General features: G+C 40.0%; 20 protein-coding genes across 26 annotated transcripts; 13 read left to right on the top strand and 7 right to left on the bottom strand.

Moving 5' to 3' along the window:
* Positions 1 to 24,922: 24,922 nt before the first annotated feature.
* On the bottom strand, positions 24,923 to 28,863 carry LOC108414156 (zinc finger protein 239-like). Its single transcript, XM_037531633.1, has 2 exons — positions 28,786 to 28,863; positions 24,923 to 26,322 (listed from the first exon to the last, which is right to left on the bottom strand). The coding sequence occupies exon 2, from the start codon at positions 26,181 to 26,183 to the stop codon at positions 25,236 to 25,238; it is 948 nt and encodes a 315-aa protein (XP_037387530.1). The 5' UTR covers positions 26,184 to 26,322; positions 28,786 to 28,863; the 3' UTR covers positions 24,923 to 25,235.
* A 6,909-nt stretch (positions 28,864 to 35,772) lies between these two features.
* LOC108414300 (zinc finger protein 239-like) lies at positions 35,773 to 42,508 on the top strand. The gene is made up of 2 exons (XM_037531628.1): positions 35,773 to 35,864; positions 40,525 to 42,508. Exon 2 carries the CDS (start codon positions 40,655 to 40,657, stop codon positions 41,744 to 41,746), a length of 1,092 nt encoding a protein of 363 aa, XP_037387525.1. The 5' UTR covers positions 35,773 to 35,864; positions 40,525 to 40,654; the 3' UTR covers positions 41,747 to 42,508.
* Positions 42,509 to 49,259: 6,751 nt separating this feature from the next.
* On the top strand, positions 49,260 to 49,740 carry zgc:163061 (uncharacterized protein LOC100037379 homolog). Its single transcript, XM_037531651.1, has one exon. It carries the CDS (start codon positions 49,268 to 49,270, stop codon positions 49,610 to 49,612), a length of 345 nt encoding a protein of 114 aa, XP_037387548.1. The 5' UTR covers positions 49,260 to 49,267; the 3' UTR covers positions 49,613 to 49,740.
* A 714-nt stretch (positions 49,741 to 50,454) lies between these two features.
* LOC108417215 (histone H2A-like) lies at positions 50,455 to 52,087 on the top strand. The gene has a single exon (XM_017689894.2). It carries the CDS (start codon positions 50,524 to 50,526, stop codon positions 50,908 to 50,910), a length of 387 nt encoding a protein of 128 aa, XP_017545383.1. The 5' UTR covers positions 50,455 to 50,523; the 3' UTR covers positions 50,911 to 52,087.
* Positions 52,088 to 52,319: 232 nt separating this feature from the next.
* LOC108414237 lies at positions 52,320 to 141,777 on the top strand. Its single transcript, XM_037531650.1, is given in 7 exon segments — positions 52,320 to 52,737; positions 54,157 to 54,161; positions 57,112 to 57,143; positions 83,923 to 83,963; positions 110,352 to 110,411; positions 115,409 to 115,505; positions 141,345 to 141,777. Coding segments are annotated over 7 exon segments (1,071 nt in total). The 5' UTR covers positions 52,320 to 52,334.
* Positions 59,806 to 65,112, bottom strand: LOC108414204 (zinc finger protein 3-like). Its single transcript, XM_017687024.2, has 2 exons — positions 64,989 to 65,112; positions 59,806 to 61,017 (listed from the first exon to the last, which is right to left on the bottom strand). Exon 2 carries the CDS (start codon positions 60,867 to 60,869, stop codon positions 60,084 to 60,086), a length of 786 nt encoding a protein of 261 aa, XP_017542513.1. The 5' UTR covers positions 60,870 to 61,017; positions 64,989 to 65,112; the 3' UTR covers positions 59,806 to 60,083.
* Positions 70,480 to 71,895, bottom strand: LOC108418918 (histone H3). The gene has a single exon (XM_017690208.2). It carries the CDS (start codon positions 71,878 to 71,880, stop codon positions 71,470 to 71,472), a length of 411 nt encoding a protein of 136 aa, XP_017545697.1. The 5' UTR covers positions 71,881 to 71,895; the 3' UTR covers positions 70,480 to 71,469.
* Positions 72,159 to 73,737, bottom strand: LOC108414247 (histone H2A-like). Its single transcript, XM_017687078.2, has one exon. It carries the CDS (start codon positions 73,678 to 73,680, stop codon positions 73,294 to 73,296), a length of 387 nt encoding a protein of 128 aa, XP_017542567.1. The 5' UTR covers positions 73,681 to 73,737; the 3' UTR covers positions 72,159 to 73,293.
* On the top strand, positions 87,291 to 98,520 carry LOC108412200 (gastrula zinc finger protein XlCGF49.1-like). 3 transcript variants are annotated; one of them, XR_005129217.1, is made up of 3 exons: positions 87,291 to 87,383; positions 90,482 to 90,592; positions 90,867 to 91,532. XR_005129217.1 is itself a non-coding variant. In XM_037531639.1 (3 exons), exon 3 carries the CDS (start codon positions 96,409 to 96,411, stop codon positions 97,219 to 97,221), a length of 813 nt encoding a protein of 270 aa, XP_037387536.1. In that variant the 5' UTR covers positions 87,306 to 87,383; positions 88,731 to 90,592; positions 96,277 to 96,408; the 3' UTR covers positions 97,222 to 98,520. The 3 variants fall into 3 exon arrangements, 1 of the variants encoding a protein (XP_037387536.1); XM_037531639.1 differs by lacking the exon at positions 90,867 to 91,532 and adding an exon at positions 96,277 to 98,520 and having other exon boundaries at positions 87,306 to 87,383; positions 88,731 to 90,592; XR_005129216.1 differs by lacking the exon at positions 87,291 to 87,383 and having other exon boundaries at positions 88,731 to 90,592.
* On the top strand, positions 109,423 to 119,643 carry LOC119261540 (gastrula zinc finger protein XlCGF49.1-like). Of its 4 annotated transcripts, none has more exons than XM_037531642.1 (4): positions 109,440 to 109,515; positions 111,415 to 111,677; positions 112,407 to 112,446; positions 117,225 to 119,643. In XM_037531642.1, exon 4 carries the CDS (start codon positions 117,356 to 117,358, stop codon positions 118,166 to 118,168), a length of 813 nt encoding a protein of 270 aa, XP_037387539.1. In that variant the 5' UTR covers positions 109,440 to 109,515; positions 111,415 to 111,677; positions 112,407 to 112,446; positions 117,225 to 117,355; the 3' UTR covers positions 118,169 to 119,643. The 4 variants fall into 4 exon arrangements, with proteins under 4 accessions (XP_037387537.1, XP_037387538.1, XP_037387539.1 ...); XM_037531643.1 differs by having other exon boundaries at positions 111,415 to 111,609; XM_037531641.1 differs by lacking the exon at positions 111,415 to 111,677 and having other exon boundaries at positions 109,430 to 109,515.
* Positions 125,647 to 126,221, bottom strand: LOC108414295 (histone H2B). Its single transcript, XM_017687133.2, has one exon. It carries the CDS (start codon positions 126,141 to 126,143, stop codon positions 125,769 to 125,771), a length of 375 nt encoding a protein of 124 aa, XP_017542622.1. The 5' UTR covers positions 126,144 to 126,221; the 3' UTR covers positions 125,647 to 125,768.
* LOC108414231 (histone H1-like) lies at positions 138,795 to 139,403 on the top strand. Its single transcript, XM_017687058.1, has one exon. It carries the CDS (start codon positions 138,795 to 138,797, stop codon positions 139,401 to 139,403), a length of 609 nt encoding a protein of 202 aa, XP_017542547.1.
* Positions 140,327 to 140,713, top strand: LOC108414267 (histone H2A). Its single transcript, XM_017687100.1, has one exon. The coding sequence runs from the start codon at positions 140,327 to 140,329 to the stop codon at positions 140,711 to 140,713; it is 387 nt and encodes a 128-aa protein (XP_017542589.1).
* Positions 141,778 to 142,611: 834 nt separating the features above from the next.
* LOC108412185 (histone H3-like) lies at positions 142,612 to 143,022 on the bottom strand. Its single transcript, XM_017684114.1, has one exon. The coding sequence runs from the start codon at positions 143,020 to 143,022 to the stop codon at positions 142,612 to 142,614; it is 411 nt and encodes a 136-aa protein (XP_017539603.1).
* Positions 143,023 to 143,474: 452 nt separating this feature from the next.
* LOC108414221 (histone H1-like) lies at positions 143,475 to 144,576 on the bottom strand. The gene has a single exon (XM_017687047.2). The coding sequence runs from the start codon at positions 144,570 to 144,572 to the stop codon at positions 143,961 to 143,963; it is 612 nt and encodes a 203-aa protein (XP_017542536.1). The 5' UTR covers positions 144,573 to 144,576; the 3' UTR covers positions 143,475 to 143,960.
* A 16,455-nt stretch (positions 144,577 to 161,031) lies between these two features.
* On the top strand, positions 161,032 to 164,790 carry LOC108412177 (probable histone H2A variant 2). Its single transcript, XM_017684104.2, has 2 exons — positions 161,032 to 161,480; positions 164,418 to 164,790. Exons 1-2 carry the CDS (start codon positions 161,032 to 161,034, stop codon positions 164,788 to 164,790), a joined length of 822 nt encoding a protein of 273 aa, XP_017539593.1.
* A 25,424-nt stretch (positions 164,791 to 190,214) lies between these two features.
* On the top strand, positions 190,215 to 190,705 carry LOC108414258 (histone H2A-like). The gene has a single exon (XM_017687089.2). The coding sequence runs from the start codon at positions 190,228 to 190,230 to the stop codon at positions 190,612 to 190,614; it is 387 nt and encodes a 128-aa protein (XP_017542578.1). The 5' UTR covers positions 190,215 to 190,227; the 3' UTR covers positions 190,615 to 190,705.
* A 5,488-nt stretch (positions 190,706 to 196,193) lies between these two features.
* LOC108412167 (histone H1-like) lies at positions 196,194 to 196,628 on the top strand. Its single transcript, XM_037531884.1, has one exon. It carries the CDS (start codon positions 196,194 to 196,196, stop codon positions 196,626 to 196,628), a length of 435 nt encoding a protein of 144 aa, XP_037387781.1.
* Positions 196,629 to 197,273: 645 nt separating this feature from the next.
* On the top strand, positions 197,274 to 197,660 carry LOC108414279 (histone H2A-like). Its single transcript, XM_017687112.1, has one exon. The coding sequence runs from the start codon at positions 197,274 to 197,276 to the stop codon at positions 197,658 to 197,660; it is 387 nt and encodes a 128-aa protein (XP_017542601.1).
* Positions 197,661 to 205,598: 7,938 nt separating this feature from the next.
* LOC108414192 (zinc finger protein 239-like) lies at positions 205,599 to 216,489 on the top strand. Of its 2 annotated transcripts, XM_017687002.2 has the most exons (3): positions 205,599 to 205,700; positions 207,544 to 207,580; positions 215,196 to 216,489. In XM_017687002.2, the coding sequence occupies exon 3, from the start codon at positions 215,198 to 215,200 to the stop codon at positions 216,101 to 216,103; it is 906 nt and encodes a 301-aa protein (XP_017542491.2). In that variant the 5' UTR covers positions 205,599 to 205,700; positions 207,544 to 207,580; positions 215,196 to 215,197; the 3' UTR covers positions 216,104 to 216,489. The 2 variants fall into 2 exon arrangements, with proteins under 2 accessions (XP_017542491.2, XP_017542499.2); XM_017687010.2 differs by lacking the exon at positions 207,544 to 207,580 and having other exon boundaries at positions 205,608 to 205,700.
* Positions 216,490 to 220,782: the final 4,293 nt, after the last annotated feature.

Below are 220,782 nucleotides of genomic sequence, written 5' to 3' on the forward strand. Positions count from 1 at the left end.
TAAATACATTACTGTTCAAGATGACTGTTTTCAACAATATAAAGGAATTTAGCTGTAGATACACTATATTTCCAAAAGTATTCACTCGTCTGCCTTCACACGCATCCGCTCTAATTCATCCCAAAGGTGTTCTATTGGGTTGAGGTCAGGAATCTGTGCAGGCCAGTCAAGTTCTTCCACACCAAACTTGCTCATCCATGTCTTTATGGACCCTGCTTTGTGCACTGGTGTGCAGTCGTGTTGGAACAGGAAGGGGCCATCCCCAAACTGTTCCCACAAAGTTGGGAGCATGAAATTGTCCAAAATCTCTTGGTCTGCTGAAGCAATAAGACTTCCTTTCACTGGAACTAAGGGGCTGAGCCCAACTCCTGAAAAACAATCCCACACCATAATCCCCCCTCCACCAAACTTTACACTTGACACAATGCAGTCAGACAGTGTAGAAAAGAGGTGAAGAAGTGGGTGCAGGCAGGATGGAGTGGCTGGAGACGGGTGTCAGGGCTGATGTGTGACAGAAGGATAGCAGCAAGAGTGAAAGGGAAGGTTTACAAGACAGTAGTGCGTCCTGCTATGATGAATGGTGTGGAGACTGTGGCTCTGTCTAAAAGACAATAGGCTGAGCTGGAGGTTGCGGAGATGAAGATGCTGAGATTTTCATTGGGAGTGACAAGGATGGACAAGATTAGAAATGAGCAGATCAGAGGGACAGTGAAGGTGGAGCAGTTTGGAGATAAAGCCAGAGAGGCCAGGTTAAGATGGTTTGGACATGTGTTGAGGAGGAATAGTGGATATATTGGTCAAAGAATATTAGAGATGGAGCTGCCGGGTAGAAGGAGAAGAGGTAGACCTCAGAGAAGGTTCATGGATGTAGTGAAGGTGGACATGGAGATGGTTGGTGTAAAAGTAGAGGAGGCAGATGATCCGCTGTGGCGACCCCTAAAGGGAGCAGCCGGAAGAAGAAGAAGAAGAAGAAGAAGAAGAAGAAGAAGAAGAAGAAGACAATGCAGTCAGACAAGTACTGTTCTCATGGCAACTGCCAAAATCAGACTCATCCATTGGATTTCGGGATGGAGAAGCGTGATTCGTCACTCCAGACAACACGTCTCCACTACTCTAGAGTCCATTGCGCTTGGTAATGTAAGGCTTGGATGCAGCTGCTTGGCCATGTAAACATATTCCATGAAGCTCTCTACACACTGTTCTTGAGCTAATCTGAAGGCCACATGAAGTTTGGAGGTCTGTAGCGATTGACTCTGCAGAAAGTTGGCGACCTCTGCGCACTATGTGCCTCAGCATCCGCTGACCCTGCTCTGTCATTTTACGTGGCCTACGTGGCTGACTTGCTGTCATTCCCAATCGCTTCCACTTTGTAATAATACCACTGACAGTTGACTGTGGATTATTTAGTAGCGAGGTGGCATCCTATCATGGCACCATGCTGGAGTTCACTGAGCTCCTGAGATCGACCCATTCTTTCAGAAATGTTTATAGAAGCAGTCTGCATGCCTAGGTGCTTGGTTTTATACACTTGTGGCCATGGAAGTGATTGGAACACCTGAATTCAATTGATTTGGATGGGTGACCGAATACTTTTGGAAATATAGTGTATATATATAAAATGATTCTGATATGATTACTGTACAACTTCATACATTTGGAAAACTGTTAAATCTCTTTAAATGTCCCCAATGTGCAGTAGTTTTTTTTTAAAACTGCCAAGTTTGAACTAGACACTGGGCATCTTTTTTTCTTCTTCATGCTGTCCCATAGATATTTGTTGGGAAGGGAGTTGGAACACACAAAATGTTGCACTGCATGCAGTGCAAGCTCATGGTGAAAAGGGCTAATATTAATAGAAAATACAAATTTTGCAGACCTGACTTGGCCCACGGGCCTTGTGTTTGACACATGGGCTGCAAAACATTGAGAGCAATGTAAAATTAATATCCAGAATCCATTTCATTTGCAAAGCAATGATCAAATCTTAATCAAATCCTGAAGCAGATGCTGAAATCCAAAAGAAATACCATTGACAGCTCATTAAAAAAATTAATATCCAATAACTTCTGGTTTATGTTTCAGATTATTTAAATCTACATTGTATAAATAACTATATCTATTAATATGGTGAGTGGGGTATGTAAGAAACATCTGGAATATTTTCAGAAACACAGTTCATTATATTTTTTGTTGTGTGCAAAAGAAAAATAAGTCAGCAACTTCCATTAGTTTAAAAAACAATTGCTTCATATAAAAAAAAAAAAAAAAAAAAACCCACAAAAACAGACCTTTGTTTAAACTTTTTTGTGTGACTTCAATTTTTCATTTCAAGAGCAGGATTAACCTTAGTTAGGGACTTTTATCCAAATTGGTTTGCTGATGATAATAATAGACACACTAATGATGCAGTCACACTTACTCAAATTGTCATTTCTGGTGGAGATAATTTTGATACCAGAGTTCCTGAGTTGAGGTGACCTGCAAACTTTCAACAAGGCGGAGAAGAGGACAAATTCAGTATTGGATGGTACATAATTCTTTATTCATAACAGTGCAACTATAGTTAATGGTTGTTAGTACACATTACTGTGTAGTCTATGTGCATTTAACTTGATATGGATTATTGCTATTTATCATTCTGTTCATAGCAAATTGACTCCTCTTTTGATCAAGTGGTGCATGTTATTCATGTTACATTAGCTCACATGAATGCGATGTTTACTTTGCGCACAGCTGCGTTTCCTCCGTAACATGACTTTTTGCTGCTAGTATATGCAAGTGACTCCATGATTTTTTGGGACTGGGAAATTACATAACCCATCCATACCTTCTACCATTGGGAAGGACATGCTACCCTTTATGTTGATGCAGAATTCACCACTTCTCACCACCTCATACTTGCAGCATGCAAAGTGCTGTGTATTGTACATCAGTCTATTTTGACATTACCCATTTATTAACAAAATGATTTTTAGCATTTGTCTACTACATTTGTCTACTACATGAGAATGGCAATGATATGCCTTAATCAATTAGCGAATATTGTTTTAGATTTACATACATTTCTATAGGAAAAAAAACATCTCCTGCACCTAAAATATAACAGTTCTTTCCTGAATCCATCTAGGAGAGAGCAGTATTACAGAAGACTTTAACCTGCCTCAAAATCAACCTTTCAATAGAGATCAGCATTAATTTTGGATGGACAAAGTTGCTAGGAAGTGGTCAGTGCTGCAGCATGCCCATAAAAAGGCCAAAGATAATTGATAAATGATGACAACAGAGAAATCCAGATATTATTCCACAATTCTTATGTAATTGTTTCTTCCGGCCTTCGTTGTTTGTTTATCCTGCGTTTCTTTTGTCATGTCGGTTCCCTGTTCAATCCGTGTTGGCTCTGTGACCCTGAACCGTTTTAACCCTGATTCTGGATTTGCCCTTAATAAATCTCGCTTATCTCAGCACATGCGTCCACCTCATGATTGCTTTTGGTCCTTGTGAAATAAAAATGCATTTAAGTGCCAAGATCGCATACTCTAGCCCCTTTAACTACTTCATGTATGTCACTACTATTAGTAGTACTGCTACAATTACAGGGGGCAGAAGGCTTTTGTGAGGCAGTCATGGGCTGGAGGTTAGGGACCTTCTGTGACTGGAAGGTCGCCGGTTTGATCCCCAAAGCTGACAGTACATGACTGAGGTGTCCTTGAGCAAGGCACCTAACCAACTGCTCCCCGGGTGCTGCAGATAGGGCTGCCCACCACAGTAGTTTCATCAGTAAAAATATGGAAATATGATAAATACTTTTTCTCTGTCAGCTGCTGTAATGTTGTGGAGCAATGATGAGGCGGAGCATGTGCTGAGATAAGTGAGGTTTATTAAGGGCAAATCCAGAATCAGGGTCAAAACGGTCCAGGGTGCACCAGTGACATCTGCAGTTAACATTCCCAGTTTGTAACTGATGCAATAAAAGTATGTTCAAGCCTAATGCAGAAAATATTATACAGTACACTCTGCATTACTGACTAGACATATTTCTGCAGAAGTTTAAATTTGGAATGGTTTGTGATCTGTCCAGCACTGCCTATAAAAGTAAGCAAGCTTTAAAAATGTGTATTAGAAACCATTGCAGTGTTGCTGCTATTAATTTGCCTTTTCTGACTGCATGGTGTGATGGGTCTTATCATATAGGCATTTAGAAAATGTTAATATTGTTAAAACGTGTTAAAATGAGTTCATGCAAGCTCTACAAGTTATAGAAATAAGATACAAATACAAATCAATGAATTTAATTATTTTCTTTAAATTATTTATGCTTTGTCCAAGCATTTCTTATATTTTTGACAGGGATCCTCAAAATTATATAAAAAGCTTTTCTTGTAGCAGTGATAAACACATTTGTTGAAGACTGACAGTGCCTTCTAATGACTAAGACTAATCTGCTAAAGCTTATTATGGATATCATGTTGGTTGAATGTTGTATTTTATTTTTATTTTTTTTGTTGTTCAGATGTGGTTTTGGGTGGGTTTTTAATTTTTTAGTAGTAGTGGTAATCTATAGAATCAATCTGACAACCCTATCCAATGTTTGGCCAGGGAGATGGAGCTACACTGAGTCTCCTGTTCTGGCACTACAGAGTCTTGGTTTAGCGTGGTCCCATTTCCCATTCATTGTTTAATTACACCAAAACTATTACTACAAAATACAACAGCACACTGCTAATATAATCTCAAAGATACCTACTATCATGTTATATCATGTTATAATTCCATCTGTATATCTATTGATATATTCTATCTATATAATACACAACAATAATATGCATTTTGTTGTACCAAAGGCCATTTAAAATATTGTAATTCTATCACAGGCTGTTTAAAAATGGGTTCTAATATGATATTTAAATCTGACTATTGTTGTCTAGGCACTCTAACCCAGACAGAAGACATTTCTGAAGCAAGTCCTGCTTACATCTCTGGCTTACGTGTTGGTTGCCTTCTGGAAGATATTAAACATGTGGGCCAGAATTGGGCCAGGTGCTGGACAGCTGTGTATGGCTTTGACTCTTAACCAGTTTAAGGGCCAACTGTGGTGTAAAAGTTGTGGCCCAACAGTGCGGATGAAGGAAGAGGGCACAGCACAGTTAAGCTGCAGCAGATTCATACTTGCCTGATTGACACATCAGTACTTTTGGCCCAAGTCTGGCATGTCATAAATGGGCCACCCAGACAGCTGACAGTTCTGGGCAAATTCTGGCTTACGTAAGTGTTGGTTGACTTCGGGATAAATGTTAGGCTTGTGGGCCAGATGCTGGACCTATGTTTAAGGCATAGGTGTGTCTAGCCCCTTTTTAGGGCTGCTCAAGGACCCCTTAATTGAGTCCCAGCACCTCTAAAAATGAGAGTAAAAAGTCTCTTTTTTAAAAATGGAAGATCTGGTCTCATTAGATGTTCTTCTGTATGTTCAGTTGTTTTTCAATAAGGGCCACACCTTTACTTTGTGGCAGATAAGTGCTTGGTTTATTTATGACTTAGCACTTTTGGCCCAAGTGTGGCATGTCATACGTGGCCTATTATTGAAGTTACAGACAACAGCTTACGCTCACAATTTATGAATTATAACCCTCATTTAATTCATTTTCTCACCCAAGTTCATAATTTTTTAATGGCCAGGTCAGCGGCTAGGTTTGAAGAGAAAACAAAAGGAAGAAGGCATTAGATTAGTAATATACTTAAAAAAAACATTTACATACAGTAACATTATTTGTAATGTGTAGGTTTAGTTCAGAGAGATTGAATTCCAATTTTGAGATTCCTATTTTAAATTCCAAGGTTCCAGTATGGAAAATTAAATGACTTTCCTTGTACATAACATAAATGAAACAAGTGAAATGAACTGGTTCTGATTATGGAGTAGATGGTATTATGGAAAAGAAAAAGTCTATTATACTAAAAAGTCTATTAGTATATTGCATGGTGAAATAACTTAAATGGCTGTATTGCCAGCCAAGTTTTGCTAAAGAAAACTAAGAAGCCCTGCTCTTTTAGCCTCTCAGAAGCTAAAGCAGGGTAAAGCTTATCTAGTCATAGAACGATTTACCACAGCACAACTGAGTTAACAATTTAAAAATGTACAAAATTCATTTCATTATTTTTGTAATCTGTAATCTACTTTCTAATAATAGATCAAATTTAATAGTTTTTCATGTTTACACAAAATATAAAACATAAAAAGAAATATTATTTAAAAGAATAAGAAATCAAGAAAATAAACACGTTCACAAAAAAGGGTGGGGAGAGAGAAGACAGTGGCAGTGGGGGTCGAGAGCACCTACATGTGTTTTCCCTCTCCATCTCCATGGTCAAAGTAGTTACACCTTAATGAAATGATAAGTAAATAAGATAATCTACATAATAAATTCCATATACATATTGATTCATTACAAATCAAAACTATTATATCCAGACTTAGATTGGTACAGGAACATAACTAAACACAGTGCCATTGGGGCGACTGTGTCAACACAGATAGTGCACCTCATGTACATCCTAATTATGTCAGCAAGAGTTGCTCTCAGTGAAGCCCAAGGCCTTGATCAACCCCAAATGGTCACCCTTCACCCAGTTCAACAATAATGGAAATGCCCATTTCCAACTTCCAACCACAGTCCGCTGCAATGTCTGGTGGGATAGACTGGAGACGGGCATAAACACACTTATATCACAGCATCCTTCTCAAAGTTGCTCTCCAAGGGTCACAAGAAGCAACCATCCTTAAAGTTTCTGAAAACAGTACTGAAAAATGTATAGATGAGTTGTAGTCTGGCCTTTATGCAACTTTATGCTCCGTAAAACAGGTATGCATATAGGCTATACTGAGGAGAGGTCACCAGTTCATCACTTAGACAACTTGATGTCTTGCTATGCTTCACACCCTAGAGTCTCCATTACAAAAATATTTAGTTCTGCCCAGTACAGCAAAAATTCAATTTTGCAGTCTTCATATCTCCTTCGCAGCAGTAGGAAAAAACAACTGAACATACAGGAAAATATCTCCTAAAGGTTAAAAGGGAAGACAAAGTGGCACTTTTATTGCAACAAACATTAACTAATTATTGTGTAGAAATCAACAGAGCAAATGACAGTCTCAGGGAGCCAAGCACACTGTGAAATGCTTGGCAAAACATCCATTACTGGATCAGAAACACTGTAAAAGCTTAGATATACTGAACTAGAAAGTACAAAACATAATATTGAATGTAGAGCTTCTCAAATTCTCTCAACATACATTACAAATGAAACTCATTTTAGCGAGAATATGCAGTATCAAAACTGCTCATTGGGTGTATGAGCTGTAGGGTTCACTTGGTATTCAGCAGAAGTTTTTTCCCTTAAACAGAATGAAATCTGGGCTGGAAGCATGATTCCCTGGAGACTTTTACTCCCGGATTGTGTTAAGGTTACACTCATTACTGTCCATTTCCACCATTGCTCTTAGTGCACCTGTGTGTCATCACAGTTTTTGAATGTCTGAAACTCTTCCCACACTCTGAGCAGTGATACGGCTTCTCTCCTGTGTGAATGCGCTGGTATTCTTGGAGATGACTCTGACGATTAAAACTCTTCCCACACTCTAAACATTGATAAGGCTTCTTTCCAGTGTGAATGCCCTGGTGTCTTTTCAGAGAACCCTGTCCAGTAAAACTTTTTCCACACTCCAAGCAGTAGTGAGTTCTGTCTTTGTTCTGTATTTGTCTGCGAGGTGTGTTTATGTGGAGGGTACCATTTGACATTTGCTGAGTACTGGAACATCGTCTGGAAGTCATATTCGTATATTAAACTTGTTTCAGCAGCTTAACATTGCTCTTGGTGTCCTGACATGTTTAGGTAGGGATATTTATGCTGGGTAGAAAGGTGTGGGAGAGAAACAGGACATCATTCCTTTCTGGAAAAAGAAAAAAGAAATCTAAATTCAATGTGCAATGGTTCATGTCAGGATGTGCAATAAAATATACAAAAACTATTATATACAGAATATTACAGATTCATATAAACATTTATAAAAAATGTATTTGTACAATAGTGCAAATAAGTATTATGCTACAAGAAAAGTTATACAGTAATACTGTAAGTAAGGATTGTTGGCTCAGTTTAAAGTGTGAAGTATCCACTGTGGTTGTTAACTGCTACAGCTCTGGGGAAAAAGACTGCAGCAGGTTAAATTTCTTCAACTGTCTCAGGAAGAACAATCTTTGCTGTGCTCTCTTGGCGATGGAGACTGTGTTCATATCTCAGATCCATGGATGTGGTGGTGCCCAGGAACTTAAGTGACTGCACAGTGGAAACCACAGAGCCACTGATGGCCTGAAGTCCAGCATCTTTTCCATGTTCAGCAGAAGATTGAGACAAACTGATCAACTTCCTTTCTGTAAGCAGACTCATCAGTGTTGTCAGGAAAAGATTTGTAATGATCTTCAGGGGGTCTAGGTCTAAAGTCCATGTTAGTCTGGCTGAGTAGAGTTATTTTAATGTGTTGTGCAGAGATTGCAGATTGGAGTTATATGTGTTCGGGGTCCATGCCAATCTCATTCTTACAAGCTCTCCTGCCTCTCCAGAGCTTTGAGGGTCGGTGAGAGTTTTTGAACCCTGAGAGTTTTTGAAAAAACTCTGGAATAAAATCAGGTGAAATATTGTTCCTGAGAGTCAGTAACTGTTCTTTGCTTCCATGACCAAGTTTGACACACCATAGATGACATTAACAAACAAAAGCAAACACAAAATGTACAAAGTACTCACCGAACCTGCCATCTGCAGTACCATCATGATGAGATTTATAAAGTTCAGACATTTCTGTTAAAATTGACCTAAGTACAGTTAATAATTGGCTGATATAGTGATTTTTTTAAACATTGAGTATGTATTAAGTAAAAAGCTCAATTATGATATCAGTAAGTATAACCAATCAAAATTACTTTCGTATCCAGGTCCACAAGATTAGCATAAATCTGTTATAGATTTAGAAGCTTGGGTGTGAAGCCAAGTTAAACAAACATTCACATCTTTTGAACAATTTAGTAATGACCAGCTGACCAACTAATTTAAAATACAGAAAAAGACTTTTTCAACCAAGAAGCAATTATTACTATTATATACCATTATTATAGCACTGATTGCTGATGTTTGGTAAAATGACTACTTAAGTACAGTACCTAATTACATTTACTTAGTTACTGTCCACAACTGCATAATAAATACGACTATCAGCAACTGTTTGACTGTATAAGAGGATAATTTAGATCAGTTCTGGTTTTAGATCTTTAGAGAACTTATAATGCCAAAATATTTGACATCTTTTACAGTACATGTGTCAGGACTCAGTCTACGCAGGCCAAACCACTGCAGACCTCAGCACACTGCCTCATTAAACACCTCATATAGCTCATCAGCTAATTAGCAAGGCCTTCATGAGCTCCATTCTGAGCATTAGGTGAGGGTAAACGCTAATATCCACCGCATTTTGGCCTGGAAGGTCCTGTTTGGCATGCCTTGTCTGTGGGGCTGAATAAGCAGTTTTTTTTTTTTACATCATCCTGTCCAGATGAGACAGTACAATGTTGAGAAATGTGTGTCCGTTGCAGGTTGTCTTATTGCATGAAAGTTTTTCTGCACATATTTTCTAATATGTGTCTTGATATTACGTAAAACAAAGATTACCCAATCGTTTCTGTGATGTCCTGGTTCCAGTGTGAGGCCGCTTTAGGCCAGCTGGTGGCGCTAATTCTGTCACTATGACTTTCTCCGACCGCTCTACAGCGGAGAAGCAGAAGGTATGTATATCTATGGTTGTGCGCAGCTGTCGCCGCCTCCGCTCGTGCAGTGTTGCTGGAGGATCAGAAACAAGAGCTGAACTGTTGAAGGTAGGAAGCTGTCCGACACTTTAACACTCGCTCTTATTTATTCACTCTGATACAAAACGCTGGAGGCACATTTGAGTTTAGAAAATGTAAAGATAGAATAGCCAACATATAAGCAGCTTCATTCAAACCAGGTTAAATGATGCGAGCTGATATGCTGGAATATGTGGTTGATAATGTTTTCCTATTAGAGTCTGGCAAACAAAAAACAGTTTGTTTCTGATTTATTTGCCAAGTTAGCTCCAAAGACGCCAAAGACATCAAAAACCTGAGACTATATGCTTCTGTTCTTTGGAGTTTGCATGGCAAACATGCAAAACAGAATAATTAACACTTCAATGTTAAAAGAATAATAAGCCTTAAATCTCTGCGTCAGACTAACTTAGTGGATTTGTGATGTAATTGATCTTTGATTTAGGAATTTAATGTATTGGAATGTCTTTTAATGATCAGAGAAGTCCTGTCTTGGCTAGACCTCTCACAGTTATTACATAATGTCCTGACTATTTATTTGTGCTGACCAGCATCACTGAAACCGACCACGATCGTTTTGCTGTAATTAGACTTTACATTTGTGTCCTTTTCTAATTCTTTACCTGGTGTGTAAAATGCGATATATTGTGACCCAGTGGTGTCTTCACAAGATTTGTCAAAAGAACAAAAATAAGAAGTGCCTGAATACATAACTTGTCTTCATGTTAATATGTTAATGTTAGCCTCATGCACACAAGGGATATAATTATACACATTATTGGGTTTGACTCAATTTTTGATTTGAAGTTCAAGATTCAATTAGATTTGTAATATTTTGTGTATTAAAATTGTGTTTGTCAGAGTTGTAATTATGTACTACACAGATTCTTTGGACTTAAATGAAAAAGGGTATTTTGTAGAAATATAACTCATAAGTAAAATACTCATTTGAGCATGGTGTTTGAATAAGATATCTAGTTTTGATTGTTAATAGTAATTTCCAAGAGAGACTGTAAATGAAAAACACCCAGAAGAGACCAAGAGGTGTATTGGCGACACACATTTACTGTGCAGTGTGTCGTTTTATTTTGGTACAACCTGTGTTAGCTAAAATGTGTCAAGGGCTAAATGAAAATGGATTTATATTGACTAAGAGGTGATTTATGATTTACAATTTCCAGAGACTTGGATTCAGAGACTGAGACTTTCAGATTCAGGAACTGATTTTCAGCAGCGAATCGGAAAACACTTTACTAATAGGTAAGTACATAACGCCATATCTGTATTTAATTCAGATCAACACTTCAGGTAACAGATTAATCATAATATGATTTCACCATAGAATGTATTTTTTATATGTGTTTCCAGTCAAGAGAGGTGCTGTTCATTTTTCAGTTTCAGACAGTTTGTCTTGTTTGATTTCTTAGTGGAGCCACATTTGCATAAGAGATGTTCTTTATTTGAAGAAAGTGTTGCACAATCTCAGTCTAAAGAACAGTTTTTGAATCCAGAGCTTTATGCTGTAAATCTCTCATAATAAAAAATCATAAAGAACAGAGTAGGAGATCTGAATCCTGCTGTAAAATAACAGAGTTGATGTTGGAAACTGGCTGTTCTGTTCCTGTCTTCGGGAAGTGTCGTAAAAGGCAGTTTGCTGTCATTGTTCAAACCATAGGAAAAGACTATAGTTGGCTTCTTGAAAGAATTCTTCTGCATTGACATTGCTTAACAATAAATAAAATGAAAAACCAAGGAAAATAAATACCAACAATTCTTTGTTCTTTTTCCAGAAATGAATGACGTCCTGCTTCAAGACTTCTACTGCTCCTAGTGTCTACTTTCTTACACAGCTCAAATTGACATCCCAAAAACACATTAGGACATTTCCAGCAAGAGGAATTTTAAACTGTTGAAACAGGTTAAATATAAGAATATGGCATCCAGAAAAGGCTCAGGTACCCTGCAAACATCATCGGGTACCTCCCATACTAAGACCTCTCGCAGACAAACACAAAAACAAAGTGAGAAGAGAAATCACTACTGCCTGGAGTGTGGAATGTGTTTTAATCGACAGAGTAATCTCAAAATACACCAGCGCATTCACACGGGAGAGAAGCCGTATCACTGCTCAGAGTGTGGGAAGAGTTTTAATCAACAGAGTCATCTCAAAACACACCAGCTCATTCACACGGGAGAGAAGCCATATCACTGTTTACAGTGTGGGAAAAGTTTTACTCTGCTGAGTAATCTCAAAACACATCAACGCATTCACACAGGAAAGAAGCCGTATTATTGCTCAGAGTGTGGGAAGAGTTTTAATCAACAGAGTTCATTTCAAAAACACCAGCGTATTCATACAGGAGAGAAACCGTATCACTGCTCAGAGTGTGGGAAGAGTTTTACTGTACAGAGTACTTTCCAAAAACATGAGCGCATTCACACAGGAGAGAAGCCTTATCATTGTTTAGAATGTGGGAAGAGTTTCAATCGACAGAATAATCTCAAAACACACCAGCGTATTCATACAGGAGAGAAGCCGTATTACTGCTTAGAATGTGGTAAGAGCTTTACGCAACAGAGTTCTCTCCATCAGCACCAGCGGCTTCACACAGGAGAGAAGCCGTATTACTGTTCAGAGTGTGGGAAGAGTTTCAGGCATTCAAATCTTGTGAAGACACACAAATGTACTAAGAGCAGTGGTTGAAGTAGGCAGTAATGAGTGTAACCTTAAAACCATGCTGGGAGTTTGGAAGGAAAGGTGCATCCAGCCCACATTTTAAAAAGTCGAAATAATTTAATAACAATAAAGTTAAAGAGAACATTGATTTTGTTTTACACTGAAGTATGAGCATAAAATGCAATATAATTTCCTCTGCTGAGCACCACGTCAGGCCTACAGCCCACGCACCAATGTTGATAATGGTGTGACAACCTGTTGTTTTGGTGCCCACAAGAAGTTGAAATGTAATACCTCAGAAAGATGATTACATAACACTAAAACTAAACACAAACTCCATCAAAGAAGTGGTGCCTGACAGTGCAACTGTATAAAGAGCGGATTAACTCAATTTTTATTACTGTGAAGCAAATCATCCCTAATGAAAGTGTGAGTGCTTTGTGCATTGCTAAAATGCTTCTTAGATGTTAAATATAACAAAGTCCATACACATTGTTATTGACACCACAACAGCAACAGATATAGTACCTCTTTCAGCCCATTTAGTGTTGAGATCATCTTAACTGGTAGAGAGATTGTTCAGGGAGGTGCTAAGTTATGATTTCATTGTCTTACAGATTTAAAAAGGTACAATACAAGATAGGTGGGATGGTCTAATGTTATTAACCGTCATCCAATGGTCTGAAGAAATGGCAAAAAAGTATTCATTTTGGTAGCTCATTTAGAAAAGAAAACTTTTCTTTATTATGATTTATAGTGATTTATTATTTTTCTTCAGTGTTAGAAAACCTGTTTTTGTCTAAAGTTCTCTGAATAAAATGACATGGTGAGAATGATGTTTTTTGGCTTATATACTTACATAGATTGTGCATATAAGCTAAACATATATACACTCAAAGCATAGCTTAGCTGGAACCTCCAAACTTTTTTGAATTTTGGTTGATCAGTTATCATGCATATCCTTTTCCCCTCAATGAAGACCTCTATGCACTTAAGTTGGTAGTTGTGGTAATGTAATAGAGCCCTCTAGTGGAAGTTATATAGATAAAATTAAACAATCCACACAAACAATAGGGAAGGCTTAGGCAATATAACAATCTTCATTAGTATTCAATTAATTTAAAACCCCAAGGGCTGGAATCAGCTTCTGTCTTGTGCACTGCAACCCTGTGTTGATCTTTGTTGTATAATGCACACCTTCACACTTACCCCAGTACAACTAACACACCATGATTATTAGTCAAAAATATGCTAATCACTGAATAAGCATATTCAGAAGTCCTCTACAAATATAAATAAAATGCTGTCCAGTGTACTGCAGGACATGACTAAATAAATAAATAGGTGTGTGTGTATTTGTATGTGTATGTATGTGTATATATATATATATATATATATATATATATATATATATATACACACTATATTTCCAAAGGTATTCACTTACTGATGTATAAAACCAAGCACCTAGACATGTAGACTGCTTCAATAAACATTTGTGAAAGAATGGGTCACTCTCAGGAGCTCAGTCAATTCCAGCATGGTAATGTGATAGGATGCCACGTGTGCAACATGTCCAGTTGTAAAATTTACTCACCGCTAAATATATCAGTGGTGTTATAACAAAGTGGACAAAGTGGAAGTGCACAGAGGTCGCCAACTTTCTGCAGAGTCAATTGCTACAGACCTCCAAACTTCATGTGACCTTCAGATGAGCTCAAGAACAGTGCGTAGAGAGTTTCATGGAATGAATGAGTTTCCAAGGTCGAGCAGCTGCATCCAAGCCATACATCGCCAAGCTCAATGCAAAGTGTTGAATACAGTGGTGTAAGGTGGTGCCACTGGACTCTAGAGAAGTGGAGATGTATTGAAGTGACGAATCACGCTTCTCTGTCCGATGGATGACTCTGGGTTTGGGGATTGCCAGGAGAACAGTACTTGTCTGACTGCATTGTGCTAAGTGTAAAGCACAAAGCAGGTTCCATAAAGACATGGATGAGTGAGTTTGGTGTGGAAGAACTTGACCGGCTTGCACAGTCCTGACCTCAACCTGATAGAAGACCTTTGGGATGAATTAGAGAGGAGACTGCAAACCAGGCCTTCTCATCCAAAATCAGTGTCTGACCTCACAAATATGCTTCTGGAAGAATGGTCAAAAATTCCATAAACACACTCCTAACCCTTGTGGAAAGCCTTCCCAGCAGAGTTGAAACTTATAGCTGCAAAGGGTGGGCTGACATCATATTAAACCCTAAAGATTAAGAATGGGATGTCACTTGTATTTACATTTTGCACAGTGTCCCAACTTTTGACATCTTGTTAACAATAGCCAAACATCTTAAACCCTTTATATGAATGTCACTCACCATCGCCAAATATACTGACCTGGAAAGACTGAACCCAAATCTTCATAAAGCATCAACTCAGCCTCCTTACAGATCACTCCAACCTGGAGTGACTTACAGCAGATGTTAATGAATAATTAACACTAAAAGGTTGGAGTGACCCATATTGGCATAGTTTAAAAAGCAAAACAAAAAAGCTGAATATTAGTTAGCTTATTGGCAAACTACCATCTGCCTGATAAGCATTGCTGCTAATTTTGATATTTAATTTCTTACTAATGTTAATAACTAACAGTCTCAAAAGATCACAATGTTGGGTGATCAAGGAACTGTATTCCTTGAACTCAGCTTTTAGATAGATAGGTCTCTGTTTTGTAAAGCTGATAATTTAGCTAGTTGGCTACCAACTGACTAACTGTACATAACAATAACAATAATAAAATTGCTCAAAAGCTCTGCTTTGAATGCTCATTTCACCTAGATTCACAGCCAAGCTACTAAGATTTCTCACAGCTTACAGCTGAGCTTATGGACTAAAAAATTTTTCTGATTGGTTGAAGATAAGGTGAAGATTTATTGGAAAAGGGTGTTCCTGTGCAGATATTTACAGACCTTCATGTACTGCAGCCTAAATAAAAAAGAAAAACACATTGAATGCCATTGGGGTTGTAACACCCCCACCTTTAAAAATAAAGATTTCATGTTTGAGAAAAAAAAAAACAAAGACAAACACACTCACATAACATTCTCAAAATGTCTTTTATATGGCCATATAGGGCTATACGATAAATTGTATTTTTATTTTCCCCCCAGTAAACACCTCATTAGAGTGGTGATGACAGAACTGGTCAAATTAAACTGGTCAAGAAAACGTTCTGGTACTCAGCAAGCATCATCTGGTACCCTCGACATGAACACATCTCACAGACAAACAAAGGAACACTGCAAAGAGAGTGTGGAAAGAGATTTAATCAATAGAGTACTCTCAAAATACACCAGCGCATTCACACAGGTGAGAAGCCGTATCACTGCTCAGAGAGTGGGAAGAGTTTTACTTTACAGAGTACTTTCCAAAAACACCAGTATGTTCACACAGGAGAGAAGCCCTATTACTGCTTAGAGTGTGGGACAAGCTTTAATCAACAGACTCATCTCAAACGACACCGGCACATTCACACAGGAGGGAAGCCATATCAAAGTGTGGGAAGAGTTTCAGGCATTCAAAGACTGTGAAGACCCACAGATAATGGGCAGTAACGGGTGTAACCTCTACATATTCTAGCAATAGTGCTTCCAACCCAAATTTCAAACTGTTATTAGAGGAAAACTACCTATTGTTTTTTTGTTTTTCTAAAACATGAGCATAAAATTAAATATGATTTCCTGTGCTAAACACCAAGTCAAGCTTACAGCTGATACACCCAATAAGAAGCTGTGGTACTGCATGTTCTCCTCAAAGTTAGTTTCATTTGTAATATAAGTTGAAAACAATCTTTCAATAACATGTTTTTTCACTTTCTTATTTAGTATATCTAAGCTGGAATAGTGCTTCTGGTGCAATCATTGATGTGTTGACAAATATTTGACAATGTTCCTTCAGTCACTCTTTTGCTCCTTTGATTTTTACATGTCAACTACACTATGTGCACAATTATTAGGCAAGTGAGTATTTTGACCATATTATAATTTTTAGGCATATTTTCTAACTCCAAGCTGGATAAACTTGAATGCTTAATGGACTTAAGCATAGCAGGTGATGTGTATCTGTGTAATGAGGGAGGATGTGGCCTAAGGAGGTCAACACCCCATATCAAGGTGTGCATAATTATTAGGCAGCTTTTTTCTTTAGGCATAATGTGTCAAAAAAGAGATTGAACTGACTCTGAAAAGTTAAAAATTACCAGAAGTCTCTCAGAGGGATGCAGAACTCTTGAAACTGCTAAGATATTGGGGCGAGATCACAGAACCATCAAACGTTTTGTTGCAAATAGTCAACAGGGTCGCAAGAAACGTGCTGAGAAAAAAAAAGACGCAAATTAACTGCCAAGGATTTGAGAAGAATCAAGCGTGAAGCTACCAGGAACCCATTATCTTCCAGTTCTGTCATATTCCAGAACTGCAACCTAGTTGGAGTACCAAGAAGTACAAGCTGTTCAGCGCTCAGAGACATAAGGAAGGAAGACCATGAACAAGACACATAAGCTGAAGTGTCTAGACTAGTCCAAGAAGAATGTGAAGACAGATCTTTCAAAGGTTTTATGGACTGATTAATGGGACAGAGCTCCACTTCGAGTCAGATGCCAGCAAGGTGGAGGTGGGTACTGGTATGGGCTGGTATTATTAAAGATGAGCTGGTTGGACCTTTTCGGGTTGAAGATGGGCTCAAAATCAACTCCCAAGCCTACTGTCAGTTTTTAGAAGACACTTTCTTTAAGCAGTGGTACAGGAAGAATCTGCATCTTTCAAAAAGAGAATGATTTTTATGCAGGCCAATGCTCCACCACAGGCATCCAAGTACTCCTCTGCATGGCTCGCCAGTAAAGGCATTAAAGATGAAAAACTTATGACATGGCCCCCTTCCTCACCTGACCTGAACCCAGTTGAGAACTTGTGGGCAATTCTTAAACGGGAGATTTACAGTGAAGGAAAACTGTACACCTCTCTGGACAGTGTCTGGGAGGCTGTGGTTGCTGCTGCACAAAAAGTTGATCGTCAACAGATCAAGAAACTGACAGACTCCATGAATGGCAGGCTTATCACTGTTATTCAAAAGAAGGGTGGCTATATTGGTCACACATTTTTTTTTTATTTCTCAGAAATGTTCATTGGAAAGCTTTGAGTTGTTTGTTTATAATTCTCACTTGAACAGATGAAAATAAAAAAGTGAGATGGGAAAATGTGTTTTTAATTTAGCTGTGTAATAATTCTGCACCACTATAGTTGCCCAATAAATGTGCACATACAGATATTCTCCTAAGAAAAATAAAACTTCACTTTATTTTTCTTAAACATTCATGTTTGAGGTTTATTAACATTTTGGATTGACCGAGAGCGCTGTAGTTAGTCATTAATAAAAATAATCCTCAAAAATAAGACTTGCCTAATAATTGTGCACACAGTGTAGTTATGGCTTGCTGCAATAAAAGTGCCACTTTCCGTTTTAACCTTGAGGAGATTCTGTTCATCTTGATGTCTGCTACGAAGGAGACATGACTGAAAACAGTGACTTTTTTTGCAGTGCTGGGCATAATTGAAAAGTTTTGTAGAGAAGACACCGGAGTATAAAAGACTGCAAGACATAAGGCTTTCTGATTGACGTACTGGTGACGTCTCCTCAGTATGGCCTATGCATACCTGCTTTATGCAGCATAAAACATCATTAAGTTGCATACAGGCCAGACTAAAACTTATCCATGAACCTTCCATTTCCCTTTTCAGAGACTTTAACATCCTGTTGATGTTCTGTTGATTTGTGACTTGGAGAGTAATTGTTTCTTAAGAAGGGCACTGTGACATGAGATAAGGACTTTTATGACCATCTGCAATCAATCCTACAGGGCATGGTGGTTGTCTATGGTACAGGAGTTGAAACTGGGTATTGCCATCATAGTATTACTTGTGTGCACTCAGAAAAACAAATTCCTTGTAAGCGTAACATACTTAGTGAAGTGATTCTGATTGTAAAATCACATGGATACATTGTGAAAGGTGACAGTAGGGGTATTCAATACATTGGGTCACTGAGAGCGATGACCACTTTTTTGTTGACTGACCCCTTATCAATGTCACTGTGTTCAGCTATGTTCATGAGCCAATTCATGTCAGCATTGTAATGGTTTTGATTTGTATTGATTGATTTGTATTGATGATTCCAGCTGTCACTGGACGAAAGGCAGGATACACCCTGGACAGGTCGTCAGTCCGCTGCAGGGCAGACATACAGACAGAAGCATTCACTCACACCTATTGGTAATTTAGCATGTCCAAACGGCCTGAAACTGGAGAACCTGGAGGAAACCCATGCAGACACGGGGAGAACATGCAAACTCCACACAGAGAGGACCGTGGTCCGCCCGGCCGGGGACTCAAACCTAGGCCTTCCTTGCTGTGAGGCGACAGCGTGACCCACCATGCCACCGTGCCGCCCCTGTTCATATACACACACACACACACACACACACACACACACATTTTCTTAGCCGCTTCTCCCTCAAGGTCGCGGGGGGGGGGGGTGCTGGAACCTATCCCAGCGGTCATTGAGCGGAAGGCAGGATACACCCTGGACAGGTCGCCAGTCAATCGCAGGGCAGACAGACAGACATACACAATCACACACCTAGGGGCAATGGAGCATATCCAATCAACCTGACAGTATGTCTTTGAACTGGGGGAGGAAACCGGAGAACCTGGAGAAAACCCACGCAGACACAGGGAGAAGACGCAAACTCCACACAGAGAGGACCCTGGTCGCCCGACAGGGGAATCGAACCCTCCTTGCTGTGAGGCAACAGCACTACCCACCGTGCCACTGTGTTCATAATTTTATAATTTTAAAGTATAATTTTACTTAATTATTTTCTTTTAGTAAGTTCCTATAAACCAGGTATATTTTATAATTAGTTCTACTTTTGAATTTCACTGTGTGGTCTTCTCTTTAGGCTTTAGGGATATCACATCTCAGAAATTATGAAAAGGAGATTTTCATGTGTTTCCAAATTTTAATCTTAGGTATGCTGTGCTAAATTACCCAGCATAAGACAGGGTTTAACTTGCAGTTTTCATTGGCAAAAACTGGCTGGCAATAAAGGTGTTTAAGGTATTCTGTGATGCTATAGAACCTAATATATGCAGATATATATATATATCGTTTTCTGTTCCATAATGTCATCTACTTCAGAATCAGAATAACTTTTTTTTTGCTATGTATATTACGCTTAAAAGGAATTTGTCTTGGTGAGTGCACACATGTACCATACTAAACAGACCAGACAAGCAAAGAGGTAATAAGAAAATGTTAAAAAGAAAAAAATAAACATACAATAAAATGATTAATGAGAATAGATATACAAATGGCTAATATGAAAGGAGCTAAAGTATATGTACATATGTGCAGAGTCTGGGGAAGTATACTTTAAAATACAGGATGATATGAACATTTGTACAGTTGTGTAAATAAGCACTGCGGTTTAGAAGAGTTATACAGTAAAAATGGTTTAATGGTTGTATACAGTTTAACATTTCAGCATGTATGTATGTTCATGCTATATTTTTAGGGAAGTGTTACATACTTTTTTTTATTATATAAAGGTAAGAAGTGCTATTTCATCTGTGTGTTAAAGGAAAGAGACTGTAGCTGGTATATTTGTCATTCTTCTCTGTATCAGCATCGAGGCACCCAAAAAGTAAACACTGTAATGAGTGATAAACTGCATTTGCAATAAGAGTTCATTTTTTCCCAGAATGGTTGAGATGTAGATGTTACTCACTAAGAGCTGCAGTGCTGAGTGTTGTGATCTAGCTCTCTGTGTCTGACACTCTTTGCTCTGGTGCAGTGTGCAGATGCAGCTCTGCAGGATCTTTCACTTAAAAAGCAGCATTAACCTCAGTTAAAGGATGACTTGTGTAACTGTTCATTTCAGTTCAGACACTCAAGCTTCTTTAAGCCTCCAGCTTTCTCAGGGAGGTGGAGAACTGTAGAAGAAGCAGTTCAAATGTAAAACTCTGAAGCAGAGCAAATCTCCTTCTTAAATACACTACTATTTAAAAGTTTTATGATCAGTATTTTTAATAATATGAAAGCAATTTAGCTGCAGATACATCTACAAAATGATTCTAGTCTAGTCTAGTACTGTACTGTACTGTATACATTTGCAGTCATTCACAGAAAAATGATAAAGAATAATAAATAATAAAGAAATCTGAGTTGTGTCCCCAATGATATATGATTGTTTGCAAATCAGTGATCAAATCATCAAATCCTTAAACGGATATTAAACTCTTGACAAGAAATTACCATAAACAGATCATGATGTAATAAATCATTTAAAACACTGGTTTATGATTCATATTATTTAAATCTACACTGGATAAGTAATAAAATCAAACCTATGAGATAATCTGTAGAAACTAAAACTAAGCATATTACATGAGAAAAAATGAGATGAAAAAGGTTTGAGTACTGAGACTGATCACAGTCTGCTCTAATGCAAATTTACACATCTTTATGTGTCCTGTGTAAGGAATAAGGTTTACATTAAACTACATAAATGTCATGGTCAGATGATTATATAAGTTTTTTAAGTTTATTTGTTTTCAATAAAGTAGTTTAGAAACTCTGAAAGGCTATGCAGAATTAATTATTGTTTAATTATGTCTGTTTTTTAGTTTAAGTTTTTAGTTTTAGTGTAACCATAACACATTCCAGGAGTAAAGGTTTTCCAGCCCTGGTTTCAATTTGTTTTCAGGGGAAAACTACCTACTCTTGTTTTACACTTTTTCTAAAAAAATTAGCGTGAACATTTCTTGAAATGTTTCTCTTACACCCCTAAGAGACCATTCCTGAAGTGTCAATATTTTGTGTGGCCACCATTATTTTCCAGAACTGCCTAAACTCTCCTGGGCATGGAGTTTACCAGAGCTTCACAGGTTGCCACTGGAATGCTTTTCCACTCCTCCATGATGACATCACGGAGCTGGTGGATATTCGAGACTTTGCGCTCCTCCACCTTCCACTTGAGGATGCCCCAAAGATGTTCTATTGGGTTTAGGTCTGGAGACATGCTTGGCCACTCCATCGCCTTTACCCTCAGCCTCTTCAATAAAGCAGTGGTCATCTTAGAGGTGTGTTTGGGGTCATTATCATGCTGAAACACTGCCCTGAGACCCAGTTTCCAGGAGGGAGGGGATCATGCTCTGCTTCAGTATTTCACAGTACATATTGGAGTTCATGTGTCCCTCAATGAAATGTAACTCCCCAACACCTGCTGCACTCATGCAGCCCTAGACCATGACATTCCCACCACCATGCTTGACTGTAGGCATGACACACTTATCTTTGTACACCTCACCTGATTGCCGCCACACATGCTTGAGACCATCTGAACCAAACAAATTAATCTTGGTCTCATCAGACCATAGGACATGGTTCCAGTAATCCATGTCCTTTGTTGACATGTTTTCAGCAAACTGTTTGCGGGCTTTCTTGTGTACAGACTGCGGCGTATGGTCTGAGCACTGACAGTCTGACCCCCCCACCTCTTCAATCTCTGCAGCAATGCTGACAACACTCCTGCACCTATCTTTCAAAGACAGCATTTGGATGTGACGCTGAGCACGTGCACTCAGCTTCTTTGGACGACCAACATGAGGTCTGTTCTGAGTGGACCCTGCTCTTTTAAAATGCTGGATGATCTTGGCCACTGTGCTGCAGCTCAGTTTCAGGGTGTTGGCAATCTTCTTGTAGCCTTGGCCATCTTCATGTAGCACAACAATTCGTCTTTTAAGATCCTCAGAGAGTTCTTTGCCATGAGGTGCCATGTTGGAACTTTCAGTGACCATTATGAGCGAGTGTGAAAGCTGTACTACAAATTTGAACACACCTGCTCCCTATGCACACCTGAGACCTAGTAACACTAACGAGCCACATCGCATTTTGGAGGGAAAATGACAAGCAGTGCTCAATTTGGATATTTGGGGGTGTAGTCTCTTAGGGGTGTACTCACTTTTGTTGCTGGTGGTTTAGACATTAATGGCTGTATATTGAGTTATTTTGAGGGAAGAATAAATTTACACTGTTATATAAGCTGAGCACACAGACGACTTTTCATTGTGTCAAAGTGTCATTTTGTCGGTGTTGTCCCATGAAAAGGTATACTTAAATATCTGCAGAAATGTGAGGGGTGTACTCACTTTTGTGATACACTGTATAGGCTAGCTTTAGGCTCAATAGCAGTTGCTCATTTAGCTACTGACCATTTCCAGTCATGCACTGAAAGTGCAGTGGGGGTGAACTTTTATACAGGCACAATTCAAAAACAGTGCAGCAATTACTTTTTTATTTTTAAATTAATATTTTGAGAGACATACATACAAAAACATTGTAACCTTAAAGGCATCACTGAGCTTTAACTGAATGTGTCCAAGTATTCAAAACGTACTGAATAGAGCATTATTTAAACTGGAATGTTTAAGCAATTACAGGCTCCAGCATGACCCAGGAGGATAATCTACTTAGAAAACGTACATTTATATATATATATGTATATATGTGTGTGTGTGTGTGTGTGTGTGTGTGTGTGTGTGTGTATTTAAGTGACCGTGCTGATTATTACTCTCATATTTGGATGGGTATCATACTAAATAGGCTACTTAGTACTTACATGAAGAACAATTAAAATCCAGAATCATTTCTTTTTTGTAAACAATCCATAACAGGCATCTTACAAAACTGATATGTAAAGTTATCGTGTGTTTTGATTTGTTCCAGAAACAGTGGAATAAAAACCAATGTGATGTGTTAGCTAAACCACGTTCTAAATCTCTCCTGGATGAAGTCAATTACTTACACATATTATACATCACCTAGTTTAACTGATCAATCCTTCATTAAATTAAATCAATGGAACAAATGCATTTGATGGCTAGAATACAGCGAGAAGTCAGGAAACAAACTTGCATATATACACAAACCTTAGAAGTATGTAGGACAAAAATAAACAGTCTCAACAGTCCAAACACATCTTTGTCTCACCTGGTCATTTTATTCAGAGAATTTTTAGAAAACAGGTTTTCTAATGCAGGACAAAATTAATAAATCTCCCAAGAAAATTACTGGTTAAATGCTCTAAAGAGGAATCAAAGCAGCTATAAATCATGTCAGATTCTCAGTGCCTCAGAAGAACACATCCCAAACAGGCTGTCAGATAAAGACTTTCTTTTCCAAATGATCTACATCAAAGACAAAACTTTTTCCCCATCCCCAAAATGAACCCAAATTCTTCAGACCATTGGATGATTGTTCTTATGTCAATAGCATTTAACAATACCATTTTGCCTGTGCTGTATCATTTAAATGTACATGACAATGAGGTCATAACAAAATTAGAACAAGACATGCACTTTGTTAATCTGTTTACTAGTAATGACACAATGGTAGTGGCACACCAGGATAGCTAGAAAGGCTCAAGGGTCACCATGTTTTTGTGAAGATAAACAAAACTCATATGAAATGGAGAGAAAGAGAATTATTATTCAGGGCTGGGCACATTAAAAGTATTTTAACACAAAGATTATTGATAAAGCCAGTATCCCCTTAACACTACCAGTTAAGATGATCTTAACACTAAGATGCTTTTGGTAAACTGGGCCCAGATCATTGGACTGGAGTTGTGATCTTGGATAAGGCCCATCACGGCTCCAGGTGGCACTTCTCTGCTGTCAATGTTCCCAAAATGACATAGTTAGGCAGCAAAATTTATCATCATGAAGCAGACAAGATAACCAAGATTACACAACACTGTGTACACTACACTATGACTAAATCCGGTACACAAATTACTTTTGTGTCCACATATCTTGCAGATGGTTAAAAAAAATTTACACTCTTAGCCTAATTACATTATTAAAAATATTTACTGTGACACTGCACAAAATCAAAGTTATAACAAATGTGTGTGTATATATATATATATATATATATATATATATTGTCTCTCCATATCCAGTGCTTATGGCATCTATGATTTCCAAAAAGAATTTCAAATTTTAATTTGTCAGATTACACTTCAACTCAGTTAATCTTAAATAAGCCCTGGCCCAGAGAAGGTGGCAGTGTTTCTAGGTCTTGTTTATATATATATATATATATATATATATATATATATATATATATATATATATATATATATATATATATGGTTTCTTATTTGCATGATAGAAAACAAACTGTTGCTGCATCCACATTAAATTCAAAATGGGCATGTATTTAAAAAAAAAAAAAAAAGAAATATAACAAAATAAGGTTTAAACTTGCACATCATTGCATTGTTTTCATTTTGCAGTATTCCAACTTTTTTGGAAACGAGGTTATATGTGAAAAGTCAAATTAATATTTTTTGGGGTGCTGAAAAATGTTGCACATGGCATATGGGCTTGACTTAGTGTTCACAGCACAGGAACTAGTTTTTCTTTAAGCACATACTTTAGAAACAGTGTAAAACAACTATATGTGTATTTACCATTTAAAACACAGCTATCTAGTTTATTTGAAATATGGATTGAAAGCAACATTGCCTCCAGATGCTGGAAATGACATTAAGGTTACACTCATCACTGCTTATTTTCACCAACACTCTTAGTGCACTTGTGTATCTTCATAGGATTTAAATGCCTGAAACTCTTCCCACACTCTGAGCAGTAATACGGCTTCTCTCCTGTGTGAATGCGCTGGTGTTGTTGGAGAGTACTCTGTAAAGTAAAATTTTTTCCACACTCTGAGCAGTGATACGGCTTCTCTCCCGTGTGAATGCGCTGGTGTTTTTGGAGAGTACTTTGTTGATTAAAATTTCTCCCACACTCTGAGCAGTGATACGGCTTCTCTCCTGTGTGAATGCGCTTGTGTTTTTGGAGTGTACTCTGTTGATTAAAACTCTTCCCGCATTCTGAGCAGTGATACGGCTTCTCTCCTGTGTGAATGCGCTGGTGTTTTTGGAAAGTACTCTGTAAAGTAAAACTCTTCCCACACTCTGAGCAGTAATATGGCTTCTCTCCCGTGTGAATGCGCTGGTGTGTTTTGAGATTACTCTGTACAGTAAAACTCTTCCCACACTCTGAGCAGTGATACGGCTTCTCTCCTGTGTGAATGAGCTGGTGCTGTTGGAGATTACTCAGTTGATTAAAACTCTTCCCACACTCTGCACAATGATATGGCTTTTCTCCAGTGTGAATGCGCTGGTGTTGCTGGAGAGCACTCTGCTGAGCAAAACTCTTCCCACACTCTGAGCAGTGATGTGGTTTAATTCCTGTGTGAATGCGTTGGTGTTGTTTGAGGTGAGTCTCTTGACTGAAGCTCTTTCCACACTCTGAGCAGTGATATGGCTTCTCTCCTGTGTGAATGCGCTGGTGTCGTTGGAAATAACTATAATGAATAAAACTTTTTCCACACTCTGAGCAGTAGTGAGTTCTTTTCTTGCCGCATTTCTGTGTTTGTCTGCGAGATGTGCTCTTGTGCAGGGGACCAGATGACATTTGCTGACTCCTGGAGCCTCTTCTGGACATAGTTTTATGTTTTATCCGTTTCAACAGCGTAACATCACTCTTGCTGGAATGTTCTGATGTGTTTGAAGATGCAAATTTGATCTCTGTGCAAGTGGTCACTAGGAGCAGGAGACGTCTTGAAGCAGTATATCATTTATTTCTGGAAGAAGAAAATAAAAAAAGAAAATCTGAACTTAAAGTCAATAAAAAACAACAAAGTAGTCTGATCTAAATCATCACTGCCCTACTTACATCAATTGGCACAAAGTAAAATGAAACAACTGTTTCCATCTGATGTTTTAGGCCAACCACCTGATTATCCATCATCTGCAAACTGACATATTTAAACTCATTTCAGGCTTTTGCTTTTCTGTAATTAGTTAAACTGTAAAACTGTGCATTAAAGAATTAAATAGAATGTAAGTCAATTCATTATTCAGATATAAAATATATGTTTGGTATCTAAAACAGTTATGGCATAGTGTAGTATAAAGCCAGTGCCAAATAAGAATGGTCAAGATGGTCAAAAAACTGATGCAATTTTTTTTTTATCGTTCCAAGTGCTTCTTGTGAGCAGCTACTTTGCAAATGCAATGTGGTGGGACTTTACGTAGGGCCTAGTTCATCTGGAAAAGGGGAAAAAAAAAGACTAGGTTTCACATTGTTATTTTGATGTACGTCTCCATTGGTTGGCTAGGCTCTGGCCTATACTGATAAACGTCCTGATGGAAAGTGAATGTGTCATGTTGTAAGCTGATGGAGATGTTAAGTTGAGGTGCACTTTGATTTTGTATTTCAGCAGCTTTTAGAGTATGTGCTCCTCATATGGACAGAAGGAGGTTAATTGTCTTCCAGTTAATTTATACTGCACTTCTGAGCCATGTGGTTGTTGATTTTTTTTTTTATTTGCATATGTTCAACTTATACTTGTGGTGTTAATGAGAATAATGACTGTGCCACTTTTAGAGTTGAATAACTTTGTACTTACTATTTATCTGATGCTATATGGTGCGTTTTAGCTATTTTCATATCTTAAACAATCTGTGTTCATACAGTGTTCATAAGGCTCCAATCCCTAAATCCACCTAATGGTTCTTACATTCATCTCCCAAACACTGACAGTATCAATGGATAAGATAAATTCATACTTCTTGTAGCAACATGTTGAGATTTAGTACAGTAACACTCAAACTAAAATATGTCTGTTTTGAATATTAAGTATTCCTGGTCATTCAACAATGAAGTTAAGTTTGGATTATAGACATTTGGGTTTTGGAATGGTTTAAGAATCAGAACACAAGACGTTTATCTGGAATGGGACTGCTACATACCAACAGTCATACATACTGTCAGAAGTCATACATACAAACAGAAAAGAAATAGTTTCATTTCAAGCACTGCTGAATCAGTAGCTAAATCATTCTGATTAAAAGAAAGTTATGCTGTATATTCAGTTTTAACTGGTGAGAGTTAACGGTGTCACTGTAGGTTACACCTCTGGGTCACTGCACTGCACATTTTCAGCTATTCCCTGTGGCCATCACACCTGATCTTGCTCAACACCTAATTATCAAGCTCTTCATTAGCTGGATAAGGGGTGTTGGGGCAGTGATGGTTTGCCACTCAAAACATCCTCCCAACCATTTTTTTTCACCTCCAATAACAAGACGGTTACCAATGAATTTGTATATAACTCACAGATCATTGTTTAGACCACATAGGTCTGCAGGAAGAATTATTTATTATGAAATAATTCTTCACACTCTATTCACATTCATGGTGTCTGGTGAAGACTGAAAGATCCTTTCCTTTGTCTAGCACACCCCTTTTGTGAAAACATACAGAGTGTGAACTAGACTATCAAGCTGCTGAATGGCTCTCACACACTACACCCCCTCTTTAGTACACTCCAAACACTCACCAGAGACACTCCTACTAGCTCTTAATCTACCGGCCATTGACCAGCAACCCCCACCCAGACAACAGCTCTCAGGGAATACTTCGCATTGTTTTGGAATATACTGTGATTTTCAGACTACATTTGTACAAATAATTATGCAGTTATACTCACCTTAGATAATGTATAAACATATCAGTCATAATTTAGACATTAATTACAGCTAAAAGTTCAATATGGCATGACCTCTTTTTACACACTGTTTTTGAAAGTGGATGGTTGAAGATCTGCTTTATGTGTGCACAAAAATGTAAAAATAAAACACATGACATCCTTACAGTGTGAATGAAGCTACTGCTGCATTTGACATTGATGGAGTTGACTTAACACTGGCCCAACAAAGAACAGAGGCACAATGAGACAAGCCAAGAATCGTAAAGTCTTGATCTAAAGGACTCGTCTTTGATATCTTTGGAACTAACTTGGCAAATAAATCAGAAACAAACTGCTCCATGTTTACAAAACCATACTAGGAAAACTTTATCAACCAAATATTCAGACTCATCAGCTCACAACACTCAGCCACGTCTGAGTGAAGCTGCTTCTGTGTTGGCAAAAGAATTTAAACCCCTCAAATCTTATTTTCTAAACTCTAGTGTGTCTCCAGCTGTTTGTGTAAGAGTGAATGAAGAACAGCGAGTGTTAAAGTGTCGGACAGTTTCCTACCTTCAGCAGCTCAGCTCTTATTTCTGATCCTCCAGCAGCACCACGAGCGGAGGCGGGGACAGCTGACCACAACACAACCTTCTGCTTCTCCGCTTTAGAGCAGTTGGGAAAAGTCATAGTTGCAGAATGAGCGCCACCACCTGGCACGAAGCGGAGTCACACTGAAATCCACACTGAATTCCTAAAGCCCGACACTTTCACAGGAAGGCGCAGAACTGTAGAAGAAGCAAATGTAAAACCCTGAAGGTATCATTAGCTGTTTTGGCTTGGCAGTATGTGTGATCATAAATAAACGTTGATGTTTACATTACATTTACATTTACAGCATTTAGCAGACGCTCTTATCCAGAGCGACTTACAAGAAGTGCTTTGTCTATCTAGAGAAAGTATCTTTGCTAGTTCCCAATAGGAGAGAAAGACAGTCAGTCCGGAGCTCAGGTACTGCTAGAAACAAAGTCACTGTAGATACCCAGAGAAAAAGGAACAGAGTTGAACACAGAACTCTTTGTCGTTCAATACAATACAATACAATAAGCTACAATACACAGTGCAATACAATAAAATATAATATATAAGTGCATCTTATAATTCAGTGCTCATTTAAGTGCTGTGTGAAGAGATGTGTCTTCAGTCTGCGTTTGAAGACAGCAAGAGTCTCTGTTGTTCGGACAGCCAGTGGGAGTTCATTCCACCACTTGGGTGCCAGTACAGAGAACATTCTCGACGCTTGTCTTCCACGCGCCTTGAAGGATGGTGGGTCAAGCTGAGCTGTACTCGAAGCTCGAAGGGCTCGTGGTACAGCTTGAGATTTCACCATTGCCATCAAGTAGGTAGGGGCTGGCTTGATGTGCAGGTAGGTTCAGTGATCCATGAGGTATCATCAAGTTCTGGATTCTCTGACATGATTTTCTTCCCTTCCATGAATTTTCTCTGCTATTTATTTCAGCTTCACAAGTATAGCAGAATGATGCATGCACACACCAAGTCAGTTGAATCAGTTAATGCATCTTCTTGCAGTCACCATGTCACATTACAGGAGTATTTCGATACATTGCACGTGCCATGATTTTTACCATGCTTACAGCTGTATTAAACAAGCTGTTGCGACCTCAGACATCTTCTTACTCCAGGTTCTTCTTGTTACAATGTTTGTACTTGCTTTTCTGTTATGGTCAATGTTCCACTGGCACATTTAAAAAACTGCAAAAAATGTTGGTGTGTCCACCTTCCATTCAGTCTGGACTTTATCATATGTAAAAGCATTGAGGGAGGATAGTATAGAGTGCTGCATTAAAGCATTGCATTACCATTCAACTTGTTTAAGGACTTGACTGATGACTTGCTTTGACTGGCCAGGAATTTGCATTAAATTATTTGAGAACATGTTGTTCCATCTTCTGGAAACTGTACAAGTGTCCTAACAAGTCACTGGTTAGTATTGTCTTTACCTGCCTTTGAGAGGTTATCAGGACCATGAAAAAGTATATTGTAAGTTTAGATCAAAAATATATTGTATGTTTAGATCAGCAAAATGTACACTATACATAAGTAATGCACCCTGAGGGAGAAGCGGCTTAGAAAATGGATGGATAGATGGATGGACATAAGTAATGCATCTTATAAGCAAAATGAACTCCAGTGAATTATTGTAATAAAAGCCATTTCCATCCAGTTGTGTACCAGTGTGATCTAACTTAATTTAGACTTGAACAAAGTTTTTTCAAATTGTGTGCAGATGTAAAGATCATAAAGATTAATTGACCTTGGTGTCAATATTAGTGGTATCTGTTGACCATGTGGTGTCTGTCAACCACTCAAAACAGTAGGATACTTTTTTACCTCCTGTGCATTGTTTCTCTCTGCTTTGACTGCACATGTTCGTAAGTAGGAGTAGGTAGTAAGTAGTCGCTTAGCCTTGTTGCACAAATAATCGTACCTCAAGTCCTCTATATGTTATGCTTACAGCCTGTCTTGTGTCTTTAATTTCTCTGATAAATAACTCAATTACTACTGTATTTTTGGGCTTTCTTGCTGGACTTTTTTTCATAATATATTCTGTACTTGTTGTTATCTTTTTTCTTGCTGAAGGTCTGAAAACAAAGCCTGCAAACAGGTGAATAGAGAAAGTATTTTAAAAAAAACTCCACAGCTTGTAGTATTTTTACTCTTATAAAGAGATTCAGGAGTCTTACAAAATGATTTCTCTACTCCTAATTACTATATAACACCTTAAGTTCCCTGCTGAAAAAAAAACATTAAAAGTGTCTGTTGGTTCCCGGTGGTGTCCAATAGTCAGTGTTGGTATTTTTTCCTGATGGGTTGATATTGCAGCGTAAAATATGGACTGCACCCAGACCTTTTTATTATGCAGCCATGCTGTTGTGATATGTGCTGAATGTGGCTTGACACTATCTTGCTAAAATAAGCAAGGCCTTCCCTGAAGAATACATTGTCTGGATGGCAGCACTTTTTGCTCCAAAACCTGTATTTCTCATCTGTATTTATCATGACAGTTGCTGGCTTTGGAACGGTGCACTGATTACAAGCTGGATAGTCTCTCTCCTCATTAGCCTGCAGGATGTGGTGTTCATTTCCAAAAAGAATTTAACATGTTAATTTGTTGGACTACTTAAATGAGCTGGAGCCCAGAGAAGGAGGCGACATTTCTGGATGTTGTTTATATATGTTTTCTTCTTTGCATGGTAGAGTTTTAACTTGCATTAGTGAATGCAGTGATGAAACTGTGTTCACAGAAAATGGTTACAGAAGTGGTGCTGAGCCTATGCTGTGTTTATCACCATGGAGTCTTGTCTGTTTTCCCAGGTTCTTTGCTATTTCACATTGAGAAGCATTATTCTTGAATTGTTGCACTATTTGCCTGTGCAGTTTTGTTCAGAGACTTCTGAAACACTCAACCTCACTGGGATGCTCTTTTTACACCCAATCCTGGGCCTGTTCTGTTGCCAATTAACTAAATCAGATAATAGGTTATACAATTTTCTTTTCAGTTTTACATGAACATGAAAACAAAATACTATTAAAAGAATAAAAACAGTAAATGGAGAAAAATAAACTTGATGGGTTGAGACGTTCACAAAAATACGCCGAAAGCCTTGAACATCCCCAAATGGTCACCTTTCACCCAGTTCTACAATGATGGAGATACCTAGTTACAACTCCTGTACCACAGGCCATCACCATATCTGGTAAGAGACATTGGAGATGGACATAAACAAGTCTTTAGCTCATGTCACAGCGTCCTTCTCAAGGAATATTATCTAAGGACACTCTCACATAGATCAACATTTGTCTTTTATAGTTGTGGCAGATGGTGTTCTTGTTCACTTATTCTCATTTAATACTACTGGTATGGGTTAATATTGGGACGTCACTGTGACCCTATAAAAAGGAGGGCTTAGGGAGTCCTCTGCCCTGCTTGCCCCCCCCCCCCTCTTTTTGCCGGTGAATTTGACCTTCCGGTCGGTTTGGCCCGTGGGTTGCTGCGTGGTTTGACGTGGTGCAGTGAGGCACAACTGCAACAATTGGCATGTTTTATTCAAGTCAGTGATTGCAGTGTTGGTGTGGTGCTGTGGTCCAAGGCCTCCATTTAGTTTTTACTCTGCCTCTTCATTGCTCTGTTGCCTTACATCTCCACTATTTTGCTGTTTCACGGCTTTACCTCAGAATTGTCCCGCAGCCGCTGCTCCTATTCTTTGATTGATGTCGCTTCATATCATTGATGTGGGCCGAGTAAATCTCGGGTAAGGGAGGTTAATGTCCCTCTGCTGCTCCTTCTTCTGTGGTGCTGCTGTTTTTCTTATGTTTTTGGTTTCGTTTTTTTCTCCTCTGCTCCATATTTTGGGGAAGCGGTATATCTTTTTAAGGTGCTACTTGAAGACTAGTTGTTAATTTGCTATTCCCTTGGTTATTTATTTGTTTTTGGGTAGTTGTTTATTTACTTTTTTTTGTTTTTTTTTTTTTTTTTTGCCCAGAGGCGGGTTATCTCCTTTGGAGATTTCCGGTTTTTTTGTGTTAAGGTTATTTATTTATTTTTTCTGACTCTTGTGTTGGGTTTTTTGTTTCTATTTTTCGAAATTCGTTAGATTATATTTTTGTTAATATTTTGGGCTTAGTTTAGTTAATTATTTCTTTATTTATCTGTGTATTTTTTTTTAGTTTAATTATTCTTTATTTTCTTTGAAGCGCAGGCCTTATTTTGGTTTGGCTTGTAGCTCTTATTTGTATCGTTTTTCCTACTGTTTAAGTTTATTTTTCTTATGTGAGTGGTTTATTTGCGTATGTTTTCAGTTTTGGGTTTGTTTATTTAGTTATTCTGTTTTCTTGTGACTCTAATTGGTTTTGTTTTTTTTGTTTAGGAATTTCTCTATGCTTTTTCTTTTTCAATAAATTGCGGTGGTAGCTAACTTTCTAGTTTCCAGTCCCTAATATGGGATCATTTTCCATGCTTTTTTAGACAAGTGTTGATTTAATTTAACAGCTGCAGCTAAGTATTTTTATAGTTTTAGATAGCTATTGGAGTTTTTGAAATGAATGTTGACATGAAATAAAAGTATTTTCTGAAAATAAAAAAACTGACTTGTGGAAAACATGTCTCTGTCTTAGACAAAGGAACCTGAGTTTTTCTTGTGGCTAGAATTACTAATTATTTCCCGAGGTGAAATTCCTTGGGTGGCGTAGTCGATGATTAAAGGGAAATTTTATATAACCCTATTTTAGTGTGCATTATCCCTTTTGTAATGAACGTCACATAGTCTTCAAAAATAATAATGGAAAGTTAATGGATGAACAGTTCATGGATGAGTTCTGAAGTTCATGGACTGTATTCGACTTTATGCTGCAGGGAACAGGCATTTGTCTACCATACTGATGAGAGGTGAAAGTGTGTCACTCGGACAGCTTGATTTCTTGCAGTACTTCATACTCCAGCATCTCAATTACAAAGCTGTTCAGTTCTGCCCAGCACAGCACAAATATCACTGTTGTATTCTTCAGGGTCATATCACTTCACTGCAATAAGCCTTAAATAGAAATCAAGGGAGCAAAAGAGGGACTTAAGGAGCCAAGCACACTGTCCATTATTGCAACAGGAACATTATATTATCTTAGATATTCTAAATTAGAAAATAAAAACCTCTTATTGTTAAATGCAGAACTTTCTGATTGTTTTCAACATATAAAATAAATGAAACCAATTTTGTGGAGAATATACAGTATCACACCTTCTCATACAGTGTATCACAAAAGTGAGTACACCCCTCACATTTCTGCAGATATTTAAGTATATCTTTTCATGGGACAACACTGACAAAATGACACTTTGACACAATGAAAAGTAGCAGTTGGGAGAGCAGAGAATCCCAGATGACCCTGTCCCCCGCAAATTCCTCCAGCTCATTCCCGGGGACCCCAAGCTGCTCCCAGGCCAACTTGGAGATATAATCCCTCCAGCGGGACCTAGGATGACCCCAGGGTCTTGTCCCGGTAGGCCGTGCCTGGAACACCCCCACCGGGAGGCGTCCAGGGGGCGTCTGGATCAGATGCCTGAACCATCTCAGTAGCGGCTCTACTCTGAGCTCCTCCCAGATGACCGATCACATAGCGTGTAGCCCGCCACCCGACGAAGAAAGCTCATTTCCGCTGCTTGTATTTGCGATCTCATTCTTTCGGTCATTACCCACAGCTCATGACCATAGGCGAGGGTTGGGATGTAGATCGACTGGTAAACAGAGAGCTTTGCCTTTTGGCTCAACTCCCTCTTCACCACTATAGTCCAGTACAGTCACCGCATTACTGCTGCCGCCTGTCCCAGCCTAGGGCCGATCTCACGATCCCTCTTCCCGTCACTTGTGTACAAGACCCCAAGATACTTAAACTCCTCCACCTGGGGCAAGTCCTTTCCCCTTACCTGGAGTTGGCATGCCATCCTTTTCCGGGCTGATCAATTGATAAGCCTGTCAAAGGTCTGCTGAATGCTAATTGGCTGATGGTCGCCATAAATTTCAATGTATCCAATTGGCCTTCAAGATTCACTTATAGTATGGGTAGAAGATGATGCCTGCCAAGTTTCAGTTTGATTGGATGCACAGATGCGGAGAAACAGTTAATCGGCAATTACCCCACCCCCTAATGACATATGCCCACCAAAATTGAATGGCGTCCACAGAATCTTATCTTGTATAAGCATATAAAGTTTCAATGTTTTTGGCTAAAGCATCCTTGAGTCATAGAGTCTTAAGTGAATTTTGAGTTTTGTCAGAAGGGCTAATTAGCATATGGCAGCCATAATGTTTGCAAATATCAAAATGTTTTGATAATTACTGATAAACAGACTCTTCTGAGTTTTCTGATACAAGAAAATTGAAGATTGAGTGAAAATTGTAGGACCAGTTCACAAAAGTAGGTTTTGCATATTATGCAAATTAGCAAAAAAGCTAAGTGGGCGGAGCTAAATGGTACCAGTGGCACAGTTATTTGGCTTGACCCAAGGAATGACGCACAAAAAGAATTGTATCTGTGCACGTCTCTGTTTAGGAGTTATGAAACAAAATGTGTTTTGGTGCTCTATAGCGCCCCTCTTTGGCCAATCTGGGTCATTTCTGCTGCCTGGCGAGATGCACGCAAACTACACCTTACCCACCAAGTTTGGTGTCTGGATGCCTTACAGTCTGTTCTCCACAACACGTTTTTCAGGAGAAAAAGAAAAAAAAGAAGTAGAAGAAGAAGAAGAAGAAGAAGAAGAAGAAGAAGAAGAAGAAGCAGAAGAAAAAGAAAAATAGCAAAAAGAACAACAACTATGCACTGCGTGCTTGGACCCTAAAAATAAACCGTTACCTTTATATGTACATTACAAAAAAAAATCTATTAATGATAATAGGTTTTTAAAATAAATCCACCAGTTTCTGTGACTGACTGGCTCCAGTCCAGGTGGCGGCGATAATTCTGTAACTATCACTTTTTCCTACTGCTCTAAAGCGGCGAAGCAGAGGGTCGTGTTGAGCGGTCGCCTCTCCGCTCGTAGTGTTGCTGGAGGATCAGAAACAAGAGCTGAACTACTGAAGGTAGGAAACTGTCCGACACTTTAACACTCACTGTTCTTCCTTCACTCTCAGACAAGCAGCTGGAGGCACATTTTTGTTTAGAGCATAAGATTTGATGGATTTAAATTAGAATAGCCAACGCAGAAGCAGCTTCACTCAAACCGAGTGAAGTGAGAGGTTGTTTAGTTGTATTTCTGATTTATTTATATATATTTTTTTAAAAATCGGTTTTGCTTTCAAGCCAACTTTGCCTGGTTAGTTTTAAAGGCATGTCCCTTAGAACAACCTTTTGTATGATTGTGTAGTTATTACAGTCACTTGCTGTATAGCTGTATATAAAATCACAGCTTGTTCTAAAACAACATAACGTACTTTATGAGAGCTGTTAATGTCTTGGTGGGGATTGCTCGTCAAGGCTGATTAAGAGCTAGTAGGAATGCCTATGGTGGGCGAGGTGTATTAAGAAGGGGGTGTAGTGTGTGATTGATGGCCTAGTTTAGATGTTTCCAAGCCAAGTTCTAGGGATATTTCTATGATAAAGGAAAGCATAAAATGTGTGTAGTGTGGGGTCTTCAGGCCTTGACTGTGAGATCCTCTGGTCTAGTTGTAGAAGCTGTCCTGACAACTGTGTGTACTGAGTGTAAAAAGGCTGTGATGGGGCAGGTAGTAATATTCACAGTTAAGTAATTTTTACTGCATTCCTTGGTGGTCCAAAGAGTAGATGTTGCCTCAGGGAATTGAATACAGAATTATTGGTCTCAATGGTTGAAGTGAAAAGATACATTTATTTGACGTAAATAGGGCTGTTGCCATTGCGACATTGAGATTGTGGGTGTTTGGAACGGGTACGTTGTACTAGTACGAGTGGACCAGACACAACTTTGCTGCTGGTGGTTTTAAACACCTCAGTATCACTGCTGGATTGAGAATAGTCTACCAACCAAAAATTGTCCAGCCCACAGCATCCTGTGACAACTAATGAAGGATAAGAATGACCAACACAAACTGTGCAGCAAAACATGAACTATCACGTCTCACTTCACACCTACAAGGTGGACTAACAATGAACGTGTCTCTGATAGAGTGGGCAGTGAGTGTACACAGTGTTTAAAAGCTCCAGCAGCACTGCTGTGTCTGATTCACTGCATAGAGAATGATCAACTACCCAAATAACATTTGCTCTATAGTGGTCCTGTGGGGTTCCCTGACCATTGAAGAACTGGGTGAAAGCAGGGCTAACTGTATGCAGAGCATCAGATGGACTACAGTCTGCAAATGTAGACCTACAAAGTACACCTATATTTTGTGTGTTTAAGCATCTTGCTTCTGCAAAGCTCTAATTATATAGAGCAATTTTTTTCAGGGCCTGCTGAACTGACATTCTAACAAAATAAATCCCCCAAATTACAACCTCTGGAATTTATAAGCATGGTGATAAAGTTTTACAGTGCATTGTATCGTTTCATGTTAATCCAGTCTGTGTTTGCTAAATAAACTGCTATAACCTAAATGTAAATTTAAATGGACTTATATTTATTTATATATGTATTTATTTTCCACAGACAGAATTGGATGGTGCTTTGCCAATTGTAACTGCATAAAGCTGGGTGTTTGTAGTAGATTGATAGCAATATTTTCACTTTGATATTAATACTAGAGTGGATGTCTCTGTATTTATTCCAAATCAACTATTAATCCCCCAATTAATCTGAATAAGAAAACTAGCCATTATAGGCCAAGTGTATTTGCACATATGACTACATTTACTAAAAAGTTGGGATGCTGTGCAAAATGTAAATAAAAACAGAATGCTGTTATGTGCAAATAATTAAGCCCTGTATTTAATTGAAAATAGTAAATAGGCAATGTAAATTTTGAAACTGAATAATTGTTTTTTGAAAATTATATGCCCATTATGAATTTGACACCAGCAACATGTTCCAAAAAAGTTGAGATGGGGTAACAAAAGACTAGTAACACCTATTGGAACAAATAATTAGGTTAATTGGAAAAGAGAAAGTAACATGATTTGTTATTGTTGGCTTTCAAAAGTAAAGTTCGTGAGGGCTCAATACTCTGAAAGACTGCGCAGGCAAAATATCACAACGAATTATGAATTGGGGAGTTAATAATCTGTGGTACATTATATCATTAAAATATTTAGAGAATGCATAGAAATCTCTGTATACACAGAACAAGGCCAAAAACCAATATTGGATGGCCATGATCTTCAAGCCCTCAGGTGACAATACAATAAAACCAGACACGATTCTGTAGTGGAAATCACTGCATGGGCTAATGTAAGTTAAAACTCCATGAAGCAAAGAAGACACCATATTTAAACTGAATCAAGAAATGTCACTGCCTTTTCTGGGCCCAAGCTCATTTCAGATGGAATGAGGTGAAGTGGAAAAGTGTCAGATGAATCAAGATTTTAATTTCTTTTTTTGAAATCATGGATGCAGCATTTACATTTACAGCATTTAGGAGACGCTCTTATCCAGAGCAACTTACAAGAAGTGCTTTGTCTATCTAGAGAAAGTATCTTTGCTAGTTACCAATAGGTTAGAGAGAAAGACAGTCCTGAGCTCAAGTACTGCTAGATACAAAAAGTCACTGTTGATAACCAGAGAAAAGGAACACAGAACTCAATACGCAGAACGCAGTACAATACACAGTGCAATATAATATATATTGTATTTTAAGTGTTTGTCTGCTTTTGAAGAGAGAGTGCTGAACGGACAGCCAGTGGGAGTTCATTCCACGACTTGGGTGCCAGAACGGAAAACAGTCTTGATGCTTGTCTTCCATGCGCCTTGAAGGATGGCGGGTCAAGCCAAGCTGTACTCAAAGCTCGAAGGGCTCGCGGTACAGTTTGAGATTTCACCATTGCCATCAAGTAGGTAGGAGCTGGTCCATTTTTGGCTTTGTAGGCAAGCATTTAAATCTGATGCATGCAGCTACAGGAAGCCAGTGAAGGGAGCGCAGCAGTGGGGTGGTGTGGCTGAACTTGGGAGATTGAACACGAACCGTGCTGCCGCATTCTGCACCCACTGGGCTAATGAGGAGAGGGACCATCCGGCTTGTTATCAGTGCACGGTTTACAGGCCAGCATCCGTGATGGTATGGGAGTGCATTAGTGCACATGGTATGGCTGACTTGTATAGCTCTGAAGGCACCATTATTGCTGAATGATATATACAATTTTGGAGCAAGACGTGCTGCTGTCCAGAGATACTTGCTAATTTCCGCAAAACAATGCAGAACCTCATTCGGGTTGTATTACAACAGCATGGCTCTATTAAAAAGGTCCTGGTGGCCTGCGTGCAGACTTTTGAGCCGTTGAAAATATATGGTGCATTACGAAACATAAATATGACGAAGGACACTCCAGACTGTTGAACAACTGAAATCCTATATTAAGCAAGAATGGGAAAACATTTCACTTCGAGTGCAACAATTGGTCTCCTCAGTTCCCAAATATTTACATAGTGTTGTTGAAACTGAGGTGATGTAACACGGTGGTAAACATGCCCCTGTTCCAACTTTTTTTAAATGTTGCTAGCCTGAAATTTAAAATGGGTATATATTTTTAAAAAATAACAACAAAAAAAAAACAAATACAATTTCAACATTTTACGTCTTTATTTTCAATTAAATTTTAGTGTTTAAATGATTTGCTTGTCATTGCGTTCTGTTTTTAAATTTACATTTTGCACAGCCTTCCAACTTTGTTGCAGACTGAGTTGTACCAGAAATCTGTGGTTACACAGAAGCACTAACTGAAGGCTAACACTAATTTAGCTGCTGGAAAGAATGCTTGCTCGACAAAATTAAAAAATGCTTATTTCAACTCCGCAGACTCTAACTACTACTGGGGCTACTCCCGTGTACTTAGTTGGTAAGATAGCTTTTCTGTTGTAAATTTAAAGGAGGTCGGTGGACACAACAAATCTGACACACACACACAAAAAAAACAAACAGGCAAACAGGACTGTTTCTTTAACCAAGTTCTGAACTTTTAAGGATGTAAAAACTTTTGTATATGCCCCAATTACAATTTTAATTTTTCTGCTTTTTAAAGTTTATCATATATGAAGAAGCTCTGCATTAACATGTGCTGCAGAGGTTGTGTTTAGTTCTTTCCACTTAAAAATCAATAAAATGTGCAATTTTGTAAGGGGTGCCCAAACATTTGCATGCACTTTGTAGCACTTATTAGGAGTACTTTAATTAAAGTAATAGCACTATTCCAGACTACTTGTCTAATGTTGAATGTAAAGTAGCTAATAGTGTTAAATTTAGATAATGTAACACAACCATTTTTAGACACTGAAGTTTAATTTGAGTTTAATTCAAGAATTTGATATTAACAGGACACTCTCTATTAAAACATTAGAAAGGCATATAGATTGTTTTATATTTACCCACATCATGGCTATGTCATGTGAATATGTGGGGAAAATACCTTCTTCCACATACAGCACAACACATAATATCCTATAAAATACATATGAATGTATGTATTGTTAGGTTTTGTTTGTTGACCTGATGGCTATTGGCCCAGGCTCAAAAACAAAACGAAACAAAAGCTGGATATTAGTTAGCTTTCAAGATGTGGGTCTTACTACATTTGTTGCATTGTGAATTGATTTTAGATTTTCTTTTTTTTTTCTTCCAGATATGAATGATGTCCTGTTTCAAGTCGTCTCCTGCACTTTTCTACCCAGCTTAAATGTGGTTGCATAAACATATTGGGAAATTGCACCAAGAGAAATCTTGCACTGCTGATACAGATTGAATATAAGAATATGGCGTCCAAACAATGTTCCGGTACTCAGCAACTGTCATCTGATGTCATCCACATGAACACATCTCACAGACAAACACAGAAACGCAGCAAAGAGAGAAATCACTACTGCTTGGAGTGTGGAAAAAGTTTTACTCAACAGAGTACTCTCCACAAACATCAGCGCATTCACACAGGAGAGAAGCCGTATCACTGCTCAGAGTGTGGGAAGAGCTTTAATCGTCATAGTCATCTCCAACGACACCAGCGCATTCATACAGGAGAGAAGCCGTATCACTGCTCAGAATGTGAGAAGAGCTTTAATAGTCAGAGTCATCTCCAAGAACACCAGCGCATCCACACAGGAGAGAAACCTTATCACTGCTCAGAGTGTGGGAAGAGCTTTAATCGTCAGAGTAATCTCCACAAACATCAGCGCATTCACACAGGAGAGAAACCGTATTACTGCTCAGAGTGTGGGAAGAGCTTTAGTCAACAGATTCATCTCCAACAACACCAGCGCATTCACACAGGAGAGAAGCCATATTACTGCTCAGAGTGTGGGAAGAGTTTTACTGTACAGAGTACTCTTCAACAACACCAGCGCATTCACACAGGAGATAAGCCGTATCACTGCTCAGAGTGTGGGAAGTGTTTTAATTGTCAGAGTCATCTCCAACGACACCAGCGCATTCACACAAGAGAGAAACCATATCACTGCTCAGAGTGTGGGAAGAGTTTTACTCAACAGATTCATCTCCAGCAACACTTGCGCATTCACAAAGGAGAGAAGCCGTATTACTGCTCAGAGTGTGGGAAGAGTTTTACTGTACATGGTACTCTCAAACAACACCAGCGCATTCACACAGGAGAGAAGCCGTATCACTGCTTGGAGTGTGGGAAGAGTTTTAATCGTCAGAGTAATTTCCACAAACATCAGCGCATTCACACAGGAGAGAAGCCGTATCACTGCTCAGAGTGTGAGAAAAGCTTTAATCGTCGGAGTCATCTCCAGCAACACCAGCGCATTCACGTAAGAGAGAAGCTGTATCGCTGCTTCCCAGAGTGTGGGAAGAGTTTTAGGCATTTGAAGACTGAAGACACAAATGTCTAGGAGCAGTGGTGGAAGTGGGCAGTAATGAATGTAATCTTAACGTAAATGTAAAATCATTCTCCAGGGAATGCCATTTCTAAAATATGAGCATAAAATGAGTGCGGTACTGCATGTTCTCCCCATAATAAGTTTAACATGTTGAAAACAATTAGAAAGCTCTAAATTCAATAATACAAGGTTCATTACTTTCTGAATTACTATATTTTAGCTAGTATAGTGCTTTTGTTTTGCAATGATAGATGTTTTGACAAACATTTGGCAGTGTGATTGACTCTGAGTAAAACCTTTACTCATTTGATTTCTGTATATTACCTAGTTAGTGCTTGTTGCAATGAAAGTGTTGAGGACTGCTATGAAGAAGATATGACCTTGAGGACTGCAACAGAAGTGTTTTTTTCTGTGCTGGGCAGAAGTGAACAACTTTATAATGGATACAATGGAGTCTGAAGGACTGCATGATATCAAGCTGTCGGAGTGACCTATTGGTCAGCACTCCTCAGTATGGCCTATGCATGCCTGTTCAACTAAAGTTGCACACAGGCCAGACTACAACTCCTCTATGAAATTTCTATTACTCTTTTCAGAGAAATTATGGACCATCAATGTTGCTTGTGATGCATGGAGAATGATTGTTCCTCAAGAGGTGTGTTGTGACATGATATGAGGACTCGCATCTCAACTCAATCTACAACCCCAATTCCAATGAAGTTGGGACGTTGTGTAAAACATAAATAAAAAGAGAAAACGATGATTTGCAAATCCTTTTCAACCTATATTCAATTGAATACACTACAAAGACAAGATATTTAATGTTCAAATGGATGAACTTTATTACATTTTGCAAATATTCACTCATTTTGAATTTGATGCCTACAACACGTTCCAAAGAAGTTGGGACAGGGGCACGTTTACCACTGTGTTACATCACCTTTCCTTTTAACAACACTCAGTAAGAACTGGGAACTGAGGACACTAATTGTTGAAGCTTAGAAGGTGGAATTCTTTCCCATTCTTGCTTGATGTACAACTTCAGTTGCTGAACAGTCCGGGGTCTCCGTTGTCATGTTTTGCGCTTCATAATGCGCCACACATTTTCAATGGGAGACAGGTCTGGACTGCAGGCAGGCCAGTCTAGTACCTGCACTCTTTTACTACGAAGCTACGCTGTTGTAACACATGCAGAATGTGGCTTGGCATTGTCTTGCTGAAATAAGCAGGGACGTCCCAGAAGAAGACGTTGCTTGTATGGCAGCATATGTTGCTCCAAAACCTGGATGTACCTTTCAGCATTAATGGTGCCTTCACAGATGTGCAAGTTACTCATGCCATGGGCACTAACACACCGCCACACCATCAGAGATGCTGGCTTTTGAACTTTGCACTGATAAAAATCTGGACAGCCCTTTTCCTCTTTGGACACGACGTCCATGATTTCCAAAAACAATTTGAAATGTGGACTCGTCAGACCACAGGACACTTTTCCACTTTGCGTCAGTCCATCTCAGATGAGCTCGGGCCCAGAGAAGCCGGCGGCCTTTCTGGGTGTTGTTGTATGGCTTTCGCTTTGCATGGCAGAGGTTTAACTTGCACTTGTAGATGGAGCGACGAACTGTGTTCACTGACAATGGTTTTCTGAAGTGTTCCTGAGCCCATGTGGGAATATCCATTACAGAATGATGTCGGTTTTTAATGCAGTGCCGCCTGAGGGATCGAAGGTCACGGGCATTCAATGTTGGTGTTCTGCCTTGCCACTTATTTGCAGAGATTTCTCCAGATTCTCTGAATTTTTTGATGATATTGTGCACTGTATATGATGAAATCCCTAAATTCCCTGCATTTGCACGTTGAGAAACATTGTTCTCAACAATGTTGTTCACAAAGTGGTGCTCCCTTTATACCCAATTACACTCTTTGTAGTGTATTCAATTGAATATAGGTTGAAAAAGATTTGCAAATCATTGTATTCTCTTTTTATTTATGTTTTACACAACGTCCCAACTTCATTGGAATTGGGGTTGTACATTGACGTGATTGCGGCCTGTGGTATGGGGAAGCCAACTGTAGGTGCTCTAAACCACCACCGCTCTCTTTCTTTCTCTCTCTTTCATCTTAGCTTTAGTCTGCTGATTTCTGTCTTTACGCATTTGAGATTATTTTTCTCAATATATCTCTATTTCTATTCTTTAAGCAATATTCATTTTAGGTTCCTGTAAACCTGAAAAAAAAAAAGATTAAATTTTATAATATACTCTTCTTTGGAATCCACTGTGTATATTGCATCACTGAAATTTTGAATGAGTTTTATGATTTCCAAATTTTATCTTAGTAATGTTGTGGTAAGTCATTCCCACTCTAAATAACCTTTATTCTGCTTTAGATTCTGAGATACAGCCATTTAAACTATTCTGCTATGCAATTTAACTTAAGAGATGCAGGCTCTTTTTTGTTGTTCCATAATGTCATCTAATCCAGGAAGAGAATTGCCTTGTTTTGCTGTTTTGCTGTGTACACATACAAGGACTTTGTTATAGTAATTGCTCAAACATATAACAAGTTACCAGACAAGTATAAAGACTATAAAAAAAATAAAGTCTGTATAGTGAAAATAAATAAATAGAAATAAAACCACTCATTTATTTTTTCTGAGTTATCCTGTAACTTTTCATTTAAGCATTTTTAGAATGATAGTGTGATTTATAACTTCGAAATTATCTTTTAGCAATTTCACCACTTTGTCAATCAAGTTTCTTATATGAGTAGAATGTTTAAAGTAATTGTATGTAAACATAGTCTGGAATATGTTTAGATATAATAATCTGTAATATACATAGTTATTTGTAATAGTCACTATGGAAACAGTAGAAGTAGTAGAAGTTTTATATATGAAATCTCATGCTTATAATTTTCTTTTACTTAAGCGTTAACCTATTGTGTGGCACTTGAGCAGTAGACAAAGAAATTGTTCATTATATGAAACCAAACAAACCAACCGAAACCTTTTTCCTGCCTTATCTGTGCCTCTGAAAGTTCTTTCCTTCAAGACAACAAACAGGAAGTTTGAGAGAGTTGGTCGAAGGGAGCGAGAGAGCCAACATGGAACTACGAAGAAACAACAAAGAAAGAAGCCCACTCTCCTTCACGTTTGTATGAAGCCCTGATGATGAAATCCTGTGTAAATAGAAATAATGTGTGGCCACATCTTATTAATGCGTGGAAATGCATAATGCTTGGCCATGATTTAGTAAGGCGTGGGAGTAAGATGATTAAGCCGTGGTCATGACTTAGTAAGATGTGGGAACAAGATCATGGCTTACTAAGTTGTGGCCACGCATTAGGATCTTGTTCCCATGCTTTACTAAGTCGTTACCATGATTTAATCATCTCATTCCCATGCCTTACTAAGTCATGGCCATGCATTATTTTTATTTATACAAGATGTCACCAGCGGTGCTCCATACTTTTGCACTTTGGTTCTGCAGATCTTAAATCTTAGTGTTGTTAACTGCTAATGTTAGTCTGTTTCTATGTGTCCAGCTGCTTTTGTTTTCAAGTTTCATCAGTTCATTTTGAAAGTCTAATTGGCACCGATAAGTCAAACATACACAATATTTACAAAAGAATTCACACACCCATCCAAATAATTGAATTCAGGTGTTCTCATCACTTCCATGGCCACAGGTGTATAAAACTAAGCACCTAGGCATTCAGACTGCTTCTGCAAACATTTATGCAAGAATGAGTTGCTCTCAGGAGCTCAGTGAATTCCAGCGTGGTACTGTGATAGGATGCCACCTGTGCAACGAGTTCAGTCGTGAAATTTCTTCACTACTAAATAATCCACAGTCAACTGTCTGTGGTATTATAACAAAGTGGAAGCGATTGGGAGTGACACTCCAAGTTAGCTGATAGCATGGGGTTAGTGAATGCTGCACTATGCATGAGGTGCATAGTGCTCAGAGATCATCAACTTTCTACAGAATCAATCTCTACAGACCTCCAAACTTCATGTGGCCTTCAGATTTGCTCAAGAACAGTGTGTAGAGAGCTTCATGGAGTGGGTTTCCATGGCCGAGCAGCTGCATCCAGCCCTTACATCACCAAGTGTAATGCAAAGTGTCGAATGCAGTGGTGTGAAGCGCTGTCACTGGACTCTGGAGTCCACTGGAGCAATGGAGACGTGTTCTCTGGAGTGACAAATCAGGCTTATCCATCTGGGCATCCGATGCACAATTCTTGGTTTGGCGGTTGCCAGGAGAACAATACATGTTCGGTGGAGGGGGGATTATGGTGTGGGGTTGTTTTTCAGGAGTTGGGCTCGACCCCTTAGTTCCAGTGAAAGGAACTCTTAATGCTTCTGCAGACCAAGAGACTTTGGACAATTTCATGCTCCCAACTTTGTGGGAACAGTTTGGGGACGGCCCCTTCCTGTTCCAACATGACTGCACACCAGTGCACAAAGCGAGGTCCATGAAGACATGGATGAGCGAGTTTGGTGTGGAAGAACTTGACTGGCCTGCACAGAATCCTGACCTCAACCAGACACAACACCTCTGGGATGAATTAGAGCGGAGACTGCGAGCCAGGCCTTCTTGGCCAACATCAGTGTCTGACCTCACAAATGCGCTTCTGGAAGAATGGTCAAAAATTCCCATAAACAGACTCCTAAACCTCGTGGAAAGCTTTCCCAGAAGAATTGAAGCAGGTATAGCTGCAAAGGGTGGGTCGACATCATATTAAACCCTATGGATTAAGAATGGTATGTCACTCAAGTTCATATGCGTGTGAAGGCAGACAAGCGAATACTTTTTCCCAATGTAGTGCAATTTAAGAACAGAAACAGAAGCAAACACAGTGCTGACTGAAGTCCATCTGAAGAGCCAGCTTTCCGCCTTCAACAAGCAAGCAGAAGACCTGCATTCTCCACCAAGAGGTCGACACGAGCCAGCATGAAGACTGTCTTGTCTCTCGAGTCCTTGAGTTTCACATCTTCTTCAGACACTGTGATTTTGCTTCCCCTTTATCCAAATTTAGGCCAGTTTTACACTAGCAGTAGTGTTGTTCTGCTCGCTGCTCAAAAGCCACATAATTTAGAGAATCAGCCAATTTTAGTACATTTGTTGGGTGAATTTAATACCTCCAGTTTCTTTTCATAACTAGTAATCTAATGTTTAGTGCATATACTTTTGTAATCCATCATCTAGGGCCTATATATTTCTATCAAGAAATAACCCTTTATTAAAGTCATCTCTGGTGATTGGGGGTATATATAAGGCCCAGCCTCACTTGAATTTAGTTAAGATACAGTATCTGTGTCTTATGGTAAGTGGGAAATTAGGTGCTTTAGTGACCTTGTCCTGCTAAAAGGTCTTACATTTTATACTTCTAAACTAAACTGTTCCACCTTTTATTAGACAATCAAGCTCAGTGCACACTTTTAATAAACATTAACCAAACATCTCTTTAACGTAATGTTTAATTAAACGTCTACGTCTCTTGGCGTTTACCTTTTAACTTAATCAGTGTCATTGTCCATACTTTTAGTTTCATCTATTACTGTTAAGCTTTATCACCTGTTTGTAGAACATTCAAAGCTGCCACTGGTGTGAAAAGTACTATTATTATTATATTGCATGTTCTCCCCGTGTCTGCGTGGGTTTCCTCCAGGTTCTCTGGTTTCCTCCCACAGTCAGTCCAAAGACATGCAGTCAGGCCAATTGGACATGCTAAACTGACCCTGGGTGTGAGTGTGTGAGTGACTGTCTGTGTCTGTCTGCCCTGTGATGGACTGGCGACCTGTCCAGGGTGTATCCTGCCTTCCGCCCGATGACCGCTGGGATAGGCTCCAGCACCCCCCCCCGCAATCCTGAGGGAGAAGTAGCTTAGAAAATGGATGGATTATTATTAGCAGTAGCAGCAGTAGTAGTAATAGTAGTAGTAAATGATATTTGGGCTTGTCTAGCTACTGATAATAGAAATGCTGCTGCACACAGCTTGTTCTTGGCCTGTGTTTGACAGAATAGAACTGAGCTAACCAGTTGGTTGATCTGTAGATGCAGGATGCCCATGATGGAGGTCTGATTTGTAGCAGGAAGATCATCGAACCAGAATCCCCAGGAGAATATCTTCAACAGCAGCTGAACACAAACACAACAGATAGTACAACACTCAGAAAGGCTTTAGGTAACAAAGACTAAGTAAAACAAACAATAATAATAATCACACCTTTTATCCAATTCATTTTCCAAAACATTCAGAAGAGAGAAAGTGTAATAAACTGATAAACTAAATCTACATTTTCCAGGAAACAAAAATGCAACTCTCATCATCATCAACTTTTCCTAAGTTGCCCTGCACATTTTAGTGTTTTCCTTCTCTAACACACCTGAAACACCTAATCAGCTTAATAGCAAGCCCTTCTTCTGCTCTGTGCAGTAAAGCAGGAAAACAGTAACCCTGTTTTTAACCCTTATGTTAGATTACCCTTATGCAAAAGTGATGCTGAAGACTAAATTGAAGCCATTTGTAGTAAACAAAAGTTTGAGACCTTTAGCTTCAAAATAACTTATTGAGTTACGGCTGCTGAAACAAGAAGTTTTACAACTATACCCAGTCTCCCCTACATGAAGTTAGAGTAAACCAAAGGACGCTTTCAGCTAGGCCTCGTGCCTCTATTTTAGTGAAATCAGTAACAGTGGTTTAGAGCAAGACCTTGGATGTATGAGGAAGTTAGAGTAAATCATAAACCTGAAGCCGAGCTCTATAGCTCCTGTTCCTTACCCGCATTATAAATCTTAGGCTTATGATAAAGCTAGAGAAAGCAAAAATATCCTTTCGGCTGGGCCTCAGGCTTAAGATGTGGATTGCGCAAGTAAGTGTAGGGCAAGGCCTTAGTCTTCTGTAGACATTATAGTGAAGAAAATGACCTTTCCAGCTAGGCCTCATACTTACAATGTAAGTGAAGGTTTAGTGTTAGGACCTAGGATTATGGTGAAGTTAAATAATGCCAAAGTAATCTTATGGCAGGGCCTCCACATTGTGAAGCAGTTACATTGAGTGAACTGATATGTACAGCGAACCATTACACTGATGATGAAGTTGGAGGAATAAAAGCAGATACAGAGCTAGGCTGTCAACTAAAAATACGTTTGTAATGAGTTTAGGCTAAATCAAATGGTCAGGGTCAGTTGGGCTTAATTTTCTACTAGGGTTAGGAAAAGCTTTCCCACTATGCTTACGGCGAACTTATGGTAAAACTAATTAGGCTTAGAAAAGATTGGCGTTATTTCACACTAGGGTCACGGAAACATTAGGGTAAAGCTAATTAGACTTTCGCTCGTATTTTTCCTGATAACTGCCACGAGAAAACACAAATGCGAGCAGGTCAGTGGGTCAGGACTGAAAAGTAGAGTATACGCCGTTCTCATGTGACTTTTAAGGGGTCGGACTGGGCGCGCAACTAAGTTTCCTCCGAACAGGGAAGTTTATGTTCATTCTCGCTCCGCTCCTAGCAAAAGCTAAACTATGGCAGAAGTTGCTCCCACTCAAGCCGCCCCGACCAAAGCGCCCAAGAAGAAAAGCGCAGCCCGGCCCAAGAAAGCGGGCCCAAGCGTCGGTGAGCTCATCGTCAAGGCTGTTTCACAGTCCAAGGAGAGAAGCGGCGTGTCTCTCGCCGCTCTGAAGAAAGCCCTGGCTGCCGGCGCCTACGACGTGGAGAAGAACAACTCCCGCGTCAAGCTCGCCGTGAAGAGCCTCGTGACAAAGGGCACCCTAGTGCAGACCAAAGGCACAGGCGCGTCCGGCTCTTTCAAGCTCGACAAGAAGCAAACCGAGCCCAAGAAGAAGCCGGCAAACAGAAACTGTTTATAAACAAATACTGTGTGAGATCAAAAGATTGAGGACAATAGACACTCGAGGAAAGAGAAAGTTCCCCTGGACTCTGCTGGACTTTTAATCAGTGCCGTATGTTTCTAATGTAAATAACACTGTAGGAATGTTGATGAATGTGGATTTGGTATTTTGTATCTGAAAATGTGTTTGTACTGAAATAATATTCCTTAATAAAGTTTGTTATAAAAAGCAAAACCAGGAAGGTTGCCGCCAAAAAGCCCAGAATGGTAGTGGCAAAGAAACCCGCAGCCGTCAAGAAGTCGCCGAAAAAAGCCAAGAAACCAGCGACTGCCGCCAAAAAAGTCGCCAAGTCTCCCAAGAAAGCCAAGAAGCCGGCGGCCCCGAAGAAGGCGGCTAAGAGCCCTAAGAAACCAAAGGCGGTGAAGCCCAAAGCAGCCAAACCGAACGCGGCGAAAAATTTCGCCCCCAAAAGGAAATGCGCTGTTTACTTCCCAGAACCCAAAACTGCTCTTTTAAGAGCCATTCACAATTTTATTTGAAGAGCTTTTCCTTCGCGCTGGTTATCGTTAGTAGTGATAACACGAGAAAACGCCGGGCTCAGTATAATGATCGAGTGGCCATGTGCATTTACACTGATGGGAATAGGAGTTGAATGGGGTAGTAAAACAGGACGTATATATGTTTCTTCCTTTCCTTCTTTGTCTTGACATCGCTCTCTTTCTCACACAGGCGGCGGGCAGTGGGGAGGGGGGAGCAGGATTCTTGGAGAGCGGTGGGCGGACCCTAGTGTAGGACGGCACAAATGCGATTGGTTGTTGGAGACCGTCGCATTTTAGTCAATAGAAACGCTGTCGCCTTGATAAGAAGGACGTTCAGAGCGCGAAGTAGTTTATTTTAGTTTTGCTTGTTGAAGTTGATTGAAGTGTAAGATGAGTGGACGCGGTAAGACCGGTGGTAAGGCGAGGGCGAAGGCCAAGACTCGCTCTTCTCGTGCCGGCCTCCAGTTCCCCGTGGGCCGCGTTCACAGGCTTCTACGCAAAGGTAACTACGCCGAGCGTGTCGGTGCTGGTGCTCCCGTCTACTTGGCCGCCGTGCTGGAGTATCTGACCGCTGAGATCCTCGAGTTGGCCGGCAACGCCGCTCGTGACAACAAGAAGACCCGTATCATTCCTCGTCATCTGCAGTTGGCCGTTCGTAACGACGAGGAGCTCAACAAACTGCTCGGGGGAGTGACCATCGCTCAGGGTGGCGTTCTGCCCAACATTCAGGCTGTGCTGCTGCCCAAGAAGACCGAGAAGGCGGCCAAGACCAAGTAAATCAGTTTACCGCTGACTTGTTCTAAACCAAAGGCTCTTTTAAGAGCCACCCACCTCCGCGAAAGAAGCGCACTTTTTCTTGTTTCTCTCCCGTCAAAAAAAGGTGATCGATGAAACATAACTGTTGATCTGATTGTGGAGAGAAATGAAGCAAATAATGTTATAAAAGTGCATCATGAGGCTAAATAAAATGTGTGTACAGTTTATTTGGGGATCTTCAAGGGAAGTCACTAAAAGGGGAATTTCATATAAATCTAAAAATTTAGGGGGTCTTGGTGCAATGGACATTGGACTAAAACTCAAAATAGTTTATTATAAAATAGTAGCACAGGCAATAAAGAGAGGTGCAGTGTGGGTGGGGAACACTAGAAGTTGGTGGAAAAAGAAAGGAAAAGCAAGAAAAAATGTTCCATGTTACAAATTAACATATGGAGATTTTATTTTTAAATATGTAGAGCTTCAGATTGACTGGCATCATTTTCATAGTAAAAAGATCTATAACATAAGCGAACACATTTATGGAGGTCTTTATCCACATAAATGCCTCAGTGAAGCAGAGAGTAAGATATGCATCAGAAACATTTAGTCCAGGCAGATCTGGAGAACATGAGAGACATAGCAGGGCTGATCAGTGTGGGGAGATTGGCTGTGCGATGTGTCGTTAAGTGGAGCTGCTATGTCACCACGAAAATGTGCCCATCGGCTGACTGTGAGGAAGATGAGACTATTGAACACCTGTTACTTCACTGTAATCGATCTGTGGTTGTGTGGAAAAGACTAAAAGCTCTCGGTGTTAAGTTTGATATAAATGTTAAGACTATAATGTTTGGTAATTTTGAGGAAAGTTTGTCAAAGTTTGTCAAGGACTTGTATTGATTGATTGTTTGTGTTACAAACTGTAAACTATGGAAAACGGTGTAAAATGGTAATACAACAGATTCAAATCCCTGCAGAAGTTGTTTTTAAACAGATTTGAACGTTTGAACTGAAACGACTGCGAACCTTGGACAGAAAATCTAAATATCCCTGGACTCTGTTGGACTTATAATTATCTCATTTAAATTCATATTAAGTTTGTGTGTGTAATTTCATTGTGGATTTGTTGCATTTGCGTATAAATTTGCATAAATGTGATATTGTATTGATTGTGTATTTGGATTATGTAATAAAGTTTATTTTAAAAGGAAATAATGTTGTTGAGCCCGCCACGGAGTTGGCGCGGTGTCTTTTTTCAAAAGATTTTGAAAATATTTGCGCGCCAGCAGACGCCCAATAGCGTGTAGACGGGTGAACAGCCGTCCAATGAGAGGCGGGCACATCCAAGACGCCCAATAAGCGGTGAGCAGCTCCAACGCTTAAAAAGCCGCGGCAGCGTGAGTGAGTTCACTTTCTTTCTTTTGTGAAGAAGAGCGGAGCTCGATATAATGGCAAGAACCAAGCAGACCGCCCGTAAATCTACTGGTGGGAAGGCCCCCAGGAAGCAGCTGGCTACTAAGGCTGCTCGTAAGAGCGCCCCGGCCACCGGCGGTGTGAAGAAGCCTCACCGTTACAGGCCTGGCACTGTGGCTCTGAGAGAGATCCGCCGTTATCAGAAGTCCACAGAGCTGCTGATCAGAAAGTTGCCTTTTCAGCGCTTGGTGCGGGAGATCGCTCAGGATTTCAAGACCGATCTCCGCTTCCAGAGCTCCGCCGTCATGGCCCTGCAAGAGGCTAGCGAGGCGTACCTGGTGGGTCTGTTCGAGGACACGAACCTGTGCGCCATCCACGCCAAGAGAGTCACCATCATGCCTAAAGACATCCAGCTGGCCCGCCGTATCCGCGGAGAGCGTGCTTAACTTAAGTGCTCCCAATTTGTGCTAAATCACCCAAAAGGCTCTTTTAAGAGCCGCCTAACTGTTGCAGTCCAGAAGAGCAGATGTTCTAGCGAACCCCGACTTACGTGCTGTGGTGTGGAGCTCCACGAGGAGCGCGCGAGTGCTATAGGAGTGTACGAACGCGTGTATCTCTGTCTAGTGTGGCACGTTTAGTTACAGCTCAGCTGCTGAGAGATTCATTCCGAGCAGTGTCCGCAGTACAGTAATAGGAAAAACCAACGTACTGCACTTTGTGATGAGTTATTGTAATCTCAGCATCGGCTATGTAGTTTTTATTAGTTTGTTGATTAGACAAAGCGAAAGCAGTGTAGAAAGACCACCAGGTGCTTCGAGCGAAGGGTATTTTATCAGAGCTTGGATTTCATCGTGTAGGCAAAATAACCTGCAAGTAGTTTAAGAAGAGATTTTCTTATGCGGAAATATGTTGCTGAGTGACTTCTTGAATGTACTGTCTTTGTGAAGCTGAGAAAATAATGACAATTTTAGAGTAATTACCAACCAAATCACATTTCATACAGTCGTTCTACATTTACAATAAGGATTCTTCCGGTATTATTTGTCAGTTCACGGTTTGACCACAGAATGACGCCCAAGCTCCAATCGTGACCTATACACGTGAAATGTTGCATTTATTTCCTACATAAACCGAAGATATTGTATACAATACACACATCTTCATACATTTTGATATTGACATTATGGCTTCATATCAAATCCGTAATTAATGTATTGTGCTTGTTGATCTGTTGGTGTTGATTTTTCCTGCCATATCCTCCTGAGACCCAGAAAACAATGGAATAAAATTAGTATATTGGCTGAAAAAAAACATCTCACAGTGAACGTTTTTCAAAAACACTTTTTATTATTCTATATAATGTCCTTTATAGCGAACAACAGGATGTTAGATAGTAATCATTAATTCAGTAAAGTCAGACAGTGAGATCATTAATTGTCACTGCCTCAGTCAATTTCCTGTCACCTGTGATACCATGAATTTCATCTAAAACAGATAGTTCCAATGTGCACCACAAAGGACAAAAAGTATACTGTTTGTTGGTTAAACCTTCATGCGTATCAATAAAAAATGCGCTGAAAATTAGCTTAAAGGTTTTTCTACCTAAAACATATCAACTGTAGGCTTTAGAAACACCATACATGCATATTTCTCAGCTACTTACTTCCCACGCACTCATAAAATGAGGTTGCTGGGATGGCAGCCATTTGAGACACCCCAACAAATGACATAATTGGAAAGGCCAGGATGTCCTCTACATGGTGCAGCAGGTTTCAGCACTGTAGCTTATATGGTTTTGAAATATCCTTTGGGTACTCATGTGGATGAATTACCCAATGAATTACCAGGTCTCACTAGGATGTGTATCGCACTGCGCCAACAGATAGAATCAAGGTAAAAGAATGTCTAGTTAACTAATTGGACAGCGGGCTTCTTTGTGAGGCAAAAGCTTTTACATTGACAGCCCATCAGTTTTATGAGACTATTTTATTTTGCTAATTTGACTGGAAATTTACATAATTATATATTAGCACAATGCACATGAAGCATGTGTGGCATTTCGTGTAGTTACCAATGCATGAATTTTGATAGGTATTATTATACATTATAAATGTATTTACAAAAAATGTGTTCATGTCCATTGTGCAGTGGGTGCATACCACTGAAGTAATAGTCAGTTTACACTTAGAGTTTTTAACAAATCAGGAAGTCTAAATTTTACCGTATACGAAGAGTCAGAAATGATTTTAAGCAACACTCAAAAATTGACATATAAGCACACAGGAAAAAATGGTGTCTTAATTGTTGTCAACATGCCTTATATACCTCATGTTGAGATTGTTGTAAGCTTATGATTAACTTATTTCTAAAGATTTTGCATTTGTTAAAAGTAATTTATCTAGTGGAAATATTTCACCATGTTGCTTATTTTAAGAAATATGCTTGATACCAGTAAATTAGTCTGCCAAGGTAGTGAGATGAATTTACTTGTTAAATTACTTAAAACTAGTAAAATGATGTTCAGAAAGAAGTTAAAGTATCTTATAAAAGGCTTAGAACTATATAAATATGAAAAACAAACTATATGAACTAGATTTATGATACCTTATCAGGATACTATTTTATGCAGGGAAAAAGTGCACATTTTTAAAATTGAGGATCTCTGAAATAATGTGCGGCTTCTGGTGCAACACACTCAATATCATTTAAAGCTTTTTTACTCATAAATACGTATGTAGTTAAAAACAGTAAAAAAGTACAGAAATTAGTTTAAGCATTGACTTAAATATATTTACATATTTACATCCAAAAATAAGAAAAAAAAATTAAAGCATTAAATTACATGTATACACAAAATGTGCTGCAAGTGTGCTAATTTGACCATAGAATGTTGAGGTAGAGGTATTTGTGAGTTAGTCTAAGTTGCAAGAGTGTTGCAAGTAGACAGCACAGTGCTTTGGACTTACAAGGCATAAAAAAAAGAAGAAAAAAAAAGCATGTCTAGCCATATGCAGGCTATCTTCTGGGGATTCACCAGCTGTATTTGAAGCAGTGGCATTGGAAGAAGTTTCCAGAGCTGGATTATGGACATGATTTATTACTTGTCCAGTTGCAGGTTGTGGGACCATGGATGCATAATCATGATCCTGGCCTTGTTCTGCTGAATTGTTTGACAATTGAGGAAATATTTCTCAATGCTTTCTGCATCTTGTTTTACTGTAAGAATGAGTGAGGTGGTCATCGTAGAGGAACTTGTACAAAACAGTCATAGTGATGGTGAGAGAGATGTCAACACCATGGCATGTTTGAATAATACTATCCCTACTACTCCTTATTTTGGTGGTGCAGTTATGGGTTTTCTGCAGAAGTTTGCAAACCTCACAACACTGGTTTTGAGTTTTGTTGTTAAATAATGAAGGAACTTATTGCAGCAAAAATGCTTGGGTTGGAGCTGGATGGTTGTTATTTCAGCGTTATTTGCATACAACTGTTGTCTATTTGAACATTCTGGCTTACACAGTTATTCATTAAAAATATGGCTACTCGCTCGAAGCCTGCAACCCCTTTCTTATCTGCTTTCGGCTCCCCGTATCAGCGTGGGCCTTGGCCTTGGCTGGTACATTGGTACATCACATCTCCCCCAGAGGAACACTGCTGCGAGACGCTCTTTTATCCCTCCCCCACTTCCCTGGATCTGCTCCTCCCTCACCCAATGTATTCTGTTTCTCTGTAGTTTCCATTATTCCTGTCTTCCTGTCCTGTCTCCCCCCCTTGTCATACTGTATGTGCTCGGATGTGGGTTGATCAAAATTTAGGTGGTTACTGACAATAATTTTCAATCAGGAAAAAAAATAATTAGAAGAGTTGTTTAATTCAATGTTATCTTATCTGAGAAAACTCTGCACTGTAAGGATCTGTAAAATGGATGCGTGGAATGAAACGGCTCAGGAATAATAAGACGTAGTAACTGAACTGAAAATGTTGGATGAACTTGAATTTAACTAGATGTTGTATTAACTCATAATTATTCTTTCATTGCAGTTCAGAAAATTACTTCTCTGCAGGGCATATACTTCTTTAAGTAAAACTAAAAAAAGCAAGTATTCTAGTCAAGTGTTTGCTGAATGTAAAAATTAAGAAGCTTTTTTTTTCTATGAAGAATTTTTTTATGTGGGAGTACCTGCTTATGTGTAATAGGTTACACCAACCAATGTACGCAGGAGTTTGGAAGTTAAAACATGGGTCCAACTAGTCCTCTGGGAGAAGAGGAGGGAGAAGATGGGCTGGCTATGCAGTGTATGGTTTTTAAAAGATTTGCTGCCTGTAGCACCCATAATTTGTCAATGAGCAGGACAAAGAGGCCAGTAGAAATAGTACAAACACCTTGTATGTTTTTTGTGTTTATTTGTCCTGGCAAGCCCATGGATCAGCACTTTTTTTTTTCACTTCACCCTCCTTTCAAAAGTAATAAAATTAAAAGTATAGTCTTGTACGTACCACTCAGTGACCTCAGTACCACAAGAGAATGAGCAGGATTTGGGGAAACAGGACAGCAGATTCCTGTAAACATCATAAAAAAGCTGATGTAGACAACTGATGAAGTGGACCTATCACAACAACTGCCTGAAAGCACACACCTAATACTGCTTTTCAGCACTGCAGTAACACAGACGTGGTGCTGGTATGAGTGGATCAGACACAGCAGTGCTGTTCGAGTTTTTAAAAATTGTGTCGACTCTATTAGGCTCTCCCACCTTGTCAGTCCAACTTGTAGATGTAAAGTCAGAGATGATAGCTCATCTGCTGCTGCAGTTTGTGTGTGGTCATCCTCTAGTCCATCATCAGTGATCACAGAATGCTGCCCACAGGACGCTGTTGGCTGCATATTTTTGGGTGGTGGACTATTCTCAGTCCAGCATTCGATAGTGAGTTGTTTAAAAGCTCCAGCAGCACTCCTGTGTCTCATCCACTCAGACCAGTGCAACACACCACCACATCAGTGCTACTGCAGGGCTGAGAATGATCCAACACCCCAAATAGTACCTGCTCTGTGAGGGTCCTTTGGGTTCCTGACCACTGAAGAACAGGGTAAAAGTGGGCTAACAAAGTATGTAGAGAAAGAGATGGACTACAGTGCATCTATATAGTAAGTGGGGATGATAAAATATAAAATGAGTAGAAACAAGGAGGTGGTCATAATGTTATGCCTGATCAGTGTATTTTACATTGGCTGCCATTTTATTAAAGCAATAATCGTTGTACCTAAGAACACCTTCCCCGTGATACAAATCACCGTAATGCACAGCCTCTCGCGGCTTATTGCTTTATTATCCAACTCTGCTGCTACACAGGGTAAGCTGATTCATAATTGAGCGGTTTTCTACTCCATGTTTTTTTTCCTTTTTTATTTTATTTGAAGGCGAGTACAAACAAAGAGAATACATGTATACACTCTAAAAAAATGTATTAACAACTACAACGCTAACTGTTACCCAATTTAACACTTTTGTGTCATACTTTTTCTGATATAACATTGTGTTAAAGGTAACACAAAATTTGTCTTCAACTGAACACACTGATGTGTCTAGTTAGAGACAGAATGTGTTGTTTAACATATATGTTTTAGAAGTGTATATAAAGAATTTAACGTATAGTAGGACTGCACCACGACTGTCCTCTCTGGTGGTGCACACAGTGATGGCACTTTAAAATGTGTTAAACTACTTCTTGAGTATCCTCTCGGATTTCCCCAACACAAACCATTTCACCAGGTGTTTTGAACAGCTTCTCTTGTCTCCTGGTATTTGGACTCCTAGTAGGAGGGCATCATGAAATCGATTTCCAGGTAAAGGAAGAGGAGGAAGTATGGTTGAAAAAACAAACGTTCTGGGTTTCTGGACGCAACCCAGGTCTCAGAAAACTAGCCCTACACCAGGATAGCTGGCAAGGTTTTAGGGTTGACATGTTATCGTGAAGATTAACAATGCTAATAGTGGGGGAAGAGAGAAAATTCAGACAAAGATTATTCACATTTCAGAGAAAAACAAATCATATTGAACACACCTATGCATTCATCGGTCAATGAAAGAATAACTTCATGAAAGAATTGAATCCATCATACAACCCCATTTCCAAAAAAGTTGGGACGTTGTAAAAAATTTAAATAAAAAATCAAAATGCAATGATGTGCAAATCATTTAAACCCTATATTTGATTGAAAATGCTTCAAAGGCAACATATTAAACGTTGAAACTGAGGAATTTTATTTATTTATTTATTTTTTAAAACATGCCCATTATGTTCCAACACGTTCCAAAAAAGTTGGGACCGGGACAACAAAAGGCTGGAAAAATTGTGTAGTGCTTTATAAAACATAAAAAATAAAAATACCTGGTGGTTAATTGGCAACAGGTCAATAACATGGTTGGATATAAAATGAGCAATCCCAGAGAGGATGAGTCTTTCAGAAGTAAAGATGAGGAGGGGTTCACCACATTGTGAAAGACTGCACAACCAAATTCAAGCATAACATTTCTTGACAATAATAGCAAAGGCCTTCTGCTTTTCATCATTTATGGTACATAACATTAAGATTCAGAGAATCTGGAGAAATGTCTGTATACAAGGGACAAGGCCAAAAATCAGTATTTGCTGGCTGTGATCTTTGGGCCTTCAGACGGCACTGCATTAAAAACGGACATGATTCTGTAGTGGAAATCACTGCGTGGACTCAGAAAAACTTCTGAAAAAAACTGTCTGAACAGAGTTTGGCCCTACATCCACAAATGCTAATTAAAACTCTTAAACACAAAGAAGAAACCACCTTCTCTGGGCCTGAGCTCATTTAAAATGGATTGAACCAACAGAGAAAACTTTTTGGAACTTTTTGGAAATCAAGGACACTGTGTCCTCTGGGCTAAAAATCACTCAGCTTGTTATCAGTGCACAGTTCAAAAGCCAGTAATAATGATGGTATAGGGGTGCATTAGACTACATTGTATGGGTGACCTTCACATCTGTGAAGGCAGCATTAATGATGAATGATATATACAAGTTTTGGCAACATATGCGGCCATTCAGATGATGTCTTTTTCAGGCAAGGCAATGTCAAACCACATTCTGCATGAATCTACAGCAGCATTGCTCCGAATTAAATGAGTCCGGGTGCTAAACTGGGCTGCCTGCAATCCAGACTAGTCACCCACTGAAAACATTTTGCACATTAAAAATGAAAAATACAACAAAGGATCAAAAATGGGAAAACACTTCACTTTCAAAACTACAGTAGTTGGTCTCCTCAATTCCCAAATGTTTACAGAGTGCTGTTAAAAGAAGAGGTGATGCAGCACAGTCGTAAACATTCCCCCGTCCCAACTTTTTTGGACCGTGCTGTTGGCATCAAATTGAAATTGGGCATATATTTTTTCAAAAAACAATAACATTTCTTTTTCAACATTTGATTTGTTGTCTTTGTACTATTGTCAATAAAATACAGGGTTTAACTGATTTGCACATCATTGAGTTTTTATTTACATTTTGCAGAGCATCACAACTTTTTTGGAAATGGGGTTGTAGTTCAACACCAAACTTCCATGTACGCTGTAGACGTGACATCAGCATAGAAAATTACATTCGATTTTATGCATGTTTTAGACACAGGGTAAAAACAACAAAAAATCAGATTTTTTTTTTTTATGTATGTCTAGATTTCCTCTAGCAATAGTGTTATGGTCACAGTCATTACTGCCTATTTCCACCACTGTTCTTTGTGCACTTGTGTCCCTTTACAATCTTTGAATGCTTAAAGCTCTTCCGACACTCTGGGCATTGAGGGAAGAGCGCTGGTGAATGCGCTGGTGTTTTTGTAGATTGCTCTGTACAGTAAAACTCTTCCCACACTCTGAGCAATGATACGGCTTCTCTCCTGTGTGAATGCGCTGGTGATTTTGGAGAGTACTCTGCACGGTAAAATTCTTCCCACACTCTGAGCAGTGATACGGCTTCTCTCCTGTGTGAATGCGCTGGTGTTGTTGGAGATTACTCTGTACAGTAAAACTCTTCCCACAATCTGTGCAGTGATAGGGCTTTTCACCTGTGTGGATGCGCTGATGTTGTTGGAGAGTACTCTGCTGAGTAAAACTCTTCCCACACTCTGAGCAGTGATACGGCTTCTCTCCTGTATGAATGTGCTGGTGCTTTTGGAGCGTACTGTGTAGAGAGAAACTCTTTCCACACTCTGAACAGCAATATGGCTTCTCTCCTGTGTGAATGCGCTGGTGTTGTTCGAGATGAATCTGTTGATTAAAACTCTTCCCACACTCTGAGCAGTGATACGGCTTCTCTCCTGTGTGGATACGCTGATGTTGCTGGAGAGTACTCTGTTGAGTGAAACTCTTTCCACACTCTGAACAGCAATATGGTTTAACTCCTGTGTGAATGCGCTGGTGTATTTTGAGATGACTCCGTCGATTAAAACTTTTTCCACACTCTGAGCAGTAGTGAGTTCTCTCCTTGCTGAGTTTCTGTGTCTGTCTGTGAGATGTGTTCATGTGGAGGGTACTAGAAGCCATACTAGAAGCCCTATTCTTACATTTAATCTGTTTCAGCAGTTTAGTCTTACTGGAATGTCCTGATTTGTTAACAGAGGTGTATTTGAGCAGTGTAAGAAAAGTGGACTCTAGGAGCAGGAGAAGAATTGAAACTGGACGTCATTCATTTCTGAAAGAAAAAAGAGAAAAGAAAATCTAAGCTCAACAGAAGTTTTCTGAACGCTTCTTTTTTTACACTAAATATAGCTGGATCTTTTGGTTTAATTAAGGAACTGAAATATGAATGTTGCTACATACATACAAGGTCTCAGTGCTTATTTCAAGTCATGCACAGAAAATTTCATACATTGTGATCCTTCAAACCTCTTATGATGCTAACACATCACACTCATGGGCTCATCTAAACAGACTGAGGATTTAAACTAATAAGAACTGACACAAAGTAAGAGAAAAAATTCCTGCTTATGAATGTTCTCGGTCTGAAATGGCATTAGGAAATGAAAGTTAAGAACAACTACTGAAGTCAAGATAAGATCTGGAAGACAAAGAAAAATCTTTGACATGTGACACAAATCTCTAACGGTTTGTAAGGCTGGTCAGGCATGCAAAGCAAAACCCCCCCACCTCCGTGCCAAAGACTTGCAGGAAGATTTCAGTGGAACAGGAACAGTGGTGCACTAGCAGCGTTGTTGCACTTGCAGTGTTACTGCACAAACATTATCTACATAGAAAGGTTATCAGAATGTGGCCTTAACTGTGATCTAATCACTAATATCAATGTCTGTAGTATGCAATAAAACTCATCAACAGATTGACAGAGGGTCGCCAAATTTCTACACACACCACATTTGATTTTATTCTTTTTTTAAATACACTTCAGCAAATAAATGGTAACACTGCATTTAAATGAGTAAAAATGTCATTTACATTTATTCGATACAAATGTAATTTTTTTTTTAGAAAATCATCAAAATGTGTAGTTTGACTAGGGTGGTTAAACATTTGAATATAACTGTGAAATAAAGGAACGTTATAGGAATGTTATTGGAGATCCAGTGCGTTTGTTTTGTATTTCTGTTTTCAACAGAACAAACATAAAATGTTTATAACTAAGGGTGTGTGGAGGTGGTGTTACGACTATGGCCAACTCTCTTCTATCTGTTGCTGTTGCTGTGTGCAAATTTTCTACAGTACATGAAAGTCTGCAGCTGGCTGCATGGGGGTTCATTTCCTCAATAAATCTGGGCTATGTAAAGTTTAAGTCTGTCTACTGCGATAAATATAGCTGCATGAGCTCAGTCTAATGCTGCATTAAAAAAATGCAACTTGAAACTCTATGATGCAAGGACAGAGCCATACAGTCCTCTGCGCCCGAGCTTACCTCAGATGACTCTGAAAGACTGCAGACAAATGAATCAAGTTTTTGTCAAAAACAAACACGATCTCTCTGTACCAAAGACGAAACTGACCATCCAGATGTCGCCATCAAGACGTTGTTTTTTCCGGGATGTCCCTAGTTGTGTCAGCAAGACTTTATTCTGTATGCTACAACAGCATGTCTCGTAGACACAAAATGCATACAGTGCAAATCTGTCTTCCGTACGGCTCATCATGAAGATAATCAGACACGGATAAATACGGATTGTTGGGCAGCTGAAGTCTTTGTGTCAAGCAAAAATATCACTTAGCAAAACTTCAACAATTAGTACCTTTAGTTCCCAAACAATTAAAAAAGTGTAAATTAAAGGAAAGGTGATGTAACACAGAGGTAAATATGCCCAGCGTTTTTGGTATCATTTGTTTTAGGCATTTACAAAATACAATTAAGTTTGTCAATTAAAACATTGGAATTCTTTTTTTTGTACTTTTGTCGGTGAAATAAAATCTCAAGAAAAAGCGTTTTACAAAATATAAAACTCTTCTGGTTTATATTAATGTGTTCATACTGAAGGTGAGAGCTGAATGGATTACCTCTAAATACAGAACAAATTTTGTTATTAGTTGACACAATTTGGCAACAGTTGTGTTAAAGTGTTACTATATTATTTTCCCACAATGTCACTAATGTAAGCTTATGCACGTTTGAGGGAGCGAGAGGAAAAGAAGACAGCGAACTAACTAGCAAACGGGCGGGACTAGAATTATCTTTCTCTAGGAAAAATATTATTTTCAAAGAATTATTATTTTTATTAGTCTAGCTTAATCTTGATGAGATACAGTCAGATGAAATGGCTATATAATGAGGAAATGCATGTTGGGAATTTTCAGCAAATGATATTCAAGTAAAAGACCTTGTTGAAGTCTAGCTCATGCCTTTGTTTGACGTGTTAAATCACTTTTGCCAATGATTATGATATTGTAACTGTGTTAGCTGCAGGAAATAAACAAGACTATGTTTCTCCTGTCAGTCAGGCAAGACATTAATGCCACAAAAAACATCTACAGTTTCAAAATCCTCAATAAGACTCTTGACCGTCTGTTAACCTACAGGAGCCAAAATCATCAGAAACAGATCATCCTCCTCCTCTAGTGTGCACAGTATTTGATCATAGTTTAATACCACTAATGCCAAGTCTTTCATTTTAAGGGCAGAACTGACCTGGGCCAAAAGGGGATCATCTGGCCACTTATCCATATACAATTTCCCTGTAAATGAGCCATCATTACAGGAACAGAAGTGCTTCTTTAGGAAACCAAGCAAAACCTGATGTGTAGATAAACAGTGCCATATTTGTAAATAAAGGACTTGTCTGTTTGTCTGTCTGCCCTGTGATGGACTGACGACCTATCCATGGTGTATCCCGCCTTCCACCCAGTGACTGCTGGGATAGGCTCCAGCTCCCCCAAACAGATGAGTCTTTAAAATAAATTCCCCACTGTATCTGCTGTGTGTGATTTACTGAGTAAAATTTGCAGTGTTTTCTGTACTGCATGTTTTTTTTTTTTTTTTTGTTTTTTTTTTTTTGGGGGGGGGGGGGGGGGGGGGTATAATAGATAATCCTGATTTTTTCACTAAACAAAATTATGCTCATTATTTTAGATATCACTCAGGCCTTGGGGGTCAGTGTGGCTGGCATTGTACTAAAGAACTTTTTTCATTTAAGCCCAACCAATATGTGTAGTATATGATTAGGGCTCTGCACATTCAAGACATGAAAATGAAATTAAATCTTTACGTCAGAATCAAAAAATCGATTCAAACTTGAAAATACGTGTATAACTACACCCCTAGTGTGAACTGTGCAAACATTATCATATTAACATGTTCAGGCACTCCTTATTTTTGCTGTAATGAAAAATGTATCAAGACACCACTGTATCATATGTTATCAAATTTTACCTTATTTGTGAGGCAAATTCCTATTATTCTTTTAATGCTAAAGTATCAACACATTACTTGGTTTTGCATGTTTGCCACGCAAACCCCCTAACAATTATGCATGACTAATCAAATAAATGCATCTTTTTACCTCAAATAACAAGACTGTCACCAAGAAATTTGCATTCAAATGACTGAGATACTGTTTACTGTTCAGACCCCAAAGGTCTGCAGGCAGAATTACTTAACGATGAACATTACTATCTGCCCCATCACACTCTATTCATGCTGCCTGGAGACAGAGTGGTAGTTCATATTGTTCTAAACAAACTGTGATTTTCTCACATTTGTACAAATAATTACACAATTACAGCCACGTTGGATAATATCAGCATATATCAGCCACTGTTTCCACACTTATTACAGCTACGTGTCCAATATGGCATACCCTGTTCTTGCACATTGTTTTAAAAAGTGAATGGTTAATAAGATCTGCTTTGTTCTCACAAACTAGAAGTGGAGCAGAGAAACTCATATAGGACTCAACCTTGCAGTTTCGCTGACAATGAGTTTTCCAAGATTGTCATACATAGTATGAATCATAAATAACTCGGAAATAAACTGCGGTTTGTTTGCCAAACCCTACTAGGAAAACATTATCAACGAAATGTTCTGGCACATCAGCTCACATCACTCAGGCACGTTTGAATGAAGCTGCTTCTGTGTTTGGCTAATTTAATTGAAATCTGATTTTCAGAACTTCAATGTATCTCAGAGTGAATGAAGAACAGTGAGTGTTAAAGTGTCGGACAGCTTCCTACCTAATAGTTCAGCGACTGTTTCTGTTTCTCCAACAACACTGTTTGAGCGCGGAGGCGCGGACTGAGCACAATCAACGCAACACCACAATCTTCTGCTGCTCCACTTTCTGCTTCTTCGTCTGTGTTTTTGGCGCTTAGCACGCCTATGTATGCAATACCGCCACTTACTGGACTGGAGACCGAAGCGTTATTAATACGGGACCGTGACATAACCGGACAAATAATAATAATAATAATAATAATAATAATAATAATAATAATAATAATAATAATAATAAATCAAATTAAATACGCTGTTCGTTTCTGAAATCTTATAAATTTATCTAACAATGATTAGTACAGAGCCTAGTAAAAGTGCACTCACTTCTAGATTCTGGATCCTACTTGTTTTTAAATGCTATAAAGATGTCTCCCTCTTATTTCCTTGCCACAATTCCTTGGTAATCTTGGTAACTCTAATAATCGCTCTTGCTTCTGACTTACTCAGTGATATCAGGACTTTATTTTACTTCATTTTGAGGATCTGTTTGCTAGCTTGTCTGCAGACACATTTCCTTCCACACCTACATGCGCTGGCACCCCCTGGAAACTAGCGGACATCCGTAATTGCTGCATTCTCAGACGGACCTTTAGGACGTCATACAGCGTCTATCCAATGACCCGCTATTTCTTGGACTTTGCAACGCTGCTTGGGAACAGACTGCTGTTCTCATTGGCTGCATGTCCTCCACTTACAGCAGAGCCAACATGACTGCCACTTTAGCTGAGATTACTGCAGTTTGTCTTACACTCTCTTTTTAATTTGACTTGTGTGGGATGTACACAGCCAGTCCTGACTGCCCTGACACAAGGACTTTGCTTCCGAAAATATCTGGAAATCGTGCTTATGTGTTTGCAGGAACGGGGGAGTAGCTAAGTAGTGCGCTACTTTTAGCTACTTTTGAGCAATTTTATTTAAACAGTTGACAATGCGTTGTTTGTTTTATATTTGGTTATTTTGTTTGATTTTTATTAAGAAAAACCTAAAATGATTGAATTTGCCTTATTAATTTTTTTTGTTGGATATAATGCCTTTGGTTTGTAAGTTTAATTGCTGGTCAGGCTTAAACTCACTTTTTGGTGATCTTTTTGTATATTTGCAGCTTTTCAAATGTATGTTTCTTTCTGGCACAGGATTAAATGTAGTGTCTTATTCACACTTTCAGATTGGGCTTGTTTTGTGTGTCAGGTGTTTCGCCCATTTCTACTTGAATTGCTGCAATTGGAGAGGGCCTGAAAGCATCACAGCACACCCAGGCCTGTGTCTGAAATACATCAACTTTATTCAACATGCTTTTGATGCTGAGCCATACACTATTCTATGGGAGCATATCGGTAGTAAAATTCAAATGAAAATGTAATGAAATGTAAATACCAATGCATTTCTTTATGTTTGGATTAAAATTTCCCAATCATATATACAATTTGGTCTCAAAATAAAAAAATCTAATTCAGTTTTACCATTATAGTTTCCCATTTGGCACACTAAGTTTTGACGTTTCATTTACACAAAGATGGTTCATGAGTGGCTTTGTATAATAATAGTGTCTAAACGAAAGTTAAATTGTAATTTGCCTTATATGCATTTGCACTGTCTAAAAATGTTTGAAAATTGCATTATTAAAGAGAATACAAAGTTAGAAAGAGAGCAAAATTCATATATAAAAAGGGAAACAGTGCTTCTCCTGTTTGGAATTACATATTACATACTGCACTCATTCTGTGACAAAACGCCTTTAAAAATTCATTTGACCCCCTTGCTTTTTCATTTTTACAGCCTGTCAATCATCCTGTCAGGGCAGGACCAACAACACAAGCAGCGGAAACGCCTTTGTCTAAAAACATGGTGGATGGTCTTACATTAGAAGTTTGGGTGAAACAGAGCAATACATCCATTTTGTGATGATTATTACGTCTTCATACACGACCCATGAAGAATTTTCAGGTGGACATGTGACACATTTTTCTATTAGACATGAGTCTAAATTAATATCTTTGCTAGCCGACTATAACCTACAGATAGAAAATGATCCTGTATCGAGGGCTATCTTCTAATGTACATAGTGAGATTTTGATTTTTTACACATTCCCTCTAGTTTTTACAGGCTTAAATGTAATTGGACAAACTACCATAATTATAAAAGCCAGGATTATTTTTAGTTTAGATTAAGTGACCTTTATTATTTCCACAACGGGGAAATTTCACCTCCTCATTTAACCCATCCGTGCAGTGAAACACCACATACACACTAGTGAGCACACACACTAGAGGGCAGTGAGCACATTTGCCTGGAGTGGAGGGCAGCCCTATCCACAGCACCCAGGGAGCAGTTGAGCCTTACTCAAGGACATGGTCACAGGGCTGATTCACTAACTTCCAGCCCACGATTGACCCAAATAATATTTAGTTACTAATTGTTTGCAGTCAGACTGAAACCCATTCAATAAATGTTAAATTTGCTCCCTTGAGATGCTTTGCCAGGTCTTTTCTGCAAATGACCTCAGTTACTACTTGTTTGTGGGTCTTTCTGCCTTCAGTTTTGTCTTAAGCAAGTTTTGAGAATGACCTTTCATTGCATACATTATAAGCTTTATGCTTATATGTGGAGACATTAAGCAACAGTAAGTGTAGACCTAGGCCTTAGATTTATGATGAAGTTAGTTTGGATGAGATAAGCAGATAAATAGTTAGGGCTTAGGCTCCTGGTGTAGTTAGAGGGAGTTTTTGAAGAAACATAAATCATCTTAAATCATCTTTTAATAATAGTTTTGTAATAATCATTAACTTAGAAATGATTAAAGACAGAGTTATGAGCATTAAACAGAGAGAAACAGACCCATTTGCCAGAACAGCAGGCCCAAAACTTCCAAATATGGGCTTTCCGCTAGATCTATCTATCTATCTATCTATCTATCTATCTATCTATCTATCTATCTATCTATCTATCTATCTATCTATCTATCTATCTATTATATATACTTACTAACATATCTATATATACTAACATATGTATAGATATGTTGATATCCCTAGAAACAAGGGTTCCTAAAGCTAAAAAAAAAAACAGTTTTTACAGTTTTATTGATAACCAAGGTGATTTCAGGATGTATCAAAAAAGGTGGGACAATGATCTCACCCCTGGGAGGGGTGATGAGCTCGCCCAAGAGTGGTATAAAATGCATGTTTTTTGAAGTGTCTGTACATTTTGGTTTTCGGGCACCATTTTGTTGCATTGGAACTAGTAAAGAGGGCCTTTTCTCTCCTTCGAACCGAACCTGTGACTGAAGTTTGGTTTTTCATCTGACTTTGACTTTTTTGCAAGATTGACTCTTCACTTTTCTTTAACTTTTGCAAGAACACTTTTTCAATCTTATTAATTCGCTAACCATTTTTTACATTAGAGAACAGATTAAATTAAAACTAAACTTTAAAAACTAAAACTTTGAGTTAACTTTAATTAATTAGTAAAGTTTTTTCCACATCGTCTGGTACTTTGGAGCAGAGGACGGGGAGCTCTTTGGTCCCGACATTAACATGAATGAAAGGAGGCAGAAGCTGAGTCAATAAGCTAACCATGAAGTTTTCATGAGATAGCAAAATAAGCAAAACCCTGGCTTAAAGACGGGCTTCATGGCTTTAATGTAATAAAATAAGTAAGCCTGAGGCGTTGCTGTGAGGCAATTTTTGCTCACTCAGACTTAATCGTAAGCCTGATGTCTTGGTATGTACCTCCTTTCATTCAGTCTGACTATGTCATGAGACACACTATTAATCTACTTGTACTTACTCCGTCAACACTGTCAGCCTAAGTGGAAGTACATTTCAAGTTAGTGAAAAACATTTGTAGCTAAGCTTTGGGCTTATAGGGTAGCTAAAGTTAATGAAAAGAGGAACATAGCAAAGTATCACACTTATGATGAGAAAGTAGAAGCTGCTGCAGAGCTGTGCCCTAAGTTTATGATGAAGTTAGGGTAAGCAACAGTATGTTTACAGACATGTTTCAGAGAAGGCAAAAGTGAGTTTATGGGTAGTCTACTAGCTTATGATGAAGTTAGAGTTAATAATAGTGTGTTCAGGGTTAGGCTTTAAGCTTATGGTGTAGTAACAACCAGCAGATGTTTAGAGCTAGGCCATAGCCGTATGATGAAATGAGGATGAGTGAAAGGAGTTGAAAATTTTGCATATTTTGAATAAACAATAGCCAACTCAGGTTACAGCACATTAAATTTAAATTAAACAAAGACCTTATTTTCTGGCCCACAGGTTTGCTCCTTTTTTTATTATGGCCTGAGCTGTGTTATCTTTGATTAAGTTCAGTCCCTTGCAGCCCTGAATTTCAACTTTTTCCCTCACTTATTTCCAAAACTGTGAGGTTTAACAAGCTATGTCCCCTAGGGGAGCCACACCACCAGCGGTGAGGTGACTTTGGGTTAAATTACGTTACGTAAACTACAAATGGCTCTGAAGTAGGATGTCAGTTGTTACAGAGCCAATAGATAAACGCTAAGATGTCGATTTATTTACAGTACGCCCTCATCGTAAAAGTGTTGAAATACTTTTTTCTTCAGGAAAGAGCTTTGCAGAGTTTCACACAAATCTTTAATGCTGGCGTTGGAAACCACTTCTGGAAGGACTGGGAGCTGGACACCGCTGTTCGGCATGATGTCAGATTCTGGATTGGCAAGGTGGCGAACACTGATGTTGAACAGTACCAGCACTGGTATTGTGAAATCGTATAGCCTGTGTTTAAACCTCTGGATCAACTTGGCTTGTGGTACGCCGTTATAAGGTGTGAGCTGTAAGCTGTATTGTAATTCATATGATAGTATTTACTTTTTTTTTTTTTTTAAAACTTTATTTAAATTCCATCAAACTACAGCAAAAAACAGGGCACAGAAAAACACATCACATACATCACATAGTTTTGATGGATATTGTCTACAAAGTAAGAGAGTCCCACATATCTGTGTCCTTAACCAACGTGTTCATTGTCTTCAGTCTTTTCAATTCAGTTTCAATGCTTTTAAAAACGGTTTCACTTGAAACAAACTGCTGGTCGATAGTCATTCTACATCATGTTTGTTTTTAGTCATATTTTCTTTAAAAATCCCATAAAAAATAGATTTCATATTAATTTCTATTCCAAGTCCCATAACTCTCACTTTATCCCACACTTCTCGAGAACGGTAACAGTCTAAAACAAAGTGCTCTAGCGTTTCTTCCTCATGGCAGCCTGGGATGGGGCACAAGGTCGTCTTAACAAAGCAGCTCCACCTTACCACCGCTCTCACTGGAAGTCTTCTGACCGCTACTTACCACAAAGTATCTCTCAGCTTTTCTGATATATTCTTACACAAAAGATTGACAGTATTTACTTTTTATAACAAACTTTATTAAGGAATATTATTTCAATACAAACACATTTTCAGATACAAAATCCACATTCATCAACATTCCTACAGTATTATTTACATTAGAAACATGCAACACAGGAACTTTCTCTTTCCTCGAGTGTCTATTGTCCTCAGTCTTTTGATCTCACAGAGTATTTGTTTATAAACAGTTTTTGCAGGTATTTCGCACTGCTCTATAACCATTTTACAGCGTGTCTTCCAGATCTTACAATTAACAACACAATGAACCAAGAGCCCGAAATCAGTCTCGTTGGGACCGTATAACGGCATAATCTGGTACCCTCTACAGTTCTCAAGACCATCAAATGAAAGACTGCGAGGCTCTGAAGTGTGGGAAGTGCAGGGAACTTGGGCATAAAAATAAGAAGTGCCTCTACCACTCATGATCTCGGTTTCTTCATTCAGTCGATTAGAATGAAACATCACCAATTTATATGGCCAATTATGCTCCTCTACAGGACTTAGTGGAAACCAAGACAAGGTGAGCGGAGCCACGCACAACAGACACTACAGGCCAGCTAAATGGCATGTTATTTTAAGCCGAAGTTCAAAACATATTGTCCAAAGTAAAAAGAAAGAACTAGAAAATAAAAAAAATAAAAATGTACCAATTGCAATACAATTCTTAATTTAATTAACTTAATTTCCCCATTTTATTTCCTCAGCCTCACAAACAGTAATATTTCAACACAAGAAACTCTTATTCTAGCATTTGTAGGTTCATATTTTGACCACACGATGTCATCCAAGCTTTATGACAAAACGCCTTCCGCAAATTAATACTTTACAAACTACACTGTTCGGTGTTATTATACAACTACTAATCTTAAGTTCCGGATTAATCGTGCAACAGGACTACATAAGGAGATGCTCGCCTTCATACACTCCTCATCGAACTCCATTAATACACAGCACATGAAACTCGGGGTTTGTTGGAACATCTGCTCTTCTGGACTGCAACAGTTAGGTGGCTCTTAAAAGAGCCTTTTGGGTGATCTTCCGGCAACTTGTGAGCCCTCAGTTTAAGTTAAGCACGCTCTCCGCGGATACGGCGGGCCAGCTGGATGTCTTTAGGCATGATGGTGACTCTCTTGGCGTGGATGGCGCACAGGTTCGTGTCCTCGAACAGACCCACCAGGTACGCCTCGCTAGCCTCCTGCAGGGCCATGACGGCAGAGCTCTGGAAGCGGAGATCGGTCTTGAAATCCTGAGCGATCTCCCGCACCAGGCGCTGAAAAGGCAGCTTTCTGATCAGCAGTTCTGTGGACTTCTGATAACGGCGGATCTCTCTCAGAGCCACAGTGCCAGGCCTGTAACGGTGAGGCTTCTTCACACCGCCGGTGGCCGGGGCGCTCTTACGAGCAGCCTTAGTAGCCAGCTGCTTCCTGGGGGCCTTCCCACCAGTAGATTTACGGGCGGTCTGCTTGGTTCTTGCCATTATATCGAGCTCCGCTCTTCTTCACAAAAGAAAGAAAGTGAACTCACTCACGCTGCCGCGGCTTTTTAAGCGTTGGAGCTGCTCACCGCTTATTGGGCGTCTTGGATGTGCCCGCCTCTCATTGGACGGCTGTTCACCCGTCTACACGCTATTGGGCGTCTGCTGCCGCGCAAATATTTTCAAAATCTTTTGAAAAAAGACACCGCGCCAACTCCGTGGCGGGCTCAACAACAACATTATTTCCTTTTAAAATAAACTTTATTAAATAATCCAAATACACAATCAATACAATATCACATTTATGCAAATTTATACACAAATACAACAAATCCACAATGAAATTACACACACAAACTTAATATGAATTTAAATGAGATAATTATAAGTCCAACAGAGTCCAGGGATGTTTAGATTTTCTGTCCATGGTTCGCAGTCGTTTCAGTTCAAACGTTCAAATCTGTTTAAAAACAACTTCTGCAGGGATTTGAATCTGTTGTATTACCATTTTACACCTCGTTTTCCATAGTTTACAGTTTGTAACACAAACAATCAACCAATACAAGTCCATGACAAACTTTCCTCAAAACTACCAAACATTATAGTCTTAACATTTATATCAAACTTAACACCGAGAGCTTTTAGTCTTTTCCACACAACCACAGATCGATCACAGTGAAGTAACAGGTGTTCAATAGTCTCATCTTCCTCACAGTCAGCCGATGGGCACATTTTCGTGGTGACATAGCAGCTCCACTTAACGACACATCGCACAGCCAATCTCCCCACACTGATCAGCCCTGCTATGTCTCTCATGTTCTCCAGATCTGCCTGGACTAAATGTTTCTGATGCATATCTTACTCTCTGCTTCACTGAGGCGTTTATGTGGATAAAGACCTCCATAAATGTGTTCGCTTATAATGTTATAGATCTTTTTACTATGAAAATGATGCCAGTCAATCTGAAGCTCTACATATTTAAAAATAAAATCTCCATATGTTAATTTGTAATATGGAACATTTTTTCTTGCTTTTCCTTTCTTTTTCCACCAACTTCGTGTTCCCCACCCACACTGCACCTCTTTATTGCCTGTGCTATTTTATAATAAACTATTTTGAGTTTTAGTCCAATGTCCATTGCACCAAGACCCCCTAAATTTTTAGATTTATATGAAATTCCCCTTTTAGTGACTTCCCTTGAAGATCCCCAAATAAACCGTACACATTTTATTTAGCCTCATGATGCACTTTTATAATATTATTTGCTTCATTTCTCTCCACAATCAGATAAACAGTTATGTTTCATCGATCACCTTTTTTTGACGGGAGAGAAACAAGAAAAAGTGCGCTTCTTTCGCGGAGGTGGGTGGCTCTTAAAAGAGCCTTTGGTTTAGAACAAGTCAGCGGTAAACTGATTTACTTGGTCTTGGCCGCCTTCTCGGTCTTCTTGGGCAGCAGCACAGCCTGAATGTTGGGCAGAACGCCACCCTGAGCGATGGTCACTCCTCCGAGCAGTTTGTTGAGCTCCTCGTCGTTACGAACAGCCAACTGCAGATGACGAGGAATGATACGGGTCTTCTTGTTGTCACGAGCGGCGTTGCCGGCCAACTCGAGGATCTCAGCGGTCAGATACTCCAGCACGGCGGCCAAGTAGACGGGAGCACCAGCACCGACACGCTCGGCGTAGTTACCTTTGCGTAGAAGCCTGTGAACGCGACCCACGGGGAACTGGAGGCCGGCACGAGAAGAGCGAGTCTTGGCCTTCGCCCTCGCCTTACCACCAGTCTTACCGCGTCCACTCATCTTACACCTACCTTAAATTGAGCAAATCAAACTGAAATGAATGATTTCTGTGTCCGAACGTCCTTCTTATCTGAGCGACTGCGTTTCTATTGGCTAAATTGCGACGGCCTGCAGCAACCAATCGCATTAGCGCTGTTGGGTCCGCCCACCTCTCTTCTCCAAGCATCCGCTTCTCCCTGACGTCGTTGTGCTGGTGTGTGTGTGTGTGTGTGTGTGTGTGTGTGTGTGTGTGTGTTTGAGAAAGAGAGAGAGATAGAGAGAGAGAGATAGAGAGAGAGAGATAGAGAGAGATATCAAAACAAAGAAGGCAAGAATGAAACGTATGCACGTCCCTGTTTTTCTTATGGTAAATCGATCAGTATGCCGAGCCCGGCCCTTTTTTATAATATCACTACTGTCTAGTAATGACTGGCGCGAATCAAACTCTTTCAATGGAAAATGCGGATGACTCTTACAAGAGCCGTTTTTGAGTCTGGGAAACAGGACATGAGAGTTATCAGCAGGTTTGCTTCTTGGGGTAGCCTTTTCACAGCCTTGGGCTCGGCAGCTTTGGGCTCCGTAAGCAAAATGGGAAACAACCTCAAGCTTCGTGTAATCCTATTTAGATGTACACTAACTTCTCTGTGACCCTAATGTGAAATAACCTCACACGCCGTCTTTCCATAATTGGCTTTGCTCTAACTTTTTCATAACTGTAGTGGGAAATAACTCCACGATATTTCCAACTCCAATTAGCTTTACACCAACTTTTCCATAACCCTAATTGAAAATCACCCCGAGCCTCTACTAGACCCCCTTAGCTTTACCCTAACTTCTCCATAACCATAGCAGGAAATAACCCCAAGCTTCTTCTATCCCTAATTAGATTAACCCTAACTACTCTGTAACCCTAGTAGGAACTACCCCAAGCTCCTTCTAACCCTACTAGAATATTAAACCTTACCCCTTTCTGAGCTTAGTTTAAGCTCATAATGTACTTAGATTAGGCCAAAATTTCCTTACAGCTAGGCCTCTGGCTTAATATATAGGTCGCGTAAGTAATAGTAATAGGCCTTAGGTTTATGGTAAAGTTAGATAAAGTAAAAGTATAGATTCAGGGCAAAAACTTTGGCTGTTGCTGTTGCCTTGGGCATAAACTGTGAATCATGTCACACAAGGTTTTGGGAAAGACCTCGGGTATCTGATGAGGGTAGGGCAAGTGAAGGGAGGTATTTGGAAAGTCATTAAGCTTGTGACATATTTAGAATGATTACAAGTTGGTTTGGAGCTAGACCGTAGGCATATGACTTTGTCTGATTATTAGTTCAGGCTAAATCAAAGACTAGCTCTGTACCTGATTTTGATTCTTCAGTTTCATCATAAGTCTAATGGAACACTATAGATCCCAGTTCATTCCCTCTTACTCCATCACAAGTTGAGGGCCTGTCCTAAGCTTACCTTGACATTCTTTAACTGCAGTTCAATAGCTACTGTTACTCACTCTAACTTCACTGCAATCCTAGGGCCTAGTTGCAAATCTACCATCACTTACTCTGTCTGGATAGTAACCCTGAGGCCCAGCTGGAAAGCTCATATTGCTCACTCATACTTCAGAAGACTAAGGCCTTGTCCCACTCTCAGGCTGTGGCCTAGCTGGAAGGCTACCTTTGCTTACTCAAGCTTCATTATAGCCTAAGACGTATAATGCAAATACAGTAAGGATCAAGAGCTAAAGAGCTCGGCCTTCGGTTTATGCTTGACTCTAACTTCCTCATAAACCCAAGGTCTTGATCTGAAACAGCAGTTACTGATTTCACTACAATTATGGCATGCAGTATAGCTGAAAGCCTTCATTAGCTTACTCTGACTTCATTTTAAGCCTAAGGCCTAGCCATGCACCTACCTGACATTCTCCAACTTCACTATGAACCAAAGGCCTAGCTCTAAGTCTGCTATTTATCACTCTAACTAAATGACAAGCCCAAGGCCTAGCTGTAAGGCTAATTTGACCTACTTTAATTACAGCATGAGATTAAAGCCTAGTTCACTACCTGATTTTAATTCTCCAAAAAGTTTACTGGAGTGTTATACATATATGGTACACAGATATTTTTGAAATTACCAATAATCATTGCCTTTCCTATGTTTAGCTCCTCACATTTATAGTTAAATCCTGTTAGTTAGACCTGTTTAATCAGCCAGATGAAAGCTAGCTAGCTAGGTGGCCGGAACAGCACAATCCACACAGTGATTAAAAATTGGCCCATGTAATTTTCTGGATAAATTAATGTAAAAGTGATCAATATGTCAGACATGCCCCCATGATATCTCTCTAAATACATTCTTAGAATATTATCTGTTGTGTCCTCTAATTAAATTTAAAAAGAGAATTTTATTCTATATATTTTTTAATCACTAATCCGTCCTTAAGCCTGATACCTAACAGCCTTTTCTCCCAGTGTCTGTAGGGCACATATACATCCAAAAAAGGAGATAGCATGACAGTATAATGTTCATCCGGCTAATATTCAGATAATTGCTTCTCTATTTTATTTATATTAACAGCTTCTTGCTCAAATTAATCTTCCCATTCCACCTTAAATGTTCTTCGTGCTTCATGTTAACAATATAATTGAAAGGCAAAACCTTTGATTAGCTGGCTAATACACAGAAATCTAAGGTGTAGGCACTTCAGTATGGTGCAGGCTGGAAATTGGATCACATTAACATGGTCTTATTTGTTTGAAAATGATAAAGGAGATTCTGAACAAGAACTTGGTCCTAAGCCTAAAAATCACAGCTTTGTAGTAGCTTCTCAGTGGTACTGTTTACAGTCAGATTTTGTTAATCAAAGGCTTTACATGTTAACTACATTATCAACATTAAGTTGATGTCAAGCGACAGAGAATAAAGGAAAAAAAAAAACGAATTTTAGCATTCTTTTTGGGGAAAAATGAAAGTATTTAAAATATATGAAATTGTTTTCAGAAATACTTATTTTTCACAGATTTAAAACAAACTATGCAGGGCCCTTTAATGCTGCATAATTGAGCCTTCTGCAGTTTTTGCCTGTGAGTTATAGTTTGTATAGACCATTCTAACAATTCCATGTTCATTAATGCGGAAGAGTAAATAGTAGCATTGACACCTTAACAACCATTTACATACCATGGCCCACAATTTTATTACACACTTCTGTAACCTAAGAAGAACTCCATTAGTTTCATCTGAAGTCTCTGTAGTTACTGAAAAATAAGCCTTTGTATGAAATAAGAGCTGGATTTTTAAACGGGTAAACTGCTTCCGGTCATGCTGTAAACAATAGCTGATGCTGCCGAAATTGCATTGCTAAATGCACCAATTATTCACCTGAACAGCTTTACCTGTGTTTTCACTCGATCGAGTTTTAAAATGTTCAACTTCAGCTGAAAAGTTTGCTTTTTTAAAATGTTTGCTTAAAAACGATGAGAAAAAGACTTCTCAATACACTAGCTTGATGATTAGTTTACTGTAATGTAGAAATACGATGCAGTGTCTTTGTGCTAGTTGTGGTGCTCAGGGCACTCAGAATCAGAAGGAATACAAGGAATACAAGAAATTTGGTTTTGGTTACAGGAGCTCACAGTGCACAGTATCAGACAGACATTCACATATAAGAAATAAGATAAAATAAATCTAAAATCAACAAGATATAATAAAATATAAAATAAAATAAAACCTGGATTCCTATAATCACTCACTCACTCACACACACACACACACACACACACACACACACACACACATACAAACACACGCACACAGTCATACCTGTAAACCATACAGTGTGCAACGTGTCTAAAGTTAACGTGCTGAGTGCAGCAGCAGTTAAAAGGTCTATAGTGGCAGAGAAAGAGACCCATGAGGTGACAGTCTGATAAGCAGGCTAATATGGCAGGTAAGAAAGATGCTAGAGCAAACATTGGTTTAAGATGGCAGTTCCAGAGGATGGAGTTGAACTTGATACTATACACCAGTGTATGCAGAAGTGCAGTTTGAAGCTGGAATATTGTTGTTGTGTAATATTTTAACTTCAAGAGCATGATGGCTTGTGGGAAGAAGCTCCTTTGTAGCCTGGATGTCCTGATCCTCATCTGGCTGAAGTGCCGGCCTGAGGGAAGAAGCTGGAACAGGTGATGTTTGGGGTGAGAGGGGTCTGTGGAGATCATCTCTGCATGCTTCCTGATTCTAGAGGCATGCAGTTGCAGCAGTGTAGGCAACTTAACACCAATTGTCCTCTCTGCAGATCTAATGATGCGCTGCAGTCTGTGGAGGTCATGCTTGATAGCTGAGCTGCCCCACACTGTGATGGATGTGGTGATGACAGACTCTATGATGGCTGTGTAGAACCGCACCATCAGCTCCTGGGGAAGGTTGAATGTCCTCAGCTGACGCAGGAAGTACATCCTCTGCTGGGCTCTCTTAATGATGGAGCTGATGTTGCTATCCCTTGCAAGACTCCACTGCCACCACAGTTCTGTCCAGGATGATGAGTGCTGGCAGGGCTGGAATGCTCTTCCTGAAGTCCACTGTCATCTCCACTGTTTTCGCTGTGTTCAGAACCAGGTTATTGTGGTTGCTCCAAAGGAACACCTGATCAACGCCCCTTCTCTAAGCAGACTCGTCACCATCTCGGATGAGACCAATGACTGTCGTGTCATCTGCATAGTTCAAGATTTTGACTGAGGGGTCCATGGAGGTACAGTCGTTCGTGTACAGTGAGAAGAGCAATGGTGAGAGCACACAACCCTGTGGAGCGCCTGTACTGATGATCTGGGTGTTTGAGGTGAACTTTCCCAACCTCATTTGCTGCTCTCTTCCAGTGAGGAAGTTGGTGATAAACTGGCAGGTGGGGCATGGCACACTGAGTTGGAGTAGTTTGTTGTGTAGCTGTCCTGGGATGATTGTATTAAATGCTTAGCTGGAGTCCAAGAACAAAATTCTTGCATACGTTCCTGAGTGTTCAAGCTGTTGAAGAATAAGCTGGAGTCCCATGTTCACTGCGTTGTCCACCGAGCTGTTTGCTCAGTATACAAATTGCAGGGGGTCTAGCAGAGGATCTGTGTTCTTCAGATGAGAGAGCAACTATCTCTCAAAGGATTTCATGACTACAGAGGTCAATACAACAGGTATATAATCATTCAATCCTGTGATGGTTGCTTTCTTGGCAACTGGTACTCTGGTGGAACGTTTGAAGCAGGAAGGTGTGACACACAGCTCCAGTGATTCATTAAAGAGCGCTGTAAAGACTGGTACGAGCTGTTCACTCGCTAATGTTGCTATGGACTCCTTGCACTCATGGCTGTGATGCATTTCCGTTTTCAAATATTGCAGCTCCAACGTTTCCGGTTGTATTGTTACAAACAACGGCATATACAAAACTAGCTAGCGTAATATCAAAATGAGTGTTCGGCGCAAAGTTTTTAAGTCGGAACATTTCCAAAAACAATGTAAGAAATATTCAGAGCACTGTTGTGTTCCTCTTTGCTCGGCGTCTGCAAAGTTTAATGGCAGTTTAAGTTTTCATAGCTTTCCAGCGCGTAGTGACCTCAGGAGCCAGTGGCTAATAAACATACGTCGGGACCAATTTACTATCTCGCCTCATACAAAAGTCTGTAGCAGACATTTCATACCAGACCACTTGATTGAACCAAAAACCCCAGAAGGTCGGAGAAGACTGACAAAGGATGCAGTACCACTACTTTTTGAATGGAACGGATACAGCATTCAGGCTCCACGGCTAAGTGTGTGGGAGAGGAGAGAAAGACCGGCTGACCCTACCTCCCTGGAAGATCCATCAAATGATCTTACAGTGGATCATGATTATTGTTCTGCTCCTGAGCCATCATTGCTAGACATGTCCTGCGCTGAAAATGAAGATCTGTCCCGTGAAGTGGAGGAGCTGAGAAATCAGCTTCATGAGTTGCGTGTCCAGCTAACCTTTGGGTTGCCACGTTTCTCCGGCTCCGACGAGGACATTCGATTTTACACCAGGTAACGTGCAGTAAAGCTTTAGATGCAATTTCCTGCCACTTTGACAACCAGTCTGCTGTTAAAATTAGAAAAATATATCATAGTATAAAAGTATATTATATACATATAATAATAATAATAACAATAATCATCATCATCATCATCATCATTTTGCCAACAGATTCCCAAGCTATGACCACTTAATGGCATTTTGGTGGCTGATTGAGCCATCCATCCACAAAATGGTTCGGGTCTCAAGAGCAAAGGCTGCAGCTAAGAAGAATGAAGATGTGTCTCATTCACGAATGTCAGGGGTATGACAACATTTTTTTTTTACCCAAAAAACAACAGTAAGGGATGACTCCTGCTATACATGTTATGTTATGGTAATATGTGGAACAAATGACCAGATGTTATAAATGCTGTGTTATTTACAATGTGGTAAACAACCTTACCTCATAGTTGTGGTGTCCAACACCTGAGGGCAGTGCAGTCTCAGATTACTTGACCCTTAGGAATGTCATAGAATGCTCTAGAGAGCTTGATTGTTCATAATTGTTCATAATTGTAATTCTTTAACATTTTACATCATTTCCTTCACAGAGGCAGGTGCTGCAGCCAGTTGATGAATTTTTCCTTTTCCTTGTGCACTTGTCTGTTGGACTCAAGGAGAGAGACTTGGGACACCGTTTTAACATCCATCCTTCCACAGTGATACGAATTATTTCAACCTGGACAAACTTTCTCTACACACCTCTTGGATCTGTGTGCATTTGGCTGTCACCAGAGGATGTGAAAAAAAACCTTCCTTCAGAATTCCAAGACTATCCTGATACTCAGGTTATCTTGGACTGCATTGAGCTCAGGTGTCAGACACCATCATCAGCACTCTTACAAAGTGAGATGTACTCCACATACAAGTCTCACTGCACCATGAAGGGCCTAGTTGGCATAGCCCCACACGGTGCAGTGACATTTGTCTCCTCACTTTACGCTGGGTCAGTCAGTGATAAAGAGTTATTCAAACAGTCAGGATTGGCCAAGTTGCTCACAGAAGAAATGGCAGTGATGGTTGACAAGGGCTTCCTAATTACTGATTGTGTTAAGTGCAAAGTCTACTGCCCACCATTTTTGTCAAAGCAAAGTCAGATGCCTGCATACCAGGTAACTGAAACACAATCCATAGCCCGTCTTAGAGTACACGTAGAACATGTAATAAGGAGAATCAAACAAAACAAGTTGTTTGATGGCATAATTTCCCTTTCCCACACAGTAAACATTAATTATTATTATTAATAGTTATTTACAGTGGCATGCCTGTTGTCAAACTATCAAAACAAAGCACTAGTTAAGTCATGGGTTAAATAAAGCTCTTATTTTAATTAATCAAACAATAATTAATTACATATGAATAATTTGTAACATATTTACATTTGTAACTGTAAATCATTTTTTCATAAACATATTTCCAGGTTCTTTACATTAAAAACACAATGTGCTGTTTAACAAAAGCACAAATACTGTTAAATAAGTGAACATATGATTTAAAAAAGATTGTAATTTCTGTATAGAACATGTTAACATTTCAATGACAGATATTTTGTCATATATGTGTAGAAGTAAAATAAATCTGTCTTCTCACGAATTTGTCTCTGTACATCTGCATCCATATAAACCCACTCCACAAAAAAATCCTCCTGAGCCCACACCACAAAATCACACCAGTGAAGCCCGCTGATTAGTAACTGAATCTGCCGTCTTTTTTAGTTTTGAGCATCCGTACTCCATATACAGATACTTACAGTCAATGTAATTCTTCACATTAGCTCATTTAATCTCGACCAAGCCAAACTGGGGGTATTCAGTGGGGTCAAATACGACACCATCAGGGGATGCACCAAGCCAGGGAGCATCTGGGTGGATGATGAGGCCACATGGTGTGTAATTTACATTGAGTATCCTGCAATACTCAGATGCTGCTCCGGACTCCATCTCTAGATCTCTCTTCATTTCTGCCGTCTGTCTGGTACCTCTGATGATGCGTTCAGCAAGGGACTCTGCAGATGCCAGTCAGCACAAGAACTCTGCTCCCGAGTTGACATCTCAATTTTGTGAGCCATATCAAGTGACACCTCCAAAGACTTCAGGTGAAAGAGTTCCTGTTCAGTGCACACAAAAGCACAGGTGGGTGCATCAAGGTGGTGGTCTTTTAGAGGAAGAAGTGGGGTTGATGGCACATCAGGGTGGAGAGTGATGTGTCGTGATGGTAAAACAGGCTGCTGATATGACAGAACACTGCCTTCGTGCACCATACCAAATGCACACTGCACAGCTGGCTTGTGGGGTGCCATGCCCATAGTGGTCACCAGTGGTTTGTCTTCAAGGCTGAATTTTTCATAGGCCTCTGTCACTCTAAACATGCATGGATCCGGTAAAGGGCCCACCATGCCCCTGTAGAGTCCACTCCTACAAATTCAAGTACAGACAATACCCCAAACTATAAGCATTTAGTTTAATATTAAATTAGAATATTTAAATTAAAGTTAATTGTAACTATACATTTGTGATAGAGCAGCTAAACTGCACAATTGCATGTCTAATTAGAAGTAATTAAGTACCTTACCTAACTCCACCTTGAGATGTTCGATTTGGCACAGGTTTTGTGATCACCATGTTGTTGATTGGTCCTGGCTTTACACCCTAATAATATAGACAAAAGTTGCTGTAATTTAATTCAGGCAGTGCATTAAATTAGATCATTCATCTAGTGTGATTATTATAAACTTATGATTGTCCGAGGTTTGTGCCAGCGCTGTTCAGTTTCAGTACAGCTGTGCACAGGGGGAACGACTGGCACACTGAGCTGAGAAAAATGTGCAGTTTGAAAAAGCAAAGCCACTATATGGTTGCATAGGGCAGTGCCTGCGACACATGAACAGCATGTGTGTGTCAGCACAACAGGAGATGAATCAGAAAGTCCAATCTGTAAGAGGGTAAGCAAAATTAGTAATGACTTTGTTTAATTCAGGGGTTCCGTATACCAGTCCTGGGGATCCCATATCACACATTGTGTTTTACCTTTTCTAAAACCTGATTTAAAATGGAGAAAAAATGTGCATGGCATAAGAACCCCAAGAATGGAACCTGGACCCGCTTGCTTATTTTATGACAATAGATTTTGCATACAGAACATGGATAGGCTTTGTCACTGACATTAAAATAATCCTCAAGTTATATATAATCCTGAGACATGTATATCTGTCTAACCTGTCAACAAACCCCTTTACATTTGTTAGTCTTGTTAGTCAAAAACAGTGAACATCTGAACTTAACGGCAAACAGAGACTCCAACCCAGTCACTGAGACCCCATGTCATGCATATTTTAGTGCTTTTCCTCATTTATTATACCAGATTCAGCTCATTAACTAAGTAAAAAACTGTCATATTGGAGGAACACAAAAAACTGCAAAGTATGGTGTTCATAGGACTGACTCTGGGGACTCTGTTTTGCCAATATATTCATTCCTAGAGCAGTGTCTCTTAATCCTACTTGTGGTAATTCACATTTAACATTTGTCATTGTCGAATTTAAAATCTTACTATTGGTATTGGTAAAGCATTGGGATTACTTGGGTTTGGATCGAATGAAAAAAAATCAATGGCACTGTTTTGCTAGCTAATGCTACTCAGTGTTGCAGCCACAGAACTGGCTGTTTTAATTAGCTAGCTAGTGGTTAGCTACCTACCTACCTAAATTCAGCATTCAACGTTACATTAAAAATTGAGTTTGATCAGTCCTAAATACAAATGGTTGTTAAAAACAATTGTCACTCCTGTTTTAGCTCGGGAAGTTTTATTTCTTGGTTGGTAACTATAACTGTGTGTCCTGGAGTTAGCCAAATGGCTAGCTACTACCTAGCGGCGTTGGTAGCCTAGCTAGCTACTAGCGATTGTCACCCTTAACTGTTGCTTTTGCGTTTTAAGGTTTTCAGATAATTCTAAGTAAATAAATAAATAAATAAATAAACGTGCATTTTTCTTTAACCTAGAAAGCCATCATTGTGTGCAACATTGTGTTTGAGACTAAGAAAAAATATAGTTAGCTATTTTTAGGAATGCTCAAATTTCAAGCTAGCATTAGTTTAGTCAGAGTAATAATGATTTATTAGTTTAAAAACATTAGGAAGTCCAGTAAAACTTCCATTTGGCGATAACTACCTGTTAATAACACAGACCATTTTTTCGTGAAGGATTATTTTCAGGAGGAATTTATTAAATTTCTCAGATTGTAGTTTTTTTTCTGCAGCTTAAGTAACCAGTATCACTATGATGAGCTATTTTGTTAGGTTTTAAGATTCAGTTTAGTTTGAACTTGAAATCAATAATGTACATTTGCAAGTTGTGTAACAATGAGTGTAATGCACTTCTAGCCTTCATCCAGATTGGTAACGTTCATTTAGAAAATTTACTGCTTTTAAATCTCATTTGTATAGGGATCACAAGGAAAATCAACAATCTAGCAGGCATTCCCAGTTTCAACTAAAAGATTCAAAATTAATTTTAAAAGATGTGTGAAAACACACACATACACACATCTTTTAAGCCGCTTCTCCTTCTGGGTCGTGGGGGCTGCTGGAGCCAATCCCAGCAGTCATCGGGTGGAAGGCAGGATACACCCTGGACAGGTTGCCAATCCATCACAGTGCAGACAGACAGATAGACCATGTCCAGTTGGCCTGACTGCATGTCTTTGGACTGTGTGGGGAAACTGGTGTACCCAAAGTAAACCTGTGTGAAAACATTTACTGCAAAATCCACATTTGCTTCTCATGTATCTAGAGCACACAAAAACAGCTCAGTTGAACATCTTCAGGAATAGTTGCTGGTATACCCAAGTGAAAGTATTAGGTCTAGTCAGAGTCTTTTTATATTCTATATATTATAACTATGTTTCAGCATAGTTTGAGCAAATTTGAGTGTTGTGTGGCTCCCCTTGTTTTTGGTTTGATAGATGTCAATTTCTTTCTTATTCTTTTACAGTCTTCATCAAACCGTTTTTCCTTCTTTGTTTTTTTGGTTGTGTGTGATATTTGTGAAATTTATGCCTGCTTTATTAGCTAACTATTAAAGATAATAGTCATATTGAAATAATAGCAAAAATATTAAAGTAAATAAAATAAGACAATATAATAAAAGTTGTAAAGCTTGGTAAAGTAAATGAAGTAAATAAATAAAATAAGACAACATATAATAAAAAGTAATAACAGACAGTGTATTTAACCTATATACAGTGAAGGGGGGGGGGCATGTCAGTTGGGGTATGGAGTGTGTTACTGTCCCTCAGGCAGTGACATGTTGCCAGGTGTTTAGCAGTGAGAGATGCTATGCTGCCCTCACCAAGGAAGATTGGTAATTTTTTCAGATTCTGTTTCACTGGGAGAATGTTTTTTCATTTTGTTGTGAAATTTTCTCACACCAATTTGAATTTTTCACACTGAAGGACGAAGTGCGGCTCTGTCTCAACCTCATCGCTCTCACAGTAACCACACTGTCTTCTCTGTCTGGGCAGCCAGGATTTTTTTTATATCTGCCCATTCTCTGCTGTGGGTCTCTGACAGTGAAGAGATACTCTGCCGATTCACACTTTCTATATAGGGCCCGATAGTTCTGTAATTTAGACAGAGTTCTGGTTTCGCTGTCCCAATGTTTCAGATAGGTGTTTTTACTGTGTCTGATTATGTGGTTTACTTTGATTGGACTTTGGTCAGCAGTGCTGGACTGATGCTGCTGCGTGTTTGGGGTCAGTGGGTTAGTTAGTCTCAGAACCAGCTGACAGAGGGGTTTAGGGCTGAGCTCTTGGGTTTTAAGTGCATTTAACTGAACTTTTAATATATTTCTGCAGAATTCTGCATACAGGGGCTCTGTGGGATGCTTTTCCCATCTAGTATATTCGTGCGTACTGAGTGGACCCCATACCTCAATTCCATATAGCGCAATGGGCGCAATTACACTATCAAAACTTTTGCACCAGATTATAATTGGGATGTCTATATTTTGTGGAATTGTTTCCTGATGGCGTAGAGAGGTCTCCTTGCTTTCTCTTTTAGTGCCTTCACTCCCACATCAAAGTTTCATGAGGCACTGATTTTCAGTCCTAGGTAATCATAGTGTAACGAATGTTCTAGTATGTTCTTGTATGTGGGGCCAGAGTGAAAAGGTGTCTGTTTTCCTGAGACCTGGCTTTTTTCTGGAAGATTACAATTCTAGTTTTGTCCAGATTGACTGTCAGCAGCACCAGGTCATATGCGTAGAGCAGGAATTTCACTTCCATGTGGTTTAGGGTGAATCCAGGAGCTGCAGACTGTTCCAGTAATGCTGCTAACCCGTTTATATAAATGTTGAACAGGGTTGAACTCAAGCTGCAGCCCTGTCTCACCCCACACCCCTGATTGAAGTACTCTGTTCTTTTGTCGTTCAGATACATATATGGACTTGATTAAGTCATATACTTTACCCTTTACACCACATTGTAGAATCTCACTGTAGTCTCTCTCTTCCTATCTCTCATTCTCTCTGTCTCTCTCTCTCTCTCTCTTTCTCTCTGTCTCTCTTCCTCCCTCTCTCTCTCTTTTCCCATCTCTAGGTCTCTATTTCTTGCTCTCTCTCACTCTCTTTGTCTCTCTATCTCTCTCACTCTCCCTCTGTCTTTCTCTCTCTCTGTGTCTCTCTCTCACACTTCCTCCCTCTCTCTCTCTTCCCTTCTCTATGTCTATCTCTCTATCTCTTGCTCTCTCCCTCTCTTTGTCTCTCTATCTCTTTCGCTCTCCGTCTCTCTGTCTCTCTCTCTCTCTACCTTGGTGTTTGTCTTTAACTGTGAGAAGCTATGTAGCTGTTTAACTGTTTAATGCAGTAATAATGTCTGATTCTGTATGAAGTGATCAGCATGATTAGTGAAATCAGTGATTAGGGAGCTGATGGGCAGCAGGACTCTCACAAAAATTACATTATAAATTAAGCAATCTACTCATAATTTGATCATTTTTTTTTCCTATTAAATCAATTTAATTAAACAGTAAAATCCTCTGCACAGTCTTTCAGGGATTCTGAAATACTTTATTGGAAAAAGAAACTAGGATGTCTTATGTAATCATTTAACCATGAAATGCATGCAGTTTAATGTAAACCTTGTTCCTTACACAACTCACAGAAAGGTGTGTAGATGTGCTCTAGCAGAGTGAACTGTGATCAGTATCAACTCTCAGAACTTTAGCTTACGAAAAATATGAAAAAGTAACTCAGTACTTAAGTACTTTTTTCAACTAACTACTTATTTACTCTTTCTTGAGTAATTTTATTTACTAATGCTTTTACTTGTACTTGAGTAAATTATCAGTACAGTAACGGTACTTGTACTTGTAGGGATTTTCAGTACTCTTTACACCTCTGCTTGCCATTACCCAGTCAGAGCGCCGGAGGCGGGGTTTGACTGAATAAGGGTGGGATTTACAATAACGGCCTGTTTCCGTGATCGCTTGGTTTCCAGCGTGAAGCCGCTTCAGGTCAGGTGGTGGCGCTAATTCTGTAAGTATAACTTTCTCCAACTGCACTAAAGCGGAGAAGCAGAAGGTGGTGTTGTGGTCAGTAGACCACGCCTCCGTGCTCATATACTGAGGAATACAGAGGATCAGAAACAAGAGCTGAACTATTGAAGGTAGGAAACTGTCCGACACTTTAACGCTCACTGTTCTTCCTTCACTCTCAGACGAGCAGCTGGAGACACATTAGAGTTTAGACAATAAGATTTGATGGATTTAAAATAGATTCGCCAACACAGAAGCAGCTTCACTCAGACGTGGCTGAGTGATGTTATGCTACATTCAAGAGCTCCTCAGAAGGCTGTGTGTACCAGATGGTTAACTAGTAAATAAGACGGCGCTTGTTGTTCAAAGAGAACGTTACCGTAAAAAACAAAGCGGGGGGATCTGGAAAATACGGGTCCCAATTTTTTATGTGTAAGCACACAGATCTAATAGAAACGAGTCAGGTATTTTTTCCACATTGACTTGTAAGTTTAGCGTTTTTCAGTCGTCTAAAAGTTCCATGGTCGAGTTATACGTCACATCGTGTGTCATCTAGAATCCCGTGTTTACTCACTGCAGCCTAAATCCGTTCGAGCGCAGTTTACAAGTGATAAACTGTCATTTCTCAGTTTCCGAGACCAACAGTTTGGTTGATAATGTTTTCCCAGATATGTATGGAAAACGTAGAGCATACAGGGGCTCTGTGGGATGCTTTTCCCATCTAGTATATTCGTGCGTACTGAGTGGACCCCATACCTCAATTCCATATAGCGCAATGGGCGCAATTACACTATCAAAACTTTTACACCAGATTATAATTGGGATGTCTATATTTTGTGGAATTGTTTCCTGATGGCGTAGAGAGGTCTCCTTGCTTTCTCTTTTAGTGCCTTCACTCCCACATCAAAGTTTCATGAGGCACTGATTTTCAGTCCTAGGTAATCATAGTGTAACGAATGTTCTAGTATGTTCTTGTATGTGGGGCCAGAGTGAAAAGGTGTCTGTTTTCCTGAGACCTGGCTTTTTTCTGGAAGATTACAATTCTAGTTTTGTCCAGATTGACTGTCAGCAGCACCAGGTCATATGCGTAGAGCAGGAATTTCACTTCCATGTGGTTTAGGGTGAATCCAGCTGCAGACTGTTCCAGTAATACTGCTAACTCGTTTATATAAATGTTGAACAGGGTTGAACTCCTGAAGGCAAGAAAAACAAACCATGAAAAAAAGAAACATTAAAAGAATCTCTAGAATAGAGAAATCATTTCAGCAGGTCAGCATGTTTGCACACATAATACACATAACCTCACACACAAAGGCTTAACTAAGACAAAAGCTTAAAGAAAATCAGATGGCTGAGAGAGAGAGAGTCGCAACCAAGACTTGGCTCTTTTCGCCCAGGGTCTGGACATTCATAAGTAACTCTAATATTTTATATACTACTTGCCCTAATAAGTGTCTGCAATCTAAATCTTTTTGAAGATATTAAAGAATCAAAGAATATCAACAAAACTGAATAAGGATGAAAAGGAGTGAAAAATACTTCAGCCACTGAGTTCCTGTGAAAGGAAGGAAAAGGCCTTCACTTTATTGAGCATCAAATTGCAAGATGGTTCCCGGTCAACCACAATGCAAAGAACATCGCAAAACATTCCTTTTTATTCCCCTCTGGGGTGATGGTGTGATGAGGTAATCTCCCCATCCCATTTACACAATTCTATACCATTTTAGTCCCCATCATGTCCTTACACCTTTTTTGGTAATCTTTAAACCCAAACGCATATGATGTCTTGTTTTTTAAAACCCACTCTGTTCTGACTCTTACCAGATTGTTCTCTCCTTACAGTGTCCTCTTGTGCAACTCTCCGTAGGGCATCTCACACAACCCTCCATATACATACAAGAACAAACCTCTGCAATAACTTAAACTGTCATCTGGTACAGCTCCCTTCTGTGGGCCCAGAAACTCTTTCCCCATTAGAAAGTCTACTGCATACAGTCCATAGTCTGCTTCGTAATATTACCTTATTAGGAGGGCTCTCTAGTCAGCCAATGTTTTAGTTTATTGATTACTAATCAGGGAATGTTTTGTTCAATCTTTCCCATCAAGAGAAAGACAGAGGTGGGGGTGAGCGAACCGCAGGTGTTATCCTCATCTAACAGAGACTTGGTCAAAGCATCTATACCTTTATGCAAATTATATGTAAATTAGATATACTCTACATGTTCAAACCTAACCTATTATAATGCATACTTGGAAGGGCTCAGAAACAAAGCAAAGCATAGTATCACTGATGAGATTCAGTCAACAAAGACAGTATCCCTCATGCTAGCAATAAACTAATGCTTATCATTTCCAAAACATAACCTGATTTTCTGGGCTTTAAATTACAAACGGCCCCATCTGTTATACGTAACTGCTGATACAACTTCATTACTCAGCTAGCTGGCTTCTTAGCATGCTAAAGCCTACACGGTTAACAAGAGCGAAAATGAAGACAATACATCATGGTTCTGCTCTACTAGCCAGACAAAGCAATTAACTTATGTGCATTAAGTACATTATGCTCAAACTTTGCATTGCAAAGTTAGCCAGTTAGCTGACTGAGGCTGAAGGCGAGTGCTTGCCATTTGAATAATCTGCTCTTCACTGTTGCTTCCTCCCCTTCTGTAGTGAGTTGGCCACTTGTGTAATATAGCTGTGAAGCACAACCAGGTGGTAGGTCGAAGTAGGAATGGGCAACTTAAAAGAGGATTGAAATGTGCCTAAATAAAATGGCAGAACTCATGCAGATAACAACATTATAATGTGATGGGAATTAGCTGTAGCTTGTAAACTAAGATTTTAATACCAGGACTGAAAATACTGTAGTAGAGACATGTTGGATAGCTAAAAAAAAAGTCAACTTAACAATGAGGAGTCTAATGTGTAAGAGAGAGTTAAAAAAATGTATTCAAAATAGTCAACAGGGCTGTTGCAGCAGTAGCAAGGGGGTGGGGGATGCGCTGGCATGGAAAATAACTACTTGAAAAACAGAATCAGTTAGACTAGCATAATTCATCTTAAGGTAGTAAATTTTTTATGTAGATATGTATAAGAGTGTGTCCCTTTATGGTCAGAGAATAGACTCTATGCCCACTCTTTTTCCGCATTCCGAGTCAGCCAGCTGTTTCACTTCCAGTGCTCGTATCCAGCACATTGACTAAGGCGTTTTTCACTTGGTTGCTTCAAGACTTACCGGGACAACTTACTTCTGGTCAACAACATTGGTCGCATTGTGCCAAACACCAGCAAGAAGTAGAAGGATTTCAAACTATTTGAAGCTACATCCACATTTATGAAGGTAAGATTTGGCCGTGTAATCATAACCCATGCAATGTTTGTGTACTAGCAAATGCTAGCGTAGCGACACTGCTATTGTTCTGTGCCTGTGTGTCAATCACTGCTAAAATTTTCCTAACGTTATTGTCGATCTCAGTTTCAAACAAGGATTCAAAGATAAATAAAGACAAATAAAGATTTGGCAACAATTTTACCCTTTATACATTGAGTGCATATGAACTGTTATTTGTTTTGTATTTGTGTGTGTTTTTTTTTTTTTTTTTTCTTTCCCCCAGACCTCACTGTACTCATGTGTTCTCCTTTATAATGAAAGCTGTTTGAACTAACCGAGCTAAGGAAAGTTGTCTTGCAGCTTCAGTGAGAGAGATTCCTATTCGTCAAATCAAGTTTCTGTGAATCGTATCAATGCTGTGAATCTAATACTACTAATACTCCTTTATAACAAAAGTTCAGTCATTTATAGTTTAGAAATAACATTTTATTGTTTAACTGGACTAGCAGCACTTGCAGTATGTACTGTAACAGTTTTGTGTTTTTTCAGATTGTGCTTCCAGTGTACCTGTGTGGCAGGTACAGCTTTGTGCAAACATGTGCCAACACTTTTGTACTAGACTGCACATTGTTCTGACCAGAAGCCCACCTCTCCTCCCCTCAAAAATGACCTTTCCTTTTTTTTATCTCTATATTTTTATTATTTACATCCTTTAAATAGATTGAGATAGAATCTACTTGAAAGTAAGCTTAATTAATTGTACGTGACAAATTCCATTTACTGTTTATCGGAAATAGTAGTAATTGAAATATTTTATCATTTCATTCATTTATTAGAGCTCAGTAAATTACAACTGTTACATCAATGAAATGTTGCTGTTAGGTGTTCCATTTCGTAATTGTAAACATGCCCTGAGTTTTCATAATTTCAAAGCGGTATCCATATACAATTTAAACATGTTTTACTATTATTATAATTATTTATTATTGTTGTACAAATGTCATTTTTATATGTATGTAACATTTTTTAAATATAGGAAATGATTAACAGTGTAATAAAGATACATGACTAGCATTGGAGTGTTTCTGTTGTCTTGAATGTAGGGGAGCAGGACCGACAGGTGGGTGGGCAAAAAAATCGAGTAATAGTTAAATTTAATTTATTATAATAAATCAGTTTTCAATAATGAACAATATAAAACATTTCATGTAAGCACATTCAGATAATTGCTATTTACAAGATTTACATTTTGTCTTCAAGACATATATCCTCTGATAGGCTTTTTTGGGGTTGGATATAGTGGGAGGCTAACACCTCTTCCATGTTCAAAAAGCCCCAGAGAGGAGGTCATTTTGGATTACAGTTGACTAAATATAAATGCAATACAACACAGGCTCCCAACCCTGGTTCTTCAGGACTCCTGCCCTACAAATTTTAGTATTTTCCACAGACTCAAGAACATCCTCTTTATTAAATTCCGGACTACAAACGCAGGTATGGTAGCTAATGGTAAAGTTCTCCCTCCGAATAGGGACAATTCATTTTCTCCTGGTTTCTGCAACGGAGGGAAATGTATAAAACCAAAGCACTTACTGGAGGGTTGACACAAAGGCACACAACAATGTTCAGCTGTAGCGTGGTCGGTTTGTTAAAACTTATTTTCCTGAGACATTATCGCCACTTAACAAATTTACATCAACAGTACGAATACCGAAAGTGTTGTAGTTGGCTGAGATTTTCCCAGAATTAAGTCAGTGCTCTCCGTGCATATAGCCTATTCTCGTCCAGTCTTGATCTCTTGCAATTATTACATAATCTCCTGATTGTGGTTTTGTGCTGACCATTATCATTCAAACTAGGTATTCTCCACAATTGAAAAAGTATGATACGATGGTGTTTTGATACATTTTTCCGTACAAGTAAAAAAGGAAATAGTGCTGGCTTATTTGTTACTGCCTTCAAAACCACCTGTCTTGATTTATGTCAACCTACTGTAAAATTTAGCTGTCAACATTCACATGCATTGATGCGTAGCAATACAAGCCAAAAACAGGCAGGGAAAAATAAGCTTTTGTTGTTGTTGTTGTTGTTTTTTTGTTTGTTTGTTTTTTTAAAGAAAAATGTTTAATTTCAACTTTTATATGATCTTGTTAATTATACTACTTTCATTGTTCTGGGGCAATGTGAATCTTACTGTACTGCGTTGTGTGTCTGCTACTAGCTGCTAAATTTCCTCCATCCATCCATCCATCCATAGTCTATGCTCCCATTGTGTTTTTCCCCACCATGCTGGAAAACTGAGCTGTCTCCAGCCATCCTGCCAGTTTTTTATCTCTTCCCTGTAAAAGAGTTTCTTCCTCAACCCCCTTCCTCAGCTTGTTGTTTTCAGCCCCCTTCCTCAGCTCGTCTTCAGCCCTTTTCTTCAGCTCCTCTTCCTCATTCCCATCAGCTTCTATTATATTAATCTCTGTAGTCCCTGATGACAAAGCCAAATAGACAAACTGATTACAGACCAAAAGTGCCACTGAACAACAAACCAGTATTTTAAATGGGATTATCTGTTGTATTGAAGTGTGTTTATCCAGATGGCTAAGCTTACTTATGATGGTTTTGACGCATCCTGTCACAAGCAAACTGCCTGAATTTAAGCACTTTAATAAAATCTACAAAAAGAAACATGTTAAATGTGTTACAAATAAGCAGTCAACCAGAACAATAAAGACAGGAGACAAGAATAACTTACATTTGTAAATGAGAAAATATATTACTATCTGAAGGACTATCGCTATATGAGTTAAAGTCCTCATAGAGAACAATCTTATCGTAGTTCTTGGATGCAACTGATAATAATTCAGCAATTTCTGACAACAATTTACTATTTTGCTTTGGAGGTATGTATATTACAATAATTAACACAGACATATCATTAAAAGGTTGATTGCAATATACTCAAAAGACATGAATTCACCAATAGTAGTACTTTTGCAGTTACGCAAAAATGAATGGGGTTTAATTAATGGGGTTTTGACCATGCGTGTTTTTCGTTGATTTTTTTTTTTTTTTAATTACATGGGGTTTGATGACTAATGAGCTTTAGTGTTAAGGCAGCAGATAGAGGGGGGAATGGTAACAATTAAGGAGACATTGTTTATATCATTAAAGGAACTTACCTGTCTGCTGTTGATACTACTTACCCATCAGTTGTCTGGTGTCCAGTCCAGTCAGGCCTGGTGTAGTACTTTCTCAGAATTCTTGGACAAGATAACAGACCCATGGTGGCTTGAGTATAGTCTGTCCCTGTGGTAAAATGCCAGTTGCTCCCAGAAAACACTCCAGTTTCTGATGTAGCCAATGCCATTGTTCTTACACCAGCCTTGGAGCCCGTAGTGCAGCATGTAGAGCCTGCTGAACACCTTGCTTCTTCTCTGGTCGGTGGGTAGTGGTCCTGAGATGACAATCCTGGCCTTGGTTCTCTTCTTAATGGTGTCTAGAAGTAATCTGAATTACTCCTTTAAGGACCTGGCTCTGACAGAATGAGATGTCATTCACCCCTGCCTGAATTACCATAGTGCAGACGTCCCCGTGTTTGCTCAGAGTCACGTGAAAACGCTTGGAAATGTCCAAGACCCGGGTGCCTGGAAAACAACAAACAGCAGAATTCCAAGCAAGCTACCTTAAGATGTCTCACTGCTGAGTCTCCAATTATAACAACACTCTCCTGATTCTCTCTCCAAGGCACTGAAGCAGGCGGTGAGCTGAGGACTTCAAACTGGTTACTGGAGGTGAAATCCAGCAGGGGAGGAATCCTTCTCTTTCCATGGCCACGCTGGCATTCCCAGCCCTGCTCTGGTGTGGGTGTGAAAATGAGAAGGCAATCCTGGTATTAATGGTGATAGGACCGCTCCATCTGGTGGAGTAGAAATCATCACCTGGCCTGTTCCTGAAATCCAAACGTGCAAAACATGCAACCTGTTCAGTCAAAAAAGGCGTGAGACATTTTATAATTTCATTAAAAATAGTAACTCATTTAGAACTTCATGGCGGTAACACAACTCAAAAACATTGGAACAAGGCTATTTCTATCATTGTGTCGCATGCCCTCTTCTTTGTCTAGAAAGTGGAGAGACCAGTTTTGGGAGAGGAATGTTGACCCATTCTTCTGATGTAGGATTCTAGCTGCTCAACAGTCCAAAAATTGTCTTTGCCAGATTTTTGTTTCATGATCCAACAAATGTTTTCTATTAGTGAAAGGTCTGGAATGCAGGCAGGCCAGTTCAGCACCTGGACTCTTCTTCCGCAAAGACATGCTGTTGTGGTGGATGCAGTATATGGTTTAGCATTGAAGTATGCAAGGCCTTCCCTGAAAGAGATGTTGTCTGGATGGGAGCATATGTTCAGCATTGATCGGTGCCTTTCCAGATATGTACAGTATTTCAGAAAAGTAACAGGCTGGGTGGTCCATCTCCTCTTGAGTCTGCAGGACACAACAACCATGGGCTCCAAAAAGAATTTCAAATTTTGATTCATCTGACCACAGAACAGTTTTTCACTTTGCCTCAGTCCCTTTTAAACAAGCTTTGTCCCAGAGAAGACAAAGCTGGTTTAGCTTCTTCTTTGTACGATACAGCTTTAACTTGAATAGAGTTGGGCAATAGGCCAAAATGTTATCATAATGAACAAAATTCATATTGTTTGATATTGATACATATTGCGATAAATGTCAAATTATTATTTCAAGTTTGAAGGCTGATTTTTATCAGCTGGAAAAACACGGCTGCAGTTTTTGTAATAGTCATAATTTAAGAAAGATTATTTTTAGCTGTCTGGTGATGACAGTGCTACTTTTGTGTCTTGTTTGATCTACAGTATCATCAGTTCGCTGTGTTGTGCGAGTGACGGAGCTGCTTCAAGTTAGCCAGCTGCTAAAAACAGTTAGTCTAGAAAGATAACGCTCTCACACTTTCCAATGCCCCACAGTTTCCTCCGTTTACTTTTGTTTAAATCGTGGCTGTAAGTTGCATGAACCCACTTATTTCTAGTTGCTTGGGAATGCACTAATACTAAAATATGACTTTTTGAGCGTTGTAACAGTGCTGTTGTTGTGAGGATCAGATGTTATTTAACGCTGCTAAAGCTTGTTAGGATGTATGGAAAGAGGTGAGTTCACTGTAAGACAGTACGTTTCAGCTATTACTACTCAGTTCACCCTTCGCCTCCATCTCTAATCATGTCTTGCGCTCTAAAGGTCATTTATTTTTGTTTTAATATCCTCAGATAGCTGTTTATGTGAGTCTTTGGGTGTGAAGTGTAAACACCTTAATAGATTTAAAGATATACATGACTTGGATTACAAGCTAATGAGTGAAATAGCTTAATCAGCACAATGGCACAAACAGGGCATAATGGTGATGGTTTTCAATAGTTCAGGCCATTTTTGCATTAGAGAAATTTAGCTTAGCACCGGGATTTCCAATGTAGGTATGACTCTGACTAAAGAATGACAACACAACTTCAGTGGTCTCTATGTCTGTTTAAAGTTTTAAGTAGTTGGGTGATTGGCTTTTCCACATCAAATGGAAGTTTATTCTTTCTTTACACTTTCTGCCAATTGACAACTGAAGCATTCATGATTTGAATAAGAATACTTTTGTTGCATTGCACACTCAGCTTATATTTCTTTTTTCTTTCTCCAGAAATGAAAGATGTCCTGTTTGAAGTCTTCTCCTGCACCTTCTTACCCATCTTAAATGTGCTTCCATAAACACATCAGGACATTCCACCTAGAGGAATGTTAAGCTGCTGAAGCAGGTGATATATATATAAATATGGCATCTGGAGAATCTTTCAGTTTTCAACAAACGCCATCCCGTACCCTTCACATGAATGCATCACACAGACAAGCACAGAAACGCAGCAAGGAGAGAACTCACTATTGCTTAGAGTGTGGAAAGAGTTTTACTCAACAGTCTCATCTCAAAATACACCAGCGCTTTCACACTGGAGAGAGGCCTTATCACTGCTCAGTGTGTGGGAAGAGTTTTACTGTACAGAGTAATTACCAACAACACTACCGCATTCACACAGGAGAGAAGCCGTATTACTGCTTAGAGTGTGGAAAGAGTTTTAATCGTCAGAGTAATCTCCAAGAACACCAGCGCATTCACGCAGGCGAGAAGCCGTATCAGTGCTTCGAGTGTGGGAAGAGTTTTAATCGTCAGAGTCATCTCCAAAAACACCAGCGCATTCACACAGGAGAGAAGCCGTATCACTGCTCAGAGTGTGGGAAGAGTTTTAGTCATCAGAGTCATCTCAAACAACACCAGCGCATTCACACAGGAGAGAAGCCGTATCGCTGCTCAGAGTGTGGGAAGAGTTTTAATCAACAGGGTCATCTCCAGGAACACCAGCGCATTCACACAGGAGAGAAGCCGTATTACTGCTCAGAGTGTGGGAAGAGTTTTAATCGACAAAGTAGTTTTCAAGAACACCAGCGCATTCACACAGGAGAGAAGCCATATTACTGCTCAGAGTGTGGGAAGAGTTTCAGGCATTCAAAAACTATGACAAAACACAAGTGTACCAAGAGCATGGTGGAACAGGGCAGTAATGAGTGTAACCTTAACACATTCCAGGAGTAAAAGTCTCCAGGGAGTGGAGTGTTTGTAGGGGAAAACCACATGCTGTTTAACCCTATTTCTAAAATATAAGCATAAAATGAAATATTATAGCACCCTCCACAGGCTCTTTATTTCAAAATGAAGCTCAAAACCTGAACATGCCCCTCCTCTTGTTGAAAAATTTATATTTTGTTGCTCCTTTGAGTCCTACACATTAACTAGTTAATGTTGGCAATGAAAGTGCCACTTTGTCTTCCTTTTTAATCTTTAGATGTTTTCTGTATGCTGTATGCTCAGAGTATTCTTATTGAGGACTTCTGCAAAGGAGATATTACTGCAACAGTGGAGTTTTGCTTGTGCTGGGCAAAACTGAACAGCTTTGTAAAACAGACACAGTAGTATGAAGACAAGCTGAGAGATGTACTGATGACCTCTCCTCGGTATGGTGTATGCATGCATGCCTGTTCTATGTGGCATAAAGTTGCATACAGGCCAGACTACAACTCATCCATGAAATTTCCATTACTCTTTTCAAAGACATGAAGGACATATGTTGATGTTCTTTGTGGTGCTTGGAGAATGATTGTTCCTTGAGAAGTGTGCTGTGACAGAAGGACTTATTTATGCCCATCTTCAGGCTAACCTGTCAGACATAGCAGCGGCCTATGGTACAGAAGTTGGAACAGTGTATGTTCATCATTGTAGAACTGTGTGAAAGGTGACCAATAAGGATGTTCAAGTCCATGATCCTCACTGAAGGCAATTCTTCCTGACACCGATATGATCTGCACAATGGATGCTAACTTTGTTTATATTGATTTAACATGTACATGCAATTCTATATGTAGATTAAGTCTGTGTTATCTATCTATCTATGTATCTTTATCTCTCTCTCTCTCTCTCTCTCTCTCTCTCTTTCTCTCACCATTTAGTTCACTAAGTATTTTACACATACAAGGAATTTGTCTTGGTGAGTGCACACAGGTAAGATACTAAATAGACCAGATGATGAAAATAGAATATATAATAAGAGATAGATATAGAAGAGCTAGCATGAAAGGAGCTAAAGAGATTAATGTGTGAATAAATAAAATGCGAATAAGTACCTATGTGGAGAGTCTGAAGAAGTGAACTTTTGTACAGGAAAATGTGGGGTGAACGTTTGTACAGTTGTAAAAATAAGCATTGTGGTTCAGAGGAGTTATGCAGTTATACAGTAAGGGGGTTTGTTGGTTGTATATAGTGAATGTCTTACAACACCAATTCCAATGCAGTTGGGATGTTGTGTAAAACATAAATAAAATGTTGACTCTGTTGTAACACGTGAAGAATGTGGCTTGGCATTGTCTTGCTGAAATAAGCAGGGACGTCCCTGAAAAAGACGTTGCTTGGATGGCAGCATATGTTGCTCCTAAACCTTTATGTACCTTTCAGCATTAATGGTGCCTTCACAGATGTGCAAGTTACCCATGCCATGGGCACTAACACACCCCCACACCATCAGAGATGGTGCCCGGAGGACACGACGTCCATAATTTCCAAAAACAATTTGAAATGTGGACTCGTCAGACAACAGGACACTTTTCCACTTTGCATCAGTCCATCTCAGATGAGCTTGGGCCCAGAGAAGCCGGCAGCGTTTCTGGGTGTTGTTGATCTATGGCTTTCGCTTTGCACGGCAGTTTTAACTTGCACTTGTAGATGGAGCGACGAACTGTGTTCACTGACAATGGTTTTCTGAAGTGTTCCTGAGCCCATGTGGTAATATCCATTACAGAATGATGTTGGTTTTTAATGCAGTGCCGCCTGAGGGATCAAAGGTCACGGGCATTCAATGTTGGTTTTCTGCCTTGCAGCTTACTTGCAGCGATTTCTCCAGATTCTCTGAATCTTTTGATGATATTATGGACTGTAGATGATGGAATCCCTAAGTTCCTTGCAATTGCATGTTGAGAAACATTGTTCTTAAACTGTTGGACTATTTGCTCACGCAGTTTTTCACAAAGTGGTGAACCTCGCCCCATCCTTGCTTGTGAATGACTGAGCCTTTCAGGGATGCTCCCTTTATACCCAATCATGACACTCACCTGTTTCCAATTAACCTGTTCACCCATGGAATGTTCCAAACAGGTGTTTTTTGAGCATTTTTTCCCCAGTCTTTTGTTGCCCCTGTTCCAACTTCTTTGGAACATTTTTGCAGACATCAAATTCAAAATGAGTTAATATTTGCTAAAAACAAAGTTTATCTGTTTGAACATTAAATATCTTGTCTTTGTAGTGTATTCAATTGAATATAGGTTGAAAAGGATTTGCAAATCATCATATTCTGTTTTTGTTTATGTTTTACACAACGTCCCAACTTCCTTAGAATTGGGGTTGTAGTATTTCAGCATGTTTGTTATATTTTTAAGGAAGATGCATATGTTTTTATTTCCTTTGGATGAATGTAAGAAGTGAGAGAAAAGTTAAAGGAAAGAGACTGAACCTGTAGTTTGTGTATTTGTGTTTGTTACTTGTCAGTATTACAGCAATCAAAAAAAGGAACAGTGCAGTGAGTGATAAACTACATTTGCAATAGGAGTTTCTTTTTCTTCCAGAATGGCTGAATGGTGGAAATAAGCTGCTCATTATGAGCTGCAGTGTTGAATTTTGTGATCTAACGCTCTCTGCCTCTCTCTAAAATTCTTTGCTCTTGTACAGTGTGCAGCTTTGCATGATTTTTAACTTCCAAAGCAGCATTAATCTTGAAGTTGAAGACTCTTGTTTAAAAAAAAAGTTGGATGATAACTAGTCTAAGTTATATGCATATCTAGTTATTTCTCCATTTCTACCCATCTTTACAATAGAAAGCTTTTAGGATTTATGAGATTCTGGCACTGCTCTCAGCTCACTGGAGAAACTATTAATTTCACTTCAGATGCTCAAACCTCTTAAAGCCTTTCTCTTTAGGAGAGGTAGAAAACTGTAGAAGAAGTAGTTCAAATGCTAAACCCTGATGCTGAGCAAATCTTTTTCTTAAATACATTATTGTTCAAAGGTTTAGTCAGTATTTTCAATAATACAAAGCAATTCAGCTCCAGCCCTGCGATGGACTGGCGACCTGTCCAGTGTGTATCCTGCCTTCCACCCGATGACTGCTGGGATAGGCTCCAGCACCCCCCCGCGACCCTGACGGAGAAGCGGCTTAGAAAATGGATGGATGGATGGATGGATGGATAGATGTGTTTAATATCATGGAGGATTGTTAAATGAGTGAGAAAGCTATAAAGCATTAAGAGCAATGTAATAAAATTAATATCCAGAATTCTTTTCATTTGCAGAGCAGTAATCAAATCTTTATCAAATGCTGAAACTGATACTAAACTCTGACAAGAAATGACTATAAACAGATCATTATATAATGAATCATCTAAGAGCATCATCTAAGTTTATGATTCAGATTATTTGAATCTACAATGTATAAACAATGTAATGAAATTGTTAATATGGTGAATTAAGTTTTTATGTTTATTTTTGTTGTAGGCAAAAGAAAAATTAGAAAACATCTTATGTTAAAACTTAAGTTTAATGTTCAATTAATTTGAAAAAGTACTACGGTTAACTACAAGCCTGTGTTTATGCTTTTTATGTCTTATATTTTCATCTGAAAGGCAGGTTTAACCTCACTTAGAGACTTGAACTATGATATTATACTAAGTTAGCTGCTTAACTAGTGGATCAATACTATGGTACTTATTGTGAGAGCTTTTATGTTCTTCTCTATTTACTAACTTAAAATTCTGATACTATTTCACAATTTATATCTATTTTTATAATAAAGTTCTAGGATTTAGGTTATAATAGGAATTTTAAGACACTAATAGTAAAGCTACTGAGCAGCTTTACGAGGTTCGGACATTTGCGGTTAGAAAACACAATTGAGGCTTTACTGTTAGAATCAGAATCCAAGTTCGTAGTCACAAAACAAGCAGGGGTCAATTCCAAAAGGAGCAGAAAACAGTCCAAAGGGGAAAGGCAAAAGGCAGAGTAAAAAAAAAAAAAACGTAAAGCAATGGTCATAAACAGTATACGGGAAAATAGAATGCTCAAGGGCCAGATGTTCAAAGGTAATCTGATCGGATTTTGGTTAACGGATTGGATCAAATCGAATGGTTCAAAAGGGAAAGAATCATTCTGAAATCGGATCAGATCATGTAATCCAATCCTAGTTTGGAAATGGATCAAACCTTCAGTTTCTGTTGTTCAAAACTTTTCTGTAGGATTTGGATAACTTTGATCCAAAAAAACTGGATTACCCTGATCCCAACAAGGGGTAGGATTTCAAGGTGGATTTCAGGAAGAAAATGTAGTAAAACTTTTAAAAGTTTTAAAGTAAAAAAAAAACAACATTTGTATCATTTAGTGTATATACTCTTATTTTTATTTTGCACTTGACCTGTTTAACCGTTACAGTGATAAAGTAGACATAGGCTACCAATTAAGCCTGGTCTGGTTCTTCAACAGGCTCAGGTGCATCATAAACATCACAGAGAGGGACATTGCATCTGGTAGCAATGTTGTGCAGGACTCGACTCGCAAATAATTAAGGCATGCAAAGCGTCTCTTCAGAACTCAGCGTCAACAAAGCGTCTATTCAGAACATTTAAACGCTCAATTGCACATCTTGTTTTGCAATGAGCAGTATTGAAGCGTGCCTGCGCAGGCATTGTTGCTGCAAGAAAAGGAGTCATCAGCCATGGTAGGAGTGGATAGGCACTGTCTCCTAATATTATGCCGTCCGCTCGGTTGGTTTGGAGCTCTCTGTATAAAGCACTCTCCCTCAGAATATGTGCATCATGAACAGACCCAGGCCACTTCACAACACAGTTTGTGATGATGAGGTCAGCGTCGCCTACAAGTTGGATGTTGATGCTGCACCTCCCCTTTTGGTTGATGTACTCCCAATCCCTCTCATGAGGTGCTTGGATATGCACATGAGTGCAGTCATTAACTCCAATAGTATTGGGCATGTTCCCCAAAAGAAAAAAACTTGTGCTTGGTCTGGGCAATCTGGTCATCCTTTGGAAGTGAAACAAACTGATTGACCAGGCTGGCCAATGCAATTGACACAGCTTTCACTACATTACTCACAGTTGATTTGTCCACTCCTACATTGTCACCAACAACTTGGTAGAAAGTCCCAGATGCATAGAAGCGCAGAGCAATGAGGACCTGTTCTTCCACAGACAGACTGTGACTCCTTCGGGTTCTCCGTTGAAGTCTGCAATGTACTTAATATCAGCATTCCCAAAGCAAAAGCAAGCATACAGTTCTTCAGTGGTGTATTGCTCCAGTGGTTTTGCACGCTCAAGATACACCCTTTGATGGTATCCTCTTCCACCAAAATGGTGGTAGCGATGCACAACACCTGCCATGTCAGTCTTAATACAAGATGGCTGTCAAATACCCACCCACTCATTAGCTGACATGCTTGTGTTCAATTCATTCAAAGTCAATCATGCCCAAGTCCTACAAATACTATGTTCACCACCACAGATGAGGTGGAACCATGGACTCAAAAGGACATAATTTCATGGTTGCAGAAACCCATGCACTGCTGGAAGGTGTAAAGTGCCATTTATGCCTCAATTGTAGGAAGTTCTGTTGTGGGAATGGTGACAAACAAAAGGAATAAAGATGTTTGGGTTGAAATCACCCAGAATGTTAATCCAATGGGGTCTGGCAAGAAGAGGACCTTGGAGCAGGTGAAATTTAGATGGAAAAATCTGAGGGCCAGAGCCACAAAGGACCTTGCTGAACAAAAAAACACCCAAACAGGCAACAAACCATTTAAGAAAGGTGACTACACAGATGTGGTTCTGGACATTATTGGAGGTGAGAATTCTAAATCTCTGCATGGTATTCAAGGTATTGTAGGGGATCGTGAGCCTACAATTGAGGAGAAAAATGATCCAGTTCCACCTAATACAGAGGAAACATTTATTCTGGATCTCAGCCCTATTATTGAGCAACCTGAATCCTCACTGGTAGAGCCAGCAGTCACAGAAGCTCAGAAAAGAGGCTTGAAGTGTCCTTTGCGAAATACTAATGGTGATGACTATGAAACTCTTCTTAAATGAGAAACTCAAAGAGCAGAAGCACAGATTCTCCTGGCAGAGGAACAAATAAAGATGACCAAACTGCAGCAAAAAAACCAGGGTGGAACTTCAAATCCGCCTCCTAAAAGCAGGGCTTGAAAATGCAGGTCTCTCTTTCTCATATGAAGAACCCTGAATGTCTTGTTAACTATTGGACATTTTTTATTTAAGATGCTTTCAATATATCCACAATGTATTTGTTAATGTATATGTTTTTTTTTTATTTGTTGTGGCTCAGATGAGGGGTCATAAAAGAAATTATAAATGGAAGTGGATGTTTATGTTTTGTATTTTGTCTCAAAACACTTAAAGTGACCCCATGTTGGTTCTTCTACCTGTTCTTTACATAGCTGGTAATCCAGATTAGGTAATCCTGAAAACTGTGTATCTGGATCAGGGTGATCCAATCCAATGTTGCTTTGAAAAACCGGCTTAAAAGTAAGACAGATCACCTGATCCTGGATAGCAAAAAATGGGATTACCAAATCTGGATAATTTTGATCCGGATTACATTTTTTGAACAACTGGCCCCAGTAGATCACAAATGTTACAATACCTCACAATTAGCTATGGATAAAGCCTGGGCTTTTAAACTAAACCTAGAAGGTCATATGACATGAGGCACAGGTGAAGAGAATCAGTATTCAGGAGATCTAGAGCACTAGAGTCATGTGATCTCCCAGAGGATTCTGGAAGATGTAGTCTAGGTTCGTCTTGGAGCTTGACAGATGTGTGACACACAGAACACCTCCCCAATTCATTTAAATCTTGAATTTTAAATTCAGAATTTTGAAACCTCCCCATATCTGTGTTGGTTTCCTCCCCTAGTCCAAAGACATGCAGTCAGGCCATCTGGACACACTAAATTGCCCCTGTGTGTGTGTGTGTGTGTGTGTGTGTGTGTGTGTGTGTGTGTGTGTGTGTGTATGAATGCATATATCTGCGTGTCTGCCCTGAGATGGATGGGTGACCTGTCCAAGGTGTATGCGGCCTTCCGCCCAGTGACCGCTGGGATAAGCTCCAGCACTACAAACCACTAAATCACTAAATAAACTTAAATGTATTCAACAAATAAAGCATGTATTTATGTTGGTTAAAACATAATAAATGTACACTTGAATCTTTTGGAATAACTGAACATAACTTACCTATACTTACATAGTAATATGTACTGTATATGTACTGTATATGTAATAGTACTAGTAATTGAAAAAAAAAATCCTCTATGTCTTCAAATAATTTTGTATTTCTAAGACACATATTCTACTACACATGGAACATATTTTAAATATATACTCTTGGATGTACTGATACTCAGATGTACTGATACTTAATTTGATAACTTTGTGTTTAAGTATGCTTCAGTATGTTAATAAATACACTAATTTGCCTACAGTATACTAACTTAAAATGCTTTACTTTTCAAAAATACTTAGAAGTATATTTAACTGTGCCTAAATCTAGGTACCAGTAGTAAACCAGCACCTTGTGATCTAAGTAGGCATTCATAGTAGGAGAGAAGCTCATTCAGGTACTGAGGGGTGAGTGCATTTAGAGCTTTATAAGCCAGTAATAGAATTTTATAATCAATGCGAAATTTAACTGGTAACCAGTGTAGGGTTGATAAAACTAGGCTAATATATTCAAATTCTCTGGTTCTTGTGAGGACTCGGGCTGCAGCGTTCCGGACTAGTTGAAGCTTGAAGTAATAAATACATGAACTAACTTTTCTGCATCCTGTAGAGACAACGCATTTTGTAAGGTAGCAATATTGCAGAGATGCAGGAAGGCTGTTCTAGTAATATTTGTTATATGTGCATCGGAGTACAGACACCAAGATTTTTTACAGATGAGCTTGATGCAACTGAGAAACATTATCAGCCATGTTGACTGATAATGGTGCCCAGTGGTAGCATATATATTGTGAATAATATAGGCCCTAAAACAGAGCCTTGTGGAACACCATACTTTTGCAAGGACAGATGATTCACCCTTTACATTAACAAACTAATAGCGATCAGTGAGGTAGGACCTGAACCAGGAAAGAGCTATTTCTGTTACCCTTACAAGGTTTTCTAGTCTATCTAGTAAGATAGCATGGTCTATTGTGTCAAATGCTGCACTAAGATCAAGGAGGACTAGCAAAGGCACATTTCCTTTGTCAGAGAATAATAAAAGATTTACCATTTTTACTAGTGCTGTTTCTGCACTGTGATGTGGACTAAAACCTGACTGAAATTTTTTATGTATATGACTTCTATACAAATAGGAGCTTAATTGTTTTGCTACCACTTTTTCCAAGATCTGAGATATAAAGGGGGGATTCAAGATATGTCTATAATTTGATAGTTCGCAGGAATCAAGGTTAGCTTTCTTAATCAGTGGTCTAATTACTGCTAGTGTAAAGGTTTTTGGGATGTATCCAAGGCTAACAGAGGAATTTATTATTGACAGAATAGGCTTGGTTATTTCTGGCAAAATTTCCTTGAGGAAACCTGTAGAAATCAGATCTAACATACTGTCATGATTGGCCCCTCCCAGTCCTGTCCATGTGTTTGTGTTGTTTTGGTTTAGCTCATGTGCATTTGTTTTGGTCCAGCCCCCTCTTTTCTTGACTCCACCCCTGATTGTCTCCACCTGTGTTTGCACCCGTCCCTCATTACCCTTATATATTTAAGCCCTGTGTTTTCCCCTGTCTGGTTACTGGTCTTTGTCTGAATTGTTATCTGCTGTGGTGTTTGTACTGTTCTGGTTGTACTGTTGTTTGTTTGCATTGTTATTCTGGTTTGTCTGTCATGTCTGCCCCCCCGTTCAATCCGCGTTGGCTATGTGAACCTGGACCATTTCGACTATGACCCTGGATTTGCCCATAATAAATCCCACTTATCTCCACATATGCATCCGCCTCCTCGCTCCCTGTTACACATACAAGTAGAAGATTTTGTAGAAGAAATAATTTGAAGTAGTTCATTGTCTTGAAGTAAACGATTCCAGACTATCTGCCATGGTTATAATATTCTCAAGATTTAGACGATCTGAGGCAGCAGGTTTGTAGAGTTTAACTGTGTGTTCTGAATTTTCTGCCTAATTCTTTTTCAATTTTATCACTAAAGAAATTCATAAAATGATTGCTGCTACAGGCTAATAGCATCTGGGTTTCAGTAACTTTTGTTCTGTTATTTTAGAATTTTTTTTTAGAAAAAGTGCTGAAAAGTAGTCTAGGATAATTCTTATTGTTTTCTATGAGAGAGGAGAGATAGGCTGAGCATGCTGCTGTAACAGATCTTCTATAGTCTATAAAGCTCTCCTTCCAGGCATACTGGAACATGTAGTTTAGTCAGGCGCCATTTTTGCTTTAGTTGTCTAGCAGTCTGTTTTAAAGCTCGAGTATGATCGTTATACCAAGGGGCGAGGGTTTCTGCCTCCCTTTTTTTACTTTTTAATGGAGCCACACTATCTAGAGTAGATCAAAAAGTATCCTCTAAGAACTTGGTCATAATACCTAACTTGATAGGATTAGATGGACAGCTGACAGAAGCTCATAACTGCGGAAGGTTTCTGATAAAGCTACTAGCTGTGGAGGAAGTTATAGTGCGCTTAATATGATAACATGGTGATGATCGCACATTACCAGTAAAATGAATTTCGTATGAGATTAAGTAATGCAGCACAGGCAGTGGGAGATTGCAGGGGGGCCCTTGGCGGCCTAGGCCCTTGCGGCAGAAACTGGCTTTTGGTACATGGAATGTAACCTCACTGGGGGGAAGGAGCCGGAGCTTGTGCAGGAGGTTGAGAGGTACCAACTAGATATAGTTGGGCTCACCTCCACGCACAGTGTCGGCTCTGGAACCAAACTCCTTGATAGGGGTTGGTCCTTCTCTTACTCAGGGGTTGCACAGGGTGAGAGGCCCGGGTGGGAGTGGGGATACTCACGAGTCCCCGGCTGGTGGCCGTGCAGTTGGAATTTGTCCCGGTGGATGAGAGGGTCGCCTCAATGTGAATTAAAATCGCAGAGAGGAAAACTCTCACTGTTGTGTGTGCTCATGCACCAAACAACAGGTCAGAGTATTCGACCTTCTTGGAGCGAGTGGGCGGAGTTCTGGAAAGAGTCCTGCCTACAGACCCCATAGTCTTATGGGGGACTTCAATGCTCATGTTGGCAATGACTGAGAGACCTGGAGAGGTGTGCTTGGGAAGAACAGCCTGCCCGATCTGAACCTGAATGGTGAATTGTTACTGGACTTCTGTGCCAGGCATGGATTGTCTATAACAAACACCAAGTTCGAAAACAAGGATGTTCATAAATGTATATGGTACCAGAGCTCCTTGGGTCAGAGGTCAATGATCAACTTTGTTATCGTTTCAACTGACTTGGGACCGTATGTTGTGGACACTTGGATAAAGAACAGGCACCTGTTCGGAATGATTTCAACTCCCACCTCCAGGAGAGCTTTTCTCATATCCCGGGGGAGGTAGGGGACATGGAGTTTGAATGGACCCTGTTCAAAACCTCCATTGTGGAAGCTGCCAGGCATAGCTGTGGCCAAAAGCTTGTGGGTGCATGTCGTGGGCGGTAACTCAAGAACCCCCTGGTGGACACAAGTGATGAGGGAGGCTGTCAAGCTGAAGAAAGAGGTCTTTAGGAACTGGATGGCCCAAAGGACTCCTGACTCAGCAGAGAGGTTCGAGAGACAGGCGAAAAAGGTGACAGCCACAATGGTGGCAGAAGCAAAATCCAGGGGGAGGAGTTTGGCGAAGCCATGGAAAAAGACTTTTGGTCGGCTTCCTGTGGATTAAGCGGTTAATGACGATGATGATTAAGTAATGATCTGAGACTGCTGTGCTCTAGGGGAGAATGGCTAAGTTATCTATATCTACACCAAAGTTCAGTATTAAGTCTAGAGTGTGGTTGTGGTAATATAGGGGAATATAGGGGAAACCTACAGAGTCTATGATAGATATAAATTGTAGTTAATAAAAATGAATTTTTATTTGTTCCTTGATCAACTATATTAAGTAAAAGAACTTCAAAAGAAGAGATTTATGGCCTACTTTCTGGCTCATGCCTGAAGCTTTAGTATGGATGGTTGCTATACCTCCACCCCGACCGCTTAAATGAGGGCTATGCACATAGCTGTAACCTGTGGGAGTGGCTTCATTTAGACTAAGGTATTCATTGGGTCTAATCCACAGTATCAAAATCGTGATCGGTAATACTTTAATTACAATGATGGCTTTAGATGTAAGAGATCTTATGTTAAGCCATCCTAGTTTTAGACCAAAGGTGCACTCATTGCAGACTAGTATAACTGGTCTGATATTAATCAGGTTACCTTTGCAAACTTTTTGAGGCTTTTTGATACTTTGTTTTATTCGGGTAACAGACACAGTCTCAATTGGGAGGAACCTATGTGGCATCTCAAGGCAATTTGCTCACAAAACGAGGACCAGTTGTCCACGTAGCCCAAGCCATTAAAGACGTACCAGCCGCGGAGCCAGGACTGCAGTACGAAGAGCCCCTCCTGTAGGTGGATCCCCTCCTGTAGGTGGAAAGAGGTCTGGAGATGACGATCCTGGCGTCCATCTTCTTCCTGACGGTGTCCAGTAGCATCAGATAGTGCTCCTTCAGGACTTCACTAATATCCCTTTAGTGTTAGGTAGTGCATAGGCATCTTTTATTGTCTGATTGTTAAGCTTTCTGTAATCAACACAGAATTGAATTGAACAATTTTCTTCACAACAACAACTATTGGTGAGGCGAAGGGACTTTAGGATTCATGGACGATGTTTGCATCACAAAGCTCTTTAGAGATTACATTATTATATTTTTCGTTATCTTATTTGTTTTCTCTAAAACCTGCTTAGTATTTACTAAACAGGCCCTGTTCAAAGCCTCCAATTTTCAGACCAAAGTTGAACACTTGCTATTACCCAGTCAGTGGCGGAGCCTGACTGAATACTAGTGGGATTTAAATCAGCGACCGTTCCGCCTGTTTCCGTGATCTCGCATTGTGAAGCCGCTTCATGTCAGGTGGTGGCGCTAAATCTGTAAGTATAACTTTCTCCAACTGCACTAAAGCGGAGAAGCAGAAGGTGGTGTTGTGGTCAGTAGACCACGCCTCCGTGCTCATATACTGAGGAATACAGAGGATCAGAAACAAGAGCTGAACTATTGAAGGTAGGAAACTGTCCGACACTTTAACGCTCACTGTTCTTCCTTCACTCTCAGACGAGCAGCTGGAGACACATTAGAGTTTAGACAATAAGATTTGATGGATTTAAAATAGATTCGCCAACACAGAAGCAGCTTCACTCAGACGTGGCTGAGTGATGTTATGCTACATTCAAGAGCTCCTCAGAAGGCTGTGTGTACCAGATGGTTAACTAGTAAATAAGACGGCGCTTGTTGTTCAAAGAGAACGTTACCGTAAAAAACAAAGCGGGGGGATCTGGAAAATACGGGTCCCAATTTTTTATGTGTAAGCACACAGATCTAATAGAAACGAGTCAGGTATTTTTTCCACATTGACTTGTAAGTTTAGCGTTTTTCAGTCGTCTAAAAGGTCCAAGGTCGAGTTATACGTCACATCGTGTGTCATCTAGAATCCCGTGTTTACTCACTGCAGCCTAAATCCGTTCGAGCGCAGTTTACAAGTGATAAACTGTCATTTCTCAGTTTCCGAGACCAACAATTTGGTTGATAATGTTTTCTCACATATGCATGGCAAACGTAGAGCAGTTTGATTCTGATATATTTATGATTTATACTTTGTGTGCAACTTGGAAAACCTGTCAATTAATACATTGTGGTAATAATGCTATAATGATTTTATATCTATCGGATTATTCTTTTTTTCCAGCCAACTTTTGGAACAAGCTTTGTGAATCTTGGCTTATCTCATGTGTTTCTTCACGTGTATGTCCTTCGTGTGCATTACTGTCTGCTCCACTGGCCGTTTGCGAACACATCTCATAAAAAGAGATGCGATATTGAGCATGATTTAGTAAGTGCAGACATCTTGACTGATTGCTGACATTATTCAAGATGGGAATAAATATACACTGATCAGTTATGACTTTTATGACTACCTCCTTGTTTCTACACTTTTTGTCTATTTTACCAGCTTCACTGTGTATGTGCACTTTGTAGTTCTACAGTTACAGACTGTAGTCCATCTGTTTCTCTGCATACTTTGTTAGTCCCTTTTACTCTGTTCTTCAGTGGCCAGAAGCCCTATGGACCCTCACAGAGCAGGTACTATTTAGGTGGTGCATCATTCTCAGAACTGCAGTAACACCAACGTGGTGGTGGTATGTTAGTGTGTGTTGTGCTGGTATGAGTGGATCAGACACAGCAGCACTGCTGGAGTTTTTAAACACTAACTGTCCACTCTATTAGACACTCCTACCTTGTCAGTCCACCTTGTAGATGTAAAGTCAGAGACGATGGCTCATTATATATTATAATTGGTTGGTGTTGGTTTGTGTTGGCTGGATATTTTTGGTTGATGGACTATTCTCAGTCCAGCAGTGACACTGAGGTGTTTAAAAACTCTGACAACACTGCCGTGTCTGATCCACTCAGACCAGCGCAGCACACACTAACACACCACCACCATATCAGTGTTACTGCAGTGCTGAGAATGATCCACCAGTGAGGGTCCATGGGTTCCTGACCACTGAAGAGGGTAAAAGGGGGCTGACAAATTATGCAGAGACACAGATGGACTACAGGCTGTTAGAACTACAAAGTGCAACTATATAGTAAGTGGAGCTGATAAAATGGACAATGAGCATAGAAACAAGGAGATGGTCATAATGTTATGCTTGATTGGTGCACATGTGATGGGAAAATGGTGGTATGTTCTAGAACAAGATGAAGTACTTCTTAGGAGTTTGTCTTGTCTGGGTCGGGGTGCTATGGTGGCTGGGAAGACCCTGTTGGGTAATTTACCACATATACAAAAACATATATTGATAATTTCAGTGATGTGATATCCCCCAAAACTAAAAAGACCAACCACTGAATTTTAGATTAAAATAAGTTACAAAAATTAATAAGCAACATGTTTTTCAGGTCTCCAGGAAACATAAATATGAAAAAGGAAACATTAAAAGAACGCCGAAAATACACACACACACACACACACACACACACACACACACACACACACAGTACCCAGAGGAAATCCACACAGACATGGAGAGAGCACGCAAACTCCACGCAGAAAGGACTTTGGCCGCCAGGGAATCGAACCCTTCTTGCTGTGAGGTGACAGCGCTACCCACTGCGCCACCATGCCACCCCATGACTAAAATAAAGCAAAATAATTTCAGCAGGTCAGCATGTTCACACACAACATACAAAGGCTTAACTGAGACAAAAGCTTAAAGAACATCAGCAGGCTAAAACTGAGAGAAAGACGGTGTTGGGGGTGAGAGCACCCACTGGTGTCTTCCCCACCTAACACAGATGTGGTCAAAGCAGTTGTAGCGTTATGCAGATTATATGTAAATTAGACATACTGTACATGAGAATATCTATTATAATGCGGACTCTGAAGGGCTCAGAAATAAAACTGAACACAGTGTCACTGGTGAGATTCAGTCAAAAAAGAGACAGTGTCCCTCATGTTTGTCTTAATGATGTTAGCCAGAGTCACTCTGTCAAGCCAAAGGCCTTAACTGTTCCCAGACAGTCACCTTTTTCCCAGTTAAACAATGATGGGAATATCCAGTTCTGAGCCCTGTATACAGTGTAAAACATAATAATTGCATTAACTTTATTTTAATTAAAAAAGTTCAAAAGTTAAATTAATACAAATATAGTAACACATACTGCTTCTTGTATAATCCTTCATTATTAAGGTAAATGTAGTTAAAATCAGTTCACTTGGAAAAGCATATCCTAGTATTCTTAGTATTATTATTGGTTTCTGACAGTTAACGTGTATTTTTCTCTTTGCAAAATGTTATTTTTGTGTCAGAGTATACTCTCATTTTAAATGTGAAGCTTGGATGCATTTTAGATGCTTTGTTATTCTCACCATGTTGATGTTTTGTGTTCAGATTTACCAGTTGAGCCTGTACCCATGATGCTAACAGAATGGTAAATATGCATTAAGCTATTACAAATCCTGAGAAATGGGTGACTTTAGTCTTATCTAAGCCTGTTGTTTGTTACCATATGAAAACAGTCCATTTTATATAATGGAGTTATTTTAATTGATGCCAATATACTGCACAAAAAAGCATATTTGCTCCAAGTTAACCTAACTAATTCAAGAGTAAGCTGAACTTGAAAAAGAAGGGTATTGCAGACAATTTTTAGTTTAAAGTTCAGGCTTTAAATGTTAGTTTAAAGTTTAGTTTAAAGTTCTTGTGTGTTTGGTAGGATAGATTGGAGATGGGCATAAATAAGTCTTCCACAAGGAACTTGCCACCTGCCTCATAGAGACAAAAAGTGTTATATGTAGGTGTTAATAATGTATTCTTAAACATTCTATATTAAAAAGATTTGATTTATTTTTTTATTTGATTATGGGAAACAATTTGCATCCCTTCAACCCAACAAATGGCAAATAAAAACCCAGCTTTGAAAGCAGAAAACACTCATGAAATAGACAATGTATGCATTACATTTCACAAACGAGCTGCAAACTCAGAAAACACATTTAGCTTCAGAAACACTGCAGAGTCAGTAACAGTACACCGAAATGTTCTTGGAGGACACTCATAAAAGATGGAGCGGTTCAGTCTTGCAGCAGAAACATTCACCAGTAAAAGTAACCCCCTGTTTTAACCCTCTGTTTTGACAACTCTCATCCACTTGGCCTCATCATTTACCCTGGTCGGGAATCCCCAGTGCCATTTCAAGGGCAGATAAAGCTGTGTATAAACCATAGCAATAAACTACTTCAAAATACTTATAATTTCTCAAACATCTTAAAAACATTGCAAAAGCATTGCATTGCAAAGTTTGTAGGACTAGCCTGTTCGCTCACTGAGGTCAAGGGTGAGTGCGTGCCATTTGAATAATCCACCCTTACTGTCACCACCTCCCCTTCTGTAGTGAGACGGTGACTTGTGTAATATAGGTGTGAAGCACATCCAAGTGGTAAGTCGAAGTAGGTACTGGCAAGTTAAAAAGGAATTAAAACAGGCTTAAATTAACTGGCAAAACACAAGCAGATAACAGCACTGTATTGTGATGGGAATTAGCTGTAGCTTATAACTGATTTAAACTGATTTAAATACTAGGACTGAAAACACTGGCTATTTAGCTATCAAACATGTCATATCTACACTACAGTCACGTTAACAATGAACTAATTATCAGTGGTGGACAGTAACGAAGTAAATGTAATTTGTTATGGTACTTAAGTAGTTGTGTGTGTGTGTGTGTGCGTGTGCGTGTGTATCTGTACTTTACTGAAGTATTTGCATTTTTGGGTGACTTTTTACTACTTTTTAACTCCACTACATTATGTGAAATCTGTCATTCCTTTTTGTTTATGTGTGAGTAAAAACATAACATGTCAAAACGGAAGAAGCGCAAAGCAAGAACACCAATCAGGGCACAGCGTACACTTTGTTTTGAGCTTGTTTTGACCTGTTGGACATACTGACCCAGTGCAAGCATATGGTTCAATGTCAGTGCAGCAGCGTAAAATTTTGGGAGAGTCTTCTTCTTTCGGCTGCTCCCTTCAGGGGTCGCCACAGCGGATCATCTGCCTCCATCTTGCCCTATCCATTGCCTCCTTTGCTTTTACACCAACCATCTCCATGTCCACCTTCACTACATCCATAAACCTTCTCTGAGGTCTACCTCTTCTCCTTCTACCCAGCATCTCCATCTCCAACATTCTTTGCCCAATATATCCACTATTCCTCCTCAACACATGTCCAAACCATCTCAACCTGGCCTCTCTGGCTTTATCTCCAAACCGCTCCACCTTCACCGTCCCTCTGATCTGCTCATTTATAATCTTGTCCAGCCTTGTCACTCCCAACGAAAATCTCAGCATCTTCATCTCCGCCACCTCCAGCTCAGCTTCCTGTCTTTTAGACAGAGCCACAAATTTTGGGAGAGTCTATTCAACATAAATGATGGAACTAATCTAACTTTGTGTAAATAGACCACAATATAGAAACACATATGCAGTTGTGGCTGACGCGTCTTTTTTTCTGAATTTATACAAACACTTTCATTTTATAGTAAATTTGTTTTTGATAGTTTATGTTTATGAACAGAGACCTACAGATCAATATAGTAAACTCTTTTGTGAACCTGTGTTTAAAGCAAGTTTTTAATAAACTTTAACTTGTAACTATGTAACCACCATGGTCACGTGTTTTCATTTTGGGTGAGGAAGGTGCCTTTTTCGGCATGGCATTACCACCTCCAGCCTCAGGGTTGAGCTATGAGCTGTTTTGACTCCTTGAGGCAGGAACAAGTATAAAGGTTAGAGAAACAGGAAGTGTTGGAATCCAAACAACTTTTCCCTACTTCCTGTTTCTCTAACCTTTATACTTGCTTGTTTGCAAAAAGTTATTTCACAGCCACTTGGCTCTACCTAATGGAAATTGCCTGAAGTTTGCCTTCATTGTTTTTTTGCTTATGATGATTTTAATAGATGATCATCTATAATCAGTGTCAGACTAATTAATAACATTCTTGATTTGTTTACCAGGTGCAACACTGTATTTTCACCTAAAATTAGTTAATGAAGCAAGAGTCTTGTTACAATAATGATAATTGAACATTAGAGCAGTGTCTGTGGTGGGTGTTTGAGGTCTGTGCTTTCTTTGTGCTTTTCCTACTCTAACACTTACAATCCAGTATTTAACAGTTTATGAGTTGAATTAACAGTGTAAAATGAAGTATAAACATGCCTGTAGTGTTGAATCTACAGGACTGGAACTAGAAACTTCTGGTCTAGATTAAACAGAAACTAGTCTTTCACTCTCTCTCTAGACAGCATGTGTGTGAAAAGAGTGCGATGGGGCAGGTTGTCATATTCAGGATGAATTATTATTCAAACATGATAATTTTAAACTTCATAAATTTCACATTTGTACCTTTTCTAGTTCTTCTACAATCGTACCTTTTTCTAGTTCTTTTTTTTTTCTTCCATACAGCAAAAGTAAGTACGCTCACAAAAAAAGGTACGACACTGTCACTGTGGTGGTACCCTCAAGGGTACATCTCTGTGCCTTTAGTCAGGGAACAAAACTGTACCATAGCACATATATAATATGATATTTTCTAAGTTGTACTGACTCCATACACCCCATCTTTTCTCCAGGCTTTTTATTTTATTGTTCTATTTTAATACATTAGTTTATAAAAAGATACAAATGTCTATTTTTCCACTAGGAAAAACTTATTTAAGGTGCACAATCGGACCTTAAAACCGCTGTTGCACCTTTGAGGGTACACTTACACTGTTTGTACCTTGATGAACAAATCATGTACCTGCATGGTACCTTTTTCTAGTTTCTAATTTCTAGTGCATTAAATTCTGGAGGCAGCTGGCTGTTTTGTTACTGCCTTCAAAAGCACCTGTCTTGCTCAGGGCATTTTAACCCCAACTGTTTTCCTTGCACTGTTGTGGGATTTTATTGTGTATGAAGAACAGGCTGTTGTATTAAATTATATATGCTGTTTTATACATCATTTGCACCAATAATATACATAAACGTGAGTTAGTGAATAATTTCAGATAATTTACTGTCCTTATCCACCTTAAGGAACCTGCTTTATTTTTAACCCTTTTTAAAAAAATTGTATTTATTTATTTATATATTTTCTGGATGATTATATCAACCTAGTGTGAAATTTAGCTGTCAACATTCATATGCATTGATGTGTAGCAATACAGGACAGAAACAGGCAGGTAAAAAATATATATATATATTTTTTTTTTTAATGTTTTTTTCTTGTTAATTTTGTAGTCTTTGCTCCCATTGTGTTTTTCACACACATGCTGAGAAACTGAGCTGTCTCTAGCCATTCTGCCTGTATTTTTCTTCCTTGTAAAAGAGTTTCTTCCTCGCCTCTTCATCTATGGCCCCCTTCCACAGCTCATCATCTTCAGCCCCCTTCCTCAGCTTCTCTTCTTCATTCCCATCAGCTTCTACTACGTTCATCTCTGTCGTCCCTGGTGACAGACCAATATAAACAAACTGATTACAGACCAAAGGTGCTACTAAACAACAAACTAGTATGTTAAATGGAATTATCTGTTGTATTGAAGTGCATTTATCCAGCAGGATAAGCTAACGTATGGTAGCTTGATGCATCCTGTTGCAAGCAAACTGCCTGAATTTAAGCACTTTAACAAAATCTATGAACAGAAATATGTTAAAGGTTTTACAAATAAGCAGTAAACCAGAAGAGTAAAGACAGGAGACAAGACAAATAATAATAATAATGACAAATATTAATAAAACCAAGTATGGCACTGTTTATCTGAACAGTGGATTTTCCATGATTTACATAGCAATTCAGCATGTGTTAAAGAAAATGACGGTGCATTGATAGAGAAATTGTGTGCAGACTACCTGTCAAATGATCCTCTTTCACTCTGTTTCCTAGCAATATTTGGCATTAGCTATAAAAAAATCTGATTAAATATTACATGGACTATAAAATAATTTCAATTTGTACTATGGCCGTTGGCTTGTTACACTACAGCCAGTCCGAAGGTCTTATTAAGGTTTTTTGCACTCTCACAGGGGGAAAACAGTAAATTAAATAAGTTTGGATAAATAGGAATTTGTTTTGGTGAGTGCATTTACACCTTGTTTTAACAGAAGCATTTGAATAAGACTACTTTTGTTGCATTGCATGCTGTGTTTAGATTATCTTTTTTCTTTCTCCAGAAATGAATGATGTCCTGTTTGAAGTCTTCTCCTGCACTTTCCTACCCATTTTAAATGTGCTTCCATAAACACATCAGGATATTCCACCAAGAGGAATGTTAAGCTGCATAAAACAGGTGGTATAAATAAATATGTCGTCCATGGGATGCTTTGGAAATCAGCAAGCATCATCTGATACCCTCCACATGAACACATCTCATAGGCAAACACAGAAACACAGCAAGGAGAGAACTCACTATTGCTTAGAGTGTGGAAAGAGTTTTATTCAACAGTCTCATCTCAAAATACACCAGCGCTTTCACACTGGAGAAAGGCCTTATCACTGCTCAGTTTGTGGAAAGAATTTTACCGTACAGAGTCATCTCCAACAACACCACCGCATTCACACAGGAGAGAAGCCGTATTACTGCTTAGAGTGTGGAAAGAGTTTTAATCGTCAGAGTAATCTCCAAGAACACCAGCGTATTCACGCAGGGGAGAAGCCGTATCAGTGCTTCGAGTGTGGAAAAAGTTTTAATCGTCAGAGTCATCTCCAAAAACACCAGCGCATTCACACAGGAGAGAAGCCGTATCACTGCTTAGAGTGTGGAAAGAGTTTTAGTCATCAGAGTCATCTCAAACAACACCAGCGCATTCACACAGGAGAGAAGCCGTATCACTGTTCGGTGTGTGGGAAGAGTTTTAATCAACAAGGTCATCTCCAGGAACATCAGCGCATTCACACAGGAGAGAAGCCGTATTACTGCTCAGAGTGTGGGAAGAGTTTTAATCGTCAAAGTAGTTTTCAAGAACACCAGCGCATTCACACAGGAGAGAAGCCATATTACTGCTCAGAGTGTGGGAAGAGTTTCAGGCATTCAAAAACTATGACAAAACACAAGTGTACTAAGAGCATGGTGGAACAGGGCAGTAATGAGTGTAACCTTAACACATTCCAGGAGTAAAAGTCTCCAGGGAGTGGTGCTTCAAGCCCAGATTTCAAATAGTTTTTAGGGGACAACCACATGTTGTTTAACGCTATTTCTAAACATAAGCATAAAATAAAATTTAGCACCCTCCACGGTCTCTGTCTTTCAAAGGAAGCTCAAAGGGCATGGCATGCAGTGTAATACCTGCACATGCCCCTGCCCTTGTTGGGGAAAAAAAGGACATTTTGTTATTGTTGTTATTAATGTTTGTCAGTTAATATTTATGTATTGGCTATGTTTTATTGTGTTCTGTTGTGGGTTAGTTAGTGTGATTTAGTGTTCACCATCAGTGAGTGTTGTATGGCTATTACTGACCTTCCCTGCTATTTTCCCTGTGAAATCTAAAAGAGCATATTTCACTCTGTTAGAAATAAAAGCAGTTTTCCTCTTTGCCACGAATAAAGCTTTGGTATGAATATGAGCTTAGAGTTGTTTAAGCTTTGTCTATTTACCCCTCGCTACAATGTCATTTACTGTGCTGAACACTAAGTCAAGCTGACAGCTCATATACCCATGCAGGTGTATACAGTTCATGCAGGTGAGGTACTTCACATTCCCCCTAAAATTAGTTTTAGTTCATTTTAATTTAATTAATTTGTACCATGTGTACCATCAAAAAGCTCTATATTTGATAATAATGTGCTGTTTACTTTCCAATTTATTATATCTTATGTAATATGTTTCTGTTGCAGTGATTGATGCTTTGACGAACACAGAATCTCTCTTATGCCCCATTGAGTCCTATGCATTAATTAATGTTTGTTACAAGAAAAGTGCCATTTTGTCTTCCTTTTTAGCCTTTAGATGTTTTCTGTATGTTGTATGCTCAGAGTGTTCTTATTAAGGACTGCCTCAAAAGAGATATGACTCTTTAAACTGCGACAGTGAAGTTTTTGCTGTGCTAGGCAAAACCGAACAGCTTTGAAAAGAGACACAGTAGTATGAAGGACTACAAGACAAGCTGAGAGATGTACTGGTGACCTCTCCTCAGAATGGTGTATGTACGCCTGTTCTACATGGCATAAAGTTGCATACAGGCCAGACTACAACTCATCCATGAATTTTCCAATTTTCCAGTTTTTAGAGACGTTTAGGAATTGTGTTGATGTTCTTTGTGATGCTTGGAAAGTGATTGTTCCTTGAGAAGTATGCTGTGACATGAGAAGGAGATTTATGTCCATCATCAACCTGTCCTACCAGACATAGTGGCAGCCTATGGTACAGGAGTTGGAACAGGGTATTTTCATCATTGTAGAACTGGGTGAAAGGTGCCCGATGGGGGTGTTCAAGACCTTGAGCCTCACTGAGGGCAACTCTTTCTGACATTGTTATGATGCACACGATGGACACTGTCATTGTTCCTGAAACATTTTTTTTGTAATGTTGATTTAACATGTGCATGCAATTCTATATGTTGATTGTTTAATAAACATATAATTTGCATAAAGGTATAATCACATTGACCAAGTCTGCATCACCACCAAGATTCACTATCTTACCACACAGGTAAGAAATAATAGGAGATTAGATATAGAAGAGCTAACATGAAAGGAAATAAAGAGATGGATGTGTGAATATATACTATGTGGAGAGAATAATAGTAAACTATTATTTACAGGAAAACACAGGATGATATGAACATTTGTACAGTTATAAAAGCTGTAGTTGATGTATTTTTTTGTCACTTTTCTCTTAGTATTACAGCACTCAGTGAGTGATAAACTGCATTTCAATTTATCTTTTTCTCTCAGAATGGCTGTGGAGGTAAGTCACTCATTATGAGATGCAGTGCTGAACGTTGTGATCTCACACTCTCTAATATTCTTTGCTCTTGTACAGTGTTCAGCTCTGCATAATTTTAACTTCAAAGTCAGCATTAACCTTAAAGACTCTTATTAAAATAAGTTTGATGATAATAATAACTAGACTAAGTTAGTTGCTTTGCTAGTGGTTAACAAACAAATGACACATGAAGCTATTGAGATTAATACTACAGTACATCCTGTTTGTGCTTTTGTGTAGTTCTATGTACACTATTTTCAATTGTGATGTGATTTCTCCATTTCTACCCATCTTTACAATAGAGAGCTTTAAGGATTTATGAGATTCTGGCACTGGTCTCAGCTCACTGGAGTAACTATTAATTTCACTTCAGATGCTCAAACCTCCTAAAGCCTGTCACTTTCTCAGGAATGCTGAGAACCATAGAAGGAGCAGTTCAAATGCTAAAATCTGATGCATAGCAATCTTTTTCTTAAATAAATCACTGTTCAAAAGTTAAAATCAGTATTTTCAATAATGTACAGACTACTTATTGTGAGAGCTTTTATGTTCTCTGTTTACTCACCTAAAATTCTAATATTATTTCACAATTTATATAAGTCAAGTTGGAATTTTTTTTCTAATGTTAAAGCTACTGATCAGGGGTTCAATTTACATAGAGCACCTCCCCAATTCATGTAAATCCTGGACTTTAAAAGAAGAATTTTATGATCATAGTAGAACATGAGAGATTTACATCAGTTATTATATTTACATCTTTTTATATCTGTTAGGGGAGTTTGCATGACCTCCCCATGTCTGCGTGGGTTTCCTCCCACATGCAGTCAGGCCAACTGGACATGCTAAAATGGAGGTTTTATATAAATCCGGAGAAATAGGAAGGCTCAGTGCAGTGGAGTTGGGGAGAAAATTATAAACTGCATTTTGTAAAACTGTACCTACAAGATGGCTAAGTATATGGCCTGCCTTCTCAAGGCTTCATGTCAGCTGGCCTGCAGTTAAGGCCTACTTTCTGTCACTAGGAGAGGAACTGAGCCAAAGGTGCTATGGAAGCTATTTAAAAAGGATCAACACAGTGATGGTCACCCTCTTGAATTACAGACCTATCTGTCCTTCTTCCATAATGCACTCAAGATATTCCATGATGTTATTTTGCTGTTGGAGGGAGACAGTATGACTGTCTGTGAGTTATATGACATTCTCTCCACTCTTCGGACAGAGCTCCGGCAGCGACAGGCAGATTCCTTTTTTGGAGTTGAGACCAGTGCACTTCAACAGTTTCCAGACTGTGAAGCAACAGCAGTCAAGCAGGACTTCTCTAATTTCTACAGGACTTCACTAAGCTACCTTGAAAAATGGTATGACTTCTCAGACAGTAACTTTCACAAGCATGTGGCAGTGTTAGGACTTAAGAGTGAATTCACATTCTCCCACCTCTGTGATGTGGTGGAGATCCTCCAGATGAGGGATAAACTAAACATGGATGAACTCTATGAAGAGTACTCTGTGACTTTACAATGCCAGCAGGAGGTTATAAAGAGAACAGTTCCTGTTGTGAAGAAGTGGTCAACATTGCTCCAAGCCACAAACACACCAAATTTGACTGTACTTGGATCCTTTCTCTTTAGCATTCCTGTGACAAATGCACATGTGGACAGAGTTTTTTCTCTGATGACTGCAGCATGGACTGACCAATGAAACCGGTGCTCTGTGGATCTTATCAAGAGTGAGATTCAAGTCAAGAACAACTTTGGATATAGCTGCATGGAGTTCTACAGCTGTGCATTGAAACAGAAAACCCTACTGGAAGCAGTACGGTCAGACAAAAAGTATAAATTCAAGAAGAAGAACAATTAAGGTAAGATGAACATTCTTTGTGTAAAAAATTGAATATATATTTGTGGTCATCTTGCTACACATTTGTGTTTCATGTGCTACCATCTAGATTGTGTTGACACATAGGCAAAATATGTGTTTGGTTTTTCTTTTTTTATCCCAGATGGCCATTCTTATCAAAAATGTTTTTAATCTTCTTATCAAAAAGATTTTGGTTTACCTTATTTGCACTGAAATAGTTCAACTTTGTATAGGCTAGGCCTAATATTTTGCACTTAAGTGGTTAAAACATTGTATAGGTTAGGCCTAATATTTTGTTGAACTTAAATAGGCAAGGCCTGTTATTTTTTTGTGCCTTGTATTTTAAGTTGAATTTGATAAAAAACTGAGACCATATTTTTTGCTGCATAATGCCTGGTCCTTTGGACAGTTGACTAATTTCATAGTCCCAATAAAGACAAGATGTTGCAAAATTAGTGGTTTGTCTTGTATATGCCTATGCCTTAAACAGTAGCAACTTTGGGCTATCTTTTGGGTCAGGTAGTGTCTTTATCTTTTGGTCGGTGGGGTTGAAAGTCATGAATAAATGTTTCTTGGTAAATTAGATAGACATTAAATCTTAAGCTTAAAGTTATTACGTCTGTCCCACATTGTCCCACTTAAACTTGGTACTTGTCCCACATTTTGTCTGCCTGGAGGTGGTCACCCTAGCTAAAGCTCCCAAGAAGAAAAGTGCCGCAGCCCAAGAAAGCGGGCCCCAGCGTCGACGAGCTCATCCTCAAGGCTGTTTCACAGTCCAAGGAGAGGAGCGGCGTGTCTCTCACCGCACTCAAGAAAGCCCTGGCTGCTGGCGGCTACGACGTGGAGAAGAAAAACTCCCGCGTCAAGAGCCTCGTGACAAAGGGCAGACTAAAGGCACCGGTTCGTCAGGCTCCTTCAAGCTCAAGAAGAAGCAAGCTGAGGCCAAAAAAGAAGCCGGCGAAAAAAAGCCAAGAAGGTAGCACCGAAGAAGCCTGCGGCCGCCAAGAAAGTGGTCAAGTCTCCCAAGAAAGCTAAGATGGCAACCAAGAGCCCGAAAAAAGCAAAGGCCGGCGGCGAAAAAAGGCCGCCCCCAAGAAGTAGACGTGCATTTTAGAGTAGATTAGCATTTTGACGCCATTATGGTTTAATCACCTTAAGCAAAATTTACGATTTAAGAAAATACAATTTTATTTATCTAAAACTACCAAATCTCAGTATAAATGAAATGTTCATAATAGTAAACCAAATGAGAAAATAAAATGGTAAAACTAATAGGCATTTTTATTAGAGGGCCAACCTAAGGAACATTTAAATCCAAGCATAGGAATACAGGAATTTGTCTGCTGATATGCTTCCATATTTATTTCTGTGTTGTTCAGTGTTGTGCACAGTGCAGAACCTGTGGCACTTTACTGTAATTGTAGGCAGGCATCTACTGTACGTGATACTGTGGTAGTTGTTTCTGTTGATATTCCGTGGTGCTTCTGAGCAGGTCAATGGAAAAAAGGAAAAAAAAAAAAGAAAACAAACAAAATGGAATAAAGTTACTTCAACGGGCTCATTACTGAAAATTAAAGCTATCACTGATACGCTCCACTTTGAGAGGTCTAAAATTGTACATTTAAAAAGATTAACTTATTGGGGGAAAAAATCTCACACACTGCAAACTTGTTCCAAGTGTCAATTACTGGGAGCAAGTCCCCAATATTCTTTCAAACTTCTTTACAGTCAACATTACAAAAAAATTACAGTACACGCCCAGACATCATGAACCTCAGGAGACGCAAGTAGGTTCACTGGTGGTTTTGGATAGTGAATAAAATGGCTATATTTGTGTGGTAGCCTGACTCTATATCTACTGCTAGTTACTCTATCTACAGTGTAAGTCTGAGGCATAGCTATAGCCTCCTTTCGCTTACTATAACTTCATCTTTGGCATAATAGCTTTTAGGATATAATGTTACATGCTTCATCAATAACCTAAGGCCTAGCTCTTAACCTAGTATTACTTACTCTGTCTATATTACAGGCCTGATGCATAAATCCAGGCCTACTTTTGCTTATTCAAAATACATCATGAGCTTAAAGCATAATTCTTTACCTACTTGTATTTCTCTTACCTCATGTACCTCTTTTCATTCATCTTCATTTGGTCATTTGGCTATGGCCTAGCTCTAAAATTACAACCTGTCTAACCATAGTAAACATGTCTAAACATAGTATTGCTTACTCTAACTTCATCAAAATCTTAAGGCATAGCACTGTAGCTACTACTTTCTCATCATACCTTCATCATAAGCATGATGCCTTGCTATGTACCTCTTTTCAGTAACTTTAGCTACCCTTGACATCTAAGGTTTAGCTACAAGCCTGTTAACTTCAACTTTAGCACTTCCACTGTATGCTTGCAGTGTACTTAGAATAAGTACAAACAGATTGAGTTAGGCCCGGTTCATGATGTAGTTAGACTCAGTGGAAGGAGCCATAAAGCAAGACATGAGACTTACAATGAAGTTTGAGTAAGCTAAACTAGTCTTACAGCTAGGCTCAGGTTTATTTATTTCACTACATTAATACATCACATACAATAAGCCTAACTGTAAGCCATCCTTTACTAGCACTGCACCATTATTATACACTCTAACTCTAACTTTAAACCCACTTCACCCACTGTAAATTACCCATTAACCAGAGGCCCATGTGTAACTTCATCATAACCCTATGGTCTGGCTAACCAACTACTTCTCACACTAATTGCATCATTACCCTGAGTCCTAGCTCCACAACTACCTTAACATACTCTGAATACTTTAGTTTCTACTATAGCTTAGTGATAAACCTATGTAAAACTACTTCTGCCTACTCGACCATCAGCAGTAGCCTAAGGCTTAGTTAACCTACTTGTACTCACTTGCACATTAGCATTAGCCTAAGGCCTATTTTCCTTATGCTAACTTTATAATGAGCCTAATACCTGGTTCTGCTCTGCATCACAGACTTTACTTTCACCTATTTAATTTATATTTATTTTAAAAATAATTAATTTTTAAAAATTGTTCCAAGTTCAGTATATCTCTAAGATACGTACTATGACCTTCATACATTTATTCATTTATTAATATCATTTTTATTTTTATTATTTTATGCAGTTCGATGTCTTTTTACTTTTGTTCCACACACACTGGCCTTTTCTGACTCCACTCTGGAAAGCCTTCAAATGTATAAAACACACACGGAATATGTAAATAAACAGCTCTTATAATGCAAACATACATAACTGTGCACCCATTTTCTATTCATAAATGCATGTAAAGGAAGAAAAGGAACAAAAAAAAAAAAAGACTTTCAAATGTTTCTTTAAAGTGTGCACTGAGCTGTTTACTAAAAAGGTACAATGGAGTTCCACAGTGTAGAAGCATGATGACTAAAAAGCCTCTCTATATTTTCTGTATAATATATATTTCAGGTAGAAATACACATTTATATAACATTTTAGTACACAAGTCGCCTCTAACCACAAAAAGCAGGGAGGTCAAACTCGACCACTACACGGCAATATCTACATATCTACAACTTGCCCGACTCCCGACTCCCTCCTCCCGCTAAAGAAAGTCTTTCCCTTTGTTAATCAGCCCCGCGCATTCTTAGCTGCTGTTTTCTATACATCTCCAAGTCAGAGACCATCTGTGTATTTGATTTTACCATATCATGAGCTGACTGTTTATTCCAACTAAGCCAAAACAAACATCAAAATAAAAGCAGTTTTAGTTAACCTTGCAGTATTACATAAGGAGATTGAGAAATTTCGCGGGAACACGGACTCAAAACAGAAAACTTTAGCGCGATAATCGTGCGACTTTTACAAACACGAAAAAGCTCTTTATATGAAAACGTGGGTGGCTCTTAAAAGAGCCGTTGGGGTTGAATAAAAGTCACTTTATTTGGAGCTGGTGTACTTGGTGACGGCCTTAGTGCCCTCTGACACGGCGTGCTTGGCCAGTTCACCGGGTAGAAGCAGACGCACGGCGGTCTGGATCTCCCTGGAAGTGATGGTGGAGCGCTTGTTGTAATGAGCCAAACGGGACGACTCACCGGCGATGCGCTCGAATATATCGTTCACGAAGGAGTTCATGATGCCCATCGCTTTGGAGGAAATGCCGGTGTCGGGATGGACCTGTTTCAGTACCTTGTACACGTAGATAGCATAGCTCTCTTTCCTGGACTTTCTGCGCTTCTTCCCTCCTTTGCCGGCTGTCTTGGTCACGGCTTTCTTGGATCCCTTCTTCGGGGCGGACTTCGCTGGTTCAGGCATTATTCCTCTCTTCGAATACAAATGAAAAATGAGACGGGGTTGCCCACACCGGGCTTATTTAGACTCAGAAATTCAAAGTGTACAAGCTCCGCCCTTCGGAATGGTGTCAAACGATCATTGGACAACAATTAAAGGCCTCTTCTTCCTTCTCCTCCTCTTTCTCCCCCTCCCCACAGCTAAAGACGTTGCCTTTGTTAACCTTCCCGCGCATTCTTAACTACTGTTTCCTATACATCATATCGAGTACACTCCAAATACAGTGTTTTTTCATTACACACACACGCGCGCGCGCACGCATACAATATATACGCTCATCGTCTCACTATAGCGCATAAAATGTATGTGTGTATATATATATATATATATATATATATAGTATACACAGTTTTAAACATTTTTGGGTACCGGAAAGCTAATTTAAATATTATACCCCTCCCTAAAAAACATTAGTCATATATAAATATATAGTCAATATAAAATCGAGCATTTTCATTTCTTTTGAATGGGGACATACAAAAAAAGCCTCTTTTGACATGTATGTGGGTGGCTCTTAAAAGAGCTGTTGGGTTTAGGAGTTGGTCGAGTCGAGTATTTAACCACCGAAGCGTCCCAGGGTGCGTCCTTCACCACAAACGATGGAATCAAGAAAAACGCAAGGCAAATACTGCTATGAAATAAATATCACTCATATTATTATAACTGTTACCAACATCAGTGCCATTATTAGTAGTAGCATTCTAAATCGCATGTTAATTCGCATGAAACGTCAAAAATTGTTGTGTGTATATATATATATATGTGTGTGTGTGTGTGTGTGTGTGTGTGTGTGTGTGTGTGTGTGTGTGTGTGTGTATAAATATATAATGTGCGTGTGTTTACATATATATATATATACACACACTCACCCACGCACGCATGGTCTTCGTCGGAAATAAATGCTACAGCTATCATGGATGAAGCTTGGGCGCCATCCTGTGGTCAAATTGTGACAAGGCAAGTCCAAGAAAGAAATGGAAGAGTGATTTTTTTCAGCTTAGTTCAGTAAACTGGGTGTAAGTACAAAATGAAAGGACGAGGTTAAAAGTGTAATGTTTGGGATTTTTAATGAAACTTTTTCCGAAAGTGTTTTGGAATTTTATTGGTTTATTGTTTGTGTTGTTAATTGTAAGATTTGGAAGACGCGCTGTAAAATGGTTATAAAACAGTATGAAATACCTGCAGAAACTGCTTATAAACAAATACTGTGTGAGATCAAAAGACTGTGGACAATAGACACTTGAGGACAGAGAATGTTCCCCTGGACACTGCTGGACTTTTAATCAGTGCTGTATCTGTCTATATGTAAATAGCTCAATTGTGTAATATTGTAGAAATGTTGATAAATGTGGATTTTGTATTTTGTATCTGAAAATGTGTTTGTTTTGAAATAATATTCCTTAATAAAGTTTGTTATATACAAGGAAAAACTGGTGGATTGTGCTGAACCGTGTTTTTTCTGTGCCTTGCAGCTCTGAACTTGAATTGTTTCCTTGCTATTTTCTGCTCCAAGCTTAAAATGAGCTTTGAAATCTGCCAAAACTTTGACGTTTAAGAAGCTATGTCCCCTAGGGGTGCCTCCCCGCCAGTGGTGGGGAGGCATTGGGCTAAGGTACGTTATGTGGCCCTTGGAGAAGCTCCAAATCGTTCAGAAGTGGGATCTCAGCTGTTGAGGAGCCAATGGATAAATGCACAAGATATCTACTCATTTATAACGCTTCCAAATCGCAAAGATTTTGAAATCATCTTTTTTCAGGAAAGAGCCTTGCAGAGTTTTTCTCAAATATTTGATGCTGGTGTTGGAAATGGCTTCTGGAAGAATTGGGAGCAGGACACCTCTGCTCCGCAAGATGTTAGATTCGTGTATGTTAAGTTCTGGACAGGCAAGGTGGCGGATGCTGATGTTGAGCAGTACCTACATAGATACTGTGAGATTCTACAGCCTGTGTTTAAACCTCTGGATCAGTTTGGACTGTGGTATGGAGTCTGCTGTTATAAAGTGAAGCTATGTCATAATTCTGATGGCAATCTCTATCAGATCCCAAATTCAATCTTGCTGGGGCAGCGTAACGGCAGGATTTCATACCCTGGTCAGGTACAGAGGTGCTACATTTGTGGTTCCCAAGATCATCAAGTGAAAGACTGTGAGACCTTGAAGTGTTGGAAGTCTGGGGAGCTTGGGCATAGAGGTAAGGAGTGTAAAAATACAGAAATCTGTAATTTGTGCCAGGAACAAGGCCACACTTACTTTAAATGCCCAAGCTTTTATAACAATAAAGCACGTGGACCAACACCAATGCCATCTACTGACATCAACACAGCTCAAAATGGAGAACATCAAGAGATCACAGCACCTCAAACCAGTGAGGTCATCCAGGAAGCCCAGAACAGCACTGAGGGTCCAGCTCAGATCAACAACGGACAAGAGGTGATGTCTACAAGTTCCACCAGCGACAGCTCTGACACCAGCTCCAGTGGCAGCAGAGATTCCAATTCAGAAGATTCAGATTTGAGTTACCGGAGAATGAAGGTGACACTGTTCTTTTTACTCCTGACAATTCTGATAGTCTGCACAATAGAAGTCTCCTTCCCACACAATCTAGCACTGCCAATCTAAGTGTGGCTAAGAAGCGCAGAAAAAGTGCAACTTTATCGAGTTCCAGGGTGAAGGAGTAAGAACTTTGTTGAACTTTGTGCATGATTACAATATGTTTTTTTTTTTTGCTTATTCTTTAAATGTCTCTTAATATCATATCTATAAATGTTAGAGGAATACGTACAGAAAGATATAGAAAGATATAGAAAGATGAAAGTAGAAAGTTTAAACAACAAAAAATGCGACATTATGTGTGCACAAGAGCTAATTTGGTTTGGAGGTCCTGCTGTTTTATCTGTGGGTGAGGATAGTGCTGACCAGGGGCGGGGCTTCGGGGGGGGCTGGGAGGACGGCACGCCCCGGCCCGGGCCTAGAGGGGGCCCGGATGGGAGAGAGGATAAGATTTCAAGTAGGCGGGTCTCTATCAAGTCCGAAGAGAGCTGGAGAAGGCGGGCCCTCTCCTGATTGTATCCAGATGAGCACAGTCTACGTCCAAAGGCATAGCCTACCTTACATCACCCATCATTAAAGTTTTACACGGGGCTTTTAAAGGTTGCCACAGTCAGGACTGAGTCATGGTTTCTAAAAACTTTACAAGACCGACTGACTTTCGTGATGTAGTAGGTGTAAAATATTAAATAAAATGTTGTTCTGCATGATTGCCTTTATTTTCACTCTTACATTTAACTTCATGACATGCAAATTTTCAAGTGGATCGCCAATATTTTCTCCAAGTGTATTTTGGGTAGAACTCGTCACCAACTGTCCACCAACGTCATCATCGGTCACTTGGCAACAGATTGTAAACTAAGTGGAGCATTTTTACTGACTAAGCTAACATGAGTGGCACTAACTCATGTAAGCATAAAAGTGGAGCGGCAAAGTGAAAAGAAAAGGAAAAAAGGGAGCAAGGAAAAGCCAAGTTACAAAAACTGGACACATATTTTGTTCGTTGTCCTGGAGATGAACCCGACTTTTTTGTTGGCAGTGATTCAGGCCCACCAAAACTGCCAGCACAGCCAGGGAGCCAGGTTAATCACAGGTAGCCATTCTAACAATCACTATTCACAATGTGTGAGTTAGTTGTAGACTGTTGATGATTGTAAATTGTAGTAGCCCAGCAGAGCATCGTGGACGAGTTCGTGGAGCGCAAGGCCTGTCGTATGCCCTACAAATAGTAGTGAATAGGCCTCAAGTACTTGTGTTTGTGAACGTGGGCCGCTGAGCCAGTTCTACCAAACTTAAAAGCTACTGATTTGAAATAGTTGAAGTGGGTGTCAAAATGATCCGATCGCTATCCGTGGTGCTGAACTGCTTTGAATTTGTGTTGTTTTATCATTAGTTACCATGTAGCCTAATGTTTTTGTTGTTCTCTTGGTGTGTTATATTTCATGTCCTTGATGGGCTTCAAAATGACATAGTTGTTTTCCGTGGTGCCGAAGCTAGTAAGCCCCACTGTTGCGGGCATGTGTATGTTGTAAAATTATGTTATAATGAGCTTTATTAAATAATAAAGGGTATAAAGGGCCCGTTCATTTGCCCTGCCCCTGGCCTGGCTCTGATTTGTTCCACGAGTGGTGCTGACGGGGTGGGAATCTTATTCAAACATGATGCTGAGATCATTAAAAGTAGAGAAATTGTTCCTGGCAGGTTATTGTTAGTAGATTGTGTGTACAGGAATATTAAGCTAAGAATTGTTAATATATATACACTTTTTTGACAGAGCTGGCAAGAGGAGGTTATTTCATAAACTATATGAGCTAATTTGTGTGGGATTTGGGGTTATATTATGTGATGATTTTAATGTCATAACTGCAGAAAATTACAGAATACTAACTAAAGATGTACCTCTATCTAGAGATGGAAAGCTTCTTAAAAAAGGGCCAGTGATTGATATGTGGTTAGTTTTTAAGAAACAAATCCAGTCATTTTTAAAATATAAGTGTAAAGAATTGAATAAAGCAAGAAATGAGTACTATAAAATTTTAATGCTTGAATTTGTGGAATTACAAACAACATCGGAATGCAGAGAATGAAGCTGAATTATCTCAAATTAAATTAGAATTATCAAAGATAAATGATGAGACTTATTTAAATGTACAGCTTCAAGCAGGTTTACATACTGACTTTACAGGAAACGCACACAATGTTATTAAAAAAAACTTAATGAAAGGAGGGAAAATAAAAGAATTGGAGGAATTAGGGATGATCATGGTAACATTATTGAAAATGAAAAAGAAAAGAGAGAGCTTATTAGGACTAAATGCCAAGAGGCTTATAAGAAATTACCAGTTGGAGTAGATTTAAATCATTTAAGTAAACGCATAGAAAATAAGGAGATTTTTAGGGTAATTGAAAGTCTAAATGATGGGAAATCGCCAGGGCCAAATGGGCTGCCAGCTGAATTCTATAAAGCTTGCTCGTCTGAAATAAGTGATCTACTGATAGACTATTATGATGAAGGACTGAGAAGGGGAACGTTAAATGAGAGTTTTTATCAGGGTGTAGTGTTGCTGATTTATAAAAAGGGACATCGGTATAATTTAGACAATTGGAGACAAATAAGTGTGATGAATATAGACTATAAGATATTATCTAAAGTCTTAATGAACTGAATGAGTGAGTTCTTAAATAGCATAATTGAATTTGAGCAAACGTGTGCAATAAAGGGTCGTTTTATGATTGATAATTTATGCATAGTTAGGGACCTTATTGCAGATGAGTGAACAGAGGATTTCTGTTTAATCAGTCTGGACCAGAAAAAGGCTTTTGATTTTGTTTTGAGGGAGTACTTGTGGCAATGGGGTGCTATGGGTTCCCTTTAAAATTCATAGATATGCTCAAAGTCTTGTATAAGAAATAAATAGTTCAGAGGAGTGTAAATGGAGTTTTAACAGAGAAATTTGAGATTCACAGAGGGGTTAAACAGGGATGCCCTTTGAGTACTGCCCTCTATATCATGGCTATAAGTCCTCTTTTTGAACAAAATCAAGCAGGACCCTCGTATTTCTGGGGCGATTAATAAATTGGGTAAACAGATCAAAACATCGGCATATGCAGATGATATAATGGTGTTTGTGAAAAATCAAACTGAATTTAATGTGGTGTGTGAACATATTAAAGACTATGAAGAGGTCGCTAAAGAGGGGGCTAAACTAAACACGGATAAGACGGAAGGAATATGGCTAGGTGGAAATAAACTACCCCACATGAGTGTAGGCATGAAGGAAGAGATTAAAATCTTAGGACTCTCGATTACAAGAGAAAACTGTGCTGAGTATAATTGGAGGAATAATGAGGAAGAAATCAAAGCAGAGCTTGAACAATGGAGCTCAAATTATAAAACGCGGATTCAAATCATTAAAACTTTTGTTTTGTCCAAATTGTTGTTCTTGTCCACAGTTTTCCCTCCCAATGAGAAATGCATCATGAGGCTAAATAAAATGTATGTGCGATTTATTTGGGGTACTTCAAGGGAAATCACTAAAAGGGAAATTTTATATAAATCTAAAAATTTAGGGGGTCTCGGTCCAATGGACATTGGGCTAAAACTCAAAATAGCTTATTGTAAAGTATAGTATAGTAGCACAGGCCATAAAGAGAGGTGTAGTGTAGGTGTGGAACACTAGAAGTTGGTGGAAAAAGAAAGGAAAGGCAAGAAAAAATGTTCCATATTACAAATTAACAAACATATGGTGGAGTCCATCCCAGCAGTCATTGGGCGGAAGGCAGGATGCCGTTACTTACACCAAGCACGCCAAAAGGAAGACCATCACTGCCATGGACGTGGTTTACGCCCTGAAGCGTCAGGGACAAACCCTGTACGGTTTCGGAGGTTAAACGCTCAACTCCATCCATTCATCTATCCATCCTCAACCACTTATCTGGGTCTGGGTTGTGGGGGCAGCAGCCAAAGCAAAGAGGCCCAAGCCTCTCTCTCCCCTGCCACCTCCTCCAGCTCTTCCAGAGGGATACCGAGGCATTCCCAAGACAGTTGAGATATGATCCCTCCAACATGTCCTGGGTCTTCCTCAGGGTCTCCGCCGACATTGTTTTTACCGGATGCACAAAACACCTCAACTGGCTTCTCTCAATGTGGAGGAGCAGCGGCTCTACTCCGAGTCTCTCATGAATCGTCGATCTTCTCACCCAATCTCTAAGGAAGAACCCAGCGAACCTGCGGAAAAAGCTCATTTTGGCCGCTTGTATCCGCAATCTCTTTCTTTCGGTCACTACCCAATGCTCGTGACCATAGGTGAGAGTCGGTTTGTAGATTGATGGCTTCGCCTTCTGGCTCAGCTTTCTCTTCACCATGCTCAACCACTTGCTCCATCCTTCCTTCACTCATGAACAAAATCCCAAGATATTTAAACTCCTCCACTTGGGGCAAGAATTTACTCCCGACCTGGACAGAGCATTCCACCCTTTTCCGACTGAGGACCATGGTCTCAGATTTAGAGGTGCTGATTTTCATCCCAGCTGCTTCACACACGGCTGCAAACTGGTCCAGAGAGAGCTGGAGGTCCTGGCTTGATGACGCTAACAGGACTACATCATCTGCAAAAAAGCAGATGTGAAATCCTGAGGCCACCATAGTGGACACCCTCTGCCACTTGGCTGTTCTGAGAAATTCTGCCCATCAAATTTATGAACAGAATCGGTGACAACGGACAGCCCTGGTGGAGTCCAACCCTGACTGGAAACCAATCCAACTTGCTAACTGCTAGCTATACGAACCAAGCTCCTGCTCCGTTTGTACAGGGACTGAATGGTCCATAACCACAAGCCCCTCACCCCTCCCGGAGCACTCCCCACAGGATTCCCTGAGGGACATGGTCAAATGCCCTCCTGAGGGACCTGACAGTTTGCCAGAACCTTCTCGGTGCCTGTCGATAGTCTTTCTCCATGGCCTCACCAAACTCCTCCCACACCCGAGTTTTTGCCTCAGAAACCGCCGAAGCCGCGAACCGCTTGGCCCTTTGGTACCCATCTTTTGCCTCCAGAGCCTTTGCTCCGCTCCGGTGTCCAAAACACGTGGTCGCAAATCCGATGACAACTACAAAATCGATCAATGAACTGCGGCCCAAGGTGTCCTGATGCCATGTGCACTTATGCACACCGTTGTGTTCGAACATGGTGTTTGTTATGGACAGACTGTGGCGAGCAGAGAACTCCAATAACAAAACACCACTCGGGTTCAGATCAGGGAGGCCATTCCTCCCAATCACACCCTTCCAGGTCTCACTTTCATTGCCCACGTGAGCATTGAAGTCACCCAGCAAGACAATGGAGTCCCCACAGGGGCACTTTTCAGTACCCCCTCCAGGGCAAAAAAGTATTTAGTCAGCCACTGATTGTGCAAGTTCTCCTACTTAAGAAGATGAGCGAGGTCTATAATTTTCATCATAGATACACTTCAACTACAAGAGAATGAGAAAAAAAAATCCAGGAAATCACCTTGTAGGATTTTTAAAGAATTTATTTGTAAATTATGGTGGAAAATAAGCATTTGGTCAATAACAAAAGTTCAAAAGTTGACAGAGGTCAAATGTTTTCTGCAAGTCTTCACCAGGTTTGCACACACTGTAGATGGTATTTTGGCCCTTTCCTCCATGCAGATCTCAGTGATGTTTTGGGGCTGTCGCTGGGCAACATGAACTTTCAACTCCCTTCACAAATTTTCTATGGGGTTGAGGTCTGGAGACCAGGACCTTGAAATGCTTTTTACGGAGCCACTCCTTCATTGCCCAAGCGGTGTGTTTGGGATCATTGTCATGCTGGAAGACCCAGCCACGTTCCATCTTCAATGCTCTCACTGATGGAAGGAGGTTTTGGCTTAAAATCTCATGATACATGGCCCTGTTCATTCTTCCCTTAACACGGATCAGTCGTCCTGTCCCCTTTGCAGAAAAACAGCCCCAAAACATGATGTTTCCACCCCCATGCTTCACAGTAGGTATGGTGTTCTTGAGATGCAACTCAGCATTCTTCTTCCTCCAAACACGACAAGTTGAGTTTTTACCAAAAAGTTCTATTTTGGTTTCATCTGACCACATGATATCCTCCCAATCCTCTTCTGGATCATCCATATGCTCACGGGCAAACTTCAGACAGGCCTGGACAGGTCTACAATTTTCTTCCTGGTGTCTTCAACAGCTCTTTGGTCTTGGCCATGGTTGATTTTGGAGTCTGACTGTTTGAGGCTGTGGACAGGTGTCTTTTATACAGATAACGAGGTCAAACAGGTAATGAGTGGAGGACAGAAGAGCTTCTTAAAGAAGAAGTTACAGGTCTGTGAGAGCTAGAAATCTTGCTTGTTTGTGGGTGACCAAATACTTATTTTCCACCATAATTTACAAATAAATTCTTTAAAAATCCTACAATGTGATTTCCTGGATTTTTTTCTCATTTTGTGTCTCATAGTTGAAGTGTACCTATGATGAAAATTACAGACCTCTCTCATCTTTCTGAGTAGGAGAACTTGCACAATCAGTGGCTGACTAAATACTTTCTTGCCCCACAGTATATGTGTGTGTGTGTGTGTGTGTGTGTGTGTGTGTGTGTGTGTGTGTGTGTGTGTGTGTGTATATATATATAGATAGATAGATAGATAGATAGATAGATAGATTTTTTTTCTTTTTAGGTGTGTATGTATTTTTGAGTGTTAATGTGTTTGTCACGTTTTGCTAATTACAATAATAGCTGTTAACTTTCAATGTTCTTTTTGTGTGTTTAAAGACACATTTTTTATGCTGTCACCAGCCTCCACAATGCAGTGCTGAAGGTAGTGTTTGTTGTGGATTTTCTCTGCATACACAACTTGTTTGCGATGACCCCAGAGATAAAAGCTGATAATAAAATAAAATGTCCTGTGACCTTTGACTCACCCTGTATAGCCAGCTCTTATGCTAGGTATTGTTTCTTAACCCTACTCAGTGCTGAAATTGATCATTTATTTATTTTTTCCACCCCAAAAACACTTCTTTGAAAGTAAGTATGAACTAGATGAGGTGTGCTGGGCCAGGAAATAGTTGGAATTCTGTGTGGTGTGTTATGAAGAGCAAAATCAAGGCCTTTAGGAATAAAGCAATGATAAATTTGGACTTAGGTTTTAGGCTTATGATGAAGCTCCAGGAAGTATGAACAGGTACGTAGAAAGGCCCCAGGCTTCTGCTGTATTTAATCCAAGTATACTGGCTTTGAGTGAGTAGAACTACGTTTAGGGCAAGGCCTTACTGTCATATTGGAGTTAGACTGAAGATAAAGGGTTTACAGCCAGGCCAGAGATGTATGATGAAATGGGAGTTAGTTAAACTAGGTTACAATCTGAGCCTTAGGGCTGTGATGTAGAGACAGGCGTTAGGCTATAATTAGTCAGCTTTGTCATTATGCAGTTACAGGTACAGAGCCAATGAAATGCAGTTAGCATCTAACCAGAAGTGCAAAATACAGTATTGTTTACATTAAAAAATATAGATATGCATGAAGCTGTTAGAGGAAAGAAAGTCCTTAGGCCAGGGGTGTCCAGTCTTATCCACAAATGGCTGGTATGGCTGCAGGTTTTCACTCTAGCACAGCAGGACATCACCTGATGAATTGTTTGAATACTGAGACTATCTAATTAAACAGATGAAGTCAGCTGTGCTGCAGCTTGTTTGGAATGAAAACCTGCAGCCACACCGGCCTTTTGTGAATAAGACTGGACACCAGTGCCTTAGGCTGATGATAAGGTGCCAGGGAGTACAGGCAGGTATTGTAGTTTATTGTATTGTATCTTATTGTTATTGTACTGCATTGAATGGCACAGAGTTCTGCGTTCAACTCTGTTTCTTTTTCTCTTGGTGTCTGCAGTGACATTTTGTTTCTAGCAGTATCTGAGCTCAGGACTGTCTTTTTCTCTAAGCTATTGGTAAATAGCAAAGATACTTTCTCTAGATTGACAAAGCACTTCTTGTAAGTCGCTCTGGATAAGAGCGTCTGCTAAATGCTGTAAATGTAAATGTAGGTTAAGAGCTAAGCCTTAGGCCATTGCTGACGGTAGAGGAAGCAAAAGTAGTCTTCAAAGTAGTCAGAGTAAGTTAAAGTAGCTGTGGAGCTTGGCCTCAGGCTAGTGATCACGTTACTGTGGGAAAGCAGTTGGCTATTCAGACCTCAGACTTACAATGAAGTTAAAATTAACATAAGACTAGGGCTTTGGCTCCTGATGTAGTTACTGAAAAGGAAAGGAGGAAGAGAGTGAGTCATCAACTTTATGAAGAAGCTGTGGTGATAAAGCAAAAGTAGGTACAAGACATGCCATTAAGCTTACAGTGAAGCTAGAGAAAGCAAAAGGAGCTTTCCAGCTAGACCTCGGATTTAAATTGTAGTCAGAGTGATTGAGCTCAGCTTTGACTTATGGTGAATTTCAAGAGAGTAAAAGTGGGTACAGGGCTGGGGTTTAGGCTTGAGATTTATTTAGAAAAGAATCAGGAGTCTCACAGCTAGGAATCTGGCATCTGATGTAATCAAACACGTAATAGGTTTAGAGCAAAGCCTTATGCTTATGAAGTTGGAGTGAATTGAAACCAGCTATTGATACGTATGGCTAGGGCTTAGGTTTATATAGTAGTCAGAATAACAGCTGCTTTACCGCTGAATCCAGAGATTGTAAAAGTCAATGTAGGGCGAGGCCTTTGGCTTCCAAAGAAGGTGGTGAGCAATATGATCTTTCCTGCTAGGCCATCGGCTTACACTGTATATACAGAGAATGATGGTGGGTTTAGAACTCGGCTTTAGGACCTAGGCTTGTGGTAAAGTTAGAGTGTGTAAACTTAGGGCAGGGCATCAGGCTTGTGATGGAGTAAGAGTGAACTGAGATGTATCATTAGACTTCTGATGAAATTAGAGAATTAAAACCAGGTACATAGCTCGGCTTTAAGCCCATGCCATAGAGTAGGCCAAATCAGACTTACAGCTAGGCCTCAGGCTGATCATGCAGTTAAAGTCATAGCAGATTTAGAGCGAGGCTTTAGGTTTATGGTGAAGTTAAAGTGAAAATAGATTTAGGTCAAGAACTTTGATTGTTGCTGAGGTCAAAGTAATCAAAAGCATCACTGAAGCTAAGCCATGGGCCTATTATGTAGTTGGAGCAAGAATTTTCTGGGCCACAGCTCATGCTTATACTAAAGTTACGGCAAGTGAAGGGAGATCTTTTGAAAGTCGTCACGCTTGTGAGAAGAGTGATTAAAAGTTGGTATGGAGCTAGGCCTTAGGCTTATGATGTAGTCTGAGTATTTCACAGCTAGTTCCCACTGGGTTTATGATGAAGATTATAAGAAGCTTAGGGTTACTTCCCATTAGGGTGACAGAGACGTTAGAATAAAGTTAATTAGGGTTAGGGTTAGAGCTTGGGGGTTTATTTACCACTGGTCAAGTCAAAGTTTGTATATAGGGCTTTATACACCAGCACATCAGCAGAGAGCCCCTCTGCCCACGACACCCGCTTGCTTACGCGTGTGCTTTACTCGCTCCAAGAAAGTTCGTTTTACCCATAATAAATGGGGCGCTTGACCGCTCGTTCTTCTCCCGCGCCCTCGCCGAGGCTCTCCCCGAATGAGTCGTCGAGCTGTCTGGAGGCTCACGTCGCCGCTTGCCACCATTTTCCACCGATTATCGCGCCAAAAGCGCCGACTCTCGTTCCGAGCGGCGACCGCGCGGCGCATTTTTGAGCGTGCCCTGCAAAACGAAGCGTCGCTGCGCGCTCATGTCCAGACTCAGGACACACGGCGGAGCCTCTTCTAGAGGATCATGCCGTTGGGCGCTCGAAAAGCGGCGTATTCGCTCTTATTTTACCCGATAAATATCACGAGAAAACACAAGTGTGAGCGCGTTACTGAGGCACGGCTGCACAGCGCCCGCCGAGTTGAGTCTACACCGTTCTCATGTGTCTTTTAAGGAGCGGTCCGTCGCCTGAGAGGGAGGTTCCTCGGAACAGTGCAGTTCGTCCTCATTCTCGCTCAGCTCGCAGTAAAAGCAGAACGATGGCAGAAACCGCTACCGCTCCAGCCGCCGCGCCGGCCAAAGCTCCCAAGAAGAAACGCGCCGCTCCACCCAAAAAAGCCGGCCCCAGCGTCGGCGAGCTCATCGTCAAGGCCGTTTCTCAATCTAAGGAGAGAACCGGCGTGTCTCTCGCCGCCCTCAAGAAATCCCTGGCTGCTGGCGGGTACGACGTGGAGAAGAACAAGTCTCGCGTCAAGATCGCCGTCAAGAGCCTCGTGACGAAGGGCACTCTGGTGCAGACCAAAGGCACCGGCGCCTCAGGCTCCTTCAAGCTCAACAAAAAACAAGCTGAGCCCAAGAAGAAGGTGGCAAAGAAAGCGGCGCCAAAAGCCAAGAAGGCGGCCGCTAAAAAGCCCGCTGCTGCTAAGAAGCCCAAGAAGGTAGCAGCGAAGAAGCCCGCGGCCGCTAAGAAATCGCCGAAGAAAGCCAAGAAGCCGGCAGCAGCCAAGAAAGTCGCCAAATCTCCTAAGAAAGCTAAGAAGCCCGCGGCCCCGAAGAAGGCGGCCAAGAGCCCGAAGAAAGCGAAGGCGGTCAAACCCAAAGCAGCCAAGCCCAAGGCAGCGAAAAAGGCCGCCCCGAAGAAGAAGTAAACGTCGTTTTTTTTATCATGCGTGTTTCTCCAACTCTAAAACGGCTCTTTTAAGAGCCACCCCACATTTTCCTCTCAAAGAGCACGGTTTTCATTCTCTCTCTGCGGGGAAATTCTCAATGTTACAGCAGCAAAGGGACAGCGAGGTGCTCGAGTAAAAGAGAACAAGAGAATTAACAAGCAAGTAATTAACTTGCAGTACTTAACAAGGTTTTTACAGTTTACTTGTTTTTATATAGACAATATATAAAAGCTAAACATTGAAAATTAAACTAAACAAAAAATGAACTATATCTTTAACAATAATAACAATACAAAGAATTGTAAATGAGTAAAAAGCTAAGATGTTTACATTGTAACGATATTCTCAAAATTCTCAAGGAATTTTGCATGGTTTATATTACATATGGGACGGTGAGGAGTAATATTAACTATTTAAATAGAAAGCTCAAGAATATTTACTCTATAGAGATTATTTTAAAAGTGTTACACATGGAGTGTGGATTATATTGCACAGGGGAAATGGTGATAAATTCACAGTATGTTCTATAAACGGTGATCAATACTGAAAGTACCAAGCTGCCATGACAAGGATGAGAATAAGAGCGGGTATGAGGTGGGAAAACAGCGGGGTTATGTATTTGAAATACTTAAGGTTTATTTAAAAAGGAAAACAGTGTGAAAACAAGGACGTGTATACGTTTCTCTCTGTCTCTCACGCACAGGAGGCAGCGCAAAGGGGTGCGGGGAGAATGGGGGACAAAAGCGTGGGCGGTAGGCGGGCCGTAGAGTTTGACGGCGCTAATACGATTGGTTGTTGCATTTCAGCCAATAGAAACGCAGCTGGTTTGACTATAAGAACGGCGCTCGGAGACCGGGGCTTTTTACTTCAACTGTATTTCACCGACTTGATTGAGGCTTGAGATGAGTGGAAGAGGTAAGACAGGCGGTAAAGCTCGGGCGAAGGCCAAGACTCGGTCCTCTCGCGCTGGGCTGCAGTTCCCCGTGGGCCGCGTACACAGACTTCTGCGTAAAGGTAATTATGCTGAGCGCGTTGGCGCCGGCGCTCCTGTTTACTTGGCCGCCGTGCTGGAGTATCTGACCGCTGAGATCCTCGAGTTGGCCGGTAACGCCGCTCGCGACAACAAGAAGACCCGTATTATCCCTCGTCACCTGCAGTTGGCCGTTCGTAACGACGAGGAGCTCAACAAACTGCTCGGAGGAGTCACCATCGCACAAGGTGGCGTTCTGCCCAACATTCAGGCCGTCCTGTTGCCCAAAAAGACCGAGAAGGCGGTCAAGAGCAAATAAACTGCTTTTTCACACGTTTGTAAATGACCAAAAGGCTCTTTTAAGAGCCGCACACTTCTGCGACAAAAGTGCAGTTTATTTCCTTTGTCCCTCCCTCACGCCATCCCCTAGAATGAAAGTCTATCTAGGATTACTCTGTTTTTGGGAAGAGCAATAATTTACACCTGAATAAGCGGTGAATGTTTTAGTCACTAAGGCTGCTGTTAAACGAAGTCATAACACTTTAGTTTACAAGAGCGTGAAATAAGACACCACCCCCATGCCCCCCGACTACTGGATATTGTTCAGAAGCTCTTTCTACTCCCACACCTAAAGCAAACACACACGTCCTGATAATGACGCTAGTTAAGACGGAGTAACGCGCGTTAAAACTACGCCTAAGATATAGAAAATTAATAATTTCGAATTTCCAATTAATTAAATGACAAAAAAAGCTCTACAAATAATACAGATAAAAGACTTTTTAAAAAATTGGCGCGAAAGGAGACGCTCAATAACGCTTAGTCGGTACGTCAACGATCGACCAATAGGAGGCGGGCACATTCAAGACGCCCAATGAGAGGCGAGCAGCTCCAACGCTTAAAAGAACCGTGATGTGTCCGTGAGCTTATTCTTTTTATTTTTTCCCGAGAACAGCAGCGGACCTTAACGTCATGGCGAGAACTAAGCAGACCGCCCGTAAGTCCACCGGTGGCAAAGCCCCAAGAAAGCAGCTGGCTACCAAAGCTGCTCGTAAGAGTGCTCCGGCCACCGGCGGCGTCAAGAAGCCTCACCGTTACAGGCCTGGTACCGTCGCGCTCAGGGAGATCCGCCGCTATCAGAAATCCACGGAGTTGCTGATCCGTAAGCTGCCGTTCCAGCGCCTTGTGCGGGAGATCGCTCAGGATTTCAAGACCGATCTTCGCTTCCAGAGCTCTGCCGTCATGGCCCTGCAGGAGGCTAGCGAGGCGTACCTGGTGGGTCTGTTCGAGGACACGAACTTGTGCGCCATCCACGCCAAGAGAGTCACCATCATGCCTAAGGATATCCAGCTGGCCCGCCGTATCCGCGGAGAGCGCGCTTAGATTAAACGGAGCGACTACAAGTTCTTTCAACACCCAAAAGGTTCTTTTAAGAGCCGCCTAACTGTTTCAGTCCATAAGAGCGAAGAGTTTTTCCATAGAGTCGAGAGCGTCTGTCTTAGTTTCGAGTCTTCCAAAAAAAAAATACTGTACTCGTTAGTACTTTATCAAGGACACGAGCAGCTGGAGAATCAGAAGTAAGGTACAGGCGACTAGTGTGTATAATATAGGAGAATATCAGCCGTTCACAAAAACGTTCTTACTAAGATCAAACATCCAAACTAAGATCAAACATCGCTCTTAATGATATGAACAGAAACAGAAAGACCAGTTCTGGTCCTGGGCTGATGGCGGTTGGTCATCTATGGAGCTTGGTCGCCACCATGTGGTCAAAATGTGAAGCAGCAGAATAAGAGTAAAATAAGTAATTATTACAACTAAACCACATTTCATACAGTAGAACAGCGTCTAAGGAGTCGGATGGTCTTTCTCAGACTCGCCAGTTGATACTGTATACATCACACACACACACACACACACACATTTTATCATTGTATTCTTACACACTTTTGTGTTAGGACGATGACTTGTTATAAGTGTAATAGTACTGTGTTTATTGTGGTGGTCCTCCCTTTCCCCGTAGTTCTACCCTTAGTAACCTGGTCGCAAGAGTCTTTGAACTACTCGCTCACTGTGGGTACTACTCTCGGCGGCAGAACAGACAAATAACGCAATCAAAGCAGATCTCTAGGACGGTTTACTCTCTTGGACTGAAACCGGTAGGTGGCTCTTAAAAGAGCCTTTGGGGAGAAAATGTCTGGGAGCGCTCCGCTTAGCTTAAGCGTGCTCTCCGCGAATACGGCGGGCCAACTGGATGTCCTTGGGCATGATGGTGACACGCTTGGCGTGGATGGCGCACAGGTTCGTGTCCTCGAACAGACCCACCAAGTACGCCTCACTAGCCTCCTGCAGGGCCATGACGGCAGAGCTCTGGAAGCGGAGATCAGTCTTGAAGTCCTGAGCGATCTCACGCACCAGGCGTTGGAAGGGAAGCTTGCGGATTAGTAACTCTGTGGACTTCTGATATCGGCGAATCTCCCTCAGAGCCACAGTGCCAGGCCTGTAACGGTGAGGCTTCTTCACACCGCCGGTAGCCGGGGCGCTCTTACGAGCAGCCTTGGTAGCCAGCTGCTTCCTCGGGGCTTTACCACCAGTGGACTTACGGGCGGTTTGCTTGGTTCTTGCCATGATGGTAACCTCTATTCTTTTCTAACCAAGATGTAGAATAAGTTCGGACACTTAGAGCGGCCCTTTTAAGCGTTCGTGCTGCTCGCCGCTCATTGGGCGCCTTGAGTGTGTCCGCCTCCCATTGGACGGCTCCCACGCGTTGGCTAAACGCTATTGGGCGTCTTCTTTCGCGTCAACATTTTCAAATGACAAGACACCGCCCACCTCCTTGGCGGCTCCTGAACCACATCCTTGTTTTATTCTCTTTTAGCTTTTTATAACAAACTTTATTAAGGAATATTATTTCAATACAAACACATTTTCATATTCAAAATACAAAATCCACACGTCCGGGTCAATGTTACTCAGATTTTTGGTTCATTCATTATTACACGCCTGTTATTTCACCTTCACTCGCAGTTATATAGACGTCCAGCTATGTATTATCATAGCTATGTAACATTCAATAAATCTACAATGCAATTACTCACACAAACTTATTATGAATTTAAATGAGAAAATTATTAAAGTCCAGTAGAGTCGAAGGATGTTTAGATTTCCCGTCAGTGGTTCGCAGTCGTTTCAGTTCAAACGTTATGTTTAAAAACAACTTCTGCAGGGATTTGAATCTATTGTACTATCATTTAACATTTTACGAGTTCCAACAACCAATAATATTAGCGTCGTCAAACAACAGGGTCCGCCCACCGTTCCTCTCCACGCCCTCTGCTTCTCCTCCTCCCTTTCGCGCGTGAGAGAGGATCAAAGATCCTTTGAGAGATGAAGATCGAATCATTGTTTTTTTATTATTGTATATACGTTTTCCAATATTACTACTGATAAGTTTTAAGGGCAACACGAAAGAAAATCTCACTCTGAAAGGAAAATGTGGGCGGCTCTTAAAAGAGCCTTTTTTTCATTTCAGCAAGAGAAATAGAACATGAAGGTAAACGGCACGTTTACTTCTTCTTGGGAGCGGCCGTTTTCGCCGCCTTGGGCTTGGCTGCTTTGGGCTTGACGGCCTTTGTTTTCTTGGGGCTCTTGGCCACCTTTTTCAGGGCCGCCGGCTTCTTGGCTTTCTTGGGAGACTTGACGACTTTCTTGGCGGCCGCGGGCTTCTTCGCCGCTACCTTCTTGGCTTTTTTCGGCGTTTTCTTTGCGGCGGTAGGCTTCTTTAACGCTACCTTCTTGGGCTTCTTGGCCGCAGTGGCCTTTTTGGCGGCCACCTTCTTCGGTTTGGTCGCCGCTTTCTTCTTGGGCTCGGCTTGTTTCTTGTTCAGCTTGAAAGACCCCGACGCGCCGGTGCCTTTGGTCTGCACCAAAGTGCCCTTCGTTACGAGGGTCTTGACGGCGAGCTTGACGCGGGAGTTTTTCTTCTCCACGTCGTAGCCGCCGGCAGCCAGGGCTTTCTTGAGGGCAGCGAGAGACACGCCGCTCCTCTCCTTGGACTGCGAAACAGCCTTGACGATGAGCTCGCCGATGCTGGGACCGGCTTTCTTGGGCCGGGCGGCGCCTTTCTTCTTAGGAGCTTTGGCCGGCGCGGCGGCGGCGGCTGGAGCGACTTCTGTCATCGTTCTGCTTTTGCTGCGATCGAAGAAAGAATGAATTCAAACTTGCCTGTTCAGTAGAACCTCCCCATCAAGCGGGGGACCGGCCCCTTAAAAGGCACATGAGAACGGCGTAGACTCAACCTGGCGCTGTGCAACAGTGTTTCAGTGACGCGCTTAGATTTGTGTTTTCTCGTGGCATTTATCGGGCAAAACACGAGCGAAAGCGCCTCTTGGCGAGCGTCCAATGGCTTGCTCCTGTAGAAGAGTCTCTGCCGTGTGTCCTAAGTCCGGGAATGGGCGCGCAGTGACGCCTCGTTTTATAAGGCACTCTGAAAAGTGCGGCGGCAGCTACCGCTCCGAACCGGTGACGGCGTATTTGGCGCAATAATCGAAGGCAAACGGCGGCGTGAAGTTTCGGAGCGTTCAACGGCGCGTTCGGGGAGATCCTCGGCTAGGGCGTGAGCGAACTTCCAGCATCCGAGGACCTCGGTGACTACGTGTAAAACGGGCTCTCTTGGAGCGGGTAAAGCACAGGCGTGAGGCCGGCGGCGCCATCTCTGCTGATGCGGTGTTGTACAAAATGTAAATGAACTTCGACTTGACAAGTTGGAAATAAGCCCAAGCTCACAGGAAAATATTATATTGCTATATTTTACCGTATGGCTCTCCATGTGTGTGTGAGACCCTGCGTGTGAACGCAAAGTGGAATGGTGTGTGCTAAGTAGGCGTCATCTAGAAGAGGCTCACAGACAGAAGAACCTGTTTGTTCCATTTTGGAGCTAAAATGTCTCTGAAGGAGGAAACCACATGCGTAGAGAGACTTGGCTGTAACCATATTGAATAGTAGTAATACACAAAGTGGGTTCTTGGGTTGGTAATGATGGAATCATTCTTCATAAGAAAAACTAATGATGTTAATAATGATGTGAAAGCTAATAAAAGAAAATAAGGTTTGGATATAATGCTGTTCAATGTAGTCATAAAAGTGGATATAATGGTTTGTAGCACAAAAGATTTGAAATATTTTGGATGAGCAAGGAGGGGTCATCACCGAACTCTAAATTTCCTGTTACTCTAACCACATGTTAAGCTTGAGGCCTAGCCATAGGGCTAATGTGGCCTACTCTAACTACAACATGAGCTTAAAGCCTAGTTCTGTACCTGATTTTAATATTCCAGCTTCATCATCAAGTTCAGTGGAGCACTGCAGATCTCCGTTCACTCACTCTTATTACTTCACAAGCTTGAGGCTCTACCCTAAGGGCACTTTGACATTCTTTAACTGTAGCACTATAACATCTTGTTCTCACACTAACTACACTACAAGCCTAGCGTCCTTTTCTAAACTTACCATCATTTACTCTGTCTAGGCCAAATCCCATGTTGCTAACTCTAACTTCTTTAGAAGCCTAAGACCTTGCTGACTTTTACATTTCAATTACAATTTCTTATTTATTCATAAACCTAAGGCTGAGCTCTATAGCAGCACTTAATTGAGCCAGAGGCCAGAGGCCTCGCTGAAAGCCTGCTTCTGCTTGCATCACAGCTGCAGGGTCTATAGAGCTATACCGTAGATTTAAGTTTATATTTATTTATGTCCTCATGAGTCTAAGGCCTTGCACTGAAACCATTGTTATTTATTTTACTACAATAAAGGGACAAACCCTAGCTAGATGCCTCCCTTCCCTTACTCTGACTTAATCATAAGCCTAAGGCTTTGTCCTAAAACTTTTTTGCTGTTCTCCAACTTGACCATAAATCCAAAGCCTAATATTACTTACTCTAACTACATTTTGAGCCAGAGTACAGATGGAAGGCGTTATTTTGGCTTGCTTAAACTATATCATCAGTTAAATGCCTCGCTCTGCGCCTACTGTCATTCTACATCATAAGTCTAATGGCTTGCTATACATCTCAGTTCACCCACTTTTACTCTGTCACAAGCCTGAGGCCCAACCCTACATTTAACATCAAAAAAAGAATTAGTAATAATAATTGTAGTCCTTAGTCATGTGAATTCTTCCAAAACTGTTTATAAGAAATCATTTTTGTTATATGTTTCTTGTTACTTTGAGCTAAATTGTTTTGTATTTAATTTTTCTAAAAATACTTGATATATTAACACTCTTCATTCTTGATGTATTAATACTGCATATAAGTTCAATGTGCAAGTTTGAACTACAATTCCCTGCTGACATGTGTGCAACTGCCAAAGCTGGCGTTTTCTGTTAATTTTGTCTCTTAGTGCTTCCCTTACCCCCAGCAGCACTTTATCCTATACTGGAGGTAAGTTGTATATAAAAAGCTTTGTAAATAATCTCATATTTTAGGAAGATTATTTTTGTACTTCTGTGATATATTTTTCTAAGCATCATCTATAATAACAATCATAGCGCTCATATGCTATGTTTTGGACAAGTATTATCGCATATTACACCAAAATTAATACTTTAGTTCCAGATGGAGCTCTTGGCAATGTTCTATGCAGACGACATCGTCTTTTGGCACCAGCTGGGGAATGAGCTAGAAAATATGCTTAAACGTCTGTTTTCCTTTTTCTCATGTTTATAGAGCTATGGGCAGTTGCAGCAAACATAATCTTAAAACGGATTGTGTGTGTGTGTGTATGCAGGTATGTTGTAGACATTTTGTCTTGGTATTAGTTGAAAAAAAATGTATTATGTGTTCTGTGAAGCTTTGATCACATATAACAAAATGTACTAGATAAGCGGTATATTGTTTTTACTTTATTTTCATGAGCAAATGTGTGCTTGTAGTCCCCCAGGAGCATTTTATACTATGCTAGAGAGGTATGGGGAGTTGCAGCAAACATAATCTTTAAACAAATTGTGTCTATGCAGGAACAATAAAGACAAAGGGAAGCCACTGAGTCTCCGGTGTCACCTACCATTACACTAAGGCTTAGCTCTGAACCTACCTGTACTCGCTGGCACTTCAGCATTAGGCCTTCAGCATTACTTTTTGTGTATATATATATCAAACTGTCCACTTAGGAAGCAACACTGATTGACAATCAATTTCACATGCTGTTGTGCAAATGGAATAGACAACAGGTGGAAATTATTGGCAATTAGCAAGACACACTCAATAAAGGAGTGGTACTGCAGGTGGGGACCACAGACCACTTCTCAGTACCTTTCTGCTTTCTGGCTGATGTTTTGGACACTTTAGAATGTTGGCGGTGCTTTCACACTCGTGGTAGCATGAGACGAACTCTACAACCCACAAAAGTGGCTCAGGTAGTGCAGCTCGTCCAGGATGGCACATCAATGCGAGCTGTGGCAAGAAGGTTTGCTGTGTCTGTCAGCATAGTGTCCAGAGGCTGGAGGCGCTACCAGGAGACAGGCCAGTACACCAGGAGATGTGGAGGAGGCCGTAGGAGGGCAACAACACAGCAGCAGGACCACTACCTCCGCCTTTGTGCAAGGAGGAACAGGAGGAGCACTGCCAGAGCCCTGCAAAATGACCTCCAGCAGGCCACAAATGTGCATGTGTCTGCACAAACGGTTAGAAACCGACTCCATGAGGATGGTCTGAGGGCCCGACGTCCACAGATGGGGGTTGTGCTCACAGCCCAACACCATGCACGACGCTTGGCATTTGCCAGAGAACACCAGGACTGGCAAATTCGCCACTGGTGCCCTGTGCTCTTCACAGATGAAAGCAGGTTCACACTGATCACATGTGACAGACGTGACAGAGTCTGGAGACACCGTGGAGAGCGATCTGCTGCCTGCAACATCCTTCAGCATGACCGGTTTGGCAGTGGGTCAGTAATGGTATGGGGTGGCATTTCTTTGGAGGGCCGCACAGCCCTCCATGTGCTCGCCAGAGGTAGCCTGACTGCCATTAGGTACCAAGATGAGATCCTCAGACCCCTTGTGAGACCATATGCTGGTGTGGTTGGCCCTGGGTTCCTCCTAATGCAGGACAATCCTAGACCTCATGTGGCTGGAGTGTGTCAGCAGTTCCTGCAAGATGAAGGCATTGAAACTATGGACTGGCCCGCCCGTTCCCCAGACCTGAATCCGATTGAGCACATCTGGGACATCATGTTTTGCTCCATTCACCAACGCCATGTTGCTGAATTATATTGCAACATCCCTGTCTGCTTGTTTTATACCTCGTCAGTGCTGAGTGTATGAACTGGGAGAGCTCTGGATTACTGTCAGGGTGAGAACAGGAGGGCTATTCTGCGCATTGATTCCGATCTGCACCAGGAAGAGGTGGAGTCTGAGCTCAGAAGGAGGCATGTCTCTGGGCTTCTGTGGGTGGGGCTTTTACAGAGTCGACTCTCTGAGCCGCTGAAGTCGTCCAGAAAGATGGCTTTGGGACCCTGGACCAACTGGAGTGAGAGACGGACAGTGTCTCCGCCGTCCTTCCGCTGGGCTGGGACAGACGCTGTGGAGGAGACACTCAGACAGAAGATGGATGTTTCTGCTCTTAGAGCTGTTTGTGAAGTTAAACCACTGTACAAAAACAGATCTCAACCCTGGAGGATCAGAGCACTGCACAGTTCAGTGTTTTCACAGCTCTAACTCATCTGTTCCAGTCAATATGCACCAGTTCACTGGAAGAACCAGGTGTGATGGAGCAGAAAAACTCTGAAGTCTTGATTATTTATGTTTAAATTCATATACAGTTCAGTTACACTCTGCAAAACTCTGAGATTCTCATTACTTATAAAAATGTTTGTGAAGTAATGTTTCTACACATATTCGTCTCCTTATAACAGCACTCTGATCATCATTAGCCATATGAATTTACTGCAGCTTTAATTTCCGCAAAATAAGGAAACTGCATTTTTATGCATGTCTTGTGTTATTATTATTATTCTCATTATTATTATTATTCTATTAATAATAATGACATTATTATTAATTACATATCATCAGCAGCACATTAATTACTAATCTCTCATTAAAAATGTATTTTATAAAGAACAAGTGTATATTAATAAATGCAAAAATATCAACAGTGTCAGCTTTTTTGTTAAAACACATAAATACTTTTTACTTCACTGAAAGTGTGCTGTTTTTTTTGTGTTTCTTTGCTGTGTGTGTGTGTCTTGCTGAGTGTGTGTGTGTAAGTGAGTGGGAGTGTGCGTGAGTGTGTTTGTGTCTTGCTGAGTGTGTGCATGAGTGTAAGTGAGTGGGAGTGGGAGTGAGTGTGTGTGTGTGTGTGTGTGTGTGTGTGTGTGTGTCTTGCTGAGTGTGCGTGAGTGTGTTTGTGTCTTGCTGAGTGTGTGCGTGAGTGTAAGTGAGTGGGAGTGAGTGTGTGTGTGTGTGTGTGTGTGTGTGTGTTTGTGTCTTGCTGAGTGTGCGTGAGTGTGTTTGTGTCTTGCTGAGTTTGTGCGTGAGTGGGAGTGAGTGTGTGTGTGTCTTGCTGTATGAGAGTGGTGAATGTGTGTGTGTCTTGCTGAGTGTGTGCGTGAGTGTAAGTGAGTGGGAGTGGGAGTGAGTGTGTGTGTGTGTCTTGCTGAGTGTGCGTGAGTGTGTTTGTGTCTTGCTGAGTGTGTGCGTGAGTGGGAGTGAGTGTGTGTGTGTGTGTGTGTGTGTGTGTGTGTGTGTGTGTGTGTGGTGTGTTTGTCTCTGCTCCTCCAATTCGTAGCTTTTGATGAAGTCTTCTTGGCACAGGTAACTATACACAGGTCACACAGTTGTACACACACTCTCTCACACACACACACACACACACACACACTCACGCACACTCAGCAAGACACAAACACACACAGAGACACTGTTTGTACCATTAAACATTAAATGCGTCATTGAAAAATAGAAACACAGATGAATTATGTATTCTTATATATATAATTATTTATTATTATTAAATTTAATTAGAAAACATGTAAAAGAAAACATGAAGGCCTGTGTGGCTTCAGCCTGGAACTATTTAAAAAAGAACACTTAACTTCTTGGCTTAGAAAGAAAGAAAGCATCTTAACAATGAATGAATAAATGAGGATGTTAGTAACGATGTGAATTACGAGGCAAGCAATGAAAATGACTGTGACTTCTGGAGATGGTGCACAAATCTAAAAGTAAAACATTTTAGGGGTCAGAATCGGTCAGACGCTCACAGATAAAAAGAGTGGAAGAAGCTCTGTTAATCAGTTCTTCATCCAAAGTAATCGTTACAAAACAGGCAGAGGTCCAATCAAACAGAGACATGTTGCAGAAACAGACAAACATAATAAACAACACCAGGCAAACAAATGCAACAGGAACAAGGCAAAAACCCACAGCGACAGAACGGAGCTTAATACAAAACCAGCACCTCATAAAGAAACATAGAAACAGCTATAAAAACATCAGGTAGGCTCCTGAAATGTCTGCTCAGCACTAACGCAAGACTGTCTTTACCATCTTCATCACACATGCAATCTGCTTGCGTATTTGCGGTTGAAGACATTTTTAAATTTGGACAAATAAAATACAGCCCTTTATTCCACTGTTATTTACTATTTGATTTTATGATGAGATCCTGAAACTGTGATAAAAAGCTATGTCTGAATTTTCCCACAGACTGTTTTCCATTGTTTGGTGCAATAATAAACCGCTTTACGGAGTTAGACACAACAGATGACTCAGCACATGTACTGTACTCTCAAACTCCCTTCCTTTATTGCCCTTCCCCCCTGGTCTATTGTGAACTTTACAAAGGTTCCTACATATACAAATGACCTGATACTACATCCCCCTTTCCGAGATAAAGTGCTCTTTACTTTAAGGGTACTAGATAACCAAGTTCCATAACTTCTAGAGCAACACATACGTTCACTTTTACTATTTACATTTTTTGTTGCTATTTCAAACAAACTGCCAATCCTTTCTGCTGAGTTTAGGATTATTCTATTCTGGCTTGAGTTGGGATGGGAACAGGTGTTCTAATCTTTCTTCCCATGAGAAGGTCAGTGGGGCTATATCAATTAGCCAGTGTAGCAGTACGGTAGGCCATGAGAGCGATATGGGGATCACTTGACTTTTGTAGAAGATTCTTGATTGTTCTCACTGCCCTCTCAGCCTCCCCATTGCTCTGTGGAAAATGAGGACTGGGTGTTACATGACTAAAGCCCCAATCCTGTGCAAAGCGTCTGAAGCAATCCGATGTAAACTGTGGGTACATTGTCTGATCTCTGGAATTCTCTGATGAGCAAAAATTGATTTGAAGTGCTGGATCACACACACACACATTGAAAAAAGAAAAACATAATTAGCCCGTTTCAACAACCTAATCAATTTTAGAGCCGCAAGGCACTGATGTAAATCAGACAAAAGAAAACACCAGTTTTACACAAAACCGGTCTTGCCTCTCCCACTCATCTTGAACTTCCTTCAACTTTGTCAGTGTAAGCTCACCCCGCTTCTCCCCCTCCCCTTCGTGTTGTCTCGTGTGTGTGTGTGTGTGTGTGTGTGTGTGTGTGAGTGAGTCAGTATGAGTGTGTGAGTGTAAGTATGGGTGTTTGAGTGTGTGTGAGTGAATGTGAGCATGTGAGTGTGTGTGTGTGTGTGTGTGTGTGTGTGTGTATGTGTGTACATGTGAGTGTGAGTGTTTAAGTGTGACTGTGTATGTGTGTGTGTGTGTATGTGTGTGTGTATCTCTGTGTGTATCAAATAAAATTTATTTGTTACGCTTTTTATAACTGATGTTGTCACAAAGCAGCTTAACAGAATTCCAGTAAAGACAAAGTTTTAACAAGAACGTAAAAAACCCCAGGTGAGCAAGCCAGGGGTGACGGTGGCAAGGAGAAACTCCCTTAGAGTTGAGAAAGAAACCTTTGGAGGAACCAAGGCTCACAAGGGGGGTCCCATCCTCCTCTGGTCAAACTACCTACAGAGTTGTTATACTACTAATATTAATAGTAGTAGTATTAGTAGTAGTAATAGCTAGGAGTCCATGTAAACTTCAGTGTAGGGTGGGCAGCTAGTCCAAGGCAGGTGGCAGGTAGCTGGGGTGTGGGCAGCTTTTCTGAAGCGGGTAGTTCGACAGTCAGTTGTCCTCCAGTGTCCAGCTGGACAGGTGGGCGGTCATTTACTCTGAAAAAGGCAGGGAGATGGAATTAGTTTTATTCTGTTTTGGTGTGTGTAAAACAGAGAATATGAACATTTCCAGCAGATCTGATTATATTGCAGCCTGCAGGGGTGTCTTCATTTAGTGCTGAATCCGGTCTAACTCATGTTTCATTGTGACAGAAAATATCAAATTAATGATCACATATAATTTCATTTACGATGACTGCTTTTGAGTAACCCAAACCTTAGATCTGAGGTGTTGCTGCTATCATCTGAATATGATTTAATATTGATTAGTTTCCTTGATAATTTCTGCCCCAAGTTTAAAGTGAACTTTGAAATCTGTCAAAACTTTGACATTTAAGAAGCTATGTCCCCTAGAGGTGCCTCCCAGCCAGTGGTGGGAAGGCATTGGGCTAAGTTACGTTATGTGGCCCTTAGAGAAGCTCCAAATTGTTCAGAAGTGGGATCTCAGCTGTTGAGGAGCCAATGGATAAATGCACAAGATATTTACTCATTTATAGGGCTTCCAAATCGCAAAGACTTTGAAATCATCTTTTTTCAGGAAAGAGCCTTGCAGAGTTTTTCTCAAATATTTGATGCTGGTGTTGGAAATGGCTTCTGGAAACCAGCCATTAGGGGTGTACTTTGTGTACTTCTTGTGCCGGTCCCAAGCCCGGATAAATGGTGAGGGTTGCGTCAGGAAGGGCATCCGGCGTAAAACTTGTGCCAAAACTATCATGCGGATCACAAATATGATTGCCATACCAGATCGGTCGAGGCCCAGGTTAACAACGACCACCTCCGGTGCTGTTGACCAGCAGGCTGCCAGTGGAAATTGGACTACTGTAGGTTGAAGACCATCAAAGAGGAGAGGAGGAAGGCGGGTTAGAAGGCAGCAAGAGAGAAGGAAAGGCAGGAGTGTGGAGGTTAGAGTAGGGACTCTGAACATAGGGACAATGAGTGGTAAAGGCAGAGAGCTTGCAGACATGATGGAGAGAAGGAAGGTAGATATTCTGTGTGTCCAGGAGACAAGATGGAAAGGAAGCAAGGCCAGGAACATTGGAGGTGGATTCAAGCTGTTCTATCATGGTGTAGAGAGGAAGAGAAATGGAGTAGGGATAATCCTAAAGGAACAGCTTGGGAAAAGTGTTCTGGATGTAAAGAGAGTGTCAGACAGGATCATGAGCCTAAAGTTGGAGGTTGATGGTGTGATTTAGAATGTGATCAGTTCATATGCACCACAGGTTGGTTGTCTGTTAGAGGAGAAAGAGGAATTTTGGAGTAAGATGGATGAAGTGGTAGATGGTGTCCCTAGAGAGGAGAGATTAGTGATTGGTGCAAACTTCAATGGACATGTTGGTGAAGGGAACAGAGGGGATGAATAGGTGCTGGGTATGTATGGTGTGAAAGAAAGAAATGCAGAAGGTCAGATGGTTGTAGATTTTGCAAAGAGAATGGAAATGGCTGTGGTGAACACGTATTTTCAGAAGAGGGAAGAACACAGGGTGACGTACAAGAGTGGAGGGAGGTGCACACAGGTGGATTATATCCTTAACAGGAGATGCCACCTAAAGGAGATTGGAGATTGTAAAGTGGTGCCAGGGGAAAGTGTAGCAAGGCAGCATAGGGTGGTTGTCTGTAGAATGAGATTAGAAACAAAGAAGAGGAAGAGAGTGAAGACAGAGCCAAAGATTAGATGGTGGAAGCTGAAGGAGGAGGATGGTTGCAGGCAGTTCAGGGAAAAATTGCAACAGGCCCTTGGGGGCAGTGAGGAGCTACCTGAGGACTGGGAAACTACAGCTAAGGTGGTGAGAGAAACTGGCAAAAATGTGTTGGGTGTTTCGTCTGGTCAGAGGAAAGAAGACAAGGAAAGTTGGTGGTGGAATGAGGAAGTCCAGGAGTGTATTCAGAAGAAGAAGGCAGCTAAGAAAAAAGTGGTATAACCAGAGAGATGAAGGAAGTAGGCAGGAGTACTGTGAGGCTAGTCGCATAGCAAAAAAAATGGTGGCAAAGGCAAAGGCTCAGGCCTATGATGAGCTGTATGAGAGGCTGGACAGTAAAGAAGGAGTAAAGGACTTGTATTGTTTGGCTAAACAGAGAGATAGAGCTGGAAAGGATGTACAGCAGGTTAGGCTGATAAAGGATTGAGAGGGAAATGTACTAGTGAGTGAACAGAGAGTGATGAGTAGATGGATGGAATACTTTGAAGAACTAATGAATGAGGAAAACGAGAGAGAGAGGAGGACAATGGGGGAAGAGATAGTGGATCAGGAAGTGCAGAGAATTAGTATGGTGGAAGTGAGGGCAGCTTTAAAAAGGATGAAGAATGGAAAGGCAGTTGGTCCAGATGACATACCTGTGGAGGTATGGAGATGTTTAGGAGAGAAGGCAGTGTACTATTTAACCAGGTTGTTTAACAAAATCCTGGAGAGTGAGAGGATGCCTGATAAGTGGAGAAGTAGTGTACTGGTCCCCGTTTTTAAGAACAAGGGTGATGTGCAGAGCTGCAGTAACTACAGAGGTATAAAGTTGATGAGCCACACCATGAAGGTATGGGAAAGAGTTGTTGAAGCAAGGCTAAGGCGAGAGGTTCAGATCAGTGAGCAGCAGTTTGGTTTCATGCCCAGAAAGAGTACCACAGATGCAATTTTTGCATTGAGACTGTTGGTAGAGAAGTACAGAGAAGGTCAGCAGGAGCTACATTGTGTCTTTGTGGATCTAGAGAAGGCATATGATAGGTTGCCAAGAGAGGAACTGTGGTACTTTATGAGGAAGTCAGGTGTAGCTGAAAAGTATCTTAGGGTGGTGCAGGACATGTATGAGGATAGTGAGACAGTGGTGAGGTGTGCAGTTGGAGTGACAAATGGTTTCAAGGTGAAGGTAGGGTTACATCAGGGATCAGCTTTGAGTCCCTTCTTGTTTGCAATGGTGATGGACAGGTTGACAGATGAGGTCAGGCAGGAGGCTCCATGGACCATGATGTTTGCAGATGACATTGTTATCTGTGGTGAGAGTAGAGAGCAGGTGGAAGAGAATCTGGAGAGGTGCAGGTTTGTACTGGAGAGAAGAGGAATGAAGGTCAGTAGAGATAAGATGGAATACATGTGTGTGAATGAGAGGGAGGCAGGTAGAAAGGTGAAGATGCAAGGAGTAGAGGTCGTAAAGGTGGATGACTTCAAATATCTTGGGTCAACCATCCAGAGCAATGGACAGTGCAAACAAGAGGTGAGCAAGAGGGTGCAGGCAGAATGGAGTGGGTGGAGACGGATGTCAGGGCTGATGTGTGACAGAAGGATAGCAGCACGAGTGAAAGGGAAGGTTTACAAGACAGTAGTGCGTCCTGCTATGATGTATGGTTTGGAGACTGTGGCTTTGTCTAAAAGACAGGAGGCTGAGCTGGAGGTGGCGGAGATGAAGATGCTGAAATTTTTGTTGGGAGTGACAAGGATGGACAAGATTAGAAATGAGCAGATCAGCGGGACAGTAAAGGTGGAGCAGTTTGGAGATAAAGCCAGAGAGGCCAGGTTGAGATGGTTTGGACATGTGTTGAGGAGGAATAGTGGATATATTGGGCAAAAAATGTTGGAGATGGAGCTGCCGGGTAGATGGAGAAGAGGTAGACCTCAGAGAAGGTTTATGGATGTAGTGAAGGTGGACATAGAGAGGGTTGGTATGAAAGTAGAGGAGGCAATGGATAGGGCAAGATGGAGGCAGATGATCCACTGTGGCGATCCCTAAAGGGAGCAGCCGGAGAAGAAGAAGAAGAAGAAGAAGAAGAAGAAGTTGGAAATGGCTTCTGGTAGAACTGGGAGCTGGACACCTCTGCTCTGCAAGATGTTAGATTCATCTATGTTAAGTTCTGGACAGGCAAGGTGTCAATGCTGATGTTGAGAAGTACCTACGCAGGTACTGTGAGATTCTAAAGCCTGTGTTTAAACCTCTGGATCAGTTTGGACTGTGGTACGGAGTCCACCGTTATAAATTGAAATTACATCATAACCCCGATGGCAATCTCTATCAGATCCAAAATTCAATCTCGCTGGGGCCGTATAACGGCAGGATCTCATACACTGGTCAGGTACAGAGGTGCTACATTTGTGGTTCCAAAGACCATCAGGTGAAAGACTGTGAGACCTTGAAGTGTTGGAAGTGCGGGGAGTTTGGGCATAGAGGTAAGGAGTGTAAAAACACAGAAATCTGTAATTTGTGCCAGGAACAATTCAATTCAATTCAATTCAAGTTTATTTATATAGCGCTTTTTACAACAAGGTTGTCACAAAGCAGCTTTACAGAAAAACAGGTCCACGCCTCTTATGAGCATCACCACAGTGAAGCCAATTTTGTGGTGACTACAGTGGTAAGGAAAAACTCCCTTTAAGAGGAAGAAACCTTAGAAGGGACCAAGGCTCAGTCCGAGGAACCCAACCCCCGTGGGTCGACCCGCACAGAAGAAACAGAACAGAAACAAGAACAACAGTACAAAGAGAGTGCAAAAAGATGGCTGGAACGCTGGAACCACGAATGGGGCACCTCCAGACAGGCCAACGGGGCATCTCGACACATGTGAGAGAGATAGAGAGAGAGAACGGAGTGGGAGGGAAGAAAGATAGGTTAGAAGGGTTGTGTTAATCTCTGTTGAGCGGGACAGGGCCGATTCCAGAGTGCTGCAAACACGAATCGGCACCTCCAGACAGGCCAACCGAACATCTCGACGCATGCGAGAGAGACAGAGAGAGAGAACAGAGTGGGAGGGAAGAAAAAGAGGTTAGAATGGTTTTATACTATGCTGAAGAGCGGGGCACGCCTGTGAAAAAGCACAGGGACCCTGGATGGACACCTCCAGACAGCAGCTCAGGACATGAGGGGAAAAAGAGAAAGATAATGATTAGAACAGGGTTTGTGTTTGGTGTGTGAGCTGTAAGAGAAATCGTTAAAGGGAGACCAACAGTACAGACTAAGTTTGTGTGCACTGGACAATAGTAGAATAGCTGCAGGCTACAGCTAGAGAGAACCGCTATGATAAATTTATCTAAAAGCTTGTTCAAAAAGAAATGTTTTGAGTCTGGATTTAAAGACTGAGAGTGTGTCTGAGTCCCGTATATTAATAGGGAGATTATTCCAAAGTTGCGGAGCTTTATAAGAGAAAGCTTTACCTAATGCGTTGTTTTTTCTAATACGCGGGACTGATAATAAGCCGGCCTCTTGCGAGCGGAGTGTACGTGGCGGGTTGTAAGGGAAAAGGAGTTCCGCCAGCCCTTTAAGAGATTTATACGTCAAAAGGAGTATTTTATAGTCTATACGGAATTTAACAGGTAACCAATGTAGGGATGAGAGGATTGGTGTAATATGATCAAATTTTCTAGCTCTGGTGAGCACCCTAGCAGCTGCATTTTGAACCAGCTGGAGCTTATTCAAAGATTTACATGAACTTCCAGCCAACAAAGCATTGCAGTAGTCCAGTCTAGAGGTTATGAATGCATGCACCAGCTTCTCAGCATCTGCATGAGAGAGTATGTTGCGGAGTTTAGCTATATTACGTAGATGGAAGAATGCGGTTTTAACTATGCTGCATATATGCACATCGAATGAAAGAACTGAGTCAAAAATGACTCCTAAGTTTCGCATCGTTTTACCTGGTATGATTAGGTGACCATCTATTTCTACTACAATATTATCGATTTTATCAAGTTTGGGACCTAGTAGGAGGACCTCAGTTTTATCTGAATTTAGTAGGAGAAAATTAAGTGTCATCCACTTTCTTATTTCTCTAATACAGTCAGTTATTTGGTTTAGACAGAGGTCCTCATTGGGTTTAGCTGATATGTAAAGTTGGGTGTCATCTGCATAACAGTGAAAGTTAATACCGTGCCTACGGATTATTTTACCCAGCGGTAGCATGTAGAGTGTAAAGAGTATTGGGCCCAGAATTGACCCTTGTGGGACACCATATTTAACTCTAGACTGATAAGAGCATTTATTCTTTAAATGAACACACTGGTAGCGATCACTAAGATAGGATTTGAACCAGGTGAGGGCGGATCCTTTAATTCCTATAAGATTTTCTAATCTATTGAGCAAAATAGCGTGATCTATAGTGTCAAAGGCAGCACTGAGATCAAGGAGCACAAGAATGGCAGTGCTGCCCCTATCGAGTGCAGAAAGTAGGTCATTTGTTACTCTTAGCAAGGCGGTTTCTGTGCTGTGATTTTGTCTGAATCCTGATTGGAAAACTTCATGAATGCTATTGTTTTGTAAATAAGAGCACAGCTGCTTAAACACTATTTTTTCAAGAATTTTGGCTATGAAGGGGAGATTGGAAATCGGTCTATAATTAGCCAGCTCACAGGGATCCAGATTTGGCTTTTTTATGATGGGCTTAATGACTGCCAATTTGAGAGAATTAGGTACATAGCCCAAGCTGAGAGATGAATTGACTATATCTAGTAATGAGTTCCCAACCTTAGGCAGTGCCTGTTTAAATAGCTGTGTAGGTACAGGATCTAATAAGCATGACGTCGATTTTAATGAGCTAATTATATTAAGCAAATCCTTTTCTATAACTGGGATAAAATTCTCTAGGTGTGGCTCAGAGCTGGTGCAGCATTCATCTATGTCTATAGGTATGTTATGTGAGTGACACTGAATTTCTAGTCTAATATTATTAATTTTATCATCTAAGAACTTCATGAAATCGTTACTATTAATGGTGTCAGGGATAACGGAGCTAGTTTGTTTTTGATTTTTAGTAAGTTTAGCCACAGTACTGAACAGAAATCTCGGGTTGTCTCTGTTTTTTTCAATGAGAGCTGAGATGTACTGTGATTTAGTTTTAATTAGCGCTTTTTTATAGTTCGTCATATTATGCTGCCACTCAAGTCGGAAGGATTCTAGTTTAGTGAGTCGCCATTTACGTTCAAAGTTACGAGCTGTTTGTTTTAATGTGCGCGTGTGGTCATTATACCACGGGGCTAGCTTTTTATCCCTGATCGGTTTTATTTTCATCGGCGCAACACTATCTAGGTTAAAGCGGAGCACAGATTGAAAATGTTCAGTTATGCGTTCGAGATCTATTTCATTAGACGGAGAGGAGCTGTTTAAGTCTGGGAGGTTATTTATAAACGAATTGGCTGTTGAGGTTGTTATTTTACGCTTGTTACTGTAGCGGGGAGGCTGAAAGATTTCTTGACTAAGAACAACTTCAAACATGATTAAATAATGGTCGGATATTGAGTCATTTTGTGAAAAACTGACTATATTCTCTGCTTCAATACCCATTGTCAGAACTAAGTCTAATGTATGGCTACATCGGTGAGTGGGGCCTATAATATTTTGATTGAGGCCTAGAGCATCTATAATTGATTTAAAAGCAATTTTTAGTGGGTCCTGATCCTTTTCAAAATGAATATTGAAGTCGCCTGCAATAACGATCCTATCAGAGGAAAGAGTTACTGCTGCTAAAAAATCAGCAAATTCACTAATAAACTCTGAATATGGTCCAGGAGGACGATACACTGTTATCAGTAGAAACGAATGCTGAGTTTTGGAAGCAGGAGACGGACCTGCTACTTTAAGACTAAGAACTTCGAACGACTTAGTATCAAACCCTGAGTTCTGAGTTACACCTAGAACTAAATCATATATTGTGGCTACCCCACCACCACGACCGGACCTGCGTGGGTAACTATAATAGCTAAAGCCTGGGGGAGTGGATTCATTTAGAGCAATGTATTCGTCAGGTTTAACCCAGGTTTCACAGAGACATAGTGCAGTAAGCTGATTATCAGTAATAATTTCATTTACAATAACTGATTTAGGTGCTAGCGATCTTATATTTAGAAGCCCTATTTTAATACGGACGTTGCTAGTACTCTGAGAGACGGATACGTTTGTTTTAATTCTAATTAGATTGTTAAAACAGATTTTCTGATTATTCCGATTTCGCGTTACACGGGGGACAGACACAGTCTCAATCTTAGAAGGTTTAATTACACTGTTCTGAGAAAGTGACACAGAAATATTATTTCCAGTAGTGTAATCAGAAAAGTGGTAGGGTAAATAATTAGAGCAGTATTTCTCACTAAATGGACTATTATTAAGCCCACTAACCTGCCCGGTATGACTGAACACAGGCAGTCAGTCCCGGCGTAGCACCGCCTCAATGTTTCCAGAGAGGACGGTGGATCCCAGGGGACTGGGATGAAGCCCGTCGCGGTGGAAGAGGGACGGTCGCTCCCGAAAGCTCTCCCAGTTGTCCACGAAGTCCACGCCGATGGTAGGGCACCACTCCCGCAGCCAGCAGTGGAGTGCGTAGAGGCGGCTGAACTTCAGGCTCCCACGGCAGTAGGTGGGCAGGGGTCCGGAGACGATGGCCACACTTACTTTAAATGCCCAAGCTCAAAGCACGTGGACCAACACCGATGCCATCTACTGACGTCAACATGGCTCAAAATGGAGAACATCAGAACACGGCACCTCAAACCAGTGAGATCATCCAAGAAGCTCAGATCAGCAATGAGGGTCCAGCTCAGATCAACAATGGAGAAGAGGCAAACTCTACAAGTTCCATCAGCGACAGCTCTGACACCAGCTCCAGTGGCAGCAGTGATTCCAGTTCGGACGACTCAGATTCCAGTGAGGGGATTCTTCCTCCTTCAGGACTTCAGAAAGAGTCACCTGGCCAAGAAGACACCAGAGTAGTGATGACGCCTGGACGGCAGTTACCGGAGATTGAAGGTGAGGCTGTTCTTTTTACTCCTGACAATTCTGATAGTCTGCAAGATGGAAGTTTCCCTCCCACACAATCTAGCACTGCCATTCTGAGTGTGGCTAAGAAGCGCAGAAAAAGAGCGACTTTATCGATTTCCAGTGTTCAGAAAAAAATGAAGGAGTAAGAACTTTTAGAACTCTGTATATGATTAAGGTACCTTTTTTTTTGGTTGTTTTTCTTTAAATGTCTCTTAATATTATATTTATAAATGTTAGAGGAATACGTTCAGAAAGATATAGAAAGATGAAAATAGAAAATTTAAACAACAAAAAATGTGATATTATATGTGCACAAGAGCTGAGGTTGAAGGATAGCAATGACATTAATAATGTTAAGGGAATGTGGTCTGGTGGTCCTGCTGTATTATCTGTGGGTGAGGATAGTGCTGACGGGGTGGGAATCTTCTTCAAACAGGATGCTGAGATTATTAAAATTAGAGAAATTGTTCCTGGCAGGTTATTGTTAGTAGCTTGTGTGTACAGGAATATAAAGCTAAGAATTGTTATAAAGCTAAGAATTGTTATATATACACCCCCTGACAGAGCTGGCAAGATGAGGTTATTTTATAACTATATAAGCTAATTTGTGTTGGATTTGGGGTAATATTGTAGGTTGATTTTAACATTATAACTGCAGAAAATGATAGAATATCAACTAAAGATGTACCTCTATCTAGAGATGGAAAGCTTCTTAAAAGAGTGTGTGACACGTGTAAAATGGTGGATGCCTTCAGGGAAATCTACCCAAATAAACCCCGCTACACATGAATCGACAGCCGTGTTAAAACCAGAATAGACAGAGTTTATATGTCTAGTAATATTAAAGTTTTGTACTATAAAACTGAGTATTTACTAGAATCTGATCATTTGGCAGTGAATGTGAGGATGAGTTTGGGCATTAATGACCAGCGATGATACTGGAAACTCAATACAAAGTGTTTAAAGAATGAAGACATGATCTTAGGGCTAAAGCATGAGATTAAAAGGATTAAAGATCTGAAGATTTTAATGAGTTCAGGGATTGATATGTGGTTAGCTTTTAAAAAACAAATTCAGTCATTTTTTAAATATAAGTGTAAAGAATTGAATAAAGCAACTATAAAATTTTAATGTTAGAATTTGTGGAATTACAAAGCAAACAACATCGGAATGCAGAGGATGAAGATGAATTATCTAGAATTAAATTAGAATTATCAAAGATAAATGATGAGACTTTTTTAAATGTACAGCTTCAAGCAGGTTTACATACTGACTTTACAGGAAAAAACTTAATGAAAGGAGGGAAAATAAAAGAATTGGAGGAATTAGGGATGATCATGGTAACATTATTGAAAATGAAAAAGAAAAGAGAGAGCGTTTTATGATTGATAATTTATGCATAGTTAGGGACCTTATTGCAGATGAGCAAACAGAGGACTTCTGTTTAATCAGTCTGGACCAGAAAAAGGCTTTTGATTTCATTTTGAGGGAATACTTGTGGCAATGGAGTGATGGAGTGCTATTCCCTTTAAAATGCATAGATAAGGTGAAAGTCTTGTATAAGAAATCAATAGTTCAGATGAGTGTAGCAAGATGGAGGCAGATCCGCTGTGGCGACCCCTAAAGGGAGCAGCCGAAAGAAGAAGAAGAGTTCAGATGAGTGTAAATGGAGTTTAACAGAGAAATTTGATATTCACAGAGGGGTTAAACAGGGATGCCCTTTGAGTGCTGCACTCTATATCATGGCTATAAGTCCTCTTTTGAATAAAATCAAGTAGGACCCTTGTATTTCTGGTGTGACTAATAAATTGGGTAAACAGGTTAAAACATCTGCATATGCAGACGATATAACAGTGCTTGTGAAAAATCAAACTGAATTTAATGCGGTGCGTGAACATTTTAAAGACTATGAAGAGGTCGCTAGAGCTAAACTAAACACGTATAAGGAGGAATAAAGAGGAAGAAATCAAAGCAGAGCTTGAACAACGTCTCCAATTATAAAATGAGGATTCAAATCCTTAAAACATTTGTTTTGTCCAAATTGTTGTTCTTGGCCACAGTTTTCCCTCCTAATGAAAAATGTATTGTGAGGCTAAATAAAATGTGTGTATGGTTTATTTGGGGTACTTCAAGGGAAGTCACTAAAAGGGAAATTTTATATAAATCTAAAAATTTAGGGGGTCTTGGTGCAATGGACATTGGACTAAAACTCAAAATAGCTTATTATAAAATAGCACAGGCAATAAAGAGAGGTGCAGTGTGGGTGGGGAACACTAGAAGTTGGTGCAAAAAGAAAGGAAAAGCAAGAAAAAATGTTCCATGTTACAATTTTTTTTTTTAAATATGTAAAGCTTCAGATTGACTGGCATCATTTTCATAGTAAAAAGATCTATAACATTATAAGCCAACACATTTATGGAGGTCTTTATCCACATAAACACCTCAGTGAAGCAGAGAGTAAGATATGCATCAGAAACATTTAGTCCAGGCAGATCTGGAGAACATGAGAGACATAGCAGGGCTGATCAGTGTGGGGAGATTGGCTGTGCGATGTGTCGTTAAGTGGAGCTGCTATGTCACCACGAAAATGTGCCCATCGGCTGACTGTGAGGAAGATGAGACTATTGAACACCTGTTACTTCACTGTGATCGATCTGTGGTTGTGTGGAAAAGACTAAAAGCTCTCGGTGTTAAGTTTGATATAAATGTTAAGACTATAATGTTTGGTAGTTTTGAGGAAAGTTTGTCAAAGAATGTCAAGGACTTGTATCGGTTGATTGTTTGTGTTACAAACTGTAAACTATGGAAAACGGTGTAAAATGGTAATACAACAGATTCAAATCCCTGCAGAAGTTGTTTTTAAACAGATAACGTTTGAACTGAAACGACTGCGAACCTTGAACAGAAAATCTAAATATCCCTGGACTCTGTTGGACTTATAATTATCTCATTTAAATTCATATTAAGTTTGTGTCTGTAATTTCATTGTGGATTTGTTGCATTTGTGTATAAATTTGCATAAATGTGATATTGTATTGATTGTATATTTGGATTATTTAATAAAGTTTATTTTAAAAAGCAAGACTGGCGGTAAGGTTAGGTCTAAAGCCAAAACTCGCTCCTCCCGCGCTTGGCGGCAGTTCCCCGTGGGCCGTGTGCACAGACTTCTGCGTAAAGGCAACTATGCTGAGCGCGTCGGTGCCGGCGCTCCTGTGTATTTGGCCGCCGTGCTGGAGTATCTGACTGCTGAGATTCTCGAGTTGGCCGGTAACGCCGCTCGCGACAACAAGAAACCCCGTATTATGCCCCGTCATTTGCAGTTGGCTGTTCGTAACGACGAAGAGCTCAACAAACTGCTCGGAAGATTCACCATCGCTCAGGGTGGCGTGCTGCCCAACTTTCAGGCCAAATTGCTGCCCAAGAAGACCGAGAAGGCGGTCAAGACAAAGTAAACTGCTTTTCTCTTCAGAATTGTGCATGACCAAAGGCTCTTTTAAGAGCCGCTCATCTCTGCGACAAAAGTGCATTCATTTTTTTATTTTTCCCCGTTGTCAGTCACTCGCTTCCCCCAAGTAAGGCGTTTATCATTGTAGATTTACTGTATTTACTTTTTTTTTTTTTTTTTTTTAAAGAAACTTTATTTTAACAAAAATATAACAGTTTACAATTAACAAACAAACATCATCATTAAATACAAAACATCAAACAGTTACAGACTTTATATTTTAAAAAGTCAGAAAGTCCCATTTCTTACCTTCTTGTTTTTTTGTATCAATAGTCCTTCTTCTTTTCAGTTCCCGTATAATGTGACTAAAAACAACATCACTGGACACAAAAGCTTGATCAATCGTCATTCTCGTTCTTGTTTTCCACAATTGACTTTTTACAATGCAAATGATGAGCCATAATAATTCCTTTTGTTGTTTTGGGAGAGAGTTTCCAAATAATCCATATGCTATTGTCTTCATATTCATTTGTATATTTATATTTAAGCTTTGTAATTTATTCCATGTTTCTTTAGATCTATAACAATCAAATAAAAAGTGTTCTAAAGTTTCTTCAGCGTCGCAGTTTGGCATGGGGCATTTTATAGTCTTTACATAGCAGCTCCACCTGACCACAGTTCTCACGGGTAGTCTCCTAACAGAGATTAGCCACGATACATCTCTCAGATTCCCTGATAGAAGTTTATTATTAATGTTATCGCATGCATCTTTATATTCATTTGGTTGTAAATCTTTGTAAATAATCATATTACCATAAATAGAGTTACATATTAGTTTATATATTTCTTTACTATGATCATTTATCCAGTTTATATTGAGATGTTTATGTTTTGCAATAAAATCTGAATACAGTAATTTGAAATATGGGAAATTGGATCTGTGGCATCCTCTTTTTTCTTTCCAGTTTGTTAATTTTCCTACCCAGGCTGCTTGTCTGTGAATGCCCCCTGCAATAATTTTACAGGCTGCAATTTTAGTTTTGATTGCTAGGTCTATTGCTCCTAAACCTCCGAGCTCAGTGCTTTTAAACAAAATATTTCTTTTGGTCACTTCTCTTGTAGTGTTCCATATAAAATTACAACAAATTTTATTTAGTTTTTTCGTCCATTTATCTGTAGGAGGAATTATAGAAGCTAAAAACATTATTTTAGATATTATATACGTTTTAGTGACATTTATTCGGGTTTGGTAGCTAAAATTATGATTTTTAAACTTACCTATTTCATCTTTTATTTCTTTTTCCTTTTGTTCCCAGTTAAAATCGACACATCCTTTATTATTCAAAAATATTCCTAAGACTTTCATATTTTCTTTTTCTAAAACATTAACTGGGAATTTTTTACTTTCATCTCCAATCCAGACACACTCTGATTTCTCTAGATTTAATTGTGCTCCAGACACTTGTTCATATTCTTTAAAATGATTTCTTATTATGTCAAGTTCGATTTGTGATTTAATAAATACAGTAACATCATCTGCGTACGCTGTTATAATTATATTTTTATCTCCAATATTAACTCCTTTTAATCTCGAGTCTTGTTTTATTTTTAGAATCAAAGGGTTAATGGCTAAGATGTAAAGAGCTGCACTAAGAGGACATCCCTGTTTCACTCCTCTACAGATTTTAAACTCGTCTGTCAAACTCCCATTGACATTAACTTGCACCTTGGAGTCGGAGTATAAACATTTGATCATATTAATAAAATTTAAAGGGAAACCATACATTTCCAGAACTGCCCATAAATATTCTCTCGACACATAATCAAAAGCTTTTCTTTGATCCAGAGCTACAACATAAAAGGACTGTTTGTTTTTATCACACACAAGTTCTCTTAAAGTGCTCAAATTGTCCCACATCCGTCTTCCTTTAACGGAGCACGTCTGTTCTTCTGTGATGACGTCATCCAGAACCTCATGTAGTCTGTTCATAATGATTTTAGCAAAGATTTTATAGTCCAAGTTCATCAAAGTCAGATGCCTCCAGTTATTAATGTCCCTTTTATCCCCTTTTTTATACAGCAGTGAGAGCACACCTTCATAAAAACTGTTGTACATAAAACCCTGTTCAACTCCCTCATTATACACCCGTGTTAATAAATTGCTCAAATCACACATATTTTTACTATAAAATTCTGCTGGAAGGCCGTCTTTACCTGGACATTTCTTAAGATTTAATTGTTTTATTGCTTCAGTGACTTCTTTTTCTAAAATTTTATCATCTAAGTATTCCAAATTATTATTATTAAATTGAAAGTTTAAGAATTTGTTCATCGTATTTTTGTCTATTTTAATTTCTTTATACATTCCTTCACACAAGGTTCTGATCACATTTCTCATCTCTTTTGGATCAGCTATAACGTCACCATTAGTATTAAATATTTCCTGGATGTAAGAATTTTCTTTTCTTGATTTATACAAAGACATAATTTTTTCATTGTTCTGGATTTCTTCAGAATTAGCTCCAGCTAAAACCTGAATATTATTATATATATTTTTATTCATTAAATCAATATTTTCTTTAAAATGTGCCAATTCGTTATTTTCAGATTCAGTTCTTATCTTTTTGCATTTTAAATCAATATATTGTCTTATCATAGAATCATATCTTTTATTATTGTCTGAATTAATTTTCCGAGATTTTACTTTTAAGAATTCTTTAATTTGTATTTTAAAGATTTCCCATAATTCTCTATTATTTCGGGCGAAAATTCCAAGAGATTTTATTCTATTAATTTCAGATTTTAACTCTAATAATACATAGTTATAATTTAATATATTTATATTTAATTTCCAATAATTATTTTTAATTTCACCCTTCAGATTAAGTTTACATATTACAGTCAAATGATCAGAATTTAGTAGCATTTTAGTTTCATATGAGCACACTTCGATTTCAGTGTTTATGTAAATTCTGTCGATACGACTGTTACATGTAGAACTAAACCTTGTAAAATCTATTTTATTAGGGTAAAGAATTCGAAAAGTATCATTAAAATTTTGTTCGTGCATCATGGATTTTAGAAAGACGCCTTCCCGGCGTATTTCACACGGTTTATTAGTAAGTCTATCGTTCTGGTCTGTAACTGTATTAAAATCTCCACATACAATAACACAAAAACCTACACATAACAGCACTTTAAGTTCTTTAAAAAGCTGCATTTTCCTCACTCTATCTTGAGCTGTATATATATTAATAATTCTAATTTTTTTATTTTTATAAAAACAGTCCACATAAATCAATCTTCCTGGGATTAATTCCCTATAATTTGTAACTTTAAACAGTTTGTTATAAAATAAAACACCTAAACCATCAGCCTTACAGTCTCCAATAGAGAAAAAAGAGTCCCCTCTATTCCATCTATTCTTAACATCCTCTATGTCTCTGTGTGTTGATAACCTTGTTTCTTGTATACACAACACCTCTAATTTTTCATGACTTAATATATTCAATTTACTTTCTCTATTAATCTTCGATTGTATTCCTCTGATATTACAGGTAGCGATGTTAAGGAGGACAGAGGTCATACAGATTTAAAGTCATCTCTCTCTTTTTCCATTTCTGTCATTTTCATATCTGTGCTCATTCTCTCATCTTTTTTATCGCGCTTGTTCCCGAGGACAAGGCCTTTTTCTTCCTTTTCATTTTAGCAGGCTGTTGTATTGGGGGATTGTCTACTGGATCAATGTTATTGTGGGTAGTTTGAATACCTTCACCTGCAACCGTCCGCGGTGGAGTGGAGGTGACCTGGGTCACTGCAGATGCCGGTTGTATTGCCGTAGCTGCTTCCGTTCCACCTGTTCTCTCAGACCGAGGATCAGGCAGGGCTAAGAAATCTTCTTCCGTGATATCAGACTCTGGGCTGGAGCCAGTGCTGCTGCTGCTGCTGCTGCTGGCGGTGGTATCACTGCTAGATGTGGAAGTGGTCTCCTCCTCCTCCTGCTCATTGTTCAGGTGGGCTTGATCCTCAGCATATCTAATGATCATACTTTGCTGTTTTCCAAGGTTTTGTGCTGAGACGACTTCTGCTGCACCGCTCTCGGTTTGGATGTCAGTGGGCTCTACGTTGGGCTGCTGTACGCTGTTTGGGTACTTCACATTTCGTGCCTTATTGCTGTAGGACTCCGGGCACTTGAAGTAGGAGTGGCCTTTCTGGTTGCACAAGCTGCACAATTCTGTATTCATGCACTCCTTTCCTTTGTGTCCCAACTCCCCGCACTTCCAGCACTTGACAGCTTGACATTCCTTCACCTGATGTTCCAAAGAGCCACACACATAGCAGCGCTGTACTTGTCCCTGGTAGGTAATCCTGCCGTTATAAGGACCCATACTGATAGAGTTTGGAATCTGCATCAGGTTCCCATCGGTGGCTTTCCTGAGCTTAACCTTATAACGGCGAACCCCATACCAGATGCCGAATTGATCTACTGGTTTATGTACTGGCTGCAAAATCTCACAAAAGCGGAGCAGATATTGTTCTATATCTGCATCTGCAACGCGCCCAGTCCAGAACTTTACAAACACAAAGCGCACATCTTGTGGAGCGGAGGTGTCTATCTCCCAACCTTTCCAGAAGCCATTTTCAGCTGAAGCACTGAAGATTTGACAAAATCGCTGAAGACCACGTTCCTGAAGAAAAATCAGTTCAAAATCTTTCTGACTGGGTAAGGCAATAAAAGAATAAATGTCAGCAGCAGTTATCCATTGGCTTTGTAGTAGCTGAGCTCCAACTTCAGACCGATTTGGAGCTTCACCTTCGCCCACAAACCTTAGCTTGACCCAGTGCCTCCCCACCAAAGGTGGAGAGGCGCCTTGGGGGCACATGCGTAATTTCTTTTTTAAGTTGTTAAATTACTCGAGATACTTCAAATTGAGCAAGAGGACAAACGAAAACAAACTTCCGGGCCACAAAATACTGGACTGAGTAATTGGTGTTTCAACTGTTCAACAAAAGAGACCTTTACCACCCTTTCCTCGTCCAGACATCGTCGCTACTTCTTCTCAAAACCGAAGCTCAGAGCTAGAATTGCCTCCCTTTCCTCTTCCGGACATTTTCTATGATTTTCCTCCAAGTCGAAACTCAAAGTTTGTATGTACATGTAAACTGTATTTACATGGGCGTGAAATAAAATGCACAGCACCCTCAAGTCCCCCGACCGCATACTGAACAATGTTCAGAAGCTTTGTCGCGAGCATCCGTATAATGATTCCAGTTAGAGTGGAGTAAAGCGTAAAGAGTAATTACGTATAAAAATAGATTTTTTCGAATTTCAAATTAATCTCGAAAAGCGCTACACATTAAAATGAAGATCAAGAGTGTAATACAGGATCCCGCCACAGCGTTTGGGCAAAGTCGCGTTTTTCCAGCATTTTGGCGCTGAGGAAGACGCCCAATAGCGTTTAGCCGGTGCGTGGACCGCCGTCCAATGGGAGGCGGTCACATCTGACGCCCAGTGGGCGGAGAGCAGCGCCAATACATAAAAGAGTCGTCGTGGGCACGCGGTCTCATTCTTTTTGTTTTGCAGTGAAGAGAAGATTTCGAAGCCATGGCAAGAACCAAGCAGACCGCACGTAAGTCCACCGGTGGTAAAGCCCCGAGGAAGCAGCTGGCTACCAAGGCTGCTCGTAAGAGCGCCCCGGCCACCGGCGGTGTGAAGAAGCCTCACCGTTACAGGCCTGGCACTGTGGCTCTGAGAGAGATCCGCCGTTATCAGAAGTCCACAGAACTGCTGATCAGAAAGCTGCCTTTTCAGCGCTTGGTGCGGGAGATCGCTCAGGATTTCAAGACCGATCTCCGCTTCCAGAGCTCTGCCGTCATGGCCCTGCAGGAGGCTAGTGAGGCGTACCTGGTGGGTCTGTTCGAGGACACGAACCTGTGCGCCATCCACGCCAAGAGAGTCACCATCATGCCTAAAGACATCCAGCTGGCCCGCCGTATCCGCGGAGAGCGCGCTTAAATTAAACTAAGCGCTCATAATTTGCCGAAAAATCACCCAAAAGGCTCTTTTAAGAGCCGCCTACCTTTCAGTCCGAAAGGGCGAGGGATCCTCACACCACTTAGTTATAATAATAATAATAGTACATTCTGTCAGCGCGTGAGCGTTTCAGAATGTTTTTAAACGCGAGCGGCTCTGCACAGGTACATTGTGTTTGAATGGAGTCACTAAAGGAGAAAAAGGAGTTTCGAGTTTCGCTTCCCTCTGTAATACGGAAGAAGACAATGAGTAAATACAGTTAAACAACATAATTTCATACAGGTTAGTAGTTCAGCGTCTACGATATGGAGGCAAACAGGCTTTCCAGGCCACTTCACGGTTTAACCACAGGATGGCGCCCAAGCTTCTTCAGTGTAATGTGCATAAGCGCTTTATTTCCTGCAAAAAACGTTTCATATGTAACCCTACACGCGCGCACGCACACAAACACAGTGGTGTTCATTTTTTGGCCTTATATTCTTACAGACTTTCATTTTTCTCTGTTCCTTTTTTGTACGTCGGACAATTTTTACGTTTTGTCTTTTAATATGATATTTAGAAATAAAACTATTAATAATGACAGCGGTAATAGTAATACTTGCAATAAAATGACTATTGTTTGCTACATGGCAGTATTTGCTTTGTGTTTTCTCTGTAGTGTCTGCTGTGAAGCTCCGCCTCCCGTGCTTTGGTTTCAACTAGGTCCTGTAGGCTGGCGCGTTAAGTGGAATAGGGTTTCGTTCATTTCGTAAACTTCGGCTCGAAGAAGTAACAAGCATGTCCGGAAAAGGAAACCTTTTAAAATATAAAGTCTGTAACTGTTTTGATGTTTTGTATGTAATGATGATGATGTTTGTTTGTTAATTGTAAACTGTTATACTTTTTGCTAAAATAAAGTTTCTTAAAAAAAAAAAGAAACGTTTCTGGGGTGACTAATAAATGAGCTAATCAGGTTAAGATCTCGGCTTTTGCAGACGATATAGCGCTGTGTGTTATAAGTCAGTGTGAATTTAATGCGGTATACGATTCTTTATTTTTTACCTCTCAGAAAAGTTTGTTTGAGGGAGGAAAAGCCAAAACTTGTTAAAATCCTTGCAAAAGTACAGTTCAGAGTAAATGATCAAAATACTGATACTGTTACACATACAGACAGTATTCTTACCAATACAGATATTTTTGTGATGTACGAAGAAGTGTGTTTGTTTATTGACACATTTGTTTTCTAAAAACTAGTAAATGTTGCAGGTAAAAGAAAGGACTGGGTCCAAAAGATGGATTTACAAAATACATTAATTAACATAATCAGCTTACAAAAATAATAATAATAATTATTATTATTATTACAACATGTGAAATAAATAAACAAATTACGCCGATGTTTGATAACTTAGTTTTGTCAAATTAACCGGAGGTTAGATCATTTTTACACACTTTATACTCCACATGGTCAAAACATGAAATAATAATTAATGACCACTGAACAATTTAATTAAAATCAAATCCAGGCTTACAGTGTAACCTAACATAGGAACCACTTAGCAACACTCTATTAATAACCTGGGACTTGCTTAGTCTGCACACATCAGTTCCATGAGTAAATGCATTTTTATAGTGTTTATTGTTTTTATTGAAGGGTAAAGAAGATGTAATGGGAAGAGAAATGTGGACAGCATGCGTGTAAGACAGCACTGAGGTCATTCGTCAAAGCAGGACACGGCGATGGCAAAGGCTTGCAGCACACACAAGGGGGCGCTGTAGACCAGCGCAAAGTGTTCTTCATCCACACGACCGAACTGCCTCACCAACTTGTCCGCTGTAGAGACACGAGAGAGACACTTCAGACCCCCAACATGAAAGAGAGAGACCACCAAGACAGAAAGAGAGCTAAATGGCTAAAGCAGAGAGAGAGACAGACAGACAGACAATCAGAGGAAAACATTTATCCAAACAAACTGAGAGAAAACACTGCTGAACTCACGATTTTCAGGACAGACGAGCTGAAAGTTTTTGGCCGAAGTCTGTTGGACACGTACAAAACACAGGCTATCATCTCAGTGTTCCACACTCATTTTTCTGAGGTTTCTTTAGTAAATATCCCTGTTAATGACAAACACAGGCACGAAGACACAAATCTGTTCAGATAAAATCCTTAAATTTTCAGTGTAGAACCCATCTCAGAACCTCCACTGTGTCTGGTACGACATGTTGACCAGTAGTGAAACAGATTCACTCATCATGTAAAACTCTTCTACAGGACTGAGAATTTATTCACATTCGAGTTGGACGATAATATAATAGTGAGTTCACTTTCAGTCTGTGCTCTATATTTTGCTGTAAGACTTTAATGTTGTGCTCTTTTTATTTCTGGTCTGATACTTTTTCTCATTGCTTCTTTCTTCTTCTCATTGCTTCTTCATTGCCATGATGGACATGGCAGAGTTGACCAGTACACGACTTTTATTATAGTTGCGCATTGCTTTAGCAACTATATTGTTATCCGATTTATATTATTATTATTATTTTTATTCTTACGTTTCTGCCGCGTAACTAGTCCCGCAGTTTTCAAGATATCGACGCTGTTCCGACTCCAGATTGTCCGGCCCACTTGTGCGATGCATGCTTGTATACAGCGTTTTGATCGGATTCACGGATTCCGAACAGCGGCCCAAAATATGGGAATTTTTGTCCTATTGAAAATGAATGGGGAGGCTGTTGGCAGACTGCCAGACATGATGTCACAATGGCCCCTTCTCTCACACAACACCTACAAACCACGCACTGAGCTCAATGTCTCACCAACTCCCAGCCTGATTCTCAGCAGCTCTGATAAGGGTTAACTGCTTTTAAGGTGGAACTGCACCAAGACAGCACATATTTTTAAGGTGGAACGTGTATTTAAGGTGGAACTAACATAACAATAAATTTAAGGTGGAACTTCAATCAACATAGCGCTATGGAACTGCTATTAACATAGCACTAAACATGGCACAGTGTTTAAGGTGGAATCTTTGTAAGGAGGCACAGATTTTAAGATGGAACTTTTTGTGAGGTGGCCGAGAACTTAAGGTGGAACTTGAAATAAAATTGCACTAAATTTAAGGTGGCAGTGTTTAAGGTGGAACCTTTTTAAGGAGACACAGAACTTACGGTGGAACTTTTTGTGAGGTGGCAGAGAATTTAAGGTGGAACTTCAGTTAACATAGCACGAAATTCAACTAAGCATAGAATTTAAGGTGGAACTTTAATTAACATAGCAATAAAATTAAGGTGGCACAGATCTTACGGGGGAACTTCTCTTAAGGTGGCACAGATTTTAAGGTGGAACTGCAATTAACCTAGCAGTAAATTTAAGGTGGCACAAAATTTAGGATGGAACTCTCTTTAAGGTGGCACAAAATTTAAGGCAGAATTTCAGTTAACATAGCACAAAATTAAAGGAGGCATATAATTTAAGGTGGAATTTTAATTAACATAGCAATGAAATTAAGGTGGCACAGACCTTAGGGTGGAACTTGAAATGACATAGCATTAAATTTAAGGTGGCACAGTGTTTAAGGTGGAACCCTTTTAAGGAGGCACAGAACTTAAGGTGGAACTTCAGTTAACATAGCAATAAAATTAAGGTGGCACAGATCTTATGGCATGGCATCTTTTAAGATGGCACAGACTTTAAGGTGGAACTGCAATTAACCTAGCACTAAATTTAAGGAGGCACAGAATTTAGGATGGAACTCTCTTTAAGCTAGCACCAAATTTAAGGTGGAACTAGTTAACATAGCACAAAATTAAAGGAGGCATACAATTTAAGGTGGCACAGTATTTAAGGTGGAACATTTTGTGAGGTGGCCAAGAACTTAAGGTGGAACTTGAAATAAAATTGAACTAAATTTAAGGTGGCACAGTATTTAAGGGGGCACAGACCTTAAGGTTGAACTTGAAATGACATAGCACTAAATTTAAGGTGGCACAGTGTTTAATGTGGAACTTTAACATAGCGATAAAATTAAGGTGCAATCTTTTTAAGTTGGCACTAAATTTAAGGTGAAACTTCAGTTAACATAGCACAAAATTAAAGGAGGCATACAATTTAAGGTGGCACAGTATTTAAGGTGGAACATTTTGTGAGGTGGCCAAGAACTTAAGGTGGAACTTGAAATAAAATTGAACTAAATTTAAGGTGGCGCAGTATTTAAGGGGGCACAGACCTTAAGGTTGAACTTGAAATGACATAGCACTAAATTTAAGGTGGCACAGTGTTTAAGGTGGAACTTTAACATAGTGATAAAATTAAGGTGCAATCTTTTTAAGTTGGCACTAAATTTAAGGTGAAACTTCAGTTAACATAGCACAAAATTAGAGGAAGCAGAGTATGTACATGCACTCATTCAGCCCAGTCCACAAGATCAAATCCACCACGTTACTGACCCGTACTCTTCCATTTGAACGTTTTTCATCTCTCGGTCCTTGTATCGACTTCCATAGTATCCGCTGCGCAACTATCCTGCGTTTCCTTCAGGAAAGGCACACTTCTAGTTCTCGATACTGTCAGATCTGCTCACTTTATTCTCAACTTCGGTTCTCTTTTAATGAGACTGGTTGCAATATTCTCAACATTTAAAAAAGACTATAGAAAAGGGACACATTGTTATGGCCACTTTATTAGAAACACCACATTTGTTGATGCACAGTTAAAATTTCTCATTAGACCTGAATTTGTTATTCTACAGTAATAATCACCTGTTGGCCATGTGTTACAGTGATTTTTATGTCTAATGTAGACTTTTAGCCCATTAAAACATAAAAGGACCACCACTGACCAGATATCTGCATGGTGGTCCATTCTCAGCACAGCAGAATGCATCTATAGGTGTTTCTGATAAAATGGCCAAAGACTATAGCTCTGAGTATAACCTTATTAGTTTATCAGTTAATATTAATACATTATTAATTCCATTTTATTCCATTAGCAGATAAAACAGTAAGTGTGTGAGAATGATAATCAGTGCTGGTTTGCTGTTCTGTGTATCAAACTCACCGTGTAAACGTAAACAGGACGCCATTCGAGGCTCTTGTCCATGCCAGGCATGACAACAGATATCTGCTGTGGTCTTCTAAATCCCAGCACCTTCTCCTACAAGGAGATCATAGAACAGGTGTCCAGTTACCTGTGGCACAGGGCAGGAGCCAATAAGAACATAATTCAAAACCATCACCACAAAACCTGATATTTTAGAGAAGCAACTTTACAGGAGTAAAAGCGTCTTTAATCAATTGGAAATCAATGGTTCAAATTATGTTTATGTTGCTCTTTTTATCATCAAGTTTCAAATTCAGTAAAAAGACACAAGGTTTGGTTCTGACAGAGACAATGTGTAACTGCATATATTAACATCGCTAATGGATACAAGCTCCTTCATGCACGTTTCCGCCAGCGGAGCTTTATTGATCTCGCCAGGGTCCCTAATGTTGCCACGTTGTCATACAGTGTGAACTCAGTCCACTTTTTGTTGGATCTACAGTAGAACACAGAACCTTTAACAACACATGATCCTGACCTGCTGAGAGAGAGTGACAGGACTGTAGAGAGCAGAGCTGCACCATATGGACAAAACACCACATTACAGCTACTTTCAGCTAGATATTGTGGTCACAATGTGCCTATCTATATATATATATACATGTATATATATATATATATATATATATATATATATATATATATATATATACACACACAGTACTGTGTGAAAGCACCCAAGACACATTTTCAGAATCTATTCATTTGTGTAGTATGTGTTTATTTGCTTATAAATTGTGCTCATGATGTAATTGATGATTACAAGTCTCTGTGGTGGCTGTGAAGGTGTCAAGGAAAAATATGGACCCAAGAAATTTTATTGTTTTTATGTTTATTTAAATTATTAATCTGATTTTATTCTAATGTATATTGTGATAAACTCAGTGCTGAAGATGAAGATTTAGATGCCTAAAACCTTCACACATTTATATATATATGAAGATATGTGTGAAAGTTTTAGGCATCTAAGCACATTTTTAAAGAATAAAACAAAGAAGGGAAATATTGTGAATGAGCCAAAGTTACATGTATAAGCTAATTGCCATCTGTTGTCTCTGTCCGGATCCTGTATATATATATTATATATACAGACAGATCAGTTAAACACAGAGCTAATCGATATATCGGTGGATCATATATTATTCAGCAATACAAGAGAAAACGGTTCTAATATTATTATTATTGTTGCGATGTTGGAGCTTCAGATGATAATTTAAACACCTTATTTTCACTGAAAACTCACTAATGTTACATTCATCTACCTGTAAGTGTCTCTGAGCATCTGGTAAGTATTGTAAAATTTCTACATAAAGTAATGTAATGTAGTGATCAGTAATTGATGTTGGTATTGATATCAGGCACAGTGAGATGTTAATTTGGTTTAATTGCTATCATCCCAGAAATTCTACATTAGTGGATCCCTAAAGCAGAGTGAAGCAGTTACTGAAGTGATACTGTGTGTATCTCTGACCACTCTAACCTTTTTTTCCCCCCTCAATCTCCCTGAACACGTGATAGGTGGGGCCACTCTTGTCCGTCCTATCACGCTGGACGAAGCATTGGACCATAGTTCCCCTCGAAAATGCCTTCAGCACAGACTGCTTTAGGTTGTCCAACTGGCTGCTTGTTGCATCAATCTTCTCCTCAGTGGTGGATTTGGAGCCATCAGTGGCAAGTTTGGAGCCATCAGTGAAGATCCTTCTGTGGCTCACTGAAAGCCTGACGCTTTGGGCCAGGTTCCTCAGCAGCAGTGGTGATCTCCTGCTCTCTGCTTTTTCTTAGCCTTTCCTTCTTCCACTGCTGTTGTCTGTCCATGTCTGCCTTCTTCATCTCCAGTTGCCTTTCTTTACAATCTTTTTCCTCTTTCTGTGTCACACGTTCCTGGAGCAGATCTTTGTATTTTAGCATCCCATTTTCCTGGAGTAGTTCATTCTCTTTCTGCTTCACAGGTTCCTGGAGCAGATCTTTGCATCTCTGCCTCACAGGTTCCTGGAGCAGATCTTCATTTCTCTGCTTCACAGGTTCTTGGAGCACATCTTTGTATTCCGGTTTCATATTTTCGTGGAGCAGATCTTCTTCTCTCTGCTTCACAGAATCCTGGAGCAGATCTTCTCTCTGCTTCCTCTGAGGGTGTCTGTTAACTGATTCTCTTTCTTGCGTCATCCTTTTCTCCATCTCCTGCTCCTCCACCTGCCTCTGTTGTTCCTTCTGCTCTCTTTCAAGTTTTGTCTGTTTCTCTCTTTCCATCTTGCTCTCTTTCAGCCAAGCCTGGAACTTATTCTCCATCTGTATCTGTTTCTCCTTCCTCTTTCTCTCCATCTCTCGATTTTATACTTCTCACTGTCTCTCCATCTCTTCTAGCATGGCCATCTCTCGTTCTTTTGCTGCCTACTTCTATATCCCCAGCTGGGAGTTTTTGTCAGTTCTTTCTGAGCTCTTCTGAACACTGATCTCCTCATGTTCTCCACCTCCTGTTCCAGCTCCTTCTCTCACTCTTTGCACTGCAGAATCTCAGTGGCATTCTGTCTCAGCATCTCTTCCAAGCTTAAGATGTATCTGTCGTCCTGAACATCTCTAGTTCCCAGCATCAGCTGAACATCCTCGATCTGTAGCTCCTTGATCTGTAGCTCTAGAAAGGTTTCTCTGCGTCTCCATGTAGTCCAAGGCTGCTGCAGAGTGTTCATCTACAGTACACAGTAAACAGCAGGTTTCGATTCATACAGTCAGACAAGAGAGTACACAGTGATCATACAGCTGCATACAGTGATGCTGGAAAGTTTGAGAACCTTTAAAATTCTCTGAATTTCTACATAACTCTGATATAACGTGTGGTAGGCAAAGGTAGTGTTAGGAGTCTGAACACCAGTCTACAGTGTACTACACTATACCAACCAGGAACTTCAGCTGAATTGTAACATCTGACAAACTAAACCCAATAAAATGAATAAAAATTATAAGATTTTTTATTTGTTTATGTGATAAGACTTAGACAGAAGTTCAGTTGATGCTAAAGGGTTTATAAACTTTTCTATTTGCTCTGTAATATATTAACTCTCTATTGTATGTTGCAACAAATACTTTTTACATTGTTCTACAACTTCAATAAAAAAAAAAGAAATTCTTTTTCAGAAAAGAAATCCATTGAAACATAGAAAAGTTTTATAAAAATGATAAAATTGTTGCTAAAAGCCAACAGCAGTCCAGTCTGCAATGCCTATAGTGGAGTAAATGAATAGACACTGGACGCTGAAATTTCCACATCATTCATACATTCCAAGTTCATGCTTTTAATCGGTTTAGAACATTTATGGATTTATAATTGTTATGCTTATGTTGTTGTTATATTGCAGCAAAATTCAGAGCACCGCCCAAAATTTCTACTTCCTTTTCTAATTTTATTAATTTTGTCATTTCAACAATAAAAATCCTGAGGGAAAATTCCATTTATATTCTATAATTAAGTTTCTGAACTCATAGTGTGTTAAAGATTGGCCTCCATTATTTTTACCAAAATTATTTACATTTGTTGGATCCCTTAAACGTCTTTATTCGTCCAAGAACGTCTGTGATTGGTCAGGACACACACAGTGCTTAATGAAACACGGAGGGTTTGGCTACAGACTAAGTGTCCAGCTTTAAAGAGCCTCATTGGACTGGAACCACTCTGAATGTTCTTACTGATGCTAACAATAAAGATCAGACATCTCACCTTTCTGTGACACTCCCTCTCCAATCTCCTGCTGTCTCTCCCCAGAGCTCTCAGCTCACTCAGCTGCAAATCTTTCTCTAGCTCTTGAAACATCTCCAGCTCACGCCTCTCTTCCTGGCTGACCCTCACGCGCTCCATCCTCTTCTTCAGCTCCCACTCCTCTTTGTTTAACCTCCTTATGTCCTTCTTTATGTCTTCCAGCTCTCTCTCCATCTCTCTCCTCTCTCTCTGAAGCTGGCGGAGATGCTCCTCTGCTCTCTGCCTCTCCAGGATTCGGGAGTTGAAGCGGAAAAAGGAGATTTTAGGGAGGCAGCTGCCCCAGCACCCACAGGTGGTGGGGCTGGACAGGGGGCGCAGCTCTCGCCCCCACATCATCACCTCTGCTGCTTCAGCTGAGTCTCTCCTGAAGACTCATCTGGACCAGCAATCCAGATCCAAAAAAAGAGGGAAGGCATTATGATGGAGAAAAAAAATGACAGAAACTTTACAGAGAGAGAGAGAGAGGCGGAGGTAGGGGGGAGGTTGAGAAAGAAAAAAATGTACCTATCTGTCTACACTATATTTCCAAAAGTATTTGGTCATCTGCTTTCACACGCATATGAACTTGAGTGAGATCCCAGTCTTAATCCATAGGTTTTAATATGATGTTGGCCCACCCTTTGCAGCTATAACAGCTTTAACTCTTCTGGAAAGGCTTTCCACAAGGGTTAGGAGTGTGTCTATGGGAATTTTTGACCGTTCTTGCAGAAGCGCATTTGCGAGGTTGGACGAAAAGGCCTCACTCGCAGTCTCTGCTCTAATTCATCCCAAGGCTGTTCTATCAGCTTGAGGTCAGGACTCTGTGCAGGCCAGTCAAGTTCTTCCACACCAAACTCATTCATGCATATCTTTATGGACCTTGCTTTGTGCACTGGTGTGCAGTCTTGTTAGAATAGGAAAGGGCGGTTGCCAAACTGTTCCCACAAAGTTGGGAGCATGAAATTGTCTATAATCTCTTGGTGCTGAAGCATTAAGAGTATATATATATATATATATATATATATATATATATATATATATATATATATATACTCTTCTGTACTGCTTCTACAAACATTAGTGAAAGAATGGGTCGCTCTCAGGAGCTCAGTGAATTCATGTGGTACCATGATAGAACACCACCTGTGCAACAAGTTCAGTCGTCAAATTTCCTCACTACTAAATATTTCACAGTCAACTGTCAGTGGTATTATAACAAAGTGGAAGCAACTCAGCCACAAAGTGGTAGGCCACGTAAACTGACAGCGCGGGGTCAGCAGATGCTGAGGCGCAGAGGTCACCAACTTTCTTCAGAGTCCATCACTACAGACCTCCAGACATCATGTGGCCTTCAGATTTGCTTAAGAACAGCATAGAGAGCTTTATGGTATGGGTTTCCATGGCCATGCAACTGCATCCAAGCCTTACATCACTAAGCATAATGCAAAGCGTGAAATGCTGTGGTGTACATTGTCAACAGTAGGTTACGAGGGCACTCTTTGGGGAGATTTACCTTCTTCTCACCTCTTGGAAATAGTACAGTTATATGTTATATGGTAACAGATTTAGACCCTTTCTCTCTCAGTGCGTTCACTGTTAAACCTCTAACCCCTCTGTCTGACCACAGCCAAATTACTGTGTTCATTAAAAGGACAGAGACTAACAGCACAACACACTCAGCCCAGTAAGCTGTACAGCATCAGGACACCATACAGATGGGCCCAAAACAGCACAGAAGAGTTCCAGAAAGCAATCAGAGACCCCAACATTCAGACACTTTTAGACCGCTTTCTGGACACCACATACACTCACAGTAAAGAAGGTGTTAATCTGGCAGTAAAACATGTAAACATGATCCTTGACAAAACTGCAGAAAAGGCCTAACTAAAATGTAAAAAAGAGATCAAAACACAAACTCAGAAAAGAAGATAGAATTTGATCCAAACTCTGAACAAAATGACATAAAGAGAAAACTTGAGAAACTAGAACTGACTATTAAAAATAACCAAAACCCTTTAGACTTCACAATTACTGAGCAGGAGCTTAATGATAAAATTAAAAGACTAACACCAAATAAAGCCTGTGGGCCTGATGGCATCCTAAACGAGATGCTAAAATATAGGACTTCTAAATTTCAATTAGCTATTCTAAAGTTATTTAATCTGGTTCTGAGTGTAGGTTGCTTCCCTGAAATCTGGAATCATGGACTAATAACCCCAATCTTTAAAAGTGGAGATAAATTGGACCCTAATAACTACCAAGGCATCTGTGTGAATAGTAATCTGGGGAAGTTGCTGTGCAGCATTTTAAACTCTAGATTCCTGAACTTCCTTATGGAGCACAGTGTCTTGAGTAGAAGTCAAATTGGATTTTTATCAAATTACTGCACCACCAATCATATTTACACCCTACACACCCTAATTGACAAATACATCGTCCAAAATAAAACCAAAATCTTTGCATGCTTTATTGATTTCAAAAAGGCTTTTAATTCTATTTGGCACCAAGGATTATTCTACATACTTACAGAAAGTGGTGTAGGGGAGAAAAAATATGATCTAATTAAATTAATGTACACAGGAAATAAATGCAGCATAAAAATTGCAATAAACAATCAAATTCCATCTCCCAGGAGCATGGAGTGAGACAGGGCTGCTGTTTAAGCCCAACTATTTAACATTTATATTAACGAATTGGCAAAGATATTAGAGGAGTCCACAGCTCCCGGTCTCACCCTGCATGACTCTGAGATTCAATTCCTGATATGCAGATGGCCTGGTTCTGCTGTCCCCCTCAGAACAGGGCCTACAGCAGAACCCGGACCTGCTGGAGCAGTACTGCCAGACCTGGGCCCTGGCAGTAAAATGATATTTCAGAAAGGATCCAGATCTCAGGAAAAACAAAGCACATATAGGTTAGGCACAAACCAAATTAATCACTCCTCAGCATAATTATTTAGGCATCAAAATCAGTTCACTTCACTTCAGGTAATTTTCATCAGGCAGTGAGTGAACTGAGAGAAAAAGCTCGCAGGGCTTTCTTTGCCATAAAACATCATATTTTTGTAGAAATTCTGATCAGAATTTGGATAAAATATTTGAGTCAGTAATTGAACCAATTGCCCTTTATGGCAGTGAAGTGTGGGGTCCGCTAACCAATCAGGAATTTCACAAATGGGACAAACATCTCAACAAATGAGACTCTGCATGCAGAGTTTTGCAAAAACATTTTAAAGGAACACAGAAACACCACCAACAATGCATGCAGAGCAGAATTAGGTCAGTACCCACTAAATATAAAAATCAAATCAAATCAAATTTTGGATGCACCTAAAAAATAGCGACCCCCACTCATATCATTATAAAGCTCTGGAGTACCAGGAGTTGAGCAAAGACAACAGTCCCCTCACTCAGCTGGTCCTGAACTACACACTAACCTGCACTAACACACACTCACACGCACTAACACACACTAACACTCAACAGGCTCAGGATCAGAAAAACAAAACCAATCTGATCAGAACCAATCAAATTACAGAACATCTGAGAGAAAAATACAGAAACTATTGGGAAACTTAAACTAAATCACAAAGTAAAATGCAATGTTATCTGGACCTAAAAAGACAGTACACTGTGGCAGAATACCTGAGTATAGTGACTGATCTGAGACTGAGGACCACCCTGACAAGGTATAGACTCAGTCAGCATAGTCTGGCTGTCGAGACCGGCAGGCAAAGGAGATCCTGGCTGCCTCAGGAAAAAAGAACATGCCAGAAGTGCGAACTGGATAAAACATAGACAGAGCTGCACTTCCTGACCCAGTGCCCAAAATTCACTGAGATCCACATAGAGTTCTTTACAAAAATCAACAACAAACATTTCACATTTAACAGCCTGTCTAACACAGAGAAACTGTCATATCTGTTAGGGTAGCACAGAGAGAGCAGCACAGAGCATACACCCTGACCTGCCACCAGAGGAGGGACAGTGAGTGACCATGTCTCATACACACACACACACTCACACCTACAAATACACACACACACACTCACACCTACAAATACACACACTCATACAAATATATACACACACGGACACACACACACACAGATACATACATATGTATTCATTGTTTTTATTTTGATTATATAGTGTCTTTTTAAATTGACAGCTCTACAATTCAGCGATTTTGAAATGATTAACATTTTTAAATCATTTTTTTTCTTCTGAAATTCCTAGAATCTAATGTGTTCACCTCTTAAATCATTGATGCTCTGTTTAAAAATCTTTGGCAAGCTTTGGCAATACAAATGTAGTATATTTGTCATGCTCATAAAGCACCTTAAATTGAAAATTGAGAGAGAGAAAAAGAGAGAGAAAGAGAGAAAAAGAGAGGAAAAGAGAGAGAGAAAGAGAGAGAGAGAGAGAGAGAGAGAGAGAGAGAGAGAGAGAGAGAGAGAGAGAGAGAAAGAAAGAGAGAGAGAAAAAAATATATGAATAAACATCACCTGTAGTGTAAGGTGGGCCGTGATTGGCCGGTCTGAATCAGTACTGTGCAACCCAGATGGAGCAGAAACCCCGGTGTAACTCCATGTGAAAATGTATGAATATGAAAATGGAGGTAATAAAATACATTTATTGGGGTAAATTAATATATTTATTAAGGTAATATAATACATTTGTTGGGGCAAATGAATACATTTATGGGGTAAAATACATTTATTGGGATAAATGAATATATTTATTGAGGTAAATTAATATGTGTATTAATGTAAATAAATACATTTATGCGGTCAATTAATGCATTTATTGGGGTAAGTAAATATATTTATTAAGGTAAATTAATACATTTATTTAGGTAAATTAATACATTTAAAGGGATAAATTTATATGTTAATTGGGGTAAATTAATATATTTATTAAGGTAAATTAATGCATTCATGAAGTAAATTAATATATTTATTAAGGTAAATTTATGCATTTATGGGATAATTTAAGGCATTTATTAAAGTAAATTCATATATTTATTGAGGTAAATTAATACATGTATTGGGTAAATTAATTTATTTATTGAGGTATATTAATACATTTAATGGGGCAAATTAATACATTTATTTGGGTAAATTAATACATATATTGAGGTAAATTAATACATTTACATTTATAGCATTTATCAGACGCGCTTATCCAGAGCGACGTACAAGAAGTGCGTTGTCTATCTTGAGAAAGTATCTTTGCTAGTTACCAATAGGTTAGAGAAAAAGACAGACAGTCCGGAGCTCAGGTACTGCTAGATACAAAAGTCAGTATAGATACCCAGAAAAAAGGAGTAGAGTTGAGCACATAACTCTGTACCATGCAACGCAATACAATACAATACAATAAAGTACAGTACACAGTGCATTCAACAATAAAGTAAACGACAAAACAATACAATACAATAAAATATGATATACAAGTGGAGCACAGTATATTGTAAACGACACTTATTTCAATGCTCATTTAATTGCTGTGTGAAGAGAAGTGTCTTCAGTCTGCGTTTGAAGACAGCAAGAGACTCTACTGTTCGGACAGCCAGTGGGAGTTCATTCCACCACTTGGGTGCCAGTACAGAGAACATTCTAGATGCTTGCCTACCACGTACCTTGAAGGATCAAGCCAAGCTGTACTCGAAGCTCAAAGGGCTCGTGGTACAGCTCGAGATTTCACCATTGCCATCAAATAGGTATTGGGGCTGGTCCATTTTTGGCTTTGTAGGCAAGCATTAGGGTTAACTTAGGGTTAACGCGGCTGAACTTGGGCAGATTGAAGAGGAGCTGTGCTGCCGCATTCTGGATGAGTTGCAGAGGCTCGATGGCTTGCATGCGAAGACCAGCCAAGAGCGAGTTGCAGAGAAATGGATGCATTTAAGTTAACTGTGGTAAATTAATATATTTATTGGGTAAATGAGTTAATTTATTGAGGTATATTAATACATTTAATGGGGTAAATTAATACATTTATTGAGGTAAATGAATGCATTTATTCATGCAAATGTATATATTTATTGGGATAATTTCATTCATTTATTGTGGTATATTAATGAATTTATTGAGGTAAATTAATGCATTTATTGGGGTTAATTAATGCATTTATTGGGGTAAATTAATACATTTGAGGGAAAATAATACATTTATAATACATTTATTATTTAAGTCTGGACTATATTTGAAAATGTTGTGGTTTTGGGGAACTTCCAATTATTAATGAATTACACACATTTTGCAGTGAAATGCCTTACATTACCATCCATTTCAGAACTAGATTTTTAAAGTTAAATTTAAAAAACATGCTTGTGCTCTTTTCCACTTCTGTGGGGGAATCTCAGAAATGAAGACTTTTGGGGAATTTGTTACTCAAACACAAAGCAAATATAAAACAAAGCTTGTGTAGAAAATAAGTGCTACAGCTCTAGTGCTTGTGATGAATCTTGCACACCATCCTCCTGGTTTGGTTGTTGTAATAACTCTAAAATTGTCATTTCATGTTTGTATTTATTGTTGATTAAATACGTTGGAGCAATGTGGTGTCATTAGCTTAGCTGACATTTGGAGTTTAAAGTGAAGCCTGAAGGATTCACTTGGCTTCTTAAACTCCATCGCTGTGACTTCAGATACTGCAGTTTAAAAAGCACCTGCAGTTTAAACTAAACCTAAATAACATCATATCACATAGATAGATAGATAGATAGATAGATAGATAGATAGATAGATAGATAGATAGATAGATAGATAGATAGATAGATAGATAGATAGATAGATAGATAGATAAGGCTTTATTGTCATTTGCATCACATGTGGTACATGAGGTGAAACGAAACGAAACATACTCACAGTCCAGTTAACTCCCAAAAGTAACATAAACAATAAGGAGAAGGTGCAAATAAAGGGTGCAAATAACAGCAGCATGAACCACAGCAGCATGAGTACGAGGTAGAAGGTGTACATCTTAATACTGGTGATGTATAAAGTGACATGTGTAGGGGTGATATAGTGGAGGCACTGATTCAGTTCAGCAGCAGAAATAAATAAGTGGACATGAACAGTGACGTCTAATTGCAATTTAAGAGTCTTACTGCTTCAGGGTAGAAGCTGTTCCTCAGTCTGGTTGTTTTACTCTTAATGCTCCGCAACCTCCTACCTGAGGGGAGCGGGACAAAAAGTGTGTGTGCTGGGTGAGTGGGGTCCTTCATGATGCCAATGGCCCTTGAAAGGGTTAACTCTGCTCTAACTCTGCTCTAAGCAGATTTTGCAGCAAGCATAGCTGCTGTCCTTGGCAGTTTGCACAAACAACTTGCTCCTCTTATCGGAAAACATTCCGTCCAGAACCATTCGTTCCCTTTTGTAGGTAAGATTATCGTACACAGAGCTGAAGCCCCCCTTATTTGGGTCCACCCTGTTTGCTTGTATGCAACAGGGCAGGACGTGTTTGTATAAAAGAAGGAGTGCCCTTCTTTCTGTGTGCAGAAGACTTAATAAACTCTTTGATTGATTACGAGAGTGGTTCTGTCTTCTTGCACCGGGCATGCTCGCTGAGACTGAGAGATTCTAACAGGACAGGTGTAATCCGCTCTCTGGTTCCTCTTCCACAAACGGACTAAAATTGGTCGGTCCGTACAGCCCTTTTTCTGCATCTGGAGTTGTAAATGTCCATGGTGGTGGGAAGGCTGAATCCAACAGTCTTTTGTGCAGCCTTCACCACCCTCTGCAGAGCTTTTCTTTCTGCCACAGAGCAGCTCCCGTGCCATACGGTGATGCTGGAGCACAGAACGCTCTCCATCACACATCTGTAAAATAAGGTGAGGACTGAGCTCCAGTGTGCCTCAACCTTCTGAGGAAGTAACGGCGTTAATGTGCCTTCCTGACCAGGCTGGAAGTGTTATTACTCCAGGTAAGATTGTTACTTAGGTGTACACCCAAGTACCTATAACTGGAGACCACTTCCACTGCAGATCCTCCGATGTGTAGGGGGAGGGGAGGGATGGTGTTACCCCTTCTGAAATCCACAATCATCTCATTTGTCTTCTTCACGTTGATGCAGAGATTGTTCTCACTGCACCAACTCTCCAGGTGTTCCACCTCCTGCCTATAGCCAGACTCATCACTATTTGTGATGCATCCAACCACTGCCGTGTCATCCGCAAACTTTACAATATGACAGCCTGGATGGATGGCTGAGCAGTCATATGTGAGCAGTGTAAACAGGAGTGGGCTCAGCACACAACCCTGAGGGGAGCCGGTGCTGAGGATGATGGTGGAAGAGAAGATGTTGTGGATCCTCACAGACTGCGGCCTGTTAGTCAGGAAGTCCAGGACCCAATTGCAGAGAGAGATGTTCAGTCCAAGTGTATGTAGTTTGCAAGCCAGGGAATGGGGAATTATGGTGTTAAAGGCAGATGTGAAATCCACAAAGGGCATACGGACGTAAGAATCCTTACTCTCCAGGTGCGTGAGGGCAGTGTGGACCACAGAGGAGATGGCACCCTCTGTGGATCGTTTTTTCCGGTACGCATACTGGTGTGGATCCCCAGTGACATCAATGTTGGCTTTGATGTGGGTCATAACCAGTCTTTCAAAGCACTTTGTGACTATTGGGGTGAGGGCTACTGGCCGATAGTCATTCAGTCCTGTGTCCATGGTGCTGTGTCTCAGGTTTAACTGGGCGTAATAAACAAGGTTTGAGATTCATCTTAAATATGTTAAAGATGAGGTTTGATTGAGATACTGTAAATGAATTATAGCAGATTCTGAATTAGACTGACTTTGTTGAGCAGTGGACAGCATCAATAGTCCAGTCTACATGAAACAAAGGCATGGCTGAGCTTCTCGGCTTCCTAGAGGTATCCTAGGTAAAAGGCTGTTGAGGTCACCATGGTAATGATATAAAACTGAAATCAGAGGCTAAAATTGTACCAAAACTTGTTACTTGTTACTGCCTCTTTACTCTGATGACTCCCATTTCCTAGCCTAGAGTGTGTCTCTTTTGGCTTTAGGGCCAGCAATGAATGATTCAGTCATATCTTCATGTAATTTTAGAAAGTTATTGCTCATCCATTGATGACCATTAATCGTGGACAGAAAGAGTGGTCGTTGTGAGGAGTATGTAATTTGTCTTAGTGTCCTGAAACTCAGTAGATAAGAATGAGCGGGAAAGAGAAGGAAAGAGAACAAAGGGATATCTGGGGGGATAGGCTGGGGGTTGTAGAAATGTTGATGAATGTGGATTTTGTATCTGAAAATGTGTTTGTATTGAAATAATATTCCTTATTAAAGTTTGTTATAAAAAGGCGGAGCTTAGTTACGTTTGAATACCAGAGGCTAAATAAGATGGTGCTGGATGGTCCTCGTCATTTTTCAGCGTTACTTGAAGAAAAGAAGCATGCCCCCCAAGTCCGCCCCGAAGAAGGGGTCCAAGAAAGCCATGACCAAGGTGGTTGGCAAAGGAGGTAAGAAGCGCAGAAAGTCCAGGAAGGAGAGCTACGCTATCTACGTATATAAGGTACTGAAGCAGGTCCACCCCGACACCGGTATTTCCTCCAAGGCGATGGGCATCATGACGTTCGTTAACGATATTTTCGAGCGTATCACCGGTGAGTCGTCCCGTTTGGCTCATTACAACAAACGGTCCACCATCACGTCCAGGGAGATCCAGACCGCCGTTTGCCTGCTTCTTCCTGGTGAGCTGGCCAAGCACGCCGTGTCCGAGGGTACCAAGGCCGTCACAAAGTACACCAGCTCCAAGTAGAGAAGACAGCCAGACTTCATCAAACCCAACGGCTCTTTTTAGAGCCATCCACGGTTTCGCTTAAAGAGCTTTTTTTGTTCTGTGTATGTGGATGACCACGATTTAGCTTAGGTGGGGAGAAAGTTTCTGTACGTCTGTCAAAAGCTCTCACTGTTGCTGTTGTGCCGGTAACTGGACACTTAAATACGTTGGGTGGCGGGAACATATACATAACGGGTATATGTGTATTAAAATATATAATGCACGTAATTTGTGTACAAAGACTGTTTTCTTACAAACCTTGTTCTGTGTGTGTTTGTGCATTTAAGGCCTTTAAGCATGGAGTTAGAAGATGAATCCAAGCTTAACAGGAATAGCTCGATTTCCCTTCGCACAGCACATGCAAACTCATTGCTAATCAGAAGTGAATTTAGAGGAAAATGCAGGGCTCAACAGAATAATCCAGTTCTGTGTTTACATGGATGAAAATAGGAGCGGAATGGGACAGAAAACGGCCGTGAATAAGTTTCTTTCTTTGCCTCTTTGTCTTCCTCCTCTTTCCTTTTTGTAACAAACTTTTTTAAGGAATATTATTTCAATACAAACACATTTTCAGATACAAAATCCACATTCATCAAAATTTCTACAGTATTATTTACATTAGAAACATTCCCTCTCACACACACAGGAGGCAGAACGACCCTAGACGTTGCCGGCGCGGATTGGTTGTGGGAGGCCGTCACATTTCAGCCAATAGAAACGCAGCTGCTTTGTCTATAAGAAGGGCACTCGGGACGCGAAACTTTTCATTTCGGTTGTGTTTGACCAACTAGATTGAAGTCAAAATGAGTGGAAGAGGTAAGACAGGCGGTAAAACCAGGGCAAAGGCCAAGACTCGCTCCTCCCGTGCTGGCTTGCAGTTCCCCGTGGGCCGTGTGCACAGACTTCTGCGTAAAGGCAACTATGCTGAGCGCGTTGGCGCCGGCGCTCCCGTCTACTTGGCCGCCGTGCTGGAGTATCTGACCGCTGAGATCCTCGAGTTGGCCGGTAACGCCGCCCGCGACAACAAGAAGACCCGTATTATCCCTCGTCACCTGCAGTTGGCCGTTCGTAACGACGAGGAGCTCAACAAACTGCTCGGAGGAGTGACCATCGCTCAGGGTGGCGTTCTGCCCAACATTCAAGCCGTCCTGTTGCCCAAGAAGACCGAGAAGGCGGCCAAGAGCAAATAAACTGGTTTTCTTATTGATTCGTAAACAACCAAAGGCTCTTTTAAGAGCCACCCACCTCAGCGACGAAAGTGCATTTTTTTTTTTTTTTTTTTTTTTTTTTTAAAACCTCCCCATCAACAAAATAACGTGGCCGCTTTGCTCAAACACAAAGTGTGGAAAAAGAGGAATGTCCGTATAACGGTGCGGTTAAGGTGAAATAACGGGTGCAAAAGAACGAAGAAAAAATAAAATATCGTTACACGCCGTGAGTAAAGAAAAATAATGCTAATTAGATCAATAATGCAGAAGCCACAGCGATGGGGCGACTTTTAGTTTGAAAATGTTGGCGCGAAAGAAGACGCAAGTGCACGAAATGGTACAGCTTCACACAGTTGTGGCACCCATGAAGCTACTTGAAATATTCTCCCCTCTTCTCTTCTGTTGTTCAGGCGGGTTAAGGTGAAATAGCAGCGGTATAAGCAACAGAATATCAGAATATTACACACCATGTGTTGGGAAGGAAAAACAATGCTTATTAGTTCGGCTGTAATACAGAAGCCAGCCACGGATTTGGGGCAGCGCCCTGTGTTTTGAAAATATTGGTGAGACAGAAGACGCCCAATAGCGTTTAAGTGAGGCGTGGACTGCCGTTCAATGGGAGGCGGGCACCTCCAAGACGCCCAATGGGCGGAGAGCAGCTCCAGTGCATAAAAGCGCCGTGTTGCGCACACGAGTTCATTCTGTTTCTTGAAGAAAAAGGTAGAGTTCGGCATCATGGCAAGAACCAAGCAGACCGCTCGTAAATCCACCGGTGGTAAAGCCCCGAGGAAACAGCTGGCAACTAAGGCTGCTCGTAAGAGCGCTCCCGCCACTGGCGGCGTCAAGAAGCCTCACCGTTACAGGCCTGGCACTGTAGCTCTCCGGGAGATCCGCCGTTATCAGAAGTCTACAGAGTTGCTGATCCGCAAGCTGCCCTTCCAGCGCCTGGTGCGGGAGATCGCTCAGGACTTCAAGACCGATCTCCGCTTCCAGAGCTCTGCCGTCATGGCCCTGCAGGAGGCTAGCGAGGCGTACCTGGTGGGTCTGTTCGAGGACACTAACTTGTGCGCTATCCACGCCAAGAGAGTCACCATCATGCCTAAAGACATCCAGCTGGCCCGCCGTATCCGCGGAGAGCGCGCTTAAATTGGGCTTCTCTGCAAAAACACCCCAAAGGCTCTTTTAAGAGCCGCCTAACTGTTTGTCCAAAGGAGCGAGTCTTTTTGCGAACTCCGAGCTCTCGAAACTGCTCTGATGTAATGAATATTTCTTGCTCTGTGTATCCGTAGTTCCGCTTGCCACGCTCCATTTAAAACTGGTAATGTAACTTTGCGGTTTTAAATGTGTATATAGGAAGCGATATGTATGAACAACAAAAGCCCATGGTATATACATACAATATGGGTATATGGTATTAGCATGAGGACGTGAAAGGGAAGTTCTTTGATTTTATGAATACAAGTCATTGTGTGCACATCCATTTTACCTGTTTACCTACAACTACTTTTCATGGGGGGTGTGTGTTTCTACATTCAATGGCCTTCCAGAGTGGAGTCAGAAGAGATGTATGTTGTGTGGGAAAAGAGAGCTATAGACCTAAATAAACATTATATAGGACCAAAAATAATGGTTATTGGGCATGTACTGCAGAGAGATGCTGTAGGTAGATTAAGCTCAGCCAGTCCATATGCTGGTGAAAGAGAGAGCACAGTTTAACTTACTCAATGCTGAAACTCGTTCATTTTTCTCTCCCAGTAGCAGTTCCTTGAATCAGCACACCTGTGATTATGAACTGAAGCAGGCGTTGTGTGGCAGGGAATAGTTAGAATACAGTGTTGTATGTCGTGTTGTGAAAAGCAGAGTTAAGAAACCCTGAATAAGACCTTAAGACTAAAGCATGGATTTAGACGTAGTAGTAGATGTGGTAGTTCTATATCTAGGCATCAGGTCAACAAACAGTACAACTAGGTTTATGACAAGAGTTGGATTCATGTTAAAGTTCGAGTGAGTAGAAGTGAGTTTAGGCCAGAGATGTATGATGAAATGAGAATAATTAAAAGTATATTAGAAAGCCAGGCTTCAGCTCTGTCACATAGAGCCAGGCATTTGGCTCATCATGTAGTTAGAGTAAGTAAAGTTAGTCCTTAGGCTAATGATAAAGCGCCAGTCAGTGCAGGTAAATTAAGAGGTAAGCCTTGTATTAGAGTAAGCAATAGTAGTTTTACTTAGATTTATTACTAAGCCTTTGTCTTCAGAAGAAGTCAGAGTACTCCACAGGTAGCTATGGAGCTAGGCCTCAGGCTAATGATGGCGTTAGTGTTAGAAAGTTATTGGTTAGTCAGGCTCATGGTGAAGTAAGAGTGAGCATTTTAATATTTACACAGGGGCTTTAGGTTAATGGTAATGTTACAATGGGTAGGTTTAAAGCTAGGCCTTCAGCATCTGATCAAGTTAGAGTGAGCAAAAGGAGGTTTACAGCTGGGCCCCAGACTTCTACTGTGGTTATAGTGTGTAATAATAGATGCAGGGCTAAACCTTAGGTTTATTGTGTAGTTAGAGGTAGATCATAGTGACATGATGAAGTTAGAGAAAGTACAAATGAGATTAAGGCTAGGACATAGGCTTATGATGAAGTCAGAGTAAGCAAAAATGGGCTTCCATCTAGGCCCCAGGCTTATGCTGAGGTTAAAGTGTCCTGATCTAGTTGGCATTAATAAACAGAAATAGAGGGCAAGCTATTAGGCCAATGATTGAGCTCTGATGTGAAAGTAAAAGAAGGTGCAGGGCAAGACCTCAAAATGTACAAGGCTGTAAAATTAGTTACAGAAAAAGCCATTAAGCTGGGGATAAAGTTATAGTAAGTGAAAGGAGGCTGACTGTCATGTCTCAGGCTTATAAAATTGTCAAATGAGGAACAGTAGGTTTAGAGTAAGGACTATGCTTTATGTTTGAGTTAGTGAAAAGACATTTATAGCATGCAATTATAGACTTGCGATGAAGTTGGAGAAATTAATTACTGAGCTAGGCTTTCAGCTGATGATGCAGTCTGAGAGACAAAATTTAGCTTTTGTCTGGGCCGGAGTAGAGGTCGTAAAGGTGGATGACTTCAAATATCTTGGGTCAACCATCCAGAGCAATGGACAGTGCAAAAAAGAGGTGAGGAAGAGGGTGCAGGCAGGAGTGGGTGGAGACGGATGTGAGGGCTGATGTGTGACAGAAGGATAGCAGAAAGAGTGAAAGGGAAAGTTTACAAGACAGTAGTGCGTCCTGCTATGATGTATGGTTTTGAGACTGTAGCTCTGTCTAAAAGACAGGAGGCTGAGCTGGAGGTGGCGGAGATGAAGATGCTGAGATTTTCGTTGGGAGTGACAAGGATGGACAAGATTAGAAATGAGCAGATCAGAGGGACAGTGAAGGTGGAGCAGTTTGGAGATAAAGCCAGAGAGGCCAGGTTGAGATGGTTTGGACATGTGTTGAGGAGGAATAGTGGATATATTGGGCAAAGAATGTTGGAGATGGAGCTGCCGGGTAGAAGGAGAAGAGGTAGACCTCAGAGAAGGTTTATGGATGTAGTGAAGGTGGACATGGAGATGGTTGGTGTGAATGAAAGTAGAGGAGGCAATGGCTAGGGCAAGATGGAGGCAGATGATCCGCTGTGGCAACCCCTAAAGGGAGCAGCCTAAACAACAAGAAGAAGTCTGGGCCTCTGGCTCATAATGTAGATAGATTAAGTGATATTAGGTTTATTAGCTCGGCTTTAAGTTGTATGGTGAAGCTAGAGAATCTAAAGGTAGGTTTAGGAAAAGGTCTTGAGCTTATGATGAAATCAGAGTAAGCTTATGTTGTAGTTGAAGTGTATGTCAAAGCCGATTTAGAGTTCGTGAAAGCGAGTTAGTCAGCTGGAAAAGAAGGGATTTTTTTCTTCTTTTGGCTTATGATGAAGTTGGAGTAAGCAAAAGGAGGCTTATAGCTAGGCCTTGTGCCTTTATTGTAGTGAAATACATAAAAAGGGTTTCAGAGCAAGGCCTTAGGTTCATGAAGTTAGAAAAAAGCACAAACCTAAGACCCAGCTGTATAGGACCCGTTACTTACTCTATGTATATTTTAAGTCTAAGACTTGTGATGACGTGTAAGCAAAAGTAACCTTTCAGCTTTGCCTCAGACTCATAATATAAATAGAATAAGAAAGAGCTATAGCGCTAGATCTTAAGTTTATGATTGTAAAAGTCGGTGTAGGTCAAGGCCTTTAGCTTCTGTGCTTAATTATTGATGATTATATATTTAGTTATTATTTCTCACTAGTCAAGTCAACGTTTATTTATATGACAGCACATCAGCAGAGAGCAGGCTCTGTCCCCAGCGGCCTCTGGGTTTACTTTTTATAACAAACGTTATTAAGGGATATTTATTTCAATACAAACACATTTTCAGATACAAAGTACAAGATCCACATTCATCAACATTTCTACAATATTACACAATTGTTCTATTTACAGTAGAAATATACAGCACTGATTAAAAGTCCAGCAGAGTCCAGGGGAACTTTCTCTTTCCTCAAGTGTCTATTGTCCTCAGTCATTTGATCTCACACAGTATTTGTTTATAAACAGTTTCTGAAGGTATTTCACACTGTTCTATAACCATTTTACAGCGCATTTCCCAGATCTTACAATCAACAACACAAACAATAACCAATAAAATTTTAAAACACTTTTGGAAAAAGTTTCATTAAAAATCCCAAACATTACACTTTTAACATTAATGTCCAAATTCAGCCCAATGTACCGTAATTTCCTCCAGATATCTGTTGTTCTCGGACAGTGAATGGAAAGATGTTCAATCGTCTCGTCTTCACTACAGTCAGTCATCGGACACGCTTTAGTTGTGACGTATCAGCTCCATTTCACTACACATCTGACGGGTAGTCTGCCAACTGTCAGGCTATCAGAAATCTGATTTCAGCCACATCACATCTCTGATGTTCTCAGAGACGAGTGTGAATGAAATGTTTTTCAAACAAACTCGTCCTTCAGTGGGAGTTAAATGCTTGTAATGGAAAATTTCTCCATAATCTCTGTCCTGAATGATCTTATAGATCGTTTTATTTGGGGAATTCCTCCAATCAATATTTAACTGTTCATATTTCGATATAAAAACACTATAAACTAACTTGAAAGAAGGGATGTTTTGCCTCGCCCTGCCTTTTTTCTTCTCCCAAGTTTTATTCCCTATCCACTCTGAATTTCTGCTCATAGCCTGAGCTACATTTTTACAAAAGGCTATTTTTAATTTTCTCCCCAGTTCCACCGCACCGAGGCCTCCTTTCTCCCGGGGTTTATATAAAACCTCCCGCTTTGTCACTTCCCTGTTACTCCCCCAAATAAAACGAACGCATATTTTATTTAATCTCATCACACACTTTTCATCTGGAGGGAAAATAGTAGCTAAAAACATGTTTAGACAGAATAAACGTCTTAATCACGGACACCCCTGCTTCACTCCTCTGTCAAAGGTCGCCCGGCCCAAGAAAGCCGGCCCCACCGTTGGCGAGCTCATTGTCAATGCTGTTTCACAGTCTAAGGAGAGGAGCGGCCCTCAAGAAAGCTCTGGCTGGCAGAGGCTACGACGTGGACAAGAACAAATCCCGCGTTAAGATCGCCGTTAAGAGTCTCGTGACGAAGGGCACTCTGGTGCAGACCAAAGGCACCGGCGCCTCGGGCTCCATTAAGCTCAACAAGAAACATGCTGAGCCCAAGAAGAAGACAACAAGGAAAGCGGCGCCAAAATCTAAGAAGGTGGCTGCTAAAAAGCCCGCCGCTGTTAAAAAGCCCAAGAAGGTAGCGGCCCAGACATCGCCGAAGAAAGCCAAGAAGCCGGCGGCCGCCAAGAAAGTCGCCAAATCTCCCAAGAAAGCAAAGAAACCAGTGGCACCAATGAAAGCAGCCAAGAGCCCGAAGAAAGCGAAGGTGGGCAAATCCAAAGCAGCCAAGCCCTAAAAGGCCGCCCCGAAGAAGTAAACGTCGTTTTTTTTCTTCCTGCGTGCTTCTCCAACTCTAAAACGGCTCTTTTAAGAGCCGCCCCACATTTTCCTCTCAGAGAGCACAGTTTTCATTCTTGCTGCACAAAGTCATCGTTAGTCGGCAGTGACTATATTTAGGGAGGCTGTGTTCGACATCAAAATCGAGTTTCCAGTCGTATTTATGTGAATGAGAACAGGAACGTGAATTGGGCAGGAAACGGCGAAAAATCCGACGTACAGACGTTTCTTTCTCTCACACACAGGCAGGAGGACATTTCGGATTATTTGGACGCTGTATCTGACTTCCGAGATCCTGGACCTGGCCGGTAACGCCGCTCGCGACTATTTGCAATTACATGGATGGGATTAGGAGAGGGAATTGTGTAGGACAACAGCGGCAAAACAAGGACACGTTTCTTACTGTCACACACAGGCGGCAACGGGAAGGGAATGGGGAGAAGCGGGGTGAACGGTGGGCGGGCCGTAGAGTTTGACGGCGATAATACGATTGGTTGTTTGATTTCAGCCAATAGAAACGCAGCCGTTATGCCAATATAAAGGGCTTCGGAAGCCTGGACTCTTTATTTCATCGGTGTTCGACGAATTCGACTGAAGCCTAAGGATGAGTGGAAGAGGTAAGACAGGCGGTAAAGCTCGGGCTAAAGCCAAGACTCGCTCCTCCCGTGCTGGCTTGCAGTTCCCCGTGGGCCGTGTACACAGACTTCTGCGCAAAGGCAACTATGCTGAGCGCGTTGGCGCCGGCGCTCCCGTCTACTTGGCCGCCGTGCTGGAGTATCTGACCGCTGAGATCCTCGAGTTGGCCGGTAACGCCGCTCGCGACAACAAGAAGACCCGTATTATCCCTCGTCACCTGCAGTTGGCCGTTCGTAACGACGAGGAGCTCAACAAACTGCTCGGAGGAGTGACCATCGCTCAGGGTGGCGTTCTGCCCAACATCCAGGCCGTCCTGCTGCCCAAGAAGACCGAGAAGGCGGCCAAGAGCAAATAAACCGCAATTCTCTTTTGAATTGTTTTTACCTAAAGGCTCTTTTAAGAGCCACCTATCTTCTTGAAAAATCTGCAGTTTTTCTTTGGTTCCTAGAATAAGGTGGCCACTAATCGGTCACTAATTTCAAGCTCTTGTGTGTGTGAAATAAAGCGACCATCCTCGCATGTGGCGGGACAGCACGTAGAAGTATTTAATACCTCTTTCCACTCGCACATAGAGAACGAATAAAAACGCTACCCTCTACATAACAGCGCGAATCAATATGATATACCATGCCTGTATTAATGAACGGCGTACACATACACGCTTGAAAGGACGAGAAATATTAATATTTTATATCGCCAGCGTTGTATATTACAATGGACATGAAGGCTAAATTTAACAGGAGCTCTCCAAGGCGTCGGGAAAGTGCTGTATTTTGAAAATGCGCGCTAGCAGACGCCCAATAGGGTTTGGCTGACGCGTGGGCGGCCGTCCAATGGGAGTTGGGCACATCCAAGACGCCCAATGAACGAGAGGCAGCTCCAACGTTTAAAATGGCGGTTTGTCCTTGATGGTGCTTGGGCGCCACCGTGTGTTCAAAATGTGAACATACAAGCGTCAAAATAAAAGACTCTTTGGTAAAGTCGTGTTACTGAGTGACTTCCTGAATTACTGGGATTGTGAGGCTCCGGAAATAAAATGGGATTGAAATGACAATAATTTTATAGTAATTATTACAACAAAACCACATCATTTCATACAGTAGATCAGCATCTACAGTAAGGAGTCTGATGGTCTTTCTTGGACTTGCAATTTCACGGTGTGACCATATATATGTATCTGTATGTATATGTATATGTATATATGTATATATATGTATATATATATGTGTGTGTGTGTGTGTGTGTGTGTGTGTGTATACATATATATGTGTGTGTGTATATATGTATGTGTGTGTGTGTGTGTGTGTATGTATGTATATATTTGTGTGTATATATATATATATATATATATATATATATATATATATATATATATGTGTGTGTGTATGTATGTGTATATATATACAATCAATTTGACAATCAATTTTCCATGATGTTGTGCAAATGGAATAGACAACAGGTGGAAATTATTGGCGATTAGCAAGACACACTCAATAAAGGAGTGGTTCTGCAGATGGGGACCACTTCTCAGCACCTATGCTTTCTGCCAGAGAACACCAGGACTGGCAAATTCGCCACTGGCGCCCTGTGCTCTTCACAAATGAAAGCAGGATCACACTGAGCACATGTGACAGACGTGACAGAGTCTGGAGACGCCGTGGAGAGCGATCTGCTGCCTGCAACATCCTTCAGCATGACCGGTTTGGCAGTGGGTCAGTAATGGTGTGGGGTGGCATTTCTTTGGAGGGCCGCACAGCCCTCTATGTGCCTGCCAGAGGTAGCCTGACTGCCATTAGGTACCAAGATGAGATCCTCAGACCCCTTGTGAGACCATATGCTGGTGCGGTTGGCCCTGGGTTCCTCCTACTGCAGGACAATGCTAGACCTCATGTGGCTGCAATGTGTCAGCAATTCCTGCAAGATGAAGGCATTGAATCTATGGACTGGCCCGCCCGTTCCCCAGACCTGAATCCGATTGAGCACATCTGGGACATCATGTCTCGCTCCATCCACCAACATCACATTGCACCACAGACTGTCCAGGAATTGGCGGATGCTTTAGTCCAGGTCTGGGAGGAGATCCCTCAGGAGACCACCCGTCACCTCATCAGGAGCATGCCCAGGCCCAGGCGTTGTAGCGAGGTCATACAGGCACGTGGAGGCCACTCACAATACTGAGCCTCATTTTGACTTGTTTTAAGGACATTACATCAAAGTTGGATCAGCCTGTCGTGTGTTTTTCCATTTTAATTTTGTGTGTGACTCCAAATCCAGGCCTCCATTGGTTAATAAATTTGATTTCCATTGAAGATTTTTGTGTGATTTTGTTGTCAGCACATTCAACTTTGTACAGAACAAAGTATTCAATGAGTATATTTCATTCATTCAGATCTAGGATGTGTTATTTGAGTGTTCCCTTTATTTTTTTGAACAGCGTGTATGTATATATATATATATATATATATATATATATATGTATGTATGTATGTATGTATGTGTATATGTATGTATATGTATATGTATATGTATATGTATATGTATATGTATATGTATGTGTATATGTGTATATGTGTATATGTGTATATGTATATCTAGAAATGTTGAAACATGTCTTTGTCTCATGTTTATCTGCTTCATTCATCATTTCCTGATCCAGTTCCTGGCTTTCAAAACATCAGAGATGTATTTGACCCCAAGGTCACACCGAACACCACGTTGTTCAGCTGGATCAGTTCACACAGTGACTGTTACCTGGAAACACCAGCTGGACTGAGAGAACTGCCGATATGGCTTACAGTCTTACTGCCTCATCCATTGCCTGCTGACTGACATGATAGACATGTTTCTGGAACCAGCAGATCATGTGACCCCTTCTAAGTCTAAATACATTCACCAGCTCATCATCATGTCCTCTGGTAAAAATTTGAAAATAATAATACAGACAGACCATCAAGCCCGAATCAAGGTCAGATATCAGGATAATTTGTTTTGCACATAGATCTTTAATCCAGATCAGGGTGGATTATTATGAGTAGAAAGCTGTATTATGTGTTAAATAATACATAATAATGTGTTAAAGCTGTTTATCTCAGCGTGTTTGTGCGGCTTGTTAAGGTGTGTGACTGGTTAAATATGGCAGTGATTTGTAGGAATCCTGATTCATTCTGTCAGTCACATAAAGGTCTTTACAGGCCAGTAAATCTTCTACATTAGTTTAATGACTTGATTTGTCTTCGTTTCTTGTATATAGAATCAATGCATTGGTGATAAACTGGTCTGTGTTACATTCCCCTCAGATGTATCTTGGGGTAGAAAGGAGGTAATGTGGCTTATGATGGAAGAAGGAAGTGAAGGACACAAACATCAGTATCTGCAATTTCAGTTGGTGCTTTTTATCTTTACTCCCCACTTGTAAATGTGTATGAAACAAGAATAATATTCCCAAAGAAAGAGTGAGAGCCATGATATGATGACCTGTCAATGGCTTGGCATTTAGAATAAACAGGATGAATGTGGAGATGAGATTCAACTAAACACTAATTACATATGAACATTGACCAGGGAGGCAGTCGTGGGCTGGACTTTAGGGAACCAGCCCTTTGACCGGAAGGTTGCCAGTTTGATCCCCTTGGCTGACAGTCCATGACTGAAGTACCCTTAAGCAAGGCACCTACCCCCCAATTGCTCCCCAGGCACAGTGGATAGTAGCTGCCCACTGCTCCGGGCAAGTGTGCTCACTGCCCCCTGGTGTGTATGTGTTCACTAGTGTGCATGTATGTGGGTGTTTCACTGCACGGATGGGTTAAATACAGTGGTCTAATTGCACAGTGTGCAAACACAGTGACAAATAGTTGTAAATTGTAATTCAAATTCTAATTCTGGATGATCCACCCAACAGTAAAGGTGAACTGAGGATGGTGCCAAAGAAATGAAACCAGTAAACCAAACGCTGACCTGCCTGACCAGCTTTGATCCTCATCAATATACAATGAGGGGTACACAGATGGAGGCGGATGATCCGCTGTGGCGACCCCTAAAGGGAGCAGCCGAAAGAAGAAGAAGTCTTTGTAGTGTATTCAATTGAATATAGGTTGAAAAGGATTTGCAAATCATCATATTCTGTTTTTTATTTATGTTTTACACAACCTCCCAACTTCATTGGAATTGGGGTTGTAAGAATAGCTCCATTACTTTGCATTGGAGTCCCTGTAGTTACTGAGTAACAAGACTTTGTATGAGGGAGTTAAACAGCTTACAGTTGTGTTGTAAACAATAGTTGATGCCTTCCTAAATGCACCAATTATTCAACTAAACAGCTTTACCACTTGCCACTTGCCACAACTAAACAGCTTTACCACAGTGTTTCCACTTAATCAAATTTTAAACTGTTCAACTTCAGCTGAAAAGCTCCATTCATTATGTCTCTCTTTTAATGAGTTAACTCATCAAAAAAGAGGGTAAAACTGAGATTGAACATGGGCTGTACAGCAGGACAGATTTACTCGCATTTGTGACTCAGTGATCAGCTCCAAGATAAATATCTATTCACTGCCATGTTTACAATCCTGGAGATTGTCCTCACAAAGGTTTGCTTAAAAGCCATGAGAAATGGACACAGCATTGTATTTCTACATTACAGTAAATTAATCAAAGCTACTGTGGTGAGAAGTCTATGTGCTGGTTTTGGTGTTCAGGACACTATGCTACGACAACGCTAATGTTGCTGTTGGTCAAACTAGTGGCATATAGGTCAAACTAGTCTTTCCATCCATGTTGAAGGAACTACCAGACATGCCAAATGTTCCCCTATAATCCACGCTAAGGCCAAAGAAAATTATTGCCATTCTGTTAAATGGGCAGGCAGAAGTTAGATAATTCCACCGTTTACACCGGATGTGACAAAGCAATGACTCATAGAAAGGTCTATATGAAGTCATTGAGCAATTTCATATGTAAGTAGTTATATAGAAGAATGCATTCATTTCCTGACCAAAGAGCATAAAACATTTTAACACAGAAGTACTCAAAAATAACAGCAGAGTCATAGGACATTAACAATCAGGATGGGCCATACAGTTGGCTCTGTTAAATATAGCCTACTACATACTGCTCGCAAACTGATTGTGCCCTAAAGTAGTAAGCAGTATGTGACAAACATGAATTTCTCCACTACACCAAAGATCCCTGGAAGACATACACTGGCTTCTTATCAAGTGATGTTATTTAAAATAAATAAATAAATAAAAAGCAAAAGGAGAATTCTGATTTCTGAAAGAATATTTAATATTAAAGACGGACTGTTATTTTGTTCACATTTACCATTTGCCATTGTTGAATTCAAAGTATCTGTATTGGTATTAGATTAGATTAGCCTTGGATTGGATTGAATGGAAAAAAATCAGTGTTCAAAGTAGCATACAGTGTATATAAGTATATATACATAAGTATATATTGTATACTGCATGCTACTCATCAGTAGTATGCAATGCAATTTCTATTATTATACGACAAAAGGCATGTGGTGTGCTACCGGAAAGGGGTGCAACTAGACTGCCAACATCACAGACTGAACCAATCAGACCATCTCAAAACCTGCCCCAATTTTCCTCAGCCGCATTACCAAACAGGAAAACAGCAAAAATAAGTTAGTCAACCTGACAGGCAGAAACGGAGCAACCTCCACATCTCTCTTCATGCCTTTCAACTTTTTTTTAAATTGAACTTAATTTAAATTTCATCAAACTATAGAAAAAGTAGAGCATAGAAAACCATAAAATTTACATCAACTTTTTTTTTATAGTCCCACATGTGTCCTTAACCAGTGTATTCATTGTCTTCAGTCTTTACAATTCAGTTTCAATGCTTTTAAAATGGTTTCATTTGGTGACCAACTGTTGACCAACTGACCATTTGACCAACTGTTGGTCAATAGTCATTCTACATATTTTCAAAAGCTTAGATTTACAATACAAAGAACCATCCACAAAAAATAGTTTCTAATATTTTCTTTAAAAATCCCATAAATAGATTTCATATTTCTTTTCCAAGTTCCATAAGTCTCACTTTTTCCCACACTTCTTGAGTGATAACAGTCTAAAAGAGTGCTCTAATGTTTCTTCCTCTTGTCAGTCTGGCATGGGGCACAAGGTTGTCTTAACAAAACAGTTCCACCTTATCACCGCTCTCACTGGAAGTCTTCTGACCGCTATTAACCACGAAGTATCTCTCAGCTTTTCTGATATATTTTTACACAAAAGATTGTTTATACACTCTTTATTTTCATCTCCTATAGGGTTTCTAAAATCTACAATTTTACCATACACTGTATCAACAATTAATATATACATACTTCACTTGGATATAGATTGGGTTAATGACTAATAGTTTATATATTAACAAACTCTCCATACAATAATTTGTAATATGGTACTGATTTTAGCTCGGCCTTTTTTTGTTTCCAATTAGTAATATTTCCAATCCATTCAGCTTGCTGAGAGATACCATTTGCTATAATTTGAGATTTTTGTCTTCATAGAAAAATCTACAGCTCCTAAACCTCCTAATTCTTTCTTTTTATATAATTCTCGTTTAGTTACCTCTCGTGTGGTATCCCATATGAAATTACAACACAACTTATTTATAGATTTCAGCCGTTTATCTGTAGGTGGGAAAACAAGATCAAAAAATGTTTTTATAGTCTTAACTATATTCTAGTCTTGTATCTTAAATTATGATATTTCCATTTATTTGCCTCTTCTTTAATAACATCTTTCTTTCGAATTATGATCAACACAACCTTCATTTATATATATGTATATATATATATATATATATATATATATATATATATATATATATATATATATATATATATATATATATATATATAATCCCCCTAAAACAGGTGCTGAGTATCTGGTAAATTTACTATAAATTTCTTTCCAGGGTCTCCCATCCATACACATTCTGATTACAATACATTAAGCACTGCACCTTAAACCTGTTCGTTCATACTGAAGTGCTCAAATATATGTAACTCTCTTCCAGATTTTACAAAACACATTATCTGCATAGGCAGAAATTACAACTTTTCTTTCTCCTAATTTTACTCCTTCTAGACGTTCATTTCTGATTTTAGTATTCAAAGGACTTATAGCTAAGAGAGCAGCGCTAACTGGACAATCTTGCTGAACACCCCTCAAAACTTCAAAGGGATCTGTTAAGTGTCCTTTTACATTAATCTGTACCTTTTAATTTTGCATATAAACACATGAATTCTCACATTTTCAATACTTCCCATAAATATTTTCATGTCATAATCAAAGGCTTTCTTTTGATCAAGGGCAACCACATAGAAACTCTCTAAACTCTCATACACCAATTCAAATTATTAATGTTCAAATTATCCCACATCACTCTGCCTTTAATAACACGTTTGTTCCTTAGATATTATTGAATCTAACACTACCCTTTCAATGAAGCTGAAATTAGCTTTTGACCATTATCTTGTTTGAATAGCTTCACTATTTAAGATAGAAATGGAAGCTGGCATATAGGAAGCAACTTCAGCCTTGTCAACACTCTGAGCTCTCCGTCATTGAAATGCCTCACTGATGGAAATGCAACTCTTCACCCATGCCTGATCCAAGTATTTCTTTCTCAGTTGTTCTTCAGATCTTCTCCTCTTTAGCTCTTTCTTAGTCATCTCTCTTTCTTGAGAATCTGTGGACTTCAGTACTTAGCACCTCCTCCTCATCCCCATGTCCTGTGTACGAGCATGAGCTCTGATGCTGTTGAATGTTTGTCTCAGTCCGAGACAGTTTGTTTATTTACGTGGGCTGATTTCTTCCAGTGTGTACACAGAACAGACAACTAACAAACCGTGAGGAGATATTTGCTAAATTTGACAGTGTATTCAATTGACATTGCTTACTGGACCTTTCAATATACCCGCCTTCCATCACTTGAGTTTTCTTCTCAAATATAATAATCACTCATAATCATTAAATCGGTTGCATTTTTAGGTTGGAATTCTTGTGGTGAGATTAAATTTATATTTTTTTTATTTCTCTAAAACCTGTTTAGTAGTTACGAAACATGTCCTATTCAAAGCCTCCAATTTTTAGACAGAAGTTGAGCGTTTGCTATTACCCAATCAGAGCGCAGGAGACGGAGCTTGACTGAATATTAATGGAATTTAAAATAACGACCGTTCCGCCTGTTTCCGTGATGCTTTCAGCGTTAAGCCGCTTCAGGCCAGGTGGTGGCGCCACCGAGTTCTCCAACTGCACTAAAGCGGAGAAGCAGAAGGTGGTGTTGTGGTCAGTAGACCACGCCTCCGTGCTCATATACTGAGGAATACAGAGGATCAGAAACAAGAGCTGAACTATTGAAGGTAGGAAACTGTCACACTTTAACGCTCACTGTTCTTCCTTCACTCTCAGACGAGCAGCTGGAGACACATTAGAGTTTAGACAATAAGATTTGATGGATTTAAAATAGATTCGCCAACACAGAAGCAGCTTCACTCAGACGTGGCTGAGTGATGTTATGCTACATTCAAGAGCTCCTCAGAAGGCTGTGTGTACCAGATGGTTAACTAGTAAATAAGACGGCGCTTGTTGTTCAAAGAGAACGTTACCGTAAAAAAGAAAGCGGGGGGATCTGGAAAATACGGGTCCCACATTTTTTTTAGCTATACAAGCTCACAGATCTCGATAGATAGATAACACCACAGGACAATGCTTCTGTTGCAGCAGTACAAAGCACAGTAAAGAGTAAATACGAGCGAAATGAACAGGAGAAAGTATTGCTGTGTTATAGATATACAGATATGCAAATTGAAAGTAGACATAAATAATAGAATAGAATATACGAAAGCAAGACAAATGTACGGATGCATAAACAAAGTGACCGTGCAGTATCAGATATGATGAACAACTTGGCAGTGCACTGAGTGGCTCAGTGTACAGTAATGGCCCTGCACAGAGACGAGGTGTCGACCTCTTGTACCGTCCATTGCTCCAGCGGAGCTGGATTAGTCTGCTGCTGAAGATGCTCCGCTGTCTGACCAGTAGGTCGTGGAGGGGCTGTGATGTATTGTTCAGGACTAGTGATGTATTGTTCAGGACTAGTGATGTATTGTTCAGATCTAATAGAAACGAGTCAGGTATTTTTTCCATATTGACTTGTAAGTTTAGCGTTTTTCACCGTCTAAAAGGTCCAAGGTCGAGTTATACGTCACATCGTGTGTCATCTAGAATCCCGTGTTTACTCACTGCAGCCTAAATCCGCTCTCATGTTTTACTGTTCTTTTATGTACTAATTTTATCTTTTTTTTTTTAAATAAACTGTGAACATGAGTCCTTCATGTTCATTACTGTCTGCTCCATTGACAGTTTGTGAACACAAGGCAGATCTTATAAAGAGAGATCTTGCAGTATTGAACATGCTTTAGTAAATGCAGAAATATTGACTGATTTGCTGACGTCATCCAAGATGGGAATAAATATAAGTACACGTGATGGAAAAAAATGTAGTTTGTTCTAAAACAAGACAAAGTACTTCATCTGAGCTTTTGTCTTCTCTGGGTAGGGGTGCTTTTGGGTAATTTACCACAGCATAACTAAGATAAAAAATTTAGGATTGTATGAAAACATCTATTGATATCTGTGACATGATATACCCCAAAACTAAAACCAGAAGGCCACCCGTTGAATTTTAGAGTAAAATAAGTTACAAAAATGAATAAGCAACATGTTTTTCAGGTCTCCATGAAACAAACATTCAAAAGGAAACATAATTAAGAGTGTCGAAAAAGAGAAAAAATCAGCAGGTCAGCATTTTTGCATAAACATGCATAACTTCACACACAAAGGCTTAACTAAAAGGCGGTGGTGGGGGTGAAAGCACCTGTGTCTTCCCCACCTAACACAGACTTGGTCAAAGCAGTTATAGCTTTATGCAAGTTATATGTAAATTAGACACTTTACATATAGCTAACAAACCAAAATTTTTATAATGTGAAAACTTTGAAGGGCTTAGAAGGATAATTCTAGTTAAAATCAGTTCATTTGGATAAACATATCCTAGTATTTCCCATTCTTACTTTAATTGGTTTCTTACATTTAACTCTCATTTTTAAAACGTACATAAATTTATTTATATTAAATGTCAAGTTTGGAAGCTTTTTTTTTGTTGTTGTTGTTATTCTGACCATGATGGTGTTTTGTGTTCAGATTTTCCAGTTCAGCCTGAATGAATGCTAACAGAATGGTAAGTAAGCATTAAGCTGTTAGAAGTCCTCTGAAATGGGTGACTTTAGTCTTATCTAAACTTTTTACTTGTTACCATACAAAAAGTCAATTTTATATAATGGAGTTGTTTTAGTTTATGCCGACATATTACACAAAGAATATTTGATCAAAGTTAAGCTAACTAGTTCACGAGTAACCTGAACTTGGAAAAAGAAGGGTATTGCAGGCTAATCCAAGTTTACAGTTAAGACTGCTAGTGTGTTTTGTAGGATAGATTAGAGATGGACATAAGTCCTTATGTCACAGCACAAGGAACATGTCACAGGCCTCAGACACAAAACCCAAAAGTGTTATTCCTAGTTGTAAGAAATATTTTCTTAAACAAAATATTCTGTGTTAAAAAGATTCAAATTTGAGTGTGGGAGATAATCTACATCCCTTCAATCCACCGAGCAGCAGATAAAAACTCGGCTTTGAAAGCAGAAAACACTCATCAAATTGACAACGTAGGTGCTGCATTTCACAAACGAGCTGCGAACAGAGGAACGCTTTAGAAACGCTGCAGAGTCAGTCACAGCACAGTGGAAATGTTTATGGAGGACACTCATAAAAGACAGAGAATGCAGACTTGCAGCATAAACAGTCGCCAGTAAAAATAACCTCGTGTTTCAATATCTTTTTTAACAAGCCCTCAGACACTTGGCCTCATCATTTACCCTTGGGGAATCCCCCAGTGCCATCTTAAGGGCGAATAAAGATGTTTATAGACCATGGCAACAAACTACTCAAAATGCTCATCATTTCTACAACATAACCTGATTTTCTGGCCTTTAAATTACAAACATCTGTTATACATGACTACTGATACAACTTCATCACTTTACTCAGCTAGCTGGCTTGTTGGCGTGCTAAAGGCCACATGATTGACAAGAGCAAAAATAAAGACTCCATGTTCGTAGCCATATAAAGCAATTACTTGCATGCATTAAGTACATTATGCTCAAACTTCTTGAACATTTTGCATTGCAAAGTTTGCATGGCTAGCTGATTAGCTCACTGAGGCCGAGGGCGAGTGCATGCCATTTGAATAATCCGCTACTCACTGTCGCTTCCTCCCCTTCTGTAGTGACTTGGCCACTGGTGTAATATAGCTATGAAGCACATCCAAGTGGTAAGTCGAAGTGGGTACTGGCAAGTTAAAAAAGAATTGTAACGGGCCTAAATAAACTGGGAAATCTCAACAACACTAGATAACACTGTACTGTGATGGGAATTAGCTGTAGCTTGTAACTGAAGGATTTAATACAGGACTGAAAATACTGTAGTACATATGACATGTTGGATAGCTAAATAGCCAGTTAACCATAAACAGTACTGTTTGTTAATGTAGTTCAGTTATAGTCACATTAATTAGTGTTTTATGAATGCAACTTGTTTGAGTTTGTAGTGTTTCAATTGTACTGTGCATTGTCTTGTCGGCCACAGTAGGTTGCTGGTCAATGGCTGGTAGATTGCTAGTTGGTAGGAGTGTCTATGGTGGATGTTTGAGGTCTGTTTAGAGGGGGGTCTAGTGTGTGCGAGCTGTTCAGGAGCTTAATGGTCTAGTTCAGGTGTTCTTAACCCCAGTCTTGTAGGCCACATGCTCTGCATAATTTTGTGCTTTCCCTACTCTAACACTTACAATCCAGCATTTATCAGTTTAGGAGTTGAATTAGCAGTGTAAGATGACTATAAAATGCACATACTGTTGACTTTCCAAGACTGAAACTAGAAACCTCTGTTCTAGATAAAACTGAAACCGGTTTTTGATTTTTCTCTCTCTTTCTAGACAGCATGTGTGAGAATAGAGTGTGATGGGGCAAGTAGTTATATTCAGGATTAAGTCATTCTTCCTGCAGACCTTTGTGTTCTAAACAGTAACTCAGTGATATATAATCATTGGTTGAGAATCTTATTGTTCGTGGTCAAAGTGGTCAACAGGGCTGCAAGGGGGCTGGGGATGGACTGGCAAACATGAAAAATGGCTATTTAAAAAAAAAAAGTCTCATATCTTTATATTAGGCTCGCTTAATTAAGATATCTAAATCCAAATTTTACTTTGGCCTTTTGTGGTCAGAGAATTCTCATCTAGGCGTGATCTTTTGCAGTTATTACATAATCTTCTGACTGATTTTATGCTGATCATCATTCAAACACTATCATTTTACACATTCATAGATTTCGCATTTGTACATTTTCTAGTTCTTCTACACAATGTAAAATTTGATTAGTATGATACGTTGGTGTTTTGGTACACTGTTCCAAACAGCAAAAGTTAGTGGTGCATTACGTGCTGGAAGCAGCCGACTAACTTCTCCCTGCCTTCAAATGCCTTCAGAAGCTTTCCTTGCATCGACACTGTTGTGGGAATTTATTGTGTATAAAGAACAAGCTGTATTGAATTATATGTACTGTTTTATACGTCACTTGCAGCAGTAATACATACGCACAAATGTGAGGTTGTAAATAATTTCAGATCGCTTACTAACCTTGTCCACCTTAAGGAACCTTCATTATTTCTAATACAGAAAGGACAAAAGTTTTTTTTGTCTGATTATGTAAACCTAGTGTGATATTTAGCAGTCAACATTCACATGCATCAATGTACAAGACAAAACCAGACCTCTTTTTTTTTTTTTTGGCAAAATGTTTCATTTCAACTTTAATATGATCTTGTTAATTACACTACTTTCATCGTTCTGGGTCAATGTCAGTCTGTAGAACAATATTGTGGGATTGCTACAGACAAATATGAATAACATCAAGTCCTTTATTTACAAGTATGGCACTGTTTATCTGAACATTGGATTTTCCATGGTTTCCATGGCAATTCATCACATGTTTTGAAGGAAATGATGGCTCATTTCAGACAAGCTGCCAAAGGATTAGTCCATCCATCCATCTATCCATTTTCCAAGCCGCTTCTCCGTCAGGGTCGCGGGGATGGGGGGGAGCCTATCCCAGCGGTCATCAGGTGGAAGGCAGGATACACCCTGGACAGGTCGCCATTCCATCGCAGGGAGGATTAGTCTGTTTCACAAAAATATTTGGCGTTAGCTTTATAAAAATATGATTAAATACTGCACGCACTAGACTATGATTTTGATATGTTCTATGGCTTTTGGCTTCAGTTGCATTACAGCCTATCAGAAGATCTTATTAAAAAGACTCTCACAAGAGAAACACTAAATAGAATTTCATGACTGACAGGAGACGTGTAGTGTGGTTAGTGCTGTAATCAAAATCAGTCACTTTATTTCACCGTGTTTTACATACACACCCATACCAAGACAAATTACATACGTGTGTGAGTGCACACATGTGACGTAACATACTGAACATACCAGATAAGCACACAGACCATTATCAAATAATTATCAAATCAAATCAAATCAAATTTATTTGTATAGCGCTTTTTACAACGGATGTTGTCACATAGCAGCTTTACAGGATTTCAGAAAAGACAAAGTTTCCACAGGACTGAAAGAATGTCCAAATGTTCAGAAACCCCCCAGTGGGCAAGCCAGGGGCAACAGTGGCAAGGAAAAACTCCCTCAGAACTGAGGAAGAAACCTTGGGAGGAACCAGGCTCACCAGGGGGGACCCATCCTCCTCTGGTCAAACTACCTTTAACTAAGAGACAAATAAAATAGTAATACAGTAAGTACAACTCCAGTTCCAAAAAAGTTAAAATGTAAATAACAGAATGGAATGATTTGCAAATCTCATGGACCCATATTTTATTCACAATAGAACATGGAACATATCAGATGGTCAAAGTGAGACATTTTACATTTTCTTGAAAAACATTAACATTTAAAACTTGATGACCGTAACGCATCTCAAAAATGTTGGAACAGGGCCACATCTACCGTTGTGTAGCATCCCCTCTTCTTTTAACAAAAGTCTGTAAACGTCTGGGAAGTGAGGAGGCCAGTTGCTGGAGTTTTGGGAGAGGAATGTTGTCACATTCTTGTCTGATGTAGGATTCTAGCTGCTTAACGCTCCTGGGTCTTCTTTGCCAGAGTTTTCGTTTTATGATGCACCAAATGTTTTGTATTGATGAAAGATCTGGACTGCAGGCAGGCAAGTTCAGCACCTGGACTCTTCTTCTGGGAAGCCATGCTGTTGTGATGGATGCAGTATGTGGTTTAGCATTGTCTTGCTGAGATATGCAAGGCCTTCCGTGCAAGAGACATTGTCTGGATGGGAGAATATGTTTAGCATTGATGATGCCTTTCCAGATGTGTAAGCTGCCCACGGCACTAATGCATCCCCATACCATCAGAGATGCAGGTTTTTAAACTGTGCGCTGATAACAAGCTAGATGGTCCCTCTCCACAGGATAGTCCGCAGGATATGGCGTCTGTGGTTTCCAAAAAGAATTTCACATTTTGATTCATCTGACCACAGGACAGTTTTCCATTTTGCCTCAGTCCATTTTAAAAGAGCCCAGAGAAGACAGCTTTGTATCTGGGTCATCTTGTCATATGGCTTCTTCTTTACATGATACAGCTTTAACTTGCATTTGTGGATTGCGCAGCAAACGGTGTTCCTGAGCCCATGCAGTGATTTCCAATACAGAATCTTGCCTGTTTTTAATGCAGTGCCACCTGAGGGCACTAAAATCATGAGCATCCAATATTGACGGTCAACCTTGTCTCTGGCGTACAGGGATTTCTCCAGATTCTCTGAATCTTTTGATATTATATTCCGAAGATAGTTCCACAACTTTTAGACACAGTTTTTTGCAGATTGATGAACCTCTGTCCATGTTTGCTTCCGAGACACTCTGCCTCTCTAAAATGTTCTTTTTATACAGAGTCATGTGAGTTCGTTGCAAATTGCTCCTCCTGCTGTTTTTATTTTTTATTAGTACCATTTGCTTTTCCAGCCTTTTATTACCATTGTCCCAACTTTTTTGAGATGCATCGCTGCCATCAAATTCTAAATGAGTTTTCATGAAATGGTAAAATGTCTCACTTCCTGAAATGTGTTCTATGTTCTATTGTGCATAAAATATGGTATATGATATATGGTATATATACAGAACATTATAAAATATGAACGTTTGTGCAATAAAATAAAATTAACATTTGTACAGTTGCGCAATGCAGGAGTAATAATGTAATACACTAAGGGAGGCTTATTGGGATCAGTTCAAAATGTGAGGGGTCTAATGTGGTTAATGAGCCCTACAGCTCTGGGAAAGCTGTTGGCATATCTGGTTGTGCTGATTTCAGTGGCCCTGAATTTCTAACCCTAAGGGAGTGGCTGGAAAAGGTGATGTTCAGGATGAGAGGGGTCAGCTGTTATTTTGCTAGCATGCTCCACCACCCTGCTGTTGTAGGTGTCCTACAGCGTAGACAGACGCTAATCATCATCTCTGCCATTCTAATTACTCACTGGAGTCTGGCTCATTGTTGCAAAGTGGAACCAAACTAGGTGAGGTGAGAAGGGACTTGATTGCTGTGTAGAGCTGGATCATCAGGCTCTACGACATGTTAGATTTCAGCTGTCTCAGGAAGACTTTCTTGGTTGTGGAGACAATTTTCTTCAGGTTTTTGGATATGGCTGTTCCCAGGAACTCCACTGTGAAAACCACAAAGCCGTTTATGTTGAGTCAGGGTAGAGAGGGGTAGTGATTTTGTAAATGCGTTAGCTGCTGGATAGTCTTCCTGCAGCTTACACAGTTACAAAAATTAAAATTAAACAAGTATTGAAAACATAGATGCCAGCTAGACTTGAATAGCATCTTTTACTTGAACACCATTTTTTTAAAGTTGCCAACTTGCATTTCACAATTATAAAGCCATTTCATCTGACAGTGTTGGTTGGCCATCCATAAATCTGAGTACAGCGGCATAGTATTACCCATATGTTAGAACTGAATTACATGAAATTATGTATATGCTGCCTGATGTTTGAGACATTGTTTTACAATAGTTTTGAAATGAGATTTTGGCTTATACCTTTTTTTTTTTTTTTTTTAATTCGTGGTGGAGAGGAACATGCAGCGTGTCCTAAAGCAAAATAGTCCCCTATGAATGTTAGTTTCCTGTGAAAAAAAAACGTATGTTTCAGATTTATCACTAAATTGCCATCATTAGGAATGTATTCAAAAATTCAGACACATGTAGGTGCACTGGAGGTTTTTGTGTTTGAGACATTGTGACCTCTGATTCCTGTTACCATCACTGTAGTGACATCAGTAAGTTTCTCAATAATGAACGGTTTGACATTCAATCCAATGACTTTGGTTACATCACAACCATTTAACTATGCAGACAAATTGAAAGATCAGTGTCATTCCCCTTTAATCACATCTCATTTACAATACCCAACCATCCTAAACCCTTTATATTAATATCACTCACAGTTGTCCAAAAAGTATTCAACAGAATTGGATAGACAGGACCCAAATCTCCACAAAGCCTCAGCTCAACCTCCTCACAGATTATTCTACTCTGGAATGAATCGAAGCAGGTCTAAATAAATAAGTAACACTAAATCATTTGAGGAAACCTACAATATGCTAAGAGCTTATTCCTTACTCTACACTGTCTCTGTGAAGCACAATATACATATAGCTTTTATATTTACCCACATCATGGTGATATTGTGTAAAAAGCTAGAGAAAAAACACCACAAAAACAGCAAACCTTTTTTACACCGTAAAAAAACTGTATATGTTTACACAACATATAATATCCCATAAAAGCCATAGGAGTTTGTGTACTTTGAGGTTCACAGGTTCCACTACATTTCTTCCATCATAAATTGTGAATGCCAATGACAATGAAACAAAGGAAAAGAGTTTTTGTCCCAAAAGGGGGGAGTGGTGGTGTAGCAGATATTGGCCCAGGTTAACAAAACAAAAAAAGCTGAATATTAGTTAGTCAGCTAGCTAATTAACATGAATTTTGTTTTGTTATCCCACAACCCCAAGGTACTGTTTTTATACAGTCATATGTCAAAGTTTAGGCACCCCAGGTCACATTACACATTTTGTTGGTTCTGTAAATGAAACTTAGTACAACATCTGCATGGCAAAACTTAAATACGATGTATTTTTACAAGTATGACTGCAATATTTTACCATTTACTTGCTAAATATAATACATTGGAGTAAAAAATAAATAAATGTGGAATATTCAAAGGTTTGGGCACCCTCTCAGGTAATGGTGATTGCAGCGAAAGTTCGGGTTGTGTTTTATTAAATCACAGCACTATTAAACCAAACCATTGTTTGCAAACTTAGACATTTGTGAACAGATCACAGTTAAGCTTACCCCTTTTGTAATCTTTTCAAATCTTCCTGCAGGTTTTTGGTAGATATGCAGGGATTTTACTTTGCATACCTGACCAGTTAAGAGATATTTCTTCCAGATCTCACCTTGACTTCAGTAGTTGTCCTTAACATTCATCTTGTAATGCTGTTTCCATCAGTAAAAGTTTGTAACAGGGGTGTCCAATCTTATTCATGAAAGGGTGGCTGTGTGGCTGCAGGTTTTTTTAGCACTGAGATTTCCAGTGTCGTCATGACTCTTCTAAACTTTGTTTGAAGTTTGAATTTCTTTTTTTTTCTTTTCCAGAAATGAATGATGTCCTTATATGTGCTTCCGTAAACACATCAGGACATTCCACCAAGAGGAATGTTAAGCTGGCGAAACAGGTGATATATATGAATATGGAGTCCAGAGGATGTTTCAGTACTCAGCAAACGTCATCTGGTACCCTCCACATGAACACATCTCATAGGCAAACACAGAAACGCAGCAAGGAGAAAACTCACTATTGCTTAGAGTGTGGAAAGAGTTTTATTCAACAGTCTCATCTTAAAATACACCAGCGCTTTCACACTGGAGAAAGGCCTTATCACTGCTCAGTTTGTGGAAAGAATTTTACCGTACAGAGTCATCTCCAACAACACCACCGCATTCACACAGGAGAGAAGCCGTATCAGTGCTCAGAGTGTGGGAAGAGTTTTAATCGTCAGAGTCATCTCCAAGAACACCAGCGTATTCACGCAGGGGAGAAGCCGTATCAGTGCTTCGAGTGTGGGAAGAGTTTTAATCGTCAGAGTCATCTCCAAGAACACCAGCGCATTCACACAGGAGAGAAGCCATATCAGTGCTCAGAGTGTGGGAAGAGTTTTAGTCATCAGAGTTCTCTCCAACAACACCAACGCATTCACACAGGAGAGAAGCCGTATCACTGCTCAGAGTGTGGGAAGAGTTTTAATCAACAGGGTCATCTCCAGGAACACCAGCGCATTCACACAGGAGAGAAGCCGTATTACTGCTCAGAGTGTGGGAAGAGTTTTAATCGACAAAGTAGTTTTCAAGAACACCAGCGCATTCACACAGGAGAGAAGCCATATTACTGCTCAGAGTGTGGGAAGAGTTTCAGGCATTCAAAAACTATGACAAAACACAAGTGCACTAAGAGCATGGTGGAACAGGGCAGTAATGAGTGTAACCTTAACACATTCCAGGAGTAAAAGACTCCAGGGAGTGGTGCTTCTGGCGCAGATTTCAAATTGTTCTTAGGGGACAACCACATGTCTACCCTATTTCTAAAACAAGGATAAAATAAAGTATTATAGTGTCCTCCACAGGTTCTGTCTTTCAAAGGAAGTTCAAGGGGCGTGGTATGGAATGTAACACCCGCACATGCCCCTCCTCTTGTTGAAAAAAAGGATATTTTGCTGTTATTAATGTTGTTTGTTAGTTGATGATGTGTGTGTATATATGTTTTGACTCTGTTTTATTATGTTCTGTTGTGGGTTAGTTAGTGTGATTCAGTGTTCACTATCAAGTCAGGTCAGAGTTTATTTATATAGCGCTCTTTACAACAGGTGTTGTGCAGCTTTAGAGAAAATCCAGGTCCAAGCCCCCATGAGCAAGCCAAAGGTGACGGTGGCAAGGAAAAACACCCTAAGAGCAAAAAAGAGGAAGAAACCTTGAGAGGAACCAAGACTCAAAATCCTCCTCTGATCAACACCAGATAGCAAACAGCATAAAATATTATATTACAAAACAGAGAAATCAGGTGGAGCAATGGTTAATTAGATTAGTTTTAGATTTTGCAGCAGCAGCAGCATCATCAGGAGGGTCAGTTCATGATGGTAAAGTTTGCACAGCGTTGTACAGCATGAAGCTCAATGGTGGTCAAACCGGTCCAGAAGGCAGATCAAGGCAGAAGAAGCAACAGAAGCAGCAGCATCAGACCGCACAGGGTGGGGAGTTATTCAACTCAACAAAGAAAGGGACAACACAGAGAGTCAGTTCTGTAAAGAGTGACTGTTCACAGATTACAGTATTAACAGAGTGCAGCAGAGACTCCAGCAGGTCTAGTTATTACAGCCTAACTAAAAGAGAGAAACCAGAAAGGTAACAGAGACATGAGGCCTCCTGAGATGTCTGCACCTCCACTCCACCGTCAGCAAACTTGAGTGAACACGTGAGAGCAGCGGGACGACAGCACCAACACTCCCAGTTAACCATAATAATAATAATAATGTCAATGACTAAAGCTTGACTAAACAAGTAAGTTTTTAGCCTAGACTTAAAGACTGAGGCTGTGTCTCAGTCCCGAACACTGACTGGAAGATTATTCCAAAGTTGGGGGTCTTTGTATAAGAATGCTGTGCCCCTGATGTAGCTTTATTAACTCTGGGTACCAGCACCTTGTGATCTACGCAGGGGCGATGGTTCATAGTATGAGAGCAGCTCTGCAGGTAGGAAACTGGGCTGATATGGTCAAACTTTGGTTCTTGTGATGACTCAGGCAGGCAGCGCTCTGAACTAGCTAAAGCTTGTTAAGGCTTTTGCTGGAACATCCAGACAGCAGGGCATTACAGTAATCTAGGCTTGAGATAATAAATGCATGAACTAGCTTTTCTGCATCCTGTAGAGATAATGCATTTCTTAATTTAGCCATATTGCAGAGATACAGGTAGGCTATTCTAGTAATATTTGTTATATGTGTGTCGAAGGACAGATTGGGATCTATCGATGAAAGATGACCCAACAGTGAGTGTTGTATGGCTGTTGTTGACCTCTGCTTTTTTCCCTGTGAGTGTACAGCTCTGCTAGAAATCTAAAAGATAGTTCTCTCTGTTGGAAATGATAGCAATTTTTCTCTTTTTACTGTGCTGAACACCAAGTCAAGCTGAGAGCTCATACACCCAATACAAGTGTATTACCCCAAAAATTAGTTCAGTTCGTACCATATGTTGAAAACCAATTTAGTATATCTAACCTAGTATCATGTTTCTGTTGCAATGATAGATCTTTTAACAAACACAAAATCCCTCTTTTGCTCCTCTGTGTCCTACGCATTAACTAGTTAATGTTTGTTGCAATGGAAGTGCCACTTTATTTTCCTTTTTAACCTTCAGATGTTTTCTCTATGCTGGGAGTGTTCTTACTGAGGACTGCTGAAAAGGAGATATGACTAAACTGCAACAGTGAAGTTTTTGCTGTGCTGGGCAAAACTGAACAGCTTTGTGAAAGAGACACAGTAGTATGATGGACTACAAGACAAGCTGAGAGATGAACTGGTGACTTCTCCTCGCTATGGTGTATGCATGCATGCCTGTTCTATGTGGCATAACGTTGCATACAGGCCAGACTACAACTCATCCATGAATTTTCCATTACTGTTTACAGAGATGTTAAGGATTTTTGTTTGTTGTGATGCTTGGAGAGTGATTGTTCCTTGAGAAGTGTGCTGGGACATGAGAAGGATTTATTTATTCAGTCTATTCAACCTGACCTGGCAGCAGTCTATTGTACAGGAGTTGGAACAGGGTATGTTCATCATTGTAGAAGTGGGTGAAAGATGACCAATCGGGATGTTCAAGCCCTCGAGCCTCGAGAGGCAACTCTTTCTAACATCATTATGATGTGCACAATGGACACTATCTTTGTTGACTAAATCCAACCAATAACACTGTGTTCTGTTATGTTCCTGAAACAATCCAAGTTTGCATTATAAGAGTTTTGATTTGTAATGATGATTTAACATGTGCATGCAATTCTATATGTAGATTGTCTAATAAAACTTGCATAAAGGTATAACTACTTGTAGATTGTCTAATAAAACTTGCATAAAGGTATAACTACTTTGACCAAGTCTGCATTATTAACACAGTCACGTTTCCTTTTCTCTCTTGATATCTATCAATCTTTCTTCATATTTCTTCCTCTCACTCATCCCCTTTTACTTCACAAAGTATGTTACACATACAATGAATTTGGCTTGGTGAGTGCACACAGGTAAGATACCAAATAGACCAGACAAAAATAGAATAAATAATAAGAGATAGCATGAAAGAAGCTAAAGAGATGAATATGTGAATAAATAATAAGTGAATAAATACCTATGTGGAGAGTCTGAAGAAATAGACTTATTTACAGGAAAATACAGGGTGATATGAATATAGGTACAGTTGTAAAAATAAGCATTGTAGTTCAGAGGAGTTATGCAGTTATACAGTAAGGCATGAGTCTGAGAAGTGTCAGTATTAAAGCACTCAAAAAAGGAACAGTGCCGTGAGAAACTACATTTGCAATAGGAGTTCACCTTTTTGAATGTGTCACTCATGAGCTGCAGTGGTGAATATTGTGATCTTGCTCTCTTTCTCTGATGCTCTTTGCTCTTGTACAATGTGCAGGTCTGCAAAACTTTAACTTCAAAAGCAGCACTAACCTTAAAGTTAAAGACTCTTAGTAAAATAAATTTGATGATAATAACTAGAATAAGTTAACTGCTTAACTAGTGGTTATCAAACAAATGACACTTGAAGCTAATATGTAAAAAGAAAAAACAATATAGTAATAGTATACTAACATTTTCTTTTATATGCAAAAAATTATAGAGACATGGCAGGTCAGACTGTATTATTTTTATTTCTATTATAAAATAGAGGGCAGGAGTACATAACAAGAGTGTGGCATGTGAGGTCAGTTCTCTTGAAGCCACTCATGAAAACTTTTAGTATTTCCAGCTCCCTGAAGAGACATAGGCTTGACCTTGATCCTGATGAGTTTGAATGCAAGTATAATGTATTTATTAGATGCTGTTCATGAAATTGTTAAACCGCGACCCTGACGGAGAAGCGGCTTAGAAAATGGATGGATGGATGGATAGATTTGGTTGGCAGTTGGTACATCAAATAAATATTTAAGTGATACTTCATAACAGCTGCGGAGTATGTTGAGGACCTTGTGGATCTGCTCTTTGTCCATGTGGCAAAAAGACATCACCTCTATCAGGGGCTCTTAAACCAGGTGCTTGGTCCTAAAGTACTTATTATATTTGACCCAACAAAAGTGAGGCACCAGCAAACCTTCAGTCACACTTCAGGAACAACAAAAGAGGTACAAATAAGGTAAGAAATAAATTTAATAGATATTTAATATTGTCCTTTCTTGCTGCTGTGCAGCAGTAGGCTGTTAATTGAGGGAGCATTTGTTTTAATCTTAATCATCCCACTGTCTTCCCTTAAATTGTATAGGAAGTGCCTCCTCCTGTTTTCCAACCAGAACCTCCACCTGTCCTTACTGTCAGCCTGCACCAGCAAGTGTCTCATCCTCAAGCCTGTGTGCACCAGGAAAGAGCCTCCTCCTGCCATTATGCAAGCTTTCTCCAGCAAGGGCATCCACCTTTACTTATGCCAGGTTGCACCAGCAAGAGCTTGTCATTACACTAAGACTTCACCAGAAAGAGTCTTAACCTGCACCTGCCTGCATCAGGGAGCAAAACATAAAATATAAAGGTAATAAATAAAAGGTAAGGTAAGAAATAAAAGTAATCAGGTAAAGTTTTACCACTTTTTTATTTTTAAAGCATGATGTTCATCAACACAATGCAAAACTATAATCATCCTCGACAGTAGGCTGTTCATTAATCTTCCAGTATGCTCTTATTTTTGCAGTACATAATTACTTTTACTAAAACTGTTTAGCAAGAGCCTTCCCTGTCCTCACGCAAGCTTGGAAAGAGCCTACTCCTGCCTATGCTAGCCTGCACCAGCAGGAGTCTCAACCGGTCTGTATGCCAGCCTGTACCAGCAAGATCTCTCCACCTGTCGTAGTCACAATCACATTAACCTTGATGGTGCAATCCTTACTCTTCCTGTTATAGCAGTAGTCAGTGGTAGTTAGAATAGCG

Source organism: Pygocentrus nattereri, chromosome 20 (genome assembly GCF_015220715.1).
Source record: "Pygocentrus nattereri isolate fPygNat1 chromosome 20, fPygNat1.pri, whole genome shotgun sequence".
NCBI classification, from domain to species: Eukaryota; Metazoa; Chordata; class Actinopteri; order Characiformes; family Serrasalmidae; genus Pygocentrus; species Pygocentrus nattereri.

Excerpts from the sequence above, each read along its gene's own strand:
- LOC108414156 (XM_037531633.1), bottom strand. The coding sequence starts at position 26,183 with ATGTCCAGAAGAGGCTCCAGGAGTCAGCAAATGTCATCTGGTCCCCTG.
- LOC108414300 (XM_037531628.1), top strand. The coding sequence starts at position 40,655 with ATGGCGTCCAAACAATGTTCCGGTACTCAGCAACTGTCATCTGATGTC.
- zgc:163061 (XM_037531651.1), top strand. The coding sequence starts at position 49,268 with ATGGCAGAAGTTGCTCCCACTCAAGCCGCCCCGACCAAAGCGCCCAAG.
- LOC108417215 (XM_017689894.2), top strand. The coding sequence starts at position 50,524 with ATGAGTGGACGCGGTAAGACCGGTGGTAAGGCGAGGGCGAAGGCCAAG.
- LOC108414204 (XM_017687024.2), bottom strand. The coding sequence starts at position 60,869 with ATGGCTTCTAGTACCCTCCACATGAACACATCTCACAGACAGACACAG.
- LOC108418918 (XM_017690208.2), bottom strand. The coding sequence starts at position 71,880 with ATGGCAAGAACCAAGCAGACCGCCCGTAAATCTACTGGTGGGAAGGCC.
- LOC108414247 (XM_017687078.2), bottom strand. The coding sequence starts at position 73,680 with ATGAGTGGACGCGGTAAGACTGGTGGTAAGGCGAGGGCGAAGGCCAAG.
- LOC108412200 (XM_037531639.1), top strand. The coding sequence starts at position 96,409 with ATGGCATCTGGAGAATCTTTCAGTTTTCAACAAACGCCATCCCGTACC.
- LOC119261540 (XM_037531640.1), top strand. The coding sequence starts at position 117,356 with ATGTCGTCCATGGGATGCTTTGGAAATCAGCAAGCATCATCTGATACC.
- LOC108414295 (XM_017687133.2), bottom strand. The coding sequence starts at position 126,143 with ATGCCTGAACCAGCGAAGTCCGCCCCGAAGAAGGGATCCAAGAAAGCC.
- LOC108414231 (XM_017687058.1), top strand. The coding sequence starts at position 138,795 with ATGGCAGAAACCGCTACCGCTCCAGCCGCCGCGCCGGCCAAAGCTCCC.
- LOC108414267 (XM_017687100.1), top strand. The coding sequence starts at position 140,327 with ATGAGTGGAAGAGGTAAGACAGGCGGTAAAGCTCGGGCGAAGGCCAAG.
- LOC108412185 (XM_017684114.1), bottom strand. The coding sequence starts at position 143,022 with ATGGCAAGAACCAAGCAAACCGCCCGTAAGTCCACTGGTGGTAAAGCC.
- LOC108414221 (XM_017687047.2), bottom strand. The coding sequence starts at position 144,572 with ATGACAGAAGTCGCTCCAGCCGCCGCCGCCGCGCCGGCCAAAGCTCCT.
- LOC108412177 (XM_017684104.2), top strand. The coding sequence starts at position 161,032 with ATGGCTCAAAATGGAGAACATCAGAACACGGCACCTCAAACCAGTGAG. Across the intron at positions 161,481-164,417 it reads GTTCAGAAAAAAATGAAGGA|CAAGACTGGCGGTAAGGTTA; the intron begins GTAAGAACTTTT and ends TATTTTAAAAAG.
- LOC108414258 (XM_017687089.2), top strand. The coding sequence starts at position 190,228 with ATGAGTGGAAGAGGTAAGACAGGCGGTAAAACCAGGGCAAAGGCCAAG.
- LOC108412167 (XM_037531884.1), top strand. The coding sequence starts at position 196,194 with ATGCTGTTTCACAGTCTAAGGAGAGGAGCGGCCCTCAAGAAAGCTCTG.
- LOC108414279 (XM_017687112.1), top strand. The coding sequence starts at position 197,274 with ATGAGTGGAAGAGGTAAGACAGGCGGTAAAGCTCGGGCTAAAGCCAAG.
- LOC108414192 (XM_017687002.2), top strand. The coding sequence starts at position 215,198 with ATGAATGATGTCCTTATATGTGCTTCCGTAAACACATCAGGACATTCC.